Below are 243,793 nucleotides of genomic sequence, written 5' to 3'. Positions count from 1 at the left end.
GGAATCAATAACTCCACAAGAACGATTGGCTCCAACTTTGAGATTCTTGACATTAGGCGATTCATTTGTTGGTTTCCAATATCTATTCTGAATCTCAAAAAAAGAAAATTTCTACAATAATTCCAGAAGTTTTGATGACCTAATCAAAGCACTTAACACTGTCTCACAAAATTGACAGTCTTCTTTAAGGAAATTAGCCATAAATTGAATCAAATACTAAGTTGCTGCCCATTTTAAACTAACTCTGCTCATACACATGACAAAACAAGATTCTCCAAAATATTAGCTTCAAGATCTACCTTTAAGGAAATACTAGTTCAAAGTTTGAATAAATCTCTCTATAGATAGCCTAGCTATCTAAAACATATTATAATATCATATTGAAGATTACAATTTTAATTAACAACTCTGATTGATAACATGAAACAAACACAAGATGATTTGATAGTCACAGTAAAATAATATTTGAGCTATACTTTCTTGTAGGAGCCCTTTAGAGAAGCTTTTTTCACTTAAATTATGCAGTTCTAAATTTGTTAATCATGATACAAATTATATATTCCATGCATGTTTCTATTTAAATATTTGACAATCCACATATCCTACAAAATTACAAAAATCCTACAATTTACAATTAGTTATTGGATCACAATTTGATTTGTCATTCATTAACCTAATTCATTGGAATTAGGTTATGACGCCTTCAATGTTTACGTTTTGCCTCACCCGTATGGCAAAATCGCGTCCACACGTACATTCAATGCTCGCCCGAGGCGCCTTTGAGCACGCCAAAATACCGACAGGGTTCCGGTTCGCCCACATGCCTCAGCGAACAGTGTCCACACGTGCGAATGCAAGCCCATACACGTATGCTCACCCGAGGCAAACGTACGTGTGTACACCGTTTAATAATTTTTCATACAATGGGAAATTATCGAAGAAGAATGAGGAAGATATTTATTATTAAATATACTCTTTTATTGGCAGGAACATCAAGACATTATCATGGTGGCACTGGATTGCATTGAGTATTTTTTGAAGATTGCAGATTTTATTCTCTGTTGTGTGGCGTGTCAGTGTTTGCTTGTGTGATGTTTTTGGATTTTGGGTGTTTCTGGAAGTGATTCATGGTGTCAAGTTATTAGTTAAGTGGTTTAAAAACATTTAAGAACTACTCTTGTCAGCATATTCCTGGTAAGCCAACTTTACTTTCTATATATAACTATATATAACTATAACTTATCATACAGATAGTGTTATCAAAATTTATTTGACATTTCTCTCAATTTTTGTGTCCTACATTATTTTGTAATTTATTAAGATTATACATCGGTTCTTCGTGATAGATTTGAAACTTTTGCCTATCGTACTTATAATGTTAATATATATCATGATGTTATTCATTCAACTTATATATATATATATATATATATATATATATATATATTATATATATATATATATATATATATAATTAAGTCACTAAGCAATAACATTTAGGTACTCCCATTATCAAGCTATTAACCTATAATCTGTCAAAGGTGCAAGTGCACGTCCAGTGCCAACATACCTATTATAAAATTTTTGGTTGGGATCGATTTAGCCTAGTATGTTATTTTGAGCACAAAATTTAAACGGCGCTCACTATTGTTTTTAAAATAAACTAAGTTCAAAGTAGCAGAACTTTACATGCATTTGACCTATAAGTAGCAACCATAAGTAGCTAAGGTTAGGAAAAGCTGTAGGTTAGGAAAAGCTTTAGGTTATGAAAAGCTTTATGCTAAGAAAGCTTAGGTTAGGAAAAGCTTTGGGTTAGGAAAACTCAGATTAGGAATATCATAATTTGATGTTTTCAATAATCAAAATGGCTGCTACTCATAGGTTAAATGCATGTAAAATTGTGCTCCTTTGAACTTAGTTTATTTAAAAAACAATAGTGAGCGCCGTTTATTTTTTGTGATTTTGTGCTCAAAATAACGGTGCAAGTGCACGTCCAGTGCCAACATACCTATTATCAAATTTTTGGTTGGGATCGATTTAGTATGTTATTTTGAGCACTGTATGTCACAGTGATCTGTCAAATCACAGTCAAAGTAGTACTATTACTGCAGGCTGTCTATAGTAATTTTTGAATGTATTTTTTTAGTATGGAAACATTCCTGTCAATTATGATGCAGTATGAAACATACTTGTCTACATATTGCAAAGTAAATCTAGTTGCAAAGTAAGTCCATCTTAGTTGAATAGGTTAGAATATTAGTTGGTACCGGAGACAAGAAATATAAGAAATATAGTATGCTTATGCTTATCCTTTATCTATGTAGGTACTTATTGAACCCTTTCTATAATATAACTTCAAGATAATGTAAATATTAGTCTTATATTCCCTTTAATAATAAGATTATATATATATTTGGTACCAATAGTAGATACCTACTATAGTGAAATCCACGTTATAATGGCAGTGGAGTGGAGAAAGATAGGAAAACACAGTTGCCGAGTTTCTGCCTTGCCACTGCCGTCTATAAGAGATAGCTGATTCAGGTATATCTGATGAAATTTTGATTTTTCTTTCTTGTTTAAATAATAATAAATTATATTTTATCCGCCAATAAATTATTTTTCAGTGATTTAATAATAACTTCAATTTTTATAATTGAGATCAAATTTTCTGTTAATGAATTAAATTGCTTCATTGATCTGGTAACGTTGCGGAGCTAGAAGAAGATAGCGCTATCTGCTTTATCGAATGATAGACTAGGATAGCAACACCAATGTTATATTATTTAATCCCTACGGCCATTATAACGTAAATCCACTAGCCTATATGAAGATTTATTGCATGACTCTTTTAAAGTGAGTTCATGTGATAAGGCAGTGGAGGAAGATAGGAGAACAGCGTTGTCGATTCTCTGCCTTGCCAATGCCACCTTATATTGTCATCTATAGAAAATATACTGGTATATCTAATGTAATATTAACTGCTCATTCTTGTTGAAAATTTACAATCATAGACTATTCTTTCCGCCAAGAAAATTTTCCTAATTATTTAATAATACATTTTTATAATTATTGAGATTATATATTTTATTAATTAATTATATTACAACATAGTTGAAAACGATCTAGCAACGTTGCTGAGCTAAAAAAGCTACAAATGATCGACAAGGATAGCAAAACTAATGTTAATCGAATAGTGTCATTTTAACGTGGATCTCGTTGTAGTAAAATAGTTTTATTTTCTTCAATAGCTGATAGCATTGGCTATTTTTTTCTACGTATTTTCTTTTCGTTTTTCATGTTACAAAGGCCTACTCCCATCTGAGTTTTTAATGATGTAGTAAACAGAAGCCTTACTTGAACTGCAATCTAAAGCCCATTCATATATGGGGCCTATTTCATAAAATCTCTCTAATACTGGGCCTGTATTACAGGAAACTTGACTAATGTAAACGCTCCCTAAGAACGCAGTCTGAAACTCATGTGGCATTCTAAACTAATATGATGTAAATGTTAATGTGTTTCTGTACAGGATATGACTGATTATAGTTACTTTACTATATGACAAATAATGCAGGTGTGCTATTTATATAATAATAATAATACTATTCTTATCAATAACTCTTATCAAGCATTCATTGGCAAGAAGTCTTGACAGACATTGAAAATAATTATACTATAGCTTCAAGTGATAATAATATTATTTTACATTCTCTTCCTCCACCTTCATTCTTTATCATATCGAGGAAACCATGGCTTGGAAACATACGTCTAAATTAATTATGGAAAAAAGGAAACTTTTAAAGACACTAAACAAGTGATTATTTATTTTTAACTAACTTAGAAAGGCTCAAAGAAAAAATCCAGTACGAGCCTAAATGACATAACTGATAGCATAACAGTACAATAAAAAAGGAAAACATAAGAAATATCAAGCATAATAGGGAAGTTGAAAATTATTCAAGTTATGCAAGCCATTTAGTCCAGTCACTTCACTATACATGGGTGCTTGCAAAATATATTGCAGTTCTGATTTCTTAAGGCTTTTATTTATACACTTTTTTATTTTTTAAATTGGATAATATTTTTCAATATAATTGTTAAGATCATTATAAGAGTGAGAAAAAGTGGCAACTGAAATTTTTAAGTGGTCTAATAAGCGAGTTATGGGTTGTTGAAGTGCTAACTTTCCAGATTCCGTTTTCTTTCCAGTTCATAAACGGTTTCGACTATATTATTAGAACTTCTATTATAAATTCAAAAATGTATCTTTCCAAACTAAAACATTTTATTCCCTATATCGTTCATAAATAAAAAAGTAACATTTTTGTAAATTCGATAACTTGTTTATTTTGGCATTAATCGCGAAAAAACGCATATTATAACAAAGCCAATGATAATTATACTGAATGTATTAAAAAAAACTCCAATGGAAAATTCGAAACAGTTTATGATCTGGAAAAAAACGGAGTTTAGCACTTCAACAACCCATAACTCGCTCATTAGACCACTTAAAAATCTCAGTTGCCACTTTTTGTCACTGTTATAATGATCTTAACAATTATATTGAAAAAGAATATCCAATTTAAATGGGAATAAAGCGGTGTACCGAACAGCCTTAATACTGTGCATCTGCATACATGAAAGGAGATCACAACCAATTTTTGAATGCATAAGTGCTAACCTTACAATCCTTGAAAAACTTATAAAAAACGGAAGATTTTTTGGTTTTTCATAATATTTCAATGAAATTTGAAGAGAACTAAATTATCTACAATACACCTAATTCCGATGGAAAACTACCGAGATATCGCTTGTCAAGAAAGGGAATTATAGAAAAATGTGTTAGTAATTTAGTCTTTCTATTGTAATTCAAGTTGGAACGCAGAAACTATGGATCCTACAAACAACAACTCATTGGGCTTCTATGAGTCAAGACTTTCAAAGAGCATTCCGTTATATTTCTTTTGAGTTAGTAAGATTGAATTTTCTTCGTAAAGTTTTCAAAAATTAGCGATCAATCTTTACCTGTCATGTGTGAGTTTTGTGAGAGATGGCGGAGAGCTGCGGGCTGTTGTTTAGCTTGTCAATTAACTTCTTAATTGTATAACATAATTGTCAATTTCCAATAGGCCTAAATCGTAGTCTATAATAGGAAATTATTGAATAATACAAGAGTATTAGACAAGCTGTTCATTAACTTCTTCTACAAGTTGAAGATTATACTACAAGATGTTCATCGCAACTTGATCATAAATTCAAGAAATGTTGAGGATACATTTTTCCTCACGGTGTTGGCGATTGAATAATATTTTTGATCTAAAAATGATGATATTCAATATTATTCACACGCGGACATCACTGGTGTCTTTCTGTGATGTCCGACCAGTGACCCAGCCTGTTTTGCTAATGAAATACGGGCCTGTATTGCCAGTTTATTGAACTTTAATCATTCTAGTCTGGAGTATTGTACAACATTGAATGAATATTATTAATTTATCCTCTACAAACAGGCTGTCGGGATTATATTTTCAGATTCCAGTCCTTTAAGTTATAAAATGACTAGCCGGCAGGCTCGCTTCGCTTGTGTTATTCTAACTAACCTATTCTAACTTTAAGTATGAATTCACTTGAGAAATGCAGAAAAATGCATTGAAAACTCAATGAAAAATTTGAGAAAAGAAGCCCTGTAATAAAAAGTAAATTCGTATGGCTTTTGTTGGTGGGGAGTCCCTTGCGGGAAGGTTCCACCGCCTGAATATATAATTTAAGCCATCAATGGGCCTTACGACAGTCATACTTCAGTCGGGACCGACAGTTTAACGTGCCCATCCGATAACAAGGGAGTGATCTGGTTAAAAAACTAATTGACCGAGCGAAGTGAGGTCTAAGATTCATGTCGACGGTTTTGCATTTCTCTTTACGTTACGCATTTACAGCGAAACGCAGTAATAGATTTTTATGAAATGTGACAGGTATGTTCCTTTTTGAATTTTGCGTTGACGTATACATAAGATTTTTTAAAATTTAGCATTTTAAGGATAATACAAAAGGAAAAGGAGTTTCCTTTGAACACCAATATTACCGTAAAAATCAGACTATAGAATTATCCATCATAAATCAGCTTAGTGGACTATAATACTACTCGTTCAAAAACATCGAACATCTTGAAAATGTTTCTCTCCAGTTTGTCTACTAACTTTTTCTTTCCGTAAGCTGAGGCCATGATTCTTATTTGGAGTTTGGAGTTATTGATAGAAACTTTTTTTTACATTTTTCTTTTTTAATCTGATTATTAAAATTGCAACAAATATTATTGAAAAGAAATTGATTTCTAAAATCATGAAAAGTGAGAAATGAAGTTTGTAGGAAATCAGCATCATGGTAGTTTATTTTGTTAATTTCAACACACTGACAACACGCCAACACAGAATGTTCTCTCATGGGTTGATTGGATTGGCGTATCGACGGCAGCCAGACCTGATAACAGCGCTCACATTCACATTCCGGGACGACACGTCACGGTACGATGGAACTGAAAGCTCTATGTTTATTTAGGATTTTTTCTAGACATTTAAATTGATAAATTATTCATTAATTTTTGAGAAAACATAACATACATAAACATAACAGGTCAATGTAACTTACTGAGCGCGAGGTCTACTGTTAACAGAGCTACTAGTTTAGCACCGCCATTACTTAAGCTAAACCTGTGTACACTTTAGTGTTTACATTTTCAAGTTCAATTGTTCCTGAAAAACATAAAAAAAGTTACTGAAAACACCAAAAAATATTACATGAGTGGGCCAAATTTGACCAATTTGTGTGTGTAAGATGTAAGCGTATAAGATTTTGAGCGTATCTTTGGTGATATATTGAAGTCCTCTCAACATACGGTATTTAGACCCCAGCTGAACCTATGTACCTACTGTAATTTGAACGTATTAAACCTTCCGTCATCCAGGGCTTCAGTTTTACCTCCCTATTGCTGAATTTCTTGATTTTTGTAGATTTTTCTATTAAGTTTTTTAAAATGGAGAAGAAAATGTTACAGGATGAATTTAATTCTTGTTCATTAGTGACAGCCCTCCAATCACAATTGCTTATAAATTCATGTAAAGATTTTTTGTCAATTAATTCTTCGTATTTTTTTACTGAATTGATTATTATTGGTTTCGTAATTTCTAGTGCAATACTGTAATGGTCAGTCACATCCGTAATTACAACCGCTGTTTTCAGGCAATTATAGTTGTCGTGTCTGATAAAAACATGGTCTATACATGATTTACTGTTCCCCTGCACCCTAGTATATTTATCAATACCGCTCATAAATCCATTTTCAAACATCATGTCTAGCTATCTTTCAGTTTTATTATCTGACTGCAATATGTTAGCGTTAATGTCACCCACAAGAACACAAGTTTTATTCCTATTGATATTCATGTAATAGTTGCGAAGTGCATTAGTAAAGTCATCCAGGTCACTGTCGTGAGTACGATAAACTGTAAGAAGGTTTATATTTTTTCCATGATACGTTAATTCGATACTCAAACCATACACGTCGGCCAGCTCCATCTGTCTACATTCACTCACACTCACTCCCTCCCTCACATACACCAACACTCCGTCATTCTTGTTTCTCCATCTGTTCGTTTTAAAAGCCCTATAACCCTCCAATTGAATACCCACAGTATCGTCTCCCAACCAAGTTTCCCCCAGCATGATTACATCCCATATCACATTACTTCCATGCAAATAAGTTACGTAATTATCGAAATTTTTGTTGAAGCTTCTGATATTCAAATATATAAACTTTAGGTCATTTTCACCATTGGAGAAAAAGTTGTCCACCTCAAAAGCCTCAACACTCTTACATTCAATACGTCTGTAATCATCCAGATGAGCATCCCTAAATGACATCAAATCTACTAAAAGTAAATAAGGTTTTTATTTATAAGAAGCAATGGGAAGAAATTTGTAATAAAAAAAAAAATAATAATAAAGAAAAAACTTTGCTCGTAAAACGCGGCCGCCCGTACCCCCCAACCCGCCCATGAAGCCCCATCCAAATACAAGTCCCATCTAAGTTGAAATATACATATAAATAACCCGGACAAACAAAAAAAAAATAAATAAATACACTTTCCGTGAAGCTGCCACAGGAACTACCTAGAGCCCCCCCCTAAACCCACTCTCGCATTGATAGAAAATAAAGAAATAACACAGAAAACGATTGATTGATTGATTGATTGATTGAGTACTTTATTTATGTAGATTACAATATATACTGGCTTATACACTTATATACAATAGCTTACAATACAGCAAAATTATAGATGAATTTACATAATATAGACTAGGAAAATAACTATAGAACTGTATATGATATGAAAAAGCAATTTGTAATATAATAACTATAGATAATAATCATATTGTTATGCATCTACATAAATTGGCGGAGCTTTGGACATATCAATGTCCATTCTTTGGGAAGAATAATAAAAATATCCTCCCCACTAACTCTCTACCAAAAAACCCGACCGAGATAAATAGATGTTTACAAAATGATGAAAGTTCAATGGTGGGTGATAGTGACAGACTAAGAGCACCGAGTAGAAGACTCAGTTATTGCAGTTATCAATTTAACTTGTTATCTACACATTAATCCGATAAGTCGCAGCAGATCAGATGGGAACAGCCTGACTCCGATAGTACGAATGTAACAATGAGTACGACAGCTTATAACGACCTTGTAGAGGAATAAGATATGATAAATTATATTCCTACTGTACTCATAGTGATTATGCTTATTATTATATGTTTAAAAACAATTTTTTAGTATTATAATAAAAATGACAGGACAAAACAACAGGATCCACTCTCCCCATCTGGTCGCTTACGACACAGGACAAACAATATAGTTACATTTTACAGATCTCATGAAGAGCTATCCAAACGGAATAGATATCAGAGTCCATTTTTAGGAATAAGTAATCCATAAATAGTGAACCAATCCATTATTTTCAGTTTATCAGTTTTTAGTTTTAAAGATTCAATAATTTAAATTTATGTAAGTAGCCTAATATTCAATAACCATGTGGCATGTCTTATAAGCATATAGCTAATCAATGTTCATGTAACTGTCTGTGCTTGAGTCAATCTAAGAAAATTCCATCGATATTATTATGCCAGGTTAAAAAATACAGTAAGCTAGCAAGATAATCTGTTTATCAATCGAACTTTCAAACAAAATTCACTCATACAAAGATAAATACCAAGGTGGCTGCCCGTGTAGTTCGAACAACAACCATGCAATACTGATTATATTATTGCAGAATAGTAAATTGCATGATAAATAATGTAATGATGAACGTGGATATATTTAATATGGTTAAAAACTAAGCAGTCCATTTCAATGGGTTTTATAATAATAATGTTTATTATTTTCGAACACAGGCCATGGCAACGATTGGGAACACTACCAAATCATTAACTTACTTATCGCTTATCGGCTGAACAAAATATATTTACAGATATCATGAAGAGCAATCCAAACGGAATAGATATCAGAATATACAGTAGACTAAAGATATACATTTTAAAATCACATCATAATTACCAATGACATATCAGATTGATTTCGAGAACTTGATTCATACATCATTTTAACTCCATGTCTGCTAGACTATCCTAAGTGTTAATTAGGTAGTGATATGTTTGTGGATTGTTCAATATGGAAAACGTATCATTTTTAGTCAATTTTTAGAATTTCATTTTCAGAATAAAATTTTCAGTTTCATTTTTAGAATACACATTCATTTCTGCCAGATAAATTAAGTGTTGATGTCGATAAATCTCTTGTCTGAAAACATAAGGTGATATAAGGAAACTAGAATCAACTACTGAAATTTATAAAAAAGAGAACATGATTTCAAGATATAAATTAATATAGAGCAGCTTAGTATCCCATATTATATCATGAGCCTATCTATGGTATTAAAAAATGCTTCACAATCTGTTTCACTATATAAAAAAAATACATTTCGGTTCCAATAATATTAATAATACTTCTGTGAATGATAATGTTAATAATACTCTGTGGATGGTCCATTGAACTAAATAAGAACAAAATTAATAAAACAAACGAAGAGAAAAAAATAAATTATTTTTACACCTTTGATTTGGAAATAAGTTTGTTTAAAAAAAAACATCAAAACCTTATGGCTTGAATTAAAGAGAACAAGTAAATAATTAGTTCATAATACTTCCTCTGTAAGTGGTCCATTGAACTATATTAGAACATAATTAATAAAACTAATAAAAAAGCAGTAATAAAAATATCCCTTATAAATTTCACAATCCTTCATAAAATTTTATAATTTTTATAAGTTATTTGGAAATAAGTTTGCTCAAAACAACAACAAAATACCTTCTGGCTTGAATTTAAGAGAATGAATAAATAGTCAAATTTTCATATTTCCCTACATGTTTGAGCGAAAGTTGAACCAAAAATCTAATTTCGTATGTATAGGGAGTGACAAGGTAGTTATATTAGCCACTTCTCTTTTGATTCGATTCCACTATTTCTAGAAGATGATTTTCATTCTGCACACGTATCTTTCTGTCTCCCTCCTTCACTTTTATTTGTATGCTGGTTCCTGAGAGCCAGGCTGCTGCAATCTCGCCTTTTTTCACAGCCGCCTTAGCATGGTAGAGCGAGGATTTATTTTCTGGTGTTAAATGAGAGTTTATAAATACCTGGAGGTCCCTAGGAAATGTCTGATGGATATCCGATGCGTTCAACTTGGCCGCCTTACCTGCGGCTATCCACAATTCTCTTTTTCGTCTTGAGATGAATTTGACCACAATTGAAGAGAGACCAGTCCTCCTAGATTTTGGAAGTCTGTGGGCGATTGAAATATCGTCTTTATTGTACTCGACCCGAAGACACCTCGCCAGTACGGAAAGCAGCTCGTAGACGTCCTCGCCTTTCGTTTCAGGAATTCCCACTATTTCAACGTTACTTTTTCGGCTATATTGTTGCAGGTCACTCACTTGCAGTTCTAGTTTCTTCACGGCACATTTCAAGTTTTCGTTTTCACTTTTGAGATTCACACATTCCACTTTTAGCTCGTCATAGCCCCGCGACGCCGCCTCAAACGACTTTGAAAGAGTATCGAATTTTAGACCCAGATCTGTAGCAACTGTAGCTATGTCCTTTTTCAATTCCGATCTTAGTTCACGAATTGCTATCAGTATCGTGGAGTCGCTATTCAGGGTTACATTATCGGGATCTGCTGGCGAACCGACGATTTTGTTTTTATTTTGAACACAGGCATCGCATTTCCAGGAGTTTTTGTTAGCAGCACTCATTTTCTTAAACTTATCCGGATCACCTATTCGCGTACAGATTGCATGAAAATTATTCGCGCAAACAGAACATTGTATCATTGTCTTTTACATCTGGGTTAGAACACGCTTTACACTTTGGCATAGTGGAATAGAATAAATTAAAGTCACCACAGAAAACAGCCTATCGAAAATTAATATAAATCACTTTACGATCGCATGTATACTATTAACTAATAACTCGTTGCAGTTTCAGAACTGTACTGAACAAGCATGAGCCGGCCGGCTGGGACGAGCGAACCGATATCTATTAGATAACCGCTAACTCGGTTTTCATCCTACCTCGATCGTGGCTGGTCGTAGACTGAATAGTCTACTGGTCGTAGACTGTAATAATTTTATATCAAATTAACGGGGAGAATGTCTCCTTTCTATTGGTGTCTGGATAATTTTTATCCGACCTATAGTTATTTTTCAATGAATGATTTTGTCCGTCAATGTCCAGACATTTCAAGCAGAAAACATGAAATTTTCGACATGCTGGAAACTTTTTTGTTTCAAAAGATAAATGGGTGGTGAAAGCGAGAAAGTTTCTCAGAAATAATTCAAATTATTTTTTCAATTGTCAAAAATAGTCAGAAGATCGTATTTTGGTCTCCAAGGAATTTTAAAGTTAGTAGAGCGGCTGCATGGTATGCATTGTGTACCAAATTGTATGCTAAAAGCTGGCAATTTTACGAGATATTTGACTGAATTATTTCAAACGTAAGCAGCTGATTGCGTCTAGAAAGGCTGTAATGAAACACTGCTTGGATTATTTATTCAAGACGGGGTTGTCATTTTCACTATTCATAATCATATGGCTTGCTCACTGTGTGTGTGTGTGTGTGTGTGTGTGTGTGTGTGTGTGTGTGTGTGTGTGTGTGTGTGTGTGCACGATATATCATCTCTCAATTAACGGAATGACTTGAAATTTGAAACTTGAGGTCCTCAAACTTAAGGTATAAGGATCCGACACGTAAAATTTCGATTATATGCAATTCAAGATGGCGGCTAAAATGGCGAAAATGTTGTCAAAAACAGGGTTTTACGCGATTTTCTCGAAAACGGCTTCAACGATTTTGATAAAATTTATACCTGAAAAATTTATTGATAAGCTCTATCAACTGCCACAATTCCCATATCTGTAAAAATTTCAGGAGCTCCGCCCCATCTATGCAAAGTTTGATTTTAGATTCTCAATTACCAGGCTTCAGATACAATTTAAACAACAAATTTCAAGTGGAAATGATTGAGCATAAAAATCTCTACAATTAATGTACAGTAACATTTTCACCTAAAATTGAAAATAAGCTCGAAGTTCGTGAAAATTAGATTATTAAATTGCAAACTGTTGGCAACTGTTGATTCTATTAAATCATTCACTCTGAAGAGATAGCAGACTTCGTGTGTCTGCAGCGTTATTGTCTTGTCACCAGCTGACTCAGATCTTTGAATAGTAGACTTGAGATGCGCGTGAACACTAGCGTCAGTTGATCAATTAACGGCAAGGAAAGTTGTGTGAGTGCGCCACACCAGATTTTTTTGTCTTTGTTGATCCCAGCTATTGATAGCATAATTATGGTGGCACACCATTCAGCCGCTATCCTTGACTTTGAAACTCCTGAGAGGCCAAAATACGTTCCTCCGAGTACGTTTGACAATTGGAAAAATAATTTCAATTATTCTTTCTCGCTTTCACCACCTACTTATCTTTTGAAACAAAAGAGTTTCTAGCATGTTGAAAATTTCATGTTTTCTGCTCGAAATGTCTCGACATTAACAAACATAATCATTAATTAAAAAATAACTATAGGTCGGATAAAAATTATCCAGACACCAAAAGAAAGGAGACATTCTTCCCGTTAATTTGATATAAAATTATTACGCATTACGACGCCCCATGATTTTGAGAGAAGTGATATTCAAAAGAAAAACAAATTTTCGCGATGTCTCCAATTTTATCATAAAAGTTGAATTTCCTTTTAATCCTTCAACCCTGAAGCTTTTCTAGCACTACTTGGATATCGGGGATGATATTCTACATCCAATTTTGACTTTGAATTGGAAAATTGACAAAGTTGGAATTTTACACGATTTGGTAACCCTGTAGTTTCTTGGGATGGAGGAGGGCCAAGTATCAACTTATTTTACACAGAATATAATCATCCGATGCGTGCCGTCCGTCCGATGACGATCTGTTTGCGCCTACCTTTATTTCCTTCTGATTGAACTTTTTTCTACCTCAGCTAAACCTGTGTACCAGATTTGAATAAATATGTTCTATCAATTATTGAAAACGTGAGAAAACACAGAAAAATACTGGAAAACGCTGAAAATCTGCTAATTTGTGGCGTTGAAAGTAATTGAAAAGTCATCTGAAGAATACAATGTGTATACCCTAGCTGAACTTCTGTACCAAATTTGATCACTTTCTTTCAATATTGGTTTTTGAAAAATCTGAGAAAACAAAGAAAAAAACGCTTAACCAATATATCCATAGTAAATGCTTTAAATTAATGTTATAGAATTTATCCAAAATATCTAAATACTTCGAGTGTTTAATTAGCATTTTAAAATATTTATTTCAATGACTTTGAATCAAAATATTATTGACAGCTTACAGAATACTCTTATTCTAGATAGAGTTTAATTATCACAATTTTGGTTTGAATAGATTAAATTTATCTAGGTAAATCTATAAATACATAGTGAATTGACGGAGATCAATAGCCTACTTGTTGTGTGTTTGCTTGGCGAATGCTCATATCCCATGAAAATTGAAGATGTGAAGTGAACCTGATTCAGTGTCCTATTTTAAGAGATGCGCTCTGTCGCAGGGTTAATTAGTAAATCAATGACTCCCCCATCCCCATGACAGTGGGCTGATGGTTGCTAGGTTGGTTGGTTGGCCCATGACCTTTGTTGGAGTGTTCTATTTGCATGCATATCAAACACACGTTTCGGCGACCTATGTGCTACTGCTACTGGTGAGAGAGTATTTTCAAGTGTGTGCACACATGTATCATTGTGAAACGGTAACTCATGTATGTGACTACTTCATTCAACAATGAAAGTTGCCTCTGAAATATAATGATGTGGAGATTAAGTGGATGAGTTTGATCTTTGAGCATATCAATATACTAATTGATATGTATTTTACAATATTTAACAATATTGTTATTATATTTAACAATACACTAGTTGAGAGTTGCCTCTAAAATACAATGATGTGGAGATTAAGTGGATGAGTTTGATCTTTGAGGATATCATTATAGTTGTATTAAAGCTTATGACGCTGTCTAGTCAAGAACATAAATCTTTCTTTACATCTAGAACATAATTAGTATGATTTTTTCTTTATTGAATGAAAAAAAAATGAAAAATTTACATTATACATTTAAAAAATCATGTTCTGGTATAGGTGTATTTGAAAAATTATTCTGGAATAATGTTTTTGAGTTTTTATTATTTCAAAATACTTACAAAATTCATGTTCCGGTTTACATGAATTTGGAAAAGTATTTTGTAATGATGTTCATCAGTTTTATTATTTTAAAATACTTTATTGATAATCACTTTATAACTAGAGTTTAAAAACGATGCATACGTTGGTTAAATTTAGGAAAAGGAGAACTTCAATAATCAGTTTGAAGATGATATTGCTCTTGTTCAATGAATTGTTGGACAATTTTTTCTCTCCATTAGTTCTTGTTCCTCTATCTATACAATCTTGATCCATGAATGGCTTCATTGCTCCTTAGAATATTGTTCAGATAGAACGTATTTCGGCTGGATACAAGTCAGCGAGTGTCAGCGCAAGTCACAATTGCGCTGAAAAACATACAGCAGCACCAATTTCAATTTCTTCTTTCTTCCCACGTTTATATCGGCTACTTTTTGTGAACGATATGACCTTCAAATACCCGGTTACACAGTATCATTCATTTGGTTTACCAACTTATCAAAATTGAGGCTTGGGCTTGAATTTATTCTCTTATAATTCTCGGGTTTCTCCTTTTAAACTCATGATTTTGTGCCCAATTTGTAGATTTAGTTTTCATTCTTGCAAATATTAACAGAGAACAGAGAATGTTCTCTGTTTCATAGTAGAGTACTGTAGTTAATAAAATGATGGCACGCACATCTTCATGAAGTAAGTGATGCTACCAAAATTGGTACTTTATAATGTCACCAATGGCCAATGACCAATTGTCTAGTAGCACTATGACAAATTATCCATTTTTAAAATTTATATTAATCAATTATTACCTGCATCATGGTCGAACTGCATAGAGATTCAGTGAAGCAATTTTCTTAACTTGCCCTTCAGCCCTTGTATCGATTTCAACTTTAGTATCAGTGTTGAATGGAAACTTATGTTTCACATTGCTCCTCTTCATTCATCCTTTGCCAGAAAACACTACATCAAATGAGCTCGCCTTACTTGCAATGCTTTCATCAGTTTGTTGCTGTAATACTCCTCCAGAGTATTGTAGCTCAGACTCGGTACAGCCTTTTAGAAGATTGAAATTTACGAGAGACGCCAGTAATTTTCAGTAAAAACTTGTTGCTTACGCTGTGAGGAAAAGGATTCTGTTATCTTCCATATGCTTTTCTCGCTAGCTCTAAAATCCACGTAAATAATTTAATCTTGTAATTCTCCATTGGGCGAGTTTTCTGTTCAACACTCTATCAAGCTTGAAAATTAAATACAAAACTGAAGCGGCTATAATCTGATGGAAAATTCAAGTGCCATTGATGAAAATATGCTTACAAATGTTGACATTTAGATGTTGATGATTTTTTATTTCTGTTAGAGCTATTTGTCCTAATAAAAATCCAACATGGTACAGTAGTTGTGACCACAAAGATGTATGTGACACTCACTCGCAGTAATTATTGTTTTTGGTGATCTCATTTTGTGATACTCTTGATCTTGTTACTTGTACGCTTTTCGTATACTGCTTGTTAATTTGTTTAAACTTATGCATTCTGTGAATATCATGACTCCTTATTACCATTTTTTTTCTTAGTAACTGACTTAATATGATTGTAAATTGTAGTGAATACTGATTTGGGCGTAATGCCTGTATTCTTTCTTGGTTTTGCAATAAGTTAATATTTTTATCGACTTTGTTTTCAAATTAATGTTGAATTGGTATGGTATTGGAATATTATCATGAAAACGGGAGTTTTGAACGTGGGTTGGACAATGAAGTATGGATACTTTGAAATAGCACACATTTTATTTTGAACAAAACTAGAACTGCTTTTTCTAGTGTGCACCTCCATTTTGATAATTAGAGAGGAAAAATAATAGTAGTATTGATTATGTACAAAAATTAGCATGTGCAAAATGGCGTCCGTTTTTGTTCTACCACTCTTGAAGACGTGAGAAGTTTTTGTAGTCAAATTACATTATTGGCCCTCACTTTTGGAGAAAACGTCACTGTCAATTCAGATCGTTATCTAACATTACTGCGTGGGTTTTGAACGTGTTTTCAGTTATACCGTAAGTAAATTTCTCATGAATGTTTGAAATTTTCTTTAAATTTATTGATGTCAATTTGAAATTGAGTTGTGATTTGAAAAATGATATTTATGTGTAACTTCGAAGAAGTTTTGTTGTTTGCTCCTCTCAAGTGTCAAACGATTGCAATTCCATAGATTTCTTTACTTACTTTACTTTTCTTGTTCGTCACAATCACTGAACTGCATTAAGGGAGCAACGATCCCGCAGTATATGACACGTCAAATTTCCATGTAGAATGTAAAAGTTTGCAATGTCTGTACTCTGGAACATCTATTTGTCTTATGAATTCACCCTCAAGCTGTTGATCGCTTTCACGAGACAGAAAGAAAGAGAAATGAATTGATTGCATGTTGTAGTCTAACTTGGATTGTTAGTTTTTTGAGTCCACTCTCAAGTTTTTTCTTCATGAAAAGACCGATGGGAAAATGAATTGATTGCATGCTGTAATAAATCGAGATTACTCTTTTTCTCATACTGTTTTTATCATACAAAACATACTGTTTTCTCATACTGTTTTTCTCATACACTTTTTACATACTGTAATTGTCATTTATTGCCATAAATGACAATTATATCTTGTCAGGTGTTTCTACTTGTGGTGCCGCATCTTTTGAATAATATTGATGTGTTGGGACTTGGGAGTCGTACTCACGATTACAAAAATCCATCATCGGGATTTGTGAGGCCGAAAAAGTTTGCACTCATTTTCAAAAGTGTGGTTTTCGTTGCAGTCGTCGTTAAAGTTTTTTCTAAGTTCAGTAAAGTTTCGGCCATCATAAGGAAGGATAAAGTTGTAAGATTATATTCATTTCTTTTTATTATTGCAAACAAAAAGTTGTCGGAATTTTTCAACTGATCTTGTTAAAAAAGCTCTTAGAAATTATACGTGAGCTTATTTTCTTTCCACTTAAAACTTATCTCTCTAGGCTGTTGGTTTTCTGTTTGCTTTTCGTACGGTAAATATTATTTTTGTACTTTCCCTTGGACGATGCATTGTGGTGTGTGTACTAAGTAAGGCACTTTATATTTTTGTAGTGGAACTGAACTTGATCATCAAGTTTTCAATGGAAATTTAATCAAAGCTGTATGATTGCCTTAGAAGTGAATTCTTAATGTGTCTTATGTCGTTATGTGCTTTTCGGTTTTCTGTTGCTCTGGTACTATTTTCCCAGTTGCAAGAAAAAATCTTTTAGAAAGTGATAATCTACTTTATTTTAACGATCTTCATGACTGTATGTCTTACGAATATTACACATGAGGAAATTTATAGAAGGAATTGAATAAGATCTATTTTATTATAGGTACTTAGTTTTTCGAAAGTCAATCCTGACTGCTATTTCTCCAGTGGAGAGAGAGAATTCATGGTAATATTTCTTGACTATATTCCTGCTCTCTATAAATTCGACTGGAAATTTTTATTTTAAGTTGTTTCAAATATATCAATGATTGTGTCAAAATGAACAAATAAATGAATATGATATTGAATAATCATTATAGATATATGTCTATAATACATTATTATATTGTAGAAAGCATAACATCATTCGAAATGGTCCAACTTCAATATCTTGTCTATTGGTTATACTTGGTTATCCTTGGTTATCCTTGGTTATCCTTGGTTATACTTGCTCTTTAATGTCCTACTTGTTCATCAAATTATTATTTACTATAAAATATATTCAACGCATAATTATGAACGAAAAACGCATTTGATTACAAGTTATGCATGATAGTTATAATTTCTGGTTGAAGTTGTTGGGGTATAGTTATAATTTCTGGTTGAAGTTGTTGGGGTACTCGACACAATATTATAGAAGTAGGGTTAAGTTTAGTGAACATTATCAATATCAGTGATGCAGTGAAACTCTACTCATATAACTTAATCAATATTTGATTGATTGCGGAATTCCGTTCATCAAAGAGGTATTGTAGCTTATTTGATGTGATGGACTTGATGAAGTATTTGACCAAACTATCTATTGGCTACAGTACTATTGGAAGCTCCATTTCCTTCCTCCTTCTCAACTCAACTCGTGTTTCAAAAACCTTTGTCAAGGTTTTCGTTTCAGCTTCTGCTCCCATTTAAACATACTAATAAATAATGATGAGATAAATGAGTACATAGAAAATCTAAACTATCAAATTTACAAATTTACTCTCATATTCAACTCTAAACAGAAAAGTTTGCAGATTTTTCAAGTAGCCTACTCATTTACTTCATTTTTGTATTATTCATCTGTATTTTTTTGTATCTATTTATTATTTTGTATAAAGCACCATTTTGTTATCGTCACTCTCTCTAGGGGGAAAAGAGAGTGAGAATTTTAGGGTTGAGACAAATGATACCGCACAGATTATATTATTATTCTGGATTCCAGGATGCCATCATAAAAACAAATAAGCAAAATTTTTAACATTTTTACTACTTTATACGGAGTTGGTGAAAATTATGGAAAAGCTCAATATTTTTTTTTAAAGGGAAAATCGAAGATAGGTCTGATGTAGGATCCTATTAGAATTTGAAAAACAAACTTTTTTGTTGCTTCAAAATTTTGGAACCGCCATTTTGAATCCAATTTAGTTTTATTTTAATGGGAAGGGTGTTATATTATAATATCGGGGCACCGAGCTTCGCTCGTTATTTTTATTTATTGATAAACAGAACTCAGTTATCTAAAATGATCGTGTTATATTTCACAGCTGGCTATACGTCATCTTATTAATTTCGGGGATATGATATTTTGATTTTTCACATACTCACTTTTCACTATCCACAGCTGTTTCAGCCAAGGATGAATTATCCTTTTAATGTCGTTCAGCGAGTTTTCTCAACGATGAGTTCTAGTACAATCGAATCTTTATAATTATCATAAACCTACTATGTTCCAAATTTCGTGAAAATCGTTAGAGCCGTTTTCGAGATCCGTTAAACATAAACAACCATATATATATAAATACAGAAATTGCTCGCTTAATATAGTAGGATATGATTCCCATACAGAATTTCTTGAGAAAATGTTTGACGAAAACCGCACATCGATATCTCAAAGTTATTCACATTCGAAAATACCAAAATACAGGTATTTACTTTTTAGAGAGGATTTTTAATTTCCAGATAAAATAAATGAGTACATTAAAAGTTTGGCAGGTCAATTTTCTTTCAAAGTGTTGAATATGTAGATAAGTAGATGAGTAGATGCTACTATAAGTGTTGACTAACACTTGAAAAAGTCAAATTTGATAATTGAGAACTTTTTAGATTTCCTAGGTAGTTTAGTCATCTATTTCATTCTTGTATGATTTATCTGTATTTTTAAAAGTGAATAACTTTAAAACGGTTTTAGCTATCGATGTGTGGTTTTCGTCATTAATTTTCTCTTGAAATTATTCTGTATCGAAACCATGAATCATATGATCACTATCATTTATGACAACTGTTGTATCCATGTATCATATGACAACTAATTTTAAAAACATTTGGATTCAAAATAGCGGTTCCAAGATGGCAGTCCAAAATTTTGAAGCGACAGAAAAGTAGTTTTTATTATCAAGGAATAGGATCCCCAATTAGACCTATCGTCGAATTTCTCTTGTAAGAGGAATATTTTGCTGTTTCCATAATTTTCACCAACCCTTGTATGTATTTGATATTCTAGATAAATTTTCAGTTCTGAGTAATTTACTTATTCTATTTGATCACTCTTTCAATGAATAGATTCACTACTGGCCTCTCTATGCTTTTTGAATCTGATATTTCGCTGTACATTATTGTTGTCTTTTTGTAAAACACAAGGATCTCACAGCTTTGCTGCTGCTTTAATTGAGATAGCGCGCCTGCTCGTCGTCTCTCTTCCTATCTGTTCATTTGCCGCGCGAGCGAGCTCTGCTTTTGACAACTGATATTTACATATTCATAACAATGAGAATAGGAAGCGACAATAAAAAAGACAAGGAGTTGTCGTCGCTTAATTTCGAGCTTTTTGATGGGGGTTCGAGGAGTTTTTGTGCAGACGACGACACGAGAGCGAAAATGGAATGGCTCTCGCCTGCGAGATTCCGAAGAGCATAGCAGAGGCAAGCATCTTTGTAAGGGATGCTAGCAATCACTTGTTTTTCCCTGTTTTCCCTTGCAAGCTTTTCTTGTCCGCCGTTCTGGTAACACTGGCAAATATCACAACTCAGTCTGGCCTGTCTAGAATGCAATCTGCAGTTCTCGTCCATGCCGCGGGCTCACAGCTTGCTTATTGCATCTGAATTTCACTAGGTACTAAAATTATTATTTTTTCAACTTCTCGATTTACAATTAGCGTATGGCGTGTGATTCTTAGTCGGTATCATGACTTGTTCACCGGATTTTAAAAAATTTATTGTAGGATTAAATAGGGAGCATCATAGAAATAATCGGTGAGTAAATAATGTTCAACAGGCAATGCAATTTCTTTCAAGTCTTTTCCATTCATCAAACTTATTCAAAAGATTAGATTGACCTATAAATCGGTTTAATATTCTTCCATTTCTGGCTGATATTGATTGATTAATATTATCAACATCCAGATTATAATGATTGTTTTTCAAGATCATCTATATGGTCCACAGGTGAATTTGGCATTTTCTGAGTCCAACACCAATGTCAATGTTAACCTAAAAGACAAGTGGTCTAAATTGATTCAAACAACTTAATCAATCTTCGTTAATTAGAGTCATCCTATTCACGGAACAACTATAATTGGATTCAATCCATTCATATTGAAGTGTACTTCTTTCAGAAGCTATGATTGAAGTATTATCTACTTTGATTTTCAATTTTAATTTGTTGGGTTTGGGTTGCAACAATCTTCGTTGTTCTGATCCCGGATTAAAATTATAAATTGGAGCAACCCATCTTGAAGAGATTATTCATATTTCGTTATTGTAATTTTTATTCAATGAATGAATAAAAAATAAGTTTGGAAGAGTGAATAAATCACTGATGATTTGTTAATATTGAGTCAACTTCATTGAAGTGAATCACTTCATTGCTTTTAATAATGAAATGAGGAATCCATCTATTATGTAAATGCGAAATAGCACTCACTGACTGACTGACTCACTCACTCACTCACTGGCAGAACTAAAAATCTACCTGACCAAAAACGTTCAAATTTGGTAGGTATGTTCAGTTGGTCCTTTAGAGGCGCACTAAGAACGGATTTGGGAAAATTTCCAAAGATACGCCCAAAATCTGCGTTTTTCCAGCGTTTTTTAGCGTTTTCTCAGCTTTATCGAGAACAAATGAACAGAAAATGTTCAAATTTACTACAGAAGCTCAGCTGGGGTGTAATAATGTTGTGTTGGAAGGAATTTGAAATAACGCCAAAGATACACCCAAAATTAGCGTTTTTTCGCGTTTTCTCAGTTCTTTCATCACGTAATAGACAGAAAATGTTCTAATTTGGTTCAGAGGTTTAGCTAGGGTCTAAAAATTTAGTGATGAGGTGACTTTAATATTTCATCAAAGATACGCCCAAAATTAGCGTTTTTCCAACGTTTTCTCAGCTTTTCTGCGTTTTCTCAGTACTTTGACTTTATGATGGAATGAAGCATGCTCAAATAAAATGCAGACGAGCGAAGCGAGCCCGCTGATCTCATTTTCGGACGATACAGTCGGGGGTCAAGGGGGCGGAGCCTTCAAATAGGCTATTTGTACTAACAATAAAATGTATGTATTATTAGGTCAATGGATTAATCTAACTTCTTTTTCTTCTTGATATTGTCCTATTGAGATAACACATCAGAGACCACTGTTGAATACGGATCACAGAGAATACGGTACCAATTTTTACATATTATTGTCTTCACCATAAAAATATGGTTCAGTTTCTGAACTATTTGGAGTTTAAGTTGTACATTATACTTTTCGAGCAACAACTTCACTAGTTGAGATTAATGCGATTAATTTCTTCATAATTTGCTTCAGAATGTACTGCAGAAGACATTAATCGTGGTCTGTGAGCTTAGTTATTATAGAGTTTGTAGATATAGTAGGAAATAATTCTAATATAAAAAGTGGTGCAACTGTAGCGTGCAAGACTGTACGCTGAAAATTATGAGCAGTACAAACTTGCAAACTCTTCATTACATAAATTATTTTCTTTTGTTTCTAGGGTTTCTTTTTAGAATCGCGTTCCATGGATGCACTTGTCTATCTCATCTTGAATTTTAACCTTCTTAAACTCCCAGAAAATCATTTTATTTCAATAGCAGAAAAAAATGTGTAATTTGTTTCTTTAAAGTCTCATTTAAGCTACTCTCTAGCAATACATCCGTATCCTGAATTGATGAAATTGGGAAACTGGGAATTATTAAAAATGTGTGTGTGTGTGTGTGTGTGTGTGTGTGTGTGTGTGTGTGTGTGTGTGTGTGTGTGTGTGTGTGTGTGTGTGTGTGTGTGTGTGTGTGTGTGTGTGTGTGTGTGTGTGTGTGTGTGTGTGTGTGTGTGTGGTGTGTGTGTGTGTGTGTGTGTGGTGGTGTGTGTGTGTGTGTGGTGTGGTGTGTGTGTGGTGTGTGTGTGTGTGTGGTGTGTGTGTGTGTGTGTGTGATGCTGGTTATGAATGAATAATATGGTGGTCACTAATATGGTGGCGGCCAACTCGACATGTATGTAACATGTAAGCTTGACCTGGAAAGCACTCGTATACAATTTTGTTGGCGCAGATGTTCCGGACAAAGTTCAAAGTCTGTCGTGACAGCTCGACTTCTTTGGCTGTCATTGCTGTAAATGGAGCGTGCACGACACTTTAAAACGCAATAAGCCCCGTGCTTCTTCATCTGTTGAATGAGTTCGGAAGTGAGCTCATTTTATCTCATAAACTGAATAGAGCTTCCAACTTCGTTGAAAGCCAACGTAATCGTTTTCCGGTAATCTTCCAAACTTCAATTTCTGCTTTGAGATCCTATAGTCGTTTAACTCACATCCAACTTTACACTTTTCAACTAAGATTCGCTTTATATTTGATACGCTCTTATTGAAATTGAGCACAATTCAAGTGAAAATGGAAGGAAGGAAGGGGAGTTATTTCACCAATCAATTGAAAATTAATGGGATGACAATAATAATGTATCTAAAGTGCAAGGGAGGAAGATGATACTTGCCGATCAGTCAATGTAGATTCTCCTATATTAAACTAAAATCCAGTTCGATTCTGAAGACTTCTGCACACAGCAAATATTGGCAAGATGAACGCTGGTGGTAATGTGATGAATGCTGCTACTAAAAAATACTGAAATATTCGCCCAGTCATACCAGTAGTAAATTATAACATTTCCCCCAGCTAACATGCATTTCCTCTGTTCTTTGGCTGCTTTATACGCTTTGTGCATGATTCAGATGATTTGGAAGCACTTATTTTGATAACATTTCCCCCAGCTAACATGCATTTCCTCTGTTCTTCGGTTGCTTTATACGCTTTGTGCATGATTCAGATGATTTGGAAGCACTTATTTTGATTTTAGTTGAATTAATTGACAACTTGTAGTGGTTCTTCGTTTTAACTGGTAGAATTTCTGTTTCGGAAGTATATTGAAATTGTATGCTATTCAACTGAGTTATGGTAAACATAAAAATCTTTGATAATTATTTTTTAGGCCGAATTTTGATTGTCTCTCGACCGCCGCTTGGTAGTTGTCTTGTGAGTCAGTGTAATCATAGAGTAACAAAAACTATATACTTAGATTTACTTCATCTCTGGTTTAGCCACCGCTTTCAACTCTCAAGTAGGTTACTGTTACTAGTTGAGCTGAGCATTGAAGCGCTTTAGCATTAGCGCTGACAATAGAGCTTGGTTCGAGCTGAAACACAAAAATGGTTGGAACAGATAAGAAACATTTATGAAGTGTGAATGTTGAGGATAAGAGAAGAGACTCGGGTAAAGTGGGTGTAAACACATTGTTCAGTAATGCAAACATCTCATTTGTTTTTAGTGCCGGAATAAAAACTAATTAGGTCGTGATGTCGTGATACTCTATCTCAATGTTGTTTCTTGCATTTTGTATACATAATCAAAATTCACCTGAAATTCAAGTAGGTTTGTAGACCAGGTTAGTTGTGGAGGTATCTCAGGTGTTGCAGTTCAATTTGAATAGCCTACAGATTAGTCTTGGGACCGTCATTCATTGATGGAGTCTAACGAGCTGAATTTACAGTGCGATAAACCTTATTAGCGTAGAAGACATTGAATTGAATTCCGAGCACAGTAGTTGTCAATATATTGCAGTAAATATCGTCTAGCTGCCAAATGCAATCCATTCAAATCCGATTAGGTATTATGCATTGAATCCATTTGTCGTTATTATATTGCTTTGGATTCAATAGAGACTGGTCTCATTGTACGCTATCTATTTCAAACTAGTTGTCGACCGCTTTTAATCATGCAATTGAAACCAGAATGGCCATGAATTTAATTCTGTTGTGAGATACTGCATCAGTTGTTGATAACTAGGGAAAATCGGGGCTCTTTTTAGTAGAATAGTTTCATAAAATTACACTCCTCACATAACCGAGCGAAGTGAGGTATAGATTCAAGTCGACAGTTTCGCATTTCTCTATATGTATGTGTGTTCCGCATTTGCGGCGAAACGCGCCAACATTATATTTTCATGAAATTTGACAGGAATGTTCCTGTTTTTGTATTGGGCGTCGATGTATATGTTAGGTTTATTGAAATGTTGCATTTAAAGGATATAGAAAGGAAAGGAGCCTCCTCCATACCCCAATGATACCGTAAAAATCAGACTATAGAATTGCTCATCATGAATCAGCTGTCGAGTGGATTATTAATTTGCATGCAATGACGCATGCAATGGCGCATGCAATCAGCTCTCAGTAACATAACATTTTCTGTCGACTTTTCTCTGATTTCAACTGTGGCAGCCCATTTAACAGTAGGCTATAGTATGTCTTGTAGGGAATTGGCTTTTGATGATAGTTGTTAACATCAGATGATTAGCATTGTTTATACACCAACCCAAACAACTATTAGCCGTTTTCACACTGATATGTCACCGACACAACAGGACAGGATAAAATCTATTCTTATGGACATTATTAGAGGAGGCTGTGGTTTATAATTGCGCGAGGTCAACCGTAGTGTTCATAGAACTACTAGTGATGTACGTGAATTGAATATTATATTTTCGAAACCTTACAACTATTTTAATCTGTAATATTGTAGATCACATTCAGGTAACTCAGAAGCTACCCAAAATTTTTCATCTAATCATCTCTTTTCATCCATAATATCATCTACTTTGAAGCCCAGAGCTTAAGTGATTGGTTTATGAAAGGTATAATTCGCAGCTAGAGAAACAAATTGTCTATTGAATTAGGTCTATTGTATGTTGAGATGAATGTGTCGATATTCATAATTATAATTATTTTTGTATTGTAATTACAATGATTTTTATAATTCTAAAATTGTTGGTGTTTATAATGTTTATGAATATAATAGGTTAAATACCTAATTAATTTGTTGTATTTCAGACTGGGAAGTGTAATGATGGAGCTTAGCCACAGTCTGACTTTGAACGAGGAAGCCCTCAAGCAGATCCCAGAGGCCAAGCGACCCGTCTTCATATTTGAGTGGCTTCGCTTTCTTGACAAGGTCCTAGTCGCTGCACAAAAGGTGATAATTCATTATAATTCATCAGTCACTCAAATTAGTATACTTGAAAAGTGAAATAAAGCTCTCTATGGAGTTGAAATAGGTTATATTTCATAGAAGAAACAAGGTTTCAGGAGGTTGTAATCTTTGAAATAGAGATCAGAAAAAATATATGTATTCATTATCATCAATTTCCTTTCTAATTCCATTATTAAATTATAATATATTGTCACTTTTGTGTCATTACTGCTGTGGCTGCAAGCTAGTTTATGTAGAGGTGCGTACAGATTTACGCGCCGCGAACATGAGCAATTCACTTTTAATCAGCTGATGCCAAGCTTTTTATATCTGTATCTTACCGTTTTTGTAAAAATGCAGATATAGTCAGCTGATTAAAAGTGAATTGCTCATGTTCGCGGCGCGTATATCTGTACGCACCTTAGGCCTGTCAATATTATTACGAAATTAGGCTACTGGGGCCGGTTTCCGAGCTCGGGATTTAGCTAATTTCTAGACTTCAAACAGCTGGAGAGTCAGAAAATTGGCTTTCCAAAACGGGGCGTAGTCGTAGTATTCTCTCATTTCTATGTATTGGAAACGTTTTCCCTTGACGAAATGAAACATTCCTAAATAATTCAAAATAGCTGAACCTTTTTTCTCTTTATCTAAAAACTCTTTAAACTCTAAAACTCTTTATTTAATTTTGTGTTCAATTTTCTAGTTTTTCGAAATTTAATTTAAACGTGGACTACGACTACGACCCGTTTCGGAAAACCAATTTTCTGACTCCAGCGGTTCAAAGTCTAGAACTTAGCTAAATCCCGACCTCCGAAACCGGCCCTAGAGAAGATATCTAATGATGAAACAGCCGTCTAATTTTAAGGCTGATAGGCCTAATCGTCTATTTTGCTGAACACCGATTGACGGTCGATAATGTGAAAACAAATGAAATAATAATGGATAATGTATTTTTGAAAAATGTTATAAATTATTGTTCAATAGAACACTTGGAAAACATCTCATTTACTCATGAATAAATTGATCGAAGTAAGTGCTCCAATCAGATTACTTTCGATATCACCACGAGCATGTATTTTTGTTAATCCGTCAACCAGAATAACATTCGAAGAGATAAATAGCAGAGAAAATGTTGTGTACTTGGATTCCGTCTGAAAACATGAAACGGCACAAGGAGTCTTTTCGCAAGATCTAATGAAAGTTGGCGAGCGGCTTTCATTTCCCTGCCTTTCTTCAAGTCAAGCAAATATTTTTCTCCTCAATTATCCACCACGTATGACAGCCAGTGTGTCATTTGTCAACGGCTTGTTTCCAACCACACTGTCCCACTTCTGCTCTTCAGTCCCCGAAACAGACATTTTGACATTTCAAGCCTGTCGCTCACCCTTTCACTTGGCAAGGGATAACAAGACGCCCTTCTTTCTTCCTTTCAGCCCAATTTTTGCCCTTTACCTGATTCTCTTCTTACCTTTTTCATTTGCTTTTTCCGTCGTAATGGGAAAATCGATTAGTTGGAGACGTCTAATTTGAATGCTGGCTTGTAGCGTTTATCAGCGGCTCGATCTTTGTAATTTTCAAATCGCATTGAGTAGCTCCCAAGATGCTCTCCATTCAATTTGGGGTAATTATTTTGGTCTGTGACTGTATTGATTTTCAGTAATTTGTAGCCCAGAATTTACAAGCTTTATCCTGATGTTCATCTATTGGAGCTCTAATTCCTTTCAGAAGATATTGCAATTTCGCGTGTAATTCGTTAAATTGGGTGATTATCCCAATTGTGTGTTATATTGTGTGACTATATTCTCCAAAATTTGTGTTAGAAATAGAAAGGCCTATGCCTGATTCTTCCATTACGTATTTTCGTTATTAAATGAAATGAATTACTGTATTATTGTGCAATTGAGTAGTGTCTTCAATCCCAGCTGTAAATTCTGTTGTTATTGTTGTAAATTATACGGATGTATGACGAATACTAATTTGAAAGCAAAAGGACAATCGTGCTATTTGAAGTATAGCTTTTGTGAATCTCCACTTGAATAGCATTAGTTTATCTCATGGCATTATCATGCATTTACTGCTCTTCAAGAGATCTATTTAATTAATGCACGACACTGGAATGAATATGTATGAAACATAGACGGCAGAAAGCGTAAGACTAGAATGATAATGTATTACCGGACCCGACCTGACTCGAGTCAAGTTGCTGCTCAGTAGCAAATGCAGTTATTAATCGTCACAAAACTTGTTCAAATTTTGTACTCAGTACAATCTTACTGAATGGTGAATGGTATCAGTAATTTATGTAGTCTGATGATTTCATGCAAAATTTTATTACAGTCGTCACATTTTCATAACATTTATCTAGTTCTTCCTGGTTCCTATTTGAAACTTTTTATTTCGTTTTCTTTCTTGTAAATCACATATTATTATGTCAAGTGTCATTGGACCAAGAGCAAACGGCTTGACATAGAATGGCAACAAAACTATACACAGTTTGAGTGTAAAGTACGTGACGCAACTTAACAGGCATTATAATTCATTATAAAAAATTAAGCCTCATGTCTTGCAAATCGGTTCCTAACAATAACTTCATATACTCAATCATTTTCGCAAACTATTCGTGAATAGAGTAGCCTACGGACTCGACTACGAATCAATCTTATTCGATTCCAACTTTGAAAAAATATAGTCTGTTATATTAATTTTCTTCCATATTTAATATTTCATCCACTTCCACATCCTTTCCAATGAAAATATAAAAAGTAAAATTCATAGTTGACATGTATTGTAATCACACACAACTTTCAGAAGTAGTACATTTGAATGGATAACCCTTGTAATCCTTTGGAAACATATTATTTCCCCCTTCAGACCAGATATTCAATAGTTATTTGTATATCTAGAGTGAAAAATCAAATTTATTCTATTTTTAGCATAATAAATTAGAAGATAGATAATTAATCTGGCACTAACTATTATTGACTGACCGGACTAAATCAAGATGCCCACACGAGACTTGATTTTTAATGAGAGGGTGATTTTGAGTCCTACAGTTTTAATTTCAAACTGACCGATTACGTTTATAGATTTAACAGGGAGATTCTGTCCATACAATCAAGAGCCAACTCCCTTTCCTGTGACTAGTCAGCATAATTGTATTTCTCTAAAGTATTCTGGCTAATGACCGGCTTCATTCTCTGATAAATGCATTAAACTGTTGAATTTTACATTTGGAACAGAAGTGTTGGTCAAGTGCAGGCTGCAGAACAGCTCTTGCTGTTAGTAGCCTTATTTGGAATCTCTCTGATTCTCTGAACGGTTGTCTAATTCGATTAGTGTGCATGGCGCATGGCAGCACCCCTTTCTGATTTCATCTTCCTACAACCAATCCAATTAAACACACTTCAATAAAGTAACAGATCATCTGGAAAATTCAACTGTTTCCATGATTCTTATAGAAATCGTGAGAATTTCAATAAGTTTCATCGAGTTACTCAAAAGCTAATTAATATACAGTATTTAATTCAACTATCTACCCTAATTTTGCACATTATCGTTATAGTCAAAGAACATTACCGTTTTGTGCAAAGAATTTTTGTTCATTTTTCCTTCTTTAAACTTCGGCAACACCCTATTATTCCTCCTTAAAAAATGTAAAAGTATGGATGCTCTGTAAAATATTGATTTGTTGACTAAGTTTACATATTGATCAGGTGTACATGAATTGAATCTATAAAATTGAGAAATAATTCTACTCGAATCGAAGTAAAAATTCACCGTACTTGAAAATTAAATCATTAATATGGTTGTTTGCACAATTATAATTGATTAGAAAAGTGGCTATGGATCTTTGACCTTCAAGACTCATGTTTATGTAGTAAATTTTTATTCGCATTTATTTTAATGATTGAGGTCGTTTTACATAATTAAGGCCAGCTTCAATCCTCCAATTTACTGTCAGCTTTGTCAGCATAATTTCATTATGTGTTGATGCTATGAATTTTGGTATCAAGTGTGCCATCGATATCTCAAAATTTTCATTTTTTTTTAAATGTTGCACAATTCATTCTCGGAGTACATTTGTATAGAATCAATCAATATAGCAATACCAAGTTGCTTCAAATCATTTCTAAATGTCCTATGCTATCTCTCTACAAATTTTTAAATGTCCATAGGCAACTGTTATGTTGTATGATTCATTTTAATAGAGTGCAGATGAATTTCTATTTTCATGGAATCAAGTGAAATTACCGATAGAATTAGCAGGTGGGCCAGGGCTGCCAGGGCTGAAACGCAGCAGAAATCCTTCCGAAATTGCTTACCAGTTTGGCATTTGCTCTGCTCTGCTCTGCTCTGCTGTCCCCAAGGGATTGTGTAGCGTAGCAGGTGCTTCTAACATCCCATCTTTTATAGTTTGCGTATGTACAGCTCGGCCAATCTCTCTTATGCTATTTCACGTCTTACATCTTCTTCTCACTCTCTTCTACTTTTAAACATTTCCTCTTCTTGTCCATTCTTCATCCTCATGCCACCTACTTTCTCATGCAACAGTTTTCAATCTGCCAGAAACAATCTGTCTCATTTCCGCTCTGTTATCCGTTGAATATCCAACTTTCCATATCCAACAATATCGTTGTTATCCAACTACAACGCATTGAGAAATAATTTTCTTCAATCAAGTTTTTCTTTCAATCCAAGTAATTAGAATTTTCTTCTTGTCAAGTTGAGCTTTCATACTTAATGAGAACTTTACAAAAACTTTCATTAAGTTTCAACTTAATGAAAGTTCAACAAAAGTTTTACGATTTCAAAAATCCAGACAAGTCTGCAATGCTTATCGCGTTTATGTAGAACTCTGGTAATTTAGAATCTGAAATAAAATATAGTTATTACTTTTCATCTTATTCATACCCATTTATGATTATTCTATCAAATTCCTAATTCTCTTTTTACAAGAAGTTTTCCGAGGCTCAAATGACCTCCACCACTTATGATCAATGTTATAAGGACGAAACCAATGTCATAAGAGGAGTCATTGGTTTCAGGAAATTAATCTTCAATCTTTTATTTTATTTATTTATTATTATTTTCTAAAATAAATAATCATATTACAGGAAAATGAAATGTGAAATGTGATATCTAAAAACTCTGATATTAGACCTGATACAGCCTGATATTTATTTCATTTGATAATACTTCATGTTTCATGATAATTAAATCTCATGTCATTCAAAACATTTGGTATGCTATCTGTGAGCGCGTTTAATATGAGCTGTGAAAGAAAACTAAAGCCAGGTAAAGAGGGATGATGCAGGACTTTGTTGTTTGGTAGTTACAGTAATGCGAAAGGCTGAATGGCACTGGAAGTGGATGAAACACTGTTCATAAAATGGACGCGGAAAATCCTGGATACGGTTATGTAGGCTACAGTGCTCTTCGTGGTATCTTTGTTGTTGTTTTTCATAACTGTGGTGAAAAATATTTTCTGATCCTTTTTCGGTTTGAAAGCTCAGAATTGATACTATGGTCATGTAATCTAATGCACTGTGCCATTCAAATATCCAAGAACTAGGTTGTATCCATTCTGCGCTTCCATTTTCTGATGGGGAATAGTTTCTAACCAATTGTGGTAAAACCCTGTCTGTACGTTTTACCACAGAAAAAGGAAGAACACCTTCTTATGTGAACACCTTCTCCTTTGTGGTTCTACTAACCATTGAAGCATAATCGAGTGCCATCTGAAAACTCTTATATTAGACCTGGCTATTTCATTTCATTTGATAAATAATGTTGATATAATTATAAGGTAACAAAAATATTAAAAAATATATTTATGTTTTCTGGAATAATTGAAAGAATAAAACTTTGATATTGTCATTACCACTTTTGGTATATACCAAGTGGTATTGACAATATCAAAGTCTTATTCTTTCAATTATGGAGAAATACCACAACATCTCATACCATACAATCAAATTATTTTCTGGAATAGACTAGAATTTACTTCAATATGCATAAATATTGTTAGCTTTATTGTAGTTTATGATTGAAGTGAAAATTTAAAAGCATGAACTTCCTGTTACGTTTCCCGACTGATGATAAAAATTGGTTTTTAACGTCATTCTTGACAGATCTCATGATATGAGTAGATAGGTTTTCGACAGGTTTCTGTTTTATTTTCACCTACTTGGAACTCGGAAAACCCACTAGGAAATCAAATAACATTGTATAGAAGTCCTCAATAAGAACATCTATTTCATACTTCTCATAGAATCCTGCAAAACTCTTGACTTACGAAATCAAACACAATTTATAAACTAGGCTTTTCTTAAGTTCCGCAAAAAACTCCTGAAATTGCACGAGCCATTTGAAGCGGATCTGATGTACCGCTGCAGTGAGTCCGGTCCGATAAAATAGCCATTGAAAACAATAGTAAATTGCTAGGATATACGGCTAGAGGATTTCCAAAGGCCATGTCCTGGGTTATTCAACGGCAATTTATATGTAATATGTATAAATAAATTTCCTTTCTTACCGGAGAGAAAGTCGGTTGGAGGTGCTAAGCCACGTGGGAATCGATTGAGGAGGAGGACTAGTAGCAAGAGGAAAGGCTGAGATAGATAGTGGAACGGTTGGAGTGTCTCCTACAACTTTTAAATTATAAATTGTATGCGGTAAATTGCATGCTTGCTCTGAACTAGTGCTGGTTCATGTGCAAAACAAATTTCGGTCGTTTGTGCAGTGTGCAAGACAACTTGGCCTCATTTGCTCGGAAATGTCAAATTAAAGAGGAAAGTTGGATCTTTTTCTTAGTGGTAGTGGATCCTCACAATCACCTTGACATACAGTCACAACATTCTTCATGTTTCAAGTCTCAATATTCTTCTTATTGTTAGGAACTTATATAATTTGACAAATGAATTATTTACTGATTGTTTGTTATTTTATCATACTTGAAGAGAAAGATGTAACTTTGCGTTTTGTAGAGGAGGAAATGATATGGTTGGTTCCCATATATTCAATGAAAAGAATTAGAAGATTGTCACAAACATGACAATTAATTATTGTGATTGATGGCATCAGTAATTTGAATGCTGCGCTCACTGTTACAGTGGCTTGTCTGTTCTAATAACAGTTTCATACGTGGCAATGTTTTTCGTATTCGCTTCTATGTTTTACGTATTTATCCTGTTTATCATCGTTCAACCAATACCAAAATCTCGAATTATAGTCCAGTCACTTTATACATTGGTGCATGCAATTTATATTGTAGTTCTGATTTTATTATATATTATTTGGGTACATAAGAGAAGTCCAGAACTAATTTCTTCATGCAAAATTTCCTTGTGCTAGATACAGGGTGGCCCAAAAACCTCGTATTTTCGGCTCATTTTCCAGTTTTCAGCTATTTCTGTCAAATCTCGAAATCGGACAGGAAAAATTGCTCTTGCCTTTCTTCTACATTATAAAACTCTGGATAAAATGAAATCATTCGGAACTCTCTATCTCCAATGAGTAGTGAGTTATGATTTTTCAAAAATTAGTGAAATTTGAAGAAAAAATCAATTTTGTTGAATTTTAGTTTTTGATCAACAATATCTTCCGATTGTTACCATTTAGATGTATAATTCAAAATCCCTCTGGGCGTATTTTTGTGTTCTACAATCTGAGATCAGGTAGAATGCTCTATCTCATATAGATTTCCAGGTACCTGACAACATTGCTCCTTTTATTATGAAAAACACCTCATTTTCAGCTTCAACCATCATCACCAACTACATTGCCCTCACATTTATATTTAGCACAATGATATAAGTTCATGAGATTATTTTCTACGAGAATCACCCGTTAGATACACTTCATTTCAATATTTCCTAGTGGAGAGGCGCGCTTAAGGACACCTCAAGGATCAAAATTTCAAACCCTTATAACTTACGACAAAATGCTCAGATTTCATCATACTACACCTCATTCTTCTCGGCTCTTCAAGGCGGTCCAAAAATCATGTATCATAAGTCGAATTCGGTGGAAAAATTAAAAATTTATTGTTGAGTGTACTTAAGCCCATATTCCAATACACCAAAAAAGGCCAATTTTTATATTCAAAGCTATGCATCTCGGTAACCCCTTAGGCTAGTTTCACATTCATTCGGTTCGTTTCGTTTTCGGCAAATTCTGATAAGTGTGAAACGGTAATTCGGTACCGAATAGAAACCGAACACCCACTTGACTCTAATAAATTCCATCAGGTTTCAATTCGGTGCTAGCTTGAGGCTACTTCCACACACTTGCGGTTCGGTTCGTTTCGTTTTCGGCAAATTCCGATAAGTGTGAAACGATGACTCGGTTTGAATTCGGTACCGAATAGCAACCGCATAGCACCGAACACCCCCTCGACACGAATAGGTTTCATCATATTCGAATTCGTAGCTAGGGAAACAGGAAAAAACAAAGACTTTTACTCACTCTTGCCTTTTTACTTTCCTTGCCCTATTACCATAAGTAAGGAAAGTATTGCTTTCCGAAAAAAATTAAGGTACCCCAATTTCTAAATTTTCTATACGTTTCAAGGTCCCCTGAGTCCAAAAAAGTGGTTTTTGGGTGTGTGTGTGTGTGTGTGTGTGTGTGTGTGTGTGTGTGTGTGTGTGTGTGTGTGTGTGTGTGTGTGTGTGTGTGTGTGTGTGTGTGTGTGGTGTGTGTGTGTGTGTGTGTGTGTGTGTGTGTGGTGTGTGTGTGTGTGTGGTGGTGTGTGTGTGTGTGTTGTGTGTGTGTGTGTGTGTGTGTGTGTGTGTGTGTGTGTGTGTGTGTGTGTGTGTGTACACGATATCTCATCTCCCAATTAACGGAATGACTTGAATTTACAATATAAGGATCCGACTCGAACAATTTCAATCAAATGCGATTGATGATGGCGGCAGAAATGGATAAAATGTTGTCAAAAACAGAGTCTTTCGCGATTTTCTCGAAAACGGCTCCAACGATTTCGATAAAAGTTATACCTAAAATAGTCATCGATAAGCTCTATCAACTGCCACAAGTCCCATATCTGTAAAAATTTCAGGAGCTCCGCCCCATCTATGCAAAGTTTGATTTTAGATTCTCAATTATCAGGCTTCAGATTCAATTTAAACAAAAAATTCGAGTGGAAACGATTGAGCATGAGAATCTCTACAATTAATGTTCAGTAACATTTTCACCTAAAATTAAAAATAAGCTCGAAATTCGAGATTAACCAATTGCAAACTGTTGGCAACTGTTGATTCTATTAAACCTTTCACTATGAACAGATAGCAGACCTCGTGTGTCTCCAGCGTTATTGCCCTGTCAACAGTTGGCTCAAATCTTTGAATAGAAGACTTGAGAAGCGCAGGAAGACTAGCGTCAGGTGATCAATTTTCATAACTGCAAGGAAAGGTGTGTGCGTGTGTGAGTGCGCCACACCAGATTTTTTGTTTTTATTTTAACCTGATATCGTGATTATCTGTTTCAAAATTTTCCAAGTCAAAATCATATGGTCAATTCATTTCTGTTAGTTCACAGGAACATTTTTTTCTCAATGAATAGTTTGCTAAAAAAATAATATGAAAGATACAAATTAAAACTCAGGGAGAATTTATATTTTTTAATTATTATTTTTCCACGAATATTACATGATTTCATCAATGGAGAGAAGAGATGAAGTTTATATACCATGTGTCAAAACAAGGAACAGATTTTCAATTAAAAAAATAATCTCTCTGAACATCCAAAATTAACAAGAAAAAGAGTTCTTTCATTCTCCACGATGCAATCAAACAAAAATCCTAGTCTTAGTTAATTCTAGAACAAAAAGATCTGATCTCTGTATTTTTACTAGGTAGCTGTTTAAAGATAATTCAGCATTGAAGTTTTAGTGCAGCATGCATTTCTACAATAACCGCAATCTCTGTCAACATCTGATGGATATTTGAAAAAAAACTCTTAATCTTGGCCCATAAAATTGTAAGTGAAACTAGCTGTGGATTTGACTAAATCCCGAAATATCGTTGACAAATTCGCATAATGATGACATGGCTCTCCTGAATTCAACTCCTACTTCACTTTTTAAAACTTCAATACGCTGCAAGATTATGGTAACTTTGTGATGAGAAGAGTTATGAAAATTCTCAATAAAGATGGAGTGATACAGGTGGACATAGCTTTTCATGTCTATGGTCTAAAATCAAACAAAGGTAGTGAACATAATAGAAGCAGCAGAGTAAAAGAATCACTCCAATAATATGCTCTCCAAACCATCGAGACTTGATTTCTAAATCTGTGGCAGAGATTTATTAATGTGACATGCAAGAATCTATAAAGGAATAATCCATACGTTAGCTACGTGCAGGAATACATAAATTCATTCATTTGTGGATAAAATTACAAATCATATGAATATGTTTGGGAATGAATAACAGGCATGGCCTAAAACTATTCGAATCCCAAATTTTGATACTGAATAACTTGTTACCATTTCAAAACAGTCTACCATAAACAGTCTACAAAACGGGAATACCATAATGGATGAATCAATCAAAAGTTAGTGAAATATCATCATAATAATACTGTTAGAAATAACATGGATGAATATTTAAATTTTCATTTCATTTTGATTTGACACATATCTATTATTATATTGAATATAATTTCTCAAAAGTTCACGACAAACTGAAGATTCACGAAAGATTAACATTTTCATACTAAACATAATCATTATGATAATGAATGAATGATGAATTCCATTTCCACCATGAAGAACTAAGAAATTCCACAAATATTTCTTGGAAATTAACTGACCACTATATCAAGTAAGCGTGGCCAGTGTGCAATTAATTTATATAATTTAGCCTGCAGTACATCACAATAAATTAATTTGAGATAAAAACAATAGAACATAAACATATATGAATATTATCTTTATTCTATCCTAATATATTTCTTGAAACCCAAGTTTCGTTCATTTCAAATAGTCATTTCTTAGTTTCCTTGCAGAATGAGATGAAGTTTGTAATTTTGACCATAATTAGTATATTATGATGAGAATTATCAATTATTAAGGCTTGAGAGTTGAAAAATCGTGTTCAGCGACCGAAAATACATAAGATAGCGTTCCTGAAATACATAATTTGAATGCATAGACTAGTAGGAGCGATGCGATAGACAGGCCATTACGCGCATTAATCATGGGGGAGTAGCATAACAGTGCTACTTATCCCCCTCCCACCGCCGCATCTATGATCGTAATCCTCAAACTATATATATCATTGGATTCAGCAAGAAACGGCCTACAACGTTTATTGGGAGCCTTTTCCTCTAAGTCGGCTAATTACTTGAATATTCGAGAAATAACAAAAAGTCCATAATAAAAAAATACATTTTTCGAGATATTTTATTTTTTTACGGAAAAACTATGCGGTTTATCGTAAAAATGTATAGGACCACATTGAAAGCCAGTTATGTGTACATAATATTGAGAAAAAATCAAAAGCTGTACTATGAATAGTAACTGCAGGACAGGCGATTTTATAAACGCGCGTTTTTTACAACTTACCCCCCTCCCCCCCAAGCTGTCGACCACCCTGGGACGTGACGACATCGAGTTTCATATACACTAAAGACCCCCTAACAATAATCCGAAGTCAAATTCTCTGCCTCTCTCATGTATGCTCAATGTAAGCCAGCGCCTGGACTATGTGAAAATCTAAACACAGCTGTGTTTGAGAAGAAAATACCTAATTAGAACCGTACGAATTAGAACATGACATGTATGAAAGCCTCATTCGTTTTCGGTAACGAACCGAACCGAAACGAAAAGGAACCGAACCAAATGAAACCGAATGCGTGTAAAGCTAGCCTTATTATAAAAATCATCTCTGTTTATCAATAAGCTGTATAATCAATCAGCTCACCGTATCTCACGAGAAATATGATCTAGAAATTTTAATAGACTTGATCAAAATAATCTGATTTGTTGACATGACCTGGTATATCATTCTTAATTAGAGTATATCATAATTTTCAAAGTTAATCATTATTTTACAGTTTTAAGTGATTAGTGAGTGTAATTTTGTTTTTCAATTTGGTTTGCAAACAAAATTAGAACTTTTCTGTTTTCAAAAATCTTTGGCCTGAAAATTTGACCTGAATTCAAGTGTATGGTACATAAGCTACTTTTTGGAATATTTATAGTGAATAAATCAAAATTCGGGGAATAATAAGTTTTGGGCTGTGTCTGTTAGTCCTTCCCCAATCATTTTTAAGAATTGAGTTCTGTTTATCAATGAATAAATAACGAGCAAAGCTCGGTGCCCCGATTTTATACTGTGAATAAAAGTATGACTATATTAGTTGAGTTCTAAGATTATCTCAAGAATATTGGAATTCAGGAACGGATTTATGAGAATGCTTGCATGTCAAAGTATAAACTTGAATTCAGTTCCTTTGAAACCTTTCTCAGAAATCGTTCATTGATACTAGCGTCTAGTCAACTTAAATTCCTTTTGCATCTTCAGTTCTTCACTGATTCACAGGCTTTAATAATAATCTTCTATGGATTTGGTAAGGAAAGTTCCAGCATCTGATTAATAGTGGTTTGCTATCCTTGTCTCTCATTAGACAAAGCAGATAGCTCTATTCTTTTCTAGCGCCACAATGTTGCAAACTATTTTATATAAACTTAGTAGAAATATAATAAACTACCAAAAATCAATTATTTTATTTCAATTATGAAAATGTTCTATTAGAAAATTATGAAAAAGTAGATCTTCTTGACGAATAAAATATAATTGATCACTATTGACAAAAATGAAATAATTAATATCATATTAGATATACCGGGATGGCTTGAAGCATGCTATACTCTAGAAGGAGTTGAGGCTATGAGACTCTGCAACCCTGTAGTCCTATAATTTTCATTGACTTTATAATGCGAATCTCACTACAGTAACCAAGCCTTCTTTCATAAATGACGTTTTTTTGCCTAATTTAACGGATTCTAAGTATCATGGTATCTCACTATATTATGTAAATAACGCAAATAAGGACTTATTATCCCGGAGAAGAGTAATCGAAGCTCTTATTTTACTCTGATTCTGACCATAACTTCAATTTTATCAGAGTACGAGCATTTCTTTTTAATCTAAACTAACGCATTCAGTTCTTTAAAGAGGATAGGTCTCAAGTTTATCATATCAAAGTTGATCTGGGAGAATAATTAATCCTATTCAAAAATGATGTATTGTCAACTTTAATGTGATGCTCTCGTATTCATGAACAAAATAACTAAAGTTCAAATAATTCAAGAATTTGCTGGTGGTTGGCAATTCAGCTTTATGACCCTCATTTAAAAAAGTTTATCATTTCTAATGCAATATCGAACATAAAACTTTTCACATTCGAAACTAATACCTCGACTAACTTCTTCCGGAATTTTCTCATATTTCACTGCCTTGGAGCATTATTTCCGCTCCCAAAGTCCCCACCCCACTCGATAACCGTCTATCTTTTCCTTTCCTTGTCTAATACTTATATCCCTGTTTTTGCACTCTGCATCTGCATCACTCCGTCCCACTCCCACACAATCTCCATTATGATCACGGTCTGAGATATTTCCACTCTTCCAACAACGTGTACTATCATATTTGGGATTTGAGACATAAAAGTATTCCTTTTTCTCCAACTTCTCCCTCTTATTCCGCTGCTTTTCTAATCAATAATAGACAGACGGAAAACGTCTAGTCTGTTGAAAATCAGCTGCATCCGAGGAAATGCCAGTCACTGTCGATTGACATTTATTTCTTCTTCCAAGATTGATGGCAAAAGCTGCTTATTGTCATTACTGTATCTAATCTCTTTCAGATTTCACTTTAGAAGAAGCTTGATAAGCTCATTCCTCTTTTTTTACAATCAACTTTATTAAATGATGAAACTGTAAGAAACAAGATTAAGCTCAAACCAACTGAATATGAATTAGTACGGTGGTACAATAACTTCTGATTGGTCTGTCTATAACAATAGCTCTGAAATTGATTGATCAGTCAGATCAATAATAAATAAACACCTTGAAAAACACACACTCATCAAAAGTGTGAACTGTTGAAAATCGAATTATTGAATTGTTAAACGTGACTCATTGTTTTTTTTCCTTTTTGTGTAGTTGAGAAGTTGATATTGTGGTAATTATGCATATTGAATGAAAAAGACTGAGAAATTGTCAAAAAACCACTGATTTATTGATAATAAGTGGTTTTTTGACAATTTCTCAGTCTTTTTCATTCAATGTGACTCATTGTATTACGTGTTCAAGATACATGTACATGTTTGCAATACCTTGCTGCCACGGTAAGTTACTAGAACCACGCGTACAATACTTTTTTTCATTATGAGTAAAACCTCTTTCAATCTTAAATTCATTTAAATTTTCAATTACTAATTGATGGTTTTAAATGGGATCAAGAGAATCGAGACTGCAATTCAGGAAGTGCTGCGTCACTCAAAATTATATTTTGAAATGTTTATTTCTACATCCTCCCTCCAAAGTAATTATCCTATCCAGTAAATATAGCATAAGAAGATATAGGTCGTTTATGTTCCAAATTTCAAGCCAATTTTTGTTAACTCAAGCCGATTACTGTCTACTCTTGTCTATTATTACTGTTTTAACCGGGTGAGAGTGTAAGAACGGCACAGTATGAATACAGAGGCTATAATTATATTCACTGTAAGTATGAGGATCACATAGCTTCACGAAAAAGAACTGCTAGGACTATCGGCTTCAGTTAACAGTGAAATGTGAACATAAACGCTCTATACCATGGAGTATCTTCTTATGCTATCTCTAATCTATGATATAATTCAGTCGTTCAAGTTCGGTCTGAGCCAACTCGAATGTTGTTAGTTATCTTGTAACATCTAAATTATTATTGTTTGTAAAACATGGAATAGGCCTACTATTATTGTAATAGAGTGACTGAAACAGAGATTCCAATAAACTATATAGAATTTTTTCCCTTAGTCCTTTCTTCCTTTTATCATAGATAATATTTATTGTAAATTATTGATGGTATCGATACTTGTTAGAAAATTGACTCTTTTCAAGTATTTTTATCTTAAAGAGATACGTTATGTGAAACATGGTGGACTAGAGATTCAAGGTAGTTATAAACAAGGAGTGAGATCGATTCAAGGACGATTTTAATGCAGATTAGTGCCGTGAAACCGGAAGGTTGGAGGTGATAAGGACTTTGCAAAAAATTGGAACTGGAGCGTTTGTAGGTTGAAAGGAGCGCTGCGCTGCAAATTAAGACAAAGTGTCAAGATAAGTGGGAGCAAAGGAGTTACGGGTTTCTTGTTCCTTTGTTGCTCACTTTATCAAATTTCCATTAACGAAATGACAGAGAGCTTTCCTGAACAAGAACACTTGCAGTCTGGGCCTCAATACAGGTCGGACAGCTGATGCCAGTTAAAACTTTCTCTGGAACCTGGCTGCTGGCCAATCAAACACACATTTAATGCACTTCTCCCAGGTCAGCGAAATTGAGCAGATTGCAAACATTGATCAAAATTGATTGATAAGAAAACATCGATTTGTATCACGGGAATTTGCTAATCACAACAATAGTAAACTTTGGTGAGCCTAGAAAAAGTTTTGTTCCAACTGTCAATGCAGTTAATAGGATTTATTGCAAAGATTATTATCATGTGGTACAGGAATTATGAAGTGTAGTACTTATATTTGGTACAGGAATTATGAAGTAAAGTACTTATAAAGTATGATTGGTTGATTAGTCTATTCAATATTCAAATTACAATTATACAATCACACTTGAAAGTGGTGCTTGAAGAGTTGAAACTAGTAGTGTTGCTAAAAAATGAAGGGTATAGGCTCAGTGTAGCTTCACCTCTATTTTCGATAGTGTAGTCTATTTTCATCGTGAGAAGTAAAAAAAAATGCCTACTCAATCACTTGAAGGGGTTATGAAAATTGTACAATAGGTGAAGAAAATAGGTTTCTTTTTGATAGGAATTGTAATTAACATTATCATAACATCTAATAAAATTGAAGCATAATAATAGACCTATGGCTCTGTAATCAAGCTTCATGAAGAAGAAACTGCATAATAGCTATTTTTGTAAAGCTGGTGTAATTTGAATATGCTTTACAAGTGAAAATCAAAGCATTGTTGTACTGAAATGATCTGATCTAGAATATTTCTTACTTTTTACATTTTGTCGACTGTTCGAAGAGTGTGTACCATTGTTTACCAGTACTGCCTTTGCTCATTGTGTTCTCTCTTTCTATTTCTCTTTACCACCCTTTCTGTTTCAACCCGTTTGCATATCTCAGTACTGGTTTGTTGGGTTGAGACTCTCCAAGATTCATTTCGAGAGCTGCTTGAAAAACACCGGAGAGAATACCTTTTCTGCCTCAGGATACAACTCACTACCAACTACAATAGTGCTTTTCTACTCCTCAACCATGCATGTTGAAATTGGCTGGTACTTAAGTCAAAATGCTTGCAATATGAGTCGTGATTATAATTCTCATTTCTTAGACTCAACTACAATAAGGTTTTTCCTGACAATCGAATGAACATATTGTTTCTCATCATTTTGATTAGTGTGGTTTTTCATAAGTTTGAAAAGAATGCTCTTCCTGAGATTCTGTTGAAACTAATGATTTCAGCTGCTCATGTTGAATTTTACTTGAAATGCTACTGATCCTTATGAAACTCTGGTTAATGTTTGTTCAACTCTCCTCCAGCTACTTTCGTATTTCACTCTCTATTTTTAATATTCTCTGATTTCACATTTTAGTAGTGTTGTGCTGGTGTACTGTGGGAATGTATGTGTCATGTTGTAAATTTTGAAGTGTAATTATCAGTTTTAACAGCAGAAGGAAAACCTATCATTTCTTGACTGTAGATTGTTGATTCTGTAAAGCCTATTTAATGTATGTAAACTTGACAAATGTATCGCTTCGGTTTCTTGTCCGATAGTATTAGTGTTTTTCTGAATTCATCAGGAGAAAACTTGAGTAATCGCCTATCACTACCATAGACTAATGTTTTGGTTAGTCTTTCACTACGTTTTATTTTGAATCGAACTTCAACCTTTCTCACTTAATTGCCATCGCCATTTATTATATCTCCTTTACGAGGCATTACCCCCTACTTGATAACTAGAGTTTCCCTATTTCCTACTTGTGATTTATAATTTTCTTGTGTTCACCATTCACCAACTTAATTGCCACTTATTATATCTCCTTCGCGAGGCGTTACCCTCTTCCTACTTGGAAACTAGAGTTTCCCTTCTTCCTGCTTGTGATTATTTATCATTTTCTTCTGTAAATCACATTTGTGAGGAACAATTTATCATTGAATAGTAAATAGCCAGTACTCCTACTAACTTGACGTCCTTATTAATGGTAGATCTGATATTCATTGTATTTCCGGTAATAGTATCTTACGTCACAAGGATGGGAAGGGGTCTTTTGCAGGCGAGAATGATGTTTCTAGTCGAGGCATTAGCCGAGACTAGAATTTCATTCGAGCACTGCGAAAGACATTCACATCCAAGTAACGAACACTATTTTTTGTCATAATAATCTAAAGAAGAATAATTGAGAAATAGAAAACATTACCTGCTTGTGCTGAAGTTACTACAATCATTCTATAAACATAACCTAGTTTACAAATTCCGAATCAGGAATTTTGTGGAAGTTGACAAAACTTCCACCTGGAGCACTAAAGGTGGTTTTTTTGTAGCAGTTTTGCTGTTCCTATTTCGGAACTATTGTGAGGTGCACGTTATAATGGCAGTGTAGGATAGGTAGATAGGAGAAAAGGGTTGCCAGATCTCAGCCTTGCCACCCAAGCAGCTGATACAGGTATATCTGATGAATTCAACTGTTCATTATTGTTGAAAATAGTTAATTATATTTTATTTGTCAAGAAAATATATTTTTTAAAGATGTAATAATAAATTTTCATGATTGATATTAAATATTTTGTCAATTAGTTGAATTTCTACATTGTTGATATACGATGTGGCAACATCGCAAAGCGCGAAAGAGATAGCACCATCTTGCTTTGTTTAAATGATAGACAAGGATAGCAACACCAGCAACACCATTGAAAATCACACACTGCCATTATAACGTGGACCTCACTATAGGAAACATACTCAACTGTAATGAAACCATATGTTTTCATTGTAATGTTTCCATGCTGCAATGAGAATCATATGTTTATTTGTTCTGCAAACAGCTGTTTACCGGCTTGATTTCATGCATGGAAAACAGCTGAGATTGAATGACTATGACAAAAAGTAAACTATGTGAGGGTTTTGTATATTGTAATGTTGTGCTTTGTGTGTGTTGGTTGCAATTATCGGGTTTGTTATGTATTGATTTGTGTTGGTTGCAGGCGGATATAAAAGGATGCCAGAAGAAGCTGGTGGAGCAGCTGATGCAGCTGGTGCAGGAATGCCCAGGTCCGCCGACACGCCGGCTGCTGGCCCGCTGCCTGGCAACGCTCTTCAGTGTCGGCGACACCTTTCTGCTCTTCGACACCGTCAACAAGTGCAACGACATCTTGAAGAACAAAGACGACTCGCCTAGTTTCTTACCAACTAAGTTGTAAGTCTAGCCTATGTAACCGCTTATTAGAAGTATCTGCTACTGGGTAGTTTTTTTTTTGTCCTGTTATCCAACTTTCAACTTTATTTATGACTAGAAGTTAACCCGTGCTTTGCACCAGGGAAAATTTGGTATTGAAAATAATGCAATCTTCTTATGAACATAAAAAAATGAATAATTATTATCATTTTTTTCAAAATTAAGTGGATAATCTTTTTACGAGTTCCAGCAAAATAAGTGAGTTTCATAGGTCTCGATCCCACAAGCTTCGATCCATAAACCGCGCACGCGCTATCAACTAAGCTACGGAATCAATTGGAGTATGCCCTGTTTGGTTGGGATCTATAGTTGCCTTAACTTTGAATCACAAATCGAATAACTTTGTTCTATTTATTTAATTAGAATTAATTGATTTATAACAATGAAAATAGGCCTAATTGCAATGGGATAATAATGCAAGTTGATCAGTTCAGTAGTTCAGTCGTGATGATGCGTCATTCGTGAATTCCCTATCCCGTACATATGTAAGACGATTATTTCCTTTTTTATATTATAGATAATTAAATCATGCAGTGAATATTGCAATTATAAGATCTACTTTTTCAAGCCTATATACAGAATATCTCTAATAAAAAGGTATATCTTGCTTACAGTTGTTACAAGCTTACAAGATACTGTATAGTAAAAACTCCGAAACTTCGGTCACAGTATTAGGGCCAAGCCACATGAAGCGTTTTTCAGGCGAGTCGGCACGGCACGGCAGGACTATCAGCTCTCAGATTTGAGCCTCTCAATACGCCAACCCAATCAGCCAATTGGAGAGTTTCCTGTCTACTCGCGCCTACTGAAAAAACGCCTCATGTGGCTTGACTTTTACACGTTTGAACTCTTTCTAGCATGTTGCAGTCGGCACGCCACAAGATTATGACTATAACAGAAAACATTTATTATAAATTCAGTACGATTAGTCTAGTTATACATAAATCGATTTCTGGACGTCCTATTTCTGGAGTCCTTATAAATATTGAACATAACTTGGCAAGCACACGATGTATATCTGTGCACACATCATTTGTTTTTCAAGTTCCGTTCAATCTGGTAGAATTCATAAGGACGACGAAAAATAGAACATCCAAAAATCGATAAATCAGCAATATCCGATTTTAGAAACTACTTCCCCAGTTAGTGATGAAATATTTCATTTTTGAATCAAAAGATTTGATTTGTTAACTTTCCTTGCCATCATTGTAGCCTACTATGTATACATCTGCTGCATATTAATTACTTTTCTCGTCTTGCAAATAGGCATGCAAAATTCTTTAACAAGTTAGTTGTATAATAAAATTCTAAAGTTGGCATTTATTATCTCTTTTCTGTATAGGGCTACTTGTAATATATATATATATATATATATATATATATATATATAATATATATATATATATAAAGAAATCTCAGTACCCTTTTTTGAAAAACCTTGTTACGACTTTTACTTCCTCTAAATGATCAAGTTTGGTCATCTTTCCGACAACATCGGGAGCGGTAAACCGCCTCCGCGCACCGGTCCGAAGACCTCACTAAATCATTCAATCGGTAGTAGCGACGGGCGGTGTGTACAAAGGGTAGGGACGTAATCAACGCTAGCTTATGACTCGCGCTTACTGGGAATTCCTCGTTCATGGGGAATAATTGCAAGCCCCAATCCCAAGCACGAAGGAGGTTCAAAAAAAGAGTACTGAGATTTTTATTTTCTTTATATTTGGCATTTATTTTATTTTATTTTTTTGAGGGTGACGCCTTCATGATCTCTAGGCTTGTTCGTGGTAATGAAACGGATGATAATGAGAGATGAGTTGACCTACTGGTTTAGGTGGGTTCTGAACCACCTGGAAGCTATTTTCCAACTCATGAATCCTATTCACAGGAGATGGTTTAAGTGGCCATCCTTCAACGGGAGTAGCATGCACATGATTCTTCACTTAACTAAGCGATAGCTTATCAGCGCGACTCTATTCTCAGGATTGTTTTGTTATTTGCAGAGCCGCAATTTGCTGTGTAGGCAGTATGTATGAAAAGTTGGGACGAATGATGGGCCGCAGTTACGAAGAGACTGTCTCCATCCTGGTGAAGGCTCTCAGAAGCGCCGAATCTCAGACTCGTATTGAAATCATGTTGACGCTTGAAAAGGTTAGTCATTACTTCTCTCTTATAAATTAGCAATATATTTAAATTAAAACAGGAGACACAATACATAAATAGATTGAAAACACTTGAAGACTTGAAGAAACATAAATTTTCGAGAACTGAGTTCCCTTCCTCAAACGAGCAGACAGCAGTGAGTGAACACAAATACATCTATTTATGTATTGTGTCTCCTGTTTTAATTTATATTACATACTTTAAAGTGTTTTCTGTTATGTGCTATATATGTTACAACATGTATGCTTACTATTGGTGTTATCTATCATAGTTGTCTAATCTTATATTCAATTCCAGAGATTCAAGGTAAATAAAATGTTAGACAAGACTTATCTGAATAATTTGAAAGAATTGGCAGATATGAGAAAATAAACTCAAATACTTTTATTTTCTGGGTTAAATTAATAAAATTGAATTTATTCTCCTCATTCACATGCAGAGTATAAATAATATAATACAAATAGTATGAAAAAGGCTCTTCACATGAGCTAATGCAAGGTCAAAGTTCAAGGTCAAAGGAAAAATATTTTAAAAAACTGAAAAACAATTTAATAAAAAATAAAAAGTATAAAAAAGTATTAAAAATTATTATTCCTCATATAGGTAAGAAATAACCTTGCTATGCTTTCAACGAAGGCTGTTTCAACAAAGGCTGTTTCAATGACCCCCACTCCACCTCCCTATCACATGACCACATACCATATCACATGACCAGTCTCTATCAGCATCCAAATCCTGTTCCAACAAGTCTATATAGCATCATCCCTTAACTATCTTACTATAAATAACGCAGCATTGATCTGCATTCATCCAGTTTGATAATGTCAATGGTGCAGTAAACATTAGGGATGGGTATCGACAGACAAAACATTGATGTTTACTGTTCAATGTTTCTCACTTATTGATGTCTAATGTAAAAAACATTGATTTGTATCACCCTATGTTTTTATGGATGATACTATGAAGACTATTATATCCTTGGAGTGACTCAGATAGTAAAAATCAATTTCCTTTTTATGTACATGTAAAAGAAAGGGACAGATGACTTCAACTGTGATTTTTGTTCAGAACAACTACATAAATCAATACAATCACTTCTTTCATTGTAAAATGTTGTTAATGTTATAACAGTATATTTTTGTACCAGTAAAAATTCATTAAATAAATAATTCAATAATTGAAATTGATTATTAGATCTCATTCAGGAAAACCAAAAATGTTTATCACCAATGGTATTATCAGTTGATGATGAAGATAAGATGATAACGACTATAAAGGCTAAGATTATTGATAACAATTTGAAATGGAAATCATTTTTCAATTATTTAATAAAAATAATAATATTGTTTTTGAGGTCAAGTTCTTTGTAAATAATGCTTGTCGGCAATTTCAATAATGGTCAAGCTGTACATCTGCAATTCAGTCAGATACTTTCTAGCAAAATAATTGCAAGTAGGTGGTATTTGTTAAAATGAAGACAAAAGGGTTTTGTAGATTTAAGCATAGAAAATAAAGGATATAAACATTTAAAAGCAAATATAAATATTTATTGTATGTATGTGAGCAAATAAAAATCATGAAAACATAATAAAAATAAAAGGGAAGTGGGATCTAGTTTTATTAGGTGTACTAACACATTAGCACATTTTGTACAAAAATCTGGTGATGTACCAATTAGAACTCAGTATTTGTTAGGCACTAAAAATAATTATTTCAAAAGTCACCACGTTATATTTTTTAAAATAATAAAAATGTATAATTATTGTAGAGTGTATGAAAATCTATTACTAGTATAAAATAAAATTTAAGTGTAAATATATTCATGTATAACCTCCTTGTATTGTGAACTATTTGACAGTATTAAATTGTGTCATTGTGGATTTGTTGAAATCCACCAATAGGAGATTCAAATTTATGTAAATTTAGAAATAGGAAGTATCATCGAAAATGAATAAGGGAAGATCAACTGCCCACTTGCTTGCCAGAGATCGACTGAGACACCAACCAATATGAGAGCAGTAGACTGAATCCCTTACAATAATTAATTTTATTTATTACCAAAGTTTAAATCTTGAAAATTCCTAATAAGTAATGAACCTAACTCAGTGAAGTTGCTCTATGACATGATTTATTAAATTAAATATCCCTATTGGAGAGGACAACAGCAGCCCACCAGAAAAAGGCAAAGGACACACAAGGCAAGTCCATTCCACATATTTAAATTTGTGAAAAATCTATGCACGTGAGTTACAGAAATAATAATTTCTTAGAGGGCCCTCAGTGCAACAATTTAATAGAAATTTCATAAAGCTAGCTTGTTGAAGGTTTTACTTGAAAATCAAGCTTGATTTAAACTTAATTGCACAAATAGTTATAACTAAGGGAGAAGTCTTATTAAGAACATTGATGAGAATAAAATATTCAATTATATATCACTATTTAAAGTATTAGATATTCTCAGTTAATATATTTAAATACGGTATCAGTATTATAATAAGAATTATAAGAAAATCAAAGTTCCTAAGATGAATTATTTATCTAAATTCCACTGACGGCCGAACTCATATCCTGAGAATTAATATTTAAAATCTGTGATATTATTGGAATACTGAATTATAGAATTCTTATTCGCTAAGCAGAAGCAAGTTGAATGATTGAGCTATAGAAATCTTTAATATATGCTGATAGAAAAATTATGAAAACTATTAGTGGATGCTATTGAGCAGAATAAGAGTTTTAATTGAGTAATCTGTGATATTTTTCTTACATATTTTCTCGTATTGTTTTTATATTTGTTGTTTCATATTTTATTTTTTGCTTGTTGATTTCATTGTAATTATATATTTATTGATTGAATGGTGTATCTTCCATTTTTAATCCTGTCTTCATGCATGACCAATCTTGTACTTATTATTATTATTGACAAATTAATAAAATTATCAACCAACTATATTCTTTACCAAATGAGTTCGATAAATCAGCAATATACAGCGTTGATCATTAAATCTTCAGAAATAATATGTTCTCAAGATTTATTTTATTTAAATGGTTCAACCTAATCACTGAAATCAGATTGACTGAAATACAGCGTCATAGAATTACAACGTTGATCATTAAATCTTCAGAAATAATATGTTCTCAAGATCTATTTAAATGGTTCAACCTAATCACTGAAATCAGATTGACTGAAATACAGCGTCATAGAATTAAGTCAAAGCAGCACTACAAGTCATAGAAAGTATAAGGAATTCTAATCAAAATACCGTTGTTGATCGTTTATCAGGTCGAGATAAGGATGTTTTCAGTCTAACGTTAAACAGTTGAGCTCCCCTTTTCAAGTTGATTTTCGTGGGCTTCTCGTGAAAATTTTAAATTGAGTTTTGGCATATGTGTGAAGTAGTGTGTGAGGTATAACATATTACTGTCTCAGTCCTGAAAGTGAGCGGAGGAGATATATTTTGACACAAATAGTTTTTGATCAACTAGTTTAGTTTTATTGGAATGTCGCCACCTAAAACTCGTGCTACAGCCGGCTCGAAAGATAACAACTCCACAGTACAGTCACCAGCCGGGCAGCAGCAGCAGCAGCAGCGTAAGCAGAGCCAGCAGCAGCAACAACTGAATCAACAACAGAGAGCGCTGAGCAGCCGGTCTCACTCGGCATCGTCTTGTTCATCCTTGACTGACAGCGTCCTTCCCGTTGCCATGGAGGCTCAGGGCCGTATGCGACAGGCATTGGAGGAACTGTTACTAAGTGATGATTTTCTTGATCGATTTGCGGCGCAACTCGAAGATCGTCTGCGGGAGGGCCTGTGTGCGTCGGTTTGCGCTGCTTTGGGGGGCAGGCTGGAGGCGGCTGAAAAGAAAGTGGACGAGCTCACACGTGATATCGAATTGCTGAACAACCGAATGATGCAGCTGCAGCGCGGCTTCGATAATCGTTTGGATGGCATCGAACAGTACCAGAGAAGAAATAGCATAAGGGTATCTGGTATACCTGAGATCGAGAATGAACAGTTGACGAGAACTACAGTCGTATCCCTGATAAATGAAAAACATTCACTGAATCTGGTGGACGCTGATATCACCGGTGTCACCGAGTGGGTCGAGCGCCGCCCGCGTCTAGAGCTGATGGTTCACGGCCGCGACCGCGGCTAGTCATCGTTAAAATGATCAGCTATCAGTGTCGCGAACTGATCATGAAAAATCGGTGAAGCCTCAAGAACACTGGAATTGCAATACATGAGGATTTAACTAGGATGAGACGTCAGTTTCTTAAGAGAATGGGTGATAGAGTGGGATGGAAGCAGGTCTGGTCTAGTGATGGTCGAGTATTTTGGAAGCAGGATGGACAGATTCACTCACAAACTTTTGATAATCCTATTTATGAAGAAGGTACTTATTAATGGTCAATAGTAAAGCTTTACTTGAAACAATATATTGGAAAAATATTTTTCCTACAGTTACGTTGAAAAGTGGCCATTGCTGCACTGATTACAGAACGCAAAGAATCACTTTTCCGCTCTAGTGCGGGAAAAATTTTTCTGCACTCCAGATTTGCAACATGGCAACGCAAAATACTTAGTAGGTTATATGGAGCAACAGTGCAGCAAAATCAAAATGAAGTTGGTAACAGTGACTGGGCTGCTATAGTGAGCAGAGGTGCAACGAAGCACAACGCGCTAATTATTATTCATTATATATTATAACCAAGGACAACGAGGACTTAAGGATTTTAGGATTAAGGTTTTTATCAATAATAAAATTACACAGAAAAACATTTGATGCATTTCAGGCAATTTTACCCATAATTACCCACTTTTCATATTCAATGGTAACTGTAGGAAAAACTTAATGTGAAATACGTGCGCAAAGTTCCTCTGCTGCACTCAAGAAACCATTCCGCCCTCGCCTACGGCTCGGGCGTAAACGTTTCTTTCGGTGCAGCAAACTGTCACTTTGCGCACTAGTTGCACAAATAACTATTTCATATTTTAACTATTGTTTGAACATTTAAATCTGATTCAGCTTTCTCATAGCATTGATTTTTCTGTTTGGTTTTGTTTCGTATAGCATCTCATAAATTATTTTTCTTTAATTCTCATTGCTATTTTTCTTTTCAGTTTCGATTATCTTCCTGAGTCGAGTAGAATAGTAGAACATTGATTATAGGCCTAATTTTAAATTTACTCTCATTCAGACTTTGTATTCCTCTTCTCAAATTGGTTTGTGTTCTGAATTTGATAGATAATGGATTAAGAAAATTGTTGGAGAGCTTTTACATTATTGAGATTTGCTATTTCTTATTACTGATATTCTCATTGAAGTTTATTATTGTTTTAGTTTTTGCTTTTCATAAGCTCTATCATTATCTTTTCAAGTCAAGGTATATGAAGCTTCCTTCCTAACAAGTAATGTTTCATTATTATTTAAATATTCGATTTCACTTACATTTCAAATTCGTTAATGAATTTATTTTTATTTATTCCCTCTTAACAAGGAAGATTGTTTTTTTTTCATTTTAGCTTTCTTCCTTATCATAATGTAACTTACTGTACTATTCTTTTTCCAATTGATTATTTCCTGCTACTGTTTTCTTGAGGATGACTGATTCTAATGTGTGAAGACGTATGTAGTTTCATACTAAATTTCGATTACTTGCTCTTTCTGGCACTTCAATTCACATAATATTATCACACAGGAAAAGTTTTCCTTATATGCATACACGCTACACTGTAGTCTGTTTGTGCTGATGACTGGATTTCATTAGTTATATCCCCATCAAATGAATTATCATATTATATTTATTGGGGAGTTCCATCTTGCGTTGGATCTGACTGTGTTTCGAAGGGTTATATTCTACTACGGCTTTCCACACATCGTGGCTTTTCTTCTTATTTTGATATCATCATTAAAAAAAAATTCTTACGTCTTCACTATAAATAATCATAAAAATTTTAACACTTTTTCACTAAACTTTCCATATGTCAGCTTTACATGAGGATGATGAACTTGTGGGTTATTATAACACTGTTGAAATAGATGATTTTTTTCCATTGAACCTCTTGATCGAAATCATTATGAAGGGGGCTTGAATATTTTTCACACGAATATAAGGAGCATAAACAAGAATTTCGATGAATTAGTGCATTATATTGGTAATGTCAGTATTAAATTTCAGGTTGTTGCATTGTCGGAGACATGGATTTCGGAAGACTCACAGTTTCATTACAGTTTGCAAGGTTATAATGTAATACAAAAAAAAAGTAAATTCTCTAAATGTGATGGGATATGTTTGTTCATTGACGAAAACATTGAAACAGAATTAATTGACTTAGTAATCGAAAAAGCAAACTACATCTGCATTTCATGTTTAATAAATAATGTTAAATATATTATAATTTCAATTTATCGATCACCAGCTCTGAATCTAAACGAATTTATTACAAGCTTAGATACTTGCCTGAATCAAATGAAAGATTTACATAATATAATTATAATAGGTGACATAAATCTCAATATCCTCGCAAATAATCATTTCGCTAACGAATACCTAAGTACACTATACATGAATGGTTTTAAATCTTATATTAACAAACCAACCAGAAGTATCAATGGTGCCGTATCCTGCATTGATCACATTTTTTTCAAAGAAGATAATAAAACTAAAAATGTTGTGACGGGTGTAATTTCAAAAACCAATATAACAGACCATTTCAGTATTTCTTTACATCTGAACGAAGTTAATGATAAGGAAACGAAAAACGGTGAGCCATGGACTAGAGTCAAAACAGATTTTGATGGTCTTATGAAGGACTTACAGGGAGAAAACTGGGAAGATATATACAGAGCCGATGATATTGATATTATGGTGAATCTTTTAGTTGACAAATTAAACTCTTTAACACAAAATAGAACAAAAACAATTCGCATGAGTAAAGATAAAAGACCTCTTAAAACATGGATTACACCTGGTTTAGTAAACTGTATACGTGTTAGAGACAAAATGCATAAAATTATTAGAAAGCAACCGAATAATATCCAACTAAATAATAAATATAAGTCATATCGAAATATTCTAAATAATTTGATAAAACAAGCGAAAATCGATCACTTTAACAGAAAACTTGACGAACACAAAAATGATTCCAAGAAAACCTGGGAATGTATAAAAGAACTTTTAGATACTAAAAAGAATACCAAAACAATCAATCAGGATGCCGAAGTACTTAATAAATACTTTGCCGATGTAGGAAAAACTTTCGCTGGGAAAATTTCTGATGATATAAATAATATACCTATACCTAAATCCCAAAACAACTCATGTGAGAGAAGTATCTTTCTCCGCCCCACAAACACAATAGAGATACAAAAGATAATTGATAAATTGAAAAACAAAGAACACCTGGAGCCGATAATTTCTCAGGATCCTAACCCCTAGAATTTATATTCAATAAATGTTTCAGCAATGGATACTTTCCTAGTAAATTTAAAGAAGAAAAAAATATTCCTATACCTAAAACCGGCGATCCAAAAAAACCTGAAAATTACAGACCAATCAGCCTACTAAGTAATTTATCCAAAATACTAGAAAAGATTCTAAAATTGAGGTTAATGAGTTTTCTTTATAAGGAGAATATAATTAGTGATAACCAATATGGTTTCCAAGCCAAAAAGTCTACAAAAGATGCAGTAATTCACCTTAATAAAATTCTGTGCAACAACTTTAATAAAAATAAAAAACTCTAGCTGTCTTTTTGGACTTATCTAAGGCTTTTGACCACACAAATTACTACTAGATAAGCTGAATAAATCTGGAATTAGAGGGTCCGTAAACAATTTATTTGCAAGTTACTTATCAAATAGAAAACAATATCTAACTTTAAATAGCCGAACTGACATTAAATTCACATCCGATTTTGGACTGCCTCAAGGATCAGTTCTATCACCGATTTCATTTCTAATCTATGTTAATGATATGCTCAACCTAAACCTTGGAAATTGTACTACATTGTCATTTGCTGATGATACAACACTCATTTTTAGTGGGAGTAGCTGGGAGGAAACGTTCAGTAACGCGAACAATAATTTAAAAATAGTTCAGAAATGGCTTAAGGATCATGTTCTCACCCTCAATACTGAAAAAACAAAATACATAACCTTTTCACCTAATATTACCGGACAACCACCAATAACTATGAATTTGAATATGAATGCAAACTGTATAAACATGGTAAATGAGGGACAGGAGATAAAAACACTGGAAAGAGTACAAACTATGAAATACTCAAGAATAGTAATTGACCAGCACCTTAAGTGGAACAAACACATAGAATATTTATGCACGAAGTTAAAGTATTTGATCCATATCTTCTACAAAATAAATAGAATAAGAAATATAGATATTACTAGGAAAATTTATTTCGCATATGCACATTCATTATTCCAATATATTATAGAGGTGTGGGGTGCTGCTTTCGATTCTCATGTAAAAAAGCTTTTTATCTTACAAAAGCACATGATAAGAGCGGCCCTGGGAAGACCTCGAATTTACTCAAGTAGAGAAATTTTCCTAGAATTAAAGGTTCCAACTCTAAGACAGACTTACATTAAAAGTGTAATTCTGTACTTGAATAAACATAACCATTTATATACCACTCACACAACTCCCTACAAAACTCGAGCAAATGACACAAATAGATTTAACATACACTTCACAAAACTCACTATATGCAGACATCGAGCAAATGACACAAATAGATTTAACATACACTTCACAAAACTCACTATATGCAGACATCAACTTCCGTACTATTGTAATTACTTAATCAACAAAATACCAATAGTCTTTGTTTACAGAAATATAACCAAATCATTACTCTCAGATATACAGAGTTGGGTTGATAGGAACATTTTCTTTAGGCTGACTTAGACCTGAAAACTACGTTTTATTTCAGTTGGACGACCGCTACCATGTCTCTGAATTCGCTTTTTTGTCATATTCATAATGATCGAATAGCCTGGATCTTCATCATATCCTTTGTTGCCTTTCTCAGTACCGGGAAATCTTTTGTCACCATTTATTTCCATCTAACAATCTCTCAACTTTGTAAACCTCAGATTTGAGGTAACCCCAAAAAAATAATCGCATGGGCTTAGATCGGGGGAGCGAGGGGGCCTTGAAACATCCCCTCGTAATGAGATCAAGCGGCCAGGAAACCGTTGTTGCAGAAGTTGGCGAGAGCGACGGGCGGTATGAGCCGTGGCACCATCCAGTTGAAACCAAAAGGCTTCCAAATTATTTTCCTCACCATACTCCTGTATATTCATACATATATATATATATATATATATATATAATATATATATATATATATATATATATATATATATGAATGATGATAATAATAATACTACCAAAGAAAAATCCTATCAGTAAGCAAGGTCAGAGAAGAAAGATATTGAAAAGAAAGAAAACGATAACTTTCCATGTAACGCTTAATAGATAAAAAGAAAAGGCGATCAAAAGAAAAAGGAAGAAAATCAGCAATAGATGCAGATGTGAGAGATTGTTAGATGGAAATAAATGGTGACAAAAGATTTCCCGGTACTGAGAAAGGCAACAAAGGATATGATGAAGATCCAGGCTATTCGATCATTATGAATATGACAAAAAAGCGAATTCAGAGACATGGTAGCGGTCGTCCAACTGAAATAAAACGTAGTTTTCAGGTCTAAGTCAGCCTAAAGAAAATGTTCCTATCAACCCAACTCTGTATATCTGAGAGTAATGGAAATAATAAGTGGCCTACTGATCATCAAAAAATCCTGAATGGCATGTTTGTTTTCAAGTGAAAATTGCGTAAAATCGCACCATATTGAAGGTGTATTCAAAATTTTCCGGAGGAGGGCCCCCGGACCACCCCTTTGGTGAGGGGTAATCCATAACCCCCACACCCCCCGGTGACTCCCTCAAAGTTTAAGTCCTTCAAGGTCAAGGTGAAGAAAAATAAAAAAAATTGGAAAAAAATAAAAATAAATCAGAAGACTCCCCACCCCCTTGGGAGTATATATACAGTATGCACAACAGTGTAGGACCATCAGTTCTTTGATAAGCTCTTCGAGGAGCTTATACCAAATTCTGCTATCAATCGCTGCAAACTGCTGCTGCTTTATCAATCGGCAATCTTTACTGCTGCATTGACTGACTCCGCAATTATAAAAGTTGAAGAAGTAGATAAATATAAGGATTTCAAATATTGCACAAGACAATATGGTACCAACATCAATCCAACTTGCTACCATCTGACAAAGGGGTCAGCAGTGTGAGATAATACCGAGTGTGATCAATTTATTTTATTCAATTCAATTTCAATTCACAATGCAAAGCACAAGATACATTTACATAGACAACATATCTAAAAACAAATTTGTGAATATTTTCCCCACATAGACGGATCTGTGTGTGGGGAATGAGTAACAGTACAAGAAGTAGTCTATAATAAAATAATAATAAGTATAATATATATATAAATATGAAATTTTCGGGGGCACTCTCTAGAAGAAGCTGCTGGAGGATTTCTTTAAGGATATGCATGAATCTGAATAAACTATAATCAACTGGAGCAATATAATCTATATTGATTTTCTTTATAATAATAGATGGTAATAAGTGATCTAACTTTGAAGTGCTATGTGTAGTTTCTCTATCCCCTGCTATCTAGTCCCTACGCACTAGACCACTCGTCACTGTCTATAAGAAAATAGCTCATTATTATTATCATTGCTATTGCAGTGCTATTCTGTCATCCCTTATATATTTCTCGACTTACATAGCGCAATATAAAGAAAATACGGCATTTGATGCTAATTTTTGTGGCTGATCCAGCCACAAAAATTCAGGTACCATTTCTGGGGGGAGGGGGATACATCCCCATATCCCCCCCCCCTGGATAAGCCACTACATCTGCTACATGTACTGAGTGCAATTTATTTCAATTTTAATTTTTGACCGATCTGTAATTGCCACTCCTACTTGCGGTCAAGTCTTACTTTTGCCAGTAGTAATCCTTATTGAAATTTATTAAGTGTAGATAGACTGAAATGTTAGAACAATAAATGTTTTATTTACGTTGTATAGTATTTAGAGAATTTGTATTTTTTAGGATTCACATAAATTACATCTTGTTTTTTATTATTTTTTATGTGTGGATATAAAATGGATTTGAAAATTTCCAAACATTATTGGACCAAATTAAATGTATTTTTTGCCGCAGGTTTGCTGTGGCATGGGCAGTGCCATTTCAAATATGCACAAAGAAATCTATAAGGCTGCCCGCCATTGTCTTACTGACAGGGTTATGGCTGTGAGGTGCGCTGCATCAAAGGTAATTATATAAATATCCTTTTTATGCATTCTATAATTATTCAACTTTACTAGGTGAATCAGTGATATCTCACAATATACATTAAAGTTGAGTGTTATGTTTTGGTACTTTTAAATAATAAAAAACACACATAAAATTGTCAACCACTTTCATAGTGAAATAATTTGTGTTTTCCATCTCACCATATAGTTTCTATTCTCGTAAAATGATTATTATTATTAAACATTATCGATCATATTTATTCAATACATTATTTTACCAATCTGCTATCATTCAACTATTGTAATAATTGTAGTCTATTTTGTCAACCCATGCCATTTAAGTTTAATATTAAATGACGATTGATTCCTATTATGGATCAGTAGAATGAAATCATCATTCATTCAATTGAAATAACATTATACTTGGAAGTCACATTTAAATAGTGAACATTCTAGGTACATTGCTTGTATTTACCTAGATCTTTATTTTAGATCGTATCTTCTATAGATACCTTATAAATAGGAGTGCAGATGGCTCTTTGTGTGACCGGGACCTGAAATTCCTATTCAAAAATTACATATTCTTTGAGAAATACTCACTTTGGGTTGAAGTTTCTACAACCATTTCAATGAGTAAATATTAATTGATAGTAATATTAATATGATTGTTTTGTCATATTTGTTTCAGTGTATTTTGGAAATGCTTAAGCATGCGCCGTTTCTGTACACGAGTGAGCTGGAGAGCCTGGCTACACTGTGCTTCAGGGCATTCGATGGCTCCAACTACGAGGTGCGCTGCTGTGTGGCCAGGCTGCTTGGAGCTGCTATTGCCACCACACAGATGCACACCAAACCAAATCCGGCCGCTGGTAAACTCTATCACAAATAAAGAAAATAATTATCATATTCTGACATACATACTGTATGACATACATTTGACATATGTTTGACATACATTTGAGTGACCTGCTATCATTTATCAGTTTCTACTTTTTATAATTTAACAAATACATTATTTGGGGCTAGAAATACTGCATTTGAAAAATGTGTTATGCGTGCTAATAGTTTGCTTAAAAGGTTCTAGCTTATTTATTATATAACTTACCCCATTTGCAAAATGTCTCCTTCTCTTTTATCTCCTTTACAAAACAACATACAATTGAACTTTGATTATGTACTTATTGTATGAATCAATAAAGAATTTAAAAAATTTAAGTAAATATAAAATGATACAAATTTAAGAAGTCTTATAATCACAAAACAAGTAGCATATTCAGAAAAGAAAATACAATATTTACAGAAATATTGAAGAAAAGTTATACAATTTTCTTTAAATCATGACCAATAGATGTTAGAGGATTCATTTTAATTAGTGATAAAAAGTTCAGTGGACAAGTAACTTTTTATAAAAACTCAGTACAAGACAAGAATTATCATTAACACAGATAACTAAAAAAATATATAACACCCTATGAAACATTTCATGAGTAAACCAGATGTGTAGGTGCTCAGAGAAGCGTTTGAAAAGTCCTTAAATTCTGTTTATTAGTGAATTGAAGTGGCTCACATTTCTGGATCGGGATGCGAGGAAACAAAAAGTGGAACGACGAGTCATCATGGTTTAGATGTATATATTGTAATTAGAAAGCAAATATGGAGAATCTATTTTACTATTGTATAAACTATGGAGGAACATAAGGGATCTAATATTTCGTCTTGATTTCAATGAATTTATTTGAAAGACTGTTCTATGGGTATTTGAGGGATAGTCAAACGGACAAATATATATTATTCCATACTATAGTAATAATTTAATAGGACTGTTCCTTATGAATAAAGTAATAATGAGATAAACTGAATCCAATTCCAAATAATTGGTCGCGGTTGCACAAAAACCTGTTCAATTTTAATCGTGATTAATTGTCCCGAGAAGCCTTCTTTTCAAAAAACCCTTCTCTGATTGATCGTCGTGGCATTTTATCATGATCAAAATTTAAAAGGTTTTTGTGCATCCGGGCCTTGGAGTGCTCCCGACTATTTTCGTTCAAATTAGTTGTTAATAATGTGAGTAACTCAATAAAAATATACTATGTTCTCTCTGATAAACCATCTTTGATTTTTCATTTTATTTTTCGATCTGTTGATGATTTTTAAAAATTGATAGTTGACTATCATTTTCCTCATCTATCATGCATTACGTTTGAAATTACATTACGTTTCTTCACTTTTGTTCTACAATCCCACTTTTGATGTATTGTTTTTCATCCTGAAGTATACTTGGCCCGTTATAAAAAATTGGTTTATCACAATATTATATTGATACAATTAAATACTACGTTACGGTGAACTGCTTTAGTTCAATAGGTAGGTCGCTTTCGAACAGTGATAAATTGAAATGGTATGTTCGAATCTCGCCAAGAGCATTCACGGATTTGGATTAATGTTATCATCTCATCACATTACTCAAGCACAAGTAAAAAGTTATGCAGTGTAAGGAAATAATAAAATTATCCAGTGTAAGGAAATAATAAAATTCACTTACTCCCGGCTGCTCGTAAGTGTATTAAATTTATCCGTGATTAAATGATGTCATCCAACAAAACCAATGGGTGAAGTGAACACGAATACGATGATGTTAAAGGGTAACCTCGTTAAAATTCAATTAATGTACGTGCAACCGGGCCTCGGAGTACAAAATGATTAGTTGAAAGAAATTGGAAAACTACATCAAATCAAACAAATTCCTTTGCCATTGGCATTTATTATTAATTATTTCTCGTCACAATTTTACTTTGTGACAATACAATTAGAACAATGAAGTTTTATGCATTGAATAATTTCTTAATAGGCATAGATAGATTCAATGAATAAATATACACCCCACTATAAATGATATGTGTAGGGATATAATTTATTAGTTGATTGTTAATTACTATTACAAACTTCATTCAGTAAGCATAGATTGCAAGCATAGATTGTTGATATAATTTGAAAAGATTTTCTTCCTCTTAGGTTAGATATTTATTCAAGAGCATTGTTTTTTGAGCATCATAAAAAGATTGTTACAAGAAGTAGATAAATCTATAGCAAGAAATTTATTAAAAAGGAAAAATAGAGATAGAGTAGAAGAATGAAAGGTAAATTTTTGTGTTTGTTGGTGCAGGTGTGGCACAGAACAAGAACGCGAACAAGAGTGTTTCGCTGGACGAGGCACTGGGCGTGCTGATGGGGGGCTTCCTGAGGGGGGGCACTGGCTTCCTCAAGGGCACCGGAGAGATCATCAAGGGCAGCTCCAGTCTCAACCGTGAGGTTCGAGTTGGCGTCACACATGTGAGTTCACTTCCAACCACCAACAAATTACAATGCACTAAACTAACTACATTTTAAAAATACTATTAAACAGAAACATTAAAAACATATACAATATAAATTCACCACTTTTTTAATATGAAAAACGTCGGATACATACTTAGATTATTTTCCTTAAACTGTCGTGTAGCTTCCCACTATAGAGTCTATGTGTCTAACATATGCATTTAGTCTAACATTCCAAGTATAAATTTATTATTACAATACATTCCATAATCTAGGCTATATCTATAATTGGATATTGTAAATAGCGCTGGAAATTTATAAGAACTGATTATTGTAGTGAAAAAATTATTATTAGTGCATAAATAAATTTGAATAGCGTTCAAATAACATGTACTATTAGTTAATATACAATATTTAGTAATACAGCTGTATAATAAAGTTCTCTATTTGAACAAACAACTGAGAGAACAAAAAATAATTGAGAGAATTAAAAAGACGAACTTATTCATTCATTGTACAGAACACTATAATCATAATAAAATAATGACCATGGAGAGAAACTAGGCTGAGTCTAGATATAATAGCCTAGTACAAAATAAGGTTTAGGGTTAACTTTTCGCCGTCATAAAACTTAATAAGATTTCCACTCCAAAAATATTCATACCAAAAATTACAATTAGATAACATAAATATAAATATGGAATTTCACATTTACAGTCAAATGGTTATTTTTCAGGGAAGAACCCCGAAATAAATTCAAATTTGTGGAATAATAGGAGAATTAATAATTCAAGTTTTCCTTTCATTGTTAAAACAGCTTTAATATGGGGGGTTAATTGTTCAGTTTTGCAACAAGTGTCAACTCAGCGGTTCCGCAACTTATAGAGAGATGCTTACTTTTGCTATGTTTACCTCCCAACTTAGTCCCAATTGAGCAGCAGAAATAATGTTTCAGGCATTCCCTTCAAATTTTGTTCTCAAATATTATGAATAATACAAGTCGTAAAAACAATACATTAGTATATTATTCATGATTTGATATGCGGTTGATTTTGCGTTGTGGAATTTAGGGATGCTCATAAATGAATCATTCTTTTACTATTTTTTACTAGTGGAATGTGATGCTTAATTTTTTGGAAGAAAAATATCACAAGGATTGCCTTATTATTTTATCTACCAATGTTATTACATCAGTGTTCTGATTTAATCATGATTACATCAGTGTCAATTGTATCGTAAATAAAAGTACCATTATTATTTCATGCTGTGTTATAATTTATTGAAGCATGTCATTAAGAGAATTACTATTTTATGGATTCATTAATAATATATTATTAAATATTAGGAATAATATTTTACAATTATATCAAGTGTTCAAGTGTGTATTTTTTTCTTATATAGAGGTTACATGTTGTAGATAATATCTTATACTAATATAACTTCTTACTATATTACCGTACTGTATAATTATACTGCACATCTAAATTATTGATAGGTCATAATATTTAGGTTTGAGCTGAGTTTAGGCATAGGCTAAGCTTGAAAGATACTCAACTGTATTAGGCTAAGTTTTTATAATGTATTATTTTTTATTACAAAGTACAATAACGTGTAAAATTAATCTGGACGAAACAGGACAATACTTTTGCAAAATGAAACTGGTTTTTCAAAAGGGATGTAAACTCCCGCCAAGTAAACTCATGCGTTTGTAGCGCCTTCTAGCGGTAACTTCTTCAACTGTTACCAGTCAACGTTCTGTGGAAAGTGGCTTGTTTGAAAGATGTCTTTTTTCGTTTTTATTGTAAATTTAACTGATTAATCGCTCAAATTCTAGTGAAATATGAAATTGAACCGTATTTTTCGCCCCACTTGGATGTAATGAGCTGGTTTTCGTGCACCATATGGAGGCCGAAAATGATTGTTTTCTGACCAGGCCGGTAAAAGTTTTACGGCCCTAGGGCTGTAAAATAAGCTTGAAGTCAGCTGATTCTGATTTGATGTGAACGTGTTTACAAAATGGTTTATGAAACGGAATCAGTTTATGCTTCTACAATTGAATCTGCAATAAGATACCGTACTATCATTTTATTTGGATGAATAAAATACAGATAAGATATATATTATAAACTATTCAAATTCGATTTTCAGAGTAGGATAGAACTTCTAACCTAAACTTCCGAAGTCAACGACAACAAGCATTGTTGACGTTGACATTCAGATTGGCCAAATTTCAAGTGTGCTAAAACAGCTGATCAAAAAACTTTTCATTATTTGTGTTGATTATTCAAGAATCAAAACATTTATAATAATATCATCTTATTGTCATTTGGAAGAATAAAAAGTATAAACTCAACCTCTTACATAATTGAACATAATCTTTTAGGTTATTTAGACAAATCAGAATAAAAAATAAAAATACTTGGACAATTTCCTGATATTCAGATTACCTCAGATTTGCTAGAGCTATGACCTTCCTGTTTTGCTTTCGGAAGTGCCTAATAAACAATTATTCTCATATTTATATTGTTTATTTTTCTGTGTGACGAAAAATAACGTTCTCACCATGGGCAAAAATGTTTTTCCGGCTCTCAATCTTTTCTAGTCCTCGGCCTACGGCCTCGGACTTGAAAACCGATTTCGAGCCGGAAAATTTTCATTTTCGGCCCTAGGTGCGAAATATACTATTAAATGTCTTCCAATGATCAAATAAATATTAATTTAACTATTTATGCCACAATAACCTTCTAAACATACGATGATAGTCTGCCTCTCGCTTGAGTTCTGTGTGACGTGAGAATCGGACCGCAGGTGTGACTCTTGTCAGATAGCTCTGGTTCCACTTCAAAATCGAATAAATCTTTCGCCTTTTACTAAATCTTTCGCCTTTTACTAAAGATTTCCTTGGAACTCATTAATAAGTTATATTTTTGGTTATTTCATTCTTTTAATACTTGTGTTATTAGAATTTTATATTTTCCATTTTTGGACCTTCTATGAGTAGTATTTCGATGCTTTGTATTCATCTCATCTTTTCATATTATTATTTTTTTTTTAAATTATTGTATTTTTCCATATTATCATTTTGTACCTTATTACCATATGTAATAGGATAAATATTACCATTTGTACCTTATTTCTTTTTATGATTTTTATAAGTTTTCTATATATTATATTTTAAGATTTTGCATTTTCTTGTAAAGGAGACATGTTTGGGGAAACCCGTTGTCTCCATTGTAAATGAATAAATAAATAAATAAATGAATTGTTGTCATTTTGTGTTATTTATTTTTGAATAAGAATAAAATGCAATTGCAGGCCTATGTGGTGTTTGTGCAACTTGTTGGAGGCGCTTGGCTGGAGAGAAACCTGAATCCTGTGCTGAACCACGTTCTCGACTTGGTCGCCAACCCGAAAGCAGCCTCCTCTCATGTCGATGCTGTCTATTCTCGAAAATGCATCAACTTCATACTGCGCAGTATTCTTGGTCGGATGCTCGGCGAAAAGGCACAGACATCCGCTGTCAAAGAGATGGCTCTATTGGTTGCCAAACAGATGAACTCAATTGGTAATTTTGCATCTATCAGTCGCTCATTTTATTGTGTTAATTTTTAGTAATATAATCTTTCCAAGCAACTACTGTGAATGAAGCATTCAAGCTTAATAATCTAAAAAAAATGTTTCTACTTGAATTTGCCAGTCATATTAATGAACCTCTCATTTTCTGGAATCATTCTGAGCAATTTAAATGGTTGGTTTGAAACCTACTGAATAGTTTTTTCATTTGTGCTCAAGTCGATAACATTTCTACATCTATTTCCAACTTTCTTATTAGAAAAAATAATATATTATTATTATTATTATCTACGGTACATTTATTATACAATACTATCATAGCTTAAGAAGTTTTATAAGAATCAAGGTTGTATTAAAATTCGAAATCAGCAATTAAACAATTTGTAAACGCGTCCATTTTGGGAGTCAGATCAGGTCGTTCGTCAGGAGAGCTCTGAAACTGAAAAACTGATGTATGGATGCGTATGGTCAGGATGGTACATACGCACTGATGGTCGGTTGAACTCTGTAACCGGCTTTATTCATGAAGAATCTCTGTGTGTAGGGAGCTTCCTCCATCTAAGGATATAGGGTCTCTGAAGCCTGATGTTTTCGCAAAGCCGTGAATATTACCTCGCTAACCGTAGATACCTTGACTATTATGCCGTTTCAATGTCACTAAGGGACACTGCGGGACGCGTACTGTACAGACCGGCATTGAAAGTTTTAGTTGAATTTACGTTTTTTTTTTCAATTTGAATACACAGTACAGAATTCAATCTGTTTCGAACATTCGGAGTAGCTAACTGAAAACTTCGAACTTTTGGGTTAGGCCTACTAACCAATATTACTGGAAAAATCTATTAATTCATGAAACTATTCTCTATGTAGCTCAACATTGTTGACAAGCTTAGTGAAAAGGCTCTGTTACTCAATATTGTTGACAACCTTTGTGAAAATAACTAGATTATGGTACTGTATTATAAACGAAAATGATTTTTCCTCAGATTTCAACCCAGAGAATGCCAAAGACTGCAATCAAGAAACACTGTTCGGTCAGCATCTATTGGTGTGTGCCCTTCAAGAAATGGGAAGTCTCATTCTAAGTCTGGGAACGACTGCCAACAACCTCTTGAATGACCAGTCTTGCAGTAAGTGTCATTTTTCAGTCCCATAACATACAACCACTACATTCAATCTCCATTCTTGTGTAGCTTCCTCTTCCTTTACTATTTTGCTAAGCACACTGCACACTGGAATAGTAGCTTCCACTAGCTGCCGCAGGACATGTAATTAGTACATCTGAGTTCCGCACATTTCCAAGTCCGCGTTTCCGCCTCAGCTATAGTTGGAAGTGTATTTTGTCCTTGTGTGCAGGTAGTAAACTAATCGAAGGAATTTGGAAAGAAATATTATGTATTTTATCAATTTATTCAGTTATTCAAGATGTATTCTGATAACATGAGCACTGGAATAAGAGATTCTTGTATTCCTTATAATTAGTCTAGATTTCATAATTCAAAGACACATTATGAAGCAGACGAGCGTACATTTATGAAGGAATAAAAACAATATAAAAACTTGTAGTACCCTTCTATTAAAAACTTTAAAATATTTTAACGACTAGTATCGACCATTGGTCATTTTCAAGTTGAAATGTAAAAAATAAACAAGTTGATACTATATAATATGAACATATGTTTCATATGATTAATTTATGAAAATGACCAATGATGGAAACTAGTCGTTAAAATATTTTAAAGTTTTTAATAAAAGGGTACTACAAGTTTTTATATTGTTTTTATTAATTTGAATAAAGTAGCCCATATAAGTGAAGTGATTTTATTATGAAGGACTAGAAGTTCATGCTTATATTCGTAAAATTCTATCAATGCGTCAAATATCCAATTATAATAAATAATAATAATGATCTACATTAATGATCAACTTTGTGAATATTGGAAATGGAATTTCAGCTGTGCTTTCAAATTATCAGTAAAACGTAATTTCTAATAATGCATTTCTGATTTGCAGATTTGATTGAAGCGACGATGGCAGTTTTGATCCATCCATGCCAGGCGGCAAGGTTGGCTGCAGCATGGTGCTTGCGCTGCATATGTGTGGCCGTACCTAGCCAAATCACACCTCTTATTGACAGGTGTGTTTTCTAATTTAATTCAATTCTAACGGCCTTAGGTTCTCTATAATACCATTGTCTGAAAAACATCGTCACTATGAGAAATCAGACATCAAATACATTATTTCGATTATTCTCAATTGGAAGTAAACGTTCTATGAAAATAGATATTTCTGGTCTGTTTTGATTTTTGAGAGTCCTTTTAAAAAAAGTTTGTAGATTTGGTATTGTACAAGATACTCTCTCGCTGTCATCACTAAGGCCGGTTACAGAGCTTGACCGACCGTCAGTGCGTATGTACCATCCTGACCGTACGCATCGATGAATCAGTTTTACATATTCAGAGCTCGACCGACCGTCAGTGCGTATGCACCATCCTGACCATACATCAGTTTTTCTGACTCACAAAATGGACGCCTTTACAGATTGTTTAATTGCAGCTTATTATCTTCGTAAACGAAATATTAAAAGACGTAGATATCAAGTTCACCCGATGTTCGCCCAAAGTGCATTTCAAATGGAATTTAGTACCATTATATGCATCATTGCTTGGGGTGAAGATACATTTTTTAACTAGCTCAGAATGTCCATCAGAAATTTTGAGCTTGTATCACCATTGGGAATACTTGCAGTCATTTTAAGCTACGGATCAAATAAATATAGATAATATATGTTTTTTCAATATAAAAATTAGAAATGATTGAAGAAATGTATAGAAAAACTCTGAATTCAAATATATGACACTATTAATTGAATTCATTATGCTATTCAATTCTAAGTCCAAGTTCTAAGTCAATTCTAAGTATTCAGTCTAAGCCCAATTCTATTCATAGTACTGATGGATCAAATAATAAAAATGTGCAAGAGAAGAACGACTCGAAGCAAGATTGGAAATCGCAACCTCCGCCGAGTATACGTTCAAGCACTGATATATGCATACGATATCTTGCTAATAGCTAATACTCAAAGAGATCTACAAAATGCTGTAACAGAATGGTGTAGTGCGATAAGAGATAAGGGAATGGTTGTCAACATTGAGAAGAGTAAAGTGATGATAGTATCAAAGAATCAAGAGAATGATAATATTAATATTATTAATAAAAAATATTCGAGACTACACTAAAAAGGACATAATGATGTATCTTAATATTAATGCGAACACACTAAACTTATAATTTATCATATACTTAGATTATCTATAATATATATTATTATTATTGTTACTATTATTTGGCTACACAATTACCAGCGAGTTTTTATATTATTTCTAAGTTCTGGCTGGCTGAAATTCTATTTTTCTCATTGTTGACACTGCCGCCTGCCTCAGCGATGAAATGTTTTATCAAGATAGTGTGAAACAATCCTTCTTTCTATTTTTCTTTTTCTTTTTCATACTTTTCAGTTGATTTTTCTTATTCAACAAACTTTGTAAAGTTATTTTTTTAGTTTATACTTTCCTGTTTTTATTACATTACATATTGTCTTTTTCTTTATTTATTTCGAACTTCGAATGTCATAAAAATTCCTAGTAAACTTACCTAATTATGTTCTTAATATTGTTTTTGTGATTGGGCACCCGCCGAAAAACCTACAGGTTTGGCAGGACCCTAAATTGTTTTTTTGAAATTGTGAATAAAATTTGATTTTGATTTGAAAAAAAAAAATGTGGAGTTGGATATAACATGGGATGGTGAAATATTGGAAAGGGTGAACAACTATGCATATCTTGGAACATTAATATCTGCAGATGGAAAAGTTGATGAAGAGATAAACAACAGAGTAAGGAAAGCCAACCAAGTGTATTACCAACTTAGCAGAACCATCCTGGGTAAACGAGAAATAAGCCAGGGAACTAAAATAAGGATATACGAGTCGATATTTAAGCCAGTTCTACTCTATGGAACAGAATGCCTCACAATGATAGAAAAGCACAAGAGTAGAATTACCTCCTCAGAAATGAGATACCTAAGTAGGGTGGTTGGAAAAACCAAAAGAGACAGAGTGAGAAATAGTGTGATCAGAGAAACATTAAAACAGGAGGAACTGATTACCACTGTTCAACGAAAAACCCTAGGATGGTATGGCCATGTAGCTCGGATGAGTGATGAACGAAAGGCAAGGCTGGTTATGGAGGCAAGACCGGAAGGAAAACGAGGCAGGGGACGACCACCACTGCAATGGAATCAGTATGTAGAGAGTATAGCTGCTGGAAGAGGAAAGACAATGAATGAAGTAAAGTGAATGGCACAGGATCGTATAAAGTTTAGAGAATGGTTGAAGGAACCCGACGCTTAAAACGGCAAAAGGGTATGAAAAAGAAGAAGATGCTATTCAATTCAATATCAGCTGATTGTCGGGCAGAGGTGTCAGCACATTGGTTATGTTGCGATCGGGCTACTGATCAGTATAGCTCTGAAAGCTTCTATTTGTTTCAATAGCGCGTCAATCGACCGATGGAACGGATGCGCACGAGCTCGACCGATGGTTTTCGTACGCAGTATAAAACGCATGGTCCTGACCGTGCGCATGCGTGCCGTCAGTCCTGCTCTGTACGGATACATGGAATATCTATGGAAAAGACAAGCGCGACTGACGTACGCACTGACGGTCGATTGAGCTCTGTAACCGGCCTTGAACTTAGGGTTTTCAGGCAGCGCCTAATGTGTTATTTTGATTAACAAAGTATATTTTTCGTTTACATGTAAGGAGGATTGAATATCGTTCTGCTTTACTTTGTATTAAGGATTATTATTTTTATTATTAAGGCGAAATAAAATCTAATTTGATAAAGTAATGATAATAATAATCTATACAATATTGTCGGTCAGTCATCGTAGGATTATATTATAATAAGTATTTTTCCTATATTTTATAAGTAATCAAGTATTATGCATATCCGTCTGAAGAGACAGATATTTGAAGAGTTTATTGTATGATTTTTCTCCGATAATGAAATTGTCTTGTAATGATTCAATCTGCAGATAGTTTTCATTTTTTATCATTATTGACTACCGTATGTTTGCAGGTGTGTTGAGGGTATTGAGAATATGCGAACAACAAGCGAAGCAATATCAGGATACAGTGGAGCTCTAGCTGCTGTATTGGGAGGAGTTAGATTGTCCCCATTAGGTGTACCTCATACAAAAGGAAAGGTGATTATTCTATTCAAATTCATTACATCCCATTAGAAACCGATAAGTTAATTAGAATCATAACCATAATATTGAAATAATCATGTTCAATAGTTAATCATTGTATACATGCAACATTTGTTTATTCATGTTCATTAATATATTGACCAACTCTAAACATAATCTCTCCTATTACTCACACACGATTCTAGGTTTTATGCTAACATCATCTTCAAAAATATATTGAGGATACACATAAAAAAATCTGCGATCTAATATTATATAATTATATAGATTAATTAATATCTCTTTATTTATAATTAATTATCTCTTCTCCACTTCGTTGGCCACTGAGTCTGTCCATCGTCGTCGCGGTCGTCCTCTTGGTCTCCTCCCTTCAATCCTCATCTCCTCCATTCTCCTTGGCAGCCGATCCTCTCTCATTCTCTTCATGTGCCCAAACCAGCGTAGTCTCATACTTTCAACCTTTTCCCTTATACTCCCCATGTTCAATTCTCTTCTTATATCCTTATTTCTAACTCTGTCTCTTCGTGTCTTCCCCTTTATTGCCCTGAGGAACCTCATTTCTCCTGCCTGTATTCGACTCCACTCTCTTTCCGTCATCGTCCATGTCTCGGCTCCGTATAATATTATGGGTACGTAATACATCTTGTACATCATAATCTTTGCCTTTTCTGGTACTTTTCCATCCCAAATCAAATGTTTCACTGTTTGGTAGAAATTCCCCCCCTTGTAATCTTCTAGTTATCTCGTGGTTTATTCTCCCATCATCTGCAATTTCACTGCCCAAGTACCTGAAACTTCCAACATTTTTCAGGGGTATTTTTTATGATATTAGATAATATCTTGGAATTTGATGTTCATTTAATTAATTATAGGAAGACTCAATATAGAATATCTTTGTTTATTGTTTTGGTACTGGAACTTTGAATAGAGTATTTTTATTCAGCTTCATTTTTTTGTTGTCACAGGTAATCTTCAATACAGCTGAAGAACTGTTGCGTAGTGCCAGTCAGAATAGTCGACTCTCACTCAACCGAACCCAAGCAGGCTGGCTCCTCATAGGTGCTATAATGACACTTGGTGAGTTCCAACTCCAACTTATTACCTACGTTAATGATTTTATTGAAAAAATTTTGTGAATTATTATAATGTAAGCTATATATTTTGAATTATTATTACCCCTCACCCCTCTGTATCAAATACTATATACTCGAATTAATGAAGCTTTTGCATTGAAACAACATAACTAAGCTCTTTTCGTTCTTCAACTAGAGTAAAGTAAATTCAAGTGTAGAAAATAATTGTTTCTCAAGTATCACGAAAACATGGATATTGCATTCATACAGATATTCCTTATGCACTAAGATCTATCGCCTCATAATATTTTGTTTAAAACAAATCAATTGCTTTTAGTATTCAATTGATAATCATCAATCTTTGTGCATTAATTTGACAGGTATGCCAGTTGTTCGTGGCTTGCTGCCACGTATGCTGCTTTTGTGGAGGAACTCGTTCCCCAGGTCCAACAAAGAGCTCGAATCTGAAAAGGCCAGAGGAGATGCTTTCACATGGCAGGCAAGTCAAATATCAATCAATATGTTTTTTTTCTTTTAATATACATTCTTTTCGCTCTCGTGTAAGTAAAGCCTAGTTTATACGATGCAAATTGGCGAGACAATTGTCTTGCCAACTGTCCCGACAATTGGCCCGAAATTCAACTGTCTCCGGGAGTAGACTATGGACAGTCAATTGGGCCCAGTGAGCCCCCCACCACTCGGAATCTCAGTTGTCGCGACAATTGGCGCCGTATGAACGGTGTAGGCCAGTAGCGCTGTCTTGTTTTTGCCAGTTCATTCACAACAGATGACGAGAACTTGGCCATGTTTAGCTGTCAACTGACGTGCCAATAGTTGGCCGCGTATAAACATCTTCTCGTTTAACTGGCCTGGCCTCCGACAAACCGCAACTACGTGATGACAATTGTCCAACGACAACTGTCTCGCCAATTGGCGATGTGTAAACTAGGCTTAAGAGGTTTTCTTAAATTGCTTGTCCCTTCTAAGAAAAAGGCTTAGTTTCTAAAAAGAATAATTTTGTTGACTGGTTTTTAGTCAGCTGAAATGATATTATTTACTTCCAAATTGTATAAGAAGCAAAAAATGATGTTTGAAAATATCAATTTCAAAATCCTTTTACTCTATTATGGAAAACTAAAAATATCATCATAGTAAATTTATTGAATACAATTTTTTTATCAGCATGCTGCTCTGTAATAAATTATTATTCATTTAAAATAGATTCTGTGATTAGATTTTCTGTTTGACAAGTCACCAGTCAAAAGAATGATCTTCAGTAATGATGTATTGTGTCAATGAATAGGTTAGGATAGATGATTTCTTTTGTTTTTTAATATTACCAGGTAACATTGGAAGGCAGAGCTGGGGCACTTTCAGCCATGCACAGCTTCCTGCAGAACTGCCCTGAACTAGTAACTGATGACATCATTCGCAGACTCCTCAACCCTATTGAATCGGCCCTAGCCATGTTAATCAAGTAATTTTCACTCATTTTTATTACTCAATTTTTATCATAAGTAGTAGGTATATTTTGTATCACATGATGTGCATATTAAAAGAAGTGCAGGAAGAGGAAAAGCGATGGATCTTGAAAACCAATTTCAAATGAAAAACTGAATAAAAAGAATAGATATTGTCCAAACACAGATTTATAAAAATTGAGATAATATTCAGTATGGATAACTACCATAATATTATCTTCACAACTACTCAGAAAGTAAATTAAAAACGCAATAAATTTTGAATTCTGAATCCTTTAAGGATCTGTAGATTGACTATTAATAAGATTCCAAAAACGGAGTATCGAATTTTGAGATCATTTAAGTATCGGATGATCATTGACGATTAATTCAACATTGAAAAGAATACTTCATTATCAATTTACTACTTATCGTTTCCAATATTTGCTTCCTATGGGTCACACCAATAACATTTTAGGTATTTTTATGTTAGTAGTTATGTCTAGTCTCTCAGATTGTTGTATTTTCTTTTGACAGCATATCCTCTGTTCTGAAAACATACGGCCAACATTTGAAGGCACCTGCTGCCATGATCCGTCTCAGACTCTACGAAACATTATCCCTCTTGCCTGCGCAATCTTTTGAAGGTGAGTATCATTATCCTACTATACGATCGATTCACATAATCTGTATAATAAGTAACCGGACTGACCTCAGGAAATTTTTTATGGGCAAAATATGTACAACTTTTCATTAGATATCTTCAAAGTAGTCCCTATTGGAGTCGATAACACGCTGATACCGGATTTTCAAATCCCTGAACGCTCCCTGGAAGTCGGCAACCTCTATGCTGTCTAGAGCCCTCGTCGTAGCACGTTGAACGTTTTCCAGAGTCCCGAACCGCGTCCCCTTAAGTTGTCTCTTGATCTTGGGGAACAAAAAGAAGTCCGATGGCGCCATATCCGTGCTGTAAGGAGGATGTGGCAACGTTACCCTCGAATGTTTGGCCAATTGCTCGGTGACGAGCAGGCAGGTGTGCGACGGAGCATTATCGTGATGGAGGATCCACGAATCGGCAATCCCCAGACGGACTCGATGAACCCGGGCGTTTAGTCGACGGAGCACCTCTCTGTAGTACTGGCCATTCACAAAGAGTTTGTGCCACCCGGCCGAACTGTAAAGTACAATGATTTTAACGACAATATTGCAGTCATATTCAATAATGTTAGTGTAATGTTTATAAAGGCAACGAATTAGAAAATCTTGATAATAAATATACATTTATATTATTCATAATAAATAATAATTATATAAATTTCTTGAAATCAATAAATGTTTCAAGATATTGTTTGCTTCATTCATTTAATTGATAAATATTCATTATTTATTATTTGATATTGATTTTCCCATTTTATCAGACAGGCAGATAATTTTCCATCGTTTGGGGCTGCACTCCCCGAGTGATTTCGAATTACAATCCCTTGAACATTAGTTGATTGGAATCTGTGAATACCAATGCACTAATGATCCCTCTTGTTTACATCAATCTAGGCTCTTATACGCACCTACTGCGTTTGCTAGTCTCCGAATTCACGTTGGGTGAAAATCCAGCAAATACAACCACTTCTCAACTACGAGCCGCCTGTCATGCCGATGACTCAGTCATTCTCGGCTCTTGGCTGCAACAAACCGATCACAGGACCATAGAAGATCAGGTAAACATACTTTCTGCTAATTCTCTGTTTGGTTAAAACTGAAATTGTATTCTGGGTTTAGGTGGTATAACTGGGGTGTTGAATCACACAATTATGCTGTATAAGAGTATAACCTTGGTAAAATGTTACCTCACTAAGCATTCTTAATTCTAATTTTGTAGATCTCTGGAAATATTGTGTGGTTTACTCATTTATTGGGTTGGGAATCATCATCTGTTATTCGAAAATGTGGTATGAATGCACAATAAAAGTTCTGACATAATAATACGGTATATATAAAATCTATATACAATACATATAAATATAATCTCAGCACATTACTAAAACTTCTGCTTAAAAATATTAATCATATCAGTTTCAACTCTATTTTCAATAGTCTATTCCTGCTATTTAGGACTTAAGATTGTTTTTTGCATTCAAGTGTGCATTGATGTATTTATGTTTCTTGTGTGAATAGTTATCAAAGGTGAATATGGTTTGGTTTGTTCAAGCTTCTTCTAATATAAGCATTGCTCTTCAACTCTTTTGCTCTTAGGTTATTGAATACTTGCTGTAAAAATATTCCAAACCAATAATTTTCTTATGGTCGTCATATATATATTCGAAAATAATCTAACTAATGAATATTTTAAGCCCAAAAATTTTAGAATTTTCTTTTTTTCCAATGAATGCTTGGTGATGCTTTCTTGTAATCCATTTTACTGTTTTCATCTTCCATAGATTTTTATAGAGGACTTGCTACTTAAAAGAAGAGATCCTCCATTCCCTAATATACGGAAGGGGACTGACATATTAAATTTAAAGAATGTTGTAAGTTAAAATGCTTTTCTCTACAGTAGAATTTACTGCACCTCTGGATTTAAGTGTGAATCTTGTATTTGTGAAAGCTTGACGGCGATGAATAAGAATTCTTTTCATCCCTTCTGTAGATAGCAAAACTGTTGACACTTTCACGCCTCAATCATCCACAAGTACTCATCAACAAGTTATACTTGTAATATAGGGCTTGTAGCTTGACATAATATATATCTCACGTTATCAAACAATAGCAGTAACTGTATCGTTTCTTATATAAATTATAGATACTGCTGGAAATGGAACTTCGATAGCGATATGGAAATGAAACCTTTATGAAAAACTATATAAACTTAGAGGGTTTTGTAGTGCCCAGTGTCTTTTTTTTAAAGGTTCCAAATTAATCCAAGCTCTAAGATGTTCAATGTTGTTTGTGTTTCAGATTGATTTGATTTTATGTATTTTTTCAACTATTCAATCATTGATGCTATAAAAAGTTATTTCCATCCAATAATGGTAATTAACAAAGTAACAGTACAGTAACTACCAAGGGCGGTTAGTTAAGTTAGAAAGCTTTTCATGTTCAATTACTCCATTGCAGTATGGTAATCCCATTCATCTACCTATAATTTGTGTGGCTGATTTCTGTATTCCTATCAATTGACTAACTTCGAACACAATCTCTATGTTGCTTGTAGTAGCACTGTTGAAGTTTTCAATAATGTACATTTTTATGGTGAAAGCACTGTACAATGTGGTGGAGGTATAAAGTAACCAATAGCTTTTTCGCCCTTACTTTAGATGGAGCCAAACCGTAGAGCTGATGGTGACCATGTAAGTAAATACTCAATCCATTCGATTCAATATCACTCAATAACATTGTATCATCGTGATTCAATTCATCTTAAGTTTGTTTTAAACTGTTTCCTCTGAATAACTGTGTACTTTTTATAATTTTTGCACGTTATGTCATATCTTGGGACCTATAACATTTTTGTAAATAATTTTCAACTGGACTGAATTCCTATAAAAATTGTAACTTCCAAAATTATCTCTGATAAAGATTGATAGTTCCATGATACTGTGGTATAACTTATTTTCAAAATTGATATGGTTAAGAAATGTATGTCTCCTAATTCAAGAACCCATGTTTATCTCAGATAAAATAATTAGTGGACCATGTCAAACTCGCCAGATTACTGAATCAAGAAAATTCACTTTCAGTGCAAGTAGTGGCATCCCGACACATATTTATATATATAGTGGTGGCCACATTCTCTCAACGTTACAATTAATTAATTTTTTGTATTATCTATTTGTAAACAGTTGAAGGTTATATGTGTATAATCAATTTTGTTCTGAATGCTTTCATCCATTTGTAGATAACTTTTGTCATTTACAATTGTTTTATTTTAATAGTGGAAACAAAATCAATTTTTCAACACAATTTCCTTATTGTTTCTTTTTTTGATAGTACAATTTAAATTGCTGTTTTAATAGTGATTTTGTAAGTTGGCTAATGGAAAAAAAAGTTCCACTTTGGGACTTTGGGTTTCACATATGGAATTTATATGAAGAATAGGTATTCTAGTGCATGATTTCTAGCCCATTACGGAAAATGAACAGCTCATACATAGACTCTAATGAAATGTCTACTGTTTTATTGAATTTTGTTATTGAACAGTTGCAGGGTACCAGTGCTGCTGGATCGGGAGCCTTGGAGCATGATCCGTGCTGTCTTTATAGGCCAGTAGCTATGGTAAGACTCTCAATATAACCATTGAGAAAACTTAGCATTATGCTATACGTTTTCTGTGATACAATTAAATCAAATTTAATATTATTGGCTTATAGTCCAGGCAACGAATGCTCAAATAAAGGTATAGAGTGAAAAGTTTGGAACACAATTTTCAACTTCACAGCTCTTTTAAGGATAGTAAGAGGATCAACATATCAAAAGTCCTCACCTCTACCCCCTGTGCTAAAGGGATGGGGGTGGTTTGAAAGTACCATTTTTTCATTTTTCGCATATATCTCGGAAACTATGTATCTTATGAACATTTGTATTCTGTGCAAAATTAAAGCTTACAAAATTACCAACAAGTTTTATCCTCAACATTTTTTCCATATCTCTCAAAGTTTCTATATGAAAAAACACTTCTGCCTCCAATTTTTTCATCTTTTCGGCCTTATAATTTTTGAACGATTGATGAAAAAATCCGTGCTGATCATGAGCTGATAGAGCATAAAATTATCTTCAATTTGATGTATATTTTCACTATTTTACGCATTTCCCTACGACTGTTGCAGCAGATTTAGTGTTGAGAGTGAAATTTTCTGACCAGCAACAATAGATCAGTTGACAATGAAATTTTGAGTGAATGTTTGGAACTCAATTTTAGACTTTGCAGCTTTGTTGACACTAGTTTGGAGGTGAGCATATCAAAAATCCCAACACCTACATCATGTGCTGAAGGGATGAGGGTGATTTGAAAGTTGCATTTTCCACTTATTAATTACATGCTTATATATCTTGAAACAATGTTTTATATTGACATAATCAACTACATAAAAATGAAGCTGAATAAATTTTCTACAAGTTTTGTTCGGTAAAGGTTTTTGATAAATCCGATACTTTTCGAGATATTCATGTTCTAAAGTGATGCATTTTCGAAAAAAAACCAGTTTTTCTTCTATTTTTTCGCTTTTTCAAGTATTATAACTTTTCGCCACACTGCACAGAAAGCAGCTGTTTTTCAGTCCCTACGTAGATCTGAAAGACATTGTTTGCAGACGACTCTCGTCTGACGTCAGAACAGGTTTCTTTCCGGCCTAGGCCGGAATGAGTACCCTTTCCAGCCGCTAACATGGAACTAAGAAAGGTGATCAAAAAACAGCTGATCAAAAAACTTTTCATTATTTGTGTTCATTATTCAATAATTAAAACATTTATAATAATATCATCTTATTGTCATTTGAAAGAATAAAAAAGTATAAACTCAACCTCCCACATAATTGAACATCATCTTTTAGGTTATTTAGACAAATCAGAATAAAAAATAAAAATACTTGGACAATTTCCTGATATTCAGATTACCTCAGATTTGCTAGATCTATCACCTTCCACTTCTGCTTTCGAAAGTGCTTAGTAAACAACTATTCTCATATATATTACTGTATATATATTTATATATAAAAAGTATAATAAAATATAGTATTTATAAAAGTATAATATATATAAAAAGTTATATATATATATATATATACATAATATATATATTGTTTATTTTTGTGTGTGGCGAAAAATAGCGTTCGCACCATGGGCAAAAATGTTTTTCCGGCTCTCAATCTATTCAAACCGATCTATTCTATTAAAAACCGATTTCGAGCCGGAAAAATTTCATTTTCTGCTCTAGGTGCGTAATATACTATTTCAACAATCGATGGAACAAGAATGTGCTAATTACGAGCTTGTAGGGCATTAAATTATCTCATGTCATGTATGATTCGACTATTTCACGCATTCCCATACGACTGTTGCAGCAGTTTTAGTTTTGAGTGCCTTTTTTTGGAAGGAAGTTTAGAAACACCCCGTGTGTTTAGTTCCGTATACGTTTCAATAGGTACTCAATATGAATGTTCATACTGAAGCACACTGACAATTTATGATGACAGAATAGTGTGATATTCGAAAAAAGTCACTTGTTGCAAATCTTGAGCTTTGACACTCAAAACTAAAACTGCTACAACAGTCGAATTATAATATCGGAAATATAAAGTATCGGATTTATCAAAAACCTTTACCGAACAAAACTTGTAGAAAATTTATTAAGCTTCATTTTTATGTAGTTGATTATGTCAATATAAAACATTGTTTCAAGATATATAAGCATGTAAAATAACTTTTGACGCAAAGCCCATATTCCAATACACAAAAAAATGGCCAATTTCTATATTCAAAGCTATGTATCTCTGTAACCCCTTATTGTAAAAATCATCACTTGATCCAGAAATGTGCAATAGCATTTTCTCTTTCATCTGCTGTAAACGATTCATAAAAATATGTTCGTAAAGTGAGATTTGATTGTTGAAAAAATCCGGAAATTGTAGATATTTTTCTCATATTAACGGTTTTGGCAGTTCTATGATATTCCAGATTGATCCAAGTTGGATTTTAGGCAACTGAGCTCGTAGATGATGAATTTATCTACAATTTGGAATCAATCGAGAGTTTCTATGATGTATCAGACTCGTTTTAGAAACTCTTGATCAACAGTGAAATCATGAAAAAATGTAAAAACTGTACTGTAATCGCCATTTTTAAAATCTTCTGTAACTTTCGAATTGTATTTGAATCAAAAGTATCATTTATTGGAGTGGGTAGAGGGAGGCAATTTTCACATTCTCACTAGATTTATAAATCTTAATCAGAAGTATTTCACAAGACATGCAGCTTTGAATATAGAAATTGGCCATTTTTTGTGTATTGGAATATGGGCTTAAGTACACTCGACAATAAATTTTTAATTTTTTGACCGAATTTGACTTATGATGCATGATTTTGGACCGCCTGGACGAGCCGAGAAGAATGAAGTGTAGTACGATGAAATCTGAGCATTGTGTCAAAAATTATAAGTGTTTGAAATTTTGATCCTTGAGGTGTCCTTAAGCGCGCCTCTCCACTAGGAAATACTGAAATGAAGTGCATCAAACGTTTGATTCTCATAGAACATGATCTCATGAACTTATGTCATTGTGTGAACTATCAATGTGAGAACCATTTAGTTGGTGATGATGGTTGAAGCTGAAAATTAGGTGTTTTTCACAATACATGGAGCATTGATGTCAGGTGTGCCTGGAAATCTATTTGAGATAGAGCACTCTCCCTGATCTCAGATTGTAGAGCACAAAAATACGCTCAGAGGGATTTTGAATTATACATCTCAATGTTAACAATCGGAAGATATTGTTGATCAAAAACTAAAATTCATCAAAATTGATTTTTCCTTCAAATTTTACTCATTTTTGAAAAATCATAACTCAGTACTCATTGGAGATAGAGAGTTCCAAATGATCTCATTTCATTCAGAAGTTTTTAATCTAAAAAAAGGCAAGAGCAAATTTGTCTATCCGATTACGAAATTTGGCAGAAATAGCTGAAAACTGGAGAATGAGCCGAAAATACGAGGTTTTTGGGCCACCCTGTATCTAGCACAAGGAAATTTTGCATGAAGAAATTGGTTCTGGACTTCTCTCATGTACCCAAATAATATATTAAAAAATCAGAACTACAATATAAATTGCATGCACCAATGTATATAGTGACTTGAACACTTACTAGGTTCAAACTAATGGGATGTTTAATAATTATGAATTTGTAATAAAAAGAGAGATCCAGATTCTCTTCTCTATTTTCTTCCAATCAATCCCTCTAAGATTGATGAAAATGAAATGAAATAATGAAACTCGACAGGGTTATGAGTAAGGTAGATACAAGTGAAAGGCCAAGTAGAATAACATTGGAAATTTATTCAGAAAAAGAAAATTAAAAATTTAAAGCAAAGGTTAAACAAACTATTTGAAACTAGCAGGTAACCCGTGCTTCGCAAGGGTCTTCCTTAAAACTTGACGTAATGAAATCTAGAAGAATTCAAAATAGGCCTATAAGAATCCTCGGTTGATTAAGAATTTATATGCTGCATTTCAAGTAAATCAGTATGACCACCTTTCAATTAAAAAAAGAAGTTGGATTCAAAATGGCGGGAAAATTTGGGTGTGACGGAAAACCTGTTTTTATCATTCGAAAAGGATCCCCAATCATACCTATCTTCTAATTTCCCTTTTAAGAGAAATTTTCTGCTGCTTCCATACAAACTGGAAACATGACAAATAATTGAAAACTTGACAAACTGAAAACTTGATGTAATCAAATCTTGAAGAATTTAAAATTGGTCTATAACCACCCTCGGTTAAGCAAGAATCTATATGCAAAATTTCAAGTTAATCAGTCCAGTAGTTCTGACATGATAATGCGTCAAACATAATTTCCCTATACTTTACATCTGTATAGGCTACGTTTATAATCCAGTTCTTTCCTTTATTATAGTATAGAAGATCATTGTTATTTTACTAAAAGATAGAATAAGTTGAATAGTTTCCCTTTCAGAGGGACTATTGAAAACCCACAACACTCATTTTACTTTCCTTGCCCTATTACCATAGGTAAGGAAAGTATTGCTTTCCGAAAAAAATTAAGGTACCCCAATTTCTTAATTTCTATACGTTTCAAGGACCCCTGAGTCCAAAAAAGTGGTTTTTGGGTATTGGTCAGTATGTGTGTGTGTGTGTGTGTGTGTGTGTGTGTGTGTGTGTGAGTGTATGTGCGTCTGTGTACACGATATCTCATCTTCACATTAACGGAATGACTTGAAATTTGGAACGTAAGGTCCTTATAATATAAGGATCCGACACGAACAATTTCGATCATATGCGATACAAGATGGCGGCTAAAATGGCGAAAATGTTGTCAAAAACAGGGTTTTTCGCGATTTTCTCGAAAACGGCTCCAACGATTTTGATTAAAGTTATACCTGAATAAGCTCTCGATAAGCTCTATCAACTGCCACAAGTCCCATATCTGTAAAAATTTCAGGAGCTCCGCCCCATCTATGCAAAGTTTGACTTAAGATTCTCAATTATCAGGCTTCAGATACAATTTAAACAAAAAAAAAAAATGAGCGGAAAAGATTGGGCATGAGAACCTCTACAATTAATGTTAAGTAACATTTTCACCTAAAATTAAAAATAAGCTCGAAATTCGAGAAAATGTGATTATCCAATTGTAAACTGTTGGCAACTGTAGATTCTATCAAATGATTCACTCTGAAGAGATTGCAGACCTCGTGTGTCTCCAGCGTTATTGCCCTGTCACCAGCTGGGTCAAATCTTTGAACGGTAGACTTGAGATGCGCGGGAACACTAGCGTCAGGTTATCAATTTTCATAACGGCAAGGAAAGTTGTGTGAGTGCGCCACACCAGATTTTTTCATTTGAAGATATAACGAAAAGGTGCATATGACCTTATTTTTTTGCTCAGCTTGCCAAAATACCCCTCATTCCAATATTAAAATTTTAAAATTTTCGACTGACTGTACAGTGAGTCAGTCATTCTATCAGGGCTCGAATAAATTTGAAATTCTAATTAACTAAAAATTGAAGAATATAATTTCTTTATGCAAATAACAACACATTCATTCAAAGACATATTAACTGCATGCGTTTTCATATTGCCGATACAACATTGATGAAACTGTAGACGTTTATTTAGCACTTTGTCTCAAAAATTGTTCTAGCTGAAAAATTAATAATCCATGCCACGTGTAGGCCTAAACATTGCATCAGGAAAACGAAGTTTCAAAACTATGTTTTTCAGGTAGAAAGCAATATAGAAACAGATGCTCCTTTTTTAATTTCGACCATTAGATTTGGTGATTTTTTAATGAAATCTAATGTACCATTAATGAATTTTAAACATTTCTGAAAAATCTAGAAGGAAAATTAAAATTTGGGCTTCCAGGTGCACGAGATTGATATTTTTAGAATCTATGTGCAAAATTTGGAGATCTAAATCATTCCCGTTTTTTACTTTCCTTGTCCTACGAGGTGTGTTAGAAAAATAATGAGACTGATTTCATACTAACCAAAGATTTTATTATTTTCAAACAACAATGTTATCCCCTTCAAAGTAGTTCCCTTGGGCAGCTATACATAGTCGGAGTCGTTGTTCCCACTCTTGGTAGCAGCGCTGGAAGTCTTCAATTGGTATGGCTTTTAACTGGTCGGGCACAGTCTTTTGAATGTTTTCCAGAGTTCCAAAATGACGTCCTTTTAGGACATGTTTCAATTTCAGGAAGAGGAGAAAGTCACAAGGACTTAAATCAGGTGAATAGGGGGGTTGAGGAACAACAGTAATGCGTTTTGAGTTCAAAAATTGAAACATGTCCTAAAAGGACGTCATTTTGGAACTCTGGAGAACATTCAAAAGACTGTGACCGACCAGTTAAAAGCCATACCAATTGAAGACTTCCAGCGCTGCTACCAAGAGTGGGAACAACGACTCCGACTATGTATAGCTGCCCAAGGGAACTACTTTGAAGGGGATAACATTGTTGTTTGAAAATAATAAAATCTTTGGTTAGTATGAAATCAGTCTCATTATTTTTCTAACACACCTCGTATTACCTCGTAAGGAAAGTATTGCTTTCTGAAAAAAATTAAGGTACCCCAATTTCTAAATTTCTATACGTTTCAAGGTCCCCTGAGTCCAAAAAAGTGGTTTTTGGGTATTTGTCTGTATGTGTGTGTGTGTGTGTGTGTATGTGTGTGTGTGTGTGTGTATGAGTGTATGTGTGTCTGTGTACACGATATCTCATCTCCCAATTAACGGAATGACTTGAAATTTGGAACGTAAGGTCCTCACAATATAAGGATCCGACACAAACAATTTCGATCAAATGCGATTCAAGATGGCGGCTAAAATGGCGAAAATGTAGTCAAAAACAGGGTTTTTTTCGCGATTTTCTCCAAAACGGCTCCAACGATTTTGATCAAAGTTATACCTAAAATAGTCATCGATAAGCTCTATCAACTGCCACAAGTCCCATATCTGTAAAAATTTTAGGAGCTCCGCCCCATCTATGCAAAGTTTGATTTTAGATTCTCAATTATCAGGCTTCAGATACAATTCAAACAAAAAATCTCGAGTGGAAAAGATTGAGCATGAGTATCTCTACAATTAATGTTGAGTAACATTTTCATTTTCACCTAAAATCAAAAATAAGCTCGAAATTCGAGAAAATGTGATTATCCAATTGCAAAATGTTGGCAACTGTTGATTCTATTAAATGATTCACTATGAAGAGATAGTAAACCTCGTGTTTCTCCAGCGTTATTGCCCTGTCACCAGCTGGCTCAAATCTTGAATAGTAGACTTGAGATGCGCGGGAACACTAGCGTCACGTAATCAATTTTCATAACGGCAAGGAAAGTTGTGTGAGTGCGCCACACCAGATTTTTCCGGTATGCAATCCACAAGTTGACATGTTTTGATGCGAACAAACGAACACACGAACAAACACAACCCTACTCTCTCTTATCATATCGATAATATTAAAATAAATGAATTGGAAGATAACAAGGTCTGAAATGATAAGTTTACAATGTTATGTGAGAGGAGCCAAAAAAATTAATAAAAATATTTGAATAAAATATTACAGAGAAAGATAAGTAGTTATTAAAAAAAAATGTTAAATGAAAGTTACCGGAGTTTATGACAAAATTTAATTTGAAAAATATTTAATTTAGAACTTTGTTGGCTACTAGGGATTTCTTGAAAGGCTGGTGGGATAGAATATAATTATGGATCAATGTAAAATAAATAACTCACAAAACCTTTCTGAACTTTTCCAGTCAGGGCTCTATAATCCTCTGAAGTCTGGAGTTCGAGTACACTTGACACTTCACACTGAAAATTCCACTCAAAACGCACTGCTGAGAACTGAGAGCTGTGAACTGAGAAAGCTAGCACAAGTTGCACCCTTATTTATGGGCCATCCCCACCATGCCCTAGCCATCCCTTACTGCCCTAGAGTCGCCACGTGGTAAAATGCCATGTGCTCTGACAGGCAACAATTTTGAAAATATATACTTGTTTTAGGTAGCCTATATTAAACTTCTAAATAATTAAAATTAAAGGCTCCTCTTAAAAAATATGATAATAAATTACAGTATTTATACCTGTTCTACAAAATTGCAATCTTATTATTAAGTTATATTTTATTATTTATTGAGATGAATTTAATAAATACAGGTGTAATTTTACAGAATTTGTATAGCATAGCAATTATTGATTATATGTACACACGTTAGCTTCTCATTTAAATAATATTCAATTACACTAATTCAAATTTGTTGTAGGCAAAATAATCAATTTACCTATTAACGATTTTGACAATCAATACATCACTTTTATATGTATCTATATTGATATATGTTTCTTTGAATCTATAATTACAATAATAATATTTTTGCCCTCCTGTTATCATCATCCATTCTTTCATTCATACATTATTTCATTACTTCATGCTCGCTAATTAATTACTAATACAACTACATACTACTAATATTCTATACCATTTCTGGAAGAACCTTCCAGAACTTGTTCTCTGAATAGCCAACGGTTTCAATTAACCCTTTCTTCAGGTTCTTGGAAATTCATTTATTGAAATTCAAAAAGGAATCTTCTAAAAGTTTCTTCTTTAAAAGTGGGAAAAAAGCACGTGGTTCACACATGTCAACGGCTCAGACTGGACTACTTAGTTTTTGAGATATATTGATTTTTCGATATTTTTAAAAACGTCAATAACTTGAAAACTATGAGTTAAAATCTAATTCTAAGGATATGGTTGGAGATTTTCAATAAGATTTATATAATGTGTTTCTTTGCTTGAAGATTTTGATCTTTTTAAGAGCTCTCAAAGTTGAATAAGTACATTCGTAGAGTTCAAAGCCAAATTTTAAACAGTTTGAATTAAACTGTCAAAAAAGAAGCAAATTATACGAATCTTATTGGAAATGACTTGCTCTTTCCAACTTCATCTTTAGAATTAGATTTGACTGATGGTTTCCCTTATTGTTCGAATTTATTCAACTTTGAGCCCTCATAAAACGTTCAAAAACGCCAAACAAATTATATGAATCTTATTGCAAATGTTTCCCCTCTTTCCAACCAAATCCTTAGAATCAGATTTTGACTGATAGATTTCTAGTTATTGACGTTTTTCATGAATATCGAAAACTAAGGTCGACATAAACTTTTACTGGACATTTTTTGTTGCAAATTTCATTTAGAATCTATGGTCTTGGGATGTTACATCTTTTGTAGGACACCTTGTCCCTGTAGATGTTCAACTGCGTATTGTGTTCTATGATATACAGTGTTGAATAAATGGATATCTTATAATTGGTTGCAGGGGGAAGTGATGCCAGGCCCACTGCCTCTGGGCGTGGCGGTGATCGACGCATCGGTGTCGCTGTTCGGCTGCATAATGGCGCGCGTCTCCAACAAGCACCGGCTGCAGATGTTGGGCCACTTCGGCGACTGCATGAAGGCTGCCAAGTCGTGTCGCGCCGACGCCGTCACGCTCAACGTGTTCGCCGCACTGCTCGCCGGCATCAAGGGCCTCGCCGACTCCAAGGCGTCCATCGGCCAGGACGACGTTCGCAACGCGGCTACTGCGCTCATTGTCGTTAGTATCCATACATTGGTCAATAGTACATTCAATAATCGTTATTCAAATGTGGGGATAAACTTCCACTTATTCCTAATAATTGCTTTCAGACGAGGTGGGGCTTCCGTCAGGAACTCTCACCAATAAAAGCCATACGAATATTATTATTGCTTACAATTGCTCAGCATATGTAAATCGAATCAAATAGCTTTTTTATTCTCAAAACCACCACAAATACAAATTTATAAAATTCATTGAAACATTCAACAGTGAATACTCGCCACAAAGACTTGAGTCTGTGAGTGGAGAGAGTTCTTTCAAGTTGATTGAGATTATGTTCTCATGTTTTGTACATTAATATATTATAATTAAAACTATTGTAATTGCATTTATTAACATTCTTCAGAAAATCAAAGAATATAAATCACACAATGAAATTCCATACTAGTTATTAGTATATTATATTAGTATATAGTAGCTTAAAGACTATAGTACTCATTAGAAATGGCAAATTCACTTTGAGTTATGCGCGCCAAAAGCTTGAACCAAAGATTTTGAAGTGACGTTCCATGGGAAAAAGTAGTTTTGAACCAGCAGTCACGGGATATGGAACAGTTTACCACTGGCACTGGAAAATTTACCACTTATCATGTTCCCAGAACGAACCCAATGTAATTGTGTCTTTGGGCGGATTGTATGCAGGGCACCCTGACAAGCGGCAGTCCGGTGCTGCGTTGCGCGGCAGGCGAGTGTGTGGGGCGCTTGGCGCAGGTGGTTGGCGATGCACGCTTCACAGCCGAACTGGCCCAGCTGAGCTTCGACCGCCTCAAGTCGGCCAGGGATGTCGCCACTCGCACCGGCCACTCTCTCGCCCTTGGCTGCCTGCACCGCTATGTCGGCGGCATGGGCTCCAGTCAGCACCTCAACACCAGTGTCAGCATCCTGCTGGCCCTCGCACAGGACTCTACCTCGCCTGTCGTTCAGGTCACTAATATTTTCAACAATTCAATTACATTTATTTCAACAGTATTTTAAAGGCCTTTTCAAAACGAGAAAGATGGCATAAAAAATGTTCAACGATACTTTTATTCAAAATGGTGGCTGATTGAAGTTTGAGTTTTTATAGAAATAATTGATAAATTTTAATCAGCCGCCATTTTGGATAAAAGTATCATAGAGCATTTCTATTGATGCCATCTTTCTAGATTAGAGAAGGCCTTTAAAATTATGTATCACACAATGGGTGTTGACATTCAAAATATTTAAGTTACAACCCCTCATTTCTTTAAAAACTAAAACTTCAATAAGCCACCATTTTGGATACAAGTATCATAGAACATTTTTGTCGATGCCATCTTTCTTGTTTCAAAAAGGCCTTTAAAATGAGTACCACACAATGGGTGTTTACATTTAAAATATCCGATTTACAACCCTTAAGTCACCCCCTTTTGAGGGGTTGAAATTCAGTTGTACGTCAAAAGATAGAGTATTCGACCAATAACTTATGCTGAAAGTAACAGTATTATATCTACAACAGTGTCCAACTTATTGAAGGGTTGCCATAGGTCTACATAATATGACTCACTCTGTATAATCGAGGGCTAGGGCATTACCTATTTCTGTATTTGTGTCATTTTTACTTACTCGCCGGAATGTAATTTAAATGTTAAGCATAATTATAACTTCTTATGTATATTGTTTGTATTACGTTATGTGAAATCATTTTTGTGTATTTAACTGTATGACGATTGTCAATGTTATTTTTAAGTGTAAAGAATAAATTAATTAAATACAATTATTTGTAAAATCCTTATTAGCTAAGCCAATACTGTATCGATTCTCTATCTGTCTTCTCGCAATTCTTTCAATTTCAATTATCAGTATCATCTGTTCGTCGCATTCCCTTCTATTTATCCAGCTTTGTATAATTGTTAATTTTCATCAAAGGGTAAATATTTGTCACAAATGTTCCACTAACTACTGGAATTCAGTCACTGTTCTGATTCCATTTTATTGTATAGAATTTTTGCTCATTGAAAAAATGCAATCCAAAATTGCAAAAATTTATACCTGTTGCAAAAATTCTATACTTACAGAATCTGTATAGAATATATAATCTGTCTGAATTCAATTGTGTTTCTTTAATTTGGGTGCAATAAGTTGATATAAGAATGCAAAGTGCAAATTATTTGCAGGTGTGGTCGTTACATGCATTAGCACTAATAGCTGACTCTGGTGGTCCGATGTTCCGCGGTTATGTGGAGCCGACTCTGTCTCTGACACTGAAACTGCTGCTGAATGTGCCGCAGTCGCATGTCGACGTACACCAGTGCATTGGCCGCGTTTTGTCAGCTCTCATCACTACTGTCGGACCCGAGCTACAAGGTAATATCAATTCCAATACATGGTAAGTATCATTACTAGTGATGTGGATCGGGAATATTCCCAGTGGGAAGAAACTTATGATTTGGCAATATTTCCGGGAATATTTCCGAGGCAAAGAAATTTTGGGAATTTATGGGAACTTTAGGGAATTTATAAAATTGTTCTAAAAATGATTGAAATTGATCAATCCCATTCATATTTTACATCAATAAATCATCATTCTATTTGATATTGATCAAGCTCAGCCACATTTTACATTGATATAATCAATAAATCATCATTCTTTGAGCCTGTTTTTGCTCACTCACTGTCTTTTAAATACGGTACTCGTATAGTCCAGTCAATGAAAGATTATAGAGCGAAATTTTTGGAACACAATTTTTGACCCCGTAGCTCTTTTAAGGGTAGTAATGGGGTAAACATATCAAAAGTCCTCACTACTACCCCCTGTGCTAAGGTGGGGGGGGGGTGCTTTGCCATAATTTGTTTTTTGCATGTATCTCCAACAATATGCGCCTTTCGGAAATTTTTGTCCAACACAATCATAATATTAAGCTCACAAATTATCTTACAAGTTTCATTTCCAACATTTTTCCATATCTCTCATAGTTTTCTAGGTATGAGCTCTCTAAGGTATCACATTTTGAAGAAAAACCCTTCCGGCTCCGATTTTTTCATCTTTTTTGCCTTATAACTTTTTAACGATTCATTGAAAAAATCCGCGCCAATCATGGGCTCATAGAGCATTATATTGTCTTCAATTCCATCTATGGTCTCATTATTTTACGCATCTCCCAACGATTGTTGCAGCCGTTATGGTGTTGAGTGTGAAATCTTCAGTTCAACAACAATAGCTCAATTGCCAGGGAAATTTGGAGGGAATGTTTGGAACACAATATTTGACTACGCAGCTTTGTTTGATCTTGTTAGAAGGTGAACATATCAAAAGTCCTCATCCCTACTCCTTGAGCTTAAGGGATGAGGGTAGTTTAAAGTTGCATTTTTTTATTTCTGGCTGACACGCATGTAACTGGGAAACAATGCATTTCAGCGACATGGCTTACTGAGGAAAAATGAACCTAGATAAATTTCCAACAAGTTTTGTACAGTAGAGTTTTGTGATATCTTCTTTAGTTTTTGAGATATTAACTTTTAAAAGTATAAATTCTTTGAAAAAACAGTTATTCTTCAAAAGTATAAACTTTGAACTTTTGCAACTTTTTGCACTTCCAGGGCTTATTACTCAACAACAATGCATCGAAAGAATGTAATTTTTTTACACATGGGGTAGGAGTGAGGACTTTCAATATGATTACTCCCTTGTAAAGCTGTGTTTTCGTAACGGGCAGAAGCAGAATCGATTGCAGCGCACCCAAGCGGGCAGAAACAGTAACACTCAAAGAACTAGTTCTTTGACATGAATTTTGCTTTATGTGTTATGGGTACGGTAATGAACTTTTTGGGTTGTCAAAAGGTAATTCTAAAATGGTTATTGGATATTTGATTCATTATAGTGAATTAATTGCTTTTTATAACTCAGATAACTTTTCCACAATTATTAGTTACTTCAATTATGCTAAATTTTATGCTTTATAGGCATGTCAATCAATGAGTTAACTTTCCATTTCCTATGCTTGAAATTTGTAGGGGTAAATTATTTGAAGTAACTGATTGTATTTCATTATCAATAAGATATTATTTTATCAACTAGAAGCATTCCATTATTAATAAGATATCATTTTTATTTTATTAATTAAAATCAATTGCCTTCAGAGTCAATGCATGTTCTTTGAATCACATCGTCTATAGGTAGGCCTACCTACTTGTATGAGTACCGTATTCAACTTCAAAGGCCTATTGAAGCTCTATCGAAAAAAAATTCAAATTAATAAATAAGTGCTTTACTTTTGGCATCTACGGGTTATATTACACCAAGAGAAATAAATATTGTAAAAGTTTCTTAGGCAATTTTATTTTAGCAGTCCCCTTTTTGATCATTGGATAGGTACGGTCCCGGCTGATATACTTAAATAAGAATCGTGAGGTCCATTGACTGCCTAAATCAATATGCCTTCTCAGGCAAGGTTCAATTGGGGACTCCTCACCAGTAAAAGCTATACGAATATTGAAAATTATTATTATTATTATAGATTACTGTAACACATAATGTAAAAAGTGTATTCAAACAGGCGAACTAATTCTAATAATTATTGTTGAGATAACTATATCTTGCTAGAATAAACAGGTTCTCTTATGGTACTTTAAATAACACATAGCCTATTTTAAAATGGATAAATATCTATTGATTATAGAAGGTAACTAGTACCCTTGTGATATTCCAAAATGAAACATGATTAGTTTCGACATTTTCAATAAGGACTCTCTTGACAATGACATAATTAGAAACTGGTCATGCTTATTTTGAATATATTAGGGTAGGCCTACTAGTTATTTTTCATAATTAAACATTAAAGTTGCCCTATTAAAATGAATACTTTATTAGATATTCATTAGAATTAGAGTAGCCATTCAAACTTCTTATTTACTATAATGTTCTAAAAGCTTATCAATTTTAATCAAAACCTTGGAAATATAGTCTAGAAGGTAGAATTAAAAGTAATTATATTTGATGTGGCTTGGAACATAATTTTTTCAACTTTTGCTTGAGTTATTTTTCATATTCAAAGAATTATTACCCGTTCAATGCAGTACATAAGTACTATTATTTAATTCTTAATGCAATACATAATTGTGATAGCTTACCTTATTTTATATAAAATTCGAGTCTATTATTTTACATGTTACCTATAGCATTTGCCAGTCAGCAATGTTAAATAATTTTATTATTCCCAAAAGAAGCAGAAGCCATACAGAACCAATAAAGTTGTTAATAAGAGTTCGATGCTGTTGGGTTGAATATAGTTTTAAAAATCCCTCAAGTATAAACCATCAAAACTTATTTTATTAGCTTCATGTCACTTGCTGTTTTCTTAAACTACCTGAATTGAAGCAGTTAGCAGGAGCGATCGCCCAACCCCCCCCCCCCCCAAAGAGGATATTATTATGAATAACATGAAATAAACACATCAAGATTTACTGAAAAAAATTAATATATTTCTTAGATTAGTCCATCTCTTTCTTCTGTAGGCTACTACATCATACATGAATTATATCCATGGAATATTATTCATAGTTGATTTTCTTTGTCATCCTCTACTTCTGGCTGGTACACCACTAGGCCTGAAATCAAAAAGTTATAATTTATTATTCATTATAAAAAAACTTTGCAAAGTGAATTCTGAAATTGATTGTTTGTAATCTGTATAAGTTTTCAATTATATTTCTTGGCAAGGAACCCCCAATAATGAAAAGTAATGTTATATGAGAAATTCCAACAATCAGTTGAATTATTATTAGCATCAATCTCCATGTAGGAATTAATATTAATCAGTGTGTCCCAAGGTCAAAAGAACTTGTTGGTGAACAACATATTTTTGGATACCATGAACAATTCATTCATTTCTGTGGTCAGTAGGCCTACTCTCGACCGTTTGGTTTATTTGACTCTTCAAAAATGTACTGCATAAAGTATTTATTGGTTCTATATTTAGAGAAACAAGTTTAATGAAACAAATGGAAATATAATCAATTAATTGCTTGATCTGAAATGATGATTATCTACAACATTATAAGTAGAACTAAGTGATTTAAAAATGAATACCAAACTGTAAATACATAAATCTCTCTAAAAACAATGCAGGTATTTCATCCATGAATTCAATTATAAATTTTAAAAGGTGGAATCACTGTCATTTAAGCTACTATTCAGTGTTTTTTACCAGCACTTGCTGGTTGAATTTTTGAAGTCATCTATTCATAGTTCTAATGTATGGTCATTTATAAAGTTCAACATTCACTCAAGATCAAGATGAACAGTTGAGAAGAGTGTTTAAAAACAATGTATTCACTCATCATTCAGGGAATAGAGCTGTTCATAATATTTGGGATTTCCTCCATAATGAAATAATTTATGTAACAAAATCTAATAATGTGATAACATTGAATCAATAATCTGATGTTAAAATGTTATCACATTATTAGATTTTGTTAAATAAATTATTTCTTTATGGAAGGAATCCCAAATATTATGAACAGCTCTATTCCCTGAATGATAAGTGAATACATTGTTTTTTAAACACTTTTCTCAACTGTCCATCTTGATCTCATGTGGTTTCACGTAGTCTCGAAATATTAAAATTTCCTGTAAGCTATTAATGATTTTGTAATTCAGTCAGTTTTTCAATTATTTTAGTCACATACCATATTTATGTCTTACTATTTAAATATCTAACATCAAATCAATAATAAAACATCGTGGATAAACTTTTTGAAAAAATGGGAAACTGTATAAAATGACATCGCCCACATATAGTTTAAAAAATGTGTGGAATTTGATCTTACCTAACTAACTTATTCTATCTATGGGTTCCAAAGAATTTTTCCATCCTGGTCAACAAAAATGAATTCATATGCATTTCCTTTGAGCACATTCTCTTCAATATTTTGTTTGTAAATGGTACCTGAAAAAAGAAACATATTTAATTCTTCAACATATATCCATTTTGGAGATAAAGTGAAGTTAATCATCAATGATAATACATAGTTTGGACTTTGAATAAATTAGAAGTGAACTGTGCCTCAATAAACTATTTACATTAGATAGACTATACATACTATAAGTATATAGCCTACTTATTGTAGCACATAACAGAAAACACTTTAAAGTTTTATAATATAAATTAAAACAGGAGACACACGACATAGATAGGTTAAAAACACTGAAAAACTTACATTACACTCTCTGCTCGGTCGAGAAAAGGGACACAGTTCCTCGAAAATTTCCGATTATAATGTAAGTTTTTCAGTGTTTTAATCCATCTATGTTGTGTGTCTCCTGTTTTAATTTTTACTATTTACATTGATATACCTGGCATCACGCAATATATCGATCAATAGAGCATGAATAAGTTTTTCAAATACATTACTATTAAAGTTTCAAATGAGTTTGGTAGCAATGGTCAACCAGAAAAATAGTACCTATTTTATCTTTTTCCAATGGCAGTCTTTCAATATTCAACTACACTGACTCTGATCAAGTTATTTCTATAACAATCTATGTACTGATTTTGTTTCCAAGTAAATTTGAATAAATTAAAAGAAGATTAATTTATAGATAGGTACCAAAGACAAAGTAAAAAATGTTCTAATAGTCAGGTTAGTTTTGTTATTGTATTGATAAACTATGGGTTTACAATATTTTGAGGTGCAACTAGGATAATGGAAGTTTAGGACTTGGAATGTAATGGAATACTTCAAAGTCAAATGATGATGTTATTTTCAATAAATCTGTTTGTGAAAACTACTAGCTGCATTATAAAGAATGTATTTTGTGATTAGGCCAACTCAATGGAAGTGTAAAAGATTGTTAGCGTGAAATGCTATCTTATCTTATCATGTAATGCAAAATGTTATCTTGGTTGAATAATGTTTACAAACTGATCATTTAATGTTAATCTAATCAATCAAGTTTGAATAACTTTAAATGTAAATATTTGATTAGATTTCTCTCTTTCTTGTGATAATTTTCTACCATACACAAACGGGCTAGTCTAGGCTTTACATTATTATTAAACACTAGAAATTATACTTTAAATAAATAAATAAACTTTCGTCAACTTTTAACTTCTTGAAAAATGAAAAAGATAGCAATTTAGACCTAGAGACTAGGTTATTAAAGGCCTACTACAGAAGGCTACCTGAATAAAAATTGTAAACATGCTGGTAGGCTACTTATAAAAATTATATCAAATTGTGTACGGTAGATCTAGCCTACTTTATTATGAGAAATTTAAGTCTACTTACTTGAATCCTCTATCACATCAGCAATTTTTAACCATATTCTATTTTTCGAATAGGTAATTCGTTGTGCAGGTCTGGAAAGTACAAAACTTTGAACTGTCGCATCAAATTTATAACGAATTTCACGCCTTTCTGTAGTAAATCCATTTTCAATTTCTCTTGTAAAAATTATAAGAATAAAGAAACCAATAGAAATATTTTATACCTCAATTTTCTACTGCAAATTAATTTCACAGTATAATAGTAGCAATCCGAAATCTGACAACCAACAGCAATATAATATCAAAACAAACCATCCAACAATATTAAAGATTGAGGTTAAAAAGAACATGGCGTCTGATCCAGAGAAAGATTATTCTTCCGGTGTCACGTGATCAGAGCAGAAAAATATTTCCAAGCTGTCTGTTCCCGTCGACAGAATCCCGAAATTAGTTCTTTTTCGACAAAACGGTTCACGAGCAGTGATCGGTCGAAGCAAAATGGCATTGTGTTGATAGGCCTTAAAATGAACGACAGTTCGTCTCTGATTTGAACAGTTCTTTTTTTCTGCTCATCTTTCTGCCGATGGGTGAACACTCCCATAAGAACCAATGTTAATTTAAAGTGAATTCTGTCGTTTGCCCGTTACGAAAACACGGCTTTATATATATAACATATATTTAACATGTAGAAAGTACCTATATTTAACATATAAAGCACCAAGAGTGGCAAGCGACGACAATTATTGTATATTTTCTTCTTCTTTTCTTTTATTGCCTACTTTGAAGATAATGAATCTGGATGCAGATGCTTATGATTCTCCTTTAATAGACTGTGTTATCTGTAATGATATAAATAATTTCGTTAACATTGATGCTGACAAATCGACGGCGTTTGGGGTTATCCACCAAAACATTCGTAGTTATAATAAAAACTTTGATTCTTTCGTAGTTTTTTTGCAAGGGCTTCAAGTAAAATTTCATTGTATTATCCTTACGGAAGCTTGGCTTAAGGATGATAGCGATTTAAATAACATTCAAGGATACACTCTGCATAGGTCCTATAATAACTTAAATAGTAGCGATGGTATTGTCGTCTATATTGATAGTAGCCTATCCGTTACTTGCAGTCAGCTGTTGCTTGGTGGAGTGGCCACGAGCTTGTCTCTTAATTTCAATTGGGAGGGGGTTAAATTCGATCTGTTGGCCGTTTATCGTAGTCCTAATTCCAGCTTTCCACAGGCTAAAACCATGGATCACTTATAATTTGGTTATTTCAATCCGCAATAGAGACAAACTTAGAAAACAGTCACAAAATCAACCTTTCAACCTGGCTCTAAAAAATAGATATATAGGGTATAGAAATGTCCTCCACTCAACTATAAAACGAGCTAAATTCACTTATTATAAAAATAAAATAGATACAGCGGGAGGAGACCCTCGAAAATTCTGGTCAGTTGTTAATGAGATTTCTGGTCAGCCCACTCATAAAGATAAGTTTCCGGTTGACGCTTTCAATGACGGCAACCCTGCTCCTCCCCCAAAGGTGGAAGAAATTTCTAATGATTTCAATAGATTTTTTGCCTCTGTGGGGGCGCGTCTGGCTGCGGTGATCCAACCCTCTGGTCCATCTGAGGTGAGGGACTTTGACTACGCTACCGGTGCCGTGTTTGAGCTTCGTCCTGTTGCTGAGCATGAATTGCTGACTGTAGTGGGCAGCATGAGGGGGCGTTCTGCGCCGGGTTGGGATTTAATTCCGACTCAGCTGTTGAAGGATAATGTGCATGGGCTGCTCATCCCGCTTTTACACATAATTAATCTCAGTATTTCCTCTGGCAGTTTTCCGGAGTTTTGTAAATTGGCTAAAGTTATACCTATATACAAATCTGGCTCGAAATCAATTATAAGTAACTTCCGGCCAATTTCCCTTCTGATTGCTCTAGCTAAAATAATTGAGAAATGCGTGAAAATCCAAGTCAATAACTACTTAGACAACAACAATATCATTTCTAACAACCAGTACGGCTTTAGAACCTTTAAAAACACATCCGATGCTCTTTTTGAAATTAACAAGTATGTTACCACACAATCTAGCAATAAACAAGTTTTAATTTCTTTTCTGGATTTAGCCAAGGCCTTTGATTCAATAGATAGGAATATACTTTTTGCAAAACTTGAAGCAATTGGCTTCAAGAATCTCACCTTAAGATGGTTTAGAAGCTACTTTGAAGATAGAACACAGAGAATATCATTAAATGGCACAGACAGTGATTCTATTGCAGTTGATTATGGAGTGGTGCAGGGGAGTACCTTGGGCCCCCTACTTTTCCTCATTTACATCAATAACATATCCAGGTTGCACCTACATGGTCAATTATTCCTCTTTGCCGATGACACGGCACTTGTGTCTACAGGCTGCACATGGACTGAAACATTCAATAATGCTTCCTCTGATCTCGTTAAACTAAAAAATTGGTTTGACAACAATGTGTTGTCAATTAATATTTCGAAATCCAAGTGTCTACCTATATTCCTTCGTAATAGCCCCGGGCCCAGGGTGCTCAGGATGCATTCATATGGTGACCCATTCTCCAATGACTGTAACTGTCCTGAGATAGAACAAGTCTTAACTCACATATATATTGGCATAATATTCGACCACAAGTTGAGTTGCGTGGCCCATGTGCAGTACCTCAGGCAGAGGTTGCGTAAAATGAATTATGCTTTTGCACAGCTGGGAAGGTTCCTGAGTCCTGGACACTGTCGTTCTGTCTACTATGCATATGTGCAGACATTGCTTGAGTATGGCATCTTGGCGTGGGGCGGTGCCTCCTTGGGTGTCCTGCGTCCTGTTGCGGTCTCACAGAGAGCACTTATTAAAATACTATTGGCCAAAAATCATAGATATCCAACACATTTACTTTTCCAAGAATTCCCTGTTTTAAATATAAAACAATTATTTATAAAAAATTTACTTGTCTTTATAAAAAAGCAACTCTTTCTTCAATGAAATTCAACATTATTATCCCACTAGAAACAGATTGCATATAAATATTTAATTTCCCCGTTCAAGTAATTCAATTCAACTTGGAAACTGTTTTCATTTAGCCCATTGGCTTTACCGTAATGTACCGGCCGAGATTTCAACTACTGAGGGGGTTAGCGTTGCCGTCTACAAGCGGAGAGTGACCGGGTGGCTGCTCTGCATCGGTTCAGATGCTGCGGAGGCTCTTCTACATTCTCCATATAGATGAATATTTCTAGTTCTGAACACAGAATAACATTCAAATATTACACACAGTACCACGCTAATAAAGCTATATTACTCTCAACTCAGCCCTTTAACCGCCGTCGAGCTGACACTTTTATTTTATTTATCTATTGTTTTTTTTTCTATCTTTAGTTTTAAAATTTATTATTAAAATAAACTCTCTTATTATTCTTTCAAATTTATTTATTATTCATAGTTTGTAATTTATTTTATTATTGCTAGTGTTTGCCCTCTGTCTGATAATTTGCGACTCCTCCCTGTACACGGACAAATCATCCAGGCAGGGAGAATTTATTCATGTAATTTATAACACTTTTATATTTTGTGAATATGTAATATTTTTGAATAAAACAATTTGAATTTGAATTTTGAATTTGTTATCCTTAAAAGAAGAGCTACGGGGTCAAAAATTGTGTTCCAAAATTTTCCGTCTAAAATTTTTCATTGGCTGGACTATAGGAGTATTTAAAAGACAAGTTGTAGAGCATTCAATTCTCTTCAATTTAATCTATTATTTCATCATTTTATGCATTCCATCAATTTTTATATAAGTTTTAGTGTTGAGTGTGGTAGGAGTGAGGACTTTTTATATGATTACCCCCTCACTATCCTTAAAAGGACTGCGAGGTCAAAAATTGGGTTCCAAACTTTTCCCTCATCTTTTCCCTATATCTTTTTGAGCATTCGTTGCCTGGACTAGTATCTTATTACAATTTACCTAAGTGAGCCTCAATGACTCTTGAAAGGTTGTGAGCTTTGGAATTATTTTCTTTTTAATATTGAATTAAACTCGAGTATGTTCCTTGTTTTAGTTGAGCCTATTTTGCTGTATTTTATAATTTATAATTTTTAGATTTATATTCTACTCTAATCTTTATTTAGGGGGTCAATTATTTTTGTGCGGAGAAATTGAATAGAATCATGCAATGAAAGTTAAATTACACTCAATACCTTGTTGATTTTGTTTACCTGATTTACAGGCATTTATTAGTAAGTAGAAAAATCTTATTCAACTTGTAAGACATGAAAATAGACTTGTAAGACATGATAATAGTGGTGCAATTGAATGATCTATTGAGTATTCATTTCTCCTTTCAGTCTATGAACTTCAAATTACTGTTTTCTTTGAACTTACTACAATTTAAAAGTTATTCATCCTTATATTTCTTACATTAATCTGTTGTATAACAGGTGATTGAGACTATGTGTAACATAAAACGTCTTTTTCGGTCATTTTTTATGAAAGAAATCATAAATTTTCGTATGTTCCCACAAATTCCTGGGAATTTATGATTTTTGGGAATATTTCCCTTAAATTCCCTGGGAATATTTCCTCGATCTTAAATTCCCGGGAATTTTACATCACTAATCATTACTAGACTTTCATTTTAGCCTCTTCCATATCCAATAGACATAATTCTCTCATATTGTGTTATTCGAATGTGAGTGCTTGAATTATATTGTTTACAACTATGCTGTGGACAACATTAAAAAACAAAACGAATTCATTATTAATACCCTTGAAAGTTGCTATTCTCGACTAGAACAATATCTAGAGAGCTAGAGACTAAACCATAATGCCTAAACCCTGCACGGTCTTGAAATGAAAATAATGTATTTTGTTACTTGCAATCGATGCAGTTCACTTTGACAAATTGTTGAATAAGTTATTATCATGTTGCTATTTTTTACCAAATCCACCAGGTTGATAATTCTGAAAATTATATGAAATGGATGACTGTTTAAAATGGATGGAAGTGTATTCCAAATAATATCAGTTCGGTTTTTGTTCAAAAATCAGAGTACTCTATCTAATATTACTGAAACTAATCCACACATTATAATCAAACTTCAACGTTTCAGTTCATAATTTTTCATCAACTAAATGGTTAAAGGACGACTTACTGCATCTTTTGTCGAAAGCGTTGCTATAGTGGGATTTAAAAAATATCACCGTTGAACTACTTCAATGATCACGCAAACTCAGTTAATTCGATTAAGAAAATACAATATTAAAGAAGTACGCTACAACCTTTAACTTCGCCTGTTCCACAATTCAGTCAAAAAATTTCGTATTCATGATATTTTTTGTGTATGCTCCAGGCAACACTACTTCGGTTTGCATGGCCCGATCATCGTTCCTGTGCGCATGCGCTATAATGCAGGATCACCAGGACCCACTGGTGCAGGCGGAAGCAACGGCCTGCCTGCAACAGTTGCATCTCTTTGCTCCCAGACATGTCAATCTCAGTTCGCTGGTTCCAACACTCTGTGTAAGCTATAAATGTGTCCTATCATATCATATATTTCTACTAGCAGAAACCCGTGCTCCGCAAGGATCTATCTTAAAACTTGACAAACTGAAAACTTGACGTAATGAAATTTTTAAGAATTGAAAATAGTCCTTTAACCATCCTTGGTTAATTAAGAATCTGTATGCAACATTTCAAGTTGATTAGTCCAGTAGTTCAGACGTGATGATGTGTCAAACATAATTTTCCTATCCCGTACGTGTATAAGCTAGCTCTTTACTTTATTATAGATATAGTTAACGACTGCAAGAGATAGGACTGTGGAACAGAATAGTGGTGAAACTATGATAGCGCCAGAAGTGTCTCAAACACAAAAGTAGGTTACTACTTGAAATTTTTGAAAATGATTTGAAAAAAAAATGTTGAAACAGAACTGAAAGTTGTCAACCTTATCATTCAACCTCCATTTAAAGAGACTTTTGTTTGAGCCGAATGTAAATAAATAAATAAATAAATAAATATATATATATATATATATATAATCTATCTATAATCTATACGGATAGATTAAAAACACTTAAAAGCTTACATTTAAACGAGAATTTTCGGGAGCTGGGCCCCCTTTGTCAATCAACCAGGAAGTGAAATCTTCCTGAACTTCCTGAAGTCTTATGAATTCACTTCCTGGTTGATTGACAAAGGGGGCCCAGCTCCCGAAAATTCTCTTTTAAATGTAAGCTTTTAAGTGTTTTTAATCTATCCGTGTCGTGTGTATTCTGTTTATATTTATATTATAAAACTTTAAAGTGTTTTCTGTTAAGTGCTATATATATATATATATATATGGTGTGTGTGTGTGTGTTTGTTTGTTCCCTATAGACTTGAAAACTTCTTGACATAACGGCATGAAACTTTGGGAATATGTTGTGTGAATATTGGGGATGGTTTCTGAACAGACATTTTGATAGGGGGGCTAATAATAATTATTTATTAATCTATTTTACAGACCTATGTTTTCAAAATTGTCGGCCAGAAATTGATAACGCCAGAAGTGGCTCAAAAATAGTACTACATGAACTTTTTGAAAGTGATTTGAAAAAAAATGAACTGAAAGTTGTCAACCTTATCATTCTACCTCCATTTAGAGAGGCTTTTGTTTGAGCCGCATGAAATCTTCTATTTCTATATATATATATATATATATATATATATATATATATATATATATATATGAATGTCTGTTTGTGTGTTTCTTCCCTATGACTTGAAAAATACTTGACATAACGGCATGAAACTTTGGGAATATGTTGTGTGAATATTATTAATCCATTTTACAGACTCATGTTTTCGAAATTGTCAGCCTAGCGGCTACCGAAGAACGGAAAGATGATCATGATTCAAGATCATATTGTGATAATATGATTTAGCATCTATAATAAACACGTCACCCTGTGATAAATTGTGTACTGGTATTCAAACGGTAGTTTGGAGTTGAAGTCTAGTTGATTGGTACCAGCTGTAGATAATGGTTCCTTAGAAGACCTATACAAATAATTATCACTCTTCTAGTTTATCATTGAGACAATGGAAAATGTTGAAAATAAATTATGTTGTAAATAATTATCACCTCATGAAAGAGAATTTCTCATATTGCTTTCTTTAATTACTGAAGAATTTCAGAATAGTTTCCTTTTTTTTTAATTTAGCTTAGCTTATATTCATCCTCAAATGGAATATGGGAAGAATATGGAATTATTTGTGATTCATCGTACATCGCATATTTCCTGGACCATCTATTGACAATCAACAACAACTATGAAAACATTGAATTCATCTTTGAAACACTGATTCAACCTATCTCTTTTTTTTAATTCAACACTTTACTGATAAATACTACTACCAATTGATTGAGAAGAATATGTTTTCGGAATAATGAATGCTGAATGACTAAGCATGTAGGAAGTCCATATTGAGATTTAAATGAAAATATTGACTGTCAAAAAAATTAATTTCATGATTCATCAAATAAAGTCAAGTGTGACATGAGATACATTGACTTTTTGGCGGTACGAAGTTCGCCGGGTAAGCTAGTTGTAGATAAAGCTTTTTATTCACAATAATATAATATATAAGTTATATTGAATGAGCCCACGGCTAGTACTCAAGTTTGTCTTTTTCTGGCAGTGCTAGAAATAAATGTAGGTATATGTTTGACATTTTTATTTGTAATCTTGTTGTCTATTAAGAAAGTTTTTAATGTGATATTTTGATGGCAATAAAATTTGAATTTGAAAAAAGATTATCAACAAACTCCTAACCAAAGAAAATCTCTGTGCTCTGTTCTGATCGGAATGTATGAGACTCCATTTATACAGCTGATAGAAGGCGCAAACCGAACTGGCCAAGAATACAACAATGAAACACACACGTGGCAATAAGCTCGCGCTCTCGATTTACAAAAAATTAATTCGATCAGCTGATTGATAAGATTATTTTAAGCTTTTCAATGATTACAACATATGTTAAAATATCATGTGTCAATTATCTCAGTTTCATATGGCGTTCATCTTACCCTGTTCATAACCTTACTTAATAGGTTCCTTTTTCATCCTTTGAAATCCTTAGAGGCAAAATATCTCAAAATCCGTTCTTAGTGCGCGTCTAGCACTAAGAATATTTGTGCAAAGTTTTAAGTCTGTAGGCCAATTAGTTTGAACTGTAGTGTGATTTTACATAAAAATTTTCGAAAAAAGCCCTCTCCTGAACCCCCTTGTGCTCCTGATTGGAAATTTTCTGCATAGATCCAATCTATTTTCGTAGCTGAACAAAAATGTATCTCATGACTTTGCTGTGCAATGAGCGGTTAAAAAGTACAACATTTTTGGGGGCCCCAGCTCCCTCAGGGTGGCAAATTTCTGAAAATCCTTTCTTAATGGATGTTTCGAGGCTACCATAAACAATTGTGCAAAATTTCAAGTTTTTAGGCTCAGTAGTTTGGGCTGTGGTGTAATTTCAGTCTGTCGGGGCTTAGCCTTTTATTCTTCTTCTCTTCTTTTCTCTTCTCTTTCTCTTATATACTTATAAAAGGCTAAGCCCCGACAGACTGAAATCACACCACAGCCCAAACTACTGAGCCTAAAAACTTGAAATTTTGCACGATTGTTTATGGTAGCCTGAAAACATCCACTAAGAAAGGATTTTCAGAAATTTGCCCCCCTGAGGGAGCTGGGCCCCCCCCAAAATTTTGTACTTTTTAACCGCCCATTGCACAGCGAAGTCATGAGGAACTTTTTTGTTCAGCTACGAAAAAAAATTTGATCTATGCAGAAAAATTTCGATCGGGAGCACAGGGGGTCCAGGAGAGGGCATTTTTCGAAAATTTTCATGTAAAATCACACTACAGCTCAAACTAATTGTCCTACAGACTTGAAACTTTGCACAAATATTCTTCAAACATGCTAGACGCGCACTAAGAACGGATTTTGAGATATTTTGCCTCTAAGGGTTTCAAAGGATGAAAAAGGATCCTATTAAGTAAGGTTATGAACATGGTAAGGTGAGTGCCATATGGAAATGAGATAATTTATTTATTGACATGTGATATTCTAACATATGTTGTAATCATTGGAAATAACAAAATAATATGATAGAAATTCAAAAAAGAACATCTGTTCTATTATTGCTTTCTACCTGATTCCACTCAACCTCAATAATATTGTTCTGATAATTGATGAATATGTTTAATGATATTATTATTGATATCATTGATATTATAAAAGTATTGTTTTAATAATTAATTATTATCATTAATATTATAATAGTATTGTTTTGGTAATCAATAAATATTTTTATTTTCACAAACTCTGTATATTTATAATGGTGGATGTGAAACAGCTGCATCAAAGAAATTTATCTTAGAAACATATGTTTAGAAAAACCATAGTTTTGTATAGGTCTTCTAAGGAACCATTATCAACAGCTGGTACCATCAACTACACTTCAACTCCAAACTACCGTTTTAATACCAGTACACAATAATTTATCAGAGGGTGATATGTTTATTACAGCTGGTAACTTTAGATGCTAAGTCATATTATCACAATATGATCTTGAATCATGATCATCTTTTCGTTCTTCAGTAGCCGCTAGGCCGAAAATTTCGAAAACATATGTCTGTAAAATGGATTAATAAATAATTATTATTAGCCCCCCTATTAAAATTTCTGTTCAGAAACCATCCCCAATATTCACACAACATATTCCTAAAGTTTCATGCCGTTATGTCAAGTAGTTTTCAAGTCTACAGGGAACAAACAAACACACAAACAGACATTCATTTTTTATAAATAGATTTCCATTCGGCTCAACTAAAAGCCTCTCTAAATGAAGGTAGAATGATAAGGATTCAGTTCTGTTGTTTTAACATTTTTTCAAATCACTTTCAAAAAGCTCATGTAGTACCTACTATTGTGTTTTAGACACTTCTGGCGCTATCATAGTTTCACCACTATTCTGTTCCACAGTCCCATCTCTTGCAGTCGTTAACTATATCTATAATAATTATTATATAAAGTAAAGAGCTGGCTTATGCACGTACGGGATAGGAAAATTATGTTTGACGCATCATCACGTCTGAACTACTGGACTAATTAACTTGAAATTTTGCTTATAGATTCTTAATTAACCAAGGATGGTTATAGGCCTATTCTCAATTCTTCAAAATTTCATTACGTCAAGTTTTCATTTTGCCAAGTTTTAAAATACATCTTTGCGAAGCACGGGTTCTTGCTAGTAGATATTATATAAGATAAGATTTCTGCTATGAACCCTCAGAATGAAATAGAATTATGTATTTAATAATAATCTTCATTGGCAAAAAATTACAAATACTGTTATTGCAAGAATAACAGGAAAAATACAATTTTGACATTTGAACATACATTGTAAACTTTTATAATTGTTTTATATAATATCTGATTCAAATTGCTATTAAAAAGGATACTAAAAGAAATACTAGGAATAATTTATTCGAGGAAGTTGAACAAGCTATTATTTGTTACAATCGAAGTTTTTTAACATTTCACTCAATCTCATGTTTTGAAATTACATTAAAATTTTCTGTAACATATTTTCTTCAGCTTTTTAGTTCAAAATCAAAATCAAAATCAAATTCTTTATTATCCCAAAATGCACAGTTACAAAAAATATGACACTTGAAAATTGGTTACTGGAATACCTCTACAAGACTATACGTCTGTGTGTAGGGGTGAGTTCTCGGTAGCCAATTATTATCAATATAATGAAAGGAATATGAAAACACAAGTCTGATTGATTGTAGAGAACAGAACAGCGACATATTATGAAACTATAAATTAAAGAAAAAAAAACGGGACTTCTCAGATCCATATGGGAGAAAATGGGAAAATTAAATCATTATAACTAGACTTATAACTTAACTAAAGTAAGACATATTTTAAAAAAGGAAAAGAGACCAGCGGACTCACAGGACTCATCTTTATGAGAGCGATTTTCCTTGTAAATTTTTTAAAAATATAAAAGGAGTAGGATAGCAAAAATTGACCAAACTGAGCTAAAGGAAAAAAAAAGAAGAAAAAATAAAGGATATGTTTTAGTGCATATAAACAGAATGAAGCAGGCTTTCAGACATTTCCCACCCCAGGCAGTAGAGCCACCTCTCGACCTTACGCTTGTAAACAGCAATACTGCATTCGAAGTCTCTCATCTCTGCAGGCAGATTACGATATACCATCTGAGCCAGGTAGAATGGTGTTTTCAGCTCCACTCCGTGAACCACCTGCGGCGTCGCAAATCCATAATTCAATCTATACCGAGTAGGATAGGTATGGAGAATTTCTGGCAAAATATTATGACTATTGTTCTTAAGGTAAATTAATAGAGATTTTATATACAATTGCCTTATGTTTAAAACAGGAAATTCTGAAAATAGTTGTATAGTTGGGTATCGGTATTGTTTGTTCAGGGCTGTTTTAATTATTTGTCTTTGCGACACCGCAAGCGGCTCCAGGAGAGAAGGTGACAGTCCTCCCCAGATGAGAATACCGTACTGTATGATAGACTGAACGAAAGCATAATAGACAGTCTTACAATGTTGCAAGCTCAGTACCTGGCTCAGTTGATTGAAAGCATACAGCAATCTTCGGAGCCTCTGCTTTATAAACTGTATGTGTGGACTCCAATTTAAGTTGTAATCAATTACTATGCCCAGATACTTGTATTGGTTTACTCTTTCTAAGATTTCACAGTTGCACACGGTAGAAGTTGGGTCTCCACATGAGTGAAGTTTCATGACTCTGGGGCCTGGATCTTGCTGACCACGGGTTACAATAGGCATGTACTTGGACTTACTCGTATTTATGGTCAAACAGTTATGGTCGAACCAGCTTTTTATCATAGCTAGGTCGGTTGTTGCATTTTTGAACGCCTCATCCCACTGCCTACCTGTAGAAACCACCGCTGTGTCATCAGCAAATAAAAAAGTTTACTGCTGATGTTCAGCAGCGGTAGGTTATTTACATAGATCAAAAAGAGTAGAGGCCCTAGAGTACTTCCCTGAACAACTCCGTAATCAACCTTTTCCAGGCCACTCATATTATCATTAATTTGGACATATTGAAACCTGTCCTGTAGATAACTCTTGAACCACTGTAAGGAGGTCTGTTTGAGTCCAATCATTTCCAGTTTTATCATGAGTTTCTCCCTATCAACAGAATCAAAGGCTTTTGCCAAATCAAGGTAAGTAATTATCAATTTATTTTTTATTTTAATATTTTCAGTAATATGTTTAGATAGGTCAAAAAACGCGTCTGAACAATTTTTTGATTTTTGGAAACCATATTGTGATGTTGATAAAATACTATTCTCGGTCAAATATTGCATTAATTGGTTTTTCACACATCTTTCTAGTATTTTTGAAATTATAGCCAGAAGAGAGATTGGACGGTAATTACTGTAATTGGTTTTGGGGCCAGATTTGTAGATAGGGATAACTTTGGAGATTTTGAGTACATCTGGAAATTTGCCTGTTTGTAAACTCAAATTAATTAAATAGTGAATAGGGTGTATGAGTGAGAGCACGTTTTCTTTAATAACTCTTGCAGGAATCCGGTCATGGCCGGGTGCGCTGTTTCCTCTCATGCTGCCAACCACCTGCTTGAGTTCTTCTTGTGTGACACATTGAAACTCAAACCGAGACTCGACAGCATGATAAGAATCGTTTACTGCTGGCTCACCCCTGGGAGTAATACTATCAGCCAAACACCTCCCCACAGAGGAGAAGAATTTGTTGAAGCCATTACTAACATCTGAAACACTATGTTGTCCTGTGGCTTGCCCATCCTGTATAAACACATTTATAGGGAAAGAATTTTTCTGAGTAGGTCTTCCAGATATTTCATTTACAGTTGACCAGAATTTTTTGGGATTGTGGGAGGCTTCATATATTTTGTTTTTATAATAATTGTATTTTGCAAGTTTAATCAAAGAGTGGAGTCTATTCCTGTATTGGAGAAATTCGTTTTTCAAGCTGATACAGAAGGGTTGTCTATTCAATTTCTTTTTTAATTTATCCCGGTGCCTGATAGATTGAATTAGACCAATGCTGATCCATGGCTTCAATTTTGTATATTTTGCGGTAACCTGAATTCTTTTAGTGTTGGTTTCTATAGTTTTCTGGATAGTTTCAGTAAACAGACGTGTTGCCACATTCACGTCCGTTTCGCTAGTAATTGAGTCCCAGTTCTGCAAAGAAAGAGAATTATTGATTGATTGCCAATCAACCTTTGAAAAATACTCATCCTTATTGTGTGCTGTGTTTTCTTATTAGAGAATATATTCATACATATTGCGTAGTGGTCAGTGACAGCTGTTTGAACTATTATTGTAGAGGCTTGAAAGGATTGTGGTAGTCTTATAAAATAGTGGTCTATACAAGTACCGCTGGCCGGCCTAGTCACCTTGTCTATACTAGCTGTTAGTCCTACTTCGTTCAACACATCAATGTATTTCTCTTCCAGCGAACCCGGAAACACATTTAAAATGTCACAATTCAGATCTCCGGCTATAATCAGCATTTTCCTATTTGTTAAAGAATTGAGATGATTTTCGAGAGCTACTAAGAATCGAGGTAAGCTGGAGTTTGGACTCCGATATACAGCAAGAAGTTGACAGGGAGTTCCCTCCCAGTCAAAATCTATAGACAGACAGGTGGCCAGACCACCCAGTTGGAGCTCATCACATGTTACTGTGAGATTACTATCTATGTATACGACTATACCATCGCACTGATTCAGGCTATTGTAAGATCTGAGTAGCTTATACCCTGGGATTTCCAAGAGATCACTCTCGTCATTCAGCCATGCTTCAGTCAGTACAATACAGCCAAAACGATGTTTGATACCTTCTAAGATAACCATAAACTCGTCTATGTTTTTCTTATAACTTCTGATATTTTGATGAATCACTGAGAAATCCGCACAGTCTCCATTCCTTGAAAAATTAAATGTAGGATTGTAGAAAGAAAAATTATTAATGTCTGCACACTCTATGCACTCGATCGGCGACGCATCAATCGGCGCCATCAAATCGCTCATTAGACCTACTATCAACCAAACGATTGTTGTAACAAGCCGAGCCGCCTGACTAACTCAGTTATTTAGCGAGAGACAGAACATGCTTTTAATTGAAAATTAAAATATCATCTTAGGGGAACATTAGGCTAATGAATACTAATATAAATGAAAACTTATTTTAGTTCAACTGCTACTTGGATTCAGTTATATTGATACCACAATTGAATACTCAAGTGCACCTAATATACTACAGTAACTATTAATATACCAGTAAATGTAATAAAAGTTTTAAAAATAAATAATTACACTATTAAAAAACTATTTCAACGAGATTTGAACAAATATTTTCTCAAATTTGTTTCAAAATGAAGTAGGTTGTTTCTCAATAAGATTTTTAATTGATAAGACTGTGGTAAACAGAATTTTTAATTGATAAGATTGTGATATTAGAATTTAAATTTCAGCATAGAATAGCATAATAATAGATAAGTGGAAAGCTCAGAGAATGTGCAAAGATATTCTTATGAAGGATGGGCACCGATAGACAAAACACAGATCGACGCTCCGGAAACCGATGCTCCTCTTATCTATCCAACGCTAAAGAGAACAACGCATCTTAAAAACGATCTGTAATAGGTACATTTGTCAATGATACATAGGATCATTTTTCCTGGGTTATAGATAATTCATGGAAAATGACATAAAATATGGAAACCGCTGCAATATCCATGAATAATCTTATTATCATTATTCTTTGCTTATTTTTCAAATTGTTATAAAAATTGATAGTTATTATGTCAAGCTTATATGGAATTTAATATTGTTTAAATTTGAGAAGAATATCGATGACCGGTGCCGACACATCTATGCACCAATACCCATCCTTAATCCTATATCATTGTTCTAAAGCAAAGAGACTTAGTTTTATTTATTACTTTTAAATACAAATTAAAATAATATAAGATGCATACTCCTATTTCTTATAAGGAGCTATGCATTATTCACGTTAGTACGTAATATTTCAGCCATTATAATTTCGATTATAAATAGTTCACACCTAAGGTAGGATTCCATTAGTATAAAGATATTCATATAATATAATATTATATATATAGAAAGATATACCTCTTTAATTATTGCTTTATATTTATTCATCTCAATATTATAGGATTTATTATAATATAATAATAAGATTATATTTAAAAATCTTTGATTATCCTGTCAAATATTATAATTAGACTATGTATAATAAATAATCGGAACTATGTATGTTTTATAAATATATTTCATAAATCAATATTACAATCACCATTACGATTGTGATTTTATTATAATGATTAGATGATAAGTGTTTTTTTTTTTTCATTTAAAACTGTAGCCTAATGAAAGAGTGACTAGAGAGAATGGAATGGAATTGCAATTATTATTTAATCTTATCTCCGATAAATTTTTTTTTCTTCAAAGCTGAGGGGGGTCGATTTCGTACGATTTTCTTGTCAACTATTGAGAATACTGCTGTTACTTGTCATTCAAGGTTTGTGATAAAAATACGTAGGCCTACTGTCAGATAGTTCTCTGCACTAAAAGATCAGTTAATCACTTTCGTTTTCAGTAGTATTCTAATCTACTCATTACTGTATGCTCAGTACACAATTATTTTAATAGAGACAGATTTAAGTAAGAGAATATCAATTGTGGAGTAGCCTATTTTAGATTAAAGTACAATTTCCTATTTTCCGTCAAAATAATAAATTGATTCGAGAGCCTACGTTAATAAAAGTTACGATTTCTCATATACGATTTCTTTGTGTCTGTAGACACAGGACAATAGCCTATAGTGTAATATCATTAGTTTTACTAAAAAAAAATATAATATTTTGAATCATTTGATAATTAGTAGAAAAATTGGTTTAATATTGAATAGCGGTTCCACTTAATTAAATTTAATATGTATATTAAATAAACTGAAAACTAAAATAAATATGTATATGCACATTATACACTTAAATTGTTAACGCATGCAAGACTCTCATCGTATGAATGTGGCCCTAAAAAGTGTATTAATGATAAAAAATATAATTAGTGCATTAAAAGAAAAAAAAATTTTATATATATTACTTTATCTTCAGCAAAAATTATATTTTCAATCACTTTCTGATATCAGAAAATAGACTAGTTAATGGGATGTTTGTTGATTATCCATGGGTGTTGTCTGGGTGTTGTCATCCGCAATGTAGTTCGAGTTGTCGTTTCCGCGTAACTCAGCGATTTGCTCCATATGAAGGACCCGGATCGCACGTTGACCTACGGCAACCTTAGCCATAACTTTGCAGTCTCTGGTCCAAACAGAAGTTAGTTTTTTGTCCTTCACTAGTTGTCTAGCTGCATTAAAGAGTGATCGTGTCTCTGGAGTGAGATGCTCGCTCAAATAAACTGGAGTATTAGGAAAGTGGCTGTTTAGTTCGTTAGCTGTAAGCGTACCCTTGAATCGCCTCGCTGATAACCAGTTCGACTTCGTGAATCTTGAGGTGAAATTGACTACAATTGAGGGCGGCATATTGGCGTTTTTCCTATACGGTAACCTATGAGCCGCAGAAATGTCCCATTCGTTAAAGTTAACGTTAATTGCTCTGGCAACAGCATCTAGAACGGTAAACATGTCCTCCCCTTTCGTTAATGGCACACCCGACACAAGGATATTGTTTTTGCGTGTGTGTTGTTGCAAGTCTTTTAAGTCAACTTTCACTTGTTGTAGCTCCTCTTTAAGTTGAGAGTTCTCCTGGAGCACGAGTTCGACTGATTTGCACGCATTTTCGCACTTACTAGTAACTTCCGCGAACTTTTCTCTAATTTCTGAAATTTCCAGATTGGTTTTTTTAATGTCTTCTTTAACTTGCTTTAGATTATTTTCGTTCGTATCCCACCTCAAGTTATTAGAGTCCCAGTTCATTTTATTTTCTTTACGGAATTCAGCGATAGCATGCAGAATGGAATTATAGTCTTCTACCTGTTTACTGGCGGATGAAGGTGTAGAGGAATTTTCAGTAGAGCATTTTTCGCAGTTCCATTCCCCATGTTTATTAACAGGGCCCCTGCATTTCATATGATAACGGGCATCACAAACTGAACACTTCACACTATCTTTAAGCACTGTAACGGACTTATTACATTTTAAACACATATCTGCCATGGTTAATGTGTGATTTAACCACTTTAAATAAATAAAATACTAATTGGAACTTCGTAAAGTAGATGATTAAATTTTAGGTTAAGCCAGTTAATAGGAGAATACGGCAGGCGGCTGGCGTTAACTTGTTACCGAGCTATCGTTTCACAGAGCGATAACAAACGATACGAACTCATCGGCTGTCCGAACTGAACTGAATATTTTCAGTTGATAAGTTTTCAGTTAAGTTGATAATATTTTCGTGATAACGTTCGGGAATTATTATCATCATTATGTTTGATGTATTGTTTATTGGTTTGATTTGCAGAGGACTCTATCTAGCAGCCATTTGATGCTAAGAAAAGCGGCCGTCTCCTGCTTGAGGCAACTGTCTCAAAGAGAAGCCAAGGAAGTCTGTGAACATGCTTTGACGCTTGTCAATGAAAATAGGGAAAACAATGTTGAAGGTGCGTTCTCTTGTTATGTATTCCTATTTCATTCAATAATTGTCCTCGAACGAGTTTTTTTTTTACTTTTATTTCTATTCTCCAATATTTTCTTAATCTGTACGATATAGTGTACTTAATAAGATCTCTGATCTACAAAAGAATGATGATGATTGTTTATCCTCATATTCATACATTATTTTTGTTTTTGCATCTTGGTTATCATTCTGCAGCAGCTCTTTTATTGTGTTTTGGTTTGTATGATAGTGAAATACTGCTGCCTTCTCTTTAAGTAGATGCTAATATGTCGTTTGAATAAATTATACTATCTTCATTCGAGAATCAAATATTTGCCGTGAATATTCATAGAAATTCCAAAACGTCGACTATATAAAAATTTATTCGATTACCTTATTCAGTTGACTAGTATATTTGCAGTTTTTAGTTGTACTTTCTGAAGTAGTACTGTAAAAAGCTCTCAAGAAATATATAAATTCAAATAACATTCCTTCCAACCTATGGTATTGAAATATTTTTTCACTGCGATTATTCATTGAAATGAATGAGATAGGATTTTTAAGAAAACCAGCGATGATATCAATCTATTATATTTTTATACTTTTCCAGTTATACTATTTCAGTAAGTTAATCTTAAAAACAGAGGAAATTTACATCGAATTTTGTTGCCACATAATCATGATACATGTTATTGTTCATTACAGGACTGACGATTACGGAGACAGGTCTACCAGGAATGTTGTTTGCGATGTTGGACTGTGAGACAGACAGCAGACTGATCAAAGACATCCACGACACAATTAGCAGCATGCTGCAAATGCTGGCCGCCGACAATCTGTCTCAGTGGCTTTCACTCTGTAAAGCCGTGCTCACAGTTGCTGCAGGTCACCTGCCAAAATAATTACTGATTCATGCATTCTCTATGGAAATTCTCAATTAAAAAAAATTTGTTGAATGCAATGGATAAGTGATAGATCTGCTGAAGTAATTTCAAGCTATCTCTCATCTCATCTCATTTGTAACCACCCAAATACGAAGAACTTTCAAAATCAAAAAGGAACACTCCTGTCAAATTTCATGAAAATCTGTTGCCGCAAAGAGAAATAACAAAACCGTCGACTTGAATCTTGCCTCACTCCGCTCAGCCAACTATCTTGTTCTTTGTCTGTGTCCAAAGTAATAAATTGTGAATATTCCCCATTAAGTCTATTAGAATATTAAGTTTGTTTTTTGATCCTGCAAAATTATCTCTTTAATGTGTGAATATTTCCTATTTTAGTGATAATAATAAGAAATATTTATTCTATGTTTGGTTTTATTTATTTATTTATACAATCATTCAGAATTACACAACTTACAGAAAAGTACCACAGGCTAAATCGCCCAAAACGGTTCCAATTCTAATTTATACAACATTCCAAATGTAGTTAGGTTATGTATCACTTCAAAATTCTTCAATTTACAATTCAAAACATATAATTCATCACACACTAATCATTTTTAAATTAAATTAATTACAAATACTTGTAACTTGAAATTCCAAACATTGAAAAAACGATTAAATTTTGAGACCGAAAAGACAAAACACACTATCAAACTTATCGCAGATTACAATTGATGTTTTGAAGCATCGAAATAAAAAAATCTACTTTGTGAAAGTAATTAACGATTGAAAATGTTGTGAAGTGAACAAAAACAAGACTTTACCTACTTCGGACTATGTGTAACCTTATCTTAATTAAATAGCACAAGGTTACCTTATTTTTTTCTCTTTCTATCACTTCGATGATGTACTTATTGAATCAATCAATAAAGAATAAAGTCACAGTCTGGATTGATTTTAAGTTTAATTTATAGAATAGAATAGATGTATTTTTTCTTTAGGGCTACTTTAAATATAAATAACAATATAAATCTCAGTACCCTTTTGAATTATTTCTTCATCAAGATAAAATAAGGGTACTGGGTTTTATATTTTTATTTAGAATAGATTTATTTTTTATATTCAGATTTGGAAGGATAATTGAAATATTTTGTTTGAATTGTCAGAAGCTGGACTGGGCGCTGATGCGGACAAGGCAGCGAGCAGAATGGGGGGTGCAGTGGCGGTGGCGGGGGACGATGATGAAGAGGTGGATGACGACCAGTCAGAGTTCCACGCAGAGGGCGACACGACACGCGCCTCCGTCCAGCCAAGATGGCCGACGCGCGTGTTCGCAGCCGAGTGCGTGCGCAAGGTCATCGCTGCCTGTCAAGGTCATCGCAACAACCCCGCCCACTTTGACCTCACGCTCGCCAAGGAGATGCAGCTTACCAAGAGTCGAGGTTATCTATTTGCCACTAATTCACACCATTTCATTTTGAATTGTTAAGAATTATTGTGTATTGTTATATTTTGAATTGTATTGTATACTAGCAGAAACCCGTGCTCCGCAAGGATCTATTTTAATACTTGACAAACTGAAAACTTGACGTAATTAAATTTTGAAGAATTGAAAATAGACCTATAACCATCCTTGGTTAATTAAGATTCTACATGCTAAATTCAAAATCAAATCAAAATCAAAATTATATATTTATCCTTAATAATAATAACAAAAGATAAAAACTTAGAAATTAGAAATACATTATAATAATAACACACAGTATTGAACTAAATAATACAATAGAAATAATGAAGGTCCCCGCAAGGTTAAAAAACCTGTGCGCAGAGGCCGAGTGTTTGAAAAATCTAGATATTTTAAATTTTCAGGAAAAAAAGATGAAATAAATTAATTCAGTGAAAGGAAACAATAAAAAACTGAAAGAAAAATCACTGAATTTGAAAAGAAACTTACTAAACTTAATTAAAAAGAAACTAAAAAACAAGAAGAAAGAGTATGAAGGAAAAGGGGAGTAAGAAAGGATAGGGGAGAAGGCAGAGGGAGACCTAATAGAATTAAGTTTTGTTTCTCAAGATAATATTGGAGAGAATAAGAGAAAATTTGCTTGGCTTTGGCAGCCACTATTTGAATTATTATGTCATTCGAAGCCAACCACTCATTTATATCTCTTACCAGCTTTTTACTCAACTTATTGGTGATGAATTGACGAGGGATTTTATTTATGAGTTTTGATACAATATATGAGAACTGTCTTCTGCAGATAGATAAATTAGTGTCAGCAACCTGAAAAGTAATGAATGAGGGACGGAGATTGTATGTAGATTCACGCAAATTGAATAGATATTTATGTTTGTTCATATAAGTTATGAGAATTTTAATATACAACTGCCTTACAGTTAGAACCTTGAATTCAAAAAAAGATTTTCACTTGGATAGCGTCTAGGCTTTCCTAGTATGGCTTTGATTAGGGTTTTTTGAATGAAAAAAATTTTATCTGTATGATTAGAATAAGATCCACCCCAAATTCTAATCCCATATCCAGATAATATTGTATATAGGCAAAATATATAAGCTTTGAAACCTCTTTGTCACTAACTTGGCTAATATTACGAAACTTACTTATCCAATGTTTAAGTTTATTACAAGTAGTGTTTATGTGGACATTCCATCTTAAATGTTGGTCAAGCATTATGCTAAGATATTTAACATGTTGTTGACTTTTCAACTTGGAGCATGAGCAATTAGTCAAATCTAAATTTGGGCAATCTGATTTATGGATAATTATTTTGTCTAGAGCATGTGGCAGACCAGCAGCAGTTGGTAAAAATGTCATGAAGTTACTTTTATTTATATTTAAGGTCAAAATATGTTCATCAAGCCAGAATTTTATAATTTTAAGACCAGTTTCTGATTTATTCTTGGCTTCCTCCCATGTCGCTCCAGTGAATAACAATGACGTGTCATCCGCGAAAGAGACTGTCACACAATTCTCAACCTCTAGTTTGATAAGATCATTGATGAATAAAAGAAAAAGAATCGGTGACAATACACTGTACCTTGTGGAAGGCCGTAATCAGAGAGTTTTTTGCAGCTAGTTTTATTGTCAATTTTGAGGAATTGATAGCTATTATTTAGATAGCTGGTGAGAAGTTTGAGGGGTACTCCACGAATGCCTAGCTTTACCATTTTCATTAGAAGTTTAGAATGTGGGACAGTGACAAAAGCTTTGGCAAGGTCTAAGAATATAGCTATTGTTTTCAAATTATTAGAAATTGTTTGGGTTAGAAGAGCAATGGCATCTATTGTACTTTTATTAGATTGAAAACCAAATTGATGTTTATGAATGATATTATGCTTTAGTAAATAGGTAACTAGACGGGATTCAATTAATCTTTCAAATATTTTGGAGAAACTGCTCAACATACTGATAGGACGGTAATTTTCTGGATTTGAAGGGTCACCCGTTTTATGTAAAGGAATAATATTTGCTAATTTTAAACTATCTGGGAAATGACCCTCCAAAAGACATCGATTTATTATTATTGTCAATGGTCTGACAATAAATGTCCAAATAATTGTCAAGCATTTATTGTTAATTCTGTCAACACCTGGAGCTGCGTTAGTTTTCAACGATTTCAAAGTGGTAGAGACTTCATTTTCATTTGTAGGAGTTATGAAAAACGATTCATTAGAATTCTGTAAACATGAATCCTTGAATTTGTTACCAGCAGCTGAGATAGGATTACTTTTTTTCAATTCTTCAGCATAAATTTTTCCAACCTGCACAAAATGTTGATTTAGTACATCGGCATCCAGTTTTGGAAATTGTGTACTTCTTTTCCTTCCCAACATTTCATTCAATGTTTCCCAAATGTTTTTAGTATTATTTTTATTTTAATTAATTTTGTTTTTATAGTAACTACATTTACTTTGTTTTAGTAATTTATTGAGAAAATTTCTATAAGCAATATATTCCTCCTTCAAAATTGTAGGCTGTTTTGTCAGTGTTTCAAACATTTTGTCACGTCTTCCAATTGAATTTACAAGGCCACGTGTGATCCAAGGTTTGAGAGGTTGGAGTCTATGAGGAATGTTTACTCTGACAGTAGCGTGTTCAATGTGATTTGATATCTTGTCTGTGAACATGTTCATTTGATCGTTAACGTGGAGATTTGCTTCTAATAAGTCATCCCACTTTTCTGTTTCTATTGAGAGTAACAATTTATTATAGTCTATTTTTGTAAATGAAGGATTAGGCTTTACAGACTTTGAAAGGTCCGTGTTTAGATCTATGTGGATGCTGACACAAAAGTGATCTGTAATATTTGTTTTTATTATTGAGCTTATTACATTATTAGGATTAAAGGTGGAGTTTTTGAAAAATATATGATCTATACATGATTCTGATCCATTATTTATTCTAGTAGGTTTATTTATAAATGATTTCAAACCATTTAGAGATAGAATTTTGAAATACTCGTTTGAAATCGATGTATTTTTATTCAAATGAATATTTAAGTCACCTGCAAAAATTATGTTTGGCTGGTTTCTAATAGAATGTAAGCACTCATTTAAACCGTTCAGAAATATATCTATATTAGTTGAAGGTGATCTATAGATTGCGATAAGGGTTATCTTTTCGTTTACTCCGGACACCTGAACGTCCAAGACAATCGAGTTTGATTCTGTTATCTCAAAATTCAACTCATCTACTATCATATCACTCTTATGAAAAACCGAGATTCCATCACATTTATTTATTTTACCTGGCTTATTAATTACTGAGTATCCATTCAAATTGAAATTGAAGTTTTCATTATCAACCACCCAAGTTTCACTCAATATAATAATATGAAAATCTACAGAACAATTACTTAATATATATGAAAACTCATCAAAATTTTTATTTAGACTTCGGATATTCATATGAATAATATTAAGGTAAGATTTACTATCGATATTGCCAAACAACTCTGCCTGACATTGAAAGATATCTTTTTTTTTTAATAGTATTATAGGTCTCAAGAGAAATCAGTTCATCAGAGTCATTTATGATAACCATAAGAAAGAGAAAGAACAAAACAAGAAGACGAAATTAAGAAGAGTATGTATAGAGAAATGAAAAAAAGAAAATAGATAAAAGTTCAATAGAAAATTAATAACAAAACCAGCTCCCGGCTTTTCACAGTCGCCATATAATTAAATAACAAGTCCAGTTTACTTCAGATTCAAGATAAAAAAGTAGGTAAAGTCCAAATTGTTAATAATAATAATAATTTTTACTTTTGTAGTTTTAATAGGTCATCGTCTTGGGAGATCCTTTTTGCCGGTGAGTCCTTTCTCTTTCTAACCAAAATCTTTCCCTCCCTCACCCAAACAAAGGCTAAATCACCATTTTTTGCCAAGCCTTTCGCTTTACCGAGTAGGTATTTGTTATAGGAAGTCAAATGTTCATTGAAATAAACGGATTGTTTTGGAAGATTCGGGTGGATTTCAGTAGAGCACAGACGACCTTTCTTTTTAGCAGAGTCTCTCCAAAGCATCCTTGTTGACCGCGAAATGAAATGAACAATAATTGGCTTTGTTTTTAACTTGGTAGAAGGAACCCTATGTGCTATAGAGATGTCTTCTCTTTTAAAAGGTACATTAATTGCGAGGGCCGCCGTTTTCAAAACCGACAAAATGTCCTCTTTTTCGGTTCCTGGAATACCCACAATCTCAAGGTTATCCGAGTAGGAATGTTGTTTAAGATCATTCATTGTTTGTTGTAGAATCAAATTTTCAACTTTGAGTTTCTCACAATCCTTTTTCAGCTTTTCATTCTCCGCACACACAGTTTGTAATGTTTCTTTCAAGTCCGATACTGTAGTATTTAGAGCGACAATATTAGAATTCAGTTCATTAAATTTTGAATCTATGAACTCGATGAAGAAGTCTTTTAATGAGTCCAAAGTGTGTTCACCCTCAGAGTTTCTATCACTTGACGTCTCACCTTTACAATTTGCACATTTCCAGTTAGCCTCTCGCGAACCAAGCTTCACGAATTTATCCATAGTGCGAGGCTTAGTGCAGGTGGGATGGTAAACATTTTTACACTCTGAGCACTCAATAATTTCTTTTATGTTATTGAATTCATTTTTACACTCGAAACACTCGTCAGACATGATTATTGTAAGTTACGGAAGCCTCAGCTGACGTCTTTCACTATCTCTATGGAGACAGCTAAGATTATGATGTTGATTAAATAAACAATCATTCTTTGTCTGAGTTTGAATGAGACGTTTTATTCCTATCTACTTAACTGGTGCCGAAACCAAAATATTATCTAGTATTTTTAGTTGAAGTTAATAGGAATTTTCGGATAGATTTTGAAAATGCCAAGGAGGAAAAAGGAAATTGCATCAAATATTGAAATTACCGGGAAAGAACCACCACTTATGGACGTGAAATGTCTCATGAATTTGATCGGATCAATTCAGGAGTTCCAAGGAGAGGTAAAAGAACTTAGTCTATTCTTGGAGAGAATGGATGCCATCCATTCTCAAATTATTGACAGCAATTTTGATGAATTAACAACTACAAACCTGCATTCGTTTTTCTTGTCTAGAATAAGTACATCAATTATGGTTGATTTGGGAGTATCGTTCAGTTCATCTTGGGAGGATGTTAAAAAAGCCCTTAAAGAACGTTATGCAGGTGCAAGGAAATCAGTCTCTGCAATGGCAATGAGAGTGTTGGAATTGAATCGTGATTTGGGAGAGTCAATTGGTAGTTTTGCCAATCGGTTATCGCAATTGGTTAAAGAATTGAAATCGAAAGTTTTAGATTCGTGTAATACTAAAGAGGAAGGGGTATGGAGAAATAAAATCTATGAAGAGTTATCAATGGAAGTTTTGTTAAGAGCAGCTTCGGAGCGAGTATGTACGAGTGTGAAAATTGCAAAACCTCAGTCTTTAGAAGAGACTATTCAAATTGTCAAAGATGAGGAGTCTTATTGGAAAGAAGCTAGTCATAGACACTCAAATTGGAGAGTGGTTGAGAATAAGAGAAGATATTCACTTAATAGTAGAACCTCTCCTGTTTATGGTAACAGATCGAACCAGAAATGGAGAACTGATGTAAAGGGATTGGTTACTAATGGGAAAGGAAATAGAAAGGAAAGAGAAGGGAAATTAGCACGAAACGAGTGTTGGGAGTGTAGGGAAGAAGGGCATTTTGCCAGAGAATGTCCTTACATTTATAGAAAGGAAGTTACCCCAAAAAAGAATTTTGGAAGAAGAGAAGTCAATGCTTTGAGGAGGAAGGAAAATCGCAAAAAAAATTTGGAAGGTAGTTCTGATGGAGAGAGTTTAACTCACTCCTCAGATAGTGAAAATAGCTGTTACCGTTATGAAAGTCAATATCGAGAGAAAAATGAAAAAGACTGGCCTGAATTGAAGGAAAATAAATCAACCAAATTATCGACAAAGAAAGGTAGGAATAAAGATTGAGGATTTCGGATGAGGAATATAGGTAGCAAGGAACAAAAAGTGGATTGCAAAAAAGGAGAGCTACCTATATTTTATGTGAAGAGTTGGGATGTTTATTGCTTGTATGATACAGGATCGGACAGTACAATAATTTCGGAAGAAGCATTAATAAAAATTGATCATAGTTTGAAAATAGAAGGGTGTTCTTGTGAAATGTTAACTTTGACAGGAAGAAAAGCTTTAAAAGGGGAAGTAGATTTAAATCTGTTTGGATTGATTGGTTTTAAAAAAATTATGAGAGTTCATGTATCAACAGAAATAATGAACAACAAGTATGATGTGATAATTGGTTGTGATATGATGAGAGATCTTGGAGCTGCTCCTATCAATATAAATGGTCAATGGATAATCAAGTTGGGGGATAGAAATTATAAATCGAAAAATTCAATTGCTAAAGAAAAACATTTACTAATGGGTTCCATTGTGAGAGGAAATTGTAATGAACAATTTATAGACAAGGAACAAGAAAAATTAGCATTCTATATGCTGGAAAAGTATAAGGACACTTTATATAATGAAGGAGAGAGTCTGACAACAACAGGGAGAGTTCAGCACTCAATTCAATTAAAGTCATCAAAACCAATATTTATAAAAGCCAGAAGGTATCCACATGCAATGAAAAAAATCATTAGAGAACACATTAAGGATATGCTAGAACAGGGCATTATAAAAAAGTCTATCTCTCCATTTTGTAATCCATTATGGGTTGTACCAAAAAAGTCTTCCCCTGGAGAACCGCCAAAACATAGGGTGGTTGTAGATTTCAGAGTTTTAAATGATCAAACAGAGTTGGAGAGATATCCCCTTCCAAGGCTAGAGGATATGATTGACAGAATGCACGGAGCTAAAGTTTTCAGCACTCTGGATCTAAAGTCGGGATACCATCAAATAAGAATGAATCTAAGGGACATGGAGAAGACAGCATTTAGCTTTAAGAGAGGACATTATGAATTTACAAGGATGCCTTTTGGGTTGAAAAACGCAGTACCAACGTTTCAAAGGCTGATGGATGAGTTTTTAGAAGACATAAATGAAGAAGCAATACAAATCTACATGGATGATATCATTGTGTTCAGCAACAATCTCGAAGATCATAAAGCACATCTCACACAGTTATTTGAAAGAATAAGGAAGTTTGGCCTTAAGCTGTCAAAGGAAAAAACTAACTTGTGTCAATCTGAAGTGAAATTCATGGGTCATGTGATTTCGGAAAGTGGAGTTCGTCCTGACAGCCAGAAAATTAGTGCAATAAAAGACATTCCAATTCCAAAGAATTTGAAAGAGATAAAAACATTTTTAGGCATGGTCGGCTATTATAGAAAATTCATTCACAAATTTGCACAGATGACTGAACCATTAACAAACTTATTAAAAAGAGGTGTGAAGTTCCACATATCATCAGATGTTATCCAAGCAGTTGAAAAGTGTAAAGAAGCAATTTGTTCAACGCCTATACTTCAGTTTCCAGATCTTCAACAACCCTTTACATTAACAACAGATGCTAGTGGGGAAGCAATAGGAGGTGTACTATCCCAAAATGAGAAACCGGTTGCTTTTGCAAGCAGGAAACTTACTCCGGCCGAGAGGCGTTATAGTACAATTGAAAGGGAATTTCTTGCTATTGTATGGTGTGTTGAGAATTTTAGACCATACCTTTACGGAAATGAATTTGTGCTAAGAACAGATCACATGCCACTTTTATGGATGAATAAGCTGAAAGAAACATCCGCCAGGATAACCAAGTGGAAAGAAAAATTGGCTGTTTACTCATTCAAAATTCAACACATTAAAGGAGTAGATAATGTAGTTGCTGATTGTTTATCTCGGAATATAAATCCTCTACAAGTGAAGCAAATTAATTTGGAAGTGATGGAAAATTGCATTATAAATGATAAACGTAATCAAATAATTCTTGAAAGACAAAACTTTGGAGGTATAACAAAAACTACCCATCGTTATGGCCCAATTCATACTTATACAATTACAATTGGCCCTCAGGCGACAGATGATGAACTGAAACATACAATAAAGCAGTTGATGGTAAGGGGGAAAGTTTATTTTATATTTTCCAAGGAAAAAGATTTTATTGATAAAATTAAGAGCTTTCATAAAGATGAATGCTGGGACTCAAAAATACACTTGATAATTTGTGATAGACAAGTTAAAACAGTTGAAGATAGAAGAGAACAACAAGAAGTTGTAGAACAATATCACATTGGAAGGACCAACCATAGAGGGGAAAAGGAAACGTTGCAACACCTGAAACGGCAGTATTATTGGCTGAATATGGCCAAAACAATAAGAAATGTGCTGGGAAAGTGTGCAGCATGCAATATAGCAAAATATGACAGAAAGCCTTACAAGACGCCTCAGATGGTCACACCTACTCCCGCAAGACCAGCAGAAATAATTCAAGTTGACATTTTCTATTACAATAAACTGAAGTATCTTACTACAATCGATTGTTTTACAAGGCTTGCTTCTGCATGGATTTTAAAGAATAAAACAGCCAAGTGCATGGAACAAAATTTACTAGAAATTTTTGAAAATGATTTGAAAAAAAAATGTTGAAACAACTGAAAGTTGTCAACCTTATCATTCAACCTCCATTTAGAGAGACTTTTGTTTGAGCCGAATGTAAATCTATATAGCTTACATAAAAATGAATGTCTGTTTGTATGTTTGTTCCCTATAGACTTGAAAACTACTTGACATAATGGCATGAAACTTTGGGAATATGTTGTGTGAATATTGGGGATTGTTTCTGAAGAGAAATTATAATAGGGAGGATCATAATAATTATTATTAATCCATTTTACAGACCTATGTTTTCGAAATTTTTGGCAGAGCGGCTACCGAAGAACGGAAAGATGATCATGATTCATGATCATATTGTGATAATATGATTGAGCATCTGAAGTTACCAGCTGTATAATAAACACGTCACCCTGTGATAAATTGTGTACTGCTATTGAAACGGTAGTTTGGAGTTGAAGTTGGTGTAGTTGATTGGTACCAACTGTAGATAATCGTTCCTTAGAAGACCCATACAAATATAGTGTAGTTGATTGGTACCAACTGTAGATAATCGTTCCTTAGAAGACCCATACAAATAATCATCCCCTATCATTAAAAAACTGGAAAATGTTGAAAAAATATTCACTTCATGAAAGAGAGTTGTTCATATTGCGTTCATTAATTAATAAAGAATGAAAGAATAATTCAAAAAAATTGAATTTAGCTTAGCTTTTATTCATCCTAAAATTGAAGATAGAAAGAATATGAAATTCTGTGTGATTCATCGTACATCGCATATTTCCTGGACCATCTATTGACAATCAACAACTATGAAAACATTAATTCATTTCTGAAACACTGATTTAACCTATCTATTTTTATTTATTTTTCAATTCAACACTTTACTGATAGATATTACTACCAATTGATTGAGAAGAATATGTTTTCGGAATAATGAATGTTGCATGACTAAGCACATAGAAAGTCCGTATTGAGATGTAAATAAAAATATTAATTGTCAGATGAATTTCATGATTCACCAAATAAAGTCAAGTGTGACATGGATACATTGACCTGTTGGCGGTAAGAAGTTTGCCGGGTGGGCTAGTTGTAAATAAAGCTTTATTATTGATAGTCAACGCTGAAAAAATACAGGCTCAATCACCAGGAATACTATAAATTCTATGAGGGACCAGTAAGTCATTAATTTTGAGTAGTTCAATCACTTCCATTATGGACAATCATGAATCAATATGTTTTAGTAATTCAATTCAATTTAAAAATACTGTTGTAAATGTGCTTTTTCAATTGTCACTTTATTTATTAAAAGTTTACATCAAACAAGATAAAAATAAAAATAACTTAATCTTTGAACGTCTCTCATAAAACTCTTCATAAAACACTAACTTTAACTTAAAACTCCAATTTCAACTTAAAACTCCAACTTCAACCAGTTATTTACTTGTAAACGTTCGTTGCTAAAACAGTCACCTTGGCAACCGTGCTCACATGATATCCACGTAGGGCTAGCCTACATCACTATCCCCCCCTTTAGGGATATTGGTCTCCAATATCCAGATTTCCTTGATAAGGTGATAGAGGATTGTGTTTTGATTTGGTTCTTCATTCATTTTTTTTCAGTATTACATTAGAACTCGTAGAGATCGGACTTATAGTGGAGTAGTAATAGTGTAGTATAGAAGTAGTGAGTCAGCAGTTTGTTCGCCATCAAAAGTGGAACAAAAATATTGCATCGAATATTGGTCGTCGACCGCGGAATTCATGCAAGCAAAGCGACCTGCTTTTCGCGGCCGTTCTAAAGCTCGCGTTCGCGTTTCCGTGTGCGTGAGTGTTGATACGAGGGCTGTTTGAAAGGTATGTTTTCAAAATATGTTTAACTTAGTGAAGCCACCTAGTATTCCTACAGAAGAGCAAGGAGAACAGGAAGCCACTAACGACAGTGTCAGTATGGACACCAAAACCATGCTAAATACATCAGAAATTCAGTGTTCTCCGGATAAATATATCAAATTAAATAAACTCGAAACTTCAACCGAGCAGGTACTTTTCATCGCCTGGAAAGAGACCGATGAGAAGAGGAAGGAATTGGAGAAGAGCAACCTAGAACTGTTAAAAAAAGTGCAGGATTTGGAAGCAAGATTTCTGAATATTGAGAAGAAGATTCACAGCTCACAGCCTACCAGCTCAGCAGCCGAGAACTACTCAACAAATGAGGAAGAATTGGCCAAAGAAACGGAATGGATCAGGACTCGTACTAAGCGGGCTACCAAGAAGAGGAAGCTTAGTACTCCATCGCCAGAAGTCAAAAATGTGTCTGCAAAAAGAATTCAACAGAACTTAAATTCTAAAACCACTGACGTGGAGAAGAGAGAGAAGAAATAAATGCCACCACCCCCAATCATAGTGGATGGTATCAAGAATCTAGATGGACTCCTTAAGAGTTTGAAAAAAGTGTCGCCAGCTGACAAATTTAGAATAAAACTCTTGAGTAGAGAAACGTTCAAAATAAATGCAGTCGACTCCGAAACTTATCGGAATGTTACCGGAGAACTGATTAATGACGGATTTAACTGGCATTCCTATGAAGATAAGCACTCGAGACCAATAAGAGTAATGATTAAAAAACTTCATCACTCTTGTAGTACAGACATGATACTGGAAGATTTGAAGACACGAGGATTGAAAGTACTAGAAGTTGTAAATAAGCTGAAGTGGAAGACAAGAGAGCCATTAGATATGTTCATAGTCTCATCCAACGCGGAAGAAAATATAAAAACAGTTTTCGAACTTAAAAAAATACTTGGTTGCAAAGTGGAAGTGGAAGCACTGAAGAAGGCCAACCTGATACCGCAATGCAAACGATGCCAAGCATACGGTCACACTCAAAAATACTGTAACAAGGAGCCTAGGTGTGTAAAGTGTGCAGGTAAACATCAAACAAAAGACTGTACAAAACCCAGTGATGCTTTACCAAAATGTATTCATTGCGGAGAAGCACATCCAGCCAGCTATCGAGGCTGCACTGTCGCAATCGAATTGCAAAAGATTAGAAACTCCAATAAAACAAAAAATATTCCTGATTTACGGAAGAACACAGTGAAGAATATTCCACCAAAAATCACAGAAAATACACAAACCCACAATCCAAACAATGAAAGCGCGGTTAAGAAATTAACTTTCGCCCAGATTGTCTCAAAAGAAAATAGACCAAAATTGGGAGAGCCAAAAAGTGAAGATAACAATAATATTTTGCATCTCATCTTGGCAAAACTGGATAGACAAGAACAAATAATCACCTCACTGCAGTCTAAATTCCAGAAGTTAGAACAAAGTAAACTACTGCAATTCAAATGATTCATTCACTGAAAATAATGGAATGGAACGCAAATGGATTGTTACAACGGCAACAGGAGTTGGAAGCAGTTCTAAACATAGAGAAAATAGATATATGTCTTATATCTGAGACTCATTTCACAAAGCAGTCGTTTATAAAATTCAAAGGCTATAGGATCTATCATGCTTTACATCCCAGCAATGTCGCAAGGGGTGGAAGTGCCATCATCATCAGAGACAATCTACTACATCATGAACAAGTGAAACTTGAAAGTAATAGAATACAATTGACAGGTGTAGCAGTGAAAGCAGTCAATTATCATTTTGTTGTTGCAGCTATTTACTGTCCACCCAGATATTCCATCAGAAAAGATGAATATTTATCATTGCTTGATATGTTAGGAGATAAATTCATTCTTGGTGGAGATTTCAATGCAAAGCACGTGCATTGGGGATCGCGCTTAACAACACACAAGGGAAGACAGCTCTATGAAGCAATGAGAGAGATGAGGTGCGAAGCTCTTTCAACTGGTAAACCAACCTACTGGCCCACCGATACAGCCCAGATCTTATAGATTTTTTCTGACAAGGAATATATTGGTAAATTATTTGCATTTAGAGGATAGTTTCGATCTAAATTCGGACCACTCACCCATCATTTTGACTCTGAGTGATTCAATTCTACAGAAGGAAAATGCTTGTCCTGCGCTTGTCAACAGCCACACGGATTGGGATGGTTTCCAAACGATGCTGGATGAAAGAATAGAGTTGAACTCGCCATTAAGAAACGTAGAAAAGATTGATCAGGAGTTAGAGAAGTTTGTTACTGATATACAACAGGCAGCATGGTGTAATACTCCACAATTCAGAAGAAGAACCACTGGAAAAAATTACCCTGCAGAAATCAGAGAAATGATTGTGGAAAAACGAAGAGCAAGAAGGAGATGGCAGCAATCACGTTCCCCTCAAGACAAAAGAGTTTTAAACAATCTAACTCAAGAACTAAGGAGAGAGATTCAATGTATCAAGAATTAATCAATCAATAATTACTTGATAAACTTAACAGCAGAACGCAGTACAGACTACTCACTCTGGAAGGCAGCTAAAAAAATAAAAAAAAACCCATTCATCAATCTCCTCCTCTCAGGAAGCAGAACAGACAATGGGCAAGGAGTAGTGATGAAAAGGCACAGTTGATAAAGTGTGGCATGAAGGTCTTCTTTTCAAACTGAAAAAAGTGCTATCAAAGCAATTTACAGTTATAATAGAATCCTATCTGACTGACAGATACTTTAGAGTAAGGCATGAAAATTCATATTCTGATTTGAAGGAAATAAAAGCAGGAGGTTCCTCAAGGAAGTGTTCTAGGACCATTTCTCTACCTACTCTATACCAGCGATATTCCCAGCCTTGATGAGAATACTACAGCAACATTCGCAGACGATACAGCTATATTATCAGTAGACAGTAATATTCATATTGCAACAGAAAAACTACAGAGATCCATCAACAAAATTCAAGATTGGACTAGAAAGTGGAGGATGAAACTGAATGAAGCAAAGTCGATTCACATCAACTTCACCAATAAGAAAGGACCTGCCCATACCAATAACAATTAACAACCAAGTTGTACCATATGCCAATGATGCCAAGTATCTAGGTATGACCTTGGACGCAAAGCTTCGCTGGAAGGCCCATGTCAAGAAGAAGAGAGAGGAACTTGGAATCAAATATAAGAAGCTGTATTGGCTAATCGGTAAAAACTCCAACCTACAAATCCAAAACAAAGTACTTCTGTACAAACAGATACTAAAGCCAGTATGGACATATGGTATACAACTTTGGGGGTGTACCAAAGACAGCAACATCAATGTCATACAACGGTTCCAGAACAAGGTGCTGAGGAACATTGTGGATGCTCCTTGGTATGTCAGGAACAGCGATCTTCATAGAGACCTGCACGTCGATCTGGTGTCCACCGAGATCCAGAGGCATGCGGAGAGGCACGAGGGGCAACTGCACCAACACGACAACGTTGAGGTGATCCAGCTGCTAGACAATGGAGGGTTGGTGCGGAGGCTCAAAAGGAGGAAACCGTATGAGCTAGTGTAGTGCTTGTTCAATTGGTGTCCAGTGTAAGAGCAGAGCAGTGATTGAGTGAATCTAGCTTCTATAGTACAGTCATAAGTGTACATATTAATTAAACAATCAATATCAGTAAGAATATCTAATGAGATATTCGCTGTTAACATTTTAAAGTAGTATGTTAGGGTAGAAAAAATTAGCTCATTAGTCTCCAGACTAGATAGCTATAGTATTGAAAAAAAAATCTTTTTTTTTTTTAATCCTGTACACAATTATCCTCTTTACAATGTAGTGCATGCCTTCCCTTGCTCTTTCTTATTTTGAGCAAATTTCATTTTTTCAATTTCCAAATTCAATTCTTGCAAATAACAAACAATTTGGATTCTCCTGATTTTCAACGAAACGTGAACAATTAGGTATAGCAGCATGCGATCCTCAACCTTGTGGGCTTTATCGCGTCCCCCACCAATGATGTCTCAAACCTCTAAATCGAACAATACTCTGCTCAGCCAAACCTCAGGACAGACACATTTCCTCCCTGCCAGAAAGCCATGCTTCTGCAGTTCCGGACAGCCGTGCTTCTTCCCTGCCAGACCTCCATGTCTGCAGAACCAAACAACCTACGCTTCCTCCCTGCCAGATAGCCATGCTTCTGCAGTTGCGGACAGCCGTGCTTCCACTCAGCTACATGCTGAGGACTGAGGAGTTCCATTCGAGCTAGTGACATCCTCACTTGCTTCTGTTCTTCTCACTTATGCATACCCTAATGCATGTCGTAATCACACACCCTATGTGTGACTTTCTTGAGGCACAAAACAATGTTGCTTCCGACGGTATGTTTCTTCTAACTATTCATCTCTGATTTTGTAGGTCGTGAGATAGTAATACCTTTTTTATCTTGGAATTGTCATTGAATAACTTTTAATATTTAAAACCATTTCACAATCAGTCTGATCATTCTCAATTCATCTATTTCATTAAAATAATTCTTCATCAGAAAGTAATTTTATAAAATCTTGTTTTAAAATTATAAAAATTTTCAAATCAGTCAGACCAGGTTACAAGAACATTGACTCCAATCGCCTGTATCTCTTGTAAGCCTCTCCACATGATCAGATTCCCCTGTGAGTAAATCACTATAACATTTGGCACACTAACAATGTTATAGCCTATACATAAATCTCATAGCCAACCTAATAGGCTTGTCAAAGTCTAGAGCAAACCAATCGCCATGTTTCTTCTGAAAGTTGCATATTTTCTTTTTTCCATCAACACTAACATAAACAATCCCAAAAAATTTGAAAATTTTCCTTGATCCTGTTGAAATTTTTCCTTAAATTAGATAAAAATTCTAGCATACATAAATTCTGAAAGTTGCATATTTTCTTTTTTTCCATCAACACTAACATAAACAATCCCCAAAAATTTGAAAATTTTCCTTGATCCTGTTGAAATTTTTCCTTAAATTAGATAAAAATTCTAGCATACCTTTTTCGATCGAATTTACCCACTCGTTGAGTGTTTCCATCTTCATTTTTAATTTTGCTCTTGCTTTCATGCAAAACTTTTTTTTTGTGTAACAAACTTTTAGCACAATTATTTTTTTTAATGATTCTATCTCACTCCCGACACCAATGTTGTAAATGTGCTTTTTTATTAACACTATTCATTGAAAGTTTAAATTTACGAACAAGATAAAAATAGAATGTATAATTTACATTTTTAACGGTACTAGCGAATACAACCAAAACGATGGTATAATAGTATACGTAAATTCGGAGTTGTCTTCATCGTGTAATGAGGTGGAAGTTGGGGGATTGCGTTGTCTCAACTTGAAGTGCGATAAAGAAAACCAATGCTATAATTTACTTTGTGTTTATCGCTGTCATGATATTGACATGGCCGGTTTTATTGATGGATTGGAGGAAAGATACAATCGTACTGATGATAATAATAATAATAAGATAGAGGTAATTGTCGGTGACATCAACTGTGATATTCTCAATGAACAATCTAGCAGCCTAAGCAACAGGTATCTTGACGTGCTTTATGAAGCCGGCTCTGCTTGCTGCATTGATTCTCCGACTAGGGAAACTCCTTTTTCTTCTTCATGTATAGATCATCTATTTGTTAGACACCCAGATACTAATTCTCTTTTTCCAGCAGTATTGAAATCCGATATCACGGATCACTACGCAATAGGCATCATCATAAAGCATAATAAAAATAACAATAGCTCTCATATTCAAAACTCCAAATTCAAGAAAATTGATAATGAAAAATTCTTTAAACTTCTGGCCGAACAGTCATGAAGTTCTCTCTTCACAGGATCCTAATTTTTGTGCTGAGAAATTCATGGAGCTTATAGCTCTGCTCCATCAGACCTGCTCTACAACTATAAATAGATGTAATAACAGTAATAAATTCAAAAAATTAAAGCCATGGATCACAAATGGGCTTATCAGATCCATAGAAAAAAGGAATAAACTAAGCAGATTAACTAAAAGTCAGCCCTTCAACCCCAATCTCATTCATCAATATAATGAGTATCGCAGTATGTTGAGTAAATTGTTAAAAAGAACAAAAAATAATATTCCAAAAGGAAACTATTAGATTCAAAAAATAACCACAACATTTTTTGGAAAACAATCAATGAGATATCAGGGTCTAGCAACAAAACTGCTTCTTTTCCTATTCATGATTACACAAAACGTAACAATAGCGACAACAATCCCAAGTCTGCGTTAGATATAGCAAATAAATTTAACGTTTACTTTTCTAATGTTGGAGCCAGGCTAGCTGATGAGATTAAGCAAAGAAACCAGAGACTTAGAGCTCCAGTCCGCCCTGTCTGTCGTCCTGTCCAACAATTCATCTTAAGAGAAGTGTCAGAGCAGGAGGTTAGACAGTGTGTGGCGGAAATGCGTGGAGGTTCTGCTCCTGGCTGCGATGATGTATCGGGTTATTTGTTGAAAAATGGCATAGATTTTATTACTATTCCACTTTGTCATATTATTAACTGTAGTTTCAATTCAGGTATTTTCCCCAATATTTTCAAATTGGCTAAGGTTATTCCTCTATACAAGTTAGGTGATAAGGGAGATAAAAATAATTACCGTCCAATATCTTTACTGAGTGTATTTTCAAAAGTTATTGAAAAATGCTACAAAAACCAACTGTCTCAATATTTAAAAATAAACAAATTATTATCTGATTGCCAGTTTGGATTCAGGAACGACTGCAACTCTTCTAACTGCTTCTATCAACTAAGTGACTACTTGAGAAAAGGCATTAATAATAACAAATATATTCTTTTGCTGTTTGTTGACCTGGAAAAGGCTTTCGATTCTATCGATCGCGCAATATTGCTTTATAAATTGAAAAATATTGGGATAATTGGCGCTTCTCATGATTGGATCGGAAGCTACTTGTCGGGTCGCAAACAAATAGTAAACAAAAATAGTCCATTCAGTTATAGTAACAATGGTGGTAGCAATGAAATTAATAGCAATAATATAAATAACAACAATACAAATTCTGTCAATAGTGAGGTGCGAAGTATCGATTTTGGGGTTGTCCAAGGAAGCACACTTGGGCCAATCTTATTCCTTATATACATCAATGACATCAAATCTGATCAGGTAGAATGCTACTGTTTGCTGATGACACTGCAGTCTATTTTGCGGCAGTCAGCTGGATGGACTTAATTACACTCAAAAATTGGTTTGACGACAACATTCTTAGTATGAATGCGAAGGAGACCAAAATTCTTCCAATATTCCTTTATAAAAACCGCGCACCTCCGGATAATTTACTGCTAAAACTACATTCTTGTGGTCAGGTGTATAATGATAACTGTGATTGTCAGGTGATTGAATCGGTCAACGAGTTCAAATACCTGGGTATAATCATTTATCTTGGCATCCACACATTTTCTACTTGAAAAAAAATTACGGAAATTGATTTTTGTTTTTTCAAAACTGAAGGGCATTCTTAACACGAAGGAATTGAGGACAGTGTATCACGCACTTGTGCAGTCAATCCTTACCTATGGAATTATTGTCTGGGGAGGTGCGTGTGATACTAAGATTGCAGAACTTTCAGTGTCTCAGAAAGGTATTATCAAAGCCTGGAAAGAACATATTCTTCCGAACGTTTATTTGTTTATTTTAATGTTCTAACTATTAAGAAGCTTTATGTTAAATTTGTCTTAATGTATGCGTTCAAGAATAAAATGAACTTGAATATTCCAGCACAACAAGAACATAGGACTAGAAGCGAACATCTTCTGCATCCCAATTTAGAGAGAAATTCGCGAGCTGTTTGCAACATAAATGTCTCTTATGTAATTAATATGATTCTGCGGAATGCTCCCCCCCCCATATAAGTCATCCAGGTTCTTGTACTGTACTAAAATACAAGAAAGTGCTACATGAATGGTTGGCATCTTTGACTATCAGTGTGGTAGATTGATCAAATCAATGTATGTGTAACGCATTGGAATTTATTCACTCATGTGTGTGCGTAGAGTGTGTGTGTGTGTGTGTGTGTGTGTGTGTGTGTGTGTGTGTGTGTGTGCGTGTGTGTTTCCCTTCCCGTGCGAATGTTGATAGTTGAGCTTCAATATTAAAATTAAATAAGTATTTTTATCTTTTATTTAAATAGTTTTGATATTGTATTGTTCAATACTATTAAATATTGGTAGCTATCTATAATAGTAATATTACTTCTCTGTATCATAGATAAGTTATCTGTGTAAATTAAATTTCAATATACGTATGCGAACTCTTACTCACGAACAGACCGACAGGTCCATGTGAGTACAGTTTCAATTATTTTGTGAAATAGTTTAAACATAGATATAATTTTCTTTAAATTACATTAACTTATGTTTTATGAGTCTTTTTTTGTGAAACAATAAATCAATTCAATTCAAGAATAAAACATTCTTCAACGTTTCTCATAAAACTCCTCATAAAACACTAACTTTAACTTGAAACTCTAATTTCAACTTAAAACTCTAATTTCAACTTAAAACTCTAACTTCAACTAGCTATTTACTTGTAAACGTTCGTTGCTAAAACAGTCACCTTGGCAACCGTGCTCATATGATATCTACGTAGGGCTAGTCTACATCATTGCGTATGAAATTTATTAGCTACAGAATAAAAAACTTTCTATTGCAGTGACCCCGACTACTACAATATGAATAACCATTTGGATCAAATATAAGGAATTACTCACATCTCTCATCAACTCGTACTTTTTATTCACAAAATATTAACAAACAAAAAATATAAGTTATATTGAATGAACTCACGGCTAATAAGGTTTGCCTTTTTCTGGCCGTGCTACAAATAAATGTAGGTATATGTGCGACATTTTTTTTTTGTAATCTTGTTGTCAATTAAGAAAGTTTTGAATGTGATATTTTGATGGCAATAAAATTTGAATTTGAAAAAAGATTATTAACAAACTCCTAACCAAAGAAAATCTCTGTGCTCTGTTCTAATCGGAATGTATGAGACTCCATTTATACAGCTGATAGAAGGCGCAAACCGAACTGGCCAAGAATACAACAATGAAACACACACGTGGCAATAAGCTCGCGCTCTCGATTTACAAAAAATTAATTCGATCAGCTGATTGATAAGATTATTTTAAGCTTTTCAATGATTACAACATATGTTAAAATATCATGTGTCAATTATCTCAGTTTCATATGGCGTTCATCTTACCTTAGACCAGTTATAGAATAGACACGGCTCATTGTATATTCATACTGAAAGTCGATAAGCCAGCATCTACAGCCAAATCCGCCTATCTCGACGTCACAGCAGTGACGTCACCATCGTAAAGAAATTATAGAAAACTTTTTTGAGTTTTTGTGTAAGTGTTTGTGGTGTTTAACTTACATTGTTGTTGAACAATGCATTGTTGTTAACTTGGTTGTGACGTCAAGATGGGTGGATTTGGCAGTAGATATTGGCTTCAGAGGCTAGACTTCACAGCGTGTCTATTCTATAACTGGTCTAAGCATCTTACCATGTTCATAACCTTACTTAATAGGATCCTTTGAAATCCTTAGAGGCAAAATATCTCAAAATCCGTTCTTAGTGCGCGTCTAGCATGTTTGAAGAATATTTGGGTTAAGTTTTAAGTTTGTAGGCCAATTAGTTGGAGCTGTAGTGTGATTTTACATAAAAATTTTCGAAAAAAGCCCTCTCCTGAACACCTATGTGCTCCTGATCGGAATTTTTCTGCATAGATCTAATTATTTTTCGTAGCTGAACAAAAAAGTTCCTCATGACTTTTCTGTGCAATGAGCGGTTGAAAAATACAACATTTTTGGGGGGGCCCCAGCTCCCGCAGGGGGGCAGATATCTGAAAATCGTTTCTTAGTGGATGTTTCGAGGCTACCATAAGCAGTTGTGCAAAATTTCAAGTTTTTAGGCTCAGTAGTTTGGGCTGTGGTGTGATTTCAGTCTGTCGGGGCTTAGCCTTTTATAGATATTTGTATGTATATATGTAAGGCTGACCACTAACGACAGGTCATGCATAATGAGCATGTGTGTTCAGACGATGTTCGTCATATATGTTCATCGTCAGCGAGAGGCTTCCAACATACAAAGTGAGTCATATGTATGGGAACCCTTCAATAAGTTGGAGACTGTTGTTGATATAATACTTTAACTTTCAGGATAAGTTATTGGACAAATACTCTACCTTTTGACGTACAACTGAATTTCAACCCCTCATAAGGGGGTGACTTAGGGGTTGTAACTAGAATATTTTAAATGTAAACACCCATTGTGCGGTACATAATTTTAAAGGCCTTTTTAAAACAAGAAAATGGTACCAATAGAAATGTTCCATGATACTTGTACTATAAATGGCGGCTGATTGAAGTTTTAATTTTTAGAGAAATGATAGGTAACGTAATGAAACTTGAAACAACACTTTTTGAATGAATACGAAACTCATTGAAAAATCTGGTTATTTAGTAATCTGTTTACTAAATAACATTTTATTTTAAAAGATGTTCGAAATGCCCTCCTTCTCTCGTTTGACAGCAGTGTGCCAGTCTGTTATAAATCCAAATGAAATGTAAATAGTAGTAAACAGATTACTAAATAAATAACCAGATTTTTCAATGAATTCCGTTATCCATTCAAAAAAGTGTCGTTTTAAGTTTCATTACATTACCTATCATTTATTTAAAAACTGAAACTTCAATCAGCCGCCATTTTTAGTACAAGTATCATAGAACATTTTTATTGGTGCTATTTTTCTTGTTTTAAAAAGGCCTTCAAAATGATGTACCACACAATGGGTGTTTACATTTAAAATATACGATTCACAACCACTAAGTCACCCCCTTATGAGAGGTTCAAATTCAGTTGTACGTCAAAAGGTAGAATATTCGACCAATAACTTATCCTGAAAGTTCAAAGTATTATATCTACAGCATTCTCCAACTTATTGAAGGGTTCTCTACATATGACTCACTCTGTATAATAAAAAAACCAATAATAATTATTATTGAACCACAGAAAAATCACAAATTATTATGATAGAAAAATAATTAAACCTCAAATAGAGCAGCGAAGGAAAAATGAACAAAGAATCAGAGATACAGAAACCTAACCTTGAACACTTTTCCTCGAAGCGTTTCTCTGTGATGACACAACAATGTATGACGACTGTGTATCATTCATGATGAACACACATGTTTATAATGTATGCTTTGACATCAGCTATAGGCTTCAAACATGAAATAGATGTTTGACAGCAGCTTCTAACATAAATTAAAGAACCAATTACAATAATTAAACTACTGGAAAATTAAAATATTGTAATGATACAAAAATCATTCAACCTCAAATATAGTTGTTAAGAAAAATAAACAACAAAAAATGGAAAATACAAAAACCTAACCCCAAAAAATGTTGTTTGAATAGTTTCGCTGTCATGACACAAGGTCATGTATGGCGACATGTGTGTACACAAATGTTCATCATATCGTTAGTTGCCAGCATAATAAATAAAATGTATCTATTAGTCCAGTCAAGAAAAGGTTATAGAGAGAAAAGTTGAGAAGACAATTTTTGATCCCGCAGTTCTGTTTAGGGTAGTAAGGAGGTAAACATATCTAAAGTCCCCACCTTTACCCCCTGTGCTAAGGGGATGGGGGTGGTTTAAAGGTACCATTTTCTGGTTTCTCGCATAAAACTCAAAAACATATAATAAATTGAAGCCCTCATAATTTCCTACAATATTCATACTACAACTTTTTTTATATCTTCTCTAGTTTTCGAGATAACCACTCTTGAATGTGTGACATTTTTGAAAAAACTCGTTTTCCACCAATTTCTTCTATTTTTGCTCTCATAACTTTTTAAAAATCGATGGGAAAAATTAATATCGATTATGAGCTTATAGAGCATTGAATTCTCTTCAATTTAATGTGTAATTTCACACTTTTACGAATTTCCCTACACCTTTTGCAGCAGCTTTAGTGTTGAGTGTGAAATCTTCATTATTGCAACAATAAACCAATTGACAAAGGAATTTGGAGGGAATGTTTTAAACAAATTTTTTGACTTTGCAGCTTTGTTGAGACTAGTTAGGAGGAGAACATATCAAAAGTCCCTATTCCTAACTCATGTGCTAAGGGGATGAGGATGGTTTAAAAGTTTAATTTTCCAGCGTTTTGCTCATATCTTGAGAACCATGCATTCAACCGACATAACTAACAATTCAAAAATGAAGCTTGATAAATTCTCTACACTTTTTGTTCAGTGGAATTTTGTGATATTCGCAATACTTCCCGAGATATTCGCTCTTGAAGGTATGTAATTGTTAAAATAACAGGTTTTTATCCAATGTTTTGCTCTTTCAGGGCTTATAACTCTCCAACAATGCATCGTAAAAATAATTACTCATCGTAGGTTTGTAGAGCATTAAATTCTCTCTGAATTGATGTATTATTTCACTATTCCAAGTCTTCCTTCCATTGTTATAGAAGCTTCAATGCAGGGGGTGAAATTTTCATTGCTGCAACAATAGATCGTTTGGCAATGACATTTGAATGGGGTGTCTGTGACACAATTTTTAACTTTGCAGCTAGATTTGGACTAGTTAGAAGGTGAACATAAAAAAATGTGCATCTTTTTCCCCTCTGTTGAAGGTGTGGAACCGCTGAGTTGACACTTGTTGCAGTAATGAAAATTTCACCCCCTACATTGAAGCTCCTATAACAATGAAAGGAAAACTTGGAATAGTAAAATAATACATCATTTCAAAGAGAATTCCAGAGAGAGAAAACCACCTCCACCCCCTTAGCACATGGGGGTAGGGGTGGGGACTTTTGAAATGTTTACCTCCTTACTACCCTAAACAGAACTGCGGGGTCAAAAATTGTCTTCCAAACATTTCCCTCTATACTCTTTTTTGAGCATTCATTGCCTGGACTATATTTATTTATTTAAAGATGCATTCTATGAATACTTTATATGTTATTGCTTGTTGTTGATTTTCAGGTGACTACTTGGTGCTGCACCTATCAGACCTGGTGCGCATGGCCTTTATGGCAGCGACAAGTGACTCGGATCCGCTGCGCCTGGAAGGCCTCCACACGCTGCACGAGGTCATCGACAAGTTCGCCCAAGTGCCCGAGCCCGAGTTTCCCGGACATCTGCTCCTCGAACAATTCCAGGCTCAGGTCAGCCTGATTTATACTAGTTCACTACAAGTAGTCATGTTTTCCCTTGCTTTTCTTTTTTTATTCAATTCATTCTTTATTGTTGTGAGCATTTATACAAATACATGGACATCGTCAAGTACGTATGAGAGCAAATATCACAAAACAATTAAAGTCATATAGTACACTAGAAAATGGACATTATCTCAGTTAGTTTTATTTCTTATTAGTAGTTATTTATTCGTTTTATTCATTTGACTTTGTTTTTCTCATTTGACTGACTTCTGATACCTGATGTACATGATATATTTTGTACTAATCTATTTCACTTTCCATGACGATCTGCTAGTTATAATTTCACTTTTTGGAAATCCTGCAGTACTGCAATACTTCGCACACAAGCACCGTAGCCCATGTGAAGAATATTCTTTCTCTGAATTTTTGTTACTATTATTCAAACATGTCTGTATCATTGAAAAGGAAATGAATGAATTTGATTTCTGATACCATAGTCACCTAAGTATTTTCCTCCTTTTTTCAGCACACCACACCATGAAGCCCGTTTTGTATCTTTTTTTAGAAATTTGTATTTTGATTGTAGTTTTTCTAATTTCACTACTTTTGTGTTTAATATAATAAAATTATTGATTGATTGATAGGTGGGCGCGGCTCTGCGACCGGCGTTCGCGGCCGAGACGGCGTCGCACGTGACAGCGGCCGCGTGCCAGGTATGTTCGGCGTGGATCGGCAGCGGTGTGGCGCGTGACCTGAACGACCTGCGTCGCGTGCACCAGCTGCTCGTGTCGTCGCTCGCCAAACTGCAGCGCGCATCCGATACGCCGCACATCTACAACGAGAGCCTCGCCACCCTCGAGCGCCTCTCTATACTCAAGGCCTGGGCTGAGGTATTTAACACGCATTCAAGTACATCAAAATAAAAAAAAATAAAAATCATTTATTTGCCAATCATAAAGATAAAAATAATAAATAAAACAAATACTTCATACTTAAACAGAATAAAAATAAAATTTAATCTTCAAATTTTAATTGGCGTTGCCAGCAAAACCTATGTTTCTGTGCTAGCAACGAGTACCAAAAAATGTCATTTAATTTAACAAACATAAAAGATTATTAAAAATTTTATTTAAATAGTAGTAGTAATAATAAATAAATAAGTAATAGTAATTGTTGTAAAATAATATCTGAAAAAATATAACTTAGTGAAAATAATATCAAAGAAAAAAGTTTTTTCAATAAAGTAGATTCTAACTGTACATGAGGCGAAAAACATTGTTACTTCTGATCCATCTCTCTATATTTTTAATGGCTGATTTATTAAATCTATCTGAAATTAATTGGTCTGGCAAAATATTTATCAATTTATTGCTTTGTATATGAACTGTCTGCGGCATACTGTTGAATTTGTTCTAGGAATGCGGTAATGAGATAATGAACGGAAATTATACGACGGGATGTTAGTTTCAAAGAGATTTTCTTGCTTATGAACGGCTAGAATTAAATTTTTCATGTAAAGCTGTCTCACTGTTGAAACTGGGAACTCTGTAAAAAGGCTATGGCTGGGATATCGTCTTGGTCTTCCAAGTGCAGCTTTTAAAATATATCTTTGAATTACGAAGATTTTTTTTTAAATGAATGTTCAATGCTCCACCCCATACCATATTGCAATATTGCAATATATAATACCATATTGCAATATTGACTGAGCATATGTTGAATAAGCCATCTTTATAGACCGAGCGAAGTGAGGTCTAAGATTCAAGTTGACGGTTTGGCATTTCTCTTAATGTTTATATGTTTTTATGTTGCGTATTTACGGCGAAACGTGGTAATAGCTGACAGAATCCAAAGTCAGGGCAGTGGACTGTGAATGATAGTTGGTATTAATACCTACAAATAAATCTTTGAATTCTGTGCATAAAAATACTGATAGCTTGAAGTGTGGTAAGTACGCCAATAAAAGACAAAATGAGACAACAAGATGAGATTTAATAATAATAAAATAATAGGCAGATGGCCACATACAAAAACAAGTGTAAGTAGATTGAATCGAAAAATCTTGGGACAATTACAACATGTAATAAAAAACGTTAGAGAAATACAAAATTTAAATGAAATTAGGTCAATGACATTAATGACCATTGAAGCCTGACAATAATCGAAAAGATATTATTAATGATACCTGAATTGCGAATATAAATTGAGTGCTATAATGAAAAAGTTACTGCTGCAAAATTCAATCTTAATGATTTACAAAAGGAATAGTAATAAATGACAATAAGCTGTAGATAGTGCTCAATAAATAGAATACATTAATATAGGCGGCATAGGCCTTCAGTGAATTAAATGTCAAGTTAGACATCAATTGAACAACTCAAATATGTGAATGTGCTTGCAAGCCAAGCGTAGCTATCAATACAGTGAAATAATTACTAATATAGAATACGTTAATATAGGCGGCATAGGCCTTCAGTGAATTAAATGTCAAGCTAGACATTAATTGAACAACTCAAATATGTGAATGTGCTTGCAAGCCAAGCGTAGCTATCAATACAGTGAAATAATTACTAATATAGAATACGTTCATATAGGCGGCATAGGCCTTCAGTGAATTAAATGTCAAGCTAGACATTAATAGAACAACTCAAATATGAGAACATGCTTGCAAGCCAAGGGTAGCTATCAAATACAATGTAAAGATTGTCCAAGTTGAATACAGGCGACATGGGCCTTCAGTGAATTGAATGTCAAGATAGACATCAATAGAACAATTAATAGGCGTCGGTGGCCTTAAAATAACACTTAAGAGCTAAGGGTAGCTATTAAATACAGGCGACATAGGCCTTCAGTGAATTAAATGTCAAGATAGACATCAATTGAACAACTCAAATATGTGAATGTGCTTGCAAGCCAAGCGTAGAATTTGCAATTAGTTATGTAATACATGTGTAAATGAAAGTTGATTAAAACGATTTACGTAACCTGAATAAAATTTTGAAGAAGAGATGCAGCCAGGCAGACAGGCAATGAATCCACGGTACCCAAAGAACAGGACATCAGCAAGCGACGATGTGATCTGGCCATGCGAAGACAAGAATGGAAGCGTCCAACAGTAGGCGAATCCCCAGTGGAAATGTGAGCAGGAACATGTAGAATTCCAAATGAATAATCCGAATTTCAAGTTGTGGAATTTTTAGATTGATTTCCAAACGGTAGAGATGATGAAATTGAAAGCTTGAATTTCAAGAGGTGAAGCCAATTGCTAGAAGAATGGCAATAGACGCCACCACGAGTTTGTGATCTTGACAAAGTTTATCAGTGTAAATAAGTGAAGAAATCGATGAATAATTAAATCACAATTGAAGAATAGAATAAACGAATTAATTTGAAAGAATAATTCACTTTTAAAAACGTTCTGTAAACTAGATGAATTTGGATGAAAAAGTTTAGACCGGGAGCGAAAGTGCACTCACCGACTAGGAACCATTGAAAGACAAGAGGCTAGCTAGACGCGCTAGCAACAAAAAAAGGAAGGCGGAAATGTCAGCCACGTAAGTAAAACGTTTACAAACGTTTGGTGAAAAAGTAGCAAATATCTAGAAAGTAAGATGCCTAAAGACAAAATAAATTCCAAAAAATCGAATAGTACAAATATTAAAATTGAAACGACAAATAACACGACGAATAATATAGAAAACCAACTTGATATGACAGTGACGTGGAACCGTGACTGTGACGTCACTGGACAGCGCAGATGGACAAAATGATGACATGACGTCTACGTAGTAACGGAACGAGTAACAAAGTGGAACCGTTCCAATAAATGCTTTGTCAGATTTTACAATAGCTTTACATGAAATTTAACAGGTATGTTCCTTTTTAAATTGCGCGTCGACGTATATACAAGGTTTTTGCCGTTTTTGGAAATTTTGCATTTCAAGGATAATATAAGAGGAAAAAGGAGCCTCCTTCATACGCCAATATTACCGTAAAAATCAGACTATAGAATTATTCATCATGAATCAGCTGTCTAGTGGACTATAATACTACCCGTTCAAAAACATCGAACATCTTGAAAATATTCATCTTTCCATCAACGTTAGTAGACAGTTGACCGTTCAAAAACATCGAACATCTTGAAAATTGTATCTTTCCATCAACGTTGTAGACAGTTGTGCCAGACCTGATAACAGCGCTCACACTCACATCCGGGACGACACGTCACGGTACGATAGGACAGAAAGCTCTATATTTATTTAGGATTTTTTTAGACATTTTAAATTGATAAATTATTTATTAATTTTTGAGAAAACATAACAACAGGTCAATGTAACTTACTGAGCGCGAGGTCTACTGTTCACAGAAATACTAGTTATAGTTGGTTCCTTAAGTTCATTTAATCTATGGAATTTGTGAATTATGTGTTTTATTTTCTTACACATGTTGTTTATATGTGCATTCCATTTAAGATGAGAGTCTATTGAGGTACATATATAAGTATATAGTGAGGTCCACCTTATAAAATAGCGGTGCCGATTCTCTGCCTGCCACTGCCTTCTATAGAAGATAGCTGATACCAGTATATCTGATATTAACTGTTACTTTACTTTTCTTGTTCGTCACAATTACTGAACTGCATTAAGGGAGCAACGATCCCGCAGTATATGACACGTCAAAGTTTAATCTAATATCTACCATCCCTCCTATTTCAACACAACAGATCCCACATAACATACATCAATCAAACATTATCCAACAAGGAAGTCTGCTAACCTGTACGGACACAATACAATAAGGAATTCCCTGAGTGTTTTTTGAACTCCAAGCCATCAATTTCTCTTATGTGAGATGGGATTGAATTAAATATTTTCATTCCCATATAAAACGGGCCACTCTCCAGCAGGCTCAGTCTGTGATGTGGGTAAACAAAACCTCTAAATCGTGTATTATGGGGATGACTCACCTGGTTCTCCTCATACATTCTTCTATTTTTAAAAACGAAGATTGCTAAATCTAATATATAAATAGCAGGAGCCGTCAGCAATCTCTTTTCTTTAAAATAAGGTCTGCAAGAGCGCATTATATTAATCTTATAAATTATCCTAATGGCTTTCTTCTGCAGTATGAATATTCCATTATTCTCTATACTTTTTCCCAAAAAAATAACTCCATATTTCATAACTGACAGAAAATAAGCGTAATATACAAAAAGAACAGTTTTTTCACTCCCTACTCTAGCCATTACTCTTAATGCAAACAAGGCTCTATTCAATTTACCACTGACATGAGAAATATGCAGCTTCCATTTCGAATCACTCTCCACCATCAGACCCAAGAATGTCGTGGAATCAGAAGTTTCAACTCTACTTTGAGTATTCAAGTTTATTCCAAAACTTTTATAATCTCTACTAAAGGGAATTACTTTAGTTTTTTTGTAGTTCAAACTGAGACTATTCTGAACAAACCACGAATCTAATTCAGCAAGCCACCTCTCAGCCTCTCTTATCAAACATTCACTGTTCCTACTGGTATTAAAGCTGTAGTGTCGTCCGTAAAAAGAGAGAGTTTGAAATTGACGTGACTCTCGATGTCATTAACATAGACTAGGTATAAGAGGGGGCGCAATATTGAACCCTGCGGTTCTCCCTGAGACATAGGTAACCAAGAAGAGCTGCATGTTTCATTACCAACAGATATTGACACTCTATGGAACCTCCCCGATAAATATGACGAACCATGCGTATTCCTCCCCATTTACACCATAATATTTCAATTTGTGCAATAGAAGATCATGTTGAACATTATCAAAAGCTCCCGACAAGTCACAGAAAATATCCAGAGCCTGTTCAGAGTCATCCCTAGCCTTAAGTGTACCCTGGTTAATTCCGAAAACAAAATCTTCAATGGATCTGCCCTTTCTAAATCCAAACTGTGACTTGCAAAAAGAGAGGATTTTTCAAAAAAATTATTGAGCTGAGTATGAGAAGCCCGTTCAAAAACTTTCGAGAAAGATGAGAGCAGAGCTACTGGTCTAAAATTAGCAACATGAGAATGAGAATGAGCAACATGAGTATGAGAAGCCCGTTCAAAAACTTTCGAGAAAGATGAGAGCAGAGCTACTGGTCTAAAATTAGCAACATCATTCTTATCCCCCTTCTTGTACAAAGGTTTCAAAACAGCTTATTTCAACAAGTCAGGAAAATGTCCTGTATCAAAAGAGAGATTAATCAAGTATGTTAGAGGCTTAAGTATGAGATTACATGACTTTTTAATGATAAATATAGGAATGCCATCCCACTCCGCTGATCTCTTATTTTTTAAGCCTGTTATTATCCTGAGAACCTGCCCTTCCGATAATGATTGAAATCTGAACTGTCTAATACCCCTATTATTCTCTATTCTATGTTGTCTGAAGGCTTGTAGGTACTCTTTAATGTCCTCTGAATTGCAACTATGTGCTTTGGATTTCCTGTTGAAGTGCTCATTGAAACATTCTGCAACCTGTTCAGGCTCGTCAACCAAAACTCCATCCGCAAACAATTTTGGGCAATCGTTTTTGAAAGATGAATTTCCCATAGTATTCCTTATTACCTGCCAAGTAGCCTTTGTAACATTATCCGAATGCTTAATCACACTATCAAGATACTTTTTCTTGGCCAAAGTAATTTTTTTTTCAGTACCTTACTATACTTTTTAACATATAAATGAAAGCTAGGATCCCGCCTTGCATCATTCTTCAAAGACATTAACAACTCTCTTTTTGTTTTAAGTGAGATCCTCAAACCTGGAGTCAACCATTTTTTCATTGAACTATTCTTTTTAATCTTCATGGTTTTGATTGGAAATGCCTCCAATGTTCATTCTTGATCAAAATAATCATTTTTTTATTCGCTAATAATATTTTTACTTTCCTTGCCCTATTACATAGGTAAGGAAATTATTGCTTTCCAAAAAAAAATTAAGGTACCCTAATTTCAAGTTTTCAAGGTCCCCTGAGTCCAAAAACATGATTTTTGGGTGTTGGTCTCTCTGTGTGTGTGTGTGTGTGTGTGTGTGTATGTATGTATGTATGTATGTATGTATGTGAACACGATAACTCCATTCCTAATCAACCGATTGACTTGAAATTTTAAACTTAAGGTCCTTATACCATGAGGATCCGACAATAAGAAATTCAATAAAATTCAATTCAAGATGGCGGAAAAAATGGCGGATAATTACTAAAAAAACCATGTTTTTCACGTTTTTCTCAAAAACGGCTCTAATGATTTTCTTCAAATTAATACCATGGATAGCTATTTATAAGCCCTATCAACTGACATAAGTCTCATTTCTGGGAAAATTCCAGGAGCTCCGTAATATTCTTGAGAAAAATGGCGGATAATGACTAAAAAACCATGTTTTTCACGGTTTTCTCGAAAACGGCTTCAACGATTTTCTTCAAATTTATACCATAGATAGCTATTCATAAGCCCTATCAACTGACATGATTCTCATTTTTGGGAAATTGCAGGAGCTCCGTAAAATTCTTGAGAAAAATGGCAGATAATTAATAAAATACCATGTTTTTCACGATTTTCTCAAAAATAACTCGACCGATTTTTTTCAAATTCATACCCTGTATAGTTATTTATCAGCTCTATCAACTGGCTTGAGGCTCCTTTCTGGGAAACTAATGGGGGGTCCACCCCATCCTTGAGAAATGGACTTAGTAACCTCCTTCTCGTGCATGAGGTAGGTAGGTAGGTAGCGCAGTTCATAAAAAGAACACATAGTCAAGATATTTCATCTGTAGAACAGCTGTTTTGACGACTTTAAAAAAAAATGACAAATAAAAAAAATCATCGAATTTCACAATTTACACAAAGGAAAAAGTACTCTGAAAACAATTATATATAAAAATATACAGAAGTCTGATCGTAGTTTCAAATATGAGCAAGGAAAGTTGTGTGAGTGTACCACACCAGATTTTTTTCAATGATTTAATGATAGATTTTCATTATTTGAGATTGAATATTCATTAATTTATTATATTTCTACATTGTTAAAAAACGAGCTGGCAACGTTGCATAGCTGGAAAAGGATAGCGTTATCTGCTCTGTTAAATGGTAGATAAGTATAGCAACGTCAATGTTAATCCAATGTTGACCTACTGTCATTATAACGTGGACCTCACTATAGATCCTCACTAATAGACCAAACTGGGAGTATATTTATAACTACTAACTATATAATACTAACAATATAATATTAATAACATTGGAGGTCCTCATTCAGACAATGCTGACAGTCTAGAGTGAATTCTACTGTAGGTTCCCCTACGATTGGCAATATCATTCACTCTTCAATGATTGTTTCCATTACAAACTGCTTGTTAAAAATCACTTTTGAACACTTGAACTACGACATATCAATCTGAACGACAATTCAGACTGCTATGTAAGTGTTTAAAGTGAATTTATTTTGTAGTTGACGATTTTTTTATTGTCCTTATCTGAATCAGTGAAGTTGGGTTTGATCTACATTTAGATAAAATGTTGGATAAAATTTAAGCTCTCTTAGGATTGGAAATCTCCCTGTATTTTCCTTGTTCAGTTCGAAATTCACTAAGCATGTTGTAATTGGTGATGGGCTTTCCCTGTAAACTATTATTCACACAGCAATAATACTATATCCTTCATCTCCTGATTTCCAACCACAACATGCTTTTAAATAAATTGGTAACATCTATTTCAATGTTTTTTTTTTAATTGAATTGTATTAGCATACATTCTATCAGAGAAGTTAGTAATCTTTCCTTATCTCTGATTCTATACTGTGCTTGCAAACTGGCCTAGAGAACAACCCTAATTAACGCTTGTTTTGGATGTGATTAGAAAGCTTTGTTATTAAAGATTATGGCTCAACCTTTCAGTCGAGCACTAGAAAAAAATTTAGATTAGATTCATCATGTGTTCCACTCCACGGAAATCGTTAGTAAAACGCGAAAGATTTATTCGATTTTGAAGTGGAACCAGAGCCACAGTATACCTATTCTGTACCAGAGCTAGCTATCATGGGAGCCCATTCTCACTGGGTGTGTTCAAAGTTTAATTGTGAAATAAATAGTTCAATTATTATTATTTTGTTCAATGGAGGGCATTGAAAATACGTTTCAATTTTATCTTTTAGTAGAATTTCAGAGATTAATGAGTTAAATTTACATAAAAAACGGAAAAAGTACATTCTTTATAACAAGCTAGTTTTACTGAATGTTGACTGGTAACAGTTGAAGGAGCTACCGCTAGATGGCGATACTAACGCTCGAAGTTAGTTGGCGGGAATCTACATCTCTTTTAAAAAGCAATTATTTCATTTTGACAAAAGTATAGTTCTTTCCGTCCAGATTCATTCTATGTTATTGTACTTTGTAATTAAAATAAAAAACATTATTCAAGCAGGGTTGAATTGCTATGACGCGAGCCTCTAGTAATCAGACGTTTAGAAAAACTCTTCTGAACAAAACATGTCGGAAATTATCAAGCTTCATTTTTGTATGGTTAGTAATATTGGTAGAATGCATTGTTCCAGAAATATAGGCTAAGCGTGTAAGCAAGAAAGATTAGAACCACCCAATTAAATTCAAAACCACTCTCATCCCTTTAGCACTTTGGGCCTTTTGATATGATTTGAGTTTGCTCTCGCAAGTGCGAAGCTCTGCCTCCTATTCATTGCAATAAAAAATGAACCTCACTCCCCACCACACCTCCTTCGAGAATAACATTGTCATTATAGAGCGTTACACTACCGCTCAGAATTAGCTAGCTTGCGTATATGGCCTCGTTGCGCCGCAACGCACTCGCTAAATTTGAGTTGAAACATGAAGCCACTACTGCGTTTAGGAAACTTTCTACCTTTTTGAATAATACATGGGCAATAGTATTTATTTCTTGAAATTAGTTGGGGTCCGCACCTAGCTTAACTAACCTTGAGAATACGCCAATGTGAATTCAATTTGTGATACTTTGGGATTACTCAAATAAATAGAAAATTAAAAAAAAAATTCTACATGAGGTGTGGTACCTACGGTACCTAAATGTAGAATGTAAATGTACCACTATCATAAATAGTAATAAACTCAAAGTAATAATATCAAAAAAGTAATGAGCTTTTTGAAACCTTCATCAATTCGGTTTATGTTATTTGAATGTGTGTAATTTGGTAGGTTTATATCGTGGCTATGATTGGGAATGGCTCTGCTCCTGGCTGTACAAGTTCTCCGATGCTGTCGAGTCCCACAACACCGACCAGTGACCCGAACATCGACGACAATGAATTTGGAGAGTTCGAATCGAGGGGTGAGAGTCTACTGACGCTGGTTCAGCCAGAGCTGGTCAGTTTGGCTCAACATTGGCTTGCTGCTCTCAGGGATCACGCTCTACTATCGTTACCTCCAGGTATTTGCAAATATATTATTTTACAATGTATTCGTATACGCTGAAAATTCCAGTGACGCATTCTAACACGTCCTAAATTAAAAAAAAAAACAAGTCCAATTGTAAAATTAAAAATTTGATACCACATGATAATTTTTTTAAGAGTGCGCTGTATTAATTGGCCATAAAATTGGGAAATAAATTTATTAGTCTAATAAGATCAATGTAAACATTCAAATACAGTGTAACATTCTTTTGGGAACACATCACGTCTACAGTCTACATCAGATCTCAAAACAAATTAATTGGATGAATTATTTGATGTAGTAGGGCAATTGCTTCATAAAATTTCAAATATTCTTTGCAAAAATATTTCAACTTTAATCAGTTTATTTTCTTAAATTAACTTACTTAATTATTTTTGAAATTGAATAAGTAAATTTAATTACCCTGATGAATTAAATTCCCTCTCCAATGACATTATAGAACGTGAAATTCTGTCCATAAAAATAAGAGCACTATGTGTTCAAAATTATTACATTGATTTTATATGAAACATAATACAGTATGAACTGCCATCGCGCACTTGGATTGCCAAATTGCATTGGCTAGCGAGTTGAAACCCACGTATGCTAATATAAATAAAGAACTGAAAATTGCACTGTAAAACACAAGAAAAAATCTATATTTTGTAAAAAATATAGAAAATATATATATATAAACTATAAACTAAAATATATATATATATATATATATATATAAATATATAAACATGAATATTTTGTAATTAAGAGTAGACCACTTGAAAGAGCTTATTTTGAAGATAATTGTCCTAAAGTTTCATTGCTGTGGTGTTTATTGTTTGCATTTGCAGTAAGTACGAAAAATGCTCAAAATTTACACTTTAAGGTCACACATAGGCCACAATAATTGTTTTTTAATTTTTTCAATAGCATATTCGGTTTTAAAGTTTCCAACAAAAAAAGTTGAATTTTTTTGTTCAAACAGCTTTGTTGAAGGTTGAACTATTTTTCTTTAATGAACAATATGCAGAAAATTCCTAGTTTTCGTTTGAATTTCAGAGTTTATTTCTATCCATAGAGGAAATATTTATTGGAATATTGAGAATACATTTATTGAAAATAATAATACAACTCAGAGTTAACAGCATAACGCCAAAACAAACATCATTTTCATCAAAAGTATGATACAAAAATATTTATGAAATGTAATAATAACTTAATATTAAGAATGAAAACAAACTAATGATAGAAAAGAAAAAAGTTGCTTAAAAATATTTGAAAAATATAATAAGTTGATTAAAAATAAAAACAAAATATTAAAAATAAAAACAAAACTGAATTGAGAAACAGAAAAAACTTGATTAAAAATAAAAGAAAGGCGAAAAAATGAAAGGAAGATGATATTGAATGGTCTGAAAAATAATGTAACTGTTAAAATTGAAGAGCTTGTATACATCTAAAATAGAATTTGCGTAAATTATCACTGAATGGGTCAAGAATCATATTTAAACTATTGTACAGGCGCCATGTCTTTTGAAGGAAACAATATGTATGTTGCACTGTTCTTGATCTATCTAGTGTAAATAGATTGAACAATGAACTACTCTCTATACTGAAATCTCAACTATCTATGTGTTATTCATAACTATTCAAAACTAAAAAATCACATAAAATACTGCACATATTTCTATTATAATAACTACCTATTGAGAATAACAAAATATATTATATAAAGCATATAAATAATTACATCTATTTCAAACCGTTTCAGGTTTCCGTTCAACTGTCATAGTTGTGCGCACGTGAACTGCTGCGAGATAGTTTTCATTATCTATCTATTAATATTTGATTTTATTTATTATTTTCAGTAGGTTTCTAAACTATTACATTGATCTTGTGGGACATGAAACAATATGCTCACAATGGCAACATATGAACACAGTAGCATTGCATTCAACACATCAGGCATAATCGACATGAATGAAGTGGACGATATAATAGACTGTTGCTGATTGCAAGTTGGTTGGTTTGATTGCAGAGTTCGCAAGCCAGCTGCCGCACGACGGAGGGGCGTTCTACACGGCGGACACGATGGAGTCTTGCCGTCCTCACTACGCGGCCACATGGCCTCCCTTGCTGCACGCTGCTGCACTCTGGCTCAACACCACTGGCTTCAGCTCCAACGACAATGCAAGTGCTAACACAGCCGCCGCAGACAAGTTCCATCTGCTTTTCGGTCAGTTCACAATCACACTCCTAGTAGAATATTCTACAGAAAAAGTAGGTTCACTCGACGTTCATTTTATAACCGTTATAACCAGTTCATAACGACGATGGTCATTAATCCAGTCGTAGGCCCGCTTTCTAAGACACTTATTGAATCTTCAAAAATGTATATCAAATCTATAGGTTTAGGCCCGCCTGCCGCAACGTAGACCCACGTTAATCCACGAAAAGCAACACACGCCGTGGGATGTTTTGTAAACCATTGCTATATTTATACTATTGCTAATAATTATTCATAATCAATGAGATGACAAGTGGATTATTAATTGCATGTATTATTATCATTACACAGGTGTCTAGAGAAGCTTAGCAATGGTTTACAAAACATGCCACGGCGTGGGTTGCTTTTCGTGAATTAGCGTGGGTCTACTTTGCGGCGGGCGGGCCTTAATGGTCCATTAGATTCAACTCATTAATTCATTGTTTTAATGTAATTGAGACCGGACCCTAATGACAATAGTGTATAATTATTATAACAACATCAAACAGTCAGTAAAATAGTAAAATAAATATGTTATTTAGTTGGCTAAATTCTGAAACTGTCTTCCTAATGTTGCACTCTTCTATTTATAGAATGGAATTGAAATGTCAAGTATTTTATTATAAACATGATTGTTGAATAATTAGATCATAACATTGAGAAAAGATAGCATAAGAATATATCCCATGTTATAGGAAGTTTATGTTATAAATCTCAAGCCAATTACTGTCTATTATTACTGTTTTGGCCGAATGAAGTGTGAGAAGCCACATAGTTTCATAAAAAACAATCACTTGGACTATCATCTTGAGTTGATAGTGAAATTTGTAACATAAACAAACGATCTATACCATGGAATATCTTCTTATGCTATATTTTCTCTATGATTATACTCTGAATAGAATAATTTGAGAATTCTGCTTCCAGTTGACCAAATATTGGCTTTTTTGAATAAAACTTTTTTCCATTTAATCAGTTGAGCTGTTAGCAGATACGGCTTGCTAAGTTATGAGTGGTGCATCTTTAGTGTATTATCATCCAAGTATATTTACTGCCGGTCTAATTATTATCAAAATTAAGCAGAAAGGATAGAAAATAATAAATTAATGTCATTCTATTCAGATATTTTCTTGCTTATACGTGTATATGATTCAGGTTTTTTAGCTGCAGTCAATTTCTAGTTGTGTTGGAAAAATGTATTAAAGAGAAAAACGAGCTATCAAATATTTCTCCCCCAATGAAATTCATTTCATAAATATGCAGCTGTAGAATTCAATTTGTGCTATTGAAGCTCTGACTTGAGGGGGTTTGAAAACAATTGAGATTTCAGATATTTATACAGTATATTGAAGTTATTTCCTTTCCGTATCTTATTAAATGAATATTATATCTCTGTTAAGTTTTCATTTATATTATTTAATAATTGCAAGTGCATGGAATTCTTTCAACTGGAAAACTTGGAATATTTTAAACAAAATCATTTCCATTTGTATAATATTTGTATGGTTTTGAATTGATCAGGTATTTGCATGGAAGCTTTGTGCAGCCCAAGGATGTCGGAACCTCTGGAGAGTGTAATAATCTGCTTGAGAGCCCTGTACACGCTGCTAGACAATCCTGAGCCAAGGATCATGCTACTTGTCGATAAGAGTCTTGCAATTGAGCTGTGCAACGTACTTCACAGGTTAGTTTACTTGTTAACTCATTTTTATAATAGTTCATATTAAATTTCTGTTCAAGATGATGTATTCTCAATTTCTGTTACATCATTGAATGTATTGCTAATTTACTTCAAAAATTTCACAATTTTACTTTTACTTTACATTGTCACAAGATGATGTGAACAAATTTATTACAAATTTATTCTTTATTTCTGTTACATCATTCAATGTATTGCTAATTTATAAAAAAAAATCGACAGTTTTACTTTTACTTTAATAATACTTTTACTTTTACTTTATTAATTTTAATTTTACTTTTATCATCATTAAAAAATAAACTAATATAATTCTCAATGTCTAATATTATGTAAGAAGGGTTTCAATTTTCTTCAGCAAAAAAATTTCAAACAAATCTACCCCTTCTTACTTTCCTCGCCCTACCTACTACCATAGGTAAGGAAAGTATTGCTTTCGAAAAAAATTATGGTACCCCAATTTCATGTTCCAATTGATGACTTTATCAGTTTTTTTTAATCACAGCAAATATCAATATATTAACTAGGAAACTAATTGAAAGTTGTATTTTTTCAGGTTATTGTTGACCAGAGATAGCCCCGAAGCTCATCTTTTGGTAATGGAGGTTTTGAAACAGGTTATGAAAGCTGCTCAAGAAACACTTGACTCGTCTAAAAAGAAGAAACTAAAAGGCAAGAGAATATAAAAACTTATAGATGAAAGTCCTTAATTCAGATTTTATATACTTGCAGATTTAATCATTTTGCAATCCTGCTCTCTGGTTATACTAGGTTTTAAAATAGAGAAATTAGTGAAATATTCAAACCATCATTTTCAATATATTCAAAACCATGAAATTTTATTACTCAATAGTTGTATTGTTTTGTTAATTATTTCAATCAGTTTTCTATCTTACAAATGATTGTAGATTGTCAATGAATGATTCAAGTTTTGTCTTGGAAGACAAATCAATAATATTGATAATCAATATTTAGAATTTATGAAATAATTTTATTTAATTTCTTTATTTTCATTAGACCCCATTCATTTATAGCAAGATAAAGAAAGGAAAAAAAGATGTTGTCGAATTCCACTATAACATTTTTATTCACCAAAACTAGTTTTCGTTGCCTATGGCAACATCTTCAGTGGCAACTGAAGCTGATTAATCAGCTTGAAGCTGATTAAAAATGTTATAGTGGAATTCGACAACATCTTTTTTTCCTTTCTTTATCTTAATATGGAGAAGTTCCACAATATCTCTGATAAAAGTGTTAAATTTGTTACATTTATAGCACTTGAAATATAAATATTCTTCACCATTTGACAATATTGAAATTTTTGTCTTGGTAGCAAAATCAATAATTGTTTAATTAATATTTAGAATTTATGAAATATTATTATTATTGAATTTTTGGATCTTATCCGTTATGTGCCAAGAAATGTACTCCCTCCAATTTCTACTTTGGTGTAGTTCTAGTAGTTCTAATTTTCGCTACTAGGCTGTGTTACTATCGCACTTCCATCGTTTAGCGGGTAATGAGAATTCAATTTGAAATCTGTAAATTGGAAGAAAACTTGAAAGGTGTTTATCAGGGCATCAGGGGTGATTTCTACTACGGTATTATTGATAGGAGTACGAGTCTCAAGTTGAATTTCAAAGTTTTCTATTCATAAAATCCCGAAACTCATGAAATCCAGACATTGCTATTCATTAAAGTACCAATAACATAAATATGCTAATCCTTCTCATTAATGAAGCAAGGGTGTAATATTAACAAAATAAAGACATTCATTTTTTTGAAAAAAAGTTTTGCAAGTTGTGAAAATATTAAATATACAGTTGATAATACAGATAAAGTGTCACTTACTTTTATGAATAGAAAACTTTGAAATTCAACTTGAGACTCGTAGGCTACCCGTATCAATGGTACCGTAGTAGAAATCACCCCTGATACCCTGATAAAACCTTTCAAGATTCCTTCCAATTTATATACATTTACTGATTTCAAATTGAATTCTCATTACCCGCTAAACGATGGAAGTGCGATAGTAACGCAGCCTAGTAGCGAAAATTAGAACTACTAGAACTACACCAAAGTAGAAATTGGAGGGAGTACATTTCTTGGCACATAACGGATAAGATCCATTGAATTTAATATAATATCGTGTATACCTGCAAATTATGGATTTATGATTTGATTAATTCAAATTATGAATTCATGAATGAATTAATGAATGATTAGTTAAATGAATTACATTTTTATAATATTATTATGGAAAATAAAAAAATTTTTGAAATAACAGAAAAATGGGAGTAGCGTGGTAGCGGTAGTCGTTTAGTCGTTTGTATTGTATTGTATTGGTATTCATTCCATTCCGATTTGACACTTGACACTATAATATAATATCTTGATGTTATAGAATATAATATATAATACTACATCTATAGACACTAACATAGAGAAACGATAGCGTAAGTAGATTTCCCATGGTATAGGGCGTTTATGACGCAACTTTTACTGTTATCCCAAGCCGATAGTTCACGTATTTCTTTCCCATGCAGCTGTGTGACGCTGGTATTCTCTCATATTGTGCCGTTCATACACTCTCACCCTAACAAAACAGTAAAAATTGGCAATAATCGACAGTAATCGGCTTGAGATAACAGTAAAAGTCGCGACATAAACGCCCTATACCATGGGATATCTACTTACGCTGTTTCTCTATGACACTATACACTAACTTGATAATCACATTAGTGATTTAAATAATAATATTATACTTATAATACAAATGAAAGTGCATAACAGATAGTTGAAATATGTGTTGTCTATAAAAAATGTGAGTATTGAGAAGAGGATTAGCTGATTAGTCAAGTTAATTGTTAGCTAAGTTAAGTTAATCAGCCTAGCAAATTGTATAGCCTCGTGGTTAAGTGATAGAGTGGACATTACTGTCCCAACTACACCACATCAACAAATAAAAAAGGCATTTTATTTTAATAATTATTATTAGTAATTTTATTTGTTGCATTTTGTGTGTTGTCAGAAATGGCGCCGGCCAACCAAGAGGCGTCGGTGCGCGGGACAGTGGACTGTGAGGGAGAGGGGGGTGAATGTGGTGAATTGGTGCCCGGCTCGTCGCTGGCGTTCGCCGTCCTCGAAGTCTGCCTCTGTCTGCTCGTCAGGCAGCTGCCTGCACTCAACCCCTCCCCCTCGCCGAACCCCCCTGCCCCCAACCCCCACCCCTCGGCCCAGCTCATCGCCTGCGCGCTCACCACCATGCAAATGCTGCCCAAGCTCTGTTCGCCGCTAGGTACATACCTATACAATCACAATAGAATAGAAAATAATGGAAAAGCCGTTTATTGAATCATATCAAGCTACCTTGCAGAGGTCACTTTACATATCTGTATAAAAAAGTATATATAGTATATATAGTATAAAGTATATATAGTCTTTATATTGTATAATATTGCTTGAGAGTGGTCATAGATAAAATAGTGTATTCAACGGTTCTATTTCTATATTCACATTCTTCTTCTATCTATATATTATATCCTTTTTTCCAAATCTACACTATTGTTGAAAAATAAGGAAACAGTTGAATATTTCTTTTAAAAAGGAAAATTGAAGATAGATCTGATTGGAGATCATATTGTAATAAAAATAACTACTTTTCTGTTGCATCGAAATTTTGATCCGCCATCTTGGAACCACCAATCCAACTTCTTTTTTTTTTAATTGGTAGGTGGTCATATGATACATGATTTCGGTACAGAATTTCAAGAGAAAATGAATGGCGAAAACTAAAAATCGATATCTCAAACCGTTGAAAAGTTATTCACATTCAAAGATACTAATAAATCATTTGTCTATCATTTATATAATATAATAATAGATGAAAGAAATGGCTTATACACGAACGGGATAGGAAATTCACGAATGACGCATCATCATGTCTGAACTACTGGACTGACTAACTTGAAATATTGCATATTTATTCTTGATTTACCGAGGATGGTTATAGGCCTATTTTGAATTCTTAAAGATTTCTGAACGTCAAGTTTTTAATTAGACCCTTGCGGAGCACTGGTTGCCTGCTATAGTTTGTGTAGAATAAGTTGAGACTTGGCCCTCCATCCGAAGAAATTACAGGGTTGCCAAATCGTGTAAAATTGCTACTTCCTCAAATTTCCAATTCAATGTCAGAATATCATCCCCGATATCCTAGTAGTACTAAAAAAGCTTCAGGGTTGAAGGATTAAAAGGAAATTTAACTTTTATGATAAAATTGGAAACATCGCGTCGATTTGTTTTTCTTTTGAATACTACTACTCTCAGAATAATGAGGCGTCGGAACACGTAATAATTTTATATCAAATTAACGGGGAGAATGTCTCCTTTCTATTGGTGTCTGGATCATTTCTATCCGACTTATAGCTATTTTTAATTAATGATTATGTTTGTCAATGTCGAGACATTTCGTGCAGAAAACATGAAATTTTCGACATGCTAGAAACTTTTTTGTTTCAAAAGATAAGTAAGTGGTGAAAGCGAGAAAGTTTCTCAGAAATAATTGAAATTATTTTTATCACGCATTACGACGCCCCATGATTCTGAGAGAAGTGATATTCAAAAGAAAAACAAATCTTCACGATGTTTCCAATTTTATCATAAAAGTTAAATTTCCTTTTAATCCTTCAACCCTGAAGCTTTTTTAGTACTACTAGGATATAGGGGATGATATTCTACATCCAATTCTGACATTGAATTGGAAATTTGAAAAAGTTGCAATTTTACACGATTTGGCAACCTTGTAATTTCTACGGATGGAGGGCCAAGTCTCAACTTATTTTACACAAACTTTAGTAATATTATAAAGGAAGGAACTGTCTTATACATGTACGGATATACTTGGTTAATTATATACCAAGGGCAATCCACAGCGTGGGTGAAAAGTCCGAGAACGGCTTAATATTGTGTATGAGATATGGCGAAAACCGCATATCGATATCTCAAACCGTTCAGAAGATATTCACATTATTAATCAATACCACTTCTGTATTTCATTTCTGATATACATGATATCAATTAATAATGTGAATATCTTCTGAACGGTTTGAAATATCGATATGCGCTTTTCGCCATTCATTTTTTCTTGAAATTTCGTATCGAAATCATGTATCACATGACTACCTTCCTATTTAAAAAAATAAAGTTGCATTCAATATGGCGGATGGTGGACCATATTTTTAAAGTCATAGCCTAGTAAAGTAGTATTTTCAATTTGAGTAGGATCCCCGATCACACCCACCATAAAGCATTACCTTTGTGTATGAGATATGAAGCCGTTCTAGGCTTTTTTTCTCTCCTTTCTGATTTGAATAGTATTGATTAATACTGTGAATATCTTCTAAACGGTTTGATATATCGATATGCGGTTTTCGACATTCTTTTTTTCTTGAAATTTCGTATCGAAATCACGTATCGCATGACCACCTTTCTATTTAAAAAAATTAATTTGCATTCAATATGGCGGATCCAAGATGGCGGACCAGATTTTTGAAGTCATAGTAAAGTAGTATTTTAAATTTATGTAGGATCCCCAATCACACCCACCATCAAATTACCTTTGTGTTTGAGATATTAAGCCGTTCTCGGACTTTTCACCAACAAAAAGCCTCCTCGAAATGTGAATAATGATATGTTTGTGTTGCAGGTGCTATATCAATCCTGCCGACAATCCTGTACCTGACGACGGGAGTGCTGCGGGAGTGTGCGCTTAAGGATGTGTCGGATGAGGGGGTGCTGGCGCAGGGGGTGGCCGTGACGGCGGCACTACACTGCCTCAAGGCACTCGCCACCGACAAGTACAGCCTCGACGAGCGATGCAGCCGGCAGTGGCGAGCTCTGCTGCAGAGTGCACTCGCCAAGCTCATCGATCTTGCCAAGACCGGTCAGTACACCTGTAACCATAGCATAACAATATATCCCATGATATAGGCCATTGAAGTTTGTGTAATAACCAGGTATTTTATTCTGAAATAGTTGGAACACTCCATGATGATACAAGTATTGGAATAAGCCTGAGTAGTTTTCCTCTCAAATTGAGATTAAGATTAAGTCAAGCTGAATGTTAGATGGTTTGAAATAAGGTACAATTGAGATGGATGATGAAAAAATATTTAAAATTATGATTTACAATTCCAAATAAATTCTAAAATTCAATATATAGAATGATAGTTTGATTGGAAGTTGTAGAATCGTTTGCACAGTTCCAGTTTAATCTCAGTGCAAACTTGATTGAACCAATGAAAAGTTTAATTTGCTCTAATGCCATCTATTTTCATATCAAACTATCAGTTGATTCTATTCAGTTCAAGCTTTCACTGTGTGAACGCCACTTATTGTTAAATGGTTGAGTAAACCCATGAACACACAACTATGAATTAGACTAAATAGTTGGATTTGAAAAGTGTTATTTTTAAATCTCAAGTTCATACTGTAGAATATCAAATAAAGATTGAAAGATTAGATAGAGTAGTAAAGTTGAGAAGATTCAGAAGCTATGATATAATTAACTTTTGGTGAGGCTACTTTTTATCTGGAAATAAGAAATCGAATTACCCTTTATTAAAAATTTTATCCACAACATGTTTCAACATTTCAATAAAACATTTTTGAAACATGTTGTTAATGAAAGTTTCTAATAAAGGGTACTTAGATTTTTCATTTCATATCATTGAAAACATAAATATGGGATTTCCCACGAGAATCTGGGAAACACAAAATTATAAGATGTTAGGAATCCAAGAATATGTAAACATTTTTGAAACATGTTGTTAATGAAAGTTTCTAATAAAGGGTACTTAGATTTTTCATTTCATATCATTGAAAACATAAATATGGGATTTCCCACGAGAATCTGGGAAACACAAAATTATAAGATGTGAGGAATCCAAGAATATGTAAGTTCTTCTAGTAAGATAAATGTAGTTGTTGAATTTGAATAATCTCGCAAGAATTACCTTAATAGGACTACAGTAGACAAATAATAATTGAGAAAATTTTATCATAGAGAAAAGATAGCATAAGCAGATATCCCGTGGTATAAGTCGTTGATATTCCAAATTTCAAGCCGATTACTGTCTTATTATTATTGTTTTGGTCGGGTGAGAGTATAAGAACGGCACAGTATGAAAGTCTACGAGCGTCACACAGCTTCATGAAAAAGGATTATCGGCTTGAGTTGGCAATTCACTTTGGAACATAAACGCCATTAGCCTACCAATTGATGTCTCCTTATGCTATCTATTTTCTGTGGTGCAACTTATCCAAAAATAGATTATATTATATTTTGTAGATGTTTGAAATTGGTGTGACTAAGGCCTATTCACACCTACATATATGTTTTGAATGTTTATTTGCACTTATTTATTTGCTAATCTTGTAATCAAGTTTTTCTGGATCTACTTATTTAGGTTTGGTCAACACAGTCTCTTATAAAAATATCCTCATCTATTTCACTTTTCATAACGAACTGCTAGTTAATAACATTTGTGAACAATTTTGAAGACACTGCAGTCTTTTTTTTATAATTGTTATTAAAAACTAGTACTCACATGTAATGTGGAGTGCTTTCGGATTTTCACATCCATTTTTAGCACTCATTTGCAGTTTAAATTCTACAGTAAGTTAATGGCAGTTCACCTTGAAGAATGTAGTCTGGGCACAAATGTACTAAAAAAGGCACTCTATGCTTATTATCGTCGGGTAACAAACGTGGGAAATTCTCTTCGTGTAGAAAGTTGCTCAGTACTTCATGGTCCAATAGTAACCTGAAACAAATCATCTTGATATGAATATGATTTCAATATTCATCAAATTGTTATACATACTACCTCGATTCCTTGTATTCCACTTAATAATCAAAGAGTTATTTATATTGATGTGATGATTTTGTGTTGTGATGGATGTTTGTGTTGATGACAGGATCAGATGACAAGTAGAAAGTTGCTCAGTACTTCATGGTCCAATAGTAACCTGAAACAAATCATCTTGATATGAATATGATTTCAATATTCATCAAATTGTTATTCATACTACCTCGATTCCTTGTATTCCACTTAATAATCAAAGAGTTATTTATATTGATGTGATGATTTTGTGTTGTGATGGATGTTTGTGTGGATGACAGGATCAGATGACAAGAAGATGGACGAGGTGACGATGATGCTGGCGATGACTGTGTTGGTGCTGCACACGCCAGCTGACGTGGTGTCGGCGCCCAACCTCCAGTATCCCTGCATCAATCACTTCCGCCAATCACTGCAGAGCCCCAATATACAGGTGTGTTTCAATCACTTCAAACTGACTGTATTCCAGTGCTAATAGTTTCAAGTATTTTCTGATAGGGGACTATTATGTTATAAATACAGTTCTATACACTTATCAATCGATTTTCATAATACAGTAGCATACTATCATATAGAACATAGAACATATCTTTTTTACACACATAATATGATTGTATATGGCTAGTAATGAATCGAATAATGCTCAAACTTGGTTTGTATAACATAAGTTGAGACTTATTCCATCCGAAGGAATAATAGCTTTGCCAAATCTTGTAAAATTTCCTGTTTCTCAAATTTCTAATTCAACAACCACAGAATTGTATGTAGAATATCATCCCCGATATTCCAGTAATGCTGAAAATACTTTATTCCATTCGATGTATATTTTATCTTCAATAGAAATAAAACTGGGTAGTAACAATAATTGTTACTTCAATATAAAACATTAAAATATATATATATATATATATATATATATATATATATATATATATATATATTTCATTATCTAATTAATACATTCATGTTCATTTAATCATTCAGAATTACACAACTTACAGAAAAGTACCACAGGTTTAATCCCAAAACGGTTCCAATTGAAATGTTGTGTAAGATAATAAGATAGAAAGCAATATTCACACTAGCTCGACTCAAATCTCGAAGCCACTTCATATATCTGCGTTTCAAGTGAGTTAGTTTGAGTCATTTCTTGAAAATGAGGAAAAAATCAAAACTTTCAGAAATAATTTTTCCAGAATGTATCCGCAAAATGTCATGACCTTTATCTCTCACCAAATTTGAAGTTATCTGTTTCAAAAATTCAAACTTCAGGCGCTCATATCTCAAAACGTAATTATCAGAATTTTTCTGGTAGAGCATTTTCTCTTGACAGCTTCTTGCCGCACCCCTCTTGACAGCATCACAGACAAAATAAGTAATATTTACTTCCTCAATGTCAGCATGAACTGAGTTACGCTTCTACCCTCCTCAAGTACTCTGGCTCTAGCATCATTCAATCTTCAATTTCATTTGCACATAATTATTTTCCAAAATAATTATTTGAATAGATTTATATTACAGTATTTGAATATTAAGATATATTACTTATTGAAACTCGATCGGTTGTAATTTGAAGGTGAGGGTGAAGTGTGTGCAGACACTACGCAGTATATTCTCACACAGTGAAAAGGCGGTAACAACTGGCTACATCCATGCTCTGGCTCCTAGAATCGTGGAGTACCTCCATTCAGAGGCCGCTCGGAATCCCACATCTGACAACGAACTGCTCCTCACTCTCGAGAGTATCTACACCATCGAAAGTCTAGTTCCTCTTTCTGAACCGAAACATCGTAAGTATTCCATTCAATTATACTATCATTAATATGAGTATTCCATCCAAATATACTATCATTCATTTATGTTCAAGTATTAAATGGCAAGGATCATTATCCTTTATTATCCGCCTTAATTATCTACTCGTTCTCCAACTACTACAGATGGGGATGTTGTAACGCAAATTTGTGAATTTATATCAATTAACAGACTTGTCATAATAATTATAACACGTAATTACTCTTGAGAGTTGAGTTTAGTGTTGTACTCAACTAATAGAATGAATCTTAAACCTCACCATCATAAAAAGAAGTTCTGAACCATGATAGAATTGTCGCTTTTATGAATTGTCAAACTATTTTCACTTCTAAATTTATTTACGACAACCAGATTATGTAACCCGCACTCCGCAAGGGTATGTGAAAAACACAAATAGATGAATTTGTGTTATAGATCTGAAAATTGAAAGAATTATCCTATCAAATTCACAATTGGAAAAATTAATTATTATTTTATTCATTATTTTGTCAAAATTACATGAATAATCATTATTAAAGTTGAAAAATGGTAGCAAAAATGTGGGCTCTAAGCAGCCTACCTCTGAACTCACTCAAACCGTGGATGTTCGCATCCAGTGACGGGCACGCTATCATCCAGGACACGGCTCCACTCACTTAACTTATTATTTGTTCACCTTTTATTGTCACGTTATCTTTAATTCACAGAATGGATATTTTTTTCAATGATCAAATCAGAATTAATTGATTAATTTCATAAATAATTCATTCAATCATTAGATGATTAGTATTGAATTTAGAATTAATTCATACATGGATGAAAATGAAAATAAGCGTATGACCATCATCGGTAAATTCATAATCGTTATGCATCATTTCAAGTTAATCAGTTCGATAGTTCAGAAGTGATAATGCGTCAACCATGTATTTCCTTATACCGTACATATTATTTCAATTGTCTATTTTATTAATAGCATAGAAGATAATAGAAGAATAAAAGATGAAATTATCACAACCTTGTTTTTTCAAATGGTTTTTAGTCACTCAATAAGCTTTTTATATGAAATTATCCTATGCTCTCTAGGAGACGTGATGCAAGGCAAGTCTACGAATACTAATATTAATTGACAACCTGATAATTTTGTATTTGCATTTTGATTTTTGGTTGGATGTCTACTGTTGCATGAGCCGGATAAGAAATCTTTTGAATGTCACAACCAACTGCAAGAGTTCGCTACAATTACATTTGCTTGAGATTAAATTTTAATATCGAATCCTATCTTATTTTATTGCTTACTCATTTCTATTACTTGTTGTTTTTAATAAAATAATCGATTCTCGTTCCAATTCTTCCATTTATTATTTAGACACTGAAGATTGTGATACCAGCCTTTTTTACCTTGTTGCTTTTAATGTTAAGTGTTTTCTATGCTACTTTCTCACTCTAGAATGCTAAACTACATGGGCATTTCTTATGATAGCTTCTTCAAACTCTGGCTTGATATTTCCCAATTCATAATATTTTCTACTTTATGCGCCACGTAGGCTATATTTCCTCTATCTGCATACTTCATATGAGTTTCTTACTTTTGGATGTAAATTCTTCTCAAGGATATTCGATTGTGTTAATTGAACAACATCAATAGGCCTAATGTACGTTTCTGTCTTCCCTTTTTCTGTGTGCTATTTCACTCTAATTGTGCATGGTTCTTCCTTTATGTGATATATTCCTTACTGCTATTTTTGGGCATGATCTACAACTTGCCTGTGATCAATTGTGTTGAAATGTTATCCAATCATAAAGGAGCATCCCTAGATCTTGTAAGGTGTAAGGAGGAGAGGTATTTCCCCACATGCAAAACGTATGATCTTTCGAATAAAATACTGTTCAAATATTGTAATTTGTTGACGTTAATAGTTGATTTGAATCCCACTCAAGATTATATGTTTGCAAACTAGAGTGAAGTATTGTTATTGAGAAAGAGGTTTCTATCAGTGGGGGTTGCAAAATTGTTATTTGTGGACAAGGTTTCTACCAGTATAATAATGAAGAAGGCGTTACAAAATCTGCTATTTTGTTTTATTAAATAATTTAGGGATGCTCTTTGATTAAATTTTGTACTAGTATTTTACCAGTGAAATGTATTGCATAAGTTTACTCTCATGCTTCCATGTTATGAATAATTGAAGCATGTCAATAAAAAAATTTAAATTTAATTAATTAGTGAACCCCCGGGCTAGAGAACTCGCTCATGAACTATTGTAGTCCAGTCACCAAGTACTTTTTGCTGGAAAGAAACAAGCTGAATTTCTCGTGCAATGGTACTGGATTATAGGACAACTTGAATACGCAAAGTTGACCTTGTAATGAATTTGAATTTAAAAAAAAAAACGAGTCAAATTTTCGGAAAAGAGAATTTCCAGTTTTTATTGACTATATCTCCCATGTGTGATACAAAATCCCTCCGGGCATAATCTTGTGCTTTACAACCTGATACCAGGTATATCGCTCCATTTAAGATAGATTTGCAGGTACACCTGATAACAATGTCCCTGCTTGTATTTCGAAAAACACCAAATGTTCAGCTTCAACCATCATCACTGACTTCATTGTCCTCACTTTGTGATTTCACTCAATAATTCAGTCTCCTAAGATCATGTTATTTTTGACGGAATTATGTTACATGATATTGAATAGCCATGACGAGTTGAGGAGAATCACCTTTCACTAAAAGGAGATCCGATCATTGTGTCAAAGGTTATGAGTGTTGAAAATAAAGATACTTGTCTCTCCACTGAAATTACATCTAACGGGTGATTCTGAAAGTACTTCCTTGTACATTCTTGATTTTACTTCAACCTATATTTCCATACACGAACAATGGCTATCTTCTATATTTCTATATTCAAAGCTATGTATCTCGGTAACCCGATATTACAAAAAAAACTGGAATTGATAGTAGAACTGAATCCTCTTATTTCATTTGCAGTAAATTATCTATGAAAAAATATGTTTGTGAAGTTTGATCGTTCATTTCCAAAAATTAAGAAAACTTGGCTCAAACTTACTTCAAAACTTACTCCCGATTGTAAGTAGGCTCAAGTCTTTGAAATTCAACCAATGAAAGAAGCGGATAACGTCTTCAGACGTCCGTGCAACAGGATCTTTAGTCTGTTAATTAAAAAATAAATCGATGAAATATTGTAAGTGAGAGTTCTAATGCGGACACACACACTGGTTGGCTTTGACGCAGCTTACAAGATACATTTTTTCTATTTCTTATTTATGTTTATTAAATAATTATAACTATGATGATATCTCAATATTAACTATCCTTCTTAATCTCATCTGTTATTTTATTTTGATTTTAAATATATTTGTTTTTGCTTATAGGAATCCAAATGCTATCAATGCTCGTGCCAATTGTAATAGATTGTCTCCTGGAAGGACCAGCTCTGAAAGAAGCCAATCGATTTTGTAAGAGCTTACATGAACAGGCTCTACAGCTGCTGATGAAAATTGGACCTCAATATCCTCAGGTAGGTCTAATATTTTTCAAATAACCAGTTCCTGACAAAATTGTTTTTTTGCTACGCATTATGCACGTGAGCTATAGGCTTGTGCGTGGGTAATGAGACGGTGATGAGAGATGAGTGGACATACAGTTTAGCTGGCTTCCAAACTACCGGGAAGGGATTTTAAAACTCATAAATGGTATTTAGAGGAGTTGGGCTTTTGAAATGGTCACCCTTACAACGGGAGTAGCAGGCGCATGGAGCTGAGCTCATCAGCACGACCACAAATCCAATCGCTTCCCAAATTCGCTCAGAAATACACATTTTTTGTGTCATTTTCATGAAAATGTAATTATTACAAAGTGACAATTTTATTACATTTTTATTATTCAAATAATGAGAACTGCTCTAATCATGTTCCTGGGTATTTCTTCATCTTGCCTTGATGTGTTACCTTGAGTTAGCTTCAGAATTACTTGGAAGAAGCAATTGATATATTTTATTCAATTGAACAATCATTCAATGATTTCAATTATTTATTTCAGCCAAAAAATTACATTAAGTATATTAGGCTAAGTCATATCTGATCGATGTATGATAACTAGCTCATTTCAACACAAGATTTGGTTTATTTAGTAGACTACACTTATAAGACATTACATGTTGCATTCTACCATATACCATATTCATCTGTAATAAAATTCGACCGTTCAATAGAAATAATACTTTATTTATATTTCTGCCTTACACTAAAAATGTTTTTTGAAAGCTGAAATTTACAACTTTGAAAAATTATATCCATTAGTACAATAATACGATTTATTAGTCTTGATATTTATATCAAGAACTTTCATTTAATCAAAAACTATATTTCGTGCTATATTCATGTATCAGCCCGGTTGTACAAACGCCGGTTGAATTTTAATCGTGATTAATTTCACGAGAACCAATCAGAAAATGCTTTTTTCGAAAAGAAGGCTTCTCTGATTGGTTCTCGTGAAATTAATTGCGATTAAAATTTAACCGGCTTTTGTGCAACCGGCACCCAACATTCCTTATTCAATAAAATATGTAAACTTTTATTAATATAATGTCTAATGACAATAAATGTTTTAATAATCTATTTTTCCGTTACTTGAAGACTTAATTTATTCACTGATGTTGCCTGTGATTAGGAGTTCAAAGCACTGATCAGCCAGTCGAGTGAGATGAGAACGCGCCTGGAGTCGGCGGTGCGGACCAATCAGCAGCAGCAGCAGCAGCAGCAGCAGAGAGCCAAAGCCGAGTCTGTCTCCACCAAGGCCCAAGGCCTCCACCACCCTTCAGCCGCACCAACAATCAAGCTTAAGACTGACTTTAGAAATTTCACTACCTAAACCCTGTACAGTAATCAGTCTTTCATTTTATCGGCTAGTGTAGACGGCGTGCCGTTAACTCTATCTCACCCACAGTTTGTCACATGTAATTTTGTCTCTCGTGTCAATAATACAGGGAAAACGGTAGTCCTTAGTTGTATTATGTTGAATGATTGAATTAATAAATAAATACATTGAACAAAAATAAAACTAGGAAAATATTTCAATAGTGGCTGTGATTCTGTTGTAAAGTTGAACAGAAAACTTTGAACTGAAATTTTGTTCAGATAAAGTATTGCACCTGTCGAGTTACAAAAATATTGTATTTCAACAAGTATGTGAGCCCCATTCAAGATATCATTATTCTCTGACTTTTTTTCTGTGCTGAAATTTTATGCTCAGCTCAGAGAGATCCCGTATTCTTCTATTTAGTAGATCTACTTAATATTCTTGAGATTTATAGATACTGTATTAGAAATTGAAAATTAATTTTCTTGATAACTACAACTAAGGGATCAGTTATCTTTGTTTCTCAGTCTATCTTGTAGACTAATATTGATCTAGTCTATGTAGACTCTTGTAGACTAATTGATTGACTTGATTGATCAAATTCAAATTGATAAATTGATCTTAGCATTAGCCATTTGTAAACAAATATCATATTTGTATTCTCATTTGAACTCAGATTTTGAGGCAAGTACATATTGAATGGATCCATAGGGTTTTTTGTTTGAATCTGGATAGGATATTTCTGTGCAAATGTGCAAGTTGTGTTTCTCATCAATGTTGAGTACAGATTGTTGATATATCATTGAACAAATACTTAACGTTCTTCATTATATACTAAAATAGATTATTTTCTCAGGGTTTGAATTGACGTCAAGCACTGTTCCAATTCTATTTTGACTATTTTCAACTATTCAATGCTGAACATTTTCATATTTCAAATAATGTTTTATTGGAATCATTACAGAAACAATTTGTGTTTACTTTAGTATCAAGTTTTTAGAAGATAAATAGTTTAATCAATTGCAGGAAGTATTCAATTTTCTTAGTGACAAATTCTAGGTGGGATATTGTTGATTGCAGCTGATTGTAAATTTGTGTGTAGAAATAAATAAATAATCTAAATAATGTTGGAAGAGCTCATTAATTTATCAATTGTTGTAGTTTGATGTTAGAGTTATTTAAGAGATTAGACAATTTTGAAATAGTTATTTCTCCTATCCAACATTGGAGGCGCTTCAAAAAATTGATGAAGATTTTCTTACAGTCTTATTCTATCCAATGACTATGAACACAATTGATGTCTTCCCGTATTTCCTCTCTATAGTTATTTATATTAGTTCCCTTGGATGAGTTTTAAATCAATATTTTTGTCTGGCTTTCACATTAATTTGTTTGCATCATAAATTATATAGTTTTAATATGTTTACTCTGTTAAACTCAATTTCCCCTTCTTCTATAATGTCTATATGCATTCGACTAATATTCAGCTATTTACAAACTTGACATGTATTCAATTTATTGTATTTTTTGGTAGCATATAATACAAACTACGTCAATTCAATTGAAAAAGCCTACCAATCTTAATTATTCTCTACAAAACCTATTCTACCATCCATCGTTAATTTCCAACAATTTTCACTCATTCTCCTAACACCTCTTACATATTGTCAAGACTAGTATTGGAACTATTTAGCACGTAGTAAACTTATATGTGATTATTATTAGTTAGAATAAAAGTGCCAATTACTTCAACCATTTACATTTTAGATTCCCTTAATGGTTTCCATATTCTAGTATTATCAATCGAATATATGATTGAACTGATGTTTTTGTAGATTTTTGAACTATTGGATTTTCCAAACAATATTAATTTTTCCCAAAGTTTGAAATGAACCAAAATCCAAATGAGCACGGTATTTGAATTGAAAATCGATGTTATTGACAATTTTCCTGTCTAGAGTCTAGGGTGTTGAACACACTATGAACATTGTCTGGCTGATCTGGTTTTGAAAATGTGTTTTTTTTTTAATGAAATACTACAATCTGTGATGAACCTATCTTTTATAGTAAATTGTAAATTGTTTAATTTTGAACATTCCTCATAAAATTCATCATATTGGTTTCATTGTGCTATTATTATTCGAATATCACTTCATTTATTTTGTAATATATTTATAAAATAATGCTTAATAATACAAAAATCGAAATGATATCATCACAGTTACAACTAGAATATTTCTACATCACGATTATTTTTATATTAGGCCTATAACAGTGTAACAAGTATGCATTATATTCGGAAGAGCAATTGAAACTATTTATCAGGTTTTTTTTTTGTATAATAGGCAAAATATTATACGCACAAAGTTGTTCTCTATGTACATGCTATTGAAAAGGAGCACTGCTGGAGATAGGCTATATCGTAATACTGACTCTTATTCTGTAGGGGAATGTGATTGAAAGCTATTGAATTTACTCTAGACAAGGGGGGAGACGACCCTAGTTTAGCAGCGCGGGCCAGATTTGATCCACCTGTGTTTTCCCTACGGTATAGGAATAATATTTTTTAACATATATGTAATATGACTGTTGGATAAAAGTAATTCACTGATATGATTTTATAACTCACTGCAATTGAATAATAAACTTAGAAAATAACCACTGAAAATAACACTGGAAGGCGGCAACCATTAAAAAGTTAATGAAATCAAATAAAACCCACTGATATTGAAGTATTGAGCCGCCAAAACAACCCCCCCCCCACCGCGAAGCTTGTTGGCCTATCTGGTAAACCAATTGACCAAATAAATAATAATTGAAGAAATTAGTGTTCATCTCTACATTTGATTGAGATAGATGTCATTGTCAATAATTCTACTATAGTGAACACTTAAAATCACTTGATCTTATTCCTTAATACAGTTGAATATGTGTTGGTTTTAAGACAAAACCATGGCGCCCTGTCAAGTGTGTTAGAATTTGCAATATCAATGTTTCTCAATTTCACATTGAACAAAGATGATTATGAAATTATATTTCCTTTACATCTTAGCAAAAACAATTTTCGGCCTCAAGTTTATTCTAATCACTAGTGACTTTTCTCAAGGATATGGTAAAACTCTGAATGGTTTTTTGTTTAAAGACAAAAATCGATATTCACATTCGGCTAGACAGGTACTGCACTATTTTTTTATAATTATTACTGTATTCTACTTTTAAGTTGTGCAAAGACTGTTGTGCAAAATAGCTGTATTCAGTACCTATTGAATTATTATTGTGATCATCAAGTTCAAGAATTGAACTTTGCAATTCAAATTATTTGTTGGATTACATAATAATTGAAGTTTTTTTTTATTAAACATCTACATATTGAATGAAATTCTATTTATCTGTAGGAGACCGGATGAAATCACTATAATATATTGAGCGACAACTAAAATGTTTTAGCTTGTTGCAAAAATTAAAATATCTATGTTATATTGAATATTATATATTATAGTCAATGTAGTGTTTATATCTATGTGATGAATATAAATGAATTTACAAAACTAGAACTATTGATTTTTTTAGTATTCTATTTTCCAAATTCTATAACATTTTTAGACCAGGGAAAGTTCTACACACTAAAATCATTAAAATCCTTGAAGCCCAGCTTTCCAAAATATGTCTGCTTCGTTGAGCAAAAACAGAATTTGGTTGTTATGGGAGTGTTGGCACTATTTGGTTGTTATGGGAGTGTTGGCACTATTTGGTTTTTATGGGAGTGTTGGCACTATTATTTGGTTGTTATGGGACGAGGAGGATCGTGGAGACGAAACAATAGGCTATCCCATTGGTACACTCTGACGCCACTTTTTTCCCGCGCTAGCCATCTTGGATTGACCATAATTCAAATTTTGTAATTCCAATCTATGTATTTTCTCATCATTATTTATGGAAGATTAAGTTATTATCAATGGCTCTGGTTGAAAATAAGTATTTGGATAAAACTGATAATATCAATGTTATTATTTATATACTTATAAAACTCGAATACCACTGACTTCTCACCGATTCATGGAAAACTTCTGTAGGCTACCATATGAATTGCAGTGATTGGAATATAGCTTCCTTATAGGCCCTAGGTGCTCACTAAGAAATAATATTCTCAGGATATTTTTACTTTAAGTTACAATAGTTCTAAAGGATTCAAAATAGACCATAAGCATTGATGAATTAATACAGTAATGTTGACAAAAGCCATATGATTTTTTTCAAACTAGTTGAATGCTTTGTAATGCTAATAGGATTTATGTTTGAATTATGATGTAGGATAAAAGAAAAAGGGAGACTCACCAAAACATAAAATATGTTTCCAACTCTGACGAAAATCTTTGAGAGTTATTAATGCTATGATTTACCAATTTGTTCTAATAAAATCTGATAATGTTCAAAACATGCACTGGCTGACACTGGACTGAAGTAAATCACCCATAGGCTATAGGTGTGTGGAATTTAGTCTTAGAAAAGAGTGGACTGTATAAATAGGAGAGAATAAATCAAATTCTGAAAATAGAGAAACAATGTGTCTTGACTGATTTGACACCTGACTGAAATTCCACATGAGTGCAAGAACCGTTGTGCATTCAAAAACCTGTGCACTGGAATGAATGCAAAACAGTTTTAGGCAACTCAGTATTAAAATTAATCAACAACATGTAGGCTAAGGTGAAATGCCAAATGAAAAAGTAGGTTAGTAAAATACAAACTTTAATCAGCATTAAAGAATGTCAAATCACATGAACAAGAAATAAAAAATTGAATACATGAAATAACCCCTCAGGGTCGACATGTAAATTGGAATAGAATTTAACTTTGTTATGAACAAGATTAGGATTAAGTTTAGAACAGGATTGAAGTACATGAACAAAACTTGAAAACGGTATTAAATGATTCTAGTAAAAAAGAAAAAGTAAAAATAGTAATCTGAATGCAAGAACTGATTTCAATGTAATAATTTGAAATTTAATTATCAAAGAGTGACAGTAGAAAGTTATGAATATAACAGCAATGCACATAGAAAATAATCTATCTGGTTATCAAAATGGAATAATGAAACAGTTACTAAACAAACGTTTATAGAATAACAGAGTCTATAATAAATAGTTTTAGTTTAAACCTACAATTGTCATTTTTAATAACAAACAACACCTAGGAAAATTGAGATGTAAATATGTTGAATTGCAAGGCTTCAACATTTGAATTGGTTTGATACCAACAAAAGAAAACAGGTAGGTTAAAATTAACCATAAGGTTATATGAATAACAGTAGTCTATACTGAAATAGCAAAATTGCAAAATGCAGAAACTAAGCTTTAGCAATAATCAAAAGAATAATAACAAAGAATTAAATAGGATTGATAATTGCAATGTTCACAGAACATTCATGAATTGATTACAAAAAACTGACAAACAATTCTCAAGAGCAATAACTCAAAAATAAAGTAACGTTAATTATGAACAACCAAGAATTCCTAATCTGAAAGATAAAAACAATAGATTAGGGCAGTAAAAAATACAAAGTAGGTGATACAAAAAATACTTAGCTGCGGAACATAATGCAAGAGCCAAGGTCCTGATTTGGTCTAGGGCCTTCAAAGACAGCATGAGCTTCCAATAGCTCAAATAGGCCAGAGTCAAGGTCCCGGTTTGGTCTAGGGCCTTCAAAGACAGCGTGAGCTTCCAATAGCTCAAATGGACACATCAGGAGAGAAACAAGATTCCAACTTCTTTGAAATGCCGATGAAACAGCAGCCAGTTGAAGAGGAAGAGTTTTCAATCAATGTTTCGAAGAATATATTTCCCAAGTTTTGGAAATATTCAGTTGCAATATTTGTAAAATGTGATTTACAATTGAGAGTCACATTAATCAGTGATATTGGCAATATATCACAATAATTATCAATAGAATGAATGATGGGTAAACTTTCAGTCCCACAATGCAAGCACAGAATTACTGAACAAGGTTAGCACTCAATGTAAAAACAAGAGTCTGCAATATGTAAAGCAAATTTAAACTTGTAGACAGACGCAGTGATGCACACAAGCAGCCATTTTGAGAATGCTGTAAAGGAAATAAAATATGTAAAATTGAAACAAGTGTTCAAGTCTTGAAAAAACTAATAATAGCTCCACAGAACCAGTCGAGAATATCCAGCAATTGAAATAAACAAAACAAGGTGAGGTGAAAACTATTTTCACGAGAGATGAGAGTTCAAGTTGGAACTTATAATTGTAGAAGAAAGTGCACACACACACACACACACACACACACACACACACACACACACACACACACACACACACACACACACACACAAGAGTTTCCGAACACATTGAAAAATTAAAATTGAACTAACAAATGAACTAATTGTCCGAATTCCAAGGTTGATGACTCCAAAGAACTGATGAAATGTCTCCAAGAAATAAAACAAGCAAAACAGGGCGAGGTGAAACTGATTTCACGAGAGATGAGAGTTCAAGTTGTAACTTATAATATTGTACAAGGTGTACACACACACACACACACACACAAGAGTTCCCGAACACATTGACAAATTAGAAATGAAATAGCAAATGAACTACTTATGCAATTTTTAAAGTTGATGGCTCCAAAGAACCGAAAAAATGTCTCCAACAAATAAAACAAGCAAACAGGGCAAGGTGAAAACTATTTTCACGAATAAAGCAGAATAAATGGAGACACACACGAAGTTGCTGCTAGACAGCCAAACGATGAACAGTGAAGACAGGAAGTGGATAGCAAGCAGGTGCTACCTTGATCAAGAAATCACCAATAAAATTGATGTTTAAAAAGATGCAAAAAATATCTGGAAGCCGAACAACAAATTGACAAATACAATAATAAAATGACAAAGGCTTCAGAACATATCCAAAAACTAAAACAAAGATAAATAAAATATGCAGCGAAAATGCACAGTATCAGGTTGGCAGTGGACCACTAGCACTCCAGCTGCAAAGATACAAACTAATAACTACTGTGCAGAGAAACATGACAATACAAAATCAAAAATCAATAAAGAGATTTTTTGAAGATGGAGAATAGTTTTAACAAGGTGATTTAGTTCTGTTGATGGGATTACAAACCCGTGTTTATGCCCTCAATGGATTTGAACCCGGGCCTCTGAATCATAAAGCAAGCATCTAGTCCAATCAACTAAAGCCACTCCATATCATGTTTGAAATTCAACATACTTCTTTGTAACTGAGCATATGTGTTACTCAATCATGAACATAGGTGTAGTTTGTACTGTAATCTTGACTTACCTTACTTCAAAATAATTGAACATGTTTCCATTCTGCATGGTTCAGTATACATTTAAAACATTGTGATATGAAATGAAAAAAAACACAATAATTATTGCAGATTCACAATAGAAAGTATTTGGCTACTATGAATTGATTCATTGAAGATGTCATTCCCATCAGAAGTTGTCAAATTTGGTTTAAAAGCTTTACTAAAAAAAGGTTTTACAGAATAAATGAGTGAATCAGCTCCCCTATAAAAAATGAGAGGCTATTCAAAATTTATTAAAATAAATAATTCATTATAATCAAACAAGGCTTGGCCGAGCTATAATGTTAATACATTTGAATTATATTTTCTTTTTTTTCTTTTTTATATATTTTTATTCAACATAATATAGAACAAAAACAAAACATCCATATAGTTGAACAACGTCAATTATCAAAGTCAAAACAATTCATAAATCAATCAATACAATAGTCATATGAGAGTTTCTATAAAATAGAATTTTACATCTAATTACAAATTACTAGTCTATAAGAATAGGCTACGTCATGTATCATTAAAGAATTCTTGAAGACTATAATACCTCTTCTCAACCAAAAACCTATATAAATCTGTTTTGAAAGTAGCCGATGTATGGTTTAAATAAGTTGGAAGACCATTTAATAATTTCACTCCTACATAACTAGGTTTTTTCTCAAAAAGAGAAAGCCTGTGAGCTTGAACACTAAGATTGCCCCTATACCTCGTATTATAATGGTGCACGTCTGAATTAGTATTAAAATTATTAATATTCTTAACTACAAACAAAATTAGGTACTCTATAAATAAAAATACAAGGAACCGTAAGAAGTGATAGTTCTCTGAATGCTTCTCGGCATGTGTGGTTGTAGCCTAATCCTGCCAGGTATCTTATTGCCTTTTTTTGTAAAATAAATATTTTATTAATGTTTTTCAATGAAGAGCTACCCCAAATTTCTATTCCATACACAATATGGGAATATATTAAAGCATAATATAATAATTTTGCTGTGTCATTGGGCACATACCTGACAATATTTCTCAATATAAATAGATTCCTACTAATTCTAGTTGCCAGACCGTCAGTGTGTGCATTCCAGGACAGATCCTTATCAACAATCAATCCCAAAAAATTTGCCTCTTTTACATTTTCAACAGTGGACTCGCCAATGCTAATCACAGGCTGGAACATTTGATGCTTAGAACCAAACATAATATATTTACTTTTTTGGGGGTTTACTGACAGAAGTGACTCATTGTAATATTGTGCTACCATATTTGTTTTTATATTAGCATCCACTTCAAGATAAGCTAAATTTTTGTTGTTAAACATCAATGTCGTATCATCGGCATAAAGTGTTATGTTTGAACCCACTGGGACTGAGGACTGCACATTGTTAGTGTACAGAACAAAGAGCAGGGGCCCCAAAATAGAGCCTTGGGGCACGCCTCTTGTAACACTCAATCGCACTGATTCAGCCAGCTGAGAATGAGAGTCAACTGTAACAAACTGAACTCTATTTGTCAAATAAGACTTGATCAGACTACCACATACACCTCTAATTCCAACACTTTTCAGCCTACTAAGGAGTATTTCTTTATCAACACTGTCAAAAGCTTTGGAGAGATCCATAAATGTACCTACAGCAAAGTTACCCTCATCAACCTGATCAATAATACTTTCAATAAAGGTTACTGCTGCAGTTATTGTCGATTTGCCCCTCACAAAACCATTTTGACAGGACGAAATTAAATTGAATTGCTCGAGATAGGTTACTATCCTGTTATAAATTAGCTTCTCAAATACTTTTGAGAGAGAACAAAGAATAGAAATGGGTCTGTAATTATGTATGTCAGTTCTTATACCTTGCTTGAACAATGGTTTCACCTTAGCAACTTTGAGAAGATCTGGAAATATACCAGTTTCAAAAGCATTATTCATTATGAAGACTAGAGGAAGAGCTATTTCATTACAACATTCCTTTATCACATGAACTGGAATATTATCAAATCCAACACTATTTTTTGTTTTGATACTTTTTATAATCTTGAGAATTTCTACACTATTAGTTGGAAACAAGAAAATACTGTTGTTACAATTATTGGATTTGTCTAAGGATGGAGCATCAATAACTTGTAGATTTGATTTTGGAGCATTGATTTTGGGAGCCATTGATATGAAAAATCTATTGAAAGTATCTGCTATCTGCTTGGAGTTATTTAGAGTTTTCCCATTTTCTTCTAACTCTATATTAGGCTGTATTTGTTTTATTTTACCTCTGAATTCGTTAATGATTTTCCAGGTAGTCTTTGATTTATTTGTTGCTCTTAAAATCCTATCACTTAAACATTTCTTTTTTGCTTCAACAACTTTATAATCATACATTTTCTTAATATTTGTCAATAGCTCAATATCAATTCTCATACCATCATTCATTCTGAGTTTAGCCACTTCCAAAAGGTTTCTTATTTGTATAATTTCATCAGTAATCCATTCACTTCTAAATTTCTTTTTGCTTTGATTCTTATCACTTCTACGCTTTAAAGGGCAATTTATATTAAGGTGAGATAGTAAAACTTCATGGAATCGCGCAAACTGGTTATTTACATCTGTTGCATTATAAACTGAAACCCATGATTCACCACCCAAAGAAGTTTTCAGTTTCATTATTATTATCAGTTGAGCAATTATACATTGGAGGGCCAAGGGGTAATTTCTTAGTCTTGAATCTTTTTATGGAATCATGTGTTTGAAATACCTGTGCAGTATGATCAGACAAAAGTGTATGAAGAATTTGTACTGAATAAAAACCTATATCAATATTAGTAACAATGTTGTCAATGGCTGTTGTACCTATTCTAGATATTCTTGTAGGTTCTTTAATGACATAGTGCAACTCAAATAGGTTAAGAATACTGACAAGATTTCTATGTTCAGAGGAACTTTTTAAAACAATTATAATCACCAGCAATAATCACCTTATCAGTTAAATGACTGCAAAAACGACCACACAAGATTTCAAGCTTTTCAAAAAATACACTAGAATCACCGCTAGGCGACCGATACAGACCTAAAATGGAATAAGAACTTCCATTAACCTTGAAACTAAAGCCACATATCTCGATATCTTTCACCTTACAAAGATCAGAAGTATTTAGAACGGTAAATTTATAATTAATAATATTCAACAATTCAAGACTAACATATATGACTACTCCTCCCTTCCTCATATCAACTCTGCTATAGCTACATACTAAAGACATGTTATTAATACGAAGGGAATTAATTTCATGTTCTTTCAGCCCGTGCTCGGTTAATATCAAAATATCAGGCTGTTCATCCTCCACTAGAATATCTAACAGGGTCACCTTGCTAATTATTCCATCAATATTTTGATGTATTATTTTCAAACTACATGAGTCTTTAAAATATCTATTATTAATAGTGTTCAAACTTAAAACATCATTCACAGGTTGATTGCAACTATTTACTAACTTTGGGGTGTCTGGCCTATTTCTAAAAAAGGGGTTGTAAGAACTGATGGAATGGATCTCTGCTCATCAGCTATCTTATTTACTTTTTCTACTATTTTACTGCAAACATATTTCTTTCCCCAGGTGTTCAGATGCAGACCATGTCTAGTGTGAAGTCTTCTACCAATATCACTAATATTTACAAAAGAAACGTTTTTGAAATGTTTACACAGATTGAAATTTTCCTCATTGGCTTTCTCAATTTCTTTATTGATAGCAGACCATTTTGGAAGGTCGTGTCTGTGAGGCACTGAAAAAACTATCACATATTAATTTAGCCCGTCGGTTTTGCAGATCCTGTAGTTTGCTACGAAGTGCTGCATGAAGCTCCACCCTCTCATTACAGGCGATGTCGTTTCCTCCTGCCAAGAAAACGCTAACATCGTTGTCGCTCAGCTCACCAGACTCCTCTGCTACGTCCCTGAATTTCGCTCCCGGTTTGACCATGGCCGTGAATTTATGGTCTCCAGCGTGGAAGTGCTTATGGACGTCCCTTCCCTGGCTGCTTGCGAAGAATCGCACGTTCAGAGACCTTGTATTTGTAGGCCTAGTTCTGGAGTTTGTTCTCCTGGCCGACAGCAAGGGCTGTGGCTCATCCACCTCCAGCTCAGAGAATCTATTTTCAGTCTGAGTTAAGGGACTGGAAACACGACGTCTAGGTCTTACTGTATTTTTAGGCATAACAAACTCTGATTCCGAAAGTGAGGACTCGCAATTCTCAGAATTTTTTATCAAATTTAGTTCTGCCTGTAAGTTTGCAATTTTATCCGCAGCAAGTTGAGCATCTCTTTCCAAAATATTGATGATGGCATCTCTTGAACTAAGCTCATCCTTCATCTGAAGTTCTAGGTCCTCCAACTCATTCACTCTCAACTTCAAAGCGCAAATTTCACTATTTGCCACTCTCTCATTGGACAGAGATTCATCTAGCATTAAAGTTCTGTTTTCCTTTTCTACCTTCAATTTTTCCAATAGAGATGTATTCTCGTCTTTAGCATCATTCACCATTGTCATTAAATCAGAATTCACCTTCAAAGAAGCATCATATTTATTTAACAATGAAGTAGTAACTACTTCATTAACTGTTAATGGAATAAGATCAACTACAGCTTCATTTGAGAATTTATGACTAATTCCGACTAGTGTAGCGTGAAAATCAATAGCTATGTCGATCACATCGTCATTTATAAGACCCTCTTTCAAATCATCAGTATCGGCTTCTATTCCTCGAATGAGATTGCTTCGATTTGCTCGAGTACGCACTGAAGACATTTTAAATTGAAGTCCGTGATAAGAATGGTCTTGTGAAAAGAAAACTAAAAAGGAGGGAAGAGAAGGATGCGTCAAGAGGGCGAACGAGACGTCAGCGGAAAAGGAAGCCCCTGAGTAAGGAAACAAAAGGATTTTGAATTTTAAAATACCCGCTTCACAAGGAGTAGGCTTGTCGTCATGGCAACGAAAGAACGCCGCAGTTAGTAGAAGATAATAAAGCCTGTTACAAAATCTATTCTACACTTTCTATGCCAGTTGTTATTTATCCACTTTTGTCTGTCCTGATTAGATAGAACTGTTTATCAGTGTTGAGCACGGACATATCAAATTGATAAAAATTATCACAGTAAGCTAGTCCATCGAAAAAATTTCACAGATCGAAAAGCTGTTTGACGAAAACTCTTATCTATGAAGAGGAGATAAGCACGCCGGCCAGCACGTGGACGAAAATAACTAACTGTTCGTCAATTTAGGCTGCAAATATTCTTTAAAACTACTAATACCTGTGTTAGCTCTCCTATTCTCCTGGAAATGACCTCACCAATAAAAAGAGCAAGCTTAGCACTCAAATACGCACTTTTAAAAAACTTTTAAATACTAAAATTTTCCAGACAAAACTGTAAATAACACGGAGCACCACCAGACACTTCTGAACACGGCAGAGTACTCTGCCTATTTCTTTAGCTCAGCCTTGGTTTAGGCATAATTATTGCAAAGACAGACAGACAAATGCCAAAGTCTCCACTTGAAACAAAGTTGTCACTTCTGTCGATTACTGTTTATTCAGCCCATATGTTTATTATTCATTCTCTATAATGCTATAACTAGATACTGAAGCTCTCTGTAATATCAGAATAAATTCATGCACAATGAATAACCTGTTTTTCTGAATAGATGATTGGTAAAGTTATTTCAAAAATGATTGATAAACAGAGAATGGAAATTTAGTTGAAATAATATGACTATCAATGATATAGTATCAATACTGTGACACTGAACTTAATATTTGTAAATGGGATAAATATAATAGTAGATAAGTTTTGCAATACAATATTTTTATCCAATTACATGAATATATTTCTGTATACCAAACAACAAATAACAATTGTTATGGACATTCAATTTTTGGCAGACTATTCTAGATAAAAGTATTTTGGTGTTCCTTTCTACTATACTTACTTAGTGTTCCTTACTAAACATTTTTTTGGGAATGAAATTTGTGATCATTATTTTTAATCTGTTTGACAAGTGCCTACAATAAGATTAAGATGTTTTCACCTTAAGATAATAACTATCAACCTTCTTAATGGGTTACTTTTGAATTATTTGGATGGAACTTCTATTTATTGTATTTAATTTGTATTGTATGCTGGAACTGAACAATAAAATTATTCATCCATCTATCTAAGTGTGAATAAACGGTATTTAACTAGGCCTATCTATCTATCTACAGGTTAACCTTAACAAGAGTAAACAAATTGTTAAATGTATTAATTATTATTTGTGAAAAGTCACTCCTGGAGTCTTCTTTGAACTTCTGTTTGTATATCCAAATGCACAACAAGTTACCATTTTTAACAAAACTTATATTTTTTCATTAAAAGTCAATTAAATGAACACATTAGCACAGATTTTAATGTTATTACTGCAGTGCAAGTGCAATGTTTTGGTCAAACTAAGATGTCCGAATAGATGCACAGGCTAGAATGCGGGGAGACAGCCAAACTTTGTTTTGCCTACTCCACGATCCTCCTTGTTATGGGATCGTGGAGTAGACAAAACATCTTTTCGGCCATCTTGGTTTGACCAAAACATTGCACTTGCACTGCTGTCTTTGCAATAATTATGGCTAAACCAAGACCGAGCTATAGTATAATTAAAAATTTATCAACATTATAGCACGGCCAAGCCTTGTTTGATTATAATGAATTATTTATTTTAATAAATTTTGAATAGCCTCTCATTTTTTATAGGGGAGCTGATTCACTCATTTATTCTGTAAAACCTTTTCATAGTAAAGCTTTTAAATCAAATTTGACAACTTCTTAAGGGAATGACATCTTCAATGAATCAATTAATAGTAGTCAAATACTTTTTATTGTGAATCTGCAATAATTGTGGTGTTTTTTTATTTTATATTACAATGTTTTAAATGTATACTGTACCATGCAGAATCGAGACATGTTCAATTATTTTGAAGTAAGGTAAGTCAAGATTACAGTACAAACTACACCTAGGTTCCTAATTGAATAGCACATATGCCCAGTTGCACAGAAGGCACAGAAGTATGTTGAATTTTAAACATGATAAGGCATGATAAAAAATCGTTATCAGTGAGAAGTCACTGGTATTCGAGTTTTATAAGTATATAAATAAAAACATTAGTACTATCAGTTTTGTCCAAATACTTGTTTTCAAATAGAGTCTTTGCAGTATTTCATGGTATAGCAGAGCAGAGCAGAAGAGTAGAGAGAGCCATAGAGAACAAATAGCATAAGAAGATATCCAATGCATGGTAGGCTATAGGTTGTTTTTGGCCCAAATTTCAAGCCGATTACTTGTTAACTCAACCCGATTACTGTCTATTATTACTGTTTTGGCCGGGTGTGAGTGTAAGAATGGCACAGTCTGAGAGACTACCAGTGTCACATAGTTTCATGAAAAACAACTACCAGGACTATTGCCTTGAGTTAACATTGAGAATTGGAACATAAACGCCCTATACCATGGGATATATTCTTGTGCTATCTTTTTTCTATGGTAGAGCTTCTTAGGAGTTGATAATTAGAAGTGTAAATTCTATCACAGAAAAAGGATCCTTTCTTCTCCGTGGTATCTTGACTGTACAATCCAGGGAAAGGTTCTAAAGATGAGTTACTAAGAACATTTAATATTGAATATTATTATTATTTTGTTAAAATTACGAGGATCATCTGCATTAAAGTTGAAAACTCTTAGCAAAAATGAAAAAAAATCTGATTGGACTCTTACCAGCAATCTTCCTTTCATTCATTAATCCGGCGCGCTACCATTTGCCCCAAGAATGCACTCGTCCATGGGTAGGCCTATGTTTGAATGGACTTTTATCATTACAAAAACTTTGAATCACAAATTGAATAAATTCGTTTCAATTATTTATTTAATTAATGATCAATAAAAATGAAAATAGGTCTATAACCATCCTCGGTATATTCAGAATCTCTAACCAAAAAGATTTCAAGTTAATCAGTTCAGTAGTTCCTCAGATCAGATAATGCGTCAAAAATTTATTTCCCATCTCGTACATGTCAATTTTAATTCATAATTTTAAAATATAGGTTGTATTTTTTTCTGTAGTGAGCAAGATTCACGTTATTGAGTCACCACCTTATTAACATTATTGGTAACCTTGTCTGTCCTTTTTTAGCTCCGCACTATTGTCAAATCGTTTATATGCTATGAAGAAAAATATAATGAACTACCTACAGTAGAACTCCAACTATCCAAATTGTGCCGTACCCTATTTGGTTAATCAAATATTAAAAATATTTGGAGTTTTCATAAAAAAATGGTAAATTTAGTGAAAATACAACCATTAAATACTTTTTAATAATTAGTATTATTCACTTCAATTATATAATGGTTTAATGTAACTTTTGAACCACCCTCAGCACAAGCACTAGGGGTAGTAATGGGGACTTTTGATATGTTCAGTTGTTCACCTTCCAACTACTCTCAACAAAGCTGCAAAATAAAAAATTGTTGCTGCAGCAACAGTCTTAGTTATCAACAGTTATGGCAGTATAACGCATAATTTTCGAGATATATGCGAAAAACCAACAAATTTTACCTTTGAACCACCCCCACCAAGGGACGCTAAGGGTACACAGGGGGTATGGGTAAGGACTTTTGATACGTACTATGTTTACCTCCTAAACAGAACTGCGGGTACAAAATTTGTCTTCCAAACTCTTCCCCCTTAGGCCTACCGTACTCTTTTTTGAACATTCATTGCCTAGACTATTATCAATTAATTCTCAACGCTAAAATGAACATTGCCAATTCATATGTGTGAGAGAGAAGTCTAAAGTTTCAAATAAACTTAATTCTGAAAGATTTATGTCTAGCCGGTATTGCGCACAAAAATATCCCGTCAACGTGGTATTGAAGATTGTAACTCATTCAATGCATTTATTTGAAATATCTCCAAACGAGTTTGGAGACTCGTTCGAAAACTGATCCCAGTAAAACATTTGAAGTACCTAGTAGTTACATGAGTAATTATTGCAAAAAAATTCAACTGCTGCTTCCTTCTACTGATCTAAATTGAGAATAACTTCCTCTTTAAGGATTGGCTTAGCAAAAATTTTATGAAGGATTTAAAAAGCGTTTCTTGCTTGAAAGAAAAATGTGATTATTAGACCTACAATATTCAAATATATTAAAAATTAAGGTAGAATAGAATAAAACAACCGTATTGCATTGCTCATGATAATTTTACTTACAAATATTCATTGAATCGAACCTGCTTTCCATACAGAATTGTAAGTATATGTTCAGCTCTAGGAACAAACATGATTATAAACTAAAAATTATCGACATTCGTGGTCGTGGTAAATTAATTCCAATTTAATGAATTTTCATTAAAGAAATAAACTATAATATTTACAATATCTTAAACTAAATAAAATAATAAGTATATAATACAAATGGTTTATCAATACCAAAGTTTCTCTTCAATTATATTTAAAAAAACTAAATGTGCATTATTTTTATAATGGAAAATTCAACATTATTTGTTAACTTATTGGAAAACAACAGTGTTGATTTATTCTGAGAAAAGTAAGTAATGAGATTTATTTAAAAAGAATAGAAAACCAACCAAAATAGAAGATTAAAAGCATTCAATGAGAGATACACAGAATTTAACATGAAATTAGGATATTATGATATAATGAACACTTGACAATCAATAAGTATAGTTGAATCTTGCTTAAAAATAATGGAAGGACTCTAATCGAAATACTAACATGATATAGTATGATAGGTACTAAAAAATACAGTGACATAGAATAATGATTTAAGAGCACACCAAATTTATTCTATCTTGTTAGAATGGAAACTACTGTAAGCTATCATATAAATATTTATAATTGTATTGCTCGTTGGTGGTCAAATTACAATAATTTATTATTCTGCATTCGTGACTCTCATTTAATTATAATTTATGAATTGAATGTGATCATTTTATAACGTACAACATATTCCGATATGAGTATATCTCTTCAATTATTATTAGAAATCGATTCATTCAAAATCAACAACATAGGTTTCTAATTGATGATCATGTTTAAAAACTGAATGTCTTCGAATCTAATGCGTGTTATTCCATTATTATGCATACCAACTAAACAACCATGTTGCGGCATGAATGGATCAAATTTTAAAGATGTGTATTCTTCTCAAATTTGTAATTAAATGAATAAACTCAAATTAAGAAATATATTTTCTGGATTATGTTGCCAAAATTTTATTTGAAAAAATTTGAAATTTGAATTGTATTGTTTATAAAGGAATACATTTCATTTCATGGCAGTGAGAAATAATATAAAATAAGTGTTCAGTAAACGTTCAAACTTCTACATAATAAATAAAAATCCACTGATTTCGGTTTTCATACTTAAAGCTTCTAATAATGAAGTATATTGATATACGTCATATTTTTATTGTTTGTGCAGTAGAAGTATTTTGTAAATACTTCAAATTTCACATTTGAAATGGTGTGTTGATTTGTTTAAACAACGGTTTCAAGAGAATCTAAGTAGTGAAAATTATATCATTGCAACTAAAATAGAAATTTTCCGTTAATTCGAAAAGCACGCTTATAATTTACAGTACTTGAAACTAGAAACTATAATTTACCAAAATGGGTGCCATTTTTCGATATTACAAAGGAAATTCAATAATAATAAAAGAACTTGATTTTTAACATCACTTCCAATGCATGATTAATTGAATTTAGATTTTTGTACGGCATAGCATTTCTCAACATGATCAATTTAAAAGAAACATTCCTATAGGCTACTACCTATATCCTGTAAATGAACGGGCATTAAATTCATTATACATTGTTTATAGCATACAATAATTGTTCAGTTTAATCAACATCCTTGAAAATATTTGATTTGATGGTAGGCCTATATGATGCTGGACAGACTGTATTCTATAAATGTTCACTGGAGAATTGGAGTATAAAAAATGGACAATAAATACTTCCTCCGGAGATTGAGCTAATGATGGAATATACTACGAATTAGGAAAACAAAATTATATGTGTTCAATTTTCCTGATTGTCTTACTAATTTATTGCTTTGGTTTGGTCAGGTTCTCTAAAAGAATTAGAATTATCAGGAAAATATTGAACAGTATTATCATATAAATATATAAAATAGTATTATAATATGGAGTACTTTGAATACGTGCAACCAAAGCAAGATTGCTATCATTTTACAGCAGAGTTGTCATTATTCTCAATATTATAGAACTAACAAAATCAATAGTCATCAAACTGAATCTGTGAAATTTATGGATAATACAATAAAAACAAGTAGGTATTTAATTAGCACAGTACAATTTATAGCCTGCTAGCTTATTTTCTCGAACTCAGGGTGATATTCCATCAGGATAAAAATTAATTTGAGTTTCTACTTCTACTTCCAAAAATCAATTGTAACTAGAGTTTTGATCCCCTAACTTGTTGTTTGTTTTATATTTTAGCACTTCAGCAGATTTGAAAATCTGTATTTGTTGAAAATTTGTACTTTAAACATTATTTTAATGATTGCATATCTATCTCTATGTACCTGATGTGTATTATTAGATTTTTGTAACATTCTTGTGAAAGGAAGATTATAATATTTCAGTACTTATCACAATACTTGTATGGTGAGTTAAACTGATTATTTATTTATTTGGTTAGCAATAATTATATTGAGTTTTAAATTGATTAGGCTTTGAATACCAAACATCAATAAACCATCACAACATTTAAGAGTAAAAATAAAACATTTGAGTTAAATTTCAACTTCTGGGAAATCCAACTTCGAGTTCATACAATAAATAAAATAATATGTAACAATAATGAAAAATTGGCGTGCAGAAGTAGATACAGTGCATCACCACAATTCACCTTAAAATAAATTTAAAGTTTATTTGCTGGATGAAAATTTTGATCAGTATTGATCAATAATGATAATAATGACGAAGTAGGAAGCTAGAAACTAATCAAATAATTACAATAGTATCACAGCCTGAGATATTAATCCATGTTAATGAGAATTCATACACTCATTGCGCTCAAACTAACATCAAAACTACTATGAACAGTTTTTATGAGTTGAAAAAAGTTATTGACACTAAGTCAACTATTTTCAAACTGTTCTTCTAAACACACCACATTCAACATCATCAATACGAATCTTAATACTCGTAATAGTATTGGAATAAATGAATCAACGATTTTCAAAAATTTCAAACTGAATTGAATATCTCATACAAACATATTTATGCTTTAAGCACACTTAAATTCAACATTTTAGTAAAACAACTCTATTCCTTATTTTTACAACACACTTTCAATAAGAATAATAACTATTTACATTGGAGTTGATACATTACGTCGAATAACATTACGACTTTGGAATTCAATTTTTAAATTTGTTTCTTTTTTAAAATCGTATAATTAGCAGCTTGTCTTTTTCTAATGCGAACTATTGTTCATCATTATGATATTTCTATATTTTATTAACTTATAGAGATTATTAATGACTTACATGAATATTATGATTAAATTATTTTAAACTTTTGTCTATTTAAATCGTTGCCTTGATGTTCCCTGAGAACAGGTTCATAAAGAACCACAAATTTCAATAATTCTTATTTTGTTACCGTATTCGAATCCCAATATATATATATATATATATATATATATATATATATATATATATATATATATATCTTATATAATTGAAATATTTCATCAGAAACAAAAATCAGAGCTGGCGAATCTGAAGTGATGAATCGCACATCATTTCAAAAGAAATTTTGAAATATCAAATCATAACAAGCTTTGACAAAAAACTGTTGGGGAAACAAATTTTATGATCAGAACGTTACTCAGGTTCGACAAATTCAATCAATTACATCAACAATATCAAACTGATAATCGGAATTTTTTGAAACAGTTGGATTAGTATTATTGTAAATATTATTGATAATCATTATAATTATTATTATCATCGTCAACCATTTGGATTATTCGGTTATGCCATTCGGTGGAACAACCTTTGGGTTGAGCCGCTCCACAAACAAAATCCTACTATAATAATTATGATGATGATGTTAATAATAATCTGTTTATTAATGTTCAACCCTAAAAAGCAATAAACTAAAATTGATCTTGTGATGAATTATCCTATCAATTCAATTCAATTTATTACAACCACAATCAATTAAATGAAGATTATTATCATCAATTGCCAGGCTAAATAATAATAATAAAAATTATTAATTATAATTGCCAGGCTAAATAATAGTTTTCAATAGGAATAATAACTACTAATACTCAACCAATTTTACAACTTGTGTAAAATAACTCCAAAGTTTTAACAATCACATATTGTACTATGATATGATGCTAGACTTACACACGTCCCACATACAAAATGGCCTATCACTTTGGACTGTCTCTGAAAGCGAACTCTCGTTAAAAAAAACCTTTCGAAATATTGCGTTCGGCCATTGTTGAGTTTGTTTGAAGAGGTGGCGATTAGGCGATTAATTTTCCTCCTTAACTTTGACTTTGACGTGTTGGTTTTCCTTGTGGTTTTCGGGATTGCTGAGCACAGATTTGATGAACGCCCTGGTCTCTGCCTGAAGGGCCGACAGGCTGCTCTGCAATTGCTGGTTGCGCTTTAGCAGGTCCATTGTGCTCATCGTTATTCTCATCAGACCTGCTGCAGCCAATCAAATCAAAAAATGTCTCATTTTACAACAGAAATACTTTATAATTCAAATAATACAACTCAGCGTGTGTGCTCACAGGACAAAATGGTGGTAATCAAGTAGGCCTACATGCGTTCTAGTTGGATTCTCAATATTTAAGATTATGAATTGAAGAAAACCAAGTTAGGCCTACTATTGGACAGAGAGAGAGCTAGTATCTGTAGCTTCAGTATCAATTTAATAATATGATAAGCGTCTCTCTCTCGTACTGAGTAGGGTGTGGCAGAGAGGACCTGGAGTCCTAACTCCGTCCTGAATAAAGGCAATCAATCAATTCAATAATTAGATAAAGTTTTCATATATTCAGTTTCCAAGAATGCAGAACTCAGACCGTCTGACCGCTATGTGTATGTACACACATTGTGTGTTGTCTACCACAATTTTATAGGGGGACTGGATTAAAACAGTCTGATTACCATCTCGCTGTTCCCACAAATTCTATTATATTTCTTCATATTATTTTCAAATGGACCCGTTTTGTTTTATTTTAAGTACCCTTTTTCAAGTCCAACAGCACCTGTTTCGACTCATTAGGCTATTTTTTTATTAAAAACAAAAAAATGAAAAAAGTGGTGGGGTTAGCTTGCTAAGCTCAAATTTGTCCGTGGATGAATTCTGTCGTCCTTCATAGAAAATGGCATTAATATGTTGAAACATATGAATAAAAATATTCAAAAAGTGTACGGTACTTCGATGTTTATTTTTAGATAAATAAGAGTACTGTAGCCCTCACAAAAAAGCTAATAAACGTAATTTTCGATGTAAAATAAAATATTAGAAAGTTAAAAAAACATTAATCACTTATGAACAATTAAATTACGACATAGCAGTCAAATGTTTGTAAATAAAATCTATTAGCTTCTACTCACATTTGTGGAGCGCTTTCGGACACTAGGCCCTTCATCAACACTAATGTGAATAGAAGCTAATAACTTTTATATACAAATATTTTACTGCTATGTCGTAATTTAATTGTTCATAAGTGATTATTAACAAGCAGTTCATGATGGAAACAAACATTGAAGAGAAAACATTAATATAAATATAGTCATTACTCTGATATTTTCTAGTCTTAAATATTCACAAACTATTTGCAAATGTATTGGAATTACCTTCTCGCTGTTTGCGCATGTAGAAGGGGTGCTGTTGCTGAGGTGTGTCGGCGGGGATGGAGGGGTGTTGGTGGGGGTGGGGGTGGCTTTGTCGCCTCCACTGTTTGTCTGACTTGCTGCTAGAGGTTCGTCCACTGTCGCAGTAGACAATGCCTGGCGAGTCACCCTCTCCAGAGATCATCTGCTGCGACTCATCCACTATCACACCCATCGGCTCACTGGTCTGCAAACACAATCAAAATGTCTCCTAATTCATCTCTCAATCACAACTAGAACGGTTTCAATACAGACAAACGCTCTTAAGAGCGCTGAGCCACCGAGTGGAGAAACAATTGAGTAAAGAAACAACTGAGTAAAAAAAAAACAATTGAGTAAAAAACCAATTAAGTAGAGAAACAATTAAATAAAAAAACAACAACAGTAAAAAAATGGAGGAATAATAATAATATCGAGTGACCTGGCTGGCTCAGGTCTGGTGTCAGAGTTTTCAGGTGTCAACTGATCAATTTCAGGGCCTCTGACATGTCCTAACGACTGCTTTTTAGGCTTTTGGAGGAATCAAAATACCGGTACCTCAATCTAGGTATCTCAATCTGACTTGTTCATGGGTAATGAGGCGGATGATAATGAGAGATGAATGGACTTAGTCTTAGGTGGGTTATGAACCACCGGAAGCGAGTTTTAAACTCATAAATGGTATTATTTTAGAGGAGTTCGGCTCTTAAAGTGGTCACCCTTACAAAGGGAGTAGCTTATCAGCGCGACCACAAAACCAAATCGCTTATTTATTGCACGAATGAAGCATTCCCAAAGCATTCACCTAATTGCTAAAGTTGAATTCATCCATCTATGTTTTGATGATTTCATTTATTTGAACTATAGAACAGGAAAAAGTTGAAACATTAACACATATCTATGAATTTTATCACTCTATATTATATAGGATAACAACCTGCTTTAATTGAGTTATCGATAAACTAAATATTTATTATTATTACTAAATGGAAAATTGGGAAACTTCAATTAATAAACAATACTTTGTTTCTAGTAGACAATAATGTGCTTAGGATGCAGCATGTACTCTACCAACGCAAATGTACCGAGCCTTTTGAAGGTCGGAATCGTGACTTGGCGCTGTGATGGGTTTCCACCATCCACCCGGCAATACATATCAAATATCCAAGTTATTCAAATTCTGCAATTGGTATAATTCAACGGCTTGATTTACAAGATAAAAATATCTGAGATTCAATCATCTATTACATCGATAAATTTCAAATGCGACACCAGTAAATCAGGAGTGGAGTTAAAAGAAACACAAAAATGAACAGTAGTTGACTGAGCTAACCTTGTTCAAGTTCAACTGTCGCAGGGCCCTCGACCGTCTCCTTGCTCGCAGCCCCCTCCCCCTCGACACTTCACCTGGAAATTACAAAACAGACAAACATTTCAATACTTCTCATACATAATTAAACGAGACGATTACATATAGTGATTGAGGTGATTGTTCCCTCTGAAGAAAAAATATTAAAAAACTTGAAATACTTGTTACCCATCAAATTATTCAAGTTTTCAAGATGAGCATCTCAACTATTATACCAATAAAATCAAATAGTTCGAACAATATTAGAACAAACATATTTTTCAATCGCATCAATTCCACAAACTTAGTGGCGTAGCGAAGGGGGGATTTCCAGGTACAAAAGAGGCCCAAAAATCCAAGATAACGCCCCCTCAATTTCAAATGCGACACCAGTAAATCAGGAGTGGAGTTAAAAGAAACACAAAAATTCCACTAGGAAACTAAAATTCCACTAGGTGGAAACTATAGGGGGCCCCAACATGCATTTTTGGTCAAAACCCCAATTTTAAAATAATGGTTACGCTACTGACAAACTCTTTCCATTGAATGCACTCTGACTATTTTGCCAATCATGTTTTTCGCAGCGATTCCCTAATCATGTATTGAAGATTAACAGGATACCATATTATATTGACATTTTTTCCAGAGGAAACAAGTTTGAAGCAAACTTTTTGCATAATTTAACAACAAATTTTCCGTAAAATAATCATGTATTCAAAGTAAATGAAGTCCCATTTTTTTTGTTTAATCAAATGATCATAAAATCAACTTTTAGCAACATTGAATAACTAATTCACCACAAAACGTATGTTACATTAAATTTGTCATGAGACCTGAAGCTACCGTGAAGAACAATGCACTGTTTATAGTAGAAGGAGACAGAAGGTTTTTCTTAGCGGCTTCTTTGTTGTGATAGCTTCACGTGGATGACCCCTTCCGATGTAAACCGTGTCGTGTTGACTTGCTTCAATCACTTCTCTCACTCGCTCTTCCCCTATTACATCTTTCTTCTCTTTCACTCTATCCTTTTCTCCTGCATACGCTCTTCCGCATCTTTACCCGCTATTTTTTCGATGCTCTTCTCGGCTGAGTTACTTCTCTCTATCCTGAACGGTAAACAGGTCGGATTACAGTTTTGCGTTGATACGGTAATAGGCGATACATATTCCATGCAGTAGAAAATGATAGCCTTCTCTATAAATAAAAGGATGTCACCTACAAGAGACAATACTGTTTTGATCGTGAAGCTGGCTTTAAATTGATCATGATAGCATCTTAGACTACTTTTCTATCAAATTGCAATACTATGTTCATGAGAAATACGTATGGACGAATAAATATAGAAAAATTAGAAGTTATTGTAGGCCTATAGAATAACAATTACAATAGGATATTAAAAGAATTAAAAAAGGATATGATATTGGAGGATTTTTATGAACTATTGTGTTTAAAATAGCAAACCATAAATTGCTATCATATGTTCCTTTCTTTACATAGAAAAACTGCCCAGTGGGAACATTACATGATGATTAGTAAAATAAATTATAAATAGTGGATATCGAGTATCCAGGTTAAATCTGACCTGGTACCAGAGTTTTCAGGCCCTGATCAATTTCAGGGCCTCTGACTGTTTTAGACAGTTGGGACAAGTTTCCATCCTAAACACGACAGTGACTCGAGAAAAACATTTTGGCCGGGCCAAGGATCCACCCCGGGGGCTCTGAATCCCCATCCATTCGATTACGTCAAATCCAATTACATGATAAACCATCTGCAGTTTCCTCGAGAATGAACCTCAGTAGGTAAGAAAACATCCCTAAGTTAAGTAGGCTTTCAACGAGAATTTATTGATCTAATCAGGTTTTGCATGCAACCAGGTATTTTCATGCTAAGAGGGTTGCATTATTGCCCCTGCATTCTATCATCTCCGTCATTCTCTCACTTTTCTTTACATTTCTTGAAGAGTAGACTACGTCGATGTTATTGATACTTTTGAAAAATTGATAATTTTAATTTGTTTTTCATAACAAGTTGTTAAGAATAAAATGGATCAGTAGTAATCTTAATCTTAATCAAATCACTTTAGTTTTTATCCAAACTAACACAAGGTAACGATGATCCCTAATGTCCTTATAAATTGAGCTAGATAGAGATGCTTATCCATTTTATTCCGAAATGAGTCCTTTTATTTTCTAATTGATATTATTATTTATCTTTAATTACAATACAATTATTTTATAGGGTGATACGCCAAAATCTGCATCAATCTCAAGTTTGAAGCTATCAGTTGTTGATGATCCTTACCAACTCTAATACAAGGCCCTGGCCTACGATATTGCAACGTCGCAGCGTAGTCCTAGAATCTAATACATGATTGGTGAAAAAGATCAGCTGGTATTTTTTAAAATCTTTATATAGATTCTAGAACTACGCTGCGACGTTGCAATATCGTAGGCCAGGGCCTTGTATTAGAGGTGGTGGCTATGTCCTTACTGATTACTATTTAATCCTTACATCAAGAAAATAGCGAGAATGATATTTTTCTTCCAAAATGGATTTTGTATTTGAATTGACAACTCATGAATTTGAATATACTATAATCAATTTTAATTTAAAATGTTGATCTTTATATGAATTATAAACAGGGTGATTCTTAATTATGGTAAAATAATTTAATACGTGATAGTAGAGGTGAAAATAAGAAAAAAGTTCTTATAAACATATATCCATAAACGCTTCATTAGCGAGCTATACAGGGTGAAAGATTTCGCCGGATTTCAGTTCCTCTGGTGAAATACACCAATGCTGAATTGTTTGGGGACTAGTTTTTGAGAAACTTATGCTGGATTCATATGGAAAAATATCTGAAAAATTGAATAAAACTAGTCTGGAAGCTGTAGTATGAGTAGTTGTTGATGAGAAAAAAGTTGAAATATGCAAAATATTCAAGTAGATAAACACAGACTTCTACGTTTGATGCCCAATAACATTCTTTAATGACTACTAAACAAATAATTTTTTGCAACAAAAAGTGTAGAGAATTTAATTCTGAAAAGAATCATGTAAGCTGTGTAAACTAAATTTGAATAAAATGTATTCTTAAGTAGTACATTACACCGCAAAAATTTGCTGTTTTATGATGAGAAAACTAATAACTCATACAGTAGGTTGTAGCTGTTTGCAAATAAAACATCGATTTAAATAACAGCTGTTCCAAAACAGCTGATTTATTTTGTTTTAAATAAGAAAATATTTAACAGAAATTTTCAGCTGAAATTTATTTTCAGAAATATTTTAGCTCATTGTTGAACAAAACAACAAACTAAGTTAGGCCTACTGTAACCGCGCTGTGTTTTTTTTTTAATCTATTAATCAGTTATTTGTTACCATTTCACTTTGCTTTTGTGTTGAGTGTTGACTTTTTAAAAAATGGCAGGTAATTTTAGACATTATTCATACTCCGAATTAGCTGACATGCATTTAATGTATGGAATGGGACACTGTAATAGTACTGAAGCAAGACGTTTGTATCAGAGAACTTTCCTAACCGAGTATGTCCAAGTTCAAGGTTTTTTGCCACTATTCATCGTCTTTCTGAAACAGGTTCTTTGATATCCGAAGAGCACATTTATGCAGGCAGACCACGATCTACTATGACTGTTGAGTTAGAAGAACAAGTTCTTAATGAAATTTATGAACATCCAGAGAAGAGCACGAGAGAATTGTCAGTCAGTACAGTTTAATGTCAATCAATCTATTATTTGAAGGATACTAAAAGAGCAACAATTACATCCATACCACCTCCAGAAAGTTCATACTCTATTGCCACGAGACTGTATTCCCCGTGCTGGTATTTGTCGATGGTTTTTAGAAAAACTTGTTAACCCAAACTTTTTAACAACCATTTTATTTACCGACGAGGCACACATCACAAGAACAGCTATCGTTAACGTCCACAACCAACATATTTGGGCAGATGAGAATCCTCATGCCGTCAATCCTAATCGTCCATAACATCAGTTTTCAGTAAAAATTTGGGCAGGAATCATAGGAGATCATCTACTTCTGTTCGAGCTTCCTCCCAGGCTTAATGACATAATCTACTTTTGAGACTTTTGAACTTTTTGAGAGAGGAGCTATTTATCTTACTTGAAGATGTACCTCTTCAGTTGCGCCAAAACATTTGGTTTATGCATGATGGAGCTCCAGCAGTGTTGCTGTTCGTGAACACCTGAATCACAGCTTTCCAAATCAATGGATAGGCCGAGGTGGGCCAGTACCATGGCCTGCTAGGTCACCAGACTTAAATCCTTTGGATTTTTATCTTTGGGGACACTTGAAAACCTTAGTATACAATACCCCGATTGATACCATTGAAGAACTCCGATTATGGATTTTGAACGGAATAGAAATGATAAAGCAGACTCCTGGAATATTTGAACGGGTCCGACAATCGATGAGAAGACGTCTGAACATATGCATTCAGAACAACGGAGGTCACTTTGAACATCATCTTTAGTCTTTTGGTATAAGTTTAATGTCATTTAGATATGTTACTTTCATAGAAAAATAAAACTTTTAATAAAAAAACGAATATTTTATTTGCAATCAGCTACAACCTATGAGTTATTAGTTCTCTCCTCATAAAACAGCAAATTTTTGTGGTGTAATGTACCACATAAGAATACATTTCATCCAACTTTTATTCAAATTTAGTTCAAACAACTTACATAATTCTTTTCAGAATTAAATTCTCTACAATTTTTATTGCGAAGAATTAATTGTTTACTGGTCATTAAAGAAAGTTATTGCGCATCGAACGTAGAAGTCTGTTTTTTTCTACTTAAATTTTTTGCATATTTCAACTTTTTTCTCAAAAACTACTCACACTAAAACTTCCAGACTAGTTTTATTCAATTTTTCAGATATTTTTCCATATGAATCCAGCATAAGTTTCTCAAAAACTAGTCCCCAAACAATTCAGCATCAGAGTATTTCACCAGAGGAACTGAATTCCGGGCGGAATCTTTCACCCTGTATAGCTCGCTAATGAAGCGTTTATGGATATAATGTTTATGAAAACTTTTTTTCTTATTTTTACCTCTACTATCATGTATTAAATTATTTTACCATAATTAAGAATCACCTTGTATAATTTAAATATTTTTTGTTGATATTAATATTGTAATTTACACTAGTAGTTCTGTGAACAGTAGACCTCGCGCTCAGTGAGTTACATTGTCCTGTTGTTGTTTTCTCAAAAATTAATAAATAATTTATCAATTAAAAATGTCTAGAAAGAATTCTAAATAAACATAGAGCTTTCTGTCCTATCGTACCGTGACGTGTCATCCCGGAATGTGAGTGTGAGCGTTGTTATCAGGTCTGGCTGCAACTGTCTACAATGTTGATGGAAAGATACAATTTTCAAGATGTTCGATGTTTTTGAACGGGTAGTATTATAGTCAACTGTCTAATAACGTTAATGGAAAGATACATTTTCAAGATGTTCGATGTTTTTTGAACGGGTAGTATTATAGTCCACTAGACAGCTGATTTATGATGAATAATTCTATAGTCGGATTTTTACGGTAATATTGGCGTATGAAGGAGGCTCCTTTTTCCTTTTATCCTTGAAATGCAAAATTTCCGAAAACCTTGTATATACGTCGACGCGCAATTTAAAAAGGAACATACCTGTCAAATTTCATGAAAATCTATTACCGCGTTTCGCCGTAAATGCGCAACATAAAAACATATAAACATTTAAACATTAAGAGAAATGCCAAACCGTCGACTTGAATCTTAGACCTCACTTCGCTCGGTCAATAATTTATATTGCCACACAAACCAAACTCAAGAAGTTTATTTCAAGTTGTCTCATCAAACCGTGATCCATCTCGAATATTCGGGTACCAACAATCCAAAATGAGGGAATTCGATAGATAAGTGTCAGATATTGCTGGTATATATCGTATTTCTTCAGTAATAAGACCACCAAGTACTAAGTTATCATATATAAAACTAGACCTGTAACTTTTGTAAGATACGCCTCGATTGACTAACCTCCGCTCAGCTCATTTAAGATTAGAAGTTGAGGGACGAAAAAATATAGAGGATCGGAATTGTGGGTGATGGGTGATTGAATTTGTGCCAATTTCAGAACGAGTCGACTGTGAATAGGCAGGGAGGCCTTGGGAGTGTGACAGAGAAGCCAATATAGCGTTTTATTGGAGCACCGTTGGGTTGTAAAGAGATGAAGTGAGAGGAGGGAGTGAGGGAGCCCTGAGCCCAAGGCCAGTTTTTGCAGTAGCCGAAGCCACGCGCGGTCCTCTCTCATATCACCATGATGATGATGATGATTGCTCAACGCGCGTTCGCTTGCGTGCATCCGCTCAACCCAGAAGGTCCCCGAAAAGACACGTGGAGAGAGATACACAACACAACACCGTCCATTGTATTCCACAAGCTGTGCCAAAAAATACAACCACTTCCTGCAAGTGTTTCAGTAGTAAAGATAAAATCACACTGTAGATGACAGATTTGAATGACAAAGCCGGGAGAGAAAGTAGGCGAGCACCTTGCAGATATCTAACTGAAAGATGCAGTATTGTTTGAATGCTGACTTACTCTGAACAATTTGTCATTTCTATTTCATAATATAGAAGCTATTTCGTCATTTATGACTTTGATAATGATGTTCAGGTAAAGAAAAGGCAAAAATAAAATATGATGAAATAGAGCCATCCACGTGGATAGATAATTGTATCTGGTTAGAATCTCAGACAAAATTCTTAATATTGTATCACAAAATGGAAGTATTGAGATAGAGGGGTTTGTTGGAAAAAATACCTTCTGTGTGCCAATTAATTTGAAGGTGAAGGTTCAAACTAGCGACTTCATGGAACAAGTATACTTGTAGTAAGTGGTCGCTGATTCAAACTGATTAAATTCATTTCACGTAATAATTTTTTATAAAGAGAAATTCAAGCTCCACCACCACCACACAGTCACAAACATCAATCTCCTTTGAAAATGCTGCTATTCAGAAAATTATTCTTTGATCTTTGATCTCTTTCTCATTATCAATGACTAATGACATAAACATATGAAGAGTAAAACTTCAGTAATTAACAAAACAATAACAGAGTTATTCAGAACAAAGGCTCTACTAATCCTCTCCACAAACTGTTCAAATCTTAATTTGGTAAGAGGAAGAAATTAACTTAATGATATTATTTGCTAGAGCCGAAACTTGAATCAATAGAAGAACGTTCTCGAATGAATAGCAACTGTGTAGCCTTAATTATTTATTCAATTGCATCTCTTGGCAGAGCTTGGCATTCTTTTCAACCTTCGAATAACTGTCATGACTTTCTACATTTCGCTGTCATGAACATTGTAAGCCGCTAAACTGCAAGGACAAACACTTCAATTAGTCATAGTTATAAGTCGTCCAGTATTTTTCATCGAGCCATAAATGCTTTATTCAGAGTAGATAATTACAATAATAATTACAGTTATAATACTTATTTTAGTAAGTATAAAGATACTTAAATAGGTAATTTATGTTGACTTATGAGAGTGACTTTTGTTGACTTTAATTCGTGAGACTTATAATGTCAATATTATATTTTCAATCTGATTTTATATTTGGGCTTTCGTTAATCCTGCTGTTTATTGCTGTATTAGAAGTAAACCTCAAACATTGGAAGAATATCCATCACTCTCTTCAAAAACAAAAAACTAGGAATAATGTGCATAGAGTTAGTGCATTTTAGACTATGCAGGAACATGTTGATTGCCATTGGTCATTCATACTATAGTGAGGTCCACGTTATAATGACAGTATTTGATCAACTTAGGTGTTGCTATTCTTGTCTATCATTCGACAAAGCAGGTATTACTATCCTTTTCTTGCTCCGCAACGATGCCAAATCTGTTTTTGACAATGTAGAAAGATAATATTAATCAAGGCAGAGAATCGGCAACGCTGTTCTCCCATCTTAACCCACCTGTCATTATAAAGTGGATCTCACTATATCTCATTTACGATTGGTCATGTTTATTGAGTGGCAATATGCTTATCAACAATAAGATAGGGAGATAATACTATTATCTCGCCTTTCAATATTGATATTAACTGCACATTAGCCAATTTTCATAGCCACAGTGATTTTCAAAATAAAAATGTTCAATATTATAGGTTTGAATAATATAATGTTTAATAATATAAATAACATGTGAAAGAGACAGTTAGTTAAATGAATTTATGAGTGATGATCTGAACTTTTTTTAAAAAGTGGTCACTGTTTTACCTGCCATCTGAATAGTTTTTGTGTTATTGTGTATGTTGAAATCTAACTCTACGACGCCATCGATCCCACAAATGTGGGTAATGGATGAAGCAGAAGGTTAAAGGTTAGTATACATTTTTGATAGGCCTATTCAAAGTATGCAGAAATAAAAATGGAGAATATTGTAATCCAAAATAATTATAACGTGTGATCTTTTTATATTTGTGTTAAGTCGAGAAAAATGTAATTCAAATGATCTAGAGTTTTCTTAGATAAATTGATATTATTGATTTGACAAAGGTCACGTTGGTGAAATTTTTTCACTTACCCAATTGCTTGAATTACTGATCTCAGTGCTTAAGTTATGAATTATAGAATAATTTTCATCGTGGTGAGAAAATGTCAAATGGAGAATATTTTCTGCCAAATATTTAATGTCAATGATGGGGTCGTCTTGAAATAACTGGTCATAACTGGACTAAACAACAATCATGATTATTTTCAATACGTTAGCTTAAATTCATTTTATAAAATAGCATAAACCATATTCAAGAAATAGTTATTTTTCTTCTACATAATTTCTATAAATGAGAATAATGTCGCCAAAAAAATTATCATAACCAGGTCAAAATAATGTTCAATGTTCCTCTTTTTGAAGCCCCATATTGTAGCCTACCAAGAAAAGCTTTAGGTACTTAGTTTTCATGGAAATTCATTGAAGGGGACTAAGATTACTGAATACTCATTTTTTATCAATATAATTTAGAATTCACAAAATTTTGCTCCTACAGAAATAGAATAGGGAAAGGGCAATGAACTCCACGTAAAATAGGTCGGTTATTCGAACATATTTTCACACATTCTTCAAACTCTAATAAACAATTTTACAATAATACATACGGTACTGTGTCTGGTTTATGGTTTTGAAAGTTTCCTTGAAGTCTAGTCCACTTCTATCCAGGAATCTACAAATAGCAATCTGCAACTTTCGATTTCGAAAGTAAAAGTGATGAGCAGCTGGGACAGACGGAAAGGGAAATTCCCTCTTGGTATTCTGGTCTCGTTAAATCAACAAACATTCACTATTATTTAATCTTTATTTTAAAGACTTGATTTCAATTGAAAGCCTGAAACTAATCAGCGAGAGAGATGAATATTGCAAATATAAAGCTTAAACAAAATAATAAAGATATTATCTACATCTACCGTATAACGAAGTAGTTATCCTCCAGTCTGGTCCCTATTGCGAAATTTGATGGGGAGTTTCGCACTGCGCAAAAATATAGGTTATGGTAGTGTTATGAACTGAATAACATAAATATTAACACTCAAAATTAGTTGCAAACAAGTTTGTGTTGTTGAAAACCTCTTTGAAATGAATTAATCAAGAGATAAATGATGAAAACTAACCTAAAGCAGCGAGCCGATGTGTTGAGTTGGAGTGTAGTCTGCACTTACAAGCTTTGCTTTGCCTAGGTCAACGACAGCCGCGTTACCAACCTAAGCACGGAGCAGACTGTGACGTCATCAACACTTTCCCTCCGAATTCGAGACTACTGTATTGATCAAGATTGGTTGGTGGCTGTGCTATCCTGCCACCGCACCGCATTATGACCTTCAATTTAGAATCGCACAACTCAAATTACAATTTCAATTATTATAATTGATAATATTAATCATTCTGGGTGACTGGGAATAGGCTTCAATGACATTGAAAAAGCAATCTCGTGACTAAAAAATAATTTTGTTCTAGTACAAATTTCCTTGTAAGAGTAATAACGTGTCTCGTCATTTAGGCTATATACAAAAATATTTAAAATGATCAAGATGATTGGAAAAGCTACAATCCTCCTTCTGAGAACATACATGAATAATAACCATTCTCTTCAATTGGGAAAAATCAATCTATTGTATCTCGTAAAAAGCAGGTAGAAACTGTACTGTGGAGTAGAGTAGGCTACAGGTGATGAACTTGAAAGAAGTTTAAACTCAATCAGTTTCAATAGAATTTATTCATTTTTGCAATTATATAATAACTGCACAATCACCTGTGTATACTGAAGGTGAATGTTACAACATTATAAGCGAATGATGACTGATTCGACTCTCATCAAAATTGAATAAATGAGAAAGAGTTTTCCGAACTTGTTTGGGAAATCTCACAGCGCTATACTGCAGCGGCGGATTATTGAACTAAACTCAAAAACAAGTAGCTATAGCGACATATAAAATGGTTTATGAATACATTATTCAATCGATATAAGCTTAATTGATTTAGAAAGTTTACCACTGTCAATATCTAGAAACATAACTTTTTCATGTGATTTTTTAAAGCGAGACGTGAGCTGAAAGAGACTTCCCTGACCTGGGGTTTATTGATTCGTAAGTTGGCGCCGACCTTCGTAATGCTCAGCTCCCTGACCCAGCGCTGCCAACATTCATATTTCACCAGCTCCCTTTATTGCGCAACATTTTGCTCGCATTTTCCGAAAAATAATTATTATGATCCACTGATATTGATGGGAGATCTACATACATAATCGACAGTGAGAAAAAATTCTTATAAAAAGTTTTCATACTTTTTAAATTCCTAATATAAGATAATTCACAATAATTATTGTGACAATTTTATAATATATCTCCATGCAAAAATTGTAATGAGTTGAGAACAAGATAATTACAATTACAATAGGGCATTGGCTAAAGCGTATTTAAGTAAATAGATTTTTTCCAAAAATGCCACAATCCACTGTGAGAGGTTGCAGGTACTGTACGATATAGGCTACACGTGTTACACGTGTTTCACACAACTTACAAAAATCAACTATTGCCTTTCGAAGAAGATAGGCACAAGGAAAAGCTATGAAAGCTAACTTCATCTTATAATAAATATAAGTAAGGGAATGATTCTCATGAAATCATAGATTTACCTAGCAGATTAATAATTCCCAAGCTATAGCCTCGTACCGTATCAATAAGAAATTCGATTATAAAGTTGATTGACTTTTTGGTAGGTGGATGTAGCATTTTAAATTCCTCACATAAGATAATTCACAATAATTATTTTATATTATATCTTCATGAGAAGTTGATCGTAAATTGTAATGAGTTGAGAACAAGATATTATAATATGGCATTGGATAACCGAATCGAAGAAAATATGTTCTCAGAAAATAATTTCTCAAAGTGTTCTAAATTCATCTATTATAGAAAATTTTTGTGAATGAACTACACTTCTAAAGAAAATTGAGAAGATAATATATTTATAAAAAAGAAGTTGAAAATAGATATCTAAATGAGATAAATATTAGTTTTATTTTATTTGGATGGCATTGCGCTTTTAAAAGGCTTAGAATGACAGTACAGTTTTTGTTATTCAACAAAACGAGCATTGCCGACATGTCGACATAGTAAGCTCGGAGAATTTCAATTTCAAAAATTCTACGCAATATTTCAATACTAATTTTTCAGCCACAACATAATTTGCATTCAAATTGAAAGATTTAAATCTGTATTATTCAATAATACTCATGTAATTTGAATGATAACTGACTTAATATGTAATTGATACATATAAGCAAAATAAAATATTAAAATAAAACAACATATTAAATAATATGTATTTAGTAAAAATATTTTTTTTTTAATTAAAATAATCATCATAATCTGAATCAACTGAACTACTCATACATCCCTATCCAATTCGAAAATTGATTTTTTATCTCTGGATTCCTGCTGGATCAATTGTGTATATTGTATAATATTAATGCTAATTTCTGTCTTATCATCAAATTTTCTTTCTATTAACCCCCCCCCCATTGTTCTTTGTAATTCTACTTGTCTTTGTCAAAACATCTCAATACAAATAACAAGCCAACAATATCAACTCTGGCTCTCCTCTCCTCTCCTCCATACTTTTCAATGTTCAGTTTCTTTACCTGTTTACGAGCATGTCAGAAAGGTGCGCATTACCCAAACACATCCAGCCGCAGCACAAGTAACCAAACGTGCTTCTACATGTGAAAAATGTGATGCCAACAATTTTCACTAGCTTGAAGGTGAATTCCACGGCTTCCAATCCAGATCGATAGATTACAGAGCTAGATATCCCACTTGAAACCTGAGCACTTATTGGAAATTCAGATGTTTTCAGGAAAGTACCGTCGTATAAAATAAGTGTGAGCAATGCACGTGACATTACCAGACAACAGTTGCAGAAGCATGCATGGAATAGTTGTGTGGTAGATGGATTCAGAAAACGTTAGTAGGAACGTGACTCACATAAGAAATAGGAACGTCATTAAGAATTGTAATCGACTGCCCTACCAATTTCCTCCTTATATAATTTCAAATAGTGTAATGAAGTAATAATCGATTTTTTATATCATGTTATTTTACCATCGAGAGAGCTTGAAAGAGTGTGATCAGAACATCAATTGGAGATTAGGTTTGAGAAAAACACTGGTTATGAAAGAATACTGCATTGTTCTTTTTATAAACATTTTCATTTCTGTTATGGCGTTCCATTATATTCCCTTTGTATAAACTAAACAAACTTAGTTAATTAATATAACGTTTCCGAATCGTTTCGAATCGATGTTGAATATTGCAGAACTCTTAGTGGGGGGATGAAATTAGAAAAAGCGAAAGAGGAATAAAATGTAAATGTATCAGTAACTATTCAAACCATCAAGGTTTAGAGTTCACCAAGAAACATATTTTGTAAACATTTCGAAAAAATAAACCACAAAGTCCACAACGTTATCTCTAATTATTTTAAATTATCTATTAGTTTTCCCACTCTATGAAACCCTTATTGATCCGTTACTCGTCCAGTAGTACATAGCACATACTAACATTCTCTCACAATAACGTGTATAATATCCATAGCTGTTGGATTTTGTAACATATGCAAACATGTTTAGAATTCATGTCTGCGTACTCGTCTGGAAGCAACATTTTTCGTAAACCGGGCTTTCAGTTGGATAAGACCTGTAGGGGGATAGTAAGGAAAGGGGAACGCAACAAAACGTCTATTCCTCCAATTATCATAACAGTTGAGTGATCTCAGTAAACGCTTTCGAATTCCAACGAACGAATGCAAAACTGACGTTTTGGAGAAGCATTTTATGTCATTGAACTGATCGTAGTGCAACCTCATGGAACACAAAAACATGCCAGTTACACATTTCATAAACACAGTACAGTACTATTATTGTGATTCACGGCTAACATTTCAGATTGATATTTTATTGTGAGATAGAGAACAATCCTGCTTGGAATCTTAGCATCTGTTGATAATTCTGATCTAATGTTCAGTAATACCACTTATCAAACTCAATAACTTCAAATGTTTTTATCATTGCACATCTTTACCACCACTCAGTCATTCTGTTCGCAACTTTACAGGCAGATAATTGAAGTATTAATGAAGAGGTCACGTGGCAAATTTATCAATTTTAAAGGTGATATGATGGAGATATTGCAAAAACAATCGCAATAAGTTTCATCGCTTACAGTTAGGAAAATTCGCTTCAAATATTAATTCTTGCAAGGACAATCGTATCTAATATATTCAACGAAGATTGTAAATTTGACATTACTAATGTGTTATATTTGCGAGTTTTGATTTGAATGGAGCCAAGAATATTTAATAACATTGTTCGTGATATTCCATGACAGCTATCCCTCTCGTAAACAGTTCAACCGCTGAAAATCAAATTATCGTGATGACAATCAATTAAAATCCAGTTGGGAAAAAAGATTCGCGAGGGTGAAAAATAATGAATTGAAATGAAAGGGTTGGTTTATTTGCTAACCTGTAAGCAGAAGGGTGATCATATCGCATTGGGGATTATAGGATTGTGATGAGAGAAGGTGTAATGAGGGGGTCGATAACAATAGGAGGGGGTGATGCTAGGGATGCTGATAAGACAAAATGAGGGCGGCAATTCAGAATTCAGAAGAAGGGTGACTGATTTCTACAAGATGGTAGGAGAGGGTTGTGAGGTGACTTGATCCAACTTTGGTCTTATCACAATTTTCCTCTTATCTTTTCAAATATACTCTCACACCATTCTCACTATCTCACACACATATTCGAATATTGCTCTCTTTTCTGTAATTTTTCAATTTGTGGAATAAATTATTTTAATTCTAGATATTTACTCTCTCTTCCTCTCCTTTTTTCTCTCTGCCTCTCCCTATGCGGTCTTTCTCTCATACCCAGATTTCTTCTTCTATCTCTGCCAACAATAAGAAGCAGAGCGAAAACGGACATCAAAAGGGAATCTGAGGAGAAAGAAAAATCTGCCAAATAGAGCGTAAATCTTGGAGAAGAGAGCAGGAAAGCTCAGGTGTGGTTCTCAAAAATGTGAGAGCAGAAAGAGAAAGAAAATGAGTGACAAGAAAGGGATTGAGTGCGACAGAGAAAATCTTGAGATAAGAGAGCAGAAAACCTCAAGTTGAGTTCTCAAGAATATATATATATATATATATATATATATATATATATATATATATATATATATATATGTGTGAGAGAGAGAGAGAGTGAGAGAGAGAGAGAAAGAGAGTAAAGTTACGAGAGGAGATTGAGTGAGACAGACGAGAGAGAAAATGAAACTGAGTGAAACAGTTTGAACTCGATGAAGAGGGTAGTAAGAGAATGGTAGAGATAGAGAGTGTGCGTTAGAACGTGAGAGAAAGTAATGAAGAGAGAGCTAGATCAAATACATGTGTAAAAGAGAGAACAAAGGAGAGGGGAAAAGATAGAGTGAGAAAAAAGTTAGAGGGGAAGATAGAAAGAGAGAGTTAGAGAGTCAGTGAGTGAATGTATGGGAGAGAGGAAGAAAGAGTGAGTGATGAAGAATGAAAAAGAGTGAGAGAGAGTGAGTGAGAAAAAAAGAGGGATGGAGAGACAGTGTGAGAGCAAGTGTGTATGAGAGAGTGATATAGTATGAGAATGCGAACATGAGAAAGAGACAGAACAAAAACAAGAGAAAGAGAATGAGTACGAACAAGTGACAAAAAGAAATAGTTTAAAGATTAAAATAGTGAGAGAGTGGAAAAATAGAATGAGTACGAGTGAAAGAGAGAAGAAACGATGGTAGCGCTGACTGCGAATGTCGTTGGAAGCTTCACAGGCACATAATCACCATCATCATCATCATCACTGATTTTGCCACGTGGCGAAGGCACTCCACTCCGCTAGTTCGCGAAGCGATTCAACCCTTCCCCCCCGCATGACCCACCTCCCCAAATAATACTGCCAGCATCGTTCAAGGTCACACGTGGCCGGTCACCAAACTCTGCGTCCGCCATTTCCTGTGAGCGCTCCACGTGCAAAACCTTCGGGTCGGATGAGAGGGGCGGAGGTTTCCCGAGCCCGAGAGTCAGCAGGACTCAGGACAGCTGCTGGCAGCAAAGAACTTCCCTCCTCGATAACTTGACTACACTTCAACTTCAGTTATCAGCTGAGTAACACCCCCATAGTCAGCAGAACACCACAGAGGCGTTAATCGCCCTCATTCACTCACATCCATGTCAACGGTGCCAAATCGAATTTGGCATTTTTTCGAAGCTGGGCCACTTGAGCGAAATCTGTTTATTGTCGATTGAAAGGCATATTAACGTCACTCTTGACATGTTATTAATAGAAGAGTAATAGGCGTGTACCCTACTGCTAACATAATGATTGAAAATTTATTTTTGAATAAAGAATGGAGTATTAAAATGGGAAAAATATGAATGTAAGTATGGAAAAATTAAATGAGATACAGTAAGTTATAAATGGGAGAATGGGATAAGTAGCATTTGAATGCAATTATTAGTATTACAATTGCTCGAATGAAATCATTGTACAGTATGCTTGCATTATTTGACTTGCATTGAGTATTTCTTCACACGATTGAACTTTTGAACTTGTATTTCTCGTAATACCAACAAGTCTAGTAATACCATCATCAAGACGACAGATCATCATCATTCCATGGATTAGGTTAATTGAGTATTTCTTCACACGATTGAACTTTTGAACTTGTATTTCTCGTAATACCAACAAGTCTAGTAATACCATCATCAAGACGACAGATCATCATCATTCCATGGATTAGGTTAATTGAATAGCCTGTACCGGTACTCATCTTCACAATAAATCTCCAACTTCATTTTAGTTTAGGCACTCATCTATTTTTTTCCAATAAACCTATTATGTTATACTTATCTGAAAGGAATTCTATTCATATGACAGCACCAGTTTCTTCTAGGTGTATTTTTCCATCTATAGTGTGAGAGATACTAGAGTTGCTTAATATTTCAATGGAAACATTAGAACAATGAAGAAATTGAATAATTTGTAATGAAGGATTCGGGGATGGAGATTCAATTTATCAACTAGAATAATCCATGGAGTTGGGACTGCTACTTCAAACGAATTTGTAGTAATCGATTATGAAAACGTATACTGATTATAAGTTCGTATGTATAGAAATAACGTTTATTGAGAACTAAATGCTTTTTTTTTTTAAATTTCGGGACATTTTGGAAGATAATACTATCTTATCCTGAGATATAATACTCTTATCTTACCCTGACTAGAATTGGGATAAGAGCTTTAAAGAATTGAAATTTTGGGAATTCATTTATGATAGTGATGTGCTATGGAAATCAAATATGTAAATTAATGGAGTACAGTGAGTGAAACATTCATAAATCTATATTTTAATACACTTAAAACTGGCAATTTTTCCAATATTACTCTTCTAATGAAAACAACATTTTTAATTCAATAGAACCAATTGATTTCAATTGTATTAATCAAATGAAATATGTATAATTGAATCAATTTAATGTATCATTCATTTGTGTAGACATTGATATAATCCAAGGCATCCGAGCGCGGAGCAAAGTTTAAATTATCAAATCAATTATTGATCAGATAAGGTTGTAATTAAATAAATCAATAGAGCTAGGTACTGATAACGTATTGATAGCTGACACTGATCACTTCAATAACATGGCTCCTATAATGATCAAAATTCTTCTAGTTCTTGAAAATGCTAATTCAGTACATTATCTTCTTTGTTCGACTATTCAATAGTAGGCCAAATTCAACTCAGTAACTCATTGATAAGATTATATTTTGCAAAATTAACCCTGATGACAGGTCAAAGGAGGAAAATAGCTTGGCCGTTTGCCTTTTTCCTGGAACCAAAAAACCTGAAACGATGATACTTTTTGATGAAAAGAGGAAAAGACCATTGAATTTTTGTTTCATGAGAACCGGTATCCTAAATTAAGTCTGATTATAGTTTGTGTCAAGTTTCAGTTGTACCTTTGATTATGGATACGTTAAGTATCCGTAACGTATCCATACGTATCCATAATCAAAGGTTGTACTTTATGATACAAGGATATTTTTCAACATAAATAAATATTAAGCTGAGTTTTCCTCATGATTAAATCACGTAGAAAGAAGCAAGCTTCCTTGAACTGCAGCTACTTTAATCTTGATACGTCGATAGCAACGCAAAAAGCTGAGAATTTCAACTGAAATTATTGGTCTATTTCATCATGACTGTTTTCCTCAAAATTTAATCAAGAATTGAGAAATCAATTTAAGGAGTATCGGCTGAAGATCAAAATTCAATTTTTAGAAAATCATTGAGAGTGCTTTCAGAATAAGATCCCTCTTGCGATTCTATTTCCTTGTTGAGATAGTGGATACGTAATACAAGGAAAATATAAGAAATTGAAACAATAATATCACATAAGTATCACAACAACAATTATTCATATAAACAATTCACTATATTCAATAGCAATAGGTTAGCCCAATGTACCTAAAATACATTGTATTCTCATAAATAGTATTGTAGGATCTATTTGCTGATTGTATTAGCTTAAATTCCTATGAGTTTTGAATTCATAAAAATTACAGTGATTCTTTACATAGAGCATTAAAATTACTGTTATTGGGAATTGCTACGTAATTCGAATAACGCATGAAAGTAATAATAATTTCTTGTGATGTAGAATAGCAATGGAACTTGACGTCTCCTTTATCACAACTTTCCAATAATATCAATATCAATGTATTAACAAAACTGAGTAGCTTCGAATGAGCTCTTATTATTTTTGATAATGATATGATATTACTGAGATAAAATACCAGGTTTGCAGCCTTGAGGTCAAACTGTTCTAAAATTAAAGAATACTCAAGAACCAAGGCATTTGCCCAAAAGCTTCTGCCTCACAATAAAATCCTTCAGTATAAGCATATGACGCATAAGACTAAAGGAAGAAGTTTGTGAAGAGCTACTGATATTTACAATTGCAATAAAGAGGAGGAGAGAGCAGAAGGACAGACAATAGAAGGAAAAGAAGAATAAGAAGAGTTGGAGCTCGACGAGCGGGTATCAGATGGAGTTTGAGTGGGCAGTAAAGCGTTGATGAACATTTTTTCTAACGTCGATGACTCCAATAACACGTGTCAGATAAGATAAGGTTGATGTACGCCCGCGACCCAATACACGACTAAAATAGAATTTGGCACAACTAATTTTTTTACGATTCCGAACTAGACTCTTGGAAACTTGGAAAACAAAACAGTTTTTCATAGTTTGGTGATTAGGTAACGGATCTAGATGTAGGCCTGTCATAATTCATAGGCAATGATAGTGTGAATAATGAACTATTTGGCTGCGACGCATTTCATTTATGAAGAACTTTTTTGATTAATGAGTCTGCATAACTCCTGTGAAATCTAATAATACATATTAATCTTTAACACTAAAAAAGCGTTAACGCAAACGTTGAATCTTTGAACGCAAAAGCTTTTAAATGCTTTAAAACTTGTAAATTAGTGAATTGTACAGTTTTGACTATTATTCAATACAAATCTGGATGCAGGATTTGAAAGTTTAATCGGATACCGCACTGTATTTTCTAGATACCAGAGATTTTTACATGGAATGTTCTATCACATAAATATCAGCATATATTTATGATAGTTTGATTAATACTAGTTACAGTAATAACTTGTACACTAATAATAGTTTGTGTTAGAGAAGCTATAATCTTTTAGGTATTCATTGGCTGCCTGATGTCACCATAGAATGTACCGTAACTCATAAATCCCAATTGACTGTTCACAATATGGAAGGGGTTTTCTCTGATAATCAAAGATTTTATCATTAGGTAAACTAGTAAATTGTTCAGGTCACTCTCAAAATGTAAGATTTCTGTTTTAATAGTTTAATCAAGAATACAAAAGACAAAAAATGTATTGAATTTGTGAACAGCTAAAAAATCTCAATTAATGCCCTATTCATAAACTTTTAACAGGAACTCATGTATAATGTTGAATGAAATACAGTTGATGCCAATTTCCTAAAAATTTATTTGGAATTATTTTCAATACTTCTAGCTCTAAGAATGGATGTTCAAACAGATAAACAGCACATTTTTCTGCGAACTAAATCACAATGATCTTCCACAAGCTCATACAACTTATAACTAGTTTTTGCCAGAACTGAACGTTTTCTGCAAATTGCTGATAAACATGAACCGAATTTTTTACAATGACCAAAATTGATGCAGATATATACGAGAAGATTCTGTGTTATGAAAAAGCTATGAATATAGATTAAGCCAAAAATTGTGATGAGCGTCATTTATGGGATGCGACAGCGGTTCGCTTGCGAAACGCGCGCGATAAAATAAGCGATCCGCGGCGAGAAAAGTATGTCGCGCGTGTACGAAGAAAAATTACGTCGTTTGATAAGAGCATTGTGGCTAGGGCTAGAACGGCACGTGCCTTGGCTCTCTCACTCTCTCTCTCTCTCTTCGGAAATCACACTTACTTTCTCTGGAAATAGACTTCCAGTTGGCTGGCAAGCTACAAAATACGGTGGTAACTTCATCATGAATGAATCTCAGAATTATTGTTAAAATGACATGATTAGCTTAGGCGGTTAGAGCACAGTGATAAGCCAGTATACTCAGCCTATATATATAAGCATATCTTTAACATATTTCTGATGCGAATTTCAATTGAATAGGTTAAGTTTGCATACAGCTAGGTGGTCATTTAAGAAAAATGTTATATAATTAGAGATTATTCAAATAACGAAATATTGTTATACTTAACAAAATATATTAAAATTAATTAATAAAATCAAGTATGTGTAAAAATGTATTTCATCTCATTATTTGTATTTGTATTGTATATTTTTATCTAATTTGTACTCGTGGTTGAGTCTATGAAAATCAACAGATGAATGATACATGATGAGCAGCGGTTAATTATGTATGTTGAATTATGAATGCTGAATGATAAATGCTTAATAATTATAAATTGAGAGTGATGAGTTGGAAGACTAAATTAGAAAGAAATGACTCTTCAGGAAATCATAAAATTAGTATTTCATATTAATAAAAAACCAAAAGTTATTTTATGGGGAGAATTAAATATGCACTTGGTTTCTATAAGCTACTATAAGTTATGCTTGGTTTTAATAAGCTATTGGTACCTAATTGTATATAGGCTAAGTACAATTATATGTATTATAATACTTAACCACTTAATGCCAAGCCACCAATCTTATGTAAGTTTTATAAATCAAAGTCCCTTTATAACTCCAAGTCCCTACTGGGTTTGTTGTTATTTATGATAAAATATAAAGGAAGTATCGGAGTTATTGTTTTTCAAATATTCAATAGTTATTAATGAAATTACCTCTCATATATGTTTATAAACTATAGTTTTTAGTTACAGTTAGTTTAAAGTCACAATAGTTACTATAATTAATTTATAAATTTATAAACCATTGTATGATTGTACCAGGCAATATTTAAAATCAATTGAAATTATTTGTATCCATTTATCAGACAAAACTAAACGAAAAAGATCAATTATTGTTCTAATGAGAATTCGAGGTTAATTAAAATTATGCAATGATTTCAGTTCATATTTTATTGTTCCATAGACGTGTCTTTCTGCTATAGTTGTAAAATGAACAAAAAGTCAGTTTGAATCAGTGCAGTATTATCGGCTTCAGTTTCGCAATATCTTAAAAATAGCAGCTCGTGTGTCATAAACAAATGGGGACGTCGAACGTAATAATTAGACAGACTCAAGTCAGCAATAAAAACTGAAATCGTGAGTAATATTTTTTTATTGCGATCACGTGGTTTATCGCGGTCATTTTTCGCTTTCAATGTTCTGAACTATTATATGGGATTCTCGGTATTAATATGAACTGATTTGAGACACGAGCTGCTTCAACAACTAGTAACATGACATCTGTTTCATTTTCATCACTGAAATAATAATGTTTGGAAATCGTCAAATGTTCCTTGAAATGGAACTAGTTGTATCTTTTGGAATTTTGGAACAAAAATATTGTAACATAAAACTGAAATCTACCAAAAGAGGGATGATAGAAAATATACTAGTTTCAATTACAGGATTTTCATAAATTCTTTCAACTGATTAAGATGTTGACAATACTTAATTGTAATTGTAACATTGGCTAATCAATCCTTCTCCCGTCACTCGAGATATCACCTTGTCGCTCTTGATACGCAGAAAAAACAGTTTTCATTTTTTTCATCGACGAGATAGTTGTATTTCATGGAGTATATGCATCTCCATATTTAGTAAATCTTCATAATTATTTTACAAGCATGGATAAGGCTACTGTCTATTCTGACTTACAAGCATATTTCCGTCTCCTTACATGTTAATAGGTTGATAATTCCAAAATATTCCACATAATGACATTCTACTGAGACAGGTCCCAGTTTGAAGAATTGGATTATTTCTCACAAAACTTTGATGTTTCCACCACATGAAACAGAGATTAAATTCCTATTCCTAAAACTTCTTGATTAAAACATAATTAAGTTGATGCTGAACAGCTGCTGTTCTTCAGTACTTGACAAAAATGCACCCCATACTTTCCCTGATAAGTGGGCCAAGTATTGTTGTCCAAGTCCCTCGCAAACTTTTCTTGCTATTGTTCCCAACTGAGGCATTACTTCTATGGTTACATGCAGGCTTCATTCTACGCTTAATATAAAGCTGCCACAAGGAAACATTCTGCTACGTTTTAGACTAGGTATTCTTCTACTTATACGACACTTCCTGTCTGAACTGAACCTACGGGGAGTCAAATTTCATTTTGCTACAAATTCACTCGGTCTCTTATTATCGGCTCACTTACCGGCTTTGTTTACCTTTAACCTCTCCCCTCCTACCATGCACTTTCTCTCTCTTTCGCTGGGTTTTGTCTCTGTTTGTTGCACGTGCATCATCATCATCATCATCCGTCCGTCAGCCGCGGCCACACGTGGCTAAGCACCCAACGGACAGAGTGTCAAGGACCTCTCGCAGACTTTTGCAACAAATACGAGTAGGCCTACTCTCTCCTCACTCTTTCTCTCTCGTTTCTCTTCCTCATCCTATTCGCTCTCTCGTAATCATAGACAAGATGATCAGAATATCTTCCTGCTCTTTCTCCACCATCACAGCTTTCACCTGACAGCAACTGGTTATTTGTTATTTCTTTGTGCTTTCGTTTGTGTTGTCAACTCGGCGTTTCATCTTGTCATTCGCTCCCATAAAAATAGCCATTTCTCATGCGGAGTTCACAAACCACCAACATTCAACTGGATCATTTTCTGGGTCGGTAAATGAGCGAGTTGAAAGTTTTTTTATAAATCATCTCAATAGAATAGATGGCTGAGCACAAACGAAGATTGAATTGAGTTGTGTGTTACTTTTCTCACAATGGAAGTGATTTCCTGAAATTCATTGAGTATTTATATTTAAGATTGTGTATACTCCCTATATATTCTATATTGCTTGTATTAAAACGTATTTTAATAAATTCATTCAAGCTAAAATTTATTGTTAAAATCTATGCACATATTTTGTTGAGTGATGATTACTTTAAATATTATCTCCAATTTTTATAAATATCTACTTTCGATTTTTTTTATTTAGTATCTGTAAGTTTGTCGTTTTCGATAGTATTTTAGGTATGATTAAGTAGTCTCGATTCATGTATAGTAAGATGATTTTGGAAACTGGTGTTCAATTAAGGTTTTCTAATTCCTCTTTAAAAAAAATGTTGTAATGTGTGCATTTTGTGAAAAATGAATCTGCTTATAAAACAATTTTGTATTATATAAGTTGAGCCTTGGCTCATCCAGAAAGAAGCAGCGTTGCCAAATTGCGTGAAATTGCATTCATGAAAATTTCACCCCCTACATTGAAGCTGCTATAATAATGGAAGGAAAACTTGGAATAGTGAAATATTACATCATTCCAAAGAAAATTAAAGCTCTACAAATCTACGATGAGCATCCGTTTTTATGATGCATTGTGGGAGAGTTATAAGCACCGAAAGAGCCAAACATTGGATAGAAACCTGTCATTCTAACAATTACACCCTTTCAAGAGGGAATATCTCGGGAACTGTTGAGAATATAACAAAATTCCACTGAAAAGTGTAGAGAATTTATCAAGCTTTATTTTGGAATAGTTAGTTATGTCGGTTCAACGCTTTGTTTTCAAGATATGAGAGTGGAAGCAAAAGGCTGAAAAATGCAACTTTTGAACCACCCTCATCCCCTTAGCACATGAGTTAGGAATGGGGACTTTTGATATGTTCTCCTCCTAACTAATCACAACAAAGCTGCAGAGTCAGAAATTGTGTTCAAAACATTCCCTTCAAATTCCTTCCAAACTTTTCCCTCTATAACCCTTCCTTTACTGGGCTACTAGTGCTGAAAACGTTTCTGGGTTGAATGATTAGTGGGAGATTCAATTTATTTGATGAAATTAAAAACATCGCAAAATATGTTTTTCTTTTGAATATCACTTCTCTCAGAAATATGGGATGTAGTAATTAGTGAGAATTTTATATAAGAATAAAGGGGAGAATGTCTCCTTTCTATTGGTGTCTAGATTATTTTCTTCCGATTTATAGCTATTTTTTAATTATAATGATTGTGTTGTCAATGTCGAGGAATATCGAACAGAAAACATGAAATTTTGGACATTTTGGACATTCTGGAAACTTCTTCTTTTCGAATGATAAGTGGGTGGTGAAAGCAAGAAAGTTCCTCAGAAGTAGTTGACCGTGTATCAAGCAAATATGGTGAGTTGATGAAAAATTTTGATTGAGTCCATGTCAAACGATTCTATAGTCTAATTAGATCACATAAAATCATTGATTTGGAGATATTTCTTCATGGGTTACATAATCTCATTTTCCTCTATGATTATAACTTTGTTGTTGTTGAATATTAAACTTTCATAAACGTTTAGTATATGGTGGTCAATACAAACTGAATACAATAATAGATTATGTTCTCAATTCCAAAGAAGAATAGTTTCAGCAACCAAAACTAGAGAATTTTAGCAAAATTTAGAATCATATTGTACATATTCACACTTCCCAAATAATACAGCCAATGGACTAGTAGCCCAGTCAAGGAAACGTTATAGAGGGAAAAGTTGGGAAGACAATTTTTGACCCCACAGTTCTGTTAAGGGTATTAAGGAGGTAAACGTATCAAAAGTCCCCACTCCTACCCCCTGTGCTAAGGGGGTGGGGGTGGTTTAAAGGTACCATTTTACTTTCCTTGCCCTATTACCATAGGTAAGGAAAGTATTGCTTTCCAAAAAAATTTAAGGTACCCTAATTTCATGTTTTCTATACGTTTCATTACTTTCCTTGCCCTATTACCATAGGTAAGGAAAGTATTGCTTTCCAAAAAATTTTAAGGTAACCCAATTTCATGTTTTCTATACGTTTCAAGGTCCCCTGAGTCGGAAAAAGTGGTTTTTGGGTATTGGTCTGTATGTGCGTCTGTGTACACGATATCTCATCTCCCAGTTAACGGAATGACTTGAAATTTGGAACGTAAGGTCCTTACACTATAAGGATCCGACACGAACAAATTCGATCAAATGCAATCCAAGATGGCGGCTAAAATGGCGAAAATGTTGTCAAAAACAGGGGTTTTCGCGATTTTCTCGAAAACGGCTCCAACGATTTTGATCAAATTCATACCTGAAATAGTCATTGATAAGCTCTATCAACTGCAACAAGTTCTATATCTGTAAAAAATTCAGGAACTCCGCCCCATCTATGCAAAGTTTGATTTTAGATTCTCAATTATAAGCCTTCATATACAATTTAAACAAGAAATTTCAAGTGGAAAAGATTGAGCATGAAAATCTCTGCAATTAATGTCCAGTAACATTTCCACCTAAACTTAAAAATAAGCTTGAAATTCGAGAAAATGTGATTATCAAATTGCAAACTGTTTGCAACTGTTGGTTCTATTAAATCATTCACTACGAAGAGATAGCAGATATCGTGTGTCTCCAGCGTTATTGACTTATTACCAGCTGTCTCATATCTTTGAATAGTAGACTTGAGATGCGCGAGAACACTAGCGTCAGGAGATCAATTTTCATAACAGCAAGGAAAGTTGTGTGAGTGCGCTACACCAGATTTTTTTATTATCGCATAAAACTCAAAAACTATGTATCCTAAAGACTTGACTGTCATATAACAAATAAAAGCTTACATCATTTCCTTCAATATTTATTTTACAACTTTTTCTATATCTCCTCTAGTTTTCGTGATATCCGCTCTGGAAGGTGTGAAATTTTTGAAAATAACACCGTCACCAATTTTTTTCTATTTTTGCTCTTATAACTTTTTAAAAATCAATGGGAAAAATCCATTTTGATTATGAGCTTATAGAGAATTAAATTCTCTTAAATTTGATGTATAATGTGACAAATAGGCTTATGGACAGGAAGGTGCTTGGCAGGGGGTATGGGCGAAAGTCCGAGATGTTGGACAAAGGGCAGGAGTCACATTGTCTCCAGCTGAATGCGGCCAGCAACACCCCCTCTCAGTTCCTCTCACTCCATCACAGCAGCTAGTATTAAAGAGGGAGAACTTGGACGTGTGAGCCGAGTATTGAGTTTATGGTGAATGAAGACAAGCGGGTCGCCGACAACCTGTCTCCCCGACAACTAGTCTCCTCGCTATTTGATCACAGGCGTCAGTAAATCCCATGGCAAAATATACCATTGCCGTCAACTAGTCTCCCCGACAGTAAATCCCCTACTAGAACGAAGGAGCCTAGTTGTCGGCGACAACTAAGCTCCTCACACGCTCACGACAACTAGTCTCCCCGACAGTAAATCCTCAACTGGATAGGCCTATGAGGGGTCTGGTTGTCGTGATCGTACCCGACAACTAATACCCTATTGAACATTGGATCCAGCTTGAAGCGGGCCGGGAAGTAGTACAATCACAGATACTGTTGTACACTTCTATCACTGCAAACATAAAATTGGAAAAATTACCTATTTCTCTTTCCGAATTCAACTGACTTGGAAATGATCCTTATTGAACTGGCAAGCAGTTTCAGAATGAGTTTATACATCTTGCAAGTGATTCCTGCATGTATGCATAGAATATAACATATTATCATCGCTTACCTCACCTAATTATTATTACCATTTTATATAACATATTTCCAACTCATGAGTTTTAATTTAATAATTATATATCATCAACATCTATTTCACTCAATTTCCATTCTTTATGATTTGATACAAGCCATATAAAAATAAATTGCACCTTTTTCATATATGAAGTTTAAACTATTGGTTCTTGGAAAATATGATATAACTGTTAAAAAAGCTATGAATGACTGGGAAAACCAGGCATGATTTGAGGAAATCCTACTCATGAAAACTTCGGCACTCAGAGCAAGTGAGAAGCTTGTTTGTCGGGTTCGGTGACAACAACCAAGCTCCTTGCACGCTAGCATCAACTAGACTCCTCGACAGTAAATCCCCTACTGGTTCAGAGGGGACTAGTTGTCGGGTTCAGTGACAACAACCAAGCTCCTTGCACGCTACTGTCAACTAGACTCCCTGACAGTAAATCCCCTACTGGCTCAGAGGGGACTAGTTGTCGGGTTCAGTGACAACAACCAAGCTCCTTGCACGCTAGCGTCAACTAGACTCCCCGACAGTAAATCCCCTACTGGTTCAGAGGGGACTAGTTGTTGGGTTCAGTGACAACAACCAAGCTCCTTGCATGCTGGCATCAATTAGACTCCCCAACAGTAAATCCCCTACTGGTTCAGAGGGGACTAGTTGTCGGGTTCGGTGACAATAACCAAGCTCCTTGCACTCTAGCATCAACTAGACTCCCCGACAGTAAATCCCCTACTGGTTCAGAGGGGACTAGTTGTCGGGTTCGGTGACAACAACCAAGCTCCTTGCACGCTAGCATCAACTGGTCTCCCCAACAGTAAATCCTCTACTGGTTCAGAGGGGACTGGTTGTCGGGTTCGGTGACAACAACCAAGCTCCTTGCACTCTAGCATCAACTGGTCTCCCCGACAGTAAATCCTCTACTGGTTCAGAGGGGATTAGTTGTCGGGTTCGGTGACAACAACCAAGCTCCTTGCACGCTAGCATCAACTGGTCTCCCCAACAGTAAATCCTCTACTGGCTCAGAGGGCACTAGTTGTCGGTTCTGTATATTGCCGGAGTTGCATACGAAGACATAGCAGCCAACCAGTTACAGATGGAATTAATTAGAAAATGCATTTATTCAAATGCTAATTAATATATAATTATTTATAATTTACGAAAATCGTAAATAAATGCTGTGAATCACCCGGAAGCCTTCTGCTACTGCAGACATTGACAACAGCAATTGGGAGGTACCGGGTTCGATTCCCGGGCTGGCAACTAATTTTTGGATAGAAGTTCTCATCGAATTTCCATCTAGCTGTTAACCCTGTTGTCAATGTCTGCAGTAGCAGAAGTCTTTGGGGTGATTCACAGCATTTATTTAGGATCTTCGTTAAATAATAATTATATATTAATTAGCATTTGAATAAATGCATTCTCTATTTAATTCCATCTGTAACTGGTTGGCCGCTATGTGTCCGTATAAAATGAGCGCTGCTATCCAGAGATTGTCAGTTTGGTGTAAGGGTAAGCATTCCTGACTAGCAATTGGGAGGTACCGGGTTCGATTCCCGGGCTGGCAACTAATTTTTGGATAGTAGTTCTCATCGAATTTCCATCTAGCTGTTAACCCTGTTGTCAATGTCTGCACTAGCAGAAGTCTTCGGGGTGATTCACAGCATTTATTTAGGATTTTCGTTAAATAATAATTATAATTATATTAATTAGCATTTGAATAAATGCATTCTCTATTTAATTCCATCTGTAACTGGTTGGCCGCTATGTCTTCGTATAAAATGAGTGCTGCTATCCAGAGATTGTCAGTTTGGTGTAAGGGTAAGCATTCCTGACTAGCAATTGGGAGGTACCGGGTTCGATTCCCGGGCTGGCAACTAATTTTTGGATAGTAGTACTCATCGAATTCCCATCTAGCTGTTAACCCTGTTGTCAATGTCTGCAGTAGCAGAAGTCTTCGGGGTGATTCACATCATTTATTTAGGATTTTCGTTAAATAATAATTATATATTAATTAGCATTTGAATAAATGCATTCTCTATTTAATTCCATCTGTAATTATTATTTTTTTCTATGTCTCTGTAAATATTCGTTTAGTATGTACCATAGAGTATTAGTTTAGATTATTTCAATAATAATTCAAACTGACCTTAGCACAGGGGGTAGTGGTGGGGACTTTTTATATGTTTACCTCCTTACTACCCTAAACAGAACTGTGGGGTCAAAAATTGTATTCCAAACATTTCATTCAATGCCTGGACTATAGATACATACATACAGCAGATACAATAATAAAGCAGGTCTTACAAATCTAGATGGATGATAGAAACTCGCATCGCGAATAATAATGATAATAATAATAATAATAATATTCGTATGGCTTTTATTGGTGGGGAGTTCTTGATGGAAGTTCCAGCTCGCCTGGATATCTAATTAATTTGAGCTGTCAATGGGCCTTTCGACTGTCATACTTCAGCCGGGACAGACAGTTTAACGTGCCCATCCGTTAACACGGGAGTAACCTGTTCAAATGGTTTGCCTCTGAGTGGGGTTTGAGCCCGGGATCTCTAGGTTGCTACGCAAGCACTCTATCCACTAGGCCATGGATCACTCCGTACATCACGAATAAGTCCATAGAAACGAGTCTGAATAGGCAGTAAACCTAAAATAAAGAGAAGAGAGAGGATAATGTACATGGAAAACGAGAGAGACCCTTTAATGATGATAATGATGTAGATATGAGGTATGATTATTCTTCTAAGAAGGCGTGAAATATTTTTGGAAGTGTGTTGCATCGTATCTATTTGTTTGTGGTGGCAAAAAGAGTTTCCGAAGAGGTGAAAGGAGAAAATAATGAGCGTATAGATGAAGTAGACCTGATGTAACATGACGAGGTGACGTCACTTTTAGATCTCCACGTGTAGCCACGTGGATTTCGATTGCGAAAACGGAGAACGGAGAGAAATGGATAGGGGGCGTGAGATAGAAAGAGTAAATGCGTGGGAGAAAGAGAGAGATAATTCGAGAAACTTGGAGAGCTGGTTGGCGCATGCTTTCAGTTGTGGAAAGTGGTGGGAGTTTGGTGCGCAGGTCAGTCACAGTCACAGATCACAGAGCCACAGAAAAGGATATCACATCCTACTCTCTTGGAAGAGCGACGAGCTCTCTTATCAGTCCAAAGACTCCCGATCTTCGTTAGCGAACGGAGATTTTTAGAGTTTACAACGTTACTCCAGCGTTACACCTAGGTGTAAAGCTTCACACTATCGTTTTCTTAAACAAAGTAGCCTTACACAAACAGAAATGGATACGAAGCAAGGGTAGTCATTTATTCACCAATTACCCTCCAGTTTTTTGATTGGGCACGTACTTCGAAAGGTTCAGAAGGAAATAATAACAGAGAAGAGTTTGTAAAAATAATTATTAATGTTTGTCAGAATTAAAGTTGCATGAAAACTGAAAGCTTCCAGACGTTTCATATTGAACTTGTTGATTGTTCAAAAGTTTACAAAAGATTCAGTGAGAGAATTGAAGGAGAGGGGAGAGGGTACTTACGAAAGACTAAACTCAACAAAATTTGTTCAGTTCTTTTCTCCACTTTGAACGTTGCCACTGTTCAAAAGTACAGTAGTACTCTATAGTCTGTATAGTAGGTACTAAATTAGATGCAATTTGGAATTTTTATTGCCAAGAGTGAGAATGTCAATATAGTTTATAATGATAAATTATCAAAATGTGTCAATATAGTTTATAATGATAAATTATCAAAATGCAATAGTGTTATGAAATTCAGTCTTGGTGGATTTTTTTACTGTTGAGGATACTGTTGATGAAATACGAACAGCCTTAAAAAGCCTTAAAGGCTACGAAATACGAAGAATCAAGACGCTTCTATTATATTGTCTCTGATGGCTCTTGATCTTTCGTCATTGACAATCGTTATAAATATCGTTTTTATGTAGTGTATTTTTTATTACAAGGGGGAGGAATTTGGATTTCTCATTTAGTAATAGTTTTTTTCTACATGTCATCTACGAAAGATCGAATGAAAGATTCCGGAAAGATTATAGTCAGTAATAAACAACTTTGTTTATTGGTCAGTACTGAAAAACGAAAACAGACGTTCAAACTCATTCTTTCTCTTGGAAATATTGTATTGCAGTATTAAATTTCTATCATACCAAAATCACTTGAAGTTATGTTCATCAACTTATACTGTATGACTGTTCAACATAGTTACTGAACTCATGTATGCTTTGATCGAAAATTTCATCAGCTCAATCATTGAATTATTTAAACGACTTATTTGCACTGATAGATTCACTCGTTAGATATTCGAAATCGAATCTCACCTCATTGGCAGTACACAGTAATTAGATATCTTCAGTGCTTGTCATATTACATACATCTTGACAAATCCTTATCAGCCTCGAATATGAAAAATTCTGAAACCTATAGCAGCAAGAACTTAACAAATTATTATTAGTTGGAACATAAAATGCTTGATAGTTTCGCAGCCAGTTTACAACTGTTGTGACACAATTTTTCAGGAAACAAACATGTTTCTCTCGAGTGAGCGTTTTAAGAGGTCAGTTATCATAATATACGAAACAGTAAATCCATTAAACTAGTGCATCAGCAAAGTAGGTCTCATGTAGCAACGCGACACGCAGTATTTTTTTCAAGGTAACTGTGAACTGAAAACTATACCCCCGCTGTGTTTACGTTGGCCTCTGATCTCAGCACGTGTATTTTATCATTAGTTTTAGCAGCCGCATTTTTTTCGTCCTCTTTTTTCTGTGTTTGGCATGAACGTGTGTTACTATTTCGTTGCATCCCGCCCACCACACACACACACACACACACACACACACACACACACACACACACATACACGCTCACACACCACTCAATTATTTATTCTGTTCTCTTGTTAACCATGACGAAACACGCTCACAACCTGAAGTAGGCTCTACTGACACACTGTAGGCTATTTCTGGTGTTTTCGGGTTTCAACCGGAAGGCCTACCGGTCTACCGGTATGTCTTCAATATAAGTGTTAAAATTATTAAGGAAACATACATTTTTCCAATCATTCAATGAGAATTCCAATCAGGTCTTACAATTTTTTGTGTAAACATTTGATGATATAACGTATCATTTTCACTGATTCACAAATTATAATCAGTTTATTTGAAGAGACTCTTTTAACTACTGCTTCACTTTCAACCTTTGTAAAGCTTCAACCTACAAAAATTATTAAATAAGTTAGGAAAAACTCAAATCCTGCAAGACAATCTTAACGATTGATTCAATCGAAATTCTGCCTAGGATTTTGTATTCTCTTCAACTGATTCAGAGTGGGATTGGATGGAACTTACAATTGGAAAGTGAATCTGATGTTCTATACTTATTCGTTCGCCAAGCCAGTTAGTTAGGTCAGCCTGCTAAAAATTATCCAGTCAAAACCTTCAATAAGCTTTATCGATTGCATAAAGGTGGATAGAATAGTATTATATTCCCTTGAATAAAACTATCAATCCTGGAGAAATGGAATTGCTGGTTTGAGTAATGGAATACTTAATACAGTTATGTAATTAGAGTGATCCTTATGTTTCAGAGATTGACGTAAACCTCTATAACGACGAAATTCATAACATTTAGAGATCGAATAGGAATAATTTATTGAAATATTCCAATTGAAACTCAAACAAGTCTAAGAAAATTTGATAACTTGATCTTAGAACCACAACCCCGCTCATAAATTCGACTAATCTATTTGATAGGTCAAGAATGTGGTAAAGTTTTATAGCTTTAATTCGTAACCTGTATGCCTGTATTGTAGCCATCTCCACTTGGTACGGTTGATGTATGAATGCATTGAAGACCATCTTTTGAATCCCTCAACTACAGGCATGTTTAAATATATACTTCAAGTTTTCTATTACCTTAAGATCAATAAACTTTTCGTTGGAAATGTCTAGAAATTTTTAAAGGATACTTCCCTCAAATTCAATGGAATTTATAATTTTACATTATTAATGCATATTAATGCATATAACAATAGAGTTACTGCGAGTGCACCTCAGAACTCGAGTATGACAGCAACACATTTATTCTTATTATTATAACTTGCACTCTCTCCAAACCCAAACAAATTCTGGAACAAGCATTTCTGAGTAGTCAAATGAACTCATAAATTTTCTCTCAGCTGTCTGAAAGCCCATCAATATTAAAAACGTCAAAATTCGTTTCGAAGGTGTAAAGTATCGACTTTGGTGCAAAATTTGTGATCTCTCCCCAAATCATCAGTCACATTGAAAGTTGGCAACGTCGACCGGCCTTCTTTTTACCTTCACGGCCCACTTTTCTTGAAGCCACATGCTCCTAACAAAATGATGAAAATACCGCTCATGGCCTTCGTTCCAATTCCAATAACCTATGGTTATTGTCCGGCCTGACAACTTATCAATTTCCCAAAATATAATCCTACATCTTCAGAAGTAATAGAGGATCTCATGAATCAAGAATTTCATACTCGAGAGAAGTAATAGAATCATCAAGTAAAAGTTGTCATTCACGGTCTAAGATTTGCAATAAAAATAGATAATAAGCTCATGTATATTACTCCTTTATTTCAAATCTATTAGTAGGTAGGCTAAGTATAGTTTATTTATTAAAAGTTTAATTTATTATTCCAGTACTGTGTGAATTTTCTCCAAGATTATAATTCAAATAGTAAATGAAATCTTCACATACGAATTTGCTTGGTGTTTGTTGAAATAAGTACAATTCTCTACTTCATTACGCAATGTATAATTGTATGATTCAAGAAATATTCAAGAGGTCCTTGAACACTAGAGATCCTAACACTAAGATAAATAGAAATGATTCCAAACCTGAGCTGAGTTCCAATCATGTAGCTCGCATTTGAAAAAATAAAATAGTCAGCCGCCTACAAATAAAACCCTACATGATCCAGGTTATGTAGTTGGAATTGAATCAATTAGGAAATAAAATGGAATTTGAACTTCGAATTCCTGTGATGAAGCTTACACGAAAGATCAAGGTCAAACATTATGTGAACTATAAAGAGTCTAAGCTTACATTTTTGCGATTATAGTTTTGAGGTGATCACAATGATGCTTCGTAACACAATGATGCCAATGATTACGACAACCGAATAATGTCTAGTAGCTTCAAGAAAATCTTATTATAGAAAAATATATAATTTGTATGAAAAATCATCAATGTTACTTCAATCAGAGAAAAATGATAGTGTTTATCCCTTTGTATCAGGAAGTCTTCATGAATTGCAAAACATAATGTTGATACGAAGTCAACTCACGAACGAAATTGGCCATCCTTTGTTTTATTTACGGTTATCTCTAATTCATCGGGGGCCGAGCTTTTCGATTAACTATCAATAATGAATTGGATCTAGCCAAGAGCCATGAGCGACATAAGACAATGGCATATTGATTCGGTGGTTCGCTTGATGTTTCATTCAACATTAGAGGCAAGCCACGTGCCACTATGCCAGTCATGGCAATGGCATGCCATTCAGGCGGTTTAATCGATTCAGTTAGCCTATTCGTGCCAATTTGGAAAATGAACTATTTCTAGGGAACAATGTACTTGTGACCTGACAGTGTGACGCGGGCCTCAGGCCTGCACTTAATTAAGGCATTGTTTTGCAATCAGTCGCCCGAAATAGACTACAACGTTGGTTGTCGGGCGCAAAAGTCAATTAACTGGTAATAAAGCATCAAATTTGGAACAAAATAACCACCAAACAAAAGTATCCACTTTTCCATTCATAGATTTTCATGGACATTGTGAGCTAAATCCACCTACATCCACGAATGAGTTTTTCAATTCATGTTTTGTGATGTTCATATATTTAAAAATAAATATAAATAAAAATATAAATCTAAATACCCTTCACAAAAATGGTTTAAAAATAAATCTATCGTTTCTATGACATGAAGTTTACATCCACAAATAAATCTGTCATTAATATTATTTGTTAATTCACATCTAAAACATACATTATTCATGTTTTGTAATAAAATTCATAAGTCGGCAACAGAATGGAAAAATGTATTGAGAGATATGAGAAGGACTTACTCGATGCTCTTGATGCTATCCTTAGTGCTAGAAGATGAGTTTCCAGCTGGAAAGGTATTCTTCTATCATCGTTATCAGAGCAGCAAACGGTGGGTGCCATCCTAAAAAATTACATGAACATTAATAAAAATAAAAATATACATCACAGTTCATAATTTATGAAGTCGTGAAAAATGAATTAAAATTGAAATAATACCAGTAGAGGAAGCATTAAAAGTCTATTCTATACATCAACAATATGGATGACAGTTAGTATAATTATTATTATAAGTATTCACTTATAATATCAGTGTAGGAAGCATTGAAAAAATAAACTGTATGTACGAAAATCATAGCGTTTTAAATCATAGGATTGATGACGTTTTTACTTTCCTTGCCCTATTACCATAGGTAAGGAAAGTATTGCTTTCCGAAAAAATTAAGGTACCTTAATTTGCAAATTTCTATAAGTCCCCTGAGTCCAAAAAAGTGGTTTTTGGGTATTGGTCTGTGTGTGTGTGTGTGTGTGTGTGTGTGTGTGTGTGTGTGTGTGTGTGTGTGTGTGTGTGTGTGTGTGTGTGTGTGTGTGTGTGTGTGTGTGTGTGTGTGTGTGTGTGGTGTGTGTGTGTGGTGTGTGTGTGTGTGTGTGGTGTGTGTGTGTGTGTGTGTGTGTGTGTGTGTGTGTGTGTGTGTGTGTGTGTGTGTGTATGAGTGTATGTGCGTCTGTGTACACGATATCTCATCTCCCAATTAACGGAATGACTTGAAATTTGGAACTTAAGGTCCTTACAATATAAGGATCCGACACGAACAATTTCGATCAAATGCATTTCAAGATGGCGGATAAAATGGCGAAAATGTTGTCAAAAACAGGGTTTTTCGCGATATTCTCGAAAACGGCTCCAACGATTCTGATCAAATTTATACTTAAAATAGTCATTGATAAGCTCTATCAACTGCCACAAGTCTCATATCTGTAAAAATTTCAGGAGCTCCGCCCCATCTACGCAAAGTTTGATTTTAGATTCCCAATTATCAGGCTTTAGATACAATTTAAACAAAAAATTCCAAGTGGAAAAGATTGAGCATGAAAATCTCTTCAATAATTAATGTTCAGTGACATTTTCACCTAAAATTGAAAATAAGCTCGAAATTCGAGAAAATGTTATTATTTCAATTACAAACTGTTGGCAACTGTTGATTCTATTAAATCATTCACTATGAAGAGGTAGGAAACTTTGTGTGTCTCCTCTCCAGCCTTATTGTCCTGTCACCAGCTGGCTTGGATCTTTGAATAGTAGACTTGAGATGCGCGGGAACACTAGCGTCAGGTGATAAATTTTCATAACGGCAAGGAAAGTTGTGTGAGTGCGCCACACCAGATTTTTTATTATTCTACTCATCAAACTTATATCGTTATACTGTATCGTAGTATCGATATAGCAGATTATTATATTATCTTAATATCGATATATCATAGAATACATTTATTGATACCTATTGTACCAAAGCATATGGAATAGGATGAATTAATTTTGTTTTAAGTGTCATTCTAAATTGAAAATGTATGTAATTATGAGAGATAAAATTGATTAGACGCATTATCAATATGACATCTAGGCACTGCATTGATTGATGTACTGGAACTCATTCAGTTTATGAAATAATGTAGTACAGTAGATTCATTGAACAAAAATACATCATAGTATGATAACAGGTGTCTTATTATCTGGGATGTTGTCGTAGCCTATAATTATTTCCGTATGAAAAACAATTGGAAAAGTTCAAGCACTTTATTTATTATATATTTATAACAGTTATTAATATAATATATTCCTGCCTATTATAAATATATATTGCGTTTATGAATGTATAGGGTATAGCTGTTTTAAATGTATGATAATAAAATTTGGTTGATAATTTGTATTTGTGTTTTTCATCATAATATGAATGGCTTTCATGCGTTCTATGGTTTCACTTCCTGCATAAATGGGATGAATGCATGAATGAATCGTCTTAACTCTAGAAATTTTCTAATTTCTAACTGCAAACGAATTATATTGCAAGACCCAAGCTTCCTCCTCCCAATAGCAGCAGGTCAATACTGCTCAGTATTGTTGTTTGTCGTGCTTAATCATGCTTATCAGATGCACATGAGATGACGCCGAAGACCTAGTTTCCGTGACACGCTTATCACTTGTAGATGACAGGTCACGTCACACACACTAGGATCCGACTCCAGATAAGAACAACAGAATCCCAGAATAGATGATGATCTAGAGGGTGAGAGGCAGGGGTTGAGGAAGAGGAGGGTGAATGTATGGAAAAACAAGGACAGCTTGCATGTCGGTGGTCAGATAAAGTCGATTATTACACAACCACAAACCCGAAATCAGGTCACCACGTGGACGAATGTGGTGCCATTTATAGCCGTGCTATTCTAATCTCCCCCCTTCAACTCCCAATTATGATGATATTCCACAACCAATCACCTTTGTTTTTGTCAGTTCGTGTCTATTGTTGGAAGAGCACTCTTGTATGATTTTATCAAAGAAGGGATAAACAGTACCATTTTCTATCATAATTGTGATTGTGAAGTTTGGTAAAACTCCAGGAGAGAAAATGAACACAATAATCAAGTTTGGTAGGTGGAACACCAACTTGTCTATGATCCACAGGATGATGGAAAATTTGTAAGAATTATTTGTACAAGAAGTACTGAATATATTGCACAAAAAGAGTTATCTTTTTCAATTTAGTAATATTTTTTATTTTGTAAGGATTGTGTGCCTTCACGACTTGTGTTAGGAATACGGTAATATGGTATGATATCTATATTAAAGCCAAATGGCACTGATCCATTCATTCATTCATAACTAAATAATGTTTTTCCGGAATTTGTAAAAAAAATGGAAATGAAACAAGAATGTGGCAATTACGAGGTGGAAATGGAAAAGCTGCCAACCGTTAAAGCAAGCGCGTTGACTCTATTTTGTTAACCGTAACGCAATGGTATCGCCAAATAAAAAAGGATGAAGAACTTGTTAAATAAAATATGATTAGCTATACACAGTGGGGGAAGCTGGACGTGGATGGTTTATTTGGGTTGTAGATGGCAGGGGGTAGATAATCCCTCAATAATGCTCATGCTAAACTGTCTTTGTATCAGAGGTCATTCTCCAAAAGCTTTCAAGTCACTGTCAAACACGTGTTCTCGCAAACACAGCCATAAGACAAAGAAGGGGGAGGGGGCAGGATGTGTCCACAAGCTGATCAAAGGCTATCATAAACATCGCTTCTTCGAGGATCATTTTGAGGAGTGAGTAGGCTCCACAGAAGGAGAAGGGGGAACAAGTTACGTCATCCCTATTTTGAAGCTAGCGTGTAAACATGTGATTAAATGGTTCACTGGACACTGGTATTATGTTTTATCAATTTCTGTGTTGGGAAATTTTCATTTTTCTACGTTCATGAAAAGGGTGATGCTCAGATGAGTTCTGGAATTGTATGCAATATGAATAGAAATAGGAAAAAATACGCAATAAATTACACTGTTGCACAAAAGTCTGTTAACTTTCAATCCCGATTAAATGCTACGAGAGCCAAGAGAAGTCTGTTTCTCAGAAAAAACTGATTTTTTCAGTTTTCAAAGAGCATTACCTATTTTCTCGGATAAAACTTCTCTGATTGGTTCTTGTAGAATTTAATCATGATTAAAATTTAACAGGTTTTTGTACAACCATACCAACCAGACTGTAAGATGGGTAGATTCAATTGAAAATTGAATTCATTTATTGGGAAACGCGGTTAACGTCATGAATACTAAAGTTTATATAGCAGATTAGGGGAAAAAGGTTAATTGAAAATGGGAAAAACGAAAGCAATTTTGAAAAGAGAGATGGTAACTTTCATATCATTATTATTTTGCTCTTAATGAGTGATCTTGGACCCATGGTGATTATGCGTCTCATCAACAGAGCATGATACCATATCCATAATAGCAATGAGGATTGCATTTACGCTTGAGCAAATCAAGTCTCATTTCTATGTAAACAAGGGAGAACGGTTGAATGGGGTTGGTGATGAGTAACATAAATATAAAACATGGCAAAAAGTTTGTCTATCAACTTATGCCTTTCTAACTATTCAGTATTGTATTCTCCCTTGGTTTAAACATGCATTTTATATAAAAGAACTCAATCGTCATATTATACAAACAGCAGTCAGGATCATTCAAGGGCCTTTCAACATTTCATTAACTTTGATGATCTGCATGTTTCATATATTAGCTATTTATGTATTAAGAGCGTAATGGGCGACTTTATCGCTCGCGTAAAACAGTTATCACGCGACGCGAAGCGGAGCGTGATAATTTTGCAAGAGCGATAAAGAAGCATTATGCGCGAATTACATACAACATTTTTTCTACAACTGCACAAACCTGTTAAATTACTTATTATCTGGCAGGGTTATAATAATAATTCATCTCCACTGATATCCATCATGGCTGCTTAAGCAGAACCGGTACAATTAATTACCAACTTTTTAGGTTAAGATCTGACCTACTTTTGGCAAGCTGCTTATCATCAGCTGATTAGCGAGCGTAAAGAAACTCTTCTGCGCATGCGCGAATGATTAGCGAGCATAAAGAAAATCTACTGCGCATGCGCAGATGGTTAGCGAGCAAAAAAGTAGATCCTCCTCAGAAATAAGCTGTTTTACGAGAAGAATTGAGTATGCAAATTCTTTTTTTACGCACAGTTGTAGAAAAAATATTTTTTGAAAGCAAAGAATTCGACTCAAGTCATTTAGAATCAAATATGGCATTTTAAATAATTATTATCAAATCAACATTTCTGATCGTTTACACACACATTCATCCCAATAATCAAGCAAATATTAACGAACAACTTAAGTTATTTAATATTTGGTATTTTAAATTGGAGAATGTGTTAATTTTGCGAAGAATAAATTTTTCATCATAATTTTGAATTTGACTGTAGTATATATTTGAAAAGGGACAGTTTTGGGCCTGTTGTGCCTTCTCATATGAAACAATATAATTATTGTATATGATTGAATAAATGATTGATTGATCAAGTAGTAGGCTACAATAACAGAGTCAAAATCTTGATGTTTTTGCCACAAAGAAATCAGGTTAAGGATTACGTATTTGAGAGATATGAGAGAATTGCTAAGAAAGCACCAGTTTCTAAACACCTCTTCTCACCTGCTTCTTCAAAGTCAAACCGCTGTTTGTTTCCGGGTAGCTGTTTCCTTCCTGGTTTAGGGTAAAGGAAAAAATTTGTTTGTCAAACCGCGAGGGTCAAATGGGGTGCGTTTTTAGGGAGGGCCACGGGTTGGCGGTAGCCCTCAAATTGCCGGCATAACCGGCGTGTCAGCCTGCCCATTACGTACCGTACGCCTGTAGCGTTTACTACCATTGGTTGGAGGTGGGTAGAGGGGTGATGTGACGTCACTACACGTGTCTTGTTTTGTTGCACGTGTCGAGGCCTGGACTGTGTTTTGGGAATCCACGTGGCTTGTGCGTGCCCTCGTTTCTCACAACCCAAATCCAGGCCAAGGTTTCCAGTTCGCGCAACTCACTCTTCATCGTTTCTCTCTCACTAACAATCTTTCTCTCTCAATTCTCACTGCTTCGCTTCTCACCCGCATACTCTGTGGCTCGCTCCCTTTTTTTCTGTTGCTCAATCTCGTTTTTCCTTCTTTGTCATTCTTCGCAGTCTTTTGTGCTCTCCAGTCACGTATTTTTCCAGTTGGTTTTTTCATCATCTTCCATATAATAATCATTGCAGCCTTCCTTTCTTGTTATCGAAGTTTGAGGAATTAACTGCCGAGGGGTTAATGGATCTCATCTGTATAAGTAGACTCAGATTGAATTCTTGTTTTAATTATCAGCTTCTTTCCTCCATTAAGTAATTTATTTAAATTATTGGAAGAAGTGAACTTGAATCTGTGCGTAAAGAATCCCAATACACGCATCTTTTTAACCACTTTAATATTGTAATATCACCAATACACTTACTACTTATGCTATTGGAATTGCCGAATTGGTGATATCAGGCTACATTTTGATAATATGATAACTCATTGAAAATTATGTAAATGAAATACAATGATGTAAATGGATAATGTTTATTCTTGAAATACTTCACGTGGTTGGATTGCTCTTGAAGTAAAGCAGGAACTAAATTGGAAGTTTACCTATTTCTGTTTTTGCCAGAATCACATATTTTTATATATTTCTGAAATTGATACTCCAAGTTTAATTAATTAGGATGTTTTTGTTTATTTCCTTTTATGTGATTTGGTGGGCTCTATAACATTAAGCGATCAGATGATGTTTTGGAATAGATAGCAGGAAACAAGCGCTAAAATGAAAGGTTATTGGAACGTTGGAGGTTAATGTTTATAATGAAGGCCGAACAACGATTTGCTCGTGCGAGCCGAGAACGGCTCTTAGTGGGTCGAACATTGAATAATTTATCATATAATAATTATCAGTATATTATGCATATTGCAGCTCAATTTTCAGATGTTTCAAGGTTAGCTGTAGAGAATGGAAGGATTGGCGATTACCACCGGTCTTTCCAATGATATAATGGCATCAATAAATTATTATTGAATTGCAATATGAGATCCTGGAAATCGAATGAGAAAAGGAAGAAGTGTGCTATTGAAGTAAAATATTGAGGAATGCTGCGATAAAATTATAATAAACACATTCAAATCATAATAGTTTATAACTTTTAAAGTTATAGTTTATGTAGCTTTCAACAGTTTCAAGCAATACTTCAATTGCATAGAAAGCTCTTTCTATTCACGACAATGGTAGGCTACGTGAACACTCATTTATTTATTTGGATGTATTGCAATACCTCAACAAACATTGATTTCAAAACCTTGCAAGTGTACAATTGTGTCTACTAAAATTCAGATAGCATAAAGACATGACGTCAGAGACAAGTAGACTCTGATTACGTTCAAATATTGTTTCACTTACGTTATTGATACAGTGATTGATTGCAAATTCGTCACTAAACATTTTTATTGAGAACAGTTATTTGAAAAGAGCATACGATTTCGTAAATTTGTCTTGTTATCAGCATACTATTTTCCTTCAGGTTCTGCAATATTTCAGAAAATATTGCAATATGTAGAAAAAATCAAAACATTCTTTACTGATAGCCCAAGTGGTAATTTATTTGACGATTTGAATTGATAATGAAAGAGAGAAAACAATAATGCCAATATCTCTAAAGGAATCAAGTATAATGCTCTGTAAAAGTTCATAGCTTCATTCATACGGAGTATTTTTAATTTGTTTATTGTATTCAAACCACTCGACTAAAGTTTTTTTATCAATCATCATTTTTTTATTGTATACACTTTCAAACAGGACAAAGAGAATGTTTGCTCAAGAATGATAATTATAGATTTTCTAGACAAATTAAATTATTTTCTATTTCTACCTCTACTATCTAATTAATTATTCACTTACTACCTCCCATTCATAATTGGAACTATCTATTTCAATTTTCTCTTAGTTCTTCCTTCTTCAAGTTTACTTCTTATATCTTCAATAATCAACAAATTACTCGACTCCGAAACTATCAATTTGCAGTAGGCCTATCAATCCCCTATGCTCTCGATCTAACCCAAATAATGAGAAGAGTGAAACATCATTGTGGAAAATGGCCTTTCCTTGTTTGATAGCGATGCTAAGAAGAGCTTCAGTTCAAGAGCCTGCATTTAAATAGAAAGAGTGAAATAGGAAGACAGACAGTCAGAGAGAAGGAGAGAAAGCAATAGAGAGAAAGAGGATGAGAGAGAGAGAAAGAAAATGAAGGGCAGAGAGAGAGAGAGAGTGAGAGAGAGTTAGTGAGTGACTGAGAAAAGGGTTGGAAGACGGTGAGGGTGGTGTACTGGTGTTAGTGAGTGATGAAGAGGTAACCTGATGGGGTATGAGAGGCACGTGGCTTCTGGCTTGGTTGCAAGCCGTGTCTGAGTGCAAAGTTTGGGTGAAAGGGTGGTTGAAACCCCGCTAGCAATGGGAGTAGATGGGGTTGCGGCACGGTTTTGTATACTTGGACCATGACCTACGTTCCAACATTTCAATTCAGCGCCCGATACGACGACGCTTAGCAATCATCCCTTTGTTCCTTTTTCTCGACAAAGATCTCGCTGCATAATAATTGGGATCTCGAGGATCTTTGTTCCAGTTCTGCTTCTTTCTACTTGACAATTCGAACCACCCGCAAGCATCGCCCACTTCAACGCACTGTTTCGGTGCACTCTATGTTAATGACAAAACACTGACTTTCACAAAGTATTGATCCCTCAATACTTCAATGAAATGTAGAATGTAGATGACTAAAAATGCTACCAAATAACTACGAGTACAAGTTGAAACTACCCTTCCTTCTAATTTCCAAGTCCTATGTCTAAAAGTATGTTTTCCTCTGTAGCTTATAACTCTGATCATAGTATTCACGGGCTAGCTCCTCACAATCTACCACTTCAATGAATAAAATTTATTGATGATAAATAATCAATTACCAAATAATTCAATATACTAAATGGTAGGATTGGTAATGTGATGAATGATTACCAAATTAATCTACTAACAATAATTTATCTAAACTAATCATAATCATCACACTTGGATGATTGATTATACTAAAATTCAATCTCTTCACCAATTAATGCATCTATTTAGTACAATACTATAATATATTTCAGCTTAGATTCACTTTATATTAGCTTTGATCAGAGCAAAACATAAGTTACTTTAGACACTTTTAACGATCATATTCCATTACATGGAACAAAATTTGTTAAAATTGAAATGTTCACATTGGAACGTGTGAAATGCAGGTCAAAAATGATAGACTATGAACTAGAAAATAGATTAAAATGGTTGTCAATATTGAATGTTCATTATTTTTCACAATACTGTACTCTTCTTTCTTCCCAAGCTCAATCAGACCAAATTGTAAGAAATTCGATTGTGATTGGAACAAACAGCCCAAGAAGACTTGTTCTGTAGATGCCTGATTATAAAGAATTCACTATGTTCTTGAAAAAAAATTCCCAGAGTAAGTTACTCGCCATTCACGACTAACAATATCGCAAGGCAAAGTCAAGATGGAAAACAATCGAAATGAAGGTCTGAGACAATATGAACGCCACGTGGTGTGAACGACCTGGCCACTGACGCAGGGCGCAGACCTGATTTCATTCAATCTATCAATATTGTTTATTGCTATTCAACAGACGTCATCATTTATTGCCAGTCTCAGCGGTGTTTACACATGTGTAAATTAAAATTATTGGTGTTATTGTTGGGCCCAAAAAATAAGACGACTAACAACTGGTTTTCTGTTGCAGTAGACTTCAAATATCGAATACTGCATTCTATATATTTGAAGTTTACTGCGACAGAAAACCAGTTATCGTCTTATTTTTTATATTTATATAAAATTATCTTGCAACAATCGTTGCAAGATAATTTAAAATATAATTTGAATATGGATAATTTCACAATAAAATTCATTTTTTTGGAAAACAATGTCCATTCGTAATTATATTAACTTTTTTCATAAACATTGTTTTCAATAATTGAATTTTATTTTAAAATTTTTTAAAGCTTTTTCTAGATTCATATTTTAAGCTTTTGAGGATTTTGGAGGAAAAGTTTGGTAATTTATTTGAGTTATTTATTTCCTGGGTATTAGTGAGATACCGTAAGCTTATAAAAAATTAAATCAGTGGGTGGGTAGCCTACACGTTATACACTTCAATCTCAATCAGTGTTAAACTCATTTACCGTGACTTCATTGCTACTGTTTCATTATACTGCCTACTATCAAATGCATATAGAATAGTTCACCATTATAGTACAGCATTTTGTATTCGACTGGGAGTGAAGATTATAAGCAAAGAAAAGCCATTTTTTAGTAATATTAAGCTTATGTTAGTTTTGTATATTTGATACTTCTAGGCCGAGCTAGTTTAAGAATAAAAATAAACTAGTAGCCAACTGTAGGCTACATAATTTACTAAAAGTTACCGAGATTAATCTCAATCTCAAAGTTTACAAGATTTACATATAATCTTTTATAGGATGGGCACGTTTAAATGTCAGTCCCAGCTGAAGTATGACAGTTATAAGGCCCACTGACGGCTTAAATTGTCTCACAAGGGACTCTCCACCAAAACAAGCTATAAGGATTTACTTTGCGTTATTTATATCTAAACATTAAATTCACTATTTTCTACTACTACTATGCCCGGCGATTGAATGGGACAATAAAAATAAAATTGGATGATTTTTGAGACTTGAAAAGATCTAAGAAGATACATGGAATCAAAAATCCAAATGAATCATGTTGTGTAAATTTGAAAGCGTATATTCAGACAATTTGTATGATCGAATCCAATATTTATTTTGAAGCTTCAAGCTTCATCCTAGTGTCTGCCATCTGCCAATAAGTCAAATCACTTGAATCACTTGAAATAACTTGATTTGAAACTTTAGGCTGCTTTACATATTAGATTAAAATAAAGCACAATCGTTCAGATGCTTATCAGTTGAATTGAAATAAAAATCTTCCCAAAAATAAAAAAAAACTTCTCAATAATAACAAATTTGAGTAGATATACTGATGGAATAATATGCGACTATAAAGCTGGGTTTACACCAAAGTTAAGCTGGGTTTACACCAGCTAACATTAACATTTTGTTAATAACTTGATCCTTATATATTCTATTAGATTGAACGGAACTTGACAAGCACATATGTTCATCATATGTATGATAAGATATATTCAATCTAATGGAATCTACAAGGATTAAACGCTGGATTTGGTGTAAACGCTGCTTAATTAACAAAATGTTACTAGCTTAATTCTTATAGATTCTATTAGATTGAACGGATCTTGACAAACACATGTGTATGATAAGTTATGTTCAATCTAATAGATTCTATAAGGATTAAGTTAATAACACTTTGTTATTAACTTTGGTGTAAACGCAGCTTTAATAACTATTCTATACTATTTAACTATTTAACAATAATAATTTAACTATAATAACTATTTAACAATCTATTCTATACTATTAATCGAGCAATTTCTGTTTATATATTTAGATGTTTATAAGTTTGTATTTTACCGGATCTCGAAAACGGCTCTAACGATTCTCACGAAATTCAGAACATTGTAGGTTTATAATATAAAAATTCAATTGTACTAGGTCTCATCCCTGGGAAAACTCGCTGAAGGGCATTAAAAGGATAATAATTATTATTCATCCTTGGAAAAGCATCTGATAATTATTTCGTCGTCTGTTGATGATGGAATGAGTGAGCGAGTTCATGTGTGTGGGACTGTGTCAAAATTATGACTCAGCTGTTGAACTTTTGTAATCATTCAATCAGGTACTTAGTGACGGTTGCGAAAATGCCGGGTTATTTTTAATCCCGTCAATTCCAGTAGAGCCATCTTTTTGAAATGGTCTTCTCTGATTTGGTTCACGTGAAATTATTCAGGATTAAAATTTAACGGGCTTTATTCAACCGGGCTTTTGTGAGGGAAATTTTTGCATTCCTCTGGGAATTAATCTCAATTCACTGTGATTAGATAGAACATTTCTGTATGAACTATGCATATTATAATAATTTCTTCTTTCGTAATAAATTTTTTATGCTTTTGTACTCCAGAGCGAAGCTCGGTCCCCGATTTTGGAACTTTGATGTTTGATGATAGTAGCGTAATCACTTCAAAATACATTATCATTGTACCTTATTAATGAAATATCGTCGTAATGCGTTCATTAGTTTATTATTGTAGTATTCTAAATAGTAGCTACTGCTGTAATAAACTAGTGAACATTGGGATATTTAAAAATGAATATTAGTTTTGCATTATTTCTCACTCATAGATGACATTTCATGCAACTTGGAGTATAAATTCTATCCATTATCCACAATGATATTGTGTAGGTATAGTTATAATATATCTCAACCTGAATATCAATGAATTCAATATACTTGAATATCAATGGCTACCAACTAATGAATTTCATTTCTAAGCCCAAGGAATTTATTAAAATTCTCAAGTGAACTGGATATTGACATCATATTATGATAATTATAATCTGTCAGAAATATAACAATAAATTATGAAAATAATAATCTGCCTTAATAATATACTTACTTTTATTACAATAATTGGCAGGAAATGTAGAATCGACAGTTTCTAGAAATAAATAGTCTGTAGTGCCTCCACAATGGAAAGGGAACACTTGCACACTCCACACTTCACAAACGTTATTCACACAATTCGCAATAATGGAATATTATCAGCTGATAACGTCGCGATTGCACGATTATCACTTTGAGGTTAGGAAACACCGGAGCTCTCAGTAGCTATCAGTGCACTACGCGAAGGCTGACAAAGTAATGTCAGTTGGGAGTTTAGCAGTTTACGCACAGCGAGCTTCGTTTACGTTCGTTGTCGGCTGGAAGGGTGGGGGAGGATTCGAAGCGTGGTCCAAAACGTGGTGAAGGGTGGTGGGGGAAGACACGAGGCGAGTTTGAAAGTTGCGCTGCCCAGTGTCTCCACCAATGGGAAGACAGGGATTCGCGCGGTGCCTTCACAAATCACTCTATCAAGGCTATATCTATATATCCTGTATATAGATAAGCCAGCATATTATATGCACGTGGTGTGATCGACAGTCGCGTTGCCATGGTTACTTACACGTGCGGTCTCAGACACTTGTCTAACCGTGACGCTCGTCATACGTTTCCTATTAATCCCAAACTTTCAACAAAACTAATTCCATATGAATTATTTAAGTCACCAGCACCTTCACAAAAGGTGCCTTATCATCAGCTATTTTCCACCCATTTATATGACTTCATCTGCAGCATGCAACACATTTCATTCACACGTGTGGGATAAGCATGGATTTGTCTCACATTGCTTTTTGAAACAGACTGAGTGAATTTCAACGTGAATTCATTATTATTATGAATTTAAAGTTTCAAGTGATGTCGCAGTGATAGTCGAGGAGATTTATATATGTATTTCAGAAGTTTACGTAAAAGTCACAAGGACAGTATTCATGAGTGAGTTGTTTGTGTTGACTTTATGATTTTAATGGAATGAATGAGACAGTAGCAATATGGATGCCTAATTAATATTTTAAAATGAATTATTCCCTCTATTGTAACAGCATTACGGTATTGTTTTAACAAAATATACAGATTAGATTGATATACTAGATGTTCTGTGAACACGCAGTTTTCTCATTCACAGGTATCTGGTGTCACCTGTTCACCGGCTTCTCCAGACATCTGTGTAATACATGCAATGAATAATCCACTTGACAGCTGATTGATTATAAATATAATTCTATAGTCTGACTAATCCTATCTTCAGAGTAGATGTTATATACTCGTTTAGTGATATCAGAGTATGGAGGAAATTTCTTTTCCTTTCATATGCAAAATTTCAAAAAACCTTGTGTATACTTCGAAGCCCAGTTAAAAAAGGATTATTCCTGCCAAATCTCATAGAATTCTATCAACGTGTTTGGCCGTAAATGCGTTACATACATACATACAGACGACGAAAGAAAATCCGAATTAAAACATAATTATAGACCTCACTACGTTCGGTCGACTATGTAGAATGAATCAAGCCAAAATAAATCATACTCTATCTAGGTAAATGTTATTTCTTCACATGAGAAGTAAACTTGCTAAATTTGTATTTTGTTACTACAAAAAACTTTGAGAAGAAAATGAGAAGCTTGAGCTGGTTAGGTCATGTAGAAAGAATGAGCGATTCAAGAGCCGTTGAAAGAGTCTTCAGAGGAAACCCAGGTGGAAGAAGGCTGAAGGGACGTCTACGAAAGCGCTAGCTGGAGGATGTAGAAGATGATTTTCGGAAAATAGGTGTTAGGGGATGGCTGCCGACAGAGAGGAGTGGAGAGGCATTCTAGAGGCATCCAAAAGGCCCTGGATGGGCTGTAACGCCATGGAGTAAGTAAGTACTATACAAAAAAGAAAAATAGACTTGATGTTATCAGTTCAGTGAAATTAAATTCTGAATGATGAGTTGTGAAATGGCACTCTATAAGTTACCTTCAGCTATCCATCATTTCTCACCCCACATTATTATTTTCAGATCTTATTGTTGATGAGATTGAGTATGTTATATACTGAAAAAAAATGTATGTACATGACCAGTAGAAAATTCTTCAACCTTCATTATTATTCTTACCATTACTCCAGCAAGCATTGAAAATATAAATGAATAAAAATAGAAAATTTATCCCCCAATGAAAATCTGTAATAAACAAATGAATTGATTTGAAACATACAAACTAATCTATGTATAGAAAGAGTAACCATCTATTCAGTGATCATCGAGGAACTTGAATAATTGTGTTATAAGCCCACTAATCAGCTTATGAAATATTCACACCACTTAGCCTAGATGCTTAGGGATTACGGAGAGATGCTTTCAAGTTGGGGGGCCCCAACCTGCAAAACACTTAAATAATACATGTAAATAATATACATATTTACCAAGTACATGGAAAAAAATGAGAACTTATTTTCTACTGAACTTGACGACCCAAATATTTATACGAGGGTAGGCTAATAAGTAATGCACACGCTAGTAGAGCACAAACCAAATAACCCCCAGAAGCGAGCTTGGTGGCATGTGGAAGCTCTATAAATCCTCCACAAGGCTGCGTCAGCTTGAAGGCCTTCATCCAGTTCGGTTTAGTTAATGAAAGAATGGCGTCATGTTCTGGTTTTATGTAAACGCGAATTGGAAATAGAAGCGAGTCAACTATAGTTGTTATATTTATCTGCCTTTTCATATAGTACTTAATTTGCAATTTATTTCAGACAATTAGAACGGACATTCTTTTCAAACAAACAAATAATATAGGGTACGAACATAATATTCCGATAATGGTGTATTCCACTAAAAGTAGTAGACTCGCCTCAGAAGATTAAAATGAAAATAATCCTGTAGATTACAAGAGAATTTCTCATGAGTGATTACGAAGAATAGAAGAATCCTGTAGATTACGGGAAAAGTTCTATGAAAATTGATGTAAGGGCAATTTTTCCTGTGGCGGAGATTACCAGGGGGTCAGGGATGGGTCAGTATGGAATACCCCCAGGAAAATTACCTTCTCTAAAAACAACTTTTATGCATTTAAAAAGTGAAATCAGGTATTAATGATAAGAAAATTAATTAGGTACCTAATTCAAGGCTTATGGTAACATTTAAATTACATGAATAATATTACTTTCCGGTTGTTTACAACATTATTTTTTACAAATTATCATGTCTGTACTATTTTTTCATTTTGAAATAAAATTTACTATAAGTATATTTCAAAATTTATTCTACTGTGCAAAACCAGTGCCAGAACGGCGTTTCGGTACCATGACGCCTCTGCTTATGAATGATCACGAACAAAGAAGAATGGAATTTAGTTAAGATTTTTTAGGTATTTTTTCTATATATTGTATTATACAGCAAAATATGTCTCTCTCCCGTATGGGAGAAGAGCGGTTCTACGTTTTACCTTCCTTTGGCGCCCAAGTGCATTGTCAATGTGCAATTTATTGAAGTTTAACTCATGATAATTTGACATCTTGTGATATGTTAATTTGCAAGCGCATTACGTAGGTAAGCTAAATTATTAGTACAATAATACATCAATAATATTTTACCCTCCATTAAAAAGTTGAAATTTACATAATTTGTTTTCAAGTGCAGGAGCACAAGTTGTTGATTCTTCTTGCTAATAGCCGTGATACAGATAATGAGAAGGCTGAATTGAACTGGTGAATTCAACCAGAAGGCATTCGGCGTTAATAATGAATGGAGGGGAACACACCAAAAGAAATAGCTATTAAACTGCGCGGAAATTCCACGTGTAAGCAATAATACGAGCTCGCCTTCAAATACCTCACGCTGTGAGAGCGCACCAAATTAACTTCACTCTTATTAATGGTGTCACGAAACATTAACAAATGCAGTTTAATGTGACGAGTGTAGTTCTCGGAATGATTGAAATCGTGGCAAGCACTCGTGTTAAATATAGATTCACAGCATACATTACAAACTTCATCTCAATATTTCATAACTTTGGTTAATAGGTATGTCAGCTTTCATCAGACACAAAATCTTTCTAGGTTTGAATAAGATAGAAGAATTAAACTTGAGAATGATTTGTGCCTGATGAACTCTTTATTAGGCTACACACTACCTCTAGAACTGTGGGAAAAATATATAGATTTAATTTTGGAAATAAAATAAAAAATAGATTTTTGGTTTTTAAAATACAGTACTTGTAACATATTATGGAATGTTGCAGTATATAAAAACATCGTTGCTAATAATAATCATCCGATATATGATAAACTTTTTTGCCCCTTGAGCTTCAGAGACAGTTTACAAGATCCTTATACTCAAAATGTGCAACGATTAGGCAATGTAGCTTACTCGTACGATTTAAATTGAATTTGGAATGAAATTGGATAATCATAATACTAATCTATTTCACTATCCATGACGAACTGCAAGTTAATAATAATTAGTTTTGAACTATTTTTGACGATACTAAATTTTTAAGAATACAGAAATTCGATAATCATATTTATTTTATAAACTAGCAGGTCTCTCATGCTAATGGAATAAATAAGTACCTAATAATCGATATTGTG

The 243,793-nt window shown here is 33.9% G+C and overlaps 2 protein-coding genes and 1 non-coding gene across 9 annotated transcripts; 1 reads left to right on the top strand and 2 right to left on the bottom strand.

Moving 5' to 3' along the window:
* Nucleotides 1-1,004: 1,004 nt before the first annotated feature.
* LOC111054394 (HEAT repeat-containing protein 5B) lies at nucleotides 1,005-171,951 on the top strand. Of its 6 annotated transcripts, XM_039432598.1 has the most exons (39): nucleotides 1,005-1,194; nucleotides 26,442-26,583; nucleotides 45,024-45,235; nucleotides 47,275-47,422; nucleotides 58,711-58,821; nucleotides 59,491-59,671; nucleotides 61,966-62,132; nucleotides 65,433-65,682; nucleotides 66,677-66,820; nucleotides 67,704-67,827; nucleotides 70,832-70,958; nucleotides 71,930-72,041; nucleotides 72,418-72,536; nucleotides 73,381-73,514; nucleotides 74,035-74,144; nucleotides 75,049-75,212; nucleotides 75,933-76,022; nucleotides 76,809-76,841; nucleotides 77,692-77,766; nucleotides 87,038-87,313; nucleotides 87,998-88,279; nucleotides 89,491-89,680; nucleotides 100,952-101,121; nucleotides 113,204-113,342; nucleotides 114,044-114,223; nucleotides 115,389-115,664; nucleotides 139,251-139,432; nucleotides 140,071-140,316; nucleotides 149,634-149,865; nucleotides 151,906-152,103; nucleotides 153,655-153,817; nucleotides 154,386-154,501; nucleotides 156,861-157,127; nucleotides 159,534-159,770; nucleotides 162,012-162,163; nucleotides 163,307-163,520; nucleotides 164,605-164,619; nucleotides 166,915-167,060; nucleotides 168,212-171,951. In XM_039432598.1, exons 2-39 carry the CDS (start codon nucleotides 26,455-26,457, stop codon nucleotides 168,410-168,412), a joined length of 6,312 nt encoding a protein of 2,103 aa, XP_039288532.1. In that variant the 5' UTR covers nucleotides 1,005-1,194; nucleotides 26,442-26,454; the 3' UTR covers nucleotides 168,413-171,951. The 6 variants fall into 6 exon arrangements, with proteins under 6 accessions (XP_039288532.1, XP_039288536.1, XP_039288534.1 ...); XM_039432600.1 differs by lacking the exon at nucleotides 75,933-76,022 and having other exon boundaries at nucleotides 1,044-1,194; XM_039432599.1 differs by lacking the exon at nucleotides 164,605-164,619 and having other exon boundaries at nucleotides 1,044-1,194.
* Nucleotides 148,333-148,451, bottom strand: LOC120352566. Its single transcript, XR_005571923.1, has one exon. It is a non-coding gene; the product is annotated as a U5 spliceosomal RNA (small nuclear RNA).
* Nucleotides 171,952-184,992: 13,041 nt separating the features above from the next.
* Nucleotides 184,993-239,653, bottom strand: LOC111050449. 2 transcript variants are annotated; one of them, XM_022336772.2, is made up of 5 exons: nucleotides 239,244-239,519; nucleotides 227,025-227,125; nucleotides 192,039-192,112; nucleotides 190,691-190,913; nucleotides 184,993-189,529 (listed from the first exon to the last, which is right to left on the bottom strand). In XM_022336772.2, the coding sequence occupies exons 2-5, from the start codon at nucleotides 227,122-227,124 to the stop codon at nucleotides 189,351-189,353; spliced, it is 576 nt and encodes a 191-aa protein (XP_022192464.1). In that variant the 5' UTR covers nucleotide 227,125; nucleotides 239,244-239,519; the 3' UTR covers nucleotides 184,993-189,350. The 2 variants fall into 2 exon arrangements, with proteins under 2 accessions (XP_022192464.1, XP_022192465.1); XM_022336773.2 differs by having other exon boundaries at nucleotides 186,106-189,526; nucleotides 239,244-239,653.
* Between the last annotated feature and the right edge of the window lie 4,140 nt (nucleotides 239,654-243,793).

The sequence above is a fragment of the Nilaparvata lugens genome, chromosome 7 (genome assembly GCF_014356525.2).
Source record: "Nilaparvata lugens isolate BPH chromosome 7, ASM1435652v1, whole genome shotgun sequence".
NCBI classification, from domain to species: Eukaryota; Metazoa; Arthropoda; class Insecta; order Hemiptera; family Delphacidae; genus Nilaparvata; species Nilaparvata lugens.
This window is presented reverse-complemented; position numbering and strand designations above follow the sequence as displayed.

What these genes read in the sequence shown, in the direction of transcription:
- LOC111054394 (XM_039432598.1), top strand. Translation starts at nt 26,455, where the DNA reads ATGATGGAGCTTAGCCACAGTCTGACTTTGAACGAGGAAGCCCTCAAG. An exon ending in CTTGAATGACCAGTCTTGCA is followed by an intron (nt 66,821 to 67,703) that starts GTAAGTGTCATT and finishes TCTGATTTGCAG; the next exon opens with ATTTGATTGAAGCGACGATG. An exon ending in CTACCTCGCCTGTCGTTCAG is followed by an intron (nt 88,280 to 89,490) that starts GTCACTAATATT and finishes AATTATTTGCAG; the next exon opens with GTGTGGTCGTTACATGCATT.
- LOC111050449 (XM_022336772.2), bottom strand. Translation starts at nt 227,124, where the DNA reads ATGGCACCCACCGTTTGCTGCTCTGATAACGATGATAGAAGAATACCT. An exon ending in GACAGTTGAACTTGAACAAG is followed by an intron (nt 190,914 to 192,038) that starts GTTAGCTCAGTC and finishes TTGTGTTTGCAG; the next exon opens with ACCAGTGAGCCGATGGGTGT. An exon ending in CATGCGCAAACAGCGAGAAG is followed by an intron (nt 189,530 to 190,690) that starts GTAATTCCAATA and finishes GATTGGCTGCAG; the next exon opens with CAGGTCTGATGAGAATAACG.